Source organism: Mugil cephalus, chromosome 14 (assembly GCF_022458985.1).
Source record: "Mugil cephalus isolate CIBA_MC_2020 chromosome 14, CIBA_Mcephalus_1.1, whole genome shotgun sequence".
NCBI lineage: Eukaryota > Metazoa > Chordata > Actinopteri > Mugiliformes > Mugilidae > Mugil > Mugil cephalus.
In genome coordinates, this window is record NC_061783.1 from 13095670 (window position 1) to 13311924 (window position 216255).

Consider the following 216255-nt stretch of genomic DNA (forward strand, 5'->3'; position numbering starts at 1 on the left):
AGGTACGTCAATCAGATTTACTGACAAACTCATCTCTTGGTTGCCTCGATAACCGTTCATCGTATCGGTTGAGTAGAGCAACTCGCGAAGCTCCATCAGTCCATATGGTTAGCCAGTAAAAGCTCAAACCACAAGCATTAGAGCACTTAATAATACACACTTCAGAGTCTCACAGAAAGACTAGTAACGCTGTACCAGCCTATGTAACATGGACAGGTCAAACTGATGTTTAGTCAGAGACAAGGAGGTTGTTGAAGTTTCTTTCTGCTCACCTTTTCTGATAATTCAGTGGGATCTTTCTTAAATTGCTGTGGATGGGTATAAACGCGAGCCTTAAACTTAATATTAGGCTAGGTTAGTGACAGATTCGTACATCAAATCAATAAATCCATCCAACTAAAGCAGGTTGATTTGACATCATCCTTTTCATTGGAAAGGCCCCGTCGCTGTTCACGGTCTGACCACTAGATGTCAGCATAGTTAAAGAAAACAACCGCTGAGCGGCGATGAACAGAAGGACCGGGGTCAGAGCCTTTGTGAAAGTGTTTCCAGGCAACAAGATGCCAATTTATGATGTTTATGTGCTGTGGTGGAATAAATAGTCAGAGCTTTTATTTACACAAAACATGCATGACAATGACTTGCATTCAAAGTGAGATTTTAAGTGCATTTTAAGGACTCAAATGCCGAAAGTAAGAATGATCATCCATGCAGAATAATACATCCATCAAAGATAATAATATGTACGATTGGATTATAATCACTGGTAGTGATTAAGATTAAGCAGCACTCCTGTTGCAGCTGGTAACGAGGCGCATTTTAGCCACATTATGCAGAATGATGCAGAATGCATAAACATTTATGTATCAATATTGTGCTGATAGCTTGAGTCCGCAACCTAAGTGGCAACAGTAGCTGAGGCTGGAGTTTAATGACATGAAATGGAAATGCTTGTAAAATTTAATGGAATAGCACAGCAGAGTTTATTTACACTCCACATCTATTCAGCGCCACAGTAGTGTCACATGATTTCTTGACACACAAGTTGTCCACAAAGACGTTCAAATTGCACTTATAAGGTGAAGAATCGCAGTGATCTTGGTTCATATATCAGAACAGTGCATATTATGCATATCCATTTAAATAAATGTATATATTTTTTTATTATTATTTCAGTTATTTCTAATAAAAATGAAAAATGTTCTTATTTTTTAGAGCATTTTTCTTGCCAAAGAGTCCTTTTCCAAAGCCAATCAGCCAAGCTTTGCTACACTTTATATAATTATATGATCTACAATCACGTTGGAACCACACTAATTATTATACAACTGATAAAATAAAATAAAAAAAAATTCACAGCTCGGAGATAAAGAATTTGCATTCGCAACCAACTCGCGCTCTTTGACCCCTGGTGCACGTCTGTTGATAAGAAGTGCTGAATAAGGTCAGCCCTTTCAAACCCATCTTGACAATAAAACTGATAAGAAGAGAACAGTTTGCATTAACTCGGAGGACTTTATGTCTTCCGTGTCAGCCCGTCGCGGTCGCAGCTGGACTCCTAGGTGTTTGTCTGAGCAACAGGGCCGATGAAGGAAGTGGGTGAAAGTGCAACAAGTAGCTTTATGGCCTGCGTTTGTCACGAGTCGCTCTTATTGCTTGATATACAACAGATGGAATGCTTTGTTTAATATCTCTTAAAATTCCTCGTATAGCAGTCGGCTTGTTTATTTTGTTATCATGTGACGCTTTCTAGCCAGCTGAGGTGCTTAAAGTGACAAAAAGAACACGTTCATACTTATCAGGAAAAGGTACCTTTGCGGATATTTTTGACAGAATTATTTGCCTGGGTGCACATTTAGATATTTAAAATACCTATTTTTTTTTTTGGATGTACTGAGTACTCTTTTCAGCAGCACCACTTATCTGCACTCTGGCTTGTCGTTTTGATAAGAAACCCTCTGTGCAGCGTGATTAGATGCACAGGGAATAAGAGGCCTTTGCAGTTCATACTAGCACCAGGCTGCACTACAAACTTGTAAAGGGTGCTGTTTGAGTTCTCTGCGTGGAGCCAGTTGTGCAGCTTGGCACGGGCATGCTGTTTTACACCAGCCCACAACATCTGACATAGGCACACACACGCACGCACACACAGAGTCTGGACTGTCTCCCTCCGTACTCACTTACCAGCTGACGGTGCCATGGAGAAGTGGGCTCTGTTCGCCCGGAGGAAACTTATCTCAAACACATTCAGAGGAGCCGAGTCTCCCTTGGCAGGGCGTCACTGGGCCAGACAGATGGGAAAAGCACATGGCGGTGGGAGGGTAAAGTCGGAGCTTAACTTTGATGTTTTGCTTTTTTTTTTTTCTTTCCTGGCACGAGTTGAAATGATAAGAATTTAAAAATTCCATTTGTTTTCCATCTCGGTGGCTCAGGTAACGAGGATGAAGGAGAAGGAGCCTCGCCCGTTCGGTTGAAACGCACAGATTTGTGCTGCGAGATTCAAAGCGGTGAAGTAGAACGCTGGTCACTGCGTGTTTAATATGTAAACGGACCTTAAGTTTAATGATAATAATGATAAAGTGACTCCATCCTTAAAAGGCCATGCTATTCTGAAAGTGGAAAACTCCCAGTAGCTACGTGCAGTTTGACACGTAGAGTGTACTTAATACTAATATGTTGCTCTTTTCCTATGACTGGACTGTAAGCACATCCTGGGGTCAATTGGTGCTGGCCAAGACACAAGTCTGACATGTTACCAGCATAGCAAAAGTGAAAGTCCAGTAAGTCACAAACTCACTGACCGCTGGCGGGTGGAGCAAACAAACCTGCTGCAGATGTTTCCGTGAGAGTTGCACAGAAACGTGACATCAGCGTGTGAACGCTCAGCGGTAAGGGGCCTGTGGAAAACGCCTCCGACGGTGGACGCAAGGGAAGCCACCGAACACACCTGGGTGTGGGGAGGCCAGCGGTGCAAATCCTTAGATATGAATCTGTTATGACATCATGAGGATGTTCGTTGTTACATAAATAAAACATTTACGGCAGGAAATGTGGTCAGAAGGATTGTTTGATGCCGCCTGCGTCATTAGTGTATTCTGGTTTTGTCTATAAATCAGACCTCGCTTGGAACGCCTTCACACGTTTTTTTTTTTTTTTTTTTTCCCATAAACATAACTGGCGGTGCCTTTCTTTCTGAGGGTCACTCATAAAACTTATCAGAAAACACATAAAAGTGAATACAATGGAAAGGGTAAAAAAGTAATGTCATTAAAAGACTCGACACACCAAGGGTCTTTTGTTGAAATTCAAGTCGGACATAAATATGAAACAGATTAGGCAAATCCCAAATCCACAGTCTTCAAAGAGCCACTAAGCCATCTTTGTCTCCCTGTTTTTCTTTGGCTATACACGTCGCCACCCACTACATATTCCAAATTCTGTGGCAAAATCTCTCAGCAGTAGATTAACACAGTGGTATTAGATACATTTCGGATTAGGGCAACCAAAAGAATAGGTTCCCTGATTTTCGCCTTCCAAACAGCTCAACGTTATTTTGCAGTTTTTCCGTAGTTATTTTGAGCAGCGCTCCAAGCTTATCTACATTGCTCTCCCCCCACCCTCCCCACCTCGCCGACATGACTAATAGGTTTTCTGCTCGAACTGAACTGCGTGTCACAGGGTCAGGTCGGGGTGTTGACAGATTGGCCTCGTTTGTGGCTGCGTGCGCATACGTGTCTGTCACGGATACACGGAAGAGAAGAAAAATGGTTGCTACCGGTTTAAACAGAGCTGCAAGCGTTCCAAAAATGCACTCTCTATAATCTACGCACCGATTGTCTTGTGGCAACACAAGTGTTTGCTGATTGGTTGAAACTTTTCGACCTGGCCTTCACGTGGATCATCCACGGCCTGGCCTCCGAATTTCACTAGATCCCAAACTGATCGAGTATCGGTGGGACGCACTGGATGTGTGGATTGGTACTGAAATATCGATGCTTCCGATACCAGGTCTACATGCTCTAAAATCGATTCTCAAATCAAAATATCGATACTTTCGATACTTCAGTCATTCAAGGTGTTGTAGGAACACAGTGAAAGTAACTAAACTACTGAGTTATGGTAACACAACAAACCTTGTGAAACATCTCAGGTTCAACCACAACACTGAATATGAGGCATTTATGATGACGTGAAGGGGAGACAGAATTAAGATGCAAGTTTTCATTTAATAGTAGACCTTAAAAGTCAAAAAATAACTTATTTTAATGGTCTTATTATTTTACTTGTTTCATTTTTTGCATTTGAAACAGCATTTTCCCACATTTTGTATGATTGTGTGTCCTCTGTTTGGTTTTTCTGTTGTTGTATTAGCTCGGCAAGGTAGTAAATGAGGCCTCTATCTCAATAAAGTTTAAAATAAAAATGAAATACACTACTTTTTTTTTTTTTTTAAGGCACGTTAAGGTGCATTTACACAACGTATCGGTATCGGATCGTTATCGCCGATAACCAGTCTGAATTTTACTCGGTATCGGATCAGAGAGGACATCGGTGGTATCGAACATCACTAACTGGAACAAGCCTGATCCACAGAGGCCCCTCCCCTCAACTCATGGGACCCAAAGACCCTCCACTAACAACATCCTGTTTTCAGACACCACCCCCAGGACACCCTCAGAAGACCCACATCCCTTCTCTGATGAGTTATAATGGTATGCCTGATTAGTGTAGAATAGCACCTGCATGGACTTGGACTTGAATCACTTTAGTATTGTTTACAGACTCCATGTTCCAGCACAGGGGATCGTTAAGTTTTACTTTCCAGTCAGGCAGTATTCTGTCTTCTGCTACTTACTGTGGTGTTGTTTATTAACCTGCAGTAACACTGGTTCTGCACCACAGCTCACAGCATTCCCCCTCCCAGCTGTCATCGGTGTCCTTGGGGTTACTTTAATGGCAGCGATGCCTGCGACTGAATAAAAACCGGATAAGACGACAGGGGACAGGAAGAGAGTGAAGCGCTCACCCGGAAGGCTAAGGAAAGACAGAGGGGTTCAGGGAGGGGAAAGGTCCGACTAATCAATACCTTGTGTTCTTAACTCCGACTGTCAGACTTCATAATCACAGTCCAGTGGTGCCTGTCAATTCTAATCAGCGCAGAGAGCCTGTGTGAGAGCACCACAGGCTGAGCAACTTTCAGCTTTCTTTCCCAGACTTGCAATGGCAAACGACAGGTTGACCTTTAAGTGTACAAAGAACACGGGGTTCTGGAGAAGTGAGGAATAAAGTCATGGTCGGTGTCCCGCAAAGCCCTTAAAGGTCTTAAAAACTTAAGGTCAGGCTGATTTAAGGGACTTCCGCGTTGTTTTATCGTGCTAAATATTCCATTCAGTTATCGATCCGTAAATCTGCCTCTCGGAACAAAGGGCCTGGTCCTCGTGAATGCAGCGCTTCCCAACGTTTCTGGGCCTGGGACCTAGAGGCCACGACCTTAGCCGACGTGATTTGTGAGACGTTCGACCAAACAGTGTTTTTGCCATTTGCAATTTCAAGGTTTGTTTGATGAATATAATTGCAGAAATCTCTTTTGAAACCACCCAAAACAAAGAAGTGTCTTTAATTTAAGTCTCTCGGTTTGGTTGAATTTGTAAACACACCAAGCACGAGGAGGAGTTAGAATGTGCAGTATGTTTTTGAGACTGGAATGTCTACATGACTGAGTCGAATACCTTGAGTGTTGTGTTTGTAAAGTAACTCTGAACTGCTTACATATATCTCCTTACACCCTTGTTGTGGTTAGAATACAGAATGTGACTTGGTATTGTTCTTCTAAAATAAGGCCTGGATTTTATTGGCCCAGAGAAGGCTTCAGCGCTCCCTGTTCTTGTTCATGTATGCTTTGGTCCTAATGGTCCCTGGAAGTGTTAATGATTTCCAATAGAGAACAGTGCCTGTTTGTAATGCAGTGCCGCCCGAGGGCAGACGATCACGGCCGTTCAGTGTTAGTTTCCAGAGTTTCCTTTGAGCACAGAGATTCCTGCGGACTCCTAAATTACATTATGTGATTATGTTAATATGTGGAAACCCTCAAATTCTTTGCAAATTTCACTCTTTCAGTGCAAGTTTTCTTTTCAATGTTTCAACGTTCCAGGTTCCACCAAACTTTGCAAATGTGCTGCAGGCATAACATTTATTCAAATTTCTAAAGTGTAACCTCTAAAGGCTTAAGTGTAAATACTGTCCGACGAGCACAAAACTGTGAGCACAACTCGCATTTGTTTTGAGTTTTTTTATTTTAAAAAAAAAACTTTATTAATACTTTCTCTTTTGTTAAAGGCAGAATATATATATAAAAAAAGGATTTCACTCTAGTTATTCGAGTTATTTTACAGAGCATAGTGGCATTTGCTTCAGAAAACAGAAACAAATCACTACTTGTACAATGTGAAAAATAAAGTCTTCACCTGCAGTGACAGAGCTTGACTGTATCAGCATAAAAGAAACAAAATTTTCCTTTTCCTACCAGAAAAGAAATAAAAGTCGGTGAAAAAATGTGTAATTTGTGTTGCTGCTACAATAAGGCCAAACCCTCTACAGACGAGTGGAAAACTTCCTTGGTAAAGTGACAATGTTGTTTTGCTGTTTTTTTTTCTTCTTCTTTTGTTTAAATATAGTCTTTGAAATTAAATATAAATGAAAAGCGAGCGAGTATTGCACGTACAGATCTCCTAGTACCCTTTAAAATATATCAAAAAGAGCTCACTAGTGCACCCCAGAGAAGAGGTTCAGAGGTTTTCAGAGGAAGCAGCTGCTAGTTTTCATCTTCATCTCCATCCCAATAAAAAGGTGAAGATGACGTGGAGCAGTTGATGAAACCAGGCTTCTCATTTTGGACAAAGCGGCCGTTAATAATCTAGACCGGTTTTGAGGCGAGAGAGAGTTTGAAGGAGTGTTACCAAGTTGGAGTTCTGTTGAGCTTAAAGAGCCGTCAACCGGACCCCAGGATTGCATGAACAAGGCCACTGTAGCCTCATTACCTAACGGGACTAATTGGTATGCAGCGCTGTGTTCAGGAGCAGTACTGCTAAGCCTCTAAATACCTCCTCATTGGCATGGAACATGAACAAATGAAATGCATTTCACTCATAAAGCATAAAATTCAGCTCTTAGATCAAAACAGAACTTTTAAAATGAATTCAAGCTAAATATATATATATAAAAAAATATGCACAGTGTTGAGATTTACTAATATGGTTCAAGATCTGGGGCTAGGAGCCTGATATGGAGCAAATAAAACAAAACACAAACTCAAAATTCTGTATCAGATCAACTGATGCAATAACTTAATTAAGAAGATCATCTAAAAATCATATTGTTGTCGGTGTTTAAAACACAATTTGGACAGAATGGCACAAGGTCGACAGCAAAAAAAAGAGAAAAAAAAAAAAATACTGAGGACCAACCTGACGGCCCAAAGGAAACGAACATTAAAAGTAAAAAACACACACACACAAACAAAGCTGAGAGAGGAGTCTGAATGTCTTTGATCGCGCTCAGGAGTTTCTATCAGTTTGGTAGTGGGTTAAGTCCAGGCAGGAATGAACGAGAGACGCTCCACGTTTCTGAAATCTGACTGGTGCGGCTCCAAAGTCTTGGTGGAGTCTTGGTGGAGTTTTGGTGGCGCGCCCTTCATGTGTGGTAGAGCTTGTGTTCGTAGTCGTTGGTGGTGCAGCTGTGAGGGGAGGCCATGTCTCTGTGGATGGGCGCCGGGATGTTGCTGCGGTGCTGGTGGTTGTCGGTCAGCGTCAGGTTCAGGAGGCTGGTGCATGTGGGCAGGTAGACGTGCTGCACGTGCTCCACGTCCGACCGGCACACGGGACACAGCTGAGGGGACAGGAAAGGAGAGACGGCTGTTCAGAACTCGTCTTCAACGCGATCACCTGGCACCTGTTTCCATAATCCTTCTGAAAGCAGTGAACTTTTTATTTCCCCCCCCCCCCCTTCTCCCGTCTCAACTTTCTCCTCGTCTATTAGCTGGGTCACGTTTCTCCTGTCGAGTTAATGGGAGGGAGATGTGCCTGGCTGCTATAATCCCTTCATAAGACAAACTCACACATGCACCATCTGCTTCCACAAAGATGGGCAACATTTAGCTGATTAAGTGCGGGGACAATCAGGTCAGTGGAGTGTAAGTAAGGCTTTGGACGTTGCTTAAAGGACTATGAAAGGATGAGAAGCTGGGAGTAAAGTATAATTAAAGAGCTTTCGGTAAAAACTGGAAACTCAAATTAGGATGGTCGAGTCAGCGATTCTCAAACTCCAGCGTTGTTTGCTTTTAGCACGGGCTAAATGTAGCTCAACTTAAACCCAGAGATGTGTCCTCGAAGAGTCTCACCTGGAGCTGGTTCGCGCAGTTCTGGCAGCACACCATGTGGCCGCAGGGGCAGAACGCCACATCTATCTCCTCCTCGCAGCACAGCATGCACAGCAGCGCCTCTCGGAGCTTCTGCAGCCGCTCCTGCAGGGCTCGGCTCTGCTGGCAGCTGCCGCAGTCCGGCCCCTCGTCCTGCTGCTCGTCCCTGCTCGGGGAGCGCGAGGGCGAGGAGCGGTCCCCGCTCCCGGAGCGGGACACCCGCTCGGCGACGCCGGAGTTGTAGAGGGCGCGGCGGGCCTGGTCGTACACCTCCTTGGCGGTGCGCCGGATGTCGAAGACGTATTTCTTGCCCAGGTTGATGTTTTCGTTGAGGAAGAGCGAAGCCAGGTGCCCCTTGAAGTCTCGGCTGTACTGCATCATCACGGCGTTGGTCACCGTGTCGCACCTGGAAAGGAAAAGAAGATTGTTGATATCTGTCAAACATTTACTGCTGATCAATCCTGTCCTTTCACAGCAAAATCTATACACGCTTGATTGTGAACGAGCAGGATGAAGACATGCCAACAAAAAAAAAAAATAAAATAGAAATCTGTACGCTCAGCTAAACCCATCCCTGAAACAAAGGGACTGGCCTATCTTTTGTACCTCTGTACTGTTGTGACTGAGAACATTTTCATAGCTCAGCCATTTTTATTGTCCCCGCTCTGTCCAAGTATTTCTTTTGGCAGACACATCATCTACACAAAAACAAAATACCTTATCTATCCAATAAACCATTGTCCTGTGTAATCTATTTCAACACCCTTTACGGTCGAGCGCGTGTTTTATGCGCCTGTCCCACTTAGTTTCGTTTTATTGCATGAAACGGGTTAAAAATGAACTTCTGGTTAATGTGTGTGTGGGAAAAGGCATGTGTGCAGTGCGATACAGTAAGTGGAGCAGAACACAGGTCTCAGGTTAGGACAGGTTTCTCACCCCGACTCTGATAACCTACTAGACTAAAGCGAGGGACGGTAAACAATGAACTGCTCTACATAGGACCAGACATGCAAGTGAATACGGAACTCGAGTAGGAAATGTATAGTGGTTGTATATACGGCACGTCTTTATCTCTCACCTGTAGAAAGCATGGGTCTCTGTGATGGCCCGGTACAGGCCGCTGGCAGCTCGGTTGCTGATCAGCTTGTACAGAAGCACTACGCTGTCATTTGTGTCCTTGGTAACCGTCAGGTAGACGCTTTTCCCCGACTGGGTGGCGATCTGGATGATGGGATAGCTAATCCTAAAACAAGACAACGACAGAAGGCACGGTTACACGTTGTTCAAGAAGACCCACACGCTTGTTATTCCTTTATATCTCGGAGGAGCGTACCTGTTGACTAAGCTAAAGTCCTCCTTGCAGACGGCGATGCCTTCGGGGCCGACTCCTATGGCCAACCGCTGGCCGCTGGCGTCGCGAGCCCAGTGCCACTCCACGCCGTAATGCTCCAGGGAGGACACCAGCTGCAGGGCCTGGTACTCGACTGAGCCCTGGCTCAAACCCTCCAGAGCTTTGTGTCTGGAAATGATACTGCCAAAAGAAGAAAAGAGCAGTTTAATGAGCTGTAATGCTCAAATTCGATCTTCAATTAAAGGGCCGCCCACAGTGAGCGGTGTATTATATGAGCAACGTGACACTAGAGTGTTTAAATTGGCTGAAAGTTGAGCAAACCCCTCAGGCAGAAAGTTTTCTCGTCTTTTCTGACAACTGTCATTCTGAGATGAGTGCTACAGCAGCATAAAAAACGCTTCTTTTAGTTAAAGTCTGCAGACTGTGGTGGAAAATACTGGCACATGTGCACAGAATTGATCTACGCTTACATCATTCATTCTAGGACATTTACAGAAAATAACTGCTGGGACAAGCATGCATCTGCATAAATAACAGGCTGTTGTCAAGTGTAGGTGTAGCTATGAACAATGGCGCCTGCTGGCTGAATACAGTGCATAGACAAGGAGTTTAATGTGGCAGGTTTGGCAGTTGGTCGCCCGTAACGAACAGTGCCATGTGTTCCCAGCAGCCACTTCAAAGGCAGCGGATACAAAATGCACACACTGCAGTTGTGGCTCGGCGAGGCCCTTCTGTGTAAGCATCTGAGTCATAAGAGAAAGAACGCGGTGGCATATACCGTGACATATAACAATACGATGTGACTAGACGTACAGTGGCCGGATTCTGTCAGTTGGACTATGCAAACAAACAGTACGAGATCTCGTGTCAGGTGCTGTTTGCTGATTGGTGTTTGTTAGCTCTCACACAGCCTGTGGCTAGATGTGACAGACAGATACCAAGTTTATTTTTTTCTGTGGTATTTCTCCTCGGTTAAAAAAAATAAATAAAAAATGCTGTACGATGTAAAAGGTAGTTTAACTCTTTAACTGTTTCTAGTCTCTTTGTTCCTAGATTTTACTTTTCATTGGTTATATTCAGGGATGACTCACACTTCCCCTCAGAAATACATAGAGGGCAGAGATTCAGGAAGGTTGACACAGAAGTGCTAAACAGGTTTAGCGGCCTTCCGTGTTTCTGTTCAGAGTAATACCCAGTGCTTAGAAAAGGCAACGCTGCATGGGATTGCAGTTAAGTTTATCCAATTAAACCATTTCTTTCTTAAATAAGGTCACTTTAAGCTCCTCCTGCTCGGAGCGCGTCGTACCTGTTGAGGGTGGCAGTGCAGGGCTCCTCTCCACACAGCTCTGAATACCAGTACTGGGCTGTGTTTTGGTTGTAGTCGCCGAACTCGGCCTGGGCCAGGAGTGCGCTCAGCTCCTCGGCTTGTTCTGAGCACATTCTCAGGTGCCCGTTATGGAGGTCCTCCTTCACGTGCGTGAAGAAGATGTGTCTGGAGGGAACAACAACAAAAAAAACATACATAAATAAATGAGAGTGTAAGATATCTTATTTTTTAAGTTGGCTTTCATTAAATACTTTTTAGCTAAACTCACAAACTAAGACAAATTAGCATCTCAGAGCCCAGTTGTACAGATAACTTTTGTGTGTGTGTGTGATAGCTAAGCTGACCTGACATATGCCAGAGCAGCTGGTGATTGCAAGGCTAGTGTTTCACCACAGACGGCAGGTGTTTGCATATGTGTGTGTGTCCGAGAAAGGAGGCAAAAGAAGTGCGAAAGGATCTGACGATTGTGTAGTGCTGACTCACTTTCTCCGTTACAAACTTCCCCCAACAGGCTTCCTTTTAAATTTACCGGGAGCTCTAAAGCTAAGGTTGAGGGAAAGTTAACCGTGACTGAACGGGAGTTTTCTCCTGTAAACAATGCGCTTAGACCTTTAACGCTGTGACTCAAGTGGGAAATTCGGACTTTGAAAACGAATATTAAATAAGTAAAGCCTTTTGTCTCCTTTCTGGCTCATTGACAAGTTAATAATCTCGCTCTACACAATGTGAACAGCTCTTGTTCAAAACGTGGTTTGTGTTTATGACAGTTGGGAGAATAGTTCAAAGATTAACGGTGGTCAAAAACAACAATTGTTATTGTTTGGGCCGAGTGATTCGAAAAAAAAAAATTAGAACACGGAGTTCTGGTGCGTCCAAGGAAAACAGCTAAATTCCCCCCAAAAATAAGCAGTGGCAGGTTGTTTTCCGTTGTTTTGACCAGAAGATGTGAAGAATTCTTTCCGCCCAGCAGCAGGAGACTAAACGTCAACAGGAGTAACACCCTGACTGACTCAATCTTTACATCATGAAGAGAGATGAACTCCAGTAACCTAAGACAGATCTCTCCTTGAGATGACCCATGGCGTTGTAACCTTAAGAAGATTGTACACAAGCCCGCTTCCTGTAACCTGCCTCTGTGGCTTCAAACCAGCTGGGCAGCTTTCTAATGGGCGTCTTTCTTCTCCTCTGAATTAAACTCCACATCCCGGTTGCTCATATCTTAAATATTTGTGCCACATGCTGATGTGGCAGACTAAATTCACATCGAGCCAGAAGCCGTCTGGCTTGTTGTATCCACTACAGGAAAGCTCCTTTGGGCTATAGTTGTCTTTGAAGGATGGAGACATTTTCATGTGCGTAAATCAGGTCATACCATGACTTGAGGATATTTGCGAGGGACACTGCGAGGGGAAGGCGGAGGTAGACCTCCTCACCCTGCGCTTAGTAGAAATTATTACATTTGTTTCCAGACGCATCTCGCCGAGGTTCCTCCCGGGAGGGGGGGGGGGGCGACGCTTCCTCGGCCCCGCACGAGGTAAAAAGAACGCACACGTGCAGCGCTTCAGAATGCAACAAAACAGACACACCTCGTCCAACGCGCACACAGCACTTCCAAGGAGTATCAACAGCAGCAAAAAAAAAAAAAAAAGCCGCTGTGAGGCACACAAACAAAGTCGGCCTACGCCACCGCTGATAAAGCCAGACTGAAACAACGGAGCCCCATAGCGGACTAGCCTCTGGCACTCTGGCATAACAAACAGTGCTTTGATATGGTGTTAAACATCCCATTCCCCCCAACAAACACACACAAACACTGCACTCTATTGTGTCAGGCCCAGCAGGCGTTATGTGATGCAGTGCTGCTAGTTAGCTACCTGCCTGACGTAGAACAATAGGGCCGACCTGACTGAGTTTACTACAGGTTACGGACACGAGGTTACTACAGGGCAAGAGGCAGAGGTTACTCTAGTTCAGGCGTGGGCTGGCAAGAGGTTAATACGAGTCATCGCAGAAGATGGTAATAAATATCTTGCAATCTTCTTTTAGTACCGGGCCTGATAGCGATTCTTATAAAACAAGTAACACGGTATGCAATATGGTATGCGCTCAGACTATTGTCCCTCTGTTGTGGGCACCCAAACAGCTGCGCTCGCGCGCGAGTGCTTTGCTGAGCTCAAGCCAACACCGCAAGAAAACATCCATCACAGCCTGTACAGTAGATCAGGTTAACAACAAGAGGGAGATCACAGACGGTGGTTTCCGTCAGATTTGGCCCGAGGCCGAGAGGTATCGAATACGCGCTCGGAGAAACGCTGAAAAAAACAAAACAAAAAAAAACCCAGCACGGAGGCCGTCACACCCCGCGGCTGCACACACGGAAGGCAACAAGTTCTGCCACTGAGATTCACGTGAAGATACACCAGCAGGGAAAACCTCCACAGCAACTAAACTTGTTCCGCTAATGACAAAGGCAAATATTTTTGTCCTGGACTTGCGGTTATTCTTCACTCCCATCGTTCCCAGTTAATTACTAAACACTTTGACCTATACTTGCTTGGCCTCTATGTTAAGTGGATTGCTTTCCAGGCAGCTCTCAAGCTGCTTAGGTCTTACAGACAGTGCTGCCTCAGCACCTGTCAAGGTTCATCCCACACGTGGAGGGGTATAGCAGAAAGCAGAGAACAAACAGTTCATCGACATGGACGGGATTTAAAAAGCCACTTTCTCCTCCCTATTTTGGAAATATTGTCTGTATTTTAAATATTTGTGACTGGATGCACACACACACACCTTTTCCAAACACATCATGTTGAAGTGCTTCCGTAACCAAGGTGGCAAGAGACATGATGACATGAATGAGCCAAGCAAATGGGTTTCCAAGCGGACAATTAAGAATGTGAGCAACTCCCTTGAGAGTGACCGGGCCAGACAGAATCACGGGTCTTTAATCTGCGTCTCGGTGGAACGTGAGGATGTCAAGCAGTTTTCTCTTGCGAAGCGGTTTATCAGCAGCCACAGATGGCCTCTGTCTGCCTCATCTGATTCCCCGAGTCAAAGAGCGGCACATGACTCTGTTCAGAGGAATTATTAGAGAGAGAAGGGTACTTCCAACAACACAACATCGGCCTGTTCTCTGTGCTGACCCTCGCCAACTCACACACGGGCTGAATGACAGGAAGTCTGCACTGAGACCAAAGTCTCCCGGCCTACTTCTACTGTACTGCATTGCATACAGAACACGTTGTGGTTCATCTCTGTGAAGGGCACAGCAATCAAAGTCTTAAGAAGCTTAATCATTACCAGTCAAAACACTGTGTCAGTACTCGGGGGGCAGGTGAACTGATGGCTTTAAAAAAAAAAAAAAGGGGGGGGGGGGGGGCAGTGGGAGAGGGTAAGAGAAAGAGCGATTGTCCGACTACTTTATTGTTTTTAAAACAGGGCACTGGCTACACAACCACAGCCAAAGGGATACTCTTTTCAGTTGATTTCCTTTGCCCCGTTTTTAAAAAGGTCAACATTTAAAATATCCCAAATGTAGCTTTTGTGCTTTTTTTTGTACTGGGGTGCTTCAGAAAAATAAAACGAGGACAGACAAACTTTTTAAAGCAAGAAGCAGAAACCCTCCAGTGTCTGTTCCGCCCATCTATAAAACCATTGTTTCATTTTAAGGTTTTCGGCCCCACTCAAAATGTCAGTCGCTTCTCTGCACCAAGGAACAAAACGTCCCCGCAAACTGAAACCCAACACCTCTGCCTAGAGACTGCGCCGCGACCAGCCAATCAACGGCAGAGTTTCAGACCTCATCGGTTGGATTCTCAACAATGTGGTTTGTAAGCTAGTCAAATAACACGCTGCCAAGAACTATGTGCTGCGAGGTTACCAGCAGTCAATGAACTATAGTAAACTTTGCTCAGCATCTTCTCCAGAGTCGTGGGCTGCAGGAAAAGAACTGTTCTAGTTGTGTGGTTTGCAACAGAGCAGAGCAACTATTCTAAATGTAACACATGTGCCTTTGAACCGCGACCAGCTCGACTGAAAGCCGCACAGCAATAAAACAAAGAAGCTGTCTGTGTGCTAATTTCCTTGCTGCTCTGTACTGGATGGCGAAACAGTGATTACAGCCCAGCACCAATCCGAAATTCAGACGCCAAATAAGCACAACAATCATCTAATTCCTGGGCAAAGGCTAATGTTTTGACTTCAATCAAGACAAACCGGGGCCAGGTTGCTCCAATGCACAATACACAAAGTAAGAAAAAACTCACAGTGAAGCTAATCTGGAATAATTACAGACGACAGAGTGTGCTGATAAAACCTGTTGCGTTTTCGAACACTTGAAGACCCACAGGAATCTTATGCGATCCTCGCCTTGATAGTCTGCGCAGTCCGTGTGAGCTGAAAATGATTTTTTGTGTGTGGCCAGAATAAATTACCTCCAAATTGTTTTTGCAGAACATTCAGTTCAAGAGGCGGCGTATGAATTTCTCCTCGGTTTCCATGGGAGAGCTAATACGACAGTCAATGTTGCAAAAACAAAGCTGTATCATGCTGCGTATAAGTAAAGGGACATTCTTCGTGCATTTCTGAGCGGGGCCTGTGCTGCATAACAACTGCAGGGCTGTGACAATTTGGCAGCGATTTTTAATGTAAATGTTTATGCAGGGTGTATTTTGTGTGTTCGACGCTACATAGGCATGCAAACATTCACTTTGACAGACTTATCGTCTGACACAAAAGTAACACGCACATGCAACAGACTTCTTTGCCTGCAAGCCTTCTGCCTGCCTGCGATTTCATAATAAAAAGGAGGGAGTACTTAAGGTGCAATTTAAGTCTGCAGACGTTTACAGTGCTGCGTTTCATCACACTACAGACTGCTTAGCACTAATCTGGTATGTTTGAGTAATGGCACCTAGATATTCTCACCTACTTGTTTAATGAGCACAGTGCAAATATACCATCATATAAACTCCTGGTATTTAATCCCGCTAAGGTGTAATGATTAAACAACTTCTTACGTACTTTGTTTAGATTTAAGTTAAAGATAAACTCAGCTCCAAAGAGCTTTAAAAGGTTAACGACCAGGACCTCTAATAAAGCCTGTGCTAATAGCTGTGCCCTCCGAGGGTATCCAGCGTTTGCCTGATCAGAATGCTAACTACGTGCGCTAATGAAGGGGAAACATTCACATATTTAAACCGGGAAGACCTCCCCCAGCAAGTAGTGTTTACCGATGCAGATGATATTGGCCATTGTTGAGGCCCCGTGGTCAGAAGGGCAGCGCAGCAATCAAGCAGTGGACACAGATCTGGACGTCAGAGGTTTTATATGCGCAACTAAGAATTGCTTTTGAACCAACTGGAGGAACCTTTGTGGCAAGCACTTCAACCACTTGAAGGTGTGAATAACAGTAAGAACGGGCGGAGGGAAAGCCCATCTGAAAGCTCATCTAGGCTGCACAACCTACGCATGTAACCTGTGTGCTCATCAGTCCAACCAAAGGCTAGTCAACAGTGCGCCTTTTTTTTTTTTTTTTTTTGCGGGTCGGGTTCATTTTTGTTTCCGCTTCCTGCTTCACTTTCAACTGAAGCGTTCACTGGAATTTCGCTGAAGACGAGCCGTACAAACCTCAGTTAACGTCTCCTCGATGTGTTTCGTCTTTACTGATCCAAAACAGTCGATTCGAATCAGTTTGAGGGTCTGGGCCGTCGCCGTAGCTACGGCATCAAAATGACACGGAAGACTACGCTGCCTTCAAGAGCTGGAGATAAACAGATTGTCTAAAATGAGCCTGGGAAACAAGTGCAGTGCAATGAGAAAATACCACAGTGTTATGAAGAACCAGTACACACATGTGCTTTCAAATACTATGAAAATGTGGTTTAGCTGAATGCCATTTCCTCTGCAAAGGAGGAAGTGAATCAAATAGTGAGCTGCATGTGAGCACCAACATTCAAGTGACCTGCTCGGCTTTACGTGGCAGCAGAGTGCACAGCGGCTTATATAAACAGCTCCGTGGGTTCAGCAGGTTATGTAAGAAAGGCCTATACAGTGACAAGGGGCCAGTAGCTCATCACATCTGAAAGCTACGGCACCATACGGGCCTTTGCTTTATCCATAATCTGCCGGGAACAGTTATTCCAGCACATGTGCGCACACTAAAAAGCACTACGAAGCTGAAAGCGGCCAGAAGGTATGGGAATAATGAAAACGTGCGACAGAGTAAGCTTTACGTCACGTCGAGGCATGTCGGCCTGCTGGCGTGAGAACATGTTTGCTATCAGGACAACGCGCATGTGACCGTGGTGGCTTAAGTAGGTCAAAGGTGACAGCACAACTAATGACGAAAAGGGACCTTTTTAAAGCCCCAAGCTACTCAAATCAGCATATAAATTACAAGTGAATGTAGCTGTAGATGCAGCAGAGGCGTTTTCAGGGTTTTGTTGGTCCACAAAACTCTGCAATCAACATCATGTCCTCATCTCTGTTGTCGATGCCAGTGTTTCTACATCAGAGCAGATGGATGTCACAAAGGGCGCGCCGAAATTAAACACCTAACTCGACGGCACGGCGGCGTGGGCTGCGTGCCGAGTATTTATTAGCAGCAAACCCCGCATACCCCCCGCCTGCCACTTCACATCTTTATCGCACCTTTTTTTTTTCCTTCCACAACCCCCGTGACCCGCGTCCGACACCGGCCATCTGCTGATAACCCCTGCTAGTTCAGCAGAGGTCAGAGCGCAGGCAGCCAAGTGTCCTCCGCATTCGCGCCCCTCCAATGCTTCCCTTTCACTTTCCTCTTCAAAAGGTTGCCAAATATGGAGCAGAGTGGGGGGGCGGAGGGTGAACACACAAGCAGAGAGGAAGTGTGAGTAGGCACAGTTTACATCTATCGTGAGAAAAAAAAAAAAAAACGTGTCAACAAAGAGCAAAGTTGATTCTGTTGCGTTTGACGGAGCAAGAGGCGGGGGGGTGGGGGGAGGGGGGACGGCTGGAAGGTGGGGCAGAGGGTGAACTGGGGAGCAGCTGTGAGCACGCCGGTCTGCGAGCCCTGGCCAAAGCAGAAGCGGTTTAACGAAACAAGACCACTGCGGGTGATGAGAGCAGCGTGGTGGATCTTAAAAATACACCAAACCGGTTTTTCAATTAACATGCGCTCTCAATCCACATCTACGATCACAGGTCTGCGCCGTCTGGGGCCGACGTAACACGCACAGGACGACGCAAGGATTGATGTGTAAAGCAAGTTTTTAGGACTGGCACAGAGGGCTGCAAATGCATTTTCTATTTATAACTTCAAAGCCAGCTGGGGCTGGGGAATACTGAGTCAGGATCTAGACTTGTCAGAGCTTGTTACTTTCTACTGAGAGGACAGATAGTAGCAGGAGATCGGGCTTCAATATGTTACGTTACAGCAACAACCCTAAAACATACAATCATATTTCAGATAAGGAAGATTACAAGCAAATATCCAACATGAAATATTTATCCATCACGACGGAAGTTGCAACAGTGACTCTAAATTATAGCCCACTCTGTGGACAAAACAACCTATAGTGGCCCGCTTCCAAACCGCATCTGCAAACATGTCAGATGGAGAGCTTTTGTCCAAACACAAACGGCCACACACAATTGAAACAAAAAGTTATTTTCAGTTGAATGGCAGCAGTGACAAGAGGTCCAGGTCGCCACACAGAGGGTCCCCAGGGGCAGAGCAACACACAGCCCCAGAGCTGCTATATCACATTTCCTGCTTTGCGCTCCGTCAGAATGACCTATAGTAACCTCAGAAGGGCTCGGGGAAGAGGTTACTACAGGGCATTTCCACTCCATCGGCAATAAAGTGATTAGATTATAGCCTGGGAACTCGCTAACGAAAGGCTTTGCCTTTTCCACCACACGGTCCTCGCCGCAAGTCACATGAAGTCATAAGTAAACACAGAAAGAAAATATTGGAGTAGATTTTAAAATCTCTTAAGGTGACGACCTGAGCCGGCAGTTCAGATGAATACAGAATGTGTCGTTGAGGAAGTGACTGACTACGATTACATGTGTTCAAACGTCCATGAGCCCTCTTCGCAAAGTCTGTGGCAAACGTACCTCGTCTGTTCCTGCAGAATGAGATGGGGCTCGACGAAGAACTTGACCCGCAGCCTCAGCCGACAGGGCGCCACGTTATCCATCTGCTGGCAGATGCGATTCCTCAGATTCAGCCACAGGTTCTCTCCTTTGCTGCCGGTGAACTGCAGCCCGAAGTAGTCCACTTCAATTATGCCCAACTTTCTGCAAACCTGGAATGAGATGAAAGAAATGGGTCAAAAAAAAAAAAAAAAAAGTGGAATCTAATTCAAAGAGGATCTGGAAACTAAGCACGGGGAAAAGCATCTGAGGCAAATGATGTAGACAAGACGCTTTACAGAGAGTTCTGCACTTTATCTTCACTGGTCTAATGTTTACATTTTTTTAAAACTTTTTTTTTATTTTAAGGGTGTTTTTCCTATTTTTACAAGTGTTATTTAAATGTTTGCGTATTCATGTGTGCCTTTTAGCTGAGGTCTCTGCAAAATGTCGTTATGTTCTCATAATAAAGACAATAAAGACTCTTGAATGAAAAAAAGGGATTTTTCACCGGAGGACATAACAAAAAAATAAAAAAAAAAAAGTGAAGAACGACAAGAGAATCAAATGTGCATTTGGTCTGCTGCAACCCAAGTATTACTTTCACACATGCAGCCGATGTCCATTAATATTCAAAACCTCACGAAAGCTTGCAAATGAACTTGGAGCCTCTCCCGGGGTGAAGGGGCTCATCAAACCCCCCGATCCCACGCCCCTTGAGCGGCAGTGGCCATGGAGATCTTACATAACTACTGGTGAACGTCCATAAGGAGCCCCGAGGCTCGAGATAAAACTCATTCATACCCAAGGCAAGTTAGCAATATGGCATAAATACGGGGGAAATACATTTCATAAGCGATCCGATCGGCTTAGAAAGTCCTTATGCGGCCACTTTAGAGGGAAAATGTGTGAATGTTTAAACGACTCCGTTGAGGCCATTGAGGCTTAAGTTTGAACGTTAAGCGCTTCTCGCGAAGGCAGAAGAATGAACTCAAGTAACCTGAACACCCCGCCTCCGACTCAGCCATGCAGGTAGAGCTGACTGCTGGCAGTTTTTACACCACACTATTAAAACTTTAGAGCTGGTGAATAGAGTCACATTTCGACAATTTGCGATTTTATTATTACAAACAAATGTGCTGGGGTTTTTTTCTTCCCGTTGCGCGCAGAACATTTTGTTTTCTCCAGTCTGGCGTGTAACAATGGACACGACAGACTACTTGTGTTGCTGTTGCTGCTTACAAAATAAGCTCACGCTAAATCTTCATGCACGTTTATTTTTATTTATTTATTTATTTTACGTGAAGTGCAGAAATCTTTAACGTTTGAGCCACGGCGAAAAGACGAGCAGCCTAGAAAGCGACATTAAGTTTTGAACGGTGAGAAATTTAAAGTTCTCGAGACAGCCAGAGCAACTGCGCCGTGCTCAAAAATTACAGCGTTGTTCAGTCGTGTCACAATAAACATAAATGTTTGTTTGTCCTACCTTATTGAGACAGTCTTCGCCGTTCGCCTTCGCATCAACTTCCACTTCCATCACCACCGAATCCGGACGAGTGACGTGACAGAGCATTTTGGCTGTGTATTCTGTGCAGTCTTTGGTGTGCCACTCTCTAAAACTATAAAACAATTCTCAAGCCTTCGCGGAAACCCTCCTCTATGTCGAAGCCTTCATCACTTTCTTAGTCCTTTCACTCCGTGTGGCGAATCTGTAGCCACCAGCTGTAGGGTACATCAATGAAATACCGTGCGCAACACCGCCCACTCGGAGAGGTCCAATCACAGCCAGTTTAACGTCATCGCTGTAAATGTTTCAACCAATCTGAAGTCGCGTTACAGGCGCACACCGCTCCGGCTCGAGCTCGCCTCTCGTGCTTTGAAGTGTGAGGGGTCCGCTGCGCCCTCTTCTGGTTCTGCTGCTGCATGCGCCCGGCGAGGCTTTTAACACACCTGCTCCTGATTAATGAATAAGACGTTTCAGCTAGCTCCAGGACATCTCGAGGTGAGTTTAATGGCAGGCTGTTGTCGTCGGTTTGTGTGAATAATGAATGGGAATGCGGTCCGAAACTTGCGGAAGAGTATCAGGGTCACCATGAAAAAAAAATGAGAGGAGGTAGTCTTTTTTTTTCAACATGCACTTCCAGAAAAATACAATGAATAAAGTCGAAATATAATGTCGCGAAAAATGTCGACCTTCTGAGACTTGAGCAACCAGCGCACGCGACTATTTCTTATAAGTCCTAATACTGACACGTGTGATAGTGAGCTAAAAAAGAAAGTATTTCTTTTTTCTCTCTCTTCACATTCGCTAGTTTTTGTAGTCTATAAAATGTCGAAATTTTTCTCGCTCTTGCTCTTTTTCCCCCCTCGAAATTTTAACTTTTATTTGTCTAAGTCCATGATGGAAAAAATCTACCTCCACCCTCCACTCATATTTTTTTTTTTTTTTTTGGGCTGTTCTGTACCACGTACGTTTGCTTTTGCATTCCAAAGCTTTTATGAGTTTTTCATGTTGCTGCGGTGTTATTTTGGGGAGAGACTTCCATTTTCCTCAGTGCTGCTACTTGTTCCAACCCTAGAACCAACTCTGTCCTTTTGACACTGTAAAGTTTTTAAATATTTATGACTTACGAAAAGTTCAAAGGTCAAAATAGTTTGTCATTTTCCCCTACATAGCAGGACCAATACATAGCAGGATGAGAGGACATTCTTTCAAGACCACAGTACAGTGTACAAGGGGCTGAGAATAAAGTGCACGTGTGCAAGTTTATGCAGACTGTACAAAACAGTACAAACAGTGCAAACGGTGCAGGCAGGGCAAGAACAAGAGATGCTGCAAAGACGAACGATACGCTACATTTAGTACAAAACTCTTTGAAGACAATGCACTAAAAAGGACACTACGCAACAATAACAGCATCGCCTACTAATAAGCAGACTGGTGATAGGAGTTTCAATGATTAGCAGCACAGTGTGTGCAAAGGATGCAAAGATATGTGCAAAGGCCTAGATCTGTGATATGATGGTGATCGTGTATATTGTGTGTGTTCAGTCCAGTTTCAGCAAGTTCAGCACAGTGTTTAATTGTGGAATAATTAAACTAAGATACAAATGACTTCATTGTCTTAAGTGCTAGTCTGAACTGCCCTAAAACCTCTGGTTATGCTGGAAGTTGTTAGGCATTTAGTCTAATTTTGACTTTAACCTTACTTACTCTTTTATCATATATTATTCAGCAACAAAGTGTTGTGAATTCCATAGCAGGACACATTGTGGACTAGAAGAGACTGCGGAAAACAGCAGCCATATACTTACACTTACACAGTTTGGAGGAGGAGGAGGAGGCATGGTCCTCGGCCAAGATCCATGTTTCTCTGCCAGGGGACATTTTAGTGTCGAGGCAGCGTGCCTCTCCTCGTTTTTCTATTCTCCCACCACTGCGTTCCTTATGTTTAATCAGTGATTCAAGTACAACAGGAGGAGATCGACAAGGGGCTCCTAAGACAATCAGATGTGAAACTAAAATTCAGTGTCAAATCCTGTGGGTTTAAATCCTGAGAAGAGGTATACAAATGGACACTCAAATCGAATGTGGAGCTTTCGCCTGTGACGGGGCTGGTGTTTGTTCAAATTGATCAAATCCTTAAATGTTACCGGTGGTAATAAAGTCCATAAAGTTTTGCCAGTGGTAGCTCCTTCATTAATTTATCTAGACATCAAGCTGCCAATCCTGTGAGTTGAACCGTTTATATCAAGACTGAAGGGCATGCAGTATAATCTTTATCATATACAAGTGGTTTGCGACTGATATTGTTGATCACCACCATGGTAAATGTCCCTGCTGTATTCTTATTCCAGGGATTATTACGCGTCTCTTGCCTCAGACATACGTAGCCTCCTATAGTGGAATTTTTATCAGCTGTGACACGTATGTGTGTCTCTCTGTGTGTGATAACGTCAGCCAGTCTGGAGTCGGCACTGGCCAGTGTCCTTTTGCCCTGGGGTGATGTAAGAAAGTGTACATTGAATAAGCGTATAGGCATGAGGTCTGACAAGAGGCCATAACCATAAATGGGAAATCCCCGCAAGATAGCCAATGACCTAAGATCCAGTCAGTGAGTACTTAACACACACGCCCACAAATGCATGTATGCTCATGTACTATATGATTACACATAGTGCCTGCAGGTACACAGCTGCTGGTGGGCTTTTTTTTTCTTTTCTTTTTTTTTAAGCTTTTTCCTCTCTTTTCTCCAAACCCCTCCAAAATAAAATAACACACATGCAAAAGGATTTGGGCAACTAATATTATGTCTGAAGTAGATTGGAAAACAAAAACAAGATTGTAAAAATATTGCTGTTTATCGACATATCAGACGGATATCATTTTGAAATGCATATCAATATAACGGTAACAAGTAAGAAAGAATAGTGTGTTGGGGAGAGAAGATTCCCCATTTTGCACATCTAGGTCAATTTTGAGGGTGCAGCATTTTTTTTTTATTTTTTTTACATCTGGGGTCTTGCACAAACACAGACCATTTGCAAACTCCTGGTTGGCGGCTACGTATGATGACATGCAATCTGACATCACTTCCCTCTGAGGCAAGTCACCGCTGACTCGACTGGAGCGTGAACACATAGCCATACAGGGCTTTCTGTGTGTGTGTGTCTGTCTGTGTGTGTTGGGGCATGTGGGCACATGGGCACATGACACACGGCGTCATCACCGCCCAACTCCAAAGCCTTAGCTGCGCCTCTTGGAGCAGAGATTATGTCAGGAAGTGCCTTGCTAACAGAGCTGCTGCGGCTGTTGTTGTTGTTGTTGTTGTGATATAGCCTCGATCACATCGCTTCATGTCTTTCAGTCTATCGCTGGTGCGTCAAAAGAAAAGGACACGGTGCAGCTGACAGATTAAGGAAAAGGAGAGGATTTTTTGCCTCAGTATGAAGAGAGGCCAGAGGGCAAGCAGCTCGTCTGAGTCTGAAGAAGATCAACAGCCGCGGTCAGAGGAGTCAAAACATAACTCATCGTTATGTGGATGCTCAACAGATGAAGATTCGCTCTCAGCTTCAGATTTGGAAGCAGAAAGTGCAATGAAGAGGAGTCAGAGGTTCTGCAGCTCTTTCAGCTTTGAGGATGATCAGCAACTACAGGCAAAGAATGAGGGCAGAGAAGAAGAGCTGTTCCCAAAAAACTCCAACGGAGTATCAGTCTCAGAGGTTGTGGAGACGGAATTAGCAGCGGAATGCATCCAAACGGAAAAAAGGGACACTTTTTGTGACACAAATCCACCAAGGTCAAGTTTTTTCAGGCCTCAAGGATTATGGCTGGCAATGACGAGATGCCTCACCATCCGATGGCCTCCTTGTCTGTCCGTAAACAGAGAGAGTAACAGGAAATTAGCCTACCAAGTGGACATTGACCAATCAGAGGACACACAGTCATCTGCCAGCTCCGGATCAACAAATGAGAGCCCTTCAAGTACATCCACCTCCGACCATAAAGACGTGTCACTGGCGAAACATGAGGAAGAGCAAGTCAGAAGCGTAAGGGTTAAAAGTGGTCCACCCCCTCGTCTAGGGGTTTCTCGTTCCTCCCCCAGGTTACCAAGAGCCAGACAAGCTACAGACTCTATGCTAGCTTCAATGATCTTGGAGAAAGAAATGTTCCTGAGGATTGAACTGGTAGATGCAGGCGAAGAGAGGGATGATTTACGCTACCAGGCAGAATGGAAGTTATCAGAGAGAACTGAAGAACTGGCTGAGGGAATCTGGCTCTCTCGAAGTCAAAAACTGATCAATTGACCAATTAATTTAGAGGTTTGGTTGCCTTGGATGGGTTACACTTCATGCCATGCAGTCATCAAGTTGGATTGGTTTTTAAAAGCATCAGATTAGCATCGTGGTTATTTTAATCGTGTAATTTTAGTTAGCGTGACTGCTGATTAGAAATGGCCTAGATTTCATTGAATAATCAGTACGATTGGTTTTGCTTCCCGGCTGTTTAAACCACATTGTGCTGATTCAAATGCAGTGAGTGCAGCTAACTAATTAGAAATGCTATTTTTTGAAAGCTCTGTTTATTTTTCTGCCTTTCAGAGAACATTTTACACATGGCTGGTTCCATGCGTGGAAGGCAAGCGAGATCTAATATGTCATGCATTTATGAATATATATTGCTTCTGTTTTCCTTGATGAATCTGTAGTGAAATACATGGAAATGATGTGTAGTAAAATACAGTATTCTCATGTCCTGCTCATCAGAAGAATAAAAATAAAGCAATATGTTTGTATAAAGATGGTAAGAATATGGAGCACAGACTACATTTTTATGGTGCCAGCTGTCTAGTAAATAAGTACTTTTTAATTTTGTACTTGAAAGATCTCAAGCATATTAAATGAATTTAATGAATTTGTGAATTAGGAATAGGAAATAAATGTTATTTTTTATAATATAGATATCTGTCAGAGGAGCTACAGTACATTCCTTAAGTGCTTAACAGGTTCTCAGCTGAAGTGAACTTAAACGTGAAATAAAATAGAGTTTTTGTAGTTTCCTTCAAATCCTGGCTGTCATTTTTCCAAGCTATGACGTGTGGTGAGGATGTGCAGCAGTTTTGTGTGTCATTATTACTGCAGTTTCAGACCAGAGCATCCCACAGTGATTGTAAACATGTAGGACAGCTGCTCAGCATGTGCATGCACAGCTTTACCCTTTTTACATAACACAGCTATGATTTGACAAAGGTTATGAATAGTTTGCTGTACAGTATGTGTACAGTGTGGCCTCCTGCAGCCGCAGTGTTACATTTCACTTTTAATGCATTGCATTCCCAAATGCTGCTTTGATGTATTATTTTTTTCCATTTTCTCAGGCTGTGACATTTATAGTCTTGCAGGCATTCATTGCATTTTCTCTTACATCCTGGTTTTGGACATGTAGCCGTCAGTACAAACAGCATCTTGTAACACACATATTCATCAAATTGTTTTATTGCTCGATCTGGGTTTATCTTTGGTTTTCTTTTCCTTGGAAAACCCTGGAGAATTGAAGCATGTTTGCTCATTTGACGATGAGCTGCTATGAGTCGTGCAGGGATGGGAAAGCTATAGCTTAGCAGGAACTGCCAAGTGCCAGTTACTCTAATCTGTTTAAGGAGAGCTGGGTGATGGGAAGCTGAGTTCAAATACATTGGGGTGTCTGAGGGAAGCAGACGGGCAAATTTAAGTATGTACTTTGCCTTCCGTTTCATTTAGTCAGTCTATGTATATGAGTGTGATCTTAAATCTTGAATGCATTTAATAGGGAGATACACGGAGAATTAAAAAGTTCAAACAGCAGATGCAAATTTATGGAGAAAAGGAAAAATAAAATTGTCCCATCACTTGTGAACCAGGAGTTTAGATCCTGGCGGCACATAACTGGCAACCCATCTTCACTAATGACTTCCTCAGTAGGTAAATGATACATGTTCTGTGCATGATAACAGTCTTATAGTGAGTATAGCTTTGCCATTTAACCAGCCTAGCTATAGTTTAGTTGTAAGTCACCTCACCAATGACTGGTCCGGACGTTAGATTAGATTTTCAAATGATAAATGATGTATCTCTTTTTGGTTTAGCATTGCTGCACATTTCCAAGTCTCTAAAGGCATCACAGCTGAAGGAACGTCTCAAGGAACGTGACGAAAAGCCCGAGACGCAGGCGCAGTCTTCAAACTTCCCATATCCAGTCTGATCAAGCATCCATGGGATATATGGTGTTTGGTGGTACAATGGTGCAGCTTTCTGGTGAATAATGTTTATATACTCAGTGGTGCAAAGTCATCTGTCAATAAGTAAAAAGTATAATCAGTTTGACATGTCTTTGTTTCTGGCTGACTTTTTCAGCAATTATCAACAACCTGTCCTATTCAGCCAGGATGCGTTCAAGATTGTAATGACACAAGGAAATCCTAAAGAGAAGTGTTTCTCATATGCCTACGAGACGAAATGCAGGACTGTACTTATTTTAAACTGCCTCTTTCCTGGTTCATTTTCACAGGCAGAACAAGTGTGTTTGTTATCTGTGTTGGAAGAAATGGTCCCCAAAGATGGTTACATAACGCAGTGATAGACTGCTAATCCCAGCAGAGGACACACGTTCCTGCCGCTAAAGGACAAATGTGACTTCATGGAATTTTGAGGTCTTAGGAGGCGAGCCAGGCAGTAATTGCTTTATCTCCTCAGTCTTTTAGTTGGAGTCTATTTCATTCAAAGCTTTTTCTATCGACTGTTGTGCTTGACTTCCAAATGTAAGGGCACCGCAGCAACATGGCTGCAGATTATCAAAAGACCAAATCCAGTGCTTGAAATGGAAAACTAAACCGTCTCACATATACTGTGCTTATGTGCATGTGACTCTGAAACAGGAATGGAGTTAAAAAAAAAAAAAAAAAGAGTACCTCAGTTCCTGTTGGCAGTCCTCAAAAGTTGAATTTCCATTTTTGTTTGCTGTGGTTTCCTCACAGACGTGCATGGCAGATGGAGAGGAGACTGTTTTTTTGTTGGATGTTATCTGGCTGTTCTTATCATCCAGTCTAAAAGGCAATTTGTTTTGCCATTCTCCACAGGAATACGTAGATGTAGAATGATTGTTGCCTTTAAAAAAAAGGAAGGGTTGTCAAGGCTTTTTTTGTACATAAGATATTTTATACGTATGGATAAAATCTCTATTGCATTTTAGACCGTGTCAAAAGTTAACGTGTGAAACCGTATTGGAGAAACATCACACGTCAACATGAACACTTGTATATTATAAACCCAGGTATCGCATGCTTGTGGGTTTTCTGTGGGTTCATTTCTATAGATTTTCCTTGGTAAAAAGGTCACAGACAATCCTGTATTAGCAGCTGTGTGTGCATTTGTAGCCAAGGTAAAGGGAGATTAATCCCACTGATTTCAGTTCATTGTGCTTCCATTTATTATAGATGTGTCGTGTTATTTGCCTGTGTGCGTTTAGGAGAATGCAGCTGTGACTCAGCTTCAGATGTGAGCCTGCTGAAGTAAAGTAATACCCATAGTGGGACAGAGGGGCACGAGGGACTCTTGGCAAAAAGAGCTCTTGACTCGGGATGATGAATTGGAGTTGGAACTTGGTTGTGTGTGTGTGTGTGTGTGAGTGAGTGTGTATTTACATGTGTGGCGAGTGTCTGTGGAGGACAGAGGAGAGTGTGATGGATTATTCCAGGAGGGCATTTGTGATGACAACAAAGATTAGTCAGCCACGGACTCACACACACATGCACACTTTCACCAACAGACTTTGCAGATGGCCAGAAGTGCTGTGGTGATATGTCTGGCTGCTTGGGATTCACATAAGAGGTGTTTGTCCTTGTGGGCTCATAGTCTGCTGCATGCCAACTCGAGGTGTGTGCAATTGTAAATAAGTGTCTTTAAGGTACAGCACAGGACTGGCCGACTATATGATAGATCGCTACCATAGGGCTGCACATTATTCCCATTTGCACATAAACATTCACTCTCCTGTGACACATGAGCATTGACTGTGCTGCGGTGGATATTTTTCTGCTCTTTCACCAGCACTGGGAGATACACAGTCATCAGTGGGGAATATTACCTAGACGAACTTTACTCACATTGTCAGGGAAAAACTTCATCTGGGGATTATGTGCCTCAAAGCCATGCAGGACAAGGCAGCAGAGAGAGACGGGGACAGGCATGACTAATAATTCCCATTAATAATATGCTGCTTCTTTCTTAACTCCAAAAATCCCGTAAGCCTTGAGCAACTGAGTTTGGTGAATAGTAGGAAATTTCTCCTGATTTTAAGAGGCTACATTACGTTATCCTCAGCAGACGTTATAAAGCATTCTGGATACTTGGTGATATAGGCCTTGACCTAAGTGGAAAAGAAGAAATTTGCTATAATTGTGTAACACAACTAAATAGGACCTTTTACCTTACCTGCTCGACTGTTCATGGATGCTCATTATAGCTATGAATAGACCACAATTACTTTTTGTCTTAACATTGTTGATGTAGATTTGTTGGCATTTTCCATCAGAACAGATGTGACCCAAGAAAAGCTGTAGATTTCACGTGAGGTTTTCCTACTAGTGTATCTAATATTGTATGTGGCATGTGTGTCTAATTTGCACTACATAACCCGTGAGACTCCTGTAGTTGTCTGCATTTTTTTGCCCAAAAAAATAAATTGCACTTTTATAGTTATAATAATGTTTATTATGTCGCCATTATGAAAGAGATGGAAACCGAAGCTTTTCTTAGAACTAAATCATTGAAGCAGGTCTGAGAAAGTGCTGCTAAATACAGGGCGTGGAAGGAGACATTAAAGACACCCGTGAGAAACCATTCGTCGTGGTAGAACCGTACGATGAATACATAATTAGTTTTCTCTCTACATTTTCAAACGATCACTCTTCCAGTATATGGTGTTACATGGATTTGTACTTGTGTGTGTTTTTCAAATACATGTTTTTTTCTTGTTTCCCCTTAACTGAATATGACAGATGTTGTACTGTTTTAAAAAATATCACAGTTTCCCCTTGGAAACTTAACAACTGTAATAAGTAGAGAAGTAAAGAAATGCCTCCAGGGCGCTCCCAGTTTCACAAGCATCACGAGGGGGACATCAGCCTTGTTGCTCTGTGCTATTTCACATTTTAAAATTGTTATAAACTGTACTTTGCTAGACGTTACTGAACTCAGGGACAATATTCATTTTAAATGAAGATATATGACAAGCACAGTGTGTTAATTTTTAACTGAGTGGCTTAGAATAACAGTCGTGAGTACGCTAGGTTTTGCTGTCATCTTTAATCATATGTAAATTTGCTGTCATAGCAACCCCTTGTAGTGATATAGTAGGTAGCAATTTCCTCATCATCATATTATCTGCCTTAAGCTTTTTCTCCACATGAACTATATCAACTACACTCTTATCATTCAGATCATGTAGTAATGAAATCTGTTCATCTGGATGCAAGTTGAAAATAGATTTATATACAGTACATACAGTACTATGTATATACTGTACAGACAAGTATTCAGGTCCACACATGTTTGTGAAGCTGTCTTTGTGCTCTGGTTGTCTTTATGGCCTCAGGCCTAACTGGTCTTATGTAAGTATAATGTAGGTTATGAGCGAGAGAATCACAAGATCAATACAGTTCTGAACTGGGAGAATTATCTTAACCCTGACTGCTCCAAACAACATGACAGCATACAGTATGTGTATTTACATGTGTGCACTTTCACTCGCCCCTTTTGTGGTAATTTTTGCTTGTGTAAACCTGCATCTGCATTGAACTCAGCTGGGACTTGTTTGAACACATTCCCATCTGCCCCACTGTACTAATTCTGCATATTCCAGTGAACAGTGTGTATGTCACATATAATGCACAATGCAAACAATTTAAACGCTTCCAATAACAGCCATTAATGTAACAATTTCATAGATTTGTTCAGTGAGAAGAATAACTTCATGAGCTGTTCATTTTCAATTAACATAATAAATATTTAGTGTAATAATTTAAATGAATAGTTTACAAGTATCAAAACATATCTTCCATCCAATTACATAAGGAGGAAGCATGACTGTAGCTTTGAAACTGTGCGAGAGGGGGCAGCTATTATTTATAGTCTGCGTTGTGTAATGCCTTGTCTTTCTCATTAGGACATCAAGGATCAAATGGCAGGGAGGAGGGCTGGACTGATGGAGCATGCGGATGTCCTCAAGTGAAGTGAGGAGGTACACCAGATGGGGCCAAATAACCCAGCAGACATGCTCTGTCTTTTTTCACTGGCTGTCTTCCACAGGAATGTGGCAAAAAAAAAGACAGAAAAAACTAAAAGATGTAATCTTCACAAAACCGGACACGACCAGACAAGTATGTTTCAAGTGTGCACTTCATCTGCTTCGATTCAAAGCTTTTTATAAGACTCACTGTAGAATCTGAAATCTACAAATTATGGAGTTAATCATAACTTCATATTTTTAATCAATCTATGTAGGTTTGTGGTTTTCCCATTTCATTTACCAGTTAACCGGTTACGTTAGACTATAGAGAAACTCATTCTCTGGTCTTTGTTGTCATCCTGAGATGATGACAAACAAGCCAAACAAGAACTGCCAGCAACTGCAGTCAATTTGGACAAAGTAGAAGAAGTTTTCCAGTCGAGGCTGCACCGTGCTGAAAGCTGTTTAGTTTTAACCTTGTAAAATACTGTTGTCTAGTCTAGTCGGTCTAGTGAAGAAAGTCTCTCCGACCGCTCTTATTTCGGCTCTAAGAGCTGCTTCATGACATACAGTACAAACACATCACTAGGTAAGACTGAAACACCTACGGTTCATATGGATAAAGCCATAAGTACCAATTCATACACAACACATTGCATCTGATGTCTAAAATAATACAGATAAGCTCAAAGCGTCTTTACTCAGTGGTAACAATGCCTCACACAATCTCCACTTTCAGTTATAGCCCCACATGAGCAGGATCAGCGAGAGATGGATTTGGCTGGAATATCTATGTATCTGTCATAAACATACACATACTATATACTATAAACGCACACCGTATCACAACCACACACTCAGCACAAACACTTTCTTGCTGATACAGTCTGTTAGTATGCGAATCCTCGCCCAGGTGTGCAGTCGAAAACGTCTAGTGTATTTGCTATCTGAAAAAAAAAAAAAAATACCTGCATGCCTCCAGAATAAATGGCCTGTCACTATACCGGGCTGTATACTGTCAGTTAAGCGGCACATGGCAGGGAGGTTTGCATACCTCCTGCATATCAGTCCTTTTTTATTATTTCAGTCCATATTTCATGTTTTTCCAAGCGAATGTGTGGCCGTCCTGCACATACCGCATTTTGAAGCCTATACGTTAGTTGAGAATTGTGTCTAAAAACCTCTGGCAAAGCAGCCAATTGGTTGTTACTGAAGGTGAGATTGAACTCTGTGAACTACAAAGATAGATTTTAACATGCCAGTGAAAGCATGCTGACTTCTAAAAAAAACCCCAATGCGACAGCTTTCATGGAACTTGTAAGAAAGTGAATCTCCAAGCGATAGCAGGGCGTTTTATCTCTAAAGGCAGCTGCAGTCCAGGCCTGAGGCTCCTGGGAAAGTCAGTCACTAGTGTGTGTGTGTGTGTGTGTGTGTGTGCGAGCAAAGTCTGTGTGCAAAGTTTTTCTTCCCTGCTATCTCTGACGCTCTCCTCCTTTCTGCCTCGCTTCAATCAGACTAATCATTTTCCTTGTTAATTACTTCTTCACCCTGCAGAGCTGTCATGTCTGCGTGGTGGAAAGCGAGTTTTAAAACTGGATGCGTTCTGTGCTACACCTGTTCTAGTGTGCATCCTGACGTTTAGTTCAAGTTTGACCCAGTGGAAGAGGGTGCCTCCTTTGTTGGAACAGTCTTTAGCATGAACTAGTTGCATGACTGTGGCATACGTGTGTGTGTATAGTAACCCACATACACTTATCTCGGACAGATAAACTTCTGTCAGTTACACATTGACAGCGTCTATGTCATAACTATCTTGTGTAACAGTGTCTGGGGCTCAAACGAATCTCATTCTACTTTCCGTTCGTATATAATTCCCCTGTGTCATTAGACCACGGCTAATTAACATGTGATCTTGTTGCTGCATTTTGCCAAGAATTCAGGATTCACAACATAGGAAGGTTGGTATCGACAGGAGGAGCGTATTTTTCCGTTTTAATAGTTTGCATGCTGCATTATTCTCATTGTATAATTGCATATTGCATATTATAATTGTGGGTGTTCAGCACCAGTATTATCTCAGTCTTTCACCGGATAGAAAGATATTTCCCTTTTGAGCTCCGTCGTTTTTAAAAGATGATTCAGACAAATAAAATAACTAATTTCTAAAAATGTAGATACAGTTGTGTTGTTTTAAAACTGAGAGATTGAGATTAATTGTATTGCTTAAGTTTAAATCAAGTCCTGGTTAGTTTTGTTGGATTTATTACAAGCTAGCAGTGGAGCTGCCTAGCACGTCGCCATAACCGGAGGTCCGACTGAACGGTATTGATTGAATTCTATCATTACTATATATATATGTATATACTGTCCTCTGTATGTCCCTGACAAATTCATGGATTAATATTCTTGCACAAATTTCAAAAAGAAATACTTACCTATACACTAATATTTTGTAATACTGGATGCCTGATCTGGTCTAGATACTAGGTACATCTCTAAGTAACATCCATATGAAAATTAAGTACTAACACTGAATTGTGAAAAGATAGTATTTATAGAAGAAATAGTATTTTCTTCTCCTGTCAGTGGTTTTAATGTAACACCTGATTGTGTATATATATATGTGTGTGTGTGTGTGTGTGTGTGTGTGTGTGTGTGTGTAGCTGAATCACACTCTCAGTTTGGATTTTTATTTACATTGTGATTTACCCAACAGTGCTGCTTCAGTGAGCAGGTAACAGGTCAGAGTTTTGCCCAAAGACCTTGTCAGATCACATTCATTTATGTCAGGATTTCTACCCTGAGAGTTTTCAGTCACAGGTTTGAAACCAAAGCAAAAACCATCACTTCCTTTTCAACCAACAGGGCTGAGAACAGTAGCAGCTCAGCATAAGCACATCCTGTGACACTTTAAGGTGCAGAGACACATTGGAAAAACTGTGACGGGAACCTCTGCCCTGCAGCTGAACAAGACATCACTGTCTCGCACACTTTATCTATCAACCCTCTCTCCACATGCCCTTGGTACTCCCACGTCTGCTGTCAGCCCCTGCTTTGTTGTACCGTGCTCCCTCATAGATCTTTGATGCGCAGAATCAATTAAGGATACGAGTTCCCTAGTGCTGCCTGATGGGCATGGAAAAGATGGTCAGACAAGTATAGTTCCATAGTTCAAAGCTGACGAGCTGCTTCTGGATACACATTAAAGCTTATTCAGTGCTTTCTACATCACCTTGCCTTCGGCCATACGAAGAATGAGAGAGTGTGACAGGGGGAGAGAAATATTCATGACTGGATGAGCATCAGGGAGAAATGGAGCAGGAATTAGATGTGGGTGACAGAGGCGGCCCGTGATCCTGGAGAGTTAATCTGCTGTTTAGTTACCATCCATGTGCTTTCAGTCGTTCTAGTGATCATACTGTGAGTGCACGGCAGCACTTCATTTTAAATCTCTGCAAAGTGTTCTACCTCTGCAATATTCACTCTTTTTCTCACAGTTGACTGTAAACCAAGATACATTTTTAGTCCGACAGGGTCATATAAAATTAGATGGTACACCACAACTTTAACAGGGTGACTTCTTTGTGATAAAAAAGGTTCTTTCTCTTCCTAAAGGTCAGCAAGTGAAGGATTTCATATCGTCATCAATTTAACGTAAGGTCATCCAAGTTTTACCACTCTGCAAAATCACAGTTTGCATTTACTCCTCCTCACTAAGCAAATCAAATCAAATGAATTTCTTTTAGTCCTAAACTTTGCTGATGCTTTTTTTTATGCTGTTAAGACCAACCACGGGACACATTTTAATATCTTTAAATAGAGATGAATAGGGGTTTGTCTTCAGCCTTCACAAACATGTGGTTTTGCTGCAGCTTCCTTTGTCCTTCTATCAAGTGCCCATAAAATGACCTCCATTAGTTTTTTTCCAAAAGGGATTAAGATGGTCGTGTGTGGGTGTGTGTGTGTGTGTGTGTGTGTGTGTGGGTGTGTGTGTTGTCACACAAATAAAAGATGCTACTTGATAAAATATTTGGTCGTGAAACCGCGTGTAACAACGTTGTCCGTTTGCGTTTGGAGGATGCGGTCGGTCTGACGTGTTGTGCTGGCTCAGGTCCACACTGGCACTCTGCCTGGTGACTGTGACAGATGCCAACACTCCTGCTCATAAGGGAAATAGCAGTGCAGTGTAGACTTCAGCAAAGCACAAGGCCACATATCACTCTTTTCACATTGTGTTAAGTCTCTGAGCATATCTCCCTTATGGGCCACTACAGATTAAAGCGGGAAGGCTATGCTAATTCACCAGCAATTAAAGAATGAATGAGAGACTCTTCTTCTAAGACTGATACAGTAGCTTTGTATTTGTTGTGCTGACCCATTTAGACCCCATGATCCTTAGGAATTTGTAGAAAATGTAAATAGAAAATTATATATGAGTATACAATCACGAGTGTGTCACAAAGACACTAACTAACCAGAAAAAGTACATATCAGCATATTCCGTAAAAAAGAGAGTGAAACGCATTAGTCTGGTAAATCATATTCCTCATGTGGCTCAGATCTTTCCCAGAGTCACTGGAGCAGACAGGCTATCCCTAAAAGCTGCAGGCAAAAAGACAGGAAGTGTCTTAATAGGTCAGTCCATCACAGAAACGCAACTCGTTGTGTATTCCCACTATAAATATCTTCAGTAAGAGTTCAGTTTTCCAAAGTAGCCTGCCGTCTCCGCCTGCCAAGGGTCAATTTAGTGAACCAATAATCAGATTTGCATTTTACAACAAAAAATACAGCAGCCGTGCTGCATAAGAACAAAATATCAATTGTGTTTTCCTGTCTAATTTGAAGTAAATGTTCATTATTGGCAGTTGCCTGCTAACTTGTTAAACGCTTTGTGACTGGCAGTGGCATAGCAACCGAAGCATCCAGCTGTTCTCATATTTGTATCGACATCACAAACATTTTTGCACACTGAACCGAGTCAATCGAATCAAAAAAAAAAAAAACCTGTGTAGTTAATGCCTTCTCATTCATTTGCAGCATCATTTAGTCTCCTTGGAGACCAGTGAATTTCTCAGAGCAAATCTAAGAAAGCAGTTCAGACTTATTGGGTTTGTGACTGCAGTCAACATCTGCTAGCAGCGACACTTCTCCAAAACCTCCCATAAGCCAGCCGCCCCATATAAGCTTTTCTTTTCAGAACTGGAGTAATGCAGCTGAATATGCACACATTCCCCAGAATGAACACCAGAGACGACTCTCTTCTGACACATATGGAGTAAACTTCACTTTAGATCTGAGTTCGCAGAGTCAGGAGGATATTTCTAGGTCAGTGAAACAGACATGTAGTTGTATATATCTCAGATGCACTCCAGATTGCCCCCTTCCTCTCTCAGAGATGGAGAACGCGTGTTGTGCTTTATTTCGCTACGTTATCTGTTAATTCATCTGAGCAAACTTGTCCTCGTTTCATGTTTCATCTCTTATTCATAACCAAACCAACATGCCAGCGGTGAATGTTTAATTCTACGGAATTGACTCTATTTTTAGCCAGGGAGAAACTGTTAAACGGAGAAAATACTGCTCTTTAAAACCAGATTAAATATGCATTTCCTCTTGAGAGAATGGCCTGGTAGTTTTTGTGGATTTGAAATGTCGCAGGTCACTGCACTTTAAATGAAATTATCTGGAGACGGCGGTAAATTTAATAGCATACAGACCAGGAGTAGTAAGTAAAACATATTGCTGCTCCTCACTGTACATGGTGTGATAAGTGTGAAGAATATACATATAACACAGGGTTTCTAAAATAAATCCAACTATTGCACCTTTTCGTTTGAAAGGTATCTTGTCCTTACAGCTATGTTGATGCATAAATCCAATATCTGTAGACGCACACATTGTCTGCAAAGTAGATCTATATTTCTATATATCAGTGATCATACAGATGCTGCTTTCATAGTGTAAGATGTGGATCACAGTTGTCTATTTGCCATGGCCATCTACTTACTTCTATTTGCTCAAAATAATAATAATTGGGCCGGATAGAACAGAGGCATGAATGCCCTGAAAATGACCTTTATATAACGATAAGAGAGATAAAGAGCAGAGCTGGGCTGATGGTGTCATTGAAGAGAACGCTTATTATTGAGCTATACTGCCCTCCTCAGGGAATAACAGTGAATTCTCATAGCTGCAGTTAGAGCAGACGTTTTTTCTATATTCTTGCATTTATGCTGATGTGCTGTTAACATTTATATGTATTATGTGTTAATTGAAGAACTTCAGTTTTATAATCTATGTAGATTTGATTTTGTGAACTATATAATGTAGAGATGCCACAGGGTCTATGCTCTCTTTAGTCAGTAGGTTTATAAATGGACATTTGCGTCCTGCATTTCTATTGCATATATTTCTCTTTCACTGTTGAATTCTGCCTTTAAAAACACAGAAATGCATATCTTGGCATAAAGCATTGTGTTATCCTGCTCTAAATAGTTATTTTGCCAGATTAACTGAAAATGTTGTCTCTACTTCACCAAACCACTAGATGGAGACACTGATCTTTTTAAATCTTTTGCTCACCAAAGTCAAGTCTTTTTGTTTGTGAAGAGTCATTCAAGTAAATGTGTATCAAAATGTAAGTTTTTATGTTTTTATTTATTTAAAAAGGACATTGCACATTAATCTACTTCATAGTAAATGTGGCAGTGTTAGCCAGCTGGCTAATTTTCAACTGTAGCCCTTTTGGTGTTGGTGTTTTAAGAACCATTACCATATCTCTGGAAGAAAATGAAAAAAAAATCAAAGTTGTTAAAATTGCAAAGATAAGGAGTTATTCATCAAACAAACAAACAAACGAACAAGCAAAAAAAATAGGCATTGGCCATTAGGCTAAGCTAAACCAAGTACAACAACCAGAACAATAGATGACAACATAAACGACATGCAGGCTATACAACAGGCAGATACAACTAATGGTGTTCACATATTTGGTTCTTCAGAAGTCAATCCTTCAGGTGGAGACTAAATGCATTGTAAGAGGTGCCGTTTCCTATATCAATAAGTGTTGTATTCCATAATTTAGAAGCTCTCTGAGAAAAGCACAGTTGACTAAAGGAAGCAGATCTACGAGGGATCACACAGTCTCCTCTGAGGCCTGACCTTGTTACTATGCTGCTGGAATCTTTCTGCTTTTTAAAGGCACAGAGTGGTGGTGGTGAGTTACCATTTATGATTTTAAAAAGAAAGCAGGCGTCAGTGTACTTTATGAAGTTCACTTGTTTTTGTTCTTTAAAGAGCATGTAGTTTCCTTGCCGAATGGTCTGCTAAATCATAATTTTTAAGAGAACTTGGTAGACTACTCTAGATTGATTGGTGGTCTAAAAATGATTGTTTAAGGCACATATGTGCACTGCCACAAATAATGTTCACTCTTGTTAGGGTTTTTTTTTATGTGCAGTTGTTATTGAAATATATAAAATGAAATAAAATGTCCGTTTCTACATAAAGGGCAATTGTTCTTAAAAATCGTATGGGATGTCCCTTTATCATATTGAGATCCAACTAAAATTTACTTAATTAATGACAATAATGTGACAGGTTATTAGACTGAATTAAAACCTGAAAATGAAACCCAGTAGCTTTTGCAAGAGCTGCAAGAGCTTAACTTTCTGTCATACTGTGCCATATCCATTGTGTCAGTTAAAATGTTACATTTTAATTAATTTAAGTTAAGATGTGTGAAAATCCCACTTACATACGTATAATTAGTCACACTGTGCCTTTATGGTTTTGCAAATAAAGGGAGGCTAATTGGACGATATTTAAAGCAGATCAGATAAAAGACGTTTCACTCAGATCACAAGAAGAGCAGTTATCATGCTGCTTGTGGTTGTGTGCGTGTGTGTGTGTGAATGTGCCGTGCTCCGTGTGTAAAACCCTGGGGAGCAGCCATGCAGGGCTTTTGATTCAGAGTGTGGCAGGGCAGTCTCGATGGAATACGCTGTGACAGACCCTCTCTGAATGAAGAAAAGATAGTCTGTCTGTGCAGAAAGCCTGAGGGACAGTTCCCCCACCCCACTCCTCTTTATTCCCCACGTTCATTTTGCTTTGTCATATTACTCGCACTCACTGTTGAGCAACATATTCTTTCCTCTTCAAATGGGAAAACACGCGGAGCCACACATGTGCACAAAGACACGCGCGTCCACATTCTCCTTTTCATAATCTCTGCCGCTTTGAACGCGGACTTGATCCCATTTGAGCGAGTGAATTTCGATGCGGCCTCTGTGCGTTCAGTCTGTGGGGATGGTAATAGAGAAGAGCTGACTTCCATATGAGCTCTGTGGCAGCAGCAGCAGGCTGAGTAAGCGGGGAATATGCTGCCTGTGGATATAATGCTTCAGTAAGTCAAAGACATGAATCTAAAGATCTGTTTTCATGCTCCTGACATCTTGATTTTTTTTCTTTTCCTATTTTTTTGCTTACAGTATTTCTCTTTGACATTTTTTATTTAGTTGTACAGTTTTTAGACAGGTTGACTAAACAGTTTTTTTTTTTGCTTGTCAGTAACATTCAGCTTCACACTCAATTATTTACACATTGGAGTTAATGCAGTTTTACTCACTTTCCCTGTTGAGATTTATCCAGCTGGCCTCTGTCTAGTGTTTACAACAGTAAGGCCAGTTCATACCTGTCTAACTCTAATTGATTACTATTCACACTGTCACTCTCTGTGATCAAGGCAAGACTTGATTTTGGCAGAAATATTGTCCTACATTTGACAGGTTTAGCAGCACAAATTGACACACTACTAGGAAAACAAAGAGAACTGTCCACATTTGCAAGATGCTAATCCATTTTAGGTACAGTCATAGCTACAAATACTTTATACCAAGATCAGTAATGTGATATTCATTTCCCAGATACACCAACAGACTAACTCTGTTCACTGTACACTATATTTGTGGTGAACATCCACTATTCCATCTCCGTTCAGCTCAGTGCCAGAGATCGACCAAAGACTGAATGGGTGTAAAAATATTGAAGGAGGAACAGCTGCGTAGCCGCAACGCAGACAACTCGCTCTGAGGCCGTCATTATCTAACCCTCCTTTCGACGCGGCCGCCGGCAACTTTGTGTGAATGACAATGCAGCATTTGAAGACCGCAGAGGCAGCAGGGAAAGCCAATCATTCGCTCTGTTTTGTATTCAGGCCTCATCACTCCACAGTGGTATCTCTTGCTGTCGGCGTCTTCTGTCAAGTGATGTTCTCTTCTCACTCTGTCAGGGTCACTTGATAAAATCTATCAAGGATTCATTTATTGAGCGAACTCATCTGCTCCCTCAGATTTGCCACGGATAAATTACTTTTTACATTTTCTTTTATTACGTAGCAATTGTATTTCTTCTTGCAAATTTAAATAATGTTTTAACTGATGTTATAATTTAAAATGCCATCATGCATTTGACAATGCTTAGGGCTCCATACAGAGAATACTGCATACACCACATCCTCAATTCAACAAAAGGGTTATCAAAGTATCCAGTGTACAGGATGTGTATCTTCTTTAAACTAATTCAACTAATAATGTTTCACATTTAGTTTTGCAAATAAAAAGTCTGTTTTTCTCTCTTGTCCTGGTCCAGACAGACTCGATTCTCCTCATACGAATCCGTTTACATGCCATTTGGTTTTCATTATGGGGCAAGTTTCAACTGAATGAGAAAATAATAAACGTCTGCACACAGTTGGATGGTCCTACAACCAACCAGTTCAGCAAATTATGTGACGTATGTTCCTCGACAAATGCCCGAAATTGCTATTAACTGTTGATCTTTTAAAGTTATTTCGCTGTCAGTTTATTTTACCACACATGTGATATCAGAATCAAAACTGATGCTTCTCCAAAAGCACCCGTTTTGTTGTAAACAAAGTCAACAGAAGCAGTTTAGACTGGCTTCTAGGCCTTTCTGCTTTATCATGGATGAACCTAATACATCCTTGAAAATACAAGCTGACTTTCCTTATTGGTTATGCAGCTACAGTAGAGTCCATGTCTGCTTTGAATACTGGCAATGCTGGCAAAGATTACGTAACTAACTGTGCTGTCATACTGCATGTTTCCATATAACCTTTGCAGATTCTCAACAAAAACATCTACTCCTTCTGATCACTGAGGTTAGTTAGGCCGCTTTTCTACTTGAACAAGAAATTTCTGTTTCACTCAGGTAAACTCTGTACACTGAGTTCTATTTGGTAAAGTGCGATAATACTTCACATGATTTGTTAAGGAAAGAAACACCCTGCATAGTGTCTTCAATGTAAGGCTTTCTACAGTTCGTCTATGACGTTAACTTTTAACTAAAGAAAAGAGAAGCCATGAGTTAAAATCACGCATATTTAATGAAAGAGAATGAGTTGGAACAAATCTGTTTCCTGTCAGACGTGTGCCGGGGGTCAGTGTTGTTATCATCACATAATCATCAGGTAGTGTAAGTGGAGTAATTAAGAAGAGATCCTCAAAATTTGCAGTAGACCTGGAGGGCTTTTTCACACAGAGCAATGAACTATGAAATGGGAGTAATTACCAAATCTCTCTTTTTTTTTTTTTTTTTTTTTAAAAGAAGGCCTGGGACTTGTGTTAAAGATGTTTCCACACAACATTGTTTGGATCAGCAGCGATTTAGTTTGTGCAGGTTTTATCAGCAGTTTGGGGCTTGAGACTTGAGCGCAACTTGTGTATTTTATATTATCACATAGATTCACATCTATGTTTTGAAATACATCTAGAGGAGACTACAGATAACCTGTGTGGAGTGTTGAAAGACACCTTATAAGCTGAACAAACCAGATCTTTTTGCTGATAAATCATACAGTGGTGGTCCCTGGTGGCTCTGCTCACAAGAGAGGAATGCATGAGTGTTTGATTTCCAGTGAAATGCTATACAGATTTTGTAGGTTTCTCCTGTATTGTTGTGTCATTCTGTTTCTTATTATTATTATTGTACAGTGAATCATTATTTACCAAAAAGTAGATATGTACTATTCTTATTCCCACCAAAATAGTCTTCAGGAGAGAAGCCATTAACCATGACTGCTGCTGGGCCACTATTAAACTGATGCAACATGAATGGAGAGGAAAATCTAGGCAGGTCTAAAGGTTTGCTTTTTATGGTTTTTATCAAAAAGGCTCCCCGTGGCATTAAATTGGGGAAATTCGAAACGATAACAAGCGTAGTGGCACAGGTCAGGTCACTGCCTAAAGCAACTGTGAGAGGTAGAAAAGCAAGAGATGAGAGGTCATTGTGCTTTGAAAACATGAGAGGAAGAAAAAAACGGGATGTGTCAGATTGATTTTAGGACAAAGACCCAGGACGAAACAGGAGTTTTATCGGTAAAGAGGCTCTTTGAACCGTATAGTCAGTCATTATCAAAGATAAGACCATGATAATTGTTGCAAAAAAGAAACAGACAAAGGCCAGGTTTGAATAAACTCAGTCTTCAGCTGGCTTTAAAAACAATATATATATATATATATATATATAGCCACAACTTCAATGACTTTTCACTTTTTTTAGCAAGTTAAAAGTAAACTTAAAGTTGATAGTACGCATTTAAAGATGACTGCTCTGTAGTAATGCAGAAATATTCCCGACCATTTGTAGGTAGTCAAGAAATGACTGCAGTTATATAACAGGGGTGGTGTAAAAGCTTGATTCAATCATCTGCCTGATGATAATAGTATAATAGTCTGACAATGTTTCATAGTGAGAAAAATCATTTAAATTGATTTAATATGCTTATTAAAATTCATGAGGGGGTCAAACGTAGCACCAAGATTACAGCCGAGGGAAAGAGACCAGAGAGATTGAGCAACCTGGGAAATCTACTATCTGAAGCAACGATAAGGAAATCTGCACTGACCTGTAGAAAGTGATTGGCCATGCAGACCTTTTTGATGCAAAACAGAGAATTTCTCAATATTTTCTCGCCTAAAAGAGCCATGAAGGTGAATATCCTCAGCGTACCAGTGGTAAGACGTATCTTTAAATTACTATGTTAATGTGGCTGAGTTAACCTTGATACATCAATCAAAATGTCTGGCAAGTAGCAGCATGTAAAATGAGGGCTGGAAGTACAGCACCCACACAAAGAAAGTGACAAACGTAATGTGTCCAAATCTTTAACTGAAGAAATCATTGTCAGCCCTGTGTTTTAACACATAAACACTGATTTTAAATGCTTTATTGCTGCTCAACTCCAATGTAAATGTTTGATGCTAGGCCCTCTATGACGTAAGGATTAAGAATAATATATATAGTATAGTGATGATTAACACAGACTTCTGTAGCTTCTTATGTTTTATTATTATCCAAAAAATGTGTTAAAGGCTGCTCATATCAAAGTCATAAAAAGGCCTGTAAGACTTTATAAGGCTTTCTTGAACAGATTGTGGATAACAAAACAGTCCCCATTTCCCTGTCACCCAGTGGCTAATTTTCAATGGAAATGACGAAGGCTGGTGATTAAACGGGAGCCATATTGCATCCTTAATGATTCCTGAGTTTGTGTCTCCTCAAATTGGCTGGTGCAAGAACAGATGGCCCCATGGGTAGAATTCAGACACGCTCACTGTGCCTGTGACAACTTCGACGAGTGTGTACGTGAGTCAGTTTCTCTGCGAACATTCGTGCATATGTGAACTCATTCACAGTGTGTGAGTGTTGAATTTGTTTTCCCACATTTGCCTCCTGCAGGCCATTGCTCTAAATAAGAATGTACTCTTAGTCAGTCGGCCAGTGTGGTTACGTAAGAATAAGATTTTGTATTATTATTATTACGTGTTAGCCTGCATGTTTTGCCAGGTTAAAAAAAACATGGCTGTGGAGTTTATCTCGGGCGTCTGTTGGGAGGATGTGTACACTTCCTGTCATGTTATTTCGAGCAAACACGGGGGTCTATATCACTTCCTGTGCTTGTTTGCTCGCAGTCTTTCTCCGCAGTTCGACAGAGCGGTGACTGGCAGAAACACTTACATGTGTTGTACAATGTGTACTTCTCCCCTCCCACCCCTTAAGATGAGAGACACGAGATGTAAGACAAGATGATGACAGAAGCTCACAACAGTTCCAGTCGCCTTCTACGCCTGTTTTTCAAACCTCTATCAAGTACGCACTTGTTCTGGCGAACAGTTTACATAAAGTCACCCAGATACAGAGTATATGTGTACGTTTGATCTGTAAGCTGAGGCCAAAAACAACGCAATACCAGTGCAAATCCCAGTCATACGAGTTACGTTCGTCTTTGAAGGAACTTTCCTTTCACCTTTCTGTCTCAGTCCCCATCTGTAGTTCCTCATTCTACTCACCTGCCCCTAGATCTAATCCCTGCGGTCTTTTCCAGCCGTTCCAAATCTTTTTATTTTATCTTTGTCTTCACTGGAAATAAGATACTTTGGTGTGATACAGCAGGGGGGGGAAAGAGAAACGCAAAGAGAACTGTCTGAGGTGTAGAGTTGCCTGGCAACAACTTTGTGGCTTTGCGTGAGATGGCCTTCATCTCACTGCAGCAAAGGCTTTTCGAAATAGTCCGGCATAAAAGTTGGTTTGCACACGCTGGTCAGAGTTCAGAGCGAGTGGAGAAGAGATGAAGTAGAGGAGAGGTGGACCTGCTGTAGAACATGGTGATTTGGGTGATTGTTGGTTTAGGGCTTGCGGCACACATTGCCAGCAATGGCACAACTTTAGACCTCTTTGCTGGCGCTATAATTACACCTTTTCTCACTTGTTCTCTGATTGCTTTATTATAATTATAGTGCTTGTGTGCAACGTTGTATAGAAAATGTGTATCCTCTCTGTCCACGGGAGAGGTTTTCAACCAGGATCAGGGGACGGCGCCTTGGTCTGTTCTGATCATCCTGATCACGTAATGTTTATATTCTTGCACTTTATCCTCTAGAGCTGGAATTTACTGCCACACTTATTCCCTCTGTCATCCTGACAGTTTGGTTTTGTCAGAGGAATGGCGGGAGCCATGAAGGATACCTTCAGCCTACCTATCTGATCTGGGAATGGTCAATCCTCTCTTTGTCCCATTCTCTTAGGTCTGAACACAACATTGTCTTATTTAGAAGCTGTTTCTCCGAGCCGCCATTTACCTCATCAAACTCACTTGTCCAGATAGTTCTATACTTTGGTGTCAGTTTTTGCATGGAGTTCACTTTTATGTTTTATTTATTAAGAACATTTGAGCTTCTCTTTTCTGTCAACTTTATAACTTTTGAAAAACTGAAAAGTGACATTCACAAACCCTTCAATATTTAGTCACAGTACGACTTCGTAGTACGTGAGCTACTATGATCAAGTAATTTCCCTTCTGGATCATTGAAGTCTGTCTAAGTCTAAGTCTATTGTTGACTCCTCTTGTCTTTATTATTATTATTTATCATTTTTCAGTTTGGCACCATGTTGGCTGCACCAAGCAAAGATTTTTAATGAACTGACTGAAAATACCGGAGACAGGGTTTTGTAATCAGGTAAACATTGACTCTTGTAAGAAACATCTGGGCGTGATTCCAACCATGAATTAGGTTTTGAACACAGCAGAAAAGACTGCTTTATGTCTTCTACAGAAATAAAATACGAAATTTATAATTTTGTGCGCAAGTGACGAAATCAAAGTACTGCACCTTATGACAAAAACATCCTGAGTAAACAAATAAATCTGGCTTTTATTACTCGGATTGCTCCTGCCAGCTTTGTTCCTGTTATAATATTATTGTAGACCAAGCCTTGCTGTGCTGGACCGGCATTTGTTGGTGTACTTTTGTTCCAGTCACACAATCATGAGTCAGTACAAACCAACAAGAAACCTATGAGTCTATCAATTGAGTTTCAAGTCACGTCTCCGAGCCAGGGTCATGGTGGTAATAGATCAAGCTGCGCAGCCTAGATGTACTTTTGCGCACGGAAGTCCCCCAGCTCCTTCTGGCATTCTCAGGCCGACTGGGAGGCGTAATCCCTCCGGCTGTGCTCCAGGGTCACTTCCAGTTCAGCTCTCTGACAAAGGAAGCACCTGGGTGCGCACCAGATGATTGAACCACATCAAGCTGCTACATTCTCCGTGTGGAATAGCCGCGGCTTGATTCAAATGTCCTCCTCGTATCGACCCAGTACATCAGTAAGCTAAGTTATACTCCTTTGACATTCAGCGACTGATCAATGTCGCTAAATCTGTAGTTGCATTGACGCTCAGCTTTGTACAGTGTTAAACCCACTGGAACTACTCTCTAGTGCTGTCAATAAACCAACTGCTCTCACTATACGTGTCTTAGCTGGCCTGATTGATAGTTTGTAATTTTAGGCTAGATCCCAAGTTAGCGACGTCAAAAATTGATGCTAACTCCAGTATCCCCACTTCAGTGAGAGGAACTACACACGTCTCAAGAGACCCTCTATTAAACCATCACTTACAAATGAATATCAATATGAACAAATATCATATCATACTCTGCTGGTGGCTTGGCTGAGAAGCACTATATTGTTCATATGTCTCAGTTGTTACAAACACATGAGTCTTTCCCATTCTGCTAAGATCGTAGCATCTGTAGCAATGGAAATCTTCTGCCTGTCAGAGGTATCCAAACCAAAGATTTTTCAGTCTATTAAGTAATGGGAATGGAAAATTTGTGCTATATTAATTTTGCGCTTACTCTTTGTCATGAGAAAATGGAAAAATAAACATTTGGCCATAATGGCTGCATCTTAATCCAATAGTTTGTTCCTTAGTGAAGGAATATAAATGCAAATGTAAACGTTCATCACAATTTAGGAAGACAAGTGGTTACATTAAACTCTGTCCCAGGAGTACAGTATTTAGTCTTAGTCTTATTGTAACAGTGTTGCATTTTTTGGATGGGATGAAATCCTTCCATATTTTTGCTTTGTTTTGTGGCACCAGTGAAATAGCAGTAGAGAACAGCGACATTTTTCTTATCCTTCTGGACACAACAGTTGAAAAGTTTATGGACGGCCTCCAGAATTTGGCACGTTCCTGCGTAGATTACATAAAACTGGATTGCAGACTGCTGGTTTCCAAGGCAACTGTATTTTTTTTTTTGTGCGTCTCAGCTCCCATTCTCATCTGTCATTTCTCTCGGCACGCGTTGCGTTCGTCAGCCGAGGCCTCTGTGCGCCTGTGAGCGTTTGCAATGCTTGGTTAAGTTTCAAATGAAAAATGATTATTAACAAGCCTGGGACGGCGCAGAGAGATATGAATTTAATCAGCTACTTATTGCTATATATGCTTCTCGGTGTGTGATTAGGCGTGCATGCAGCTTCTATTTTGCGGCTCTAATCTGTTAACAGACAATCATGTGCTTCTCTCTGAATTAAAGAGGACAGCTTCCATTCCAGATCCAACTAATGTGTACTCATAAACTCGTGCAGTGAAGGATAGTAGGGATGTGTGAGGATATTTAAAATGTGCACACATGACATAAATGTGTAGCAAAGTTGCGCAGCGATTTAACTAGTCCCATTGCAATGCATGCACAGTTTACAGATTCAAATTTACAATGCAGTGAAGTTCTTATTCTCTGCACACCCACACGTTTTCACACCATGAAGTGTTTTGTCTAGTTGGAAACATTAAATACAGCCTCTTTCACAAAGATTTTCAGATAAAAGCGAATGCCTCCAGAAGAACTCGGCCAGTTTAACTGAGACAGTTTATCACGTAGTAAAACTCTTGTTACAACGAGTCAAGGGTCCTTTCGCCCACTTCGCTGCCACTGTACCAGATGTGCCACAAGATGCTCACAAGATAGCACTGTCACATTTTAAACCACTCGGCAACCAAGATATGAACGGTTATTCTCCTGGGAAATTAGCTCATCTCGTAATTGTCAGGCACATTTGAAGCGGCTCTTCTGTCTAGCCAAAGAGTGTCTTCGTCGTGCTTTTATGATGATAGAAATACAAAAACTTGATATTATGTCGTTAGAAAAAAGGTCTCATCCCACGATTCATGAGTCATACATCGTCCACTCAATCCATTGGCATCTTCATACGAGGCCTTATCGTTAGTCAGTGGTAAAGTGGCTGCTTTCAGCATTCGTAAAGCAAAGTCTTTAAAGGAGTGCAGCAACTTGTCTCACAGTCATGGCAGGAGTCAGAATGTGAAGGCGCCAAGGTCAGAAATGACTTTGTGAGAGTTGTAGAAAACCTTCCTGTTAAATCATCATTAAAAGAGAGAAATAATACAAATTCCTTCTCACCGTAAGCAGAAAAAAATTAATAAGTGCAGAGAGGAAATGAGGCAGTGAGGGAAATGAAGTATGATTGTCAGAGGTGAGCATTTCATTTTTTCTGTAGTGTCTTTAATTTAGCTACATAACTATTTATACAGCGCCAAACAGAATCAAAAGCCACAGGGAAACATTGGGGGCAAATGATGACTTCTGCTCCAACAAAATTCTCCTACGTGCCAATAAAGATGCGAAGGCGATACTGTCCTTAAACTTCCTCCTAATTATTTTAAGATCTGATAATACTACAAAAATGGCCAATTGTGCACATGGTGTCAGCTTTATATTTAGTGCTTCTGTGAGATGTTTAAAAATAGCCATCCAGTAATGGTAAGTAAGGACCAAAACATGTGTGTCATGTTGGCCAGCGTCATGTGACATCTATTGCGCTTATCTGCAATATTAGAGTAAATATTTGGAAAGTTTGGAATTGGTAAAATAAACATGGTGGACGACATTAAATCAGATTTCAGATAAATGAACTGTTATTTACTTGAGATAATGCAGAGTCACAGTCACTGTCATCTACGGCTCCACCTAGTTCTTCTTCCCAATCTTCTCTAATTTTATCAGGAGATGTCTCATTAAGATGGTAGATTAAGGCCTTTCTGATTTGTGGTAATGTTTGAACTGTTTTTTGTTTTTTAAATCCACTTAACCATACTGCGCACAGATGCAGCACTGCTAACCACACAGTCCAAAGCCACTGTAGTCTGTTGATCATGTTTGGGTCATGGGTCTTGTTGGAATCCATAGAAACTGCAAACAATATATGATTGCTGAACGACTGAGACGCTTTTCTCATCACCACCATTATTCGTGTTAAGGACTTTCCCTGGTTTCTGAGTGTAAACGTAACTTTCCGAGCTCATAAAATCCGCGATCTTGAAAAACTCCCATGGCTTCCTGTTTTAAACGTTTCATTATATTAAGTCAAACACCAAGTCAAAACAGCAGCAAAGCGCCATTGAAATATTCACTTATTTAATAGTACAGCAGTTTCTAAGCAACACATTCTTGTGTTGAATTTTTGATTAGTGCAGTTATTTCCAAGTTAACTGCTTTTAACTGTGTTCAAATAGTTTCCTAAGCTTCTTAATGTGGATCGTGAGCTGCAGTTATCTTGGTAATTATTTGCCTTATTTAAATCCTTTAATTACTCGCCTTATTTTGCTCAGTGTCATGCTCTGGGAGTCCATCCTCGAGTCCAGTCTGTGTACTTTTCACCCCTCCCAGAGCTCATTCTGTGGCGCAGTTATAATCACCCACAGATAATTAAAGTAGATTTTGTATCTGTCAAAATCCCCGCAGTGTGACTCGTGTAGCTGGATCTGAAAGCCGTTGGCTGCGTCTGCTGGTGTTTGGATCTTATTTTTCCTGTAGAGCAGCCCCTCAGGAGTTGAGGGTGACGCTGGGTCCTGATGAAGATGAAGGCTGCAGTTGAATCTATGTGGCTTTGGTGAGTCTGCGTGTGCGCGCGCTCTCAAGCTTCACGCTTTAATTTCTCCTCACCGTTCTTTGACTCACAAGTCATATGTTACTTGAATGTATATGTGAATTCTTCTGGAAATCTGTCACGCCATTACAGCAGCCACACTCGCAAGAGATGTGTCTTGAGTGGTCTTCGGTGTTTCCCATCAATTGCTCCCACCGTGCACTGGAGAAAAGAAAAAAAAGAGGGGGGATAACAAGAAAAGAAAGGGGAGGAGTCAGTGAAGGACGTGAGAGAAGGAGACAGAGCTAGGTGGATATGTGATGCTCTTCACAGCATCATGCTAATGAGGATTATTATGTCCCCCCCTCAGGCAGTGGAGGCAGACAGAGAGGGTGTGGGCACATGTGTGTTTCACTTTTGAAGCTGTGATTTGTGTGCAAAAGCCTGTTTGTGTGTGTGTGAGTTCATGACAAACGCAGAAACCTCAACCTCTGGAAAGTGGTTCCATTCTGTTGCCTTGACATCTTTACTGGGCGTCCACTTTATTAGACACTCATCCCTGTTTATGAAAATGGCGAGCTCCTCCAGCCACTGAGTCATATAAACAAAGAAGGTGCATGAAGTACGAGGCACTAGTGTGCGCTGAAAGGCCAGAGCCAAATGTGTTCATGAGTTATAGAATCACGCACAGACTCCTCTCCTCCTTACGTACACACCCTTTTCTCCCACCTCCCCTTCACCCCCTCCGCTCCAAATCCCCCTCCTCCTTCCCTCACTCACTCCCGCAGCCTGTGGTATGCTCCAATCATCTTCGCTCCTCTCTCTCTCTCTGCACTGTCAGCCTCAGCGTTCCCCACGCCGGAGCGAGACACTGCTGCAAACGCAGATCCATACGTGCGTGTGTTTCGCGGGGAGCCAGACCGCCGAAAACATTCAAGTGTGCGGAAGTGAGCGAGTCGGTCTGCGCGAGGGATGCGCGTGTGAGCATCGCCGCAGGATTCCTTTATTTTGCACGGAGGAGCATGCGTGCAGACTGAGGGGCGGCAGCGAGGATGCACGGTGGGCAGGTGTCGGCGTAATCGGCGGAGTTTCTGGTGCGCTGTCGTTGTGCGGTCCGCCTTCCCCTTCCTCCACTTCGGTCGTCTTGTGAGGACGGGTAGCACCCTGCTGGGATGTCCACCTCGCCTGGTGCAAGAGAGGGGAGCCAGAGGAACTCCTGTGAGTCACTTTTTTTTTTTCTTTTGTAATGGATCTGTGTGTTTCAACACCCTTCTTTTTTATCCTTTCAAATCTCATCAATCGATTCAGGCTGTGCAGCTCAAGGAATTGCCAGAATGAATGTTATGTACGATATATAAATATTGCTGGTGTGGCTTCTCAGAGGTAGAGGAATGAAACCACCGTTGGATTGCGCACCAGTGAGTAGCATGCAGTTACGAAGATGATGGACAGTAGTAAAAGTAAACTGTGTGATGTTTTCATACTGGTATGTGTTACATGATGGAAAGGAGTGCTCAGAGAGGTGTGTAATGTGGGAGTGTGTGGGTGCATGCACGAGTGTGTTTACATATTCCCTGGAGTGCTTCCAGCTGTCGATCTATTGGGAAGGTGCTGTGCATCAATTGTACAACCAAGCCGGTTGTACAGTTGATGCAATGAACAATGCACAATCATCATCAAAACAGAAAATAGTTCTTTTGGGGTTTTACTTGTCATCGTTGTTTCTGTATATAAATGTGTACATTCCTTCCTGTCTATACTATGGCTGTAACTTTGCAGGACAGTGCAGTGGGATTGGAATAAAGGGAAAAAAGGCAGAATGTTATAGCGTTATTCAGTGGGTGAAAGTGTGTGGGACTGGTCTGCAGTTTAATGTTCGACTTCATTCTGGCCTCAAGCACCACACACACACACGCACACACAAACTCACACACGCGACTGAAGAATTGCTGTACAGTAAGTGGGTGATTGATAAGATGATGTGACTCATTTTGACTCATTTGAAGGCTCCGTGGGAACACACACATACACACACACGCACAGCAAACGTGTTTCTCAAACACATCCACAAACACAGATGCGCATGGACACGGACACGGACACACACACACACACACACACACACACAAACACACACACACACCGACCGGCGTGGCTGAGGCGCAGATCACAGCTGGGGAAATGGGTCTCCTTTTATTGCTTCCATTATTATTGCACCATCCCCCTCTTCTCGCTTTCATTCCCATTCTCTCCCTCTGTTATTCTCAGGATGTTATTTACTGCCCAACCTTGCATGGAACCCGCCCGGAAACCATTTGTGTGCCTGTGTGATGTGTTAATGATCACTCAATGACAAACCCACCCTCAGCAGAATATCTATTTTGTATTGGTAATTGTGGTCTTTTATTTGTTTATTTATTTTTAATAATTACATCATTGTGTGTTCAGTTATTTGACTGAGGAGCACTCTCAGCTTATTATTGTTCAGCTCTAGCTCTTGTGCGCTTTTGTGTTGTACTTCACCAGTTCGTTCCTTGTCAAGACACATCCATCACGTTACCTTCTTACAAAGCAGTGCATCTAAATGGAAATATCAAGTGGCCCCAGGCTGCATTTGCTGATTTACTGCCCACAATTTTATATAACCTAATGCAGCATCACAGGAAACGAGATATAGTTTAGTTGTGTAACAGCTTTCGTGAGATAAGATTAAATAATAGCTGACTATTACAAACAAACAGAGAAATGAATTAATCAAGCAGGAGAGACTTTTTTTAATCATATCATTTAAAGATAAAATAGTCCTTTGGTTTAAATATCAAAGAAGAAGAAGAATTTGCAATAGTAATTAAAAAAAATGAAAAATGGTTTTGTTCGTTCAAAAAGAGTCAAACAAATGTTCTTATACTTAGATAATACTACAAATGAAATGACTAAAAAAAGGATAGTTACTGGCTATTTATGGACTTGAGCGGTTACATTTTTAGATAAAACAAGCGTTTACAGTATCTATGACTCACTGTGGGAATATTACAGTGTGCAGGTCTCCCCCTCCCTGTTACTGTGTCCTCTGCAAAGGAGCAACAGCAGGCACCTGCCACCGAGATGGATGTGCTGTGTCATCACTTCTCCTTCCAAATAACGGCTCGCCTCACCTCCCCTCTCCTTGTCTCCCCCCTCCTCGCCACCCTCCCCCCGCGCCCACCTTTAATTCTCTTTGCACACATCTGCTCCCTTCTCCGCCGGTGCCTCGTCTGTTCTTTAATCTTCTCTGCATCCCTCTGAACCTCTCCCTCTTCTTCGTCCTCCCGTTTTTCTGCACCCCCCTCCTCCCCTCCCATCAGCTTTATCTAGGTTCACATGAAACTTTAATTGCATGTAAATCAAAGTGCTGCAGATATAATTAGTCTTTTGTGCTGCTTTAATAAGAGGGGTCTGGATTACTGAAATATGGTGGAGTAGTTGGCTCCTGCACTCTCTGTGACGGCCAAACTCTGCCACGGGCCAAAACTCTGCTTTTCATGCTTTTTATGACACTTTTTTGAAGAATGAATGCATTTTTTTTTTTTTAGAGATAAAGCCAAAAGAGTTTTTATTCTGTATTCTTTTAGAAAGGTTCGTCACGCTGAGTGGAAATCTATAAATATACAGAAAACTGTGTTTTATCATTTCAAGTGCTTTTTAGAACAGAGCAGTTGGTGCATGATGACAGGCTAATAGTATGTAAAGAGAATTATTTGGCAATTTGAAACGGTATTTACTTGGCTCATTAGAATTTGGCGAGTAAAGGAGTTTCAGAAAAGGAGAAGGATTTTTTCGAGAGGAGGCAGCAACGCAGAAGGTGCAGAAGTTTTCCTTATTCAATCAAATATTTGCTTGTCCCCAACGCTGTAAACGACACTGGCTGCTTAAATCACAATTGATACAGACACGTCGGTAGCGTCTCCTAATGCTAACTTGTATGCTTTCGTCTGTGAGAGCATACATTCCTCCGCGCACTTCAGTCTTACGTAAACAGCATGCAATTAGCTTGCAAATTAGCATATTTAAACATTAATCGCGTAGCATGTAAACAAAGAGGAACGTGTCTTAATTTGTCTCTTTGAAGCACCCGAAGAAGGATGAGGAAGAAGAACTGGGTATTAAACGACTGTAAAGATAGATCTTGTTTAAGAGATGAAAGCATCTGCGCAGTCGAACGATAAAAATCAAGGACAGAACACGGCTTTATTTTTATATGACATGATTCAGCCTTGACAGAGCTTATTTCTGAGTGACATGGAAAATGTTATTATATTTCGCTGTCTTTGAATTTTTTCTCACAATATGGACATAGTGGCTCCCACATGAATAGATGACACCTCTTCGTACTTGTTTTTATTGTCCTGCTCTCCCTACCTCTCCCTCCCTGGCTTGTTTCCGCCCTCCTTCATTCCAAGCGATGTCCACCTGGCTTAACAGCTGCTGTTGGCAAAGCCCGAACATTAGGTTTCTCCTCTTAACACTCACGCTGTTTACTCAACTGTGCTAGCAAGACGGGTCATCTCTGCTCAATAAGGCTAGGTGGAACATCCTCACAGCAAAGATGCCTTTGAAGGAGACTTTTTTTTTGTTTGTTTGTTTTTTTTGGCGCCAGAGAGTCATAGAAGACTAAAGGGAGTGATGGCAAAGAAAGACAGCAGAGCAAGAAGAGAGCAGTGCAGAATAGGACGGATAAAACAGAACAGGTGAAAGGTGAAGAGGAGTGGATGAAGAGAAGACAGGGACAATTAGAGTTGTTGGAGAATAATATGAGGATGATAGCGTGAGAGGATAAAATAGAGATGTAGGAGGGCGACAGGCCTTCACACCGTCTTCTAATTGGTGCTGGATGCAGAGGCTGCACTGAGATCACAAACGAGTTTCTAGACTCTGGAGGACAAGAGGTTTCAGAATGAATGAAAATGGGAAACAGTGGAAGGAGAATGTGTACATGAACGTGTACACAGTCAAAATGTGCACTAAAATCCTAGGTTGCTGCTGCTTATGTGGTTTGGATGCACAGGCAAGCAGGACGCTCAAAACTCATCTGTCACCCAATGAAGCAGATGCGAGTGACAAACCCCGCGCACATAAGCAGATTTCTGAAGAGGAACACTTTTTCACGAAAGAAAAAAAAAAAATAGCACGGTGTAGTAGCTACATCCTCATCAGCGGCGTACTTATTTATTCCGTGCAGCTAGCTTTCACATCTGAAAAGATGCAGAGATCCATGAACCAAAAAGAGAAGGAGAAAAATCAAGTATAAAAAGAAATAAAGCGCTGTTGGCTGTCAGTTTGCATCTGTTTCATCCCTGCTCTCTTTGTAGGAGAGTTACGCAGCCCAGGGCTCTTTGTTTCATAATCTGTCTACGAGGTCAGCATAGAAACACAGAGACCTCGGCTCGGTCGTGTGAAATGTGGGTGCATCAATTCATTTTGATAAAATGTTATTGGTATTGGTCCAGTTATGATTAAAAAAAATTGCCTCTTTTCAGATCCCAGAGCCTGAAACCTCCTGAAAAAGCAGGTGATAGTGGGAAGCGAGTCTGCCTGTCTGCTTAAGGCTGAAATAAAAGATACATTAAACAAGAGAAGAAGAAACACATCACATAGGTGATATATAGTAGATTGATTATAGATAAAAATGATGGATGGTTAATATTGAACATTTAAGTTTAGTTATCACTGGTGCAGAACATGATAGTGATGATAGCCTCTAATACCTTTTGTGTTGACCAGATGCATAATGATGAAGTAGTAGGATCGGTGTGTGTTAGCATTTGTTATCACAGCTTCTAATAAGCTCCACCTGCTCATCACGCTGTGAAATTATACTCTGAGCTGTGTGGCATGACAATCGAATAAATACTCGGACCGAGCCACGAGGAGCCTAATCACTGTAATTAAAGGGACAACGGCGGCTGATGTATAATTTTACATCAGCCGCTGTTAGATATGGCAGCTGTTTTGTTTTAAGGGTGTGTCCCGGTTACTTCAAAGAAGAGGGGGATGAATATGACAGCCTGCCTTAAACTATTTGTCCACAGATGGACAAAGACCACCGTGCGTTCTCATACACATACACGGCATGTTGATCAAAATGTAAAATGCGTTTTCTCTTATTGAAAAGGATGCAGATATAATCTATATTTTTGTCTCAGATCCTGGTCACAGATGGTTTAGAAATGTTCCGTCTCTGTGTGATGTACCTCAGCAGGTGGGTTATCTTTTTTTCTCTCTCTGCTCCTTTCCTCCCACTCCTCTGGGAAATGGAGACAGGATGTGGAAAAAGTAACGCTCTGGTTAGAGACAGTTAGAGATGCTCTAATTAGGCCCATGGTTGAACCATCACTACTCGTAGGCTTTCAGAAAGAAATCCGTTGCACGCTTTATTCTCTGTTCTCCTTCAGGTTGAATCTCATACTGTTTACTCAGAATTTTGGATGTGTTTCTACCACTGTTGTACTTTGGCTTAAGTGTCTGAGCGTCTGTGTTTCTGATGCATCTATACTGCAAACTCATCAGCATTCTGAGGCAATCCACACTCCTGTGTCTTACAGTCGAGGCTCTTCACGGCTTTCCTTTTCTGCAATTTCCCTCCGTCCTCCAACCCCCCACCTTTAAGCCTGTAAGGATATATAACTAGGGTCAGGTGGAGAGAGACCTCTCATGCGTATGAGGGTCATACAACACATATTTTTTCCCCCCATGTCATTCCATTTTCCCATCTGAGAAGAAGAAATGTTGTATGTAGTTATAGTCGAGATATCAATGAATGTGTCTGTTCTTCATTCTTTTACAAGTGGTAAGAGAAAGTGTGTGTGTGTTTTAGTGCGATGTGCGAAGAATGTGAAGCAGGTTTGTGCAGAGCAGGGAATGCTCTCCTGCTGTGCACCAGGTGAATGAGTAAGGAACATCCAGAACAGTGTTTCCCAGCCTTTCTTGAGCCATGGCATATATTTTGCATTAGAAAAATCCTGCGGCACACCACGAAATAACAATGTCACAAAAAGTATAAGTAATGAAACAGTGAGGGTCTACTGTCAATTCCTTATACTACTTCTAATTCCAACCGCCAATGCTTCCAACCGTACCGCACCAGGGGGTCAGCGGAGTCAACGCTCACACTAGTCATACAATCCAGACTTTAGGGGGCAAACGTGCATGGGAAAAGTATGATTACCTAGTGTGAATGCGCCCTTACACAGATTTTCCCCACATACCAAGCATAATGGAGTCGGCTTGGTTGGTTCCCCGGTAAAAGTAAATCCAAACCAAAGGGAGCCTTCACTGTATTTTCTTTTTTTTTGCTTTCTTCTGACTGCTACCCATACTAAGACCTTCATCCGAACTTTTTCCAAGACCCAGTTCGGATTGAGTATTTAATCAATCTTTTCCAGTATTTATCCAACGCTATTGCCGCTGTATCACTCATGCACTCGTCGGTCTGGCTCACTCTGTAAAAACAGCACCCAAACGCTAGTCGCGGCTGTGTCAGGTTAATTTTTGTTGAACAATGGCGACTGAAACTTGAGTCATGCAAGACGAGTCACGCAAATGGTTGCGTCGCAGAACCTCCACAGTTCACCTTTCCTTGAAACTATCAATTCAAAAATTGCAGAGATTGAGGAATAGATGGAAATACTTCAGTGGAAACATGCCACTACCAAGCAGACCAATCACAGCTCTTGGTCTGTGCGTTGCATAGCTACATTCCTGGGGAGTCTAGGTATGCTCTGCACTGTCTCCATAGTTATGGCATCAAATTGACGGGGATGAGCCATTAATCGAGAGTTTCATCCCTAAGTGTGATACTAGTGTTGAAGCCTGCTTCACAGTGCGTGAAAGAAAGAAGGAAACTTTTAAATGACCATGATAGCTAGATTGTACACAGCACAGGTATTCGTACTAATTACCCATGTTCTTTGTGAAGCCGTTTAACATACCACTTTATCATGCAAAGCTCTAGCTCACTACGAAACAAGTTATATAGTATTTAGCCAACTGTGAGTCTTTTGCTACAGATAGCAGAAGGCTACACGATTACCACTATTCAGCCTAGCCAGTCACTGCGTGCTTTCATGGTAAATCTGCCGATACAACCAAACCAACCACTGCAACACATCAAGACGTTACAGGACAATGCAATTAGGAGTTTGCATGTCTTGGAAAAGTAGGACAAGCTCGGAAGAAAACATGGAGCTGATGCAACTGCGGACGTCCCGCTTAGTCAGTAGTGACATATAGAGCGTTTCTTGTCAGATTCAGTTTTAAACACTCTTTCATAACTTCTTTGTGGGTGGGGGCTTGTCTAGAATTTGTTGCCAATGCTGGAATAACACCTTCTGTGTTAGATTTGGAGAACAGCGTGTACAGGGAACAGTAGGAGAAGATCTGTGATTGGCCACAGATTAGGCCCAAGATTTTCTAAATCCTAAAGGCTAATGCACGAGGGAGGTGCAGAACTCTAATTTCCTCTCGGACCACTTGAATTACAACACGGTGAAAGGTTACTGCGAAATGTTTGCAGAATGAAAGAGAAACTTGCCGACCGCAGCTTTAACGAGACCTGATTGTAAATCACTAACCATTCATACGGAATTGAAACTGTGCAAAACAGACTGTGCCAAGAATCAATGAAAAGGCTCTGATTTAAGTAAGAATTTACTTCAAGTTACAGGCTGCTGCGAAAACATAGATTCACATTTTGAATTGAACCACATGCTCATAATGCAGCAGCTGCACTCTGGAGGCCCCAGAACATACATAACTCAGTATAGGCTACTGCACTAGACCTTCAGAGAAAGAAAACAAAGTAGTGAAATAATCAAGGGAACATAATATCAGAGTAACTCATGCTGAAGGCTTTCTTTTGTGTGAACCTGCGCTTTTGTTCGATGTAGTATCATCACTGTGCAAATTCCCTCTGTAACATTCTCTCCCCAGGCCAAGATTAGGCTTTTACAATTCATGCTGGGGCTAACAGGAGGGCGCACCATGACTGCAGATGAATGAGGGTGTGAAAAGGAGAGACAGAATATGAGGGAAATCGGCTCTGACAGGGAAGAAGAGGAGCTTTGCAGAAACAAAGAGATGTTGCTCATACATTTTGATATCTCTGTCACAATGTTAGCACTGAAACATTCTTGAAATATTCAGCGTGAGGCACAGATTAGAGGAACATGCTCTCTGCCCATTAAAGCAGAGAGCTGAGAGGGAGTCGACCTTTCACAAAGAGAAGGTGTACGACAGTCTGTTCAGTTTCACATCATCACCATGAAACGTTACTGTCAATAACCAGGTAATGTACTTCAAGTCTAACAATCCCACAGACTGATTATTTCAGCAGGAATATAAACATTTATTTATTTTTTTGAATGAAAATGTATTCTAATGTACATGATAATCTCAGCTGTTACAAGTTTTTAGTCTCTTGTTAAAAATAAAAGGAAATTAAATGGAAGAAGTACATCCCACTGACTTATAATGGACAATGGAGGATATGAATAGATCACCTCTTTATATTTGTTTTACACTGAAAGTATTCCATGTTCTAACAACTGGACCTGTTTTAAAGGTTAAATTACATGATATATTTTGTTTCAATTGTGAAATGAAAATGTGGTGCTTCTGCATTCACACACGCACAGATTATCTCTGGTCTCTGCACAGGGTTTACTCTGTCGTCACGTGGCGATAGTAGAACAGCCCTCGGCCATGTAAAGGGATCACATTTATATAGATTTATGCAACAGCTACATTATCCCACTTGACTGCCTCTTAACCTATGTACATATCTAGTCCGTACACACATCACCCCCACCCTCTCTAACTGGAAGCTTCTGCATTGTTGTTGTGCTGCGTAGCTAAATAAAGGCAGAGGTTGGGGATGGCACGGAATCTGATTTTTATCCAATGAAAACAGAAAGCACATGAAGAAGAAATGTGTTACCATGAGATGGCAAGATTCAAAAGTAGAAATTTAGTTTACAAGGCTTTAATAAAGTTGATTAGACAAGGCTCCTTCACTATGAAATGAGTCTATACTCTCAAAATTCTCACATATTTACAAAGCAGATCGGCTCTAAAAGTACTTGACATAATTCATCTGATCATCTATGTGCCTGTAAATACAGACTCAAATATTAACCGACACCTCATTCCAGATGATCCCAGAGAAATACATTTGCAAAACAACGTTTCTAATTAAATAATAGAAGAAGCATGTTGCACATATGTCAGAACACCTGCTAGAGATTTCTTTTACTCTGCTTCAGTGAGACACCTTAGTTTAAACTAATCCATCATTTATCAGTGTCTCTAAATAAATAAATAAACCATATACAGTACAAGTATGCCCATTCTGGCTCTGGTTCAGACATGAGTACTGATGAAATATTGATCAAAGGGAACATGTGTGTGGGCCTGTTATCCACAGTGTAGCAATAAAAACACACGTTAGGAGATAATAGCACATCTCATGCACAAGCTACAAGTTACATGGGCTGTAGATGTCAGCTTGCATATTGTACGCACATTTATTAAAATACAGCATGTATGCTGCTTCACTTCAGAATATTATTTTTTTATTTTTCTAGAGCATACATTGATATTATGCTGTCTTTGCTGTGCTTCTGCTCCAGAGTGTTATAAGGCTTGTGTTAAAGCACACACAGTCATTCATAGCTGAAAGTTTTTTTTTTTTTTTTTTTTTTTTAAATCTTATTTTATGTAGGATACTCAGTCAAACCTGCCTGAGTCAGTATTGCATTAGGATTCGGTTTCTGCAGGTTTGGCTCACAACTGTTTCTTTATCGCTTTATCTTCACTTCTGAACATTTTGCATGAATAGACCGTTCCTGAGAAGCCTCTTCACCAGTGCCGGGCGGGTGGTGTTTGCTGATGTAAGGAAATATGTTGCATTAGAGAGAAACTGGAAAATCTTGCATCAAAACAAACATGGATTTTCCTCAGATCTAAAATATTCTCTCAGTTTTATGAAAACAAACTGGGATCTAAAATATACGTTCATATTTGATGATCTATATGCATCGACCTCCTCATTTTCAAACCTCGTGTTTACTGATGTAATTCAGGACTTGAACCCGAGCAGTTTAACCCAGCTGCAGCACCACTGCTGTGTTCTGCCTGTGCACAGTTTCCCAGATTGTACGTGAAGCTGGAGGGCATGTGTGCACTCTGACTGATGACGCTGTGTGTTTCAGTCACCGTGGTCTCTGCCACTCCTAACAGCTTTTCGTGCTGTGAAGATCAGTCCCGCCAGGTTTCCAACATCCATGTGTCTCCACACAGTGTTTACCACATTACCCATCATTAAACAAAATCCTTATCGGTGTGAGTAAGGCTCCCTCCAAGGGAAGCAATTAATCTGTTAGAGAATGTGTCGCATTCTCAGTTTTTCTTTCTCTCCTCTTCTTCGCCTGCTCTATTGGGAGTTGGGAGGTTTCTGTGGTGAAAACATTTTTAATTGTCTCCTAGGGAGCAGGGTCGCTCCTTAAAACTATTTGCAGCAGTCCAGTACGGCATATTCGACTCCACAATAGTTCGTAAGTTGCTTAAAGCTCTTTGGCTGTTCGCAGATTTATTTGCCAGACAAACTCTCTTTCTCTCATATGTATTTCTTAAGACAAGGACGAGTGTAGGAAATGTAGTTTTTACTAGTCATTAAGACACAGTTAATCCCTGTTTGAAAGGGCAAATGGAGCAACGCTAGAACTGCACAATTTCCATTAGTCCAAGAATTCAATTTCCACATATTAGGTAACATCTTTTATCGTGCATTAGTTCACCCTGTCCTCTGAGTATGTGTGTGTAAGTGCGGTACATTCAATAGCAAAAACACAGTCGACTGAAACTGCAGGAGTGAGCGAACGGAGGCTTCGTGAGGGCGGTGCGTTTTGTTGGCAAAAGTTGTTTCTGTGCAGACTGTTTAATGTGGGTAGTCTGACAGGCCTATCAGAAGATGTAGACCTCGCTTCCTTCTCCTCGGAACGTGGACCCTCTGCTTGACAACACACTGTCAGGTGCTGTCAGATAAGACAACCTACTCTCTCCTTCTTATTGCCTTTCACTCTCACTGCTCATCAAGACTGTTTGGAGGAGAAGAACATATTGGACATGTTATTTTGTATGTAACTGAAGATCACACGCAAGTTACCTTAAAGTAAAGCACAAGAGCCGTTTAGCTGTAGTTAAATATGCCGCGTATCTCTAACCATCCAGTCATTCCTTTAACATGTAAACTTGACCCTATGCAACCTGAATTCTAACTGGGCTTTAATGTTTGATATTTGTATATATATGTATTTTTTTTCCCATCATTGTAACGTGAATAATGCGCATTTAACAAGTCTGCAAATGCACACACTACATACTGTCTAGTTTGTTTCATAGCCTTTGTCTCCTCTGCTGCTGACCTTTCCAACCATCTGGCCTCCGCTGGTTTAAATTTGTTTCTGCGAGCTTGTCTGCGGTGTGAGTGCACGCTCACGTACACGTGTAGTATTGAATATACACATTTACGAAGGCCAGATGCCTTGCAGCAATGGAAATTTTTTATAAAGGTCAGCTTGAAGTGGCAAGGAAAAGACTATATAAAATACAGAAAATATATATTTTCACGTTCCATCCGCAGAGCGCATTTACTCCTGTGCTTTGCTGCTGCTTAAGGCTCTTTTATCCACAACCCACATTTAGATTTTGAATTCATTCACTTCACATTCATAGAACAAAGCGAACAAGGAGCCATAGCGAAACAATCGAGAGCAGGAGTTTCATACATGAAAAGCTGGTTGAATATCTCAAAATGTTGTAATTTTGTCCATTGTTATGCAACCGATTGAGATTAACATCTTTTATACAGAATTTCAACACTCAATTAACTTATAATATAGTGGTGTATCACGTATTATATTGGGTCAGATGGAGTTCCCTCGGTTACTTTAGAGCTGAAATACTCCATCCAGCACTTTGGTGTTTATCACATCTGACTTTAAGCTCCTTAGATGATACAGAAACGAGGCTGTTACAAAATCCTCTGCGGTGCATTCACTGTAAAATTGGCTTGGATTTCTCGGCATTCCCAAGAATCAGCAACATTAGAGCTGAGGCGAGGCCGGGGAAATATAGGCAGCCACAAATGTTTTATTGGTTCTCTAATAACTAAATAAACGTCTCACATAATCACGTATGACTACTTTCTTGAACTGACAGCTCATAGCTAGTTCCAGTGTTTTGATTTGTTGTCTCCAAACTCCATGAAATCGTATTTGATATTAAGGTGTTTTATATATTTTCTATGCCGTCACTATACACCAGAATCTAGCCAAGATTGGTGATGAATTAATTTGTTATGTGTTCCTAAAGAATTCTATTGTGGACTTCTGCATTACGGAGTGTATACTAATAGCTCAAACATGTATGGGGCTTTTGAAGCCGACTAATCAGAACAGACAGGACTTTTCAGAAGGGGGACGACCTCCCTAGTTCATTTTTGATCTTTTTAATATCATGGATTTTAATCATGCAACACAATATAGTAATTTAAAGCCCATTTTTTTCTGAAGGACTCAGCACAGGTTTCATCTTATCCGAACACACTCTGCACGGTCAGGCTCTCAGTGATAAATGTGACCTTCAGCCCCTCTCACATGTACTGTAAGTGGTGCATTCCTAATTGCAGCGTGCAGCCTTCCACTGTGAATGGTCAGGCTGCAACAGTAGCTGACACCTCTGATTTGCTGCTTGGCCAAGTCGTGACCCGTTCACTCTGGGCTATTCATGTGTGTGTTCTTGTGGGCGTGTGTCACATTTCAGCCCGTCTATCTCTATCCTCCTGTTCCTCCCGTGTGACTAATTGACAGACGGGCCACCAGGTAAATGGTAATGGCAGCATATTGTTTTGCCGCATTAGTTTGATGCGTGGAATCGCTCAAAGGGAATCAGTCAGAGCCGTGTGATGGACTGTCACAGCTTGTGTGGGGTCTCTGAAGCTGTAAGGTCCAAGTCATGATTTGCAATGAAAACAGTTCTATCCTCTGGTGGCGTTCAGACTGTGAATGACTAAGCAGGAGGCAGGAGGCAGGAGGCCCTCCTACAGAGCTTTGCCTTACATGTTGGGGTGCAGTTGCCTGGTTACATTTGTAGTTTGGTTTAATGCTTTCACTCTAACTCAGTTTAGATGCTGGTTATTGACAAGGGCCCACATCTTTATCCTCAAAACACTACTTCAGTGCAATAAAACGACACTATTTTGCTCAATATTTTCAACATAACCAACGGTTCTGGACATCACATGACTCAGTGATGTGGCAGTTAACTCTACAACCCAACATGCTCCTGCATTGTTCTCAGTGTTTTATTGTGTTCGTTTACTCTCAGTGGCGCCCCTCATCAGATAAACATCATTGACTGTGAATGCCACATCATTTGATTACAAACCAATGGAAACTACTGTCTTGTTTACCAGCTGCTTGGTAAATAAAGTGACAAATGCATTTGCACATCACTGCATTGGCACATTAGTGAAGACAAATTCAGCGTGAATGTTTGTAATGTCTGTTACAGTTTTTTTTTTTTTTTTTACTAGGAAAAGTAGATTCTTGCAATGCAGATAATGAGCTACATAGTTACATGATTTTATGGGTTTGGTTTTGCGATGATTTACTGTAGTGTAGTATATCATATCATTAAATAATATAACAATATGTCAAGTGCACATATTTTTATTCAAAGTTAAGTTTTTCTGAACTATGTAATAAAACAAAACCAAAAAATCCCCCCTGAACAAGTCAATTGCCCTATGTTGTTCCAAGGTCGAGAAAAGCATGAAAACCACACGCTGAACTCTGTTCCACACCCACACTGTACATAGTGCGCAGTGCACCCGCCTCTGCAACACCTTCTCCACTGTGCCTCGGCGCTGCTGCCTCAAACGCAACAGTTTAGTTTACACAGATATAAATACACGCCTGACGAGCATCGTGTCGGATACTACTCTGAATTGTTTTCCCTCAGTGATAACAGGACGGGCCACCCACCCAACCGCCATATTCACTCATTTTCCATTGATTTACAAGTGCTTCCAGTCTTCATTCTTATTACTGACAGCCGCTAGTGACGACACTTTGACAAAACATTAACATTTTTCAGAACCCTACTGTATATTATCTTAAAGTCCACCTATTTAAGTGATCACAGGAAATGAATGAGTTGTAGTTGCAGTTTAAATCTCGGATCCCAAAGGAAGAGTTAAACTGTTTTTACCGCAATAACATTAGATTCACTGAAGGCTGTGGGGAGGCTTAAAATTACATTCATGTGTCTGCCAAATGCAAGGCACCTGACACACTGATATAAGAAAGATAAACACATCGTTCCGGCTTCTGATCGATTGTGGTTGAGCCGGAGCGCGACCGCACCAGCTGACGTATGCGTAGCCTGCAAAGATGGGACAGAAACCTCACGGAGGTGTCACCTCTGGCTTTTAACAAACGGAGTGACAGCAGGCTGACAGCGTTGGTTGCTGTGGTAAACGGGCACTTCATGTTGTGCGCGTGTGTTGGTGAGACAGAAAAATGACAGTGATCAGTTTGAAGATAAAAAAGTGATTGTAGCTTATAAGACAAAGTAACTCATATCAGTCAGTTATCATACTTATAACTGACTGTCAGCAGCCACTAAAGTCATTACATAATAGTTAGGAATACAGATAAACATCTGGAGGATTTATGTGCATGCGAGTCGAGAGTTTTTCTATTCTAAGTACGCACAAGTGGGCTCATTCACATGCTTATTTGTCCTTCAGTAATGCATTTTGATGGGTGTGTGAAGTGATTATGTGTGTGCTACTTGCAGCACGGGGGCTGCCTTTAGCGGAACCTGAGCACTCGAGAGATATATAGCGAGGCGGACAGAATCTAAAAATACCACGGCTGAGTGAGTGGGGCTTAAGGAGAAGGAGAAGAAGAAGAAGAAGAAGAAGAAGCGGTGGCTGTCTCTACTGTCAACCCCGCCTCTTGGTCTTCAGGCGGCATCACGCTATAACAGAATGAAATATTAGGCCTTTTTATAAGCAAACAAAAAACAAATCCATCCGAGACCAGACAGCTAATTTAAAGTGACGGATGGAAGCGGGGAGGCGGGGGTCATATCACATACTGAATGTTTGATCTGCTTAGTGAGTCTGTGTGATGTAAAGTGCATGAAACAGCTATAATGAGGCTGTAGATGGATAGTTTGAGTGTTAATCAAAACGAGGGGGAAAAAAATGAACACTCATGGAAAATGGATGTTTGTTTCATCCAAGCCTGAAAAAAGCCACACTATATAAGGACAAAAAAAAATCTGATGCAGCTTATTTTATATGTGAAGTGTCACAGAGAAGCTTTCCTCCTGAAACTGTTTTACTTGAGGGCAACACCGACCTTGACATCGCGAAGGCGCTCTGCATTTCAGAGGGTTTTGAATTTTTGTAGCATCTCCAGCATTGACTTCAAGGTCAGGCCCCGCGGCCGTGTCCCCGTTCTCCCCTCGTCTCTTTGTCCAAGAAAGGATTGAGCGCAAGAGTGAAAACATTCCCCTCCACGCATCCTTTTCGTTTTTCCCACATATGCAAATACATATACAAGCCCCAGAGGACGTCGCGTGCACACAAACGGTGGCTCCGGTCCCGGGCATTTGGCTGGCGGAAAGTCCACTCACTCTTTCATCTTTTTTTATCCATCCATTTGTCCATCTTGGCTTCGAGCTTAGCCCCCGTTCCGCTGGTGTGGCCCGTGGCAGCACCTTATGTGTGAAGTGCACTACAAAGTATAAATGAGCGGCTCAGCTGAGACTTGAATTCGCCGTTGACGACTTTTAAAAACACATTTCCACTTAAAAGGGGTCTGTCAGTGTTAGGCCTGGTTGCTGCCACACGCGCTTAAACGGATCCTGTTAGTGCTCTAAATAAAGTTTCTTTATACAGTACATAAAGAGACTCGGAAAACTAAATTCTGAAAGCGTGCTAATTGAGTATACGGCTTCTGAACCATTTTGAAAGGGAGTCTCGCGTGTACTTGAAATGTGAACCAAGTTTAGCACTGGCCACGCAAAAGAGGTGACCTGTGGCCGACACTTGACAAGTCAAATCTAAAACCTTTGATGGTATCTTTCCTCTTTACTTTTCACCTGCACATGGTTCAAGGCTCCTTTCCGCTCTCGTTCTGTCAATAAAAACTACTTTTACATATGGATGCACATCTACGCTCCACATAAAAGAACATTCACAGAAACAAGCATTTAAATATGAATAAAATACAGACTGCAAGTTTATGAGAGTTCATAAGCAGGCACGTGGTGAAATGTTGCTAAATGCACACTCACGTGTATGATTACCCGCATAGAAAACCCACACACAGATGCACGCTATCACACATGCCCTGACATACCGTCCCCCTTCCTGTGGGTTCGGCTTCCTGCATTTGTAGAGCAGACCCTACCGCCGGCAGCACACATGAAATTAAAAGTCTCCATATTGATCGGTGCACAGAAATAGCCACCTAAGCGGGAAGAACGGGGCATCTTTGTTTTGTTTACATCATTATTTTCCCCCTTGGGTTTTTGCATCGCACGCTGGAGAGGTGCAGAAGAGAGCTCGAGACGTTGTGAGTACACGGTGTATTCTGTTTGCCTTATGCTTATGAGAGCAGAGTGGACAGGCTGTGACTGGACAGGGTCACTGTTTGGGCGTTTCTGGTCTGATGGTTGTGGGGAACAGACCTGCCATGTAGCACGGCAAGTACGAACCCTGGTATACAGCCGACCTGTCTGTTCATGCGTTGTATCATAGAATGTATGAGTAAACTATTTGTGACTTTCATTCCTGCTCAGAGTCGGCTCACTGTGGATTGTATAACCTCTCAATATAAAAACATTTTGTCTTTATAATTAAATAAATTCATGACTAACATAATGCAATTGCCTCAGCTCCTGTGAATCATCCCCAGATGTGCACCTCTTTGGTAGGGGGTCACTGCACATGCATGTTGCTGCATGTGATACATGTAAATATGGTGCTATATATGGTGGACTGTAACATTTCCATAACAGTGTGCGTAGTACAGCTTACAAGTGTAAAATTTGTTGGATTTAATGAGTTATGCTCTTACACTAAATTCATTAGCACTAAATTTAGCCTGCGGGCTAAATGAATGAGAGCAGGGGGGGAAAAAAAAAATAAAAAATTCTCTGCAGCTACAATATCGGTGCGTAACACGATATTATTTTCTATTATATCATGATGGTAAAAACACCAAGAAGAAAAGGGAAGGAAATATTCGAGAGTGAGTTTGTTATAACGACGAAAGATAAGCATATGAAAATAAATGAATGTGAGGAGAATGACGTCATAGACCGTCATTATCGATGCTTAATGCCTTTCTGAGGTCGAGAAGTGTTGTTTTGTTTGCACCAGTTAAGAATTGTGTGGCTTTCCTGTTAGCTCTCAAAGCCTCTTATACTGTATGTAGCTGCAGATTTGATGGAGAAAGGGCTAACGGGTTTAGACAGGCAGACAGACAGACAGACAGAGAGAGATGGATGCGTTGCCTCTGCAGGTACATAGATGATATAAATAAATAGTCAGTGCAGGCTAATAATGGATGGACAATTGGATTAGAGACAGCAACAACAGGATCTAGCTCTGTCATTAATGTTGTCTGTCCACGAGCCCTAATTATATCTAAACACATTGCCGTCCCTCTCCCTTACTCCCTCTGCTCCCTCGCTACTAACCCCAGACGGTGCTTGACAATCTTAACAAAGCTTCCCCGAGGCCCCTAATCTAATAGAGCAGTCTATACAAGACATCAACACACGCGCACACACACACACACACTCACACACACCGGCCAGAAGCAGAGGGAGGACAGAGTCGTGGGGGGAAATAGATGAGGAATAATGGGACAAAGACGAGACATCAGATAAATGAAATAAACCGGGCACTGAGTGAGGGATGACACAGAGTGAAAGAGGAAGACAGCTATTCTTTCGCCGAGTCTCCGAGGGCTGCTAGTGCGTGTGAGCTCTGGTGGGATCTCATTGTCCTTTTTTTGTGTTTTTGTGCGTGTGTCCATCTGCCTCCAGCCACAGACTGTTTTATCCGGACTGTGTGCGAGCTCCCAGTGTGTTCAAACGGTGGGGAGGGGGAGGACAGGCAGAGCAGAACTGAATAAGTGTACTGTATGTACGGCTGTCTAGGAATACACTGGTTACACGAAATCCTACCGAGTCATTAGAGGGTTGTGTTGCAAAACCAATTTCGGTAATTTTATAGACTCAAAATAGCCTTCCTTCTTGATTCATCTTGTTGAGGACAGTTAATTTCTAATGGAACATGAGGGGTAGTAAATTCAAGGCAAGGATTTAACCCATAATTCCCTAAATTGAATGGCTGTTTTTGTTTTGTGTGTGTGCGTTAAGACCGGATCAAATATTTGGGTCACATCAGACGGTTTATGTGTGGTGACCTGGCTCCGGCCACAGTAGTTAGTGGGTGGTCTTATATAACGCTGTCGCCCATCAGAGGGAGATGGAAGAACTGAAGAGACAGGATGTCCGAGACTTCAGGCTGCAGCAGCGCCCCCACAAACACACAGTCATGTTCCCATCACTTTAGAGGACATCACATTGATTTACATTTCTTTCCTGGAGACCTACTGAAGTTAAATAGTAGTTATTGCCACTTGTCTAAACCCAAGTCTTAATACTGACATGATATTGTGACTTTCTTCTTTCCCCAAAAGCTTGCAGGCACCATAAATATGATTATAGAAACAGTACATACTCACATACAGCTGGACACAAACTGCTTCTCAAAGACATTTTAGACTATCTACACCGGGCCTAGAGTGCTGCATCACAGTCTAACATAGATTCCTGCCTGGATCGATCAAAAAAGCCAGACGTTTGGAATAGGACAGACCCCACGCATCATAGAACAGGTTAAACAAACGTGCCGGTCCGTCGTTCTCCTTGGCAGCGGTGATATATTTTCCCCCTGAACCTCCCGTTTGATGCCACAGTACCACAGAGGACACAGGCAGCAGGAGATGCGTCATGCGGGGCGTCGCCGGGGGCTGCACGAGCGCGACTCTCGGTGAGTGTGGTCCCCCCTGAGCAGCCCACAGGAGACAGAGTACTGAGTTACAGAGGATGCGTGAACGCTCCAGAGCACAAAGCTCTCCATCGTTCTGCTTCGGTGAGGACGGACTTAAACCTGTCAAGGATGAGTTTGGCTTCCTCCTGTCTGCGCGATGAGTCATGTGTGTATCAGTCATGGGATATATTAGCCTTTGGCTTCATTCAAAGAGGATTTCTCTTTAAAATTTGCTTTGTTTCGCTTGTTTAAAAAGTAAAAAAAGGAAATTAAAATGTCAAACCTCAAGGATCTCTGCTTTGTTGTATTTGGTGGAGGTTGAAGATGTGTTTTATCCTGGAAGGAAGTCGGTCCCTCTATTTGGAATTAATTATTCTCTAGCAAAGATCTGCCGGCCAATTAAAACATTTGGGTGCGGGCCTTACACAGTGATGGATAAAATGGTTCTAATTGGTTTTAGGTCCATCCAACCATGTACTGTCACTGCGCTGGATGATGGACATTTATTGAAATGCCCACAAAAGTCTGGCAGCACTTTTCCACTTTATTGCTATTGACACATGGCATTAACTGGTAATCTGTTACACATCGTCACTAACAGTGAAACAACTTTCTTCTCTCGTGTTTGCAGTGGAGCTGGATGCAGAGCATGCCCAGAGGGTCCCTGGGGCAGAACAAGGAGGTGCACCGCCACCCCAGGTGAAGCTGAAAGAGAGGCAGAAGTTCTTCGAGGAGGCTTTTCAGCAAGACATGGAGCAGTACCTGTCCACCGGCTACCTGCAGATCGCTGAGAGGAGAGGTGAGGTCAGACACCGCAGTAATGGTCTCTGATGATGATCCAAGGAATTCAACATCTCCACGGTGGGAAAACAATGTTTAGGCGTTTAGGAAGTGGTGTGTGTGACGTGTGCAGCGGCGAATGCAAAACCATCCCAGCGCTCAAATTAATTTAAGACTTGATACGATCATCTGAAACCTTCACACTTCGGCTGCATATCACAGGATCGAGCCATAACAGCTTTCTGATGCGGGGCTCCACACTCCAAGAAGCGCCTGTCGCTTAGCGCACGAGCAGAGTCATTACTTTGAAAAATGCTTCCTTGCTATGTGAGTGTATTCCTCCAGCGGGATTGTAATCTGGCGGCTTACCTCATATATTGCTGCTGAAAGTCTGATAAAATACCCAAAGGATGTGCTGAAACGAGGGGCTGCACGGGAAACGTTGTGGACTTTGCTTGGCCGGTGTTTGTTATGTGATTTTTCTCCTCTGCTGCTGATGCTTAATCCCTGGAAATGACTTTATTGGGAAAGGCTGTGGAGTCGTGAGGAAGGGGGGGAGATGGAGTGGAAGGAAAGAGACTTAAGGATGAAGAGGAAGAGAATCTTTGACCACGCAGTGTTTGTTTGTTTTTATAAGCCATCTTTGAGGCGCAGACTAGTTAGGTTATACTTTGGATCCTTTTCATGCAAGGTGAAAATACAAGGGAGGTGTTTCGACTGATGAGCCACAGAGACAGGAGAAGTCAATAACATTGATTATCTTGTGACAATACAATGCTCTGCTTACCCCATAGCAATGACACTCCTTGATGGCAGCAGCCACATTTACAAGGCCCATGTGGAGGCACAAGGGAGACCTACATGATATTAGGAAGGTGGTCATAATGTTATGCCTGATCGGTTTAAATGGTTGTGGAACACTTTGAAGCCCAAACCTTAACCCATCCACATATAAAGCACTTTGCTCGCTGCCCATTGTTTTGCAGTTCACTTGTTCCACATTCCGGTTGCCAGGGTAACCCTCTTGTATATAACTCAAATGTTTCCAAGTGAAACAAGCGGAACATAAAGTTCTGCCAAGTAGCTCCCTTTTCTGTCACCGCTCTGTTTGAAAATAAACACCGTCAAGGCCACCACACAGAGCTGCCAATGGTTTTAACACCCATCATCTCCACACATGGAATTTCCTTAAAAATGTCACAGTCTCTTGTCACCACGTCGCTGTTAACCACTTCCTACCCGTTTACCTTAGGCCACAGTGCGAGCAGAGAATCCACTGCGCCTCAGTACCCTCGGTCCCGACAGCAGGGCGGCGCCACCAAAGAGCTACGATACAGCTGGAGAATAAAGTTGAAGGAAGATAGTCAAGAGAAAGAGTTGAGGATGTCTGAGTTACCGAAACTTAGTCTGAAAGTCTCATAAGCAATCTCCCTCACAGACACACTCTCCTCAATCTCACTAAAAAAACACTCCTCCCCAGCAGGGAAACCTTTCAGGCAAGGTCACAGAGGGGCTAAAAGGGGAACATGTTGGAGGCAGTCACATGGAAATAATGCGTGTGTGCGCTTGCGTGTTCACATGCTGGAAACGGAGCCCCATTCGGAAACTGAATCAACATCCTCCATACTCTATTTTGCGAGGCTGAATAGCTGAATGTGTGGTGGTAATTGCACAGCTGACAAGAGAGATATGGAAATGCACGTGAAAAGGGGCCGCACACTGAGGAGTCATTAGGGAGATTTAGACTCTAGTTCCTCTAAAACGTGTCACATAAAGCGCCACGGCTGTCATCACAGAGAGAGAGCATGCAGATGTGGTTTTCTATAAAACATCTCCTTTGTACTTTATTTATTTATTTGGTCTTCTGTGTGTGTTCTTGCATTTAGAACCAGTTTCTAAATTTTAAATGTACGTGTTGTGGATGCATTTTTTGAAGTCGAGGCATCTAAAAATGTCACTCGTGTGTGTCCGTGTGTGATGTTTTTGTTGCTATTTAAAGGACAGTGGAGACTTCGGGGGCAGTCTCCACGGGAAATAACATCCCCCTTGTTTCTCTCTTTCTTCACTCTTTCTTCTGCTCTCCCTCCCTGTGCTGCCCTCTTCTGCTCTCCCAATTTCCTCGAGGTACGGTAGCCAATGGCATCTTCTCTCACTGCTTTGTAACAACCAATCATTGTCGCATCTTCCTCTTGTGCTCTCAGCTCCCACATCCCCTCAGTGCACCGACTGGCTGTTTGTGACGCATGCAGCGCATCGTGGTACTAATAACCGCAGGGGGTCGCGCTCATGACCCCGCAAGGTGGTGAATCCAGGAGTGCGTTAGCTTGTGTGTAGATTCAGTTACAGTTAGTAGATACTGATCGTGTGTTTTTATTTTGAAGTTAGTTTGCCGCATGTTCCTGACGTCTCAAAATATTGGACGTATCCTGATGATTCCTCTCACAACAGTAATAACCAGTGTTGGAAACTAGCTAATTTAACGAGCTAATCTCACCACCTCACGTACTGCTAACAGATTTGCGTGTTGGAACGTTGTTTTTCTGCTTCTCCCATTATTTGTGGACGATGTAAATCTTGAATATAAGGGACAGGGGAAAGGTTTCTCAACTCACTTTGAAGCATTCGGTATAAAGGTAAACATCAAACAATGTTATGAATCTAATATTTTCCCAGTTAGCTTAGCGTATCTTAGCGTTAAGCCTTGAAGGACACCTCTGGCTCCGTGCTGTTTCTCCATCGACACACCGGCCTGTAACGCACTCTATCTCGTTATTTCCATTTCTACATAAAAGTAGGTTCGTGCTGCAGTGGTGACTTCCTGTAGCCACCACCTTGCAGCCACAACAAACTCCACAGGTGGTGAGGGCTAATTTTGTAGCTTGCGGTTAGGCTGGTGCAACGTTAGCTGTATCCGAGATGTTCTCTTAAAGTTATCGTGTCCTCCTCTTAAACAGCGACACCTGCCAATCCATTATTTGTGCTGCTGATGTTTTAGACCGTGAGTGAGTGTATGCACTGTACACAAGCTTACTCATTCCAAACACCATCCAGCTTGAATGTGCTCATTTGCTTCAGCTTTTTTTTTTTTTTTTTCTGGAGTACAAAAGAAAAAGAACAGCTCTCTTCCTGGACTCAGCCCCTTGCTGCTACATTCTAAACGCTTTGGTGTTCTTTAATATCTCACTTCCCGGTGTCCTGTCCAGAACCAATAGGCAGCATGTCGTCCATGGAGGTGAACGTGGACATGCTGGAGCAGATGGACCTGATGGACATGTCCGACCACGAGGCCCTGGACGTGTTCCTGCACTCCGGGGGGGAGGACAACAGCGCTGCCTCGCCCGTCGCCGGTAGGACGAACGCACGCATGTGGCTGCGCTTAATTCACATCAAACTCACCGAGGCAGAAATATGTGACTCGGAAGATTGACAGGCACAATATTTAGATTCTCCGGCAGCGTCTGCGCATAGCTGCTTTGGAAACCTCGTGTTAAAGTGAGCAGTCTACTGAATCTGAGTGGCAGCTCATCTTCATCTGACACAAGTAAACCTCTGCAGTTTTTCTGCATCGCTTTGCTGTATTTTTAAGGAAGGTGACTGAGCTCGGCCCCTTAAAAGCAAGTTAAACCTGTGAAGTTATTCCAAATTCTTAAGGTGTGCCCTCCTTTCATTTGCCGCACTTTCCCTGAGATAGCACATATATAATGTAGAGAATAATAAATAATAGAATTGTTTTGGCTGCACATATTCCTACAGACCTGGAGGTGCTGGGGCGGCATTATTATTTCATCACCTTGAGTATTTTCAATATGAAGTTAATATAAAGTAATTTCACCGTCTCTCAGGTCCAGATGTCGAGTCCTTCACAACAGAGATCAGCCTCCAGGTCCCCACCCAGGCCGAACTACGACACAAGCTCTCCTCCCTGTCGTCCACCTGCACCGACTCGGCCAGCCAGGACACCGAGGCCGGGGAGGAGGACGAGGACGAGGAGGAGGAGGAGACGGAGCATGGAGGAGGAGGAGGAGGAGGAGGAGGAGGAGGTGGTGGAGTTGGGGGATCAGGAGGAGGAGGAGGAGGAGGAGTGGGAGGAGGAAGGCGGAGAAGGCCGCCGGTGGTAGTGACCCTGGATGAAGAGGAGGTGCACCCTGACACAGCACTGGTGGACAGCGCGGATCAAGTGGACCGGATCAGCAAAGACTCTAAGGAAAGCAGGCCGAAGGTTTGAGCAGAGCTGGACTGAATCGAAACACCCTCAGCCGCCAAATCAAACTCAGACACACAACAGTATTGGCTTAACTTCCTCGCATCCAAAAAAAAAAACATGATAGAAGACACACTGAGGTTGCACTAACTGCCACATGAACTTGCCTTAAAAGACCACTCATGCGAGTTTTCAATTCTAATTGAATCTTGTCAAACAGGTTCTCTTTTAGCATAAATGGCCCTGAACGGCTTAGCGTGGACATTTTGATTTTGAGGATGCTTTAAAGTTCTGTCTTGTGTTTAGTTGCATGTTGAGACTGGAAGATGACACTGATACAATAAACAACGGGGACGTGAAAATCATTCGTCAGGTACTTCGGGGTAGTTTCCCGTCATGCTCCATGCTAACGCTTTAGCATTTACAGTGCTAACCGACCGCAGCTCATTTTACAGTGTTACACGTGTTGGACATGGATGGAGCTTTTACAGAGTGTATGATGGTGATTTTAACTGCCGTATTTTTGCCAAAATTAAAAGCTCCATTAGAAATGATTTCACTTTAAAATCTTACCGTAGGAACAGAAATAAATTTGTAGACTTCTATAAAATCACCCAAATGTTGCCAAAAAAAAAGTCTTTCTAACTTATCTCCACATGCATCTAACGTAGCAAATAGTTTTGGCTTTATATGCCATGATTTTCCAATGTTGTCCCTGAAATAGAGAGAGAATGTGGAATTCTGTTTTTGTGCTCAGAGCTTAGCTCTGAAACATTTTGTTTCTTCTCTTCCAGGGTACAGAATCCCAACTTGTTTGGAAACATTCACAGATCTCTCTCAGAAACTATTTTGTATATCATAAAACTTGGGCTGTTACTACGGGTGAATACAGCAAATGCTAAATAATTAGCAGAGAGCACAGAGCAAAAAGATAAATATTTCATAGCTTTACATTTGCTTTTATCCCCAGCCCCCCCAAAAAAGCATTCCTTTTAGCTGGACTCTTACAATGTAAACTACCAAATAAAAAGTTCTTAGGTGCCATTTGCAGTGATAAACGTGGTGTAGATGACACAGTGCGGTACAGCTAACACACTAGAGAAGTTCAGGTACAATCATATAAATGATTTACCACAACACACACACAGGAGTCACCTGTTCTTTCGACCATTAATATTTGGGTGAACTTCTTTTGAACGAGGACCAAATCCCTGCTGTGGACTGTGCGCTGCGCACTGGACAAAGCTCAGAAGGTTTAACCGTATCCAGACCTTTTTGTCAGGACTTGTTGACGTTTGTGCAATGTGACAGCATTACTCCTTCCTTTCTTTTTCCTTCTGTCTACAATTTCTGACTTGTTGGTAATAAATGTTTCTCCCCCAGCGTTGTTCAATTTTCATCTAAGCTTTTCTGAAGCAAGTAAAAAAAAAAAAAAAAGGCTCAAACATGAGCAGGATTTAGGGTTTGAGCATGTTACCTGGTTGGTCCCTGTACACTCACTCTCGATTTACAAAAAGAAGGCGGACGGTGAGAGAATGGAGAGGTTCCTACAGGCTGGTAAGAGTGTCACTATGCTAAGTAAATAAGGAGGCTAATGATACACGACAGCCATTCCAGTGCACTTTAAGATATGCTTAACTAGGGAGCACACCTCATCTTATTTCTTATTACAGTGCTATAGTGGCGCCTGTTTGCAGCCATTTTATTGTATCTTCATAAAAGCTAAATCTCGGACTTCCTAGTTACAACTGAAGAAGCCTTTAGCATGACACATTTTCAACAAACCAGTGACGTTACTTTGTGTTAAATATTAAGCAACATGAAGACCTAGAACCTTCAGATACTGTTTAATAAAAGGGTCATTTCACCATCTATTACCTCCAGTAGTATGTTTAAAAGCAATCATGTGGAGGTTTGGTTTTGTTTTGCAAGGATTGACCATTTTTCCACTTCAGTATAGAAGAGAAGCTTCAAACGTTGACATTTCACACCTCAGTGTCTAAACGTTCAGATGGCGTATAAAGAAAACAGTTAATTTTAGGTAAATTTAGTTTAAATCATCATGGGTACTTACTAATAATAACTGTCCCATTTTATTATTATTATTTTCATATTATATCCAAGAAAACAACATCAGCACCACGGCATCAGGAGCGGTTGTCTCAGAGTAGGTTTACAAAAGCTCATCCTAAAATGAAAAAAAGAAACTAAAACAACTGAAAGTATTCAGAATTTCTGTCTGTCTATCAGCTGATGCATTGTTTTAGCCCTGGAGGTTATGAAAAGCTCTGATCTGCTCACACAGATCAGAGCTTTATATTCTGACACAATCAGAATCACTTCGGCCGGCGCACAAAGAGACACACAAGCAGGTTGGAAAGAAATGACAGTGAATCGTCGGTAAGTTTTTATTAAACCTGAAGTACAAACTGCAAAAGTAAAAAACTGTCAATATAACCAACATGAGACTCTCTTTCCGAATGGAGGGAAAGGCCGAGATACGGCACTAATAAATTAAGTCACCAGAGACCCCACTGTGAGCAAGTAGTTCATACTGTAGAAAATGGAAGAAACAAAGAGAACTGAAGAACAAACAAAAAAAGAAAAAATCATCCGAATAAAATATATTGTAAGGCCATAAAAACTTGACAACCACTTTTTTTTTTTATGTTGAAAACACCCGACTCTGTGTTTCATTAAATAGTCCTAAAACAGTTCAGTCTTCTGCGAGGGACAACAACCAACAAACTGGATTATAGGATTTTTCCTTGACAGTCACCACTGGCAAGCTCAGTGCAACATGAGTAGCTACTACATTTTTGTTGAATTTTCAGTAATGAAAATGTAAAAACCCATTTTTTTTTTGTGAGCATATCTTTTTTTTCCCTTTTCTTTAAAAAAGTAAAGCTAAACAAACAAAACTAGGTTGGGAGGGGCAGTCGTTGGCTACTCAATATCTTCTTTCTTAGTGATATAAGCAGCACTTAAAATTTTTATACACATTTATCAGAGCAACCCTGTAAGCGTCACACTCACATGGATGAAGAAAGGGAAATGTAAGGCTTTTTCTTCATCAAGCACTCTCTTCTGGAACATCTTCTCTAGTCCTTCTGTCATTTCTGTCTTACTTAACCCCCTGAAAAAGGCTCAAGTATTTAAAGAAATTTACAGGATTATGTACAAAAAAAAAAAAAAAAAGATGTTCGTTTGTGTTGGACTTTTTTTTTCCTCTCTCTAAAAATCACTCATAATATATCTGGAAAAGGGAAAAAAATGCAAAAAAAAAAAGAAAAAAAAGGGACAATAACAGAAAAAAACTTTGATATTTCACATTTTACACACTTTGACTAGTGGCTCTACTTGAGATAACACATCAGATCAACAAAAGTAAAAAAAAAAAAAAGAAACACAATAATAATAATAATAATATAATATAATAATTAATGTTTACTGGTACAGATGAAACAAGAGGACTGGAAGAATGGAATGTTAACACGATTGCACATCTAGAACCAGAAAAGCCTGAAAAGCCTTTCTGCCCTGTGGGGTGGGGGCGCGTGGGCTAGCGGTTAGCCGCTAGCCGGCACCAGCCCCCACATTTTTTTACTTTTGTGTTGTTATACAGTAATTATAACCAACAGCACCAATAAAAGATGGATCTCCTTGCTAAGTATCAGGCACCATATTCACTCGCTAGCAAAGAAGGGATCCCTCCAAACTACCAGGAAGTGTGGTGAGCGGTGACCTTTCACAGGTCAAGCAGCTGTAGCTCTGCTCCTCTCACGTCCGCCAACGAACAGAATCATCCACAATGACAAAAAAAATAAAATAAAATACAGAAGACTTCTCGCAAAAAAAAAAATAAAAATTATAAAATAAAACTAGCCAAAACAAATCTAAAATTCAAATAGAGAATAAACGTAGCCAACCAACAGTAAACCAACATCGTCTGTCTTTCAAGTTTTTACCTTGCATCGCCCACCTCGCTTTAAAAAAACTAAACGACGCAGGGACTGCATCGAGAACGCATTTAAAAATAAAAAATAAAAATCAATAAAAAAAAAAAAAAAAAAAAGGACTCCTCTTCCTCAAGACAAGGAAAGAGAGAAACTTTGGGTAACTACTTGATGTCATTTTCATTTCACAAAAAAAGGGAAGGAGAGGGGGGAAAAGGCCGCCTTTTCATTCGTCCCATGTTCACAGTTGAGTGACGTGTGATGAGAAGGGATGGGGTCCAGTCTCAGTCTCGGGGGGTGGGGGATGGGGGGGGCAGGAAAGAGTGATGCAAGAAAAAGGTAACACGTGTAACCAATTTCAGTTAAGGAGGGACGGTGGGTGGAGGTAAAGGGTAGAACAGGGCCCGTCAAGTCTTCCTGCGAACGTTAATGCTTGTAATGTTGACTCAAGGTGGGGCGGGAGAGGAGAGGAAAAGGTGGGCGGTTCTAATATCATCCAGAATAAAAAAAAAAAAAAAAAAAAAATTCTTCTTTCACACTAGTGCAAAAAAGACATCTTGCTTTTCTTTTTGAGAAACAAGCCTGTCATACTAAAGGAGAGGCGGGTATTTTTTTTTTTTTTGGACTGAGGTCAGGCGAGGGGACTTTTCAAAGCTCGGAAATGATTTGTGATAGAGTTGGAGTTGGGGTTGATAGTGATCCTGCTTTAATGTAAAAAGAACAAACGGGGGAAGCGACGAGGGACGAGGGTGCTGGAAGGGGGGGAGGAGGGACACCGAGGACAGCGCACGGGCTGGCGATGTCGGGGCGCCCCCGCCTCCTTCAGGACACGGCCGCGGCCTTGGGGATGTGGCTGGAGGACAGGCGTGCCAGGGACACCTCTACAGTGGCGCGTTTCCGGTTCAGCCGCTCTCGCTTGGCCGATGCTTTGGCAGGACTCAGGCCGTGGCAGGGGTCGCCACCTCCTTCTCCTCCTCCTCCTCCTCCTCCTCCTCCTCCACCTCCTACTCCTCCTCCGCTGACGATGACGGCTCCACCGCCGCTGCCTCCATTCTTTAACAGGGCCCGACCGCACACCTGGTTCACCAAACTGTCGATTTGCTCCTGAATGGGAAAATAGTGCATGATTCACATGGAATATTTCTTAGGATGCGAGTGCAGACTTGAGCGGGTTGTACGAAACGCAATTTGAGCGGTGGGGGACGTATGTAGCACTTTGAAAAGCTGGTCGAGGTGAATGATCTGCTCTGTAGGCCTGTAGGCTGATGTCTCCCCCGTGTGGACAGAGAGAGAACTGAACAACTCGGAGCTGGGTGGCTTACCTCATCGTATCGATACATCATCTTCAGGCCTCTGCAGGACTTGTGCTTGTCCACGTAGCGCAGGGCACACTCCAGACAGAAGACCACGTTGTCCGTCTCCTGGACCACCTGCACAGACGGACGGACAGACACAGACATGAGCACATTAACAAAGAAAGCAGGAAAACTCATTTAAATGTTCCGCTCGTACATTGGGCATTCACATACTAATATTATGGCATAAATTGTATTTCATCATTAATTAACTTCTCAGTTTAACGTTTTAGTGTTTTTACAATCATAACTAATAAAGTGTCCTGATCTCCAGTGCTCTCACCATGGACAGGTAGCAGAGATGCTGACAGATTTGACAGCGTCTCTCCGAGGACTCCAGTGCCAGCCACTTGCCACCGCGGGGCTTCTTGCGTCCCTCGACGGGCCCAAGGCCGCCGTCGTGGGTGCCGTAGCGGGCAGAGGAGTGCAAACCTGCCTTGTAAAGTTCCTTACGTTGGTGCATCTCTATCTTCCTGTATGGGGATAAAGAATTGCGCATTAAGCCAGGAAGCCCTGTGAGCGACTGTGTTAAAACGGAGTCGTTTCAGACTGAATTCTGACCATTAATGAAACGAAATGTGTGTTCATTTGTGTGCATGTGTGCGGTGCTGCATCCTGCCTGAGGTCTTTGAGAAGGGTGGAGATGGTGGTGAGGAGAAGGCCGTTGTCCCTCTTGGACTCGGCCGTGGCGATCTGATACAGTAGCTTCTCCATGGAGAAGGGTTTGGCTATACAACGACACTTCAGGTCCTGTAAGAACAAAAATAAAGAAATAAAGCAGATTATGAAGTCAGTATATCATTAACAGGCTGTGTATATATATATATAAATATATATATATATATATATAAAAGATGAAATCGTCTACATAGATCTATACTTCTCATTTCTATATACAAATGCTTACAACAGGGCACCACAACACACTGCATGGTCTGAATGTCATATTACCCTTGAGGGCAGTCTCGGTATGGCTATGAATACAGTAGTATTACTGAAGGAATATGTATTTCCATCACCATAATGCCCCTTAATGACAGTAAGGAACGTTTCCTTCTTTTATATTACAGCTCTAACAACTGCAAACGCTCATGAGCGCCTCCTAAGGACGATGCAATTACTCATTTAAGTTCAGCACGTTGTCTTACTGGAGGTCATTTCATTTTCACTAAACACATAAATCTAATCTTTAACCGCAGCCAGTCCAGGGAGGACCTGCAAAGCTGGACTGAAACAAAACAAGCCGCCATGTCTTTGTTAATTCAACGTCGGCCCTCGGCGCCGCGTTATGCGCTGACCTTTGCGGCCTCGTATCCCAGGTTCATCCAGTGTGGCGTGGCAAAGTGCACCGTCTCTGACACGCTGTAGCCACAGCACACTTTAGAGACAAAGGCACCGGGGAAGCAGACCACAAACTGACCACTCCGCTGGACCGTACGGTAAACCTTGATGCCTTCGCGGCACAGCACCTCCGGAGAGATCTGGAAGATGGAGAGGGAAAAGGTGAGAGAGGCTCCGCGGGGTCGGAAATGATGCTCAGATGAGACGAGCGATCGACGCGTGGCAAGTGTTCGCGCGGAGAAAAGCACTGACCATGATGTTCTTCTCCAACATTTCTAGTCCTGGGGTGCCATTGGCCTGAAGCAGTGTGTGGACCACCTTGTCCAGCTTAGCCTTCTCCTCAGCAGGGACAGAATACCTGTCGGAGAAACACGCATAAACATTCATCTTTTCATATATTCCAGCATGTGCACCTGTACCAGCGACATACTTACCAAATGCAATCAGCACCAGTGTGTAAGTAATCAATATATGGAAGGCGATTTTGGTCTTGAGACCAGCATGAGGTAGAAAAGACCATGCCAATGTTTAGCCAGGGAATGGTCACCCCTGCAGAGACAGGACGGTTTGACAAAGAGAAGTAACAGCATTAATAAGGCAGACATTAAAACAGAGGTAAAAGTTCTTTTGGTTGGTTGCTTTTCAGGATCAGAGGCGTCCTTACCAGGCACAGCACCAAGATGCCTCAGTATGGATCCAGAGTTATTCGGGAGGACAGTGAGGTTCCATCCGTGTCTGAGGAAAGGAAAGGCAAATTAAAAAAAAAAAAAAAAAAAAACGTGGATATAGTAGCTCAGCGGTATCATCATTCGAGCTCGGACTTATCGTTTTATTGACTTTACTTACTTCGAAAATGGCTCCGACTTTCCTGTCGGGAAACCGCTGCCGTGTGTACTGGTGTCCACCTTCCCACAATGCACTGCCACGTGGCTGTCTCTCTGCTCCACGATCCTCCAGTACTCTTGCTGCAAGGAGGGGGGAGAGAAAAAGAAAAAAGAGAAAGAACCTGATGAGCGGAAGAATGCGTGAAGCGGTCATCACGTGTGACTCACTTATGTCGGAGAGGGCAGAGCTCACTTCTGAATGTTTTTTGATAGTTACGGTTACGTCGTTTGGCAAGAACAGCTCTGAATGTTTCATTAAGAACAAGAGCTAACGTGAGCACTGAGAGCTACTGTTTATATTCATCACGAGCTGAGCTTTTAGCATGCTTACCTCAACCTCAGCAGCTCCTGGTTCTTTGCTAAAGCACATTGTCATGGTGTTGCGGGCTATCCTGAAGAAGTTGGTCAATGACACAGACTTCCCCTGCAACAGAGAAACATTAATCATCATAAGTCACATGAACGGAAAAGAAACACACTGAATGTTTAATAGATTCTGTCGCGGAAAAACCAAAACCTATGTGTGAATAGAAATGAGAAGAAGAAAAAACGCTGCTGAACGTTTCCCACCTCGCGTTTGCACCAGAGTCAAGGAGCCAAATCGTTTCAGGCCAATGCCTGCGACGCATGTTCAACAGACAAATACATCAACCACGAGGCTCCACCTCCGCAAGTCCCCGACGCATTTCCCCCGGACCTGACCCTCTCTCCCGTGCACCCTCCCGCTGCAGAGCATCTTTGAAGGTGCCCATAAATCTGCCACCCCCGAGCCTGGAGATGCGTCGAAGCCGCTGAATGATGACCTTGCGGAATCGCTCACCGCTCCCAGTGACGGCCCGTCTCGCTTTTCCTTTTCCTCCAGATGTTTTGAAACAGTCACCGGCTGAATTGTTGTTATTATTACATTAGCTGCAGCGCGGCGCTAACCTTGTAAAACCTGACAAGACTTTTCTTTTTCCTCCAGCCAGTAGCAGAGAGCTTTTCCTGGCGTAATTAGAGTTGATTATACCCTTGACATGTGCTTTGTTCTCTTGATAGCAGAAGTGAAGTCTAACCTCCTCGCAGGGGCCACTTGTCACGAAAGATGAATGCACGTCTGAGCCGCGCAGGAAAGTGATGAGTCATATTTTGACAAGCGCGCCCGGACGGTGCGCGGTGACGGCCATTCACATGTCATTACCGCTGAATAGCACTTGGTCTGTTCACTGTACTGGGTCACGTCTGTTGACGGAGCCTCGGCTCCTCAGAGGGAGGTCACACAGAGGGATTTAGTTACCAAAGCAACTGGGAGGGGAACAAATCAAATGAGATCCAGATTTGAGTTGGGTGGAGTGTGAGAGAGAGAGAATGTGAACACAGACGCAAAGTTATCCCCATTTAAATAGCTGCGGCTTCGCCTCATGGAGATGCAAAACACACGTACGCGGTGTACGTTTAAGTGCATACGCAGCGTACGCCGGCGTTTTAAATCGCATCTCGGCGTGCGCACAGACCGCTATCCGCTTGCGGTCGAGGCTACGGTAGCTCCGGGGAGAGGAAGATGCACGACGGGAGAGGGTTCGGTAGAGGGCCGGAGGTTTTTTGGGAAACGGCTGAGAGCGAGGCCGCGGCCCGGAGGAGAGAAGCCGCGGAGGGAGAGGGGCCGGATTAAAGGAACGGAAAGGTGGTGGGAGACGAGGAGGGGCGGGGGCGGAGCTTCGGAGGGGGGCAGGGCAGGGCTGTTTTTTTGGGGGCTGCCTCTTTCCCTGACCTACATTTCAGCCAGCTGGGATCGGCGTAGCTGCCAGCGGGCTGGGGAGGTGGGAAAACATCTCATGCGAGTCCGTAGCGCGCACAACGCGCACGCAAGCAAAAAAAAAAAAAAAACGCAGACCACCTCCTCACCGCCACCGCACAGCTGCACAGAAATATTAAACAAAACCACAAGGAGTGCAAGGTGCAAAAAAAAAAAAAAGCTCTTGCGTCAATCTTTACAAAAACACATGTACAAGGAAGCGGCTGGAGTTTCGGAGCTCGAGAGTAAACCGGAAACTACGAAAGCATCACAATTTTCCCAAGGACACAGAGTGAGAATTTCATTATCGTCTTTGCAGTTAACACCACCCGTGTGCTCTCCCTGTCGGATAGCGATAATTCAAGAAGAAAGAGTGCAGGAACTAGAGGTGATACTATGAACGCTGTTTGCACCTCATCTGCAACCTCAGCCTCAGATATTAGCGGGAGGGCCGACATCTGACTGAATAATGCATGCGAAGGCAGCAAAAGGTAGAATCACGGAGGCATCGATCCCACAGACTAACAAACAAGATGGTGCACATCTTGTTTTTGACTGAAGGACTGCAAGTAACCCTACAATGGAAGGCTTGTGTAGCGTCTCCTGATGAGAAAAACTGTAAACCCATGAAGAAGAATAAAGAAAACACATGGCATAAAGAGCCGATGTCGTCTTCCTCCTCACCTTGTAAATACATTTGTGCTGGTCACTGAGAACGCCCCTGTCCTCCGCCGCCTGCTCCTCCCCGTGCTGCCTGTCCTCTTTGCCGTGTTTTTCCTGAGCGAAGAGCCGGCGCCGGCCCGCTTTGACCTGAGCCTCCAGCTCCTTCAGACGGTAGTACACTCCGTTGGCGCGGTGGTTCCCCGTCGCCCCTCCCACTATCCCGCCCACCAGCCCGTTCTTGGGCTCGTAGCGGGGCAGCGAGAGCGCGCTGTGCGTCGATGAATCCAGGAGACCCTCCAGGGGGCCCCGGCGCGACTCCAGGCTCTTTTTCTCCTGCAGCACCTCGTCCTGCAGCCGGAGGCGCTCCTCGGTGCCGAGCGAGTCGTAGGAGAGGATGTACTGGAGGTACGCCTCCTGCAGCTTGGCCAGCCGGTCCTGCGCCGACTTGGGGATGCGCAGGAGGTCGGCGAGCTTGGTCCACTTCTTCAGGTCCATCACCTGCTGCATGCCGCCCATGTCGTTGATGAGCTGGAAAAAACGTGACAGGTCCACTTCGCAGCCACCTGCACGGAGCACACAAAGCAGAGGAATGTTAGGGTAGAGTTCCACACGCCTCCTAGACTAGCCTGTCTTGTATAAATTCAGCTTTGATTCAAAAACGATCTGAAACGTCACCGCGCCAAACAGTGACACAAATTACTCTTAATGCAGAACTGATCTGTTGGGGACAGTAAAAGAAGTCATTTGGAAGCGGCGTGTGCCGACTGGCTGCAGGCGCTACGCCGGCTGCCAGGTCCCTCTGGCCGGCAGCCTCGCACTGGGTTATCTCTGCGCAGCTGCACACGAAAAGCTCCAAACGCGGCACAGCGAACGCACGGAAACGGCTGGTGTAAAAGTGTCGAGTAGGTACAACAGTGTGTCTGCGTGAGTGGAACATTTGCGCATGACGTTCCTGAATTAAACTGGATGTTTTAAATTCTCGTAAAACCCCTCTAGATTTACCAAAGAACGGGAGGTGCTGTGGGAAATTGCTGACATCAATAAGGAAGAAGACACGGTTGGATGCCTCTGACACAAACGGGAGCAGCCAAGTTTTTGATACGCAGGTACCGACTACTTCCTAATAACGCGAACGAGAAACAACCACATGTCCACTCAGAGCTGAGAGGAGGCTTTAGGTTCAAAAGAGAGCTTTAATTAATCCTCATAAAATCAATATCTCTGTTCTCTAAGGCAACCTGCGAGTAGAAACCTGTGGCTTAGTCGATTCAAGCAATTTAGGAAGCAGTTTTGAACTAAACGGTCTCGTCCGTGTTGCGCGTACTTTCCGTCGGGCCCACTTACCAATGACAGGTGGCTCATCCATGGTAATGCCCTGAGATTTAAGGTGCTTGCGGATGCAAGCCAGCCGCTGCACATTGGGGCCCCAGCGTCGGCCCAGCATGTGGACCCTCTGCACCTGTGTAACGAAACGCATCTCCTCGCTCAGCTTGCACTCCGGCCGCCAGTCCTGCGGGGGCACCACGCGGCACATGCCAGCGACCTCGGCCTGCTCCCTCACCGCGTCCAGGTACACCAGCGGGTCCTGGAACTCCCTCGGAGCTGGCCGAAAGACGGGGACCTCGCCCAGCGCCGGCCAGCCCTCCGGCTTGCTCCGCTGGCGCTCCCACTCCCTCTCCAGCTCGCGCTCCCTCTGGCGCGTCATCTCTTTCTCGCGCTCCCACTCCTTGTCGCGGTCCGCGGGCCGCGCCGCCGCTGCTGGTTTGAGCTGTCCGGGGCTGCTGCTGCTGCTGCTGGCGGAGGCGGGGGGAGAGGAGGCGGAGGAGGAGGAGGACACAGAGGTCTGTTGGGGGTCTGAGGTAGTGCTGGCGCGACTCGGGTTCGGCGAGTGATTCTGGCCTAATGAAGGGGAGGAGGAGGAGGAGGAGGAGCTTCGACCGTGAGACCTGCTCTGCTGCTGCTGTGCTTGTCGTATCAACATCAGCTTCCCAGCCGACGCCCGCTTAGGCCGCTGGTTCACCGGCTCCGCGTTGGCTGCTGGTGTAGAAGGAGGCGGGGTTTGTTGAGGGTGTGTGGAGGAGGGAGGCGGGGTAACAGTTTGTTTGGGAGACGGGGGAGATTCTGATTCGTGTCCGTTAGAAACCGGAGTGGTGGGGGCGGCGTTTAGCGCGGCAGCTTTCTCTTGATTCGCCACCTTCTTGCTGCTGCTGCGTGTCTCCAGGGGCGCGGGCTGTAGCTTGGCCTTCTTGGCCTCAGTGCCGGTTGCTTTGACTTTCTGCTCGATGACCCCCGCCCCCACCGAGTTCAGCACCACCTCCAGACGCCGCTTGGAGTTGCGCAGTCCTTCTCGGCCCGGGCACTCACCCTGGCCCTGCTGGCACAGTCTCTGCCCGTCCTCCTTAGCCAGGGTGTTGTGCCGCTGCCCGTTTAGCCTCCCGTTGAGGCGGCCCCTGGAGGCCCCGTTGTGCAGCCCATTGGATAGTAGCACCTGTTTGCGGGTTTTTGCATTGCTGTGGTGGGCTGGTGCCGCTGCTTTTCCTGAGTTGGCCAGTCCATTGCTGGCTGCTGGCTGGCTGTGCTGATTGTGATTGTTCGCTGACGATGGTGCCGAGGCGGCGCTGTTGTGTTTGTTGCTGCTGCTGAGTTTGGTTTTCTTGCCCAGATCTTTCTGTTTGGCTTTGGTGTAGGTGACGTGGCCCTTGGACACGGTGGCTGTGTACTTCTTCAAGGTTTTGGACGGCAGTCGGAAGTCGCGGCTCTTTTTGGCACCGCTGACAGCCTGCGCCGAGCCGGCCCGCGTCAGCCCGTTCACTTTAGAGACCTGGGACGCACAGAAAGACAGGGGGAGAGCACACGTTACACAAAGCTACTTAAAATCATCCTGGATGTAAATGGAAGAAAAAGGATGTCGAGTGACCAAAGTAAAACCTTGAATAATGATGAGGGCATCTCATTTTAACATGTTAGGTCAGACAGGAAGTTAAAAATACTACTGCTTCACCTAACCCCAACCCACACACAGATAAAATACGAGAACCCAACACATGCAGGGTGTGGGATAAGGCACGTCCTCACCCCACACACTCAGATGCTCGCTGTGCAGTAAAGCATTTGGCCCGGTCAGACCAGAGCTATTTGGGGAAGCCTACGCTATTCATTAAGGAACCGATCAACTATAGAGATGGCTGCGCTTTGAACTGCGGCGCACTTTTAAGTTTCGGTTCAAACTGCTGTCAGCGCAACGGCCGAGACCGAGAAAAAGGACATGCGCGAACCCAGTAACATCCCAAGACAAACAACGGCTTCGAACGGGCAGAGGAGGAGAGACGGGACAGCACCGTGGTTTCCGCTGGCAGATGGCTCGACAGTGTGAGGTAGGAGGTGGGGTCATCGGGACGGAACAAAAACCCAACCAGGCAAAGAAAAAATAGCCTTTCATTTGCAGCGGCTTTCGCCAAACGCCGTAATTCAATTTTGCGCTACAACTAAGGGGTCCTGGAGGGTTTTAACGCGCGTGAATGTGAACAAATTGAGCAAGTGAGTGTGTATATGTATTTGTGTGTGACGTCTTTGAGGCCCCCCCCCCCCCCCCAGCGGGAGATCTGAGGTTTGGTACAGCGGTGTCCAGTTCTATGTCTGGCTCGCTGGACACATCTGTGGGAAGGAACGACATCATCCCTCAAAGAGCTGCACGGCCGTTTCAGTCCTTTCTTTTTTCCGTCCATCACTTCATTTCCTGCATCTAATGTTTTTTCCCCCACACATATACAGTACGCCTTTCTAAGAGTATCCAGTTCTCTCCCTTCCTCCTCATCTCCATCTTGCTCTCATGGCCCACTTTCGCCGATTCCAGGAGTTCCTCACTCCTCTTTAGTCTCCGTTCGTACCCTCCTTTTTGATTCGTGTGCGTGCGTGTGCTGTGCGAGCGCGGGACCAGCGGGGCTTTAGGAGGTCCTGTAAAGTTAAAGATCCGCATTCGCCTGCCAAAACCTGACTGGGTTGAGCTGGGGGTTATGTTTCTGTAGCTGTAGTAACACTCTCTGACTCTTTGGTCCGCCTGTATTTTCTTACATTCTCAAACAAAACGTGATTTTTAAAATTTCTTTTGTCTCTCTCTCTCTTAAGTTTCTAAATCGCGCATGAAAAGACGCGGATTTTAGAGCTCTGGATTTTTATGAGAGAACATAAAAAAAAAGTCTGCATCTGTGCCTCCCCGCCATCTATCTGCCGCGTCTGACTGTTTAGACTAACGGAGAGAGAGGGGAGGATGGGAGAGATGGAGTTATCAATCACAGCCGGGGGGCGCCACAGGAGGGAGGTGACAGCCGGCCCATTGACAGGTTTCGCCTTTGAAGGCCTCTTGTGTCACACTTGTGTGTGTGTGCGTGTGTGTGTGTGCACGTGCATGTATTGTATTGTGTTCGTCTCAGGTGGCGGGAGGGGGGGGGGGGCCCGACACAAAGACCAGGCCATTAAAAGATAAGGGGGGACTGAAACCTAACCCTGCCTCCGTCAATCACTCCACCCCGACGCACACGCACACACACACACAAGCACACAAGCACACACACACACACACACACACTTCCTCACAATGGGGGAAAAAAAAAAACAACACAGGGTGACGAGGAAAGAGGGAGGACAGAACGGGCAGTTGCACGGGAGTGAGGAGATACAGAGCATGAACTGGATAAAGAAAGGTCGAGAGATCTCTTGTCCCAAGTTTAAACTGCATTATTTCTATGGTTGTATCAGCTAAATGAATTCAAAGTTCTGTGTGAACTACTTGTTATATCTGCTCTAATTGACCAGCCACAGTTTGCTGACAAAGCGACTTCAAAAGGTAAACTGTCATGACCACCGCCCGCCACTAGAGGGCTCAGTGGACCGGCTCGCTTTTTCCTCGTGGGAGGGGGGGGTGGGCTCAGGCAAGGCTTTTTCACTTTTCTCTTTTTAATTATTTGGTTGGTGGAAAAAAGGGACAGCGAGAGAGTGATGACAAGAGGAGAATATAAGAGAGCCGGGGGGTGGGAGGGGAGGGAAGGAGGGAAGAAAGAAAGAAAGAAAGAAAGAAAGAAGTTCCCTTCTGCCAACAGTCACCGACGGAGTGAATCTGAACAGATAAATAAAAATGAAAGAACAGAAGAAGAAGGGAGACAATAAAGCCGACACGGGAAAAAAGATAAAATAAATACAAGGCTCAGGCGGTCGGAGGCTGCTCTGGAGTGGATTTCGGTCGCACGTGAGCGGAGAATGGGAGGGGATGGGGAAGGAGAGGGAGGTGGGTCTAGATGACATCATGTGTTGCTATAGCCCAGCTGAGGCCTGGCAGGAAGATTTTTAACACACAACATCTGCAGGAGCCGGCCCTGAGAAGAGGAGGAGGAGGAGGAGGAGGAGGAGGAGGAGGGGAAGGAGGGGGAGACAGAGAGAGTGAGACAGCGAGAGAAGGCCAGCCAGAGGATAGAGGAAGACAGGAGAAAGTTTAACCCTTGCAAAACCCGACGCACGGACAAAGGAAGGGAGACGAATAGAAAAAGACGTGTTTCCTTATGATCCCAAACGCATTTCTTTGTCGGGATGTTGCGCAACTTCTGCTGCAACATGACTACACATCAGGACGGTACGGATATAACTGATCAAACTCAACCATTAAGTTGCGTTTCTGACGTCTGCAGAGGTTGCCCATGTTTATTTGCGTTGCTGGAGACTGCGTCCGTACACAGCGACCACCAGAACACCTCGGCGGCGGGCCGCAAATCCGACTTAAGCCTCCTTTTCCACTCTGTTGTCTTATTAGGGGCCACGCAATCCAGCCCTTGGCTGCTTGTTTTTTAAGCAGCTAGAGAAAGGTCACGGCAGTCTGGCACCAACAACAGAAACTAAAAGGCATCGAGCTATTTGGTTTCTATTTCCACAGACCTCTGAAATGTGACCCTCACCAAACAATGATGCGTTTTTTTTTTTTCCAACCGGAGTCAAAACGTTTGTTCCACCTTAAAGCTTGTTCTGTCATTAAATATCATTTAACGTGCAAAATATGTAACCACTCCCTACCACCGAGCATAAAGGGCCCTGACTGGAGACAAAGGACAAACAACTAAACAAGTCTCTCTTTTTTTTTTTTTTTTTTTTTTTTTTTTTTTTTTAAATGCAGCATCGGCTAAACAGGCCCACCTGCCCGCGCCGCCGCGTACAGCTGCCGTGCTGACATCCCCACTTTTGTTATTCAATTAAAAGGGACGGAATCATATTGTTTTATAAAAAAGGTCCCGTTACGGTGAGTGTACGTTGTTGATACAAAGCCGCTATTAAATTAGGCAGAACCGAATCGCCGCGAATTGAATTATGATAATGCCTTTACCCCTCGGTTTTACACACACAACCCCTAGTTGGTTTTACGGCTACATAATCACTTAACCTTTCGTATGGCTTAGCCTGTATTTTCACAGTCGGTCATGTATATAAATGTGCGCGCGCGTGTCCCGAGCACACGCGGCGAGCACGCACATACCGTTCACGCTAATTGGAGGGAGAGAGAAGGAAGAGGAAGAAAAAAAAAAAAAAAACGCTAATCCTTCCAAATGACTGGAGCCATGTTGTCAAGGGCAAGATCCGTCTGTTTGACCCAGGAGCAGACAGAGAAGGAGAAGAGAAGAGTGAAACAGAATGGGAGAGCTGTGTATATATATGTATAAATATAAATAAATATGTATGTGGGGAGCAAAAGGTTGAATGAGCGCGCTGGAAGAAAAACAAAACACGGCAAATGAGAAGAACCAACAGAATCACGCAGGGTGCCAGCAGTGTGTGAACTGAAAGAAAGAGAGCGAGAGCGAGCGGAGGACGAGCCGTAGAACAAAGACTAGTGAGGCTGAAGTTAGTCTTGGCAGGCAGTCGCTCTCATTGAGATTCATTGTTGGTTTTTACTGGACAATTCCAGCCACTTTAAAAGCCCGAAGCACATGTCTGCATCAGCACAGAGCGGCGGCGACGGCAACAACAACAACAACGACGACGACGACGCAGGACAGAGGCTGGCGCTCGACAGAAAAAGGGAAATTGCAAAAATGGGACAGAGTGGAGCTGCAGCAGACTATTGCTTTTAATTAGCTAATACGATCAGAGGGACGCCAGCCCTGCGACTAGACTGCTGGATGTGCAGCCATCCAACCCCACGTTTCCCTTTCACGTTGCGGGGTTCCTTGAAACCTGCTAAGTGCCACGGAGAGCGAGGCAGGATTTCACAGCCCCCTAGCCAGCGCTACTAAATATAGCTGCAGCCGCGGCAGGCCAAAACACAATCATTACTCTCCCAGACACAATGGATGGAATGGAGGAGAGGAGAGGAGAGGAAAAGCATATACACGGATCAGGCATAACATTATGACCAGGTGCCTAATATTGTGCAGGTCTCCTTTGTGCCAACGTTCAGAGAATGAACGTTGGCCTTCTGCAACATAATATTGTTAGTGGGGGGCCTTTGGGTCATATGGGTTCATTTCTCTTGTCAGTGGTTTTAATGTTGTGGCTGATCGGTGTATAGCAAGGCAGATGGCTAGGCTAGCTATATAGAAAATATACCAAACATGCCACTGTCGCATTTTTGCTTGCGACACTTCTTTGCCATACGTTACCTGCTTGCGTAACTCCTCCGCGGCTCTCCTCGACGGCAGCCCGTTGGCGGAGCCCCGACTGCTGGCCAAGGCCTGCTGCTCCCTGGCGTGCTCCCGCGCCTCCGCCCGCTCGCTGCGCTCCCTCAGGAGGGGCGGAGGCGGAGGCGGAGGGGGTGGCAGCGGCGGGGCGGGCGCGTCCCTGCCGTGAGCCCCCGCCTTGGGCCTCGGACTCTCCCTGGTCCCTGCTTTGCTGTGGAACACTGGAAGGGGAGAAGCGGGGAGACAGAAAACAGGTGTGTGCGCGTTAGCCTTTTCCGCGCCGAGTTCTGAAAGCTCAAGTGGTAGCGCGAATTCAACATAAATAAAAACAAACGCTAAGCTGCCGTAAGGAAAACAGACGCCGTGGAAAGTTTCAAAAGTTCACTTCATCCGTAAAGCGCATATACTGAGCTACAGTCTACCTGCGCCAATAAGCAGAATGGGTTTGAAGCCCCCTGGGAGCAAACCACAACGACCAAGTGGAAAAGCCCGCACAAACATTGGAGTGACAAGCGTTTGGCAAACATATACCCCCTCAATCAGTAAACTATGCATGATTTAAGGTGCGCATGAACACGGCTTTTATTCTCTACATGTCAATGAACCGGTTCAAAATGGGCCGAGACTGCATCAAGCCCTCAGGATGATGCTAAGTGAGTAAAGCGGGAGCGAGGCAATTAGCATACGCGTTCAATAGCTCTCTCTCTTCAGCTTTTATAGGGCTCGGTTTTAAGTTTGGCAGCGCGAAAAAAAAAACCCCAAAAAAAAAACACAGAGCACCCACAGAGCTCACGCAACACATGACCTGCGCGCTCGGAAAAGAAGCGCTGCGCGATCTTAAGCTACGGCGCGTGTTGTGATTGTAGCCGTTGTCACGCTGCACGCACGCCTTCCTTCCTGACCGCGAGAGAGCGTCTTCGCGCCTCCTGTGCCCCCTCCTGCTCGATGAAAAACGACAGAAATCCTGACATTTTGAGAAGTGAGCTAAGCAAGAAACCGAGCCCAATAAAAGCTGTTTAATTTAGCTATGTCAACATGGCACACGGCCGAGAGACAGAGAGAGAGGGGGAAGTGGGGAGATGAATGGCCTACAATGTAGGGCCTTACCCGTCTCTCTTTACCTCCCAGAATAAAACCTCTCTACTAATTCTATGTCTCTTTTCCCCCCCTTTTCCTCCCCCCTCCTCCCTCCACCTCCCTAAGAGCCCATATAACCGTGCTGCCGCTGGAGAGAGGCCCAAGCTGCATATTAAAGTGTCACGGTTGACACCAATCTTAATACCACAAAATATTCTAAGGTGAGAGTGTGTTTTTTTTTTTTTCCTCTCCTCCATGTGTACGCCTGATATCCAACACAGCATAAACACTGTCAACACTGGAGCAATGACCCAGTCCCAACTACGCCTACGCGTTTACACAAATGTCTATTCTTTCTTCTTTTTTTTTTTGTTCCCGGTGTCCTTAAACCTCTCATCTCTATTGTCCCTTGCAAAGCATATCCGTTTATTTCACCCCCTTATCTATTTATTTAGCATATCGCGGTGAAGGCGCCGAGCTGTTTTGCAAACAGTGTTTGTGCGCGAGATAAGAAACGGAGAGTAAGCCGTCCTCATGCACACAACAAGCCTGGATTTGCTCAAACAGGTTTCGCTATCCCACCGTCCCCACCGTGCCCCTTTACACAGATATGTACGGTTTATGCTTTCGAGCCGCGAGGTGTTCTTGAAAGGATCCCCGCGCGCAACTCTCCGAGAGTTCGACAAACAAATCCGGCGGACCTCCCTCGGTCTTTTCTCTTTTAATCCCGCCGGACTCTCTGCCGTCTGTCTCCTCCTCCTTTCCCTCCTCCACGACGCACTTGAGAGGATGACGGGGCGGAGGGGGGAAGAAAAAAAAAAAAAGCAGAGCAAAGATTTCACCTTTTAAACGTTTCTGGCGAGAGTTTCTGCAGACTAAGAAGGGAGTGAGAGGGAGGAACTGTGAGAATTAGCCCTTGTTTCGTTGGCCCGAAGGATTGTGTATCTCTAAAGTCTGCCAGGGAGGGGAGGGCCTCCAGGTTAAAATAGTCTCTCTAATGGTCTGTAGGAAAAATACAAGATGGATATAACAAACACGCAGTGTGCTGCTGTCAATAACATTTGTCACCGCTGGAAATTTGCTTTACACGCCGCAATTTATATCCGTCTTTGAACCCTAAAATATATATAGCAGTTTATTTTTGCATGCATGAATTTCCTAAACTGCATGCATATGTATTCATCCGAATGTCTGTGTGCCCCAAGGGGTGTACGTATGCTGTAACTGTGTGTGTGTGTGTGTGTGTGTGTGTGTCGAGGGCCCGGGCCAGCTGTTGCAGTGTGTGCATAAACACCTTGTTAGGGCTTAGTAAGCTAAGTGTTAATTGGGGTGGAAAGAGTTGATGCGCCGCTCCGCCGTCCCATGTGACTTAGCCCTTCCCTTCAGTGGAAAACAAGAGTGCAAACGTAGGAAATTGCTCTCATGGGCGCACACACAAACAGAGGCGCACGCGCGCACGTGTTTGTGTGTGTGTGTGCGCGCGCAGACCTGAACTAGAAATCTGTCTTTTGTCCCATGACTCATTCCGCACCGCTTCTTTTTTTTTCCCGAAACGGATCTTTCCATTCCTCTCTGATTATTCCACTAGCGCATCATCCTTCCTCTTCTTCTTCCATCCTCTCACCTCTTCTCTCGGTTTAAAGGGAGGACGTGTGTGTGTGTGTGTGTGCGCGTGTGTGCTCTCGTCTCACCGTGCCCGTTGAGCGGCTGCCTGGCGGGGAGCTTGCCCTTGCGCGGTGTCGAGTGGCAGGAGGATGAGGCCGAGGCTTGACTGCCGCTTCCCACGCCGTGCGAGTGGACGCCGCCGCCGCCGCCGTTCCTCACCTCGTCCTCCTCCTCCTCCTCGTCCTCCTCCAGGTCTTCCTCCTCCTGGGAGCTCCCGAAGTAGGCCATGTTATTGGGCAAGGCAGATGAACCTGAGTGCAAAGAGGGGGAAGGAGGAGGAGGGGGAGGAATAGATGAAAAATAGAAATGGAAAGAAAAGCGCAAAATTACGATTTGAATTGAAAAACCTTTACAAACACAGCTTTACTTTGCTAAGATACCCCCCCCCCCCCCCCCCCCCTCCACTCTAATGGCAGACAATCAACATCAGTGTGCGAGTGGTGAAATATTAACGTAAAAATAGACGTCGCTCAGGGGTTTAGGGATAATGGTGATTGTGCTGCTGTATTTTTCATCTCTTATTATCCCAGCTGGTGGCCTATTGATGCTTGGTACACCGCTCTGCACACGGCAGCTCCATTGTTCCACTCGCTGTTAAATGCACAAACATAATCAAGGACGTGCGCGCGGGTTTTTCGCTTCAGCTGCGTTTTTCGCCGTCTCCGAGCCGAGGGGAGACGCCCACTAACCGGTCTGCTTCTAAGGTTTCGAGCCGGTCGGCTGAATTTCAGGTATCGTTCATCATCGCGTGACCCCTCGGAGCTTGTTGACCTCCGCTTCGGGTGTTTGTCCTTTTTTTTTCTTTTATCGTATTATTCTGTATTCCGTTGCCCTGACGGCTGAAAGCGAAGCCAGAGAGCGCGCAACAGGCAGCCTCTCCGCCGAGAACCCTTGATGTTGACAGCTTTATTGAGACGTATATAATGAACGTGCGCTCAAATATCAAACTCTGCAGAAGAGTTACTTTCGCGGGAGTCTCTCTTTCTGTCTCGCCGCTGAGCTAATCCCAAATCTGTCGCTTTCACTCTTCCAAACAGGATTACTGTCAATCTCTCCCGCCGCTGGAGAAGAAAACCGACGCGCTCTCCCCTTCCCGGCTGCGTCCCGCTCGATCGCTTTCACTGTCACCCCGGGGGAATCCGGCTCGATACTTCGGCGTTTTCTGTGCCCCGAGTCAGCCGAAAGCAGGCGTTCGTTCCCCCCTCACAAAAGGTCGTAAAGGCCACGGCCACGTTGTTAAATCTTAAAGCGTTGTAAATCAGCGAGCAAACAGCTGGTTCGCTCATACAGATGCAAGAATAATAACAAGTAGTCCAACGGCACTTGTACTTTATATAAAAGAACGGGAATATAAATACACACACGAGGCAGAGTTGTAAATCTCCTTCTCCCCCCCGTCCTTCATTTTACGGCATCGTGCCTCAGCCAGCGCCCAGAAACGTCGCAAAAAAATAAAATAAAAATAGGTGGTATAAATTAGACAGCGGGAGAACAGCGAGCGGCTTTCTGCTGCAGGTTCCGCACAGCAGGACAATCTGCAGGCATGTCCGGGTGAGACCGTACCTACGCTCCTGCTGTCTTGGCCCGACGCCGCATCTGTGTGCGTTTTATTTGACTTAATGAGGACCAGCACTTTGTAAAAAAAAGTAGCGAGGACACGCTCTGAAGGAGGTTAAAAACGCCCTTTGAAGGCGCGATCACAACGGGATGAAAGCATCATAAGCATCCTATCAGCTTTCAAGGAAAAAGGAGTTGTTGCATAAAGAGACACATGCACAAGGACACTATGATAAATATGTGTAACGCACAGGTTTCACATAACTAAAGATAACCAAAGGAAACAAAGCCCTCCCCAGTAACTAAAGCCCGGCGCGTGCGTCACCTTGAAGGTGGGCCACGGTCCGCACATTCAACAACATCCTCTTCACTCCGCGCGCTCGGGCTTTGCAATTTTTACAGCCGCGTGTTTGCGATTGTCGATTTCTGGTTTAACAAGAACGTGCGGTTGCTTTGATTGAATCTGGCTGTGAGCACGAAACCGTGGATTTTATGAAGTTGCGAGGCCTTTATGACTAAATCGATTGCGTAGCACGGGCTGCTACCGTGGGGTTTTATTACCCTTTCGGGGGGTCCCGGGGAGTTTTAGAGGCATTAGTGGAGAGCAATGTGCGATTATACGCCAATTAAAAATAATACTGAGCCTGAGAAAAATAGGCTGAATTCAACTTTAACTGGTGTTAAAATATAGGAAGTACCAGGAATTAGTCAAGCCTGTTATTTAATATAGAGGGAGCTGAATACTTATCTTTGATTTTACACATTATTAAGCAAATTTTATTAAGAGGTAACACTTATGTATGGATTTACAAGAGGGATGTACACCGATCAGCCACAACATTAAAACCACTGACCACCTTGTGACAATTCAATGATCTACGGGGAAACTTTTGGACTTGGCATTCAAGTACATGTTACTTAAAACATGTAGCACCCACCTAGAACAGACCAGCCCCCCACCCCACAGCAATGACACTCCTTGATGACAACAGCCGCCCCCCAGTAGGATGCAGTCTGACACAAACAACATTCTGGGAGACCTACACAACATTAAGTGGTCGTAACGTTACGCCCGATCAGTGCGTCTACAATATATCTAATATACATATTAGAATAAGCCAGAAGTGAGCGGCGGAATTACACAAGTAGTTCACAGTATCTGTAGGCAGAAGAGAACAGCTCATCAGTCAGAACAACATAACACTGAAGCTGCAACTGCCTGAGTAATCGTTCAGTGACCATCCTCACGTAATCAATGTCCGTGCACTGACACACTGGGACCAAACACCGCGGCTCCAATACGCTCAGCATTTGTGTGTGTGTGTGTGCGCGTGTGAGAGAGGACACTCGATGCTCAAATGACACCCCGACTAAACCTGGGCTTTCCTGGCGACAAAGGAGGAAACACAACACGCGAGGCTCTGAACTGTTGCGCGCAGCGGCGCTCCGCCTTTAAACAGCCAACACCGCCGAACAAAAACGTAAAGAACGTCCTTTAGAAAGCGAGTTCTCAAAGGAAACACTGGAGTGTGAAAGCTAGAGAATCCCTGACCCTTGCGACAGAACGGAAAAGGACTCAGAGAATAACCGCGTACCGCACGTCTGAATATAGATTTCCATTTTTACAGCGCACTCAGTGTTGTTGGCCGGGAAGCGGACCACATTACATCTCATTACATTTATTTTGAAAACTTATTAGTTTTAATATCACACTCGCGTCAAAGCATTTCCAAACACTCAAAAATAAAGCCTGGTAATAATAAATCTTGTGGCGTTTTGGATAACACTTTTCACGCTGGCGGCTCTGCCAGTTCCCAATTATCTCCTCAGAGACGAGCCAGGGAGAGGAACAAAACCTGTAGAGGCAGCGGATCCTCTGCAGATCGGAGTTTCACCTGCTCTATTCGACTTCTTGAGGGCGCGGAGAAGCCGCTCGGCGCAGCGAAATGTGATCTTTACATTAACCCGTAATAACCCGCAGGGTTCGGGCCTGGTTCTCTGCAATTTTTCCCACGTTCCATCTGGTTAAAGTAAGAGGCTGTGACAGGGCATATCCAGTGTGTGTTTATGCTGCGGTTACTCAGCCTGCGAAGTAAGACGCAGACAATTATAAGTGGCTGAGCAAGTGCCGCTCGCTGGCTTTTCGCCGACGGATCAGGCCTCGGGTTTGGAGCGACCGCAGCGCGCGCGGAAAGCCGCACACATGTCCCTAATAACGCGCGGACGGACGGACGGACGGACGGACAAACACGCGGGCGCCTCGTCTGCCTTGGCGGTGGGGCCGCTCTCCCAGACCAAACAAAGACGCCGAGGCGGCACACACGCCGGCTCAATCAGCTCCTAATGACTCGCTTCATTTGCTAAATGGCTGTAATTTACTGCCCCGGGCAGGGGTCAGCAGGCCAACGGCAACAGACCACGGGGGCACCCGGGGGGCTGGACCGGGAGGTTGCGCAGGAAGGAAGCGGAGACGAGCGAATGAAAATGCACCGACACAATAAAGGTGCACATGCAAACTGCCTCTGAGGCCGTTCGACAGGTCGAGGGTCGGAGGTGAATGGTACGGTCCTCAGAGCCACAGCGACAACAATAATTGAAAACGATAAGAGGAAGAAAGACGCAAAGCGCAAACTGTGACAGAAAACTAGGGCCAGGCAACAGAGAGAAACAGTTCAGACAAAGACACACACACTAACACACACACACACGAGCCTGCCAAACACATCTAGTGGTCAAACACTGACCACTGGCATGTGGCAATACTCTCTTGGAGCAGATACCAGACATTTATAGCCCCCACCCCTGGCGCTGACACCTCCTGAATTCACTAACTCGCTCAATACACACACACACACACACACACACACACACACACACACACACACACACAAGGTGGATTTGGAAAGGAAAGGAAAAAAAAAAAAAAGCAGCTCGGTCCTTTTCCAAGATCTCCAACAGGGCTCGAGCTCAATCCCCCAATTACACCGGCTTTTCATCCACCTCATTCCGGCCGCAGACAAATCATAATTAGGTCTGAAAGAGTCTATTAGGATTGTCATTTTTAACGGGGCTCTTGGGTGGGGAGGGGGGGCGGAGGGGGGCATAATTATAAGCCCTCCATTCTCTGGCTACCCTTCTTTTGTCCCCTTAACTGGAAGTGAAACAATGAGGACGATTTAAATAGTCAATCAGGAGGGTTTAGCTGCCATGGGGACATGCGGACGTGTTGAGCGACTGCTGCGAGCGTCAAACCGGAAGTGCGTGGCGACCGGGGAAGGGGAGACGAACGCAGGTTCTCCGGCGAGGAGAAGATTTACGGCCGCCACAACTCTTTATCGCTCTCTTGGAGTAGTAACAGAGTGCGAGAGGATTAGGGATTACATCTCCAATTGACATTCCTCGATGTCAGCTAAACCATTAACCCCCAAAACGGCAGCGCCGCTCGCGGAGGAGAAAGCGGAGTGAGTCACTGCCGCGCGGCGCACTCCTCCGCAAAGTCGCCGCCGAAAACACGGCCGCAACTAAACACAAACACGCAGCTTCCAGGCTTTAATCAAACAGCAATCGCACATTAGAGGGAGAGAAAAAGGGCCTCGTCCCTGAGGGAAATTCAGCTGTGACAGCAGCAATGCACTTGGGAGACACGCGAGCGGCTGTCGGACTCGAAGCCCTCCCTTCCCAGGAGGGGAAAATGTGCTTCTAGTTAAGCAAAGATTCCCAGACAATAAAAACACGACATCAGATCTAGCGATCTAGCCACGGGACGCAGTAATTCTTAGATGGACTGTTCTTAAAAAGAAATGCATGTGAACAGTCCGCATGTGTAATCACGCACCGAGGTCTCTGGTTCACTGGGTCAGAGCTGGGAGGTTATGTAAGCAGAGCAGAGGGAACGGCCTCTCTGAACTCCGGAGAGAGGCACCACACAGGGGCTGGCAGGCAGAAGAGAAAACCCAGAGGGCAGAGAGGTAAACACGGCCACGGTGTACATATATACACTGGAATAACCCGCACTTATATTAGATAAAAGAAAAACTCCTGGAAGGGAGCCTTATGTAAAGAGACTCGTTTTCAGGAGTGTGTGCTCAGGTCATTATTCATTAACTCTCTAATCTCTTACTTCTCGTGTGTGTGTGTGTGTGTGTGTTTTCTCGGTGGTGTGCACCTTAACTTATTTCATATATCCATTATCAAAATAGCAGATGAGAAATGTACCCCGTTATTCTCAGTTTTAAATATTAATGGTAATTTTCAAACAAACATATAAGTGAATCCTACAAAGCAAACAATACAAATCATTAAACATGCATCTCTCCCGGTTTGGACTCTGCTTGCAATTTAAGTGGGCATCTCACTTTCAAATGAAATGAGTAATAGGTTCAGTCTGCTCCCCTCGGTGCTGCCCCCACCTTGCAGTCAGCGGCACTGCGCTCTCCGGGTTAGCAGAGGCAGACAGGGCCAGAGGCAGACAGCCTGGCTGCCACCCAAATGGCTTTCTCCATGGATATAAACAGCCCAACTACAGGCCTGGACCACACATAAACACCATTTTGAGAACCTTCGCATGAGCTCTCCAGCTCGTGTGCAAGGTTATGTGTATTTCCAGGCGAAACAGATGAGATAAATACAGAACACAGGCTCGAGAGTAGACGGTGTGGGTGGTGAGCATGGATGATGCACATCCTTCTATATACTAGAAATGTTTTTAGTCCGGTTACTCCCACGTTGCATCAGAATAATCGGGCAAACCTCGCTGGCCCCACGCACCGGAGGAATTAAAAATAACTTTTCCCCAGATGCAGCCACCACCAGCAGCTAGCCAAATCATTACCATCATCCCAGAAGAGTAAGATGTTGTCAATTACAAGAGTCGGATTGGATGTAGAGTGGAGCAACAAACAACATGCGGAATGACGAAAACTTACATTAGGATTTCACAACAAGGAACGGCCCGAGAGGTCTGCTTTCACAACATTTGTTTCTTTTGCCCCCCCTCGTCCCCCCTCCCCCGACTCACGTTATCACCTCAAATCCTTCATGTTTTAACTGCTTTTATGTAGCTGTCAGAATGGGTGATGAATAGGAGGCTTTGAGGTGGATGCGTAATGTTTGCCAGATAAGGTAAGCAAACAGTGAAGTGGGTGTGTGGTGTGTGTGTGTGCGTGTGTGTGCCGTATGTGTGTGAAAGAGACAGACAATGTGTGTTTACACTTTGTGAACATTTAACCTGAGACAAGTCCCATAAAGTCCCCACTGATGAGGTTCTAGGGCAAAAATGTCACTTATTTCCACAGCTACAACTTCAAAACATGAAGACAACGACGACAACAACAACAAAATAAAAAATTAAAAATGTCAAACTGAAATGATGGAATTTGACATTTCCATAATTTAGGTCCCGATTCCGACATGAAGGACGGCGGTCACATCACCGCGGACAGGTATCAGGATCTTAAATTTTGTGGTTCAGATGATATCAAAGACCCCGGGTCTCTTTGAAAAGATTAGCCAGATGTCTCGGACACACACGATCACGCACAGACGCGATGGCACGCGGGAGATAAGCAGGACAGGCGACGTCGCTGGTTAACGTGGATTTGCACTCACACAAACACACACAGACACACACACACACACACACAGACACACACACACACGCTTGGACACACGCCCTCCCAGGCTCAACCTCAAGGGCCCTGCTGACATTCTCCCATGTCCCTCTCTTGGTAAGGGTCCCCGCATATGGGTCACAAGAGAGGCCAAGGGGAAAACGGAGCAGAAGAAGCCCTGCGAAGGAAAATGTCATCCTCACAGCATGGATGCAACACACACACACAAATAAAAAGGCCACCATAAATATAGCGGTAAAGCAGGGTGGGAAAAAAGCTAAAGCGAACCGTTCGATCTTTAGCTTTGCAGCCTAGCTCTAAAATTAGCAGGAGGAGGCCTTGCAGAAATCGTCAACTATGCATCAACTCTAAGCTTAATTAAAAGGACGGCAAGCAGCAAAACTGATTCAAGACCAGTCACCTACTCCTCATTAGTCTGCCACTGCGCCCGTGTAGGGGCGGAGTCAGCTCAGAGGCCAGGGCTGGGAATAATCTTCAAAGTATATGGGACATTATATCATTAGCCTATGTAACACCGTGGCCTATATATTCAAATCAAGGCCCCTCGCACCGAAGCCTTCAGTCAGTTTTAGCAACCTCCAATTATACATTCTTGAGTGAGCCCTGCGAGGTTAAAACGACGTTCCATAATAGGAGCATTCTCCTCAGAATAGCAACATACAGCCACGACGACGTCCCGGCAGACTTGAATCTGAATTCTTCTCTCCCGAGTCTCGGAGCCTACTTTGCAAGATGGCCAGAGGTTAATAAAGATAAGGGTAAATTAATCTGAAGAAAGGGCGTCTCGTCTTCCAGAGGAATTCATCGTGGTTTGCGGGGACATGTTTCGGGGAGAAAGGAAGGGCGGGACGTTCAACAGAGGATTAAGCGCAGGTGGCAAAGAGAAGTCACGGCCAAGGTTGTTTGAGAAAGTAAAGTCCTAAACGTTTTCTTATTATTCAGGCTCCTTCTACTTTGATTTGAGACGGATACATGAGTGAAATGGAGGGGGGTGGGGCCGTCGATGTAATCATTTACCTCTAATGCCAATCCACGCACAATATGTCAAATCTGATCAGGGAGCAACAAGGAATCATTTTGTCTATTACATAATACAGGTTACTGTTGTATTTCCTGCCCAGTAACATCTTTGTGAATGTTACATCAACCTTAAACCTTAAAATCTCCTTGCAGTTTTCTGCAAGTCAGTCTCATAAAGTATGGATTTCTCACATGCATATTTTATCTTTTAGCATATAAGTAAGCAGGATTTTACTTTTAAGCATTTTTAAGATGTAGCAGAACATCAACTTTGTGCAGTGTCCTGGCACTGGAGAGGCCGTTTCCTCTGTTTCCTGGACAGCAGAGCATAGATCATAAGTAACATGAGTCCTTCATCAACTCTAAAGCATATAGCTTAAACTGGGGGTCCGCAGAGGCACTGCAAAATATTTGGTTGATTAAACATTTTTTATACATTTTTTTTTTAATTTTTCCTCCCAAAATTTAAATATTTTTAAATAGACATTAACATGAATCCAACATATTTTATAAACGGAGGCATTAGATGTTATCTAGTCTAGTCTAGTCTAATAAAAAAATGAATATTTCAACCTGTGCATTATTTGAATAGCTTAATAATGAATGCAAAACGATAATAACAATGTGTATTTATAAATAGCACTAAGCTGAGTTTTGTATAGTGCACATATAGTAGGTAGTGGGTCCCTACTTAATCTGTCCATCAGTTTGGGGGTCCTTGGCCTGAAAAACGTTGAAGACCCAGGCTCTAAAGGAAAGGAAGAAAAAACAAAAAAAAAAGAACCGGACTTGTTTAGTTACAGCAAGTGTCGAAGGGACTGCCCCCCCATCCATCCACCCACCCACCCGTTAAGAAACCCTGAATAAATAACGCCGCTGTGTGAGACAAAGGCGAGCTGTAAACCCGCTGCTAATTGAACTGCGGCGGCTTTTACGGTTCACGTGACATCGGAGGCGCCGCGTAGTGTCGGTGAACCTGCGCCGCGTCTCGTGCTGCATTCTGCGCGCAAACAGCTGCTGTAGTGGTGAGGGTGTTAAAGAGACAGACAGTCGTTGAAAGGTAGGAGGGGGAGATGTGTGAGCTGATGAAATGCAGGATAATCTTAGCCTTGGGCGAGCATGCAGTAGTTAGCCGCAAAGTGTGTGTGTGTGTGTGTGTGTGTGTGTGTGTGTGTGGATGTGAGTGGCTGGAGGGTGATCAAACCCTGACTTAACAAAACTATTCTCGTCATTTGCTTACATAAGCATTTTCACACGCGTCATGCGTTGAGCCAAATAGGTCTACGTACTACATGGGTGTCCACATTACAAAAAAAAAAAAAAAAACTATTAAAACAAGGCGTATCGGCCGTTTTCTTGTTAGACAACATCCCTCCCGCTCCGCCGCTAGCTGTAGGTGCGCATGTAATTATGTCTCCATCTGCTACCACTCCGCCGTGCCTTACCTCTGAGGCAGAGGAAGGTGAGGAAGTCCTCCGTCTTGGGCTTGCGTCGGGAAAGGTCCTGGATGGAGGAGGACAGGGATGAGGAGGAGAGCGACGAGAGGGACGTGGATGGCACGGTGGCCAGGCCGGTGCTCAGGCTGCCTTGGTCGGCCACTTTGACGGGCGTGGTGCTCGGGGAGTTGGGCTGCGACTGCGCGAACTTCCTCTGGGCCTGGAGCCGAGGCCTGAGAAGAAGAAAGAAAGAAAAACAGATTTAATCCTCAGCTCACATGGAGACGGAGAGTTATGAACAACAAATCAAGCGGATTTCAAACAATATTCTAATACATCGTTACAAATAAACCTGAAAAACACACGTGAACCGATACCGGTAACTGAGCACCGTTCCCATGCGGCTTAGCTACAGGCAAAGCAGTCGGCAGCTGATCAAAATGACAACGCTGCTCTTTTCCATACCTGAACAACCACTCTGTCATCTTTTATTACTGTGGCCCTATGGCTATTGTCTCACTGCAGAGCGGTTTGCTGAAACAATTACCCCGTAGTGAAGAATTGATTACTTTGTGCGTCTGTGTGTGTGTGCACGTACATGGGTGAGAGCCCGTCACTTGGGTGCGCGGGCACCCACACAAACCGTCACCGGCTGACACGGTCACTCAGAGACCGAGTGAGTGTGTGAATGACACATAAAGATTCACAGATGCTCACACGTGTGATATGTGTGATAGTTCCCTTTTTCTTTTTTCTTTTTTTATTTCCCTTGAGCACCAGTGAAAGATAAAGCTGTTTATAAGACACAGCCCTGCGCCGTGAGGGGCAGCAGAAACTTTCTTCATCCCCTCTAATTTTTTTTTTCCCTGACTCGTCGTCGCTTTCCACCATTTTATTTCTCGCCTCTACATTGTGCTCGCTTCCCTCCGCGGCGCACAAAGCCTTTGAGATGTCTCTCTCATTTTCCTCTCCGCTTGTCTCTTTTCTCTCTTTATTTCACAGTGTGTGTCGGCGGAGGCGAGGGGAAGAGCAGAATATTAAAGAAGTGGATGTCTGAGAGAAGGCAATGGACTCGGAGACACTTAACATGTAGGCGCGAGCGCGCGCACACACACGAGCCGTAAAAGCCCTAGACGGCAAGGGGCCACATGAAGCAGCAAGTGGTCTCAATCGATTAGCGCTGCCGTGTCTGTGAGAGCACGAGCGACGCTATAAATGTTGACGAGTAGTGATAGAAGCAATGTGATATCCTGGTATTATTTGTCAATTTGCTGCAGACCGGACCGGTGCGAGGAAAGATAGGATCATGTCTGGAGAACACCCACAATGCATTTGGCGCAGCCGCTGGAAGGTGGCGAGCTCCGATTACACTCCAATCAGAGAACAGCGCAGAGTCAAAACGTGTCAATTTCCTGCCCTGACACGGGTGCAAGCTCAATATGTGAGAAATTGGGAGGTGATTGCTCGCGCAACGCCAAAGCGCTATGTTTAGCGGCGAGGTGTGGGAACGATTGTTTGAGGTTTGTTTACAGTCGGCCTCGAAAATGATCAGCTCGGGCTTTTCCATACGCTGAAATTCAATAACGCGTTTAAGCTCATTTGCTTTGATTTATTTTTGCACGGCAACACAAAATCCTGACAAAATACGAGAGGGTAACATGTAGTCAAAAAAAAAAAAGAAAAAAAATCATCCCCTGAGTAACAACAGGCACAAAGAACATGACTATTCATGCAAAACAACACAATGGGGACATGTGTCACTACAGACAAGGCTGTGATTTATCTGAAAAACATGAAAAGGGAAAAAAAAATAAAAACAAAAATAGCAATAAGTCCCAATGTTGAGTCGTTGAGTTTCCCAACCAGTTTGAGAAAGCAAACACAGAGAGGGAGGGAGAGTAATAAAAAAAAAAACACTAAGTAAAATGTAAATATATTCAAGGCGAGTTATAGAAGATTTACAGCAGGAGGAGACCAATGAATGTGAGCAGTGGAAGAGGTAAAGCCATTTCTTTGTTTGTTCACACTGTGCTGCTGGGCTGGGCCTTTTGTTGTCGCCCGACTGGAGAGACACAGAACATACATATATATACACAGACACACACACACACACACACACACACACAAAGAGATAAAACACACACTTGTACCCAACTTCAAGCCCTCGTGAAACATTTACTCGCTTGATCTGCACACACACCAGGATGAAGTGTGAAGGAGTGTGGGAGGGGCAGGGAGATAGAGAGAGAAAGAGGAGGAAGGAGGCGACATGGCTTAAAAAATGTGTAAGATGAAGATAATCTAAAGTCTAAAGTCTGAACTGCACACGGCCAAGTCAGGATTTAACACAGTGCAACTGAAGTGCGTGCACAGATGTAGATGAGCATTGACATTTAACACCGAACTAAATGTCATCTCTGCTAATAAATAAGATAAATCTCAGTCTCTTGTTTTCTATCATCTACAACATGGGTCTTGAACAGGGGGTCCGCGACCCCTAGGGGGCACTGGAGGGGGAGTTACAAAATCTTTGGTTGATTGGATGTTTTTTATGCATTTCTTTTTTAATTTTCCGCAAATTTCTTTAAATGCATATTAACATGAATCCAACCTATTTTCGTAAAGGGATAAGGGATAGATTAATACCGGATGTAAAATGTATGTATATAATGTATATTTATAAATATCACTAGGCTGAGTTTTATAGAGAACACATATAGTAGGTAGTGGGTCCCTACTAAATCCATCAGTTTGTGGGTCCATGGCCTGAAAAACGTTAAAGACCTGTGATCTACAGTCTATCTCTATCATGTAATACATTCTCATATCAACTACATACATTACTTCCAGTGTCACTGAACCATTTTAATGGCTGCGTGCACCGATTCGTTTTGCAGCAATAAAACATTTAATTTCTAAACAGACTGCAGTGCTGCAGACATAACCACGGTCACATGTTCAAAATGGGGCCTGATCAAACCAAACTGGTGTCGAATAAATTCACTGTTTGCTTTCTCCATAGTGACAGGCAGAGGGGGAGGTTGAGCTCTCTCGTCTTTGGTAACCTGAACTTTGGATAGCTTTATTGCTCAGATGAATGCGATCCACCAAAAAAAAAGAAAAAACAGGTAGCATGACGACATACGCGAAGCACAAGCAAATGTTCAAAAGAATGAGGACAGAGAGCGATGAGCTAATAAAGCGGAGTTCCTCCTACATCCTGTCTAGACAGTCGACTGCAGCCTCTTCAGATGAGCCGCGTGTCATCCCTCCCTGATCTGTGGTTATCTGTTACCTATTAACTAACATGGGAGACGTACCGGAGGGCCTTTCCCAAAGTCGAACTATCACTGAATATACAAATGGGTAATACGGCAATTATTGGAAAACGTGAAAATCTTTTTTCTTTTAATGGTCTGCAGCAGAGTCGTGGCTAATTGGAGCAGAACTCCTCCACTTGTCATGTGCCAACGCAGGGTTAGAAGAACAGTTAAAAGCACAGGAACAGGAAAACGTGACAATGACTGCAGTAAGTATTTACTCATAAAATGACAGGCAGCTCTCCTCTCTGAATTCAGTCCTCGAGGCAAACCAGGATTAGCGTCATTACCATTATTAAGGTGGAAATTAGAGAATGAAAAAACAATTACAGTAATTCGAACCATTTCCTCTGAAATTGTGGCACGGCTGCGAAGTCCCCCCCCCCCAAAAAAAATATGAGAGCGCTGGATCTCCTCAGCGGTTACAGACGAGGGGATGATGAAACATGCATGCACGGGAAAGGCTTTGGCGTAGCTGACGCACAACAAACGGAACGGGTAAATAATGAGAAATCAACATGGGAACAATTTGCAGTGACATGACTGTTTTTGTAAGTGCTGCCGCTGAGTGGTAACGTGAGCCCCTGATTTAGCCCTCCGTCTGCCCGCTGGAGGCGTGTGTGTGCGTGTGTGTGTGTGTGTGTGTGTGAGACGAGCAGTTAGGGTACACTATGTTCCCAGGCGTGTTGAGCTATAGAATACTCATTGGTATGGTGCCACGGCAGGAAAGTGAAGCTTACGCAAGTTAAAATTAGACTGATTGCCTTGATTGAGGGAGAATGAGAGGAGAGCCGGAGAGACTCAGGCGGGAGTGGGGGGGGGGGAGCAAACCGAGATCCAATAGCGGCAGAAAAAGCAAAGAGATTACAGCAGGATGTCTCCATTCATCCCTTTCTAATCCACCTATCATCCATCCCTTCCTCCCTCCATTCCTTCCTGCTACCCCCTCAGCCATCCACCCTTCAAAGGCCTGCTCTAATGTCTAATATTACACATGCCACCGTAGGCGCGAGAGCATTGATTATCTCGCGGAGAGGCAGAGTGAGAGAATCTGACGACCCTGTCTGCCAGAAATCGCAGCAAAGGAAGACGGAGGAAAAAAAAAAAAAAGAAGAAGAAAGGAGGGGAGCCATTTGCGATTTCTAGTCACCATATATACACACCGCCATGAGGGAAGAGCGAGCCCCGGACAAAGATGACACAGTTTAATGTGTTTCACTCAACTGAAAAAGCAAACGGCTGTGGACAGTCGACATGGATCACACGTGCAGCCTGTCAATCAAAGGCTCCCTTCTTCTGTCTCCGTCTAACCAGAATCCTTCCTAGCGAAGTCCATTTCCATGGGAACTGCTAAGAAGGAAGGACTTTTCCCTTCACATCGTAGGCCTTCAACAAGGGGTCCGCAACCCCTCGGGGGGTCCACGGGGTTTCTGCAGGGCTGGCTCAAGAAACTGAATTTGTTTAAATGCGCATTAACAACAAATCCAATCTCAATCAGCACTTCACTCATTCAGCGATGCAGCAGCTGTCTCAACAGAGCGCCGTTTCACACAGAGCGCTACACAAGCCGAGACCTGTCAATCTAAGCCTCCTGTACACAGTAGGCCCCGCCCTTATCGCTGCTGGGCCAATCACGAGGCCGCGCATTAAACGCCTCTGTCAGGTTTCCCTCAATTGGCCGAGAGCCTCCCCAGGTGAAATCCCAGAGGCACGCTGTAGCATTAGCAGAAGAGAAGCTAACAGTGCCCTACTACATTTAGCTGTGTTTAAAGGTAAAGGTATGTATGTTTACGGCAGATGCACAGCCACCATAATGTATATTTATAAACAGCACTAAGGTTTAATATGGAACACATATAGTAGGTAGGGGGTCCCTACTTCATCTTGTCATCAGTTTGGGGTCCTTGACCTGAAAAACGTAAACCCCTGATCTACAGCATTCATCTGTATGTCTGACGGTACGTACCCTATAAGCTAGGCTAAGCTAACCTCACAGGGCCAAGTAGCCTTCTTGTCAATAATCCCATCTGTGTCAGTTGCTCCTTGTGGATCAGCGATTTTTTATTTTTTGGATTTACAGTTGGTGCAACCAACTACACAGCAACTCCTCGGGTCAATAAGAACCGGTTTGTGTTTGCACCTTTGCGCCGTACGCAACACGCCGGATTCCTTCCCCCCCTGAGAGAGGAGCGCGGGGATGAAAGCCCGCTCCGGATGGCGCACTGCCAGTCTGCCCCGCCGAAGCGACACTGGATACAAGCTCCAGTGGTGTTTATCAGCCTCTGACCCTTATCTCCGACCTCCGCCAGGTGGAGGGGAGCCAGCGAAAAACTCGGTTTCTACTTCACACTCGGTCAATAACTCGATAACCCCCGAGCGTGGGAGAGAAGCATCTCAGAAAAGAAAACGTTCGGCCTGAAACCAGCTCCTTAAACCAGCCCACTGTCAGCCACATCAGCGGGGTGCAGAGTGCAGCGAAGCTAGATGACGAAGCACATGTGCGCGTTTTCACAGCGCTGACAACAGCCGATTTATGTAAGCGGCGCTCCGACTCAGCTGCGCATAGAAGACGTATAATAACAAACAGCAGAATAATAGACGCAAAAGAAGATTTGTTAAATGCCAATTAAGCGGGCCTGACACTTGGAAAACTAGTCTCCCATGTGCGTTTGATTCATTGAGCGAGTCCTTGGCTCAGCATGTTTCAGTTCTTTACATCTATGAAATATTGATGAAGGCAGCATACGAGCAAGCGCAGGCTTTAAGCAACGGGATAAGCAGAGAGACAGACACTCGGGGTTGGAGCTAATCTGTTTTTTTATGGATGTCTCAAGATTAATAACACATTTGGATTTGGATTAATGGGTGAAACTGAGCTTGATATGAGTAACCAACACCAGATACCGAGCCTGTTAGAAGATCTGAAGTCAAAGCTGAAGACTAGTACTAGAATTAGACAAATCTGAAGCCAAAAATTTAATTTTATGGACAAAACAGAACAGAACACAAGTCAAGGATTTTGTTTCAGCTTTCTAAGATGCCTTGTACGAATAGTAAAAAACTAAAATAAACAGTATATGAATATGGAATATAAGTGTAAACATAAGTCGGACTGTGGAATAGAAAACATGACTATTGAATATACAGATATTATGTACCTAGTGTAGGTAGTTACACAACACCAGCACGGTTACAATGTAAACTGTGTGTTAGGCAGACAGCTCCTGGACCAATGTGATCTCTTCTAGGTCGACATCGGATGTTTCACCAAATGCAGCATTGCTGGCTGACCCCTCAAATGAATTAGCGAACAGAGCGACGCACAGAACACCCGAGCAGCTTAATGTGCGACCTGAGGTCAAACATTGCACACCACGTCCCTTGCAGAAGAGCAGTCCTCCGCAGCAGAGCGCGGGCTGTTATGAGGGTCAGTCACAGCGTGGTTTGGTTTCAGCCCTTCCCCGTACCGCTGTAACCAGATATTTGGACAAGGCCAGAAAGGGAAACGTGAGCCACTGAGGCCTCGTGTTGATTTGTGCACTTTTAAAGCACGACGCTCTCTCTCAATTTGCAGAGAAGCTCTTTGGATAGAAAAAGTCGGCAGCGATGCCAAAATGCATTATTAATTGGAAAATAATTGTTTATCTGTGTTCCAAACTTGTTCCAAACCTCCACACAGCTAAACAGGGAGGACGAACCGAAAGAAAAGCAGTCAGCGGGAAAGAAATGCACCAGAAAAAAAAAACAATTATTTTCTCCAATTATTTCCAAGAATAAGCAACCCTCAAGATATGTCAGACATTCAAACCCTGGCTACCGCTTTTTTAGCGTTTCACAGTAATGCGGCACGTCCGACTCGAGGAGACCTTGTGTCACAGTGTCTCCCAGAGCTTGACAGATATGGTCGCGAGGGCCGGGCTACACTCAGACATTGTGTTCTCTCCCCACGGTAAAGGTTACAGTTTGAGGAGAAGCGCACTGATCCAGAGTCTGTACCTTAGGGGCTGCATTAATTGGCTCCAGATGGTCCACATGGTCCTGATAAAACACTACCTCACCGCAGCTGGCTCCGAGCGTGTGTGTGTGCGCGTGTGTGTGAGAGAGTCAATTTGGTCCACATAAGAGAAACACAAATGCAATTGTTTATGTGCACAAGAGGGAAAAGGTTATGAATGTTTATATGCAGTGATTAATCTCCACAAAGAGTGTATGCGTTTAATCTGTGCCCGTCTACTCTTCTGTCTGCCGCGGATATATTTCTGCGAGTCCTTGTGCAGATCCAATCTGTCAGCAGATTTTTTTTTTTTTTTTTTTTTTATTACGCGTTAAGGAGCACAAGTTGCGAAGGTATTTTTAAGTCGTCTAAATGCAGTTCTGAGAGCGGCGATCGTACCATAATTAACACCGTGCGCACGTGTGAACACGAGCGCCAGGGCACCCGCATGAAAAGAAACAAGGCTCCAGAGCAACTATGTTTAAGCGTACACACCAAACGTTTCCCAGATTGCACGGAACGAACCGTTAATTGAGGAAAATAAATCGGCTGCCGTTTAATTTTTCAGCCCTCGTGGACCAACTACGGAGGCTGAAAGTGCAAAACCTGAGCTCGTAAAAAAAACCTTTCTGTGTAATGCCCCAGTTTCCCCCAATACAAACCCTGAAAATGGATGATGAGTGTTCAGCGTAAACAGTCCTAAGTGAGCGCTCGCTAAACTCGGTGTGTTTATTGCTTTTCTGTCTCCGCGCATTTAGAAGAGAGATGGCGCGACTCGGCAACCCCGTGACCTTCACATATGCAAACACTCCACTCCACGGACCCCGGCCGCATATACCCGGAGTGGCGTGTGCGCAGCGAACGCAAATAAACGGCCGTCATTAACCGGCGAGTCAAGGCTGCCGTGGCGACAAATAGATGTACGGAGGAGTCTGGAAACTGTTACAAACAGGAGCTCATAATAACCCCGATAGTGACGTACGCACCAGCGTATGGTCGGAAATGTTCAACATCTTTGCATTGACATCAAGATAAATGTACGACAGAGTCACTGAGGAGGCGTGTTTGTAAATGCGCTCGTCCCAGTGGAACTGTGACAGCTATATGCTTTAAGCAGTTACAATAAGATATTCATTCAAGATAGCAGGGCCTGTTCGCTCATTTAAATATAACCCCCACCTCTTTCTCCTTTTTGGGGAGTGAAAGGATGAGTGGGGAGATGGTATGATAGGCAGATGTGGAGAGAAAAGACATCTTGACAATAGATAAAGCTAAGCTGTATCTCCGTGAATATATAAATGCTATATTAGGTCAGATGGAAGTCACCCATTGTCCCCTTTGTTACTTTTAAAAATGCTAATGCACAAGTGGAGCTACACTTAAACTAAATATCACCGATTTTATTAAAAAAAACTGTTTCTATCTTAGCTCACCTAAAGTTTTTTTCCTCATGGCTAAGGAGGACACTAAATGTAATCTTTGTTAGCAGTCAAGGTCCAACGCTCCAGGGCAATATCCGGACACCACCTCCCCACCCCCAAACCTTCACAACACACGCTGAACTCAAACCCTGTGACCTTAGACCTTGTACTCGCCCATGGGAGTGGAGTGACCACCGCCAGGCTGGGTCAATAAATATCAGAGATGGCGCTGTTTGTGCTTAGCAATCAGTCTAATTAACCCAGAGTCCAATACGCAGACCTTCAGCGGACCCACTTGAAGTCGTGAGACTAACAAACGATTAAAGCAATTAAAGAATGAGTGGACGTGCATACGTGGCTCTGAGTTTCTGCAGACGTTACCCTGGCATCCTGTAGTGCAAGCGAAAAACCAAGCAGAAATTTTTTTAAACAAAACTATGTATTATCCACGAAGCTTTGTATGCAAACCCCTACATGCACCGACTGTTTCCAACGGATCAATCTTCACTTTGACAAATTTAAAGATTACCAGATTGAGATCTGCTGCATGCGATATCTGCAGATATGCTTAAAAATGTCTTGTTCCTCTAAGCTCCTAAGACATACACCAATCAGCCACAAACTTCAACTGAACGTTCTGCCAGTTCTGCTGGTTTGGACCTGGCATTCACGTGGATGTTGTTTAGACATGTAGCACCCACGCGGCTCAGGAACGACTCCAAATTTACTGGAACCAAAGTATCTGTGGGACGCAGTGGAACAAGCCTGTTCTTCAGAGGCCCCTCCCCTCAACCCATAGGACCCAAAGGACACCCTCAGGAGGCCCATGTCCATTCTCCGATGAGTCGCAATCAGGAAGGTGGTCATAATGTTATGCCTCATCGGAGTATGACCCTTGGCAATACATATGTCTGGAGCCACAAAAACATATTTCTAAGAGAGACGACACTCTCGGGTTGCACCTGACTGAAATATTCCAGCGTACAGCAAATCCCCCGAAGCATTTAGATTGCGCTGCATCGGTTTTATAAGCTCCATCCATGCGACAATCACATTTGTGTTTGGCAGTGATTATGGGAGCGTGCTGGTGCGTTGAGTGACATTAGGCACAGTGGTGGATGGCTAATGCTCCTTCTCCCTGCCATTCCAGGGGCTTTTCGCAAAGCTGCAGCAGAGAGGCAACAATGAGACGAGAGTTTATGGGAGACTTTGCAAAGTGACATGCAGAGTCACTGTCGAAGGAAAGGGGAGACGGGAGGAGAGGGGAGAAAAAAAAAAACTATCAAAGGCCATTTAAAGTGTATTAGAATAAGGACAGACGTGGGGTTTAATAGTGTTTGAAACTTCCTAAGAGCTCGGCTTTGCCTTTTATCCGCATCTGAATGTGCGCTGCGTGCGTGGAAGCAGCCGAACCCATTATTAAATACAACCTGACAGTGCATTAGCTGTCACATTACATTAGCCAAGACTAAATGTAAGGATGAGTGTTTGTTTGTATTCATTTATCTATTAGGTGTCGGTAATACGGCTCGGTGTTGCGCGGCATATAGGCCGCCTCGCAATACCGTCTAAAATCAATAGACACATTATGGCCCTCTATTAAAGCAGACTCTCGCTGTGTGTGCGCAGGTCTGCACGCACATGCATGTAATCCCTCATAAATGGAAACGGTGATTATGCATTACTGACAAGAGTCATTGGTTATGCCAGACAAGACGAGTGTGTGTGAGTGCGAGCGCGTCTGCGTGTGTACACACTTGGCATTCATTAAGTCGAAACAAAACAAGCGGCAGCAGCTGAGTGTGTGTCTTGGCTGAGACAACAGAGGGAACAGATTCAAAGAGAGCCAAAAGTGGGGTTCGGGAAAGAAAGGGAGAGAGAGAAAAGAGGGACGGGGGGGAAAGAAAAGAAAAGAAAAGAGAGAGAGAGACGGAGAGGGAGAGAGCGCAGAAATGAACTTGAGAAGTCTGTTTAAGAGGAGCACTCAACTTCTGATCCTCACTTCGCCTCAGAAGTTTCTGTTCGCTTTCACGGCAACTGAGTGAAGCTGTTGGAGTCTCCCTCAAGCCTTATGCAGATGAGCTGGCGCGAGGTGCATCTTTTTACGTAGCTGCTCCCGCATTCAAGATTCACCGAAAACTTTATTCATCTACATTTATAGGTTAAAAACAATTAAATTCATTATATTTAACACGTTTTTTCGTGTACTCACGCCATGATTATTATTTTTTTGTTTGTTTTATAAAACCCTCTGGATTCCTGTTATGATCGCGCCCCGCGAGAGTAGTAATGCGAAATTAAAATACCAGAGACTGATTTACTCATTTCATTTAGGAGGCAACGAGACTTATGCAACGCTGACTAAGTGTGAAAGCCATGACAGCCTGCTGAAGAAGAACCTCCCGTGACGGCGGCATGGTTTACCACTGAACTTGCATCCCGGGCAACGCAGGGAATCTTTTAAAATTAAACAAAAGCCTGTCTGTTGTGGGAGTTATCTCGAGTAGTGGCAGGTAAACACACAGAGAGCTGTTTCACTGCATCAAATACGGGAGCGGAGCAGAAGTACGGGAATATAACTGGGTCAGTAAACCATGGCAGTGAAGACACAGAGCCGAGTTGTGAGTGTGTGTGTGTGTGTGTGTGTGTGTGCATGCGCGCGCGAGTGTGTGCCTGAGCTTGGCAGGGGAACCCCATTTAGAGAATATGGTCATGCTGGTAAAAGGGGGTCTACAATGAGTTGGCATGTTTGCGTGGATGTGCTGCCAGTCTCTCTACCAATCTCAGGAGCATGGGAAGGCAAACACAGAGTTGATCTCAAAGACTTCTAAAGGGGGCCGCTTCCTGCCAATAAAAAAAAAAAAAAAGAAAAAAGGAAAAAAAAAATAATAACCTCGCACCTGTCCTTCTGTCTCTGCCTCCCTTCCTACCGCTCTCGCCGCCGCTAACGCTCCACCCGGGTCTTTCTGCGCTCTATCCCTTCATCCTCCCTTCCCTCACACACACACACACACACACACACCACAAACTTTTCCCTCCGCTCAAATCCCTTCTGTTTTCGGCCGGTGCCAGGTGTAAGAGCTCCTGGCATCATCGCGGTTGGTCCTGTTTGGGAACAGGACACCCGTGCCAGGGCACCGGAGTCATCCTTCACACATAAAGCACGCACACAGGCAGGCACACACGCACACACACAAAATGAGCTTTTCAAGAGGGCACTGCCAAGCGCTGGCGAGGCTTGCGTTTCATTAGCATCAGATAGAGAGCTTTTCTTCTTTCAGTCTCACCGCGTGTGCGTGTGTGTGTGGTAAACTAATGAAAACCGCAGAGCAGGCCGGCCTCTGACTGAACCCCACTCAACGCGGAGCACTACAGGCCATCAGAGCACGGGGAAATATGAAGACGTCTTTTGTTATACCTTATTCCTGCAGTGCTCTCCTTCATTATTTGATAAAGAGGAGAATGCTCTCGCTTTGCTGTGATTTAAGCCGCATGATCAGCGCGCACTACAACTCTCTCGCTATCTTGTCTACAACTTGCATGCTTTATTTCACAGCCCACTATTTGTGTAAAAAAAAATAAATTATATATATATCAAAGGCCCTCCTTTAATATCAGTGTTAATATCAGTGGGCGTAGGGGCCACCTGTTCCAAATCCAGGTAGATGAAAGCTTGTAAGGCGCACGCTGAGATTTTGAGGTTACAGTATCGAATGACAGCTAGGAGGACGCGGGCAGGTGCTTGACGCCCTGTGAATGGAGCTTGTGTAGGCTGCTCATTACAGAAGGACATCTGCCACTGTCCGGCCCCCAGACTCCGCCCCCCAGCTTTACACTGATGCTCGGATGCCGTGTCAGTGTGTGCGTGTGTGCGTGTGAGAACAAAACAACGCGCACATCTAAGCAGCCATGGGCCGACGCTCGCACACACCTGCCACCGACAGCCTGCTTGAGAATATAAAATATAAAAAAATAAACTTTTTCGACCGAGCGGCTGAAACGCACACCAGCCATTTTTTAATCTGCTGTACACTCTACAGAGCATGATTTGGCGTAAATCACAGTTTCCAGCTCACGATTTAAAAAAAAAAAAACGCTCCGTGCTGAAGGAGCATCACAGTTTCCAAAGATCCTTTACATCATTTTCCAAGAGCATTTGTCTAAGACAGCACGAGAGACAGAGAGACGTTTTGTGCAAATCTCTCTGAAAATGACTATTTTTCACAGACGTAATTAGTTTCAATAATTTACGCGTTACACGAATCCCTTCGTAAAAAAAAAAAAAAAAAAAAAAAAAAACATGCCGGCCCGAAATTAACGGCTTATTGTGCTCGGCAACAACTACAGTTTTTATACGATTCATCTGAAAGAGAGCGGCAGCGTTCTCTTAAACGGATAATTATAAATGACTGAATCTGGTTAAAGGATGCGGGTTAGAAGGGGGGGTGGGGGGGTCGCTCATTAGTGGATGTCAGGACTCTTTAAATAGTGGCGCTGTTTACATTTCCCTGTTGAATCGTATCCCGTTGCGGACTTCTTCTCTCAGCATTTCTTTTCTGCAAACACTTGAGAGAATGAAAATACAACCGCGAGAGTGCATGGAGCGAGTTTATAAGTCAGAGGAAAAAAAAAAAAAAGAACAAAGTAGCTCTGAAACATTTTGAATTGATTTCGCTCGGGACTGGGTGGCAGGCACGGCGGGGAGGGGAGGGGCGAGGGGGCGGGGTGGAATCAAATAAATGACACACAGGAACGGCAAACGAGAAAAAGAGGAGGCGAAGCACGTGCGCGCGTGAAACGACGAGCGGGACTTCAAAGCAGCTGGCATCATGTGGCGGCAAACCGCGTTACAATTTATAACGCACACGTGTGTGTGTGTGTCAAAAGTTTCTCATCACACCCCCAACCTCACACATTCACGCTCACAGTGCCAGCGACGGCATTTCCTGCTACAAACTCACGTATATAAATGCCTCAGAATTCTACACCGATACAGGGACGGGGGGGGGCTCAGTGACTCGTCTCACCTCTTTTTTGCGGGACCGTCCTCGCAGTACTCTCCACTCCCGTCAAGGCCCTGAGATCGCAAGGACCCGTCATCTTTGTGGCTGCCCTTTGACCCCGAGCCGTTCAGCTGCCCGTTGGCAAGGGAACCTGAAAACACAAAGCAAGCAAATAAGTCAAGGAGTCATCCTTCACACATAAATCGCGCACATACACACACACACACAAAATGAGCTTTTCAAGAGGGCACTGCCAAGCGCCGGCTCGGCCAACTTGTTCGAAATCTTCCACCTGCAGATATCTGACATGGTTCACTGTCAGTGAGGCCTAATATTGTTGAGCATACATCGAGTCTTTGGGGATTGAAAGGGGTTTCCTTCAGCGTTAATAAAGCCTTCTTCTTTCTGCTTTCCTGTCTGATTTGATGCAGCGGAGGAGCCAGGAGACGAGAGTAGATGTCTCATCTGAAACGGATCGAGCTCCCGAGCCAAACGCGTTCTAAAAAATTATTCGAAACTAACAATGAGCCCTTGAAATGACGCACAGCCACATCCACAGCGGCATCACGTGGGCCAGCAGTTTCGGCGAGGACGGAAAGTTACTCGTTCATTTTCCCAACCACAGTTCTCCCAGATGCAGCAGTTGTCGTCGGCTAACGTGATGCGAAAAAAAAAAAAAAAAAAAAAAACAAGCCAGAGGCAGAGAAAAGCAATGGGCAGCAGTCGCCGGACTTGACATTCTCAGTGAGCCCAATTGACGGAGCCCTAATTAAATATTTAGGAAGCAACTCACACAAACAAAATAAGCCCCCAGACAGATTCTCAAATCAAAAGCAACAACAGGCACAGAGAATTCAAATAAGGTCAGACAGAGGAGTGAAACTCCATGGTAATTAAGGGAGACGACCAAATTAAACAGATATCACAAGGCTTGATTTCCTCATAGGCAGGGTTTGCTATTGTTGGAACGTGGCGCGCGGGCCTGTCTGGATCGACGGCGGAGCGTGAATGAGCAAACTTATCGTGGAAACAACCGGGTCTCTTTTGAGAGACACCAAGAAAATAAACAATAATACAGGAGCTGAAAGTGAGACCGACCGGAGACAGAGGGGCAGTGACACGTTTAAAAATGCACGGCTGTTGCCAAATCACTTTGCCGAGATGAAAGCTGGAGGTTTATGCGAGCGAGTGAGCAGCCGTTTGACAATCACTCATCGCGCTTTTTTTTTTTGACCCGTTTCTGTGCCTGACTGGACTTTTGGTTTGACAGATTGATAAATTATTCATCTTGCATCTCACAAAGACCTGTGATGACTCACAGAAAGCTTGTAACTCTGCTACCATTAACCAGCACCTTCCCACTTTGACAAGTCTTAGTCCCGCAGCTTCACAGCACTCCCAGTGAAATTCCATTGGCTGACGACTTGGAGGAATGTGTCACTCACTCCGAACCGCAAAACTCTTAATAGAGGGTGTTGTAAAGAAAATAAATTAAGAGAGTTTTGACAGCGGAGCAGGGGTTAGGATAAGCGGCGGCCTGCTACTGTCGAACAAGTCCGGGCATTGTGTCATCTGAGAAGGATGGGAATGAGTAGGGAGATCAAATGATAACGTTGGAGCCAGGAGGAACGTGAGTGATTGTAGAGCAGGTTAAGAAAAAAGAGAAAAAAAAAACGACTTTTCAAACGTATGATTTAGCTTAGATGGATAAATGTGCTTTGGGCTGAATGAGCAAACACACGCACAGTCACACTTTCTCATTACTGCATCAACAGCGGGTATGCCCACACACGCAGGGCAGGTCAGCACCTGAACGCAGAGGTACAGTCACGAGAAGCATCGCTGCGGTCAGGAAGTTAACAAGAGCCGGCGCGATGAGTAAGGCCATCGCATTGCTGGCAACGCTTTATGTTGGTGTTGGGGAGCCTCCGAGTCTATAGGCCAGGGGTGAATCACCGCCTACAACGTCTTGGTTTGCACGAAGGGCTTCCATGTGTGCGTGCGCTTTAAATGAATCAGGAGTTTCATTTGAAGTCCTCTCAAGATACTTAAGCAAAAATACATGTACACTAAGGTGGGAAAAAATATCAATACGGCGATATATCGCGATACTTTTTCTTCCCATGCAATATCGATTAAAAGAAACAGAAAAAGTCGTGTTTTGGGCCTCAGCCCCGAATTTTTCTGTGCAACTACCATGAATTGAAAATGGATCATTTGGAATAATAATATTTTTTGTATGAATTATCACTCATGTCATCTGATGTACATATATACAACCTGCATTTTAAGCTGCATTTAAAAGTTGAACTATGTAGAATATTGCAATATATCGCAATAATGTATCGTATCGTGATACGTATCGTATTGTGAAGGCATTCCCAATACCCACCTCGAATATATACATATACACTACTAGTCTAAAGTTTAGACATATCTTCTCATTCAATAGAATGAGACGGTGTGTTCAAACTTTAGACTAGTAGCGTATATTTAGGGCAATGGAGAATTCAATTAAGCTGCATTTATGAAATGATTCCTTATTCCATAGATTGATTCAAATCAAGACATTTTGTTTTCTAATTTATACAAATGACCCTGGAAAACGAATAGAGTCATGGTAGTCTCGTCTGAAATTGAGCACCGTGTCTTGCCAGTGAGATTCGCACCCGAGCAAAAACAAAATAGCTCATTAAATGTAATTGTGCTCAGAAAATGACTGACGCGCGACGTCCCCGCAGAACGCAAACAAACAGGCGGAGGCCCATTCTGCCAGCCCCTCTTCTTCCCCTTTTTCCACTCCTTCCCTCCCCTCCCGTCTCCCCTCCGTTCCCCCAAAGAGTTGTTTGACATATGCTGGTCGCACATGAGTGCCCGTCTGAGGGGCAGGGCTGGGAATCTTGGGAAAGCGAGAGGACTGGGGATGGGGTAGGGAAGGCGGAGAGGCACGGATCCTAAACTCTGGGAGCAGCAGAGGGCCGTGCTGCTGTGCCATCACCAATAGTTGGTCCTGTGGGGGGGGGGGGGGGTGAGAGGGAGGGGGGTTTAATCAGATTTAGTCGTGCTTAACTAAGCCCATCGCCGCGCTACGTTCACCCCGATGTCTCGAGAGAGCAAGAGGGAGTGAACAGAGGTACATAGCATAACATGGCGTATCACAGGGCTGAGAGGAGCCTATTAGTGTGAGCTGCAGTAATAAGTAGAACTATAGCAGAGTATTCAAGCCATGGAAGAGACCATCAGTGGCAGAATGTGCCCTTATAGTCTCTTTATTGCACTTATAAACACAAGCTTTATCTGAAAGCGAGTCCTAATGGAAACGGAATCAAATAAAAGGTTCAGTAGCTTTGACAAAGTGCTTCCTTGTTTCGAGGTTCTCAAATATATGGGAGCAGTCTGCCTGTTCTCATCTCATTAACAAACTATTTTGGACAAATTGCAGTCAAAATTCAAAAGTTATAGAAGACTTTAATCTCTTTTCTTTCCTCTTCAGTAAACAAGGGCACTAAACTTCTACAAGCTGTTAAAGTAATCGTGCGTGCCTGCGCACAATTAAAAATGAAACGCAAAGAAAGCGAGCGTCTTCAAAGAACTCCCCAATATATCCACTCCCAGACGTTTTAAAACTGACGGCCCGGCGAGATGTTTTCGAAATAGCCCCAGATATACTGCCGCTCCGTCTAAAATTGGCCCTTGCGCCACGCTGTGGCGCTTCACCGCAAGCCAGAACAAAAGCGCAAGAACAATGTGCGGCTCCGAAACATGGCATCTGCTCTGCCCAGTTCAAGGCCATAAATCTGAAGCATCAAAAGCATCAAAGATGGGATCCCGTAATGGCTTGTGCTGTTGTGGAAACAGAGCGCATGAGGACAGAGGAGTAGGCGCAGTCGCCTCACTTGATTCGACGCGTTAAGTCTCCTTATTCGAGCCGCTGTGATTCTGTTATTCCTCTCGCTTTAAACCAGCCCCTGGCCTCCTCTCTGCACCGGTACGCCTTCATCCGTCTTTTGCAGAGGTCCCACACAGTGTTTTGTTTTTTTGTTTTTTTTTCCTGTCACGGCTGCCACTCCGGTCATGCAAGCAGCTGGCGGCATGGGAAATACAGACAGACAGCAGAGTGACAGCGCCGCGAGTGCTGAAGGAAAGGCCATGATGTGCATACAAACGGGTAGGAACAACAAGTCATGAGGTGGGCAGACAGACGGCAAGAGAAAGAGAGGGGACAGTCGGAGAAATGGGCAAACGGGGAGCCCTCTCTTCGGCCTCTCCTGATATCTGGCCAGCAGCCAGCCACTCCATCAATAGCACTCAGGGAAATGGAGAGGGAGGAGAGGAGAGGAGAGGAGAGGAGAGGAGAGGAAAGGAAAGGAAAGGAAAGGAAAGGAAAGGAAAGGAAAGGAGATGGCAGCGTAGGGATGTACGTACATACAGTGCGTGAATGATTCTGAGAACAGGAGAGGAAGGGTGGGAAACAGGACAGGGAAAGGAAGGGAGGGTGGCGACGGGGGAAGAATGGAAAAAGAGGGAGGGAGGCTTTGGGTGACAGATAGTGTAGATAGTGAAGACAGATGGAGCAGAGGACAGGAAGGACAAAATCGGGAGACGGTGAGAAAGAGGGAGACAGATGAAGGAAAAAGGAGGCGAGGAAAAAAAAAAGGGCTACGGTCGAGGGAGTGTGGAGGTACACAATCGAGTGGAGACCGAGCAGCGGGAGAGTGAAAGGGGGACATGAGCTTGCGGTGGAAGGCAGTAACCAGAGTCCTATTGATGTGTAATGAAACCCCGCATCGGGGGAGAGGCAAGCGGAAGGACGAACGGACGGAGGGAGATACGGAGGAGGAGGAGGAGGAGGGAAAAAAAAAAAAAAAGGAGAGAAAGGGGAAGAATGTGGCTGTGATGGAGTGGATGAAGGATGCGTGGGGGAATGAGCGGAAGCCGGGATGCAGAAGGGCATAATGTCATTTGCTAAATAATGCAGGGAAACGAGCGCGAGCGGCAGGAACTGTGATGGACACGGGGACAGGCGGCTGCCAGCAGCGAAAGGTAAAGCAGCCCGGGGAGATGGCATGATTGCTGGTTATGGGCAGGGAGGAAGGGCTGGGTGGGTGGGGTGATGGACTGACGCATGCCGCTGACTGACAGGCTGCCACACCCCCCCGGAAAACAGATAGCTGCTACAGACACACGGTGACGGAGAGAGGAGGGGAGGCTGGGGATGGATGGATGGATGGATGACATCCATTCCGTGTTATACATGGCTGCACAAGTTGAAATATTGCAAAGCAGATCGAGCCACGTCGTTATAAGGACCCAATTTTGAGCTTTTAAAAAAACATTTTCTCATAATTATTTAAATCAGACAGGAATTAATCAGCAAACACTGCTTTATTGTATATTTGCATATCATCTCCTTCAAATTTGTGACATATCTAAACGGCTAACTACACTACAATGCTTGTCTGAGACTGAAAACCACGGCACTCGTCTGGCCCCGGCACATGCCCAGACTCTCTAACCCACAGTCCTCTAAAACAGCAGGAGCTGCCCATTCAGGATGTAGTGCACACTGAGTCTGATCCTCCAAAATGGCTGACAGTTTCTCCACAATGTCTATGCGAGACGGGAAACTGTGCCTCTCGCACTAGCCTCCAAAGCCCCGCTAACCCACGGTGCTCTAAAACAGCAGGGCCCGTCTATTCAGCCCCGGCTCCCTTTTGTGTCGGTGTGGGCTGCTGTCGTTAACCCCCGGTGCGACGGGCCGCCGACGCTTTCTAATGAGTCATTTTTATTCAGGCGATAAGGTCAGCTACCCGCGGCGGCTTAAAAGGCCCCGAGGAGCTCTGGAGTGGCAGCCATGAGATGCCAGACAGACAGACACACAGAGATGCAGTAGCTGGGAGGAGGGGGAGGGGAGGGGGCACTCGGCACAGGCGCGGAGAGAATAAAATAAATAAAGGTGTGATAAAATACATAATAGAAGGGAAAAAAAAACGCTAGGTATGAAAGATAAGCTACATTTCAAAAGGGACTGCGTCTGTGTGCCTGTCTCTACTGCTGCCGATTGCTGGAAGACTGGGCGTGAACTTTCAGAGGCTCTTTTTTTTTTTTTCCCCTCCTCCCGGTTCCTTTCTTCCTGCGTCTGGGTTGTGTTAATGTCAACTGAGAATAGCTTCTGAGGCACGTGTGAAGTTCAAATCTCCGCTGCTGGCTGGCTGAGGGCTTTTTAGTGTAGGAGTACCAGTGTCAAACAAAGACATGGTGGCAGCTTGATTCAAAACAAGCTGTTCATCCTCCCCGTGCTCTCAAGCCTCCTCTGTTGTCTCACGTTTAAAACCACAACACACACAAAAATCCCTCCGCCGCTATTGTAGCGGACTTCCACGTGGAATTGGGTTTCTGTCTAAGTAAGCACTTCTAAGTATTAAGTTCGCGTATTAGCTCGTGTTTTAATGAGTCTTGACCCCAAGGTGGGAGTAAATGTCTGAGATGAAGGTTTATTGACACTTACACGCGGGTGTTCATGTGCGCAGCACTGTGGGAAGATCTCATCAGAGTTTGATGTGTAAACAGCATGTGAACACAGGGGGGAAATAAGAGTTCCTTCGAGGACGTGACATTGAATCAGCAAAAATGAAAGAGTTGCAGCCCACTGACCTTTTCTACGATGGTGCGGAAAAAAAAACAGGCGCTCAGGCATCTACGTCACAAGACGCAAGTGCAGCAGTTTCTTTTTGCTTTCTACATTTTTGTCTGAACAAACTCAAAGCTACAGGGACAAAACAGTCCCCCTTGACAGGTTAGTATCTAGCCATTAACAGACGCTAGTCACTAGTGGAGACAGTGAATTCATAGAAACCAAGTTACATTGGTAACTCCACTGGAGGCCAAATGTAAATCATGTTACCATGTAACTATGGTGTCCAGTGTTTGTTTGCTTTCACAAAAATCAGATTTTCCCAAAGATATCTGCAAAAAGGGTAAATGACTTATTCAAACCTTTTCAAATCTAATTGTCTAATAGTCACACAACCAATCAGAGCCATTCTGTTGTAAACAAATTAAACTCCACAGCACTCAGAAAACGTTCATGACTATCGCTGTTCAGTCCGCCACCACATAAAGCTCAACTAAACGAACTCGTCTTTCCTGGACCATAATCAGTTCTCAACGGGGCGACTCCAGGCCAACATGCAATCAACTGCAAATGTTTTGCGTACAGGGGAAGTCGGTCTGGTTTCCAGACTAAGAGACATGACTCATTTGCCTAATTATTAAACGTCACGGTACACAGCTGCACACGCTGATATCTTTCTCCCAGTCAAAATAGAACAATTGAAGGATGACACCCATATCATACGCTGCGCTGAGATCATGGATTTAAACTCACCATTGGAGTTTGTGTTTCCGTCCCCATCCAGCTGCCGTTTCTGTGCAGTCCTAAACTCCTTTAGGGAGAGGTAAAGCACCTTTCGCATGACCCGCTCCTCCGACCACGGGATCCCATCACTGTCATCCTGTAGAAAAAAACACCCAGAGAGAGAGAAAAATTGGTCAGCGCGGACGGCTATCACGCACAGAAATCACCGTTTCCTTCCTCCGTTTCTGTGGTCGCTGTTGGAAAAGGACATTTGAGATAAATAATGGGACCTCTCACATTATAGTTTGAAAAAAACAAAACAAAACTTGGCAGGCGAGGCAGCGAACCGCACATTAGCGCAGGCAGAATCCCTGCGAGTTGGACGGTTGTTTGCGCCAAGCGTTTTCCTTTGTTTTGGTTGCCAGACAACAGCAACCGCGATAAACGTGTTACTTGGGGTCAAGGTTAGGAAACGCTCACAGGCCGGTTGTGCTGAGATGAAACAAAACCTAACAAGCTGATGTCGACGCATCCTTTACACAGTTTTCAGACGAGTAGTAACTCCACCTTTGATGCATACTTGAATTTTATTTTTATTTTTTTTAAAGAAAGAAAGAAACAGCCATGAAAATTCTCAAACTGTAGCAGCAGCCAGTTAGCATAGCGTCGTCTGAGGACTACAATGACTGCATCATTTTAAATTGATCTGTTAAAATAAAAACAAAGTTGTTATTAGCAAAGTTTCACTATAATCCCGTCTCATCCTCCCCCCTCCCACTATACGCTGACACCAGTATGCCACAACATTAGCATAACATAGCATTAGCCTGCAGCTAGACACAAGGCTCCGCATTAGCATGACAATGCATGAAGAGCTGCATCTCCCCACAATGCCATGATAGGACAGTGTTATGGTGATGAATAGGTAGGAAGCAAATGAAAAAGGCATCATGGGACTGTGAGTTCATGTGTTGCTAATCTCTCCCGGCGAGCTGGAGACAAAAGATGTTATTGTCAAAGAGGTCACTGGGAGTCACACACACACACACACACACTCACAAACAAACACCGCAACACATCCTTTTCCAAGACTTCTTACCCCCCACCGCACCCCACCACACCCATCGCTTTCAATCTGAACCCATGATGGCACATACATTTAAAACCACAGCTCATATTGAGAGTATTAGGGAAATATTCTACTGCACCACGCATTGTTAAAAGGGTCTTTAGTGAGTGTCCAACAGCACTAACCAAACCCCCCCACCCCCTCCACACACACACACACACACACACACACACACACACACACACACACACACACACACACACACACACACTCGCTGCCTCCACTCATTGCTCTGGCAGCTGTGTTTGATGTCGAACAACGCTAATGACTAAAGGAAATGAGATTAGGACATGAGCAACAACAAAGAGGTATTAATAAATAATGGAAACTGGAAATAGCTTTCCTCTAGTCAAGCCATGGGGCGAGTGCATTTCAGCTGTTTAGTTCGAGAAAACACTTTCTGCCTTTACACATGAAAACTAATGTATGTTAATTACCTGTATTGAAAGCGCAATTCTGATTCCGCCGACTCATCCGAGCGAGCACATTTCCTTCTGTCTGAGTGGAATGTGTAATTTAAGAGGGTAAAAAAAAAAAAAAAAAAAGATCCCCGGTTGACTCCGCTCATATGAGTCGGCCCGGCTAAGTGGCCGGCGGATGTCGCAGTGACATCTGCGCCGGCCGGGTGTATTAAAAAAAAAAAAAAAAAACTCTCCACCGCGAGCTAAAATAATTACAGCAAGACCTTTTATCGCTGCGGTAACAACAAGATAACGGTCACAGTATTCCATTAAGAGAAAGTACACTCTTAAAAAAAATAAATAAATAAATAAATCACAGGAGTGGAGATGAGGTAACACTGACACACACAGAGACGAACACACACATGCACACAGAGGCTTGGTGTCTAAGAGAGAGAAAGTAATCTGCCAATATTATTCAGTCTCCACACGCAATAATAAACGACTGTTGCTCATAACTCTCTTTCTTTCCGTGATCCTCGGGCTAAGACGTTTCGTTCACACACACACACACAGGATCAAACATGCCAGCTGGAGACGATGTGACGGCGAAAAAATGTCCTCTGATCAGTGCAACAGCCCACTGCTAATTATAGCAGCGTCGCAACAGGGCCGGATTCAAACGCTTCCTCTATGTTTACCTTCCTGAAGGGTTACTTTGAGAGGTGAATGATGAAAACAACGCACGACAAGTCACATGCAAATGCCTGTCTAACCACTCAGGCAAAACCTGATATTAAAACGCACGCGGGGCGACTGGATCACACCTGGCAAGCGTTTTTGGACGCACAGAGAGCGATCAGATTGCTTAGGGCACACATGGGCGTGATGTGGTCCTCGTTGATGAAGAAGTCTACTCATCTGACGTCCCCTTTGCTTCAATCATTCAGGGAAAATAAAAACACTAAACTCCAAAGTAATGTCTGTTGGCTACCAGGGAGAGCTTTTAAAGTGTTTTTTTGTCCTTGTAGCCGTTAACCAACCAAATGAAATGACTAAATACGATTAGGATTCGTGTAAACGTGCAGACCCTGTTCACACATGGATTATCTCACTGCATCCTTAAATCAGGCTGTTTACATTCTGTAGAGGTAGGTTTATCTACCCAAGTTCTGGGACACTTATGCCCATGATAAACGACGGCACGACGACGAGCCGCCGTGCAGAAGGGGGAGCTGAGTCGTGATGCACTTACTGCGTATTTGCAAACAAGGAGCAGAACCGAGGTCCGGTTACAAGTGGCCACTTTGAAAAAACGGATGCGGAGACGCACTGCGACGCCAAAGCCGTCCACTCCCAATCACATACGCCAACACAAGCGGCAGCATGCGGTAATAATTATCAGCACAAGTAAAGGAAAACATCCTGGATCTAAACCAACACTGTCGCGACTTTCATTCACAAAGTCCTAATATTGTCTGACAACAGTGACAAGACCGAGGATTTTTTTTTTTACTTGTTTACGGCGCTTTCAAGCCTTTCGTCTCTCCGGCAGATAAAAATAAGTTTTTGCGCTGTTTTGATTTCCCAGGTCGGCTCGGGGACCTCGGGGATGAGACCTCTGCCGAATTTTTGGGAGGAGACGGGGGGGGGGTGAACGATATTAAAAATGTGCGCGTCTGCACATGATGGAGCTGATGGGTGACAGCCATGTCTGCGCGTCGCACACGCACACACACACACACACACACACACACACAGGGCGCTGATGCTTCGCAGCCACTGACAGAGGTTGATGTTCCGTGTGCAACGCGCAGCCCCTCATTACACTGTCACACGTGAACGCGCACGTACACACACACACACCAGCGAGAGAGGCAGTGCAAGTATTCAATTATGCCATTTTCTCCTGTAGTTAATGTCATCTAATCCATTCTCTGTGTGTAGATGTGCGCGCGTGCGTGTGTGTGTGAGCAAAAGCCTGCCAGGTAAGCACCAATTACCTAGACAGCTCACTAGCACTCTTTCACCCATGGTGTGGCACGAGGCCAAATGTACAGTGACACGCACACACAGCACTGACAGTGTATCGCTGGCTTACAAACATTCACGCATATATTGCACGGCTTCTATGGTATCTCTACCTGACACACACGAGAAGAAAAAACAACATTCGCCCCCAAAAATCGGCCTAAAAGTTCGCCTGCATTTCTTTTTCCCTTCGCTCCCTCTCTCTCACTGTGGTTTCCTCACAGTAGCTGGCAGCGTGCCACGGATATTTCCTGCACTGTGTACACATAACAAGAAGAGAAAAAAAAAGGGAGAAAAAAAAGAGGGGAAGAATTTGCTGACTTACTTTTCATCAGGGGGGAGAAAAAAAAAAGTGACTGCGAAAGCTGCGCTCCATTATGGCATGGTAACATAACTTCACAAGATCAGTTAAATGAGTTTCCACAACCGTTTGTAGCCATTTGTCAGAGCCATCTGTTTTTGTCAAAGGTGCCCCCCCTTTTCACTGGATTTTTTTTGTTGTTGTCACAAAGGCCAGCCCTTGCCATGTCTAATAAAAAAATAAAAAATCAAGGGGCGATGACAGAAACTGGCCTAAAAGATCCCTTCAAAAACGTTCTTTACAGCATAAAAGAAATCCATCTAAATAAATATGTAATAAAAATCTCCGATTCTCACTCAGATGTTGCTGTGCATATATGTGCCAGATCTCTTCAGATACAGCTTTTACACAGAGAACTACCTGACAGCGACACACACACACACACTTCTACACCCCGACCAGCTCCCATCAGGATACTGGAATTCCACTAATGAGCGCGGGGACCTTTTTCCGCGCACGTGTGTGTGTGTGTGTGTGTGTGCGCATATAACCGAGTGATGCCTAAGGAACATAGTGCGCCTACTGTCACCCAGCAACCCTACCCCCAATTTTTTTTGGAATACGCCACCGATGCTCCAACCTGGAATAAAAAAAAAATTTTTAAAAAAGCCACAGAAATACAGACAGACAGCTTTTAAGCATCCACAGGGATACTGTACTTGAAAAGTATGCCATATAAGATCATTACGGGATTAGTTCCTCTCCTGCCATCATGGATTCACTGTATATCAGGACTCTACCAACATCATAGCTTCTTTACATAAGAAAAGAATAAAGAGTGGAATAAAATTCACACCTTTCTTGCATAGTTTATATCCTTTTCTAAAAGATATCCCAGAGTAGACATTAAAACATATATAGCAAATCTCTTAACAAGCAACTTTTTTTAAGCATTTGTTACATTAAGAATAGATCAAGTGGATGAAGGGAGCTGAGCAAATGCTACGAGACTCCACGTGGTATTAAATCTATCACTGCATCTGTATCTGCTCATTAAATGGGATGAAAAGTGGGGCCGGTTCCACTTGATAACCCCAGCTTTCTCTCACATGATCCTCTCTGCAAAGGGCAAATCCAATAACCTTAATGGTTGATGAAGAAAGAAGTGGATTCTATCGACTGTGCAGCACTGAGGAAAAAAAAATGTCCTGGATGCGGCGTTAAGAAAGTGAGGTAGGTGAAGAGAGTAAGAGGAAGGAGGAGGAGGCGGAGGATGAGAGACGAACGTACAGGAAAGAATGAAAAATCTCGTTATCGGCATCAAAATCACATCTGACCATTCATCTACTCGGTGGAAACGCAGAGTACAAAAAGCGGAGAACGCACTAATTTCCTCAGAGACCCTGTTTAACTCCTATACTAGTATATTACACACAAACAATGGATTCATTTCACACAGACACAATGTTGGATGCCAGCCCGGCCTGATTTCATTACGAGAGAAAAAATATTCATGTGCCAAAAATCCAAAGCAGCGTTTCACCAGTGTTTTGCAAAAGTGGGTAAAAATGAGTGTGAAATTGCCAATTACAGCACTGACTGAAAAACACACACTGCGCCTTTAAGAGCATCACAGTGGCCGCTCTGTGTTGTGCTCTGGGTGTGTGAAAGTGTGACAAGAGAGTCGAGCCGCGCCGGCGTCGGCTGAGACGTCGCTGTGTACTTACTGTACGACGGGGACGGAGAGCAAACGGGAGCGAGCACCTGCGCCGTAACATTTAAGAGTTTATACGCGTCGGGCGATTTGTTTGATGCATCAGTTTGGTTTTAAAAAAAAAAGGGAGGGAAGCAACTGTCAAAATATGCACACACATCCAACACCCCCTGCTGAAGGAGCGATCGTTTTCACGTTTGCATTTTAATCTGGCCGTTTGTATACATTGCACATGCTGTAAATACATGTGTGCGGGCGAGTGTGCGTGCGTGCGTGCGCGCGCGCACACAGGCGGTTCTATAAATAGTGCTGCGCTGCTGCCGACCGACCGCGCGGATGTCATGGCAAAGGAATGTGGGCCATGCGCCAGCTGCGATCTGCTCTACAAAACCGGCCCAAAATCTGTTATTCTAACACACATTTCCTTTGGAGAGGAGGCACGGAGAGATGGATGGATAGATCGATGGAGGAGAAATGTTATTTTAACAAAGCCCAGGTTATTATATACAGTAGTCGGGGACGGTCCGTACCTCTCGCCGCTGCCCTCCCCTCTTTCCTCTCCGCCGTATATTTCACACACACACACACACACACACACACACACACACACACACACACACACACACACACACACACACACACACACACACACACACATGGGTCCCAGATGACGAGGCCGCGCGAGTACGACCGCTCTGTGTTGACGACCGGTCCAGATGACCGCGATAACAATTATTTCATTCTCACGTGCATCTGCGTAACCTTTCTTAGGGTCACGACCAACTATTTGTGGATTACAAACATTTATAGCATTGTGATTATGGCCCTGTAGGGAAGCAAAGACATCTGCAAACTATTAAACAAAACCTTGACGACGCTGCAGAGCGGTCCAACTTAGGCCCGTTAGAGCACTCATCTAAGACAGTCTTGTTAGTGGAGGATACTCAGAGGGAATGAGAGGTGTTTTCGCTTTGCAAAGAAAAAAATAATAATAATAGAATTTTAGTTTTCAAAGCTGAAGAGCTTTTCGTGTAAATAACGGCAGCTGCCCTCCAAAAAAGAAAAAACAAAAGCGGCCCGGCCACGATCCTAAATGATCAGCATGATCTGCAAACAAATGAGATAGTGGCTAAAACCCGGCCAACTTCCTCAAGTACGAAGCACATGTTTGCTCCCAAGAAAAATTTACATTCCAATCCTAACTACATCCTGGTCCCCACGTCCCTTATAGCTTCGAGGAGACCGGATGCTTAGCTCAGCTCAGCTCGGCTCGGAGCTCAGAGAATAGGAGAATGGAACAAGGTTTTTGGGGTTGCCAGGGACAAGAGGCCCTATATAATCGCCTCATTACACCACAAGCTCACTGCATCGGAATGTGTGTGTGTGTGTGTGTGTGTGTGTGTGCAGCCAAAGTGGCCTTCCCTTTAAACTAGTCATGCTGGGGTAGCCCCAGCGCTTTCATGGTGAAGGAGGGGGAGAAGAGAGGGGTGCTACAAAGACTGCAGATACCTCGTGCAATAGAGTAAAATACGCAAATCGCAGTTTTTGCCCGAACAGAAACTTCCTTAAGCATATGCAGCACATTGATGTCCCTCTCTGAGAACAATGCCCTCGGCCTATCGGCGACGGTCTCTCCTGCTGAGCCCGGTACCAGACATGCACTAACCTCCCGTGTCTCCACCGTCAGTCATATCAGCTGTCTGCATTTGCACGCTCGCGCACGCAGACACACCGTCTGAATCTATCTGAGCGTGCATAAGTGACAGACCGGCAGCGCCATTCAGCCCCGTCGAGCATAAAATGCTATCAGGCTGGTAAAACTAGAGCACGGAGAGAGAGAGGGAGGGAGAGAGAGATAGAGAGGTGGAGAAACGGAGCGAGGGTGAAAGCTTTTAAAACACAGACTGTGGCCGAGTTGATTTTGACTAGAATAAATGTCACAGTGATTCGAGAATCCCGCACGCCCGCATCTGAGAGCTACATTAAGCCGGCTAAATCTGTTTTCGTCAATAATGGGTGTTCCAGCTCAGTCAACATTAAAATAAAAAAAAGAACAAAAGGTAATTCTTCCCATACTGGGCAGATGACAGAAAACCAGCTGTACATTACTTTTGTTGCTTTTGTTCCTGCCTTTTTGAACGCACCATTTACCGCGAGCAGAAAGAACCGGAAGTCAAACTGCTTCAAGAGCATGAAGCCAATTTTTTGACGTTTTTGGTCATTTCTTCTTTTTTCCCTTTTCTTGGTTTAGTTGGACGAGGTCGTGCTACTGCCCCCGTCTGTGTCGGTGGTGACATGACAACATGACACAGCTGTTTTCTGCCAATAGAATCTTTTTAGTTATTATTTTAGTTTGGAGAGGAAGGCTGAGACAGCAGGCTGGTTTAAATATTGACCCTTGCTTTGTGTGGATGTGGTCTGGTTTGCGAGACAGCCGGCCAGATGGCTGCATAATGCAGCTTCCAATTGACTCGGTTGCCCACCCGCGCTGGCTATGTGACCAAGAGATCTCTGTTCTGACCCTTAACCTCAACCGCAAATACACACACGAATGGACAAAAACTCCCAATGCAAACTCAGCCCCAACTCAGCAGAGCTCCAAGACTACGTTTCATGTATTTTGTGTTGAAGAAAACTAAATATAATACGGTAATAAACACAGAATTACTGTAAACAAAGGAAAACCCTCACTAATCCGTCTAACTTCACTGCATATCCTGGAATGCCGACTGTGTTTATAGCACTACTGACAGATTATTGAGATCATCATCTAACAGTACGCGGAAGCAGTTTAAAGATGACTTTGGTTTCAGCGCATGGCACACAGCACCAGAGCAGCATTACCGTAAAAAGCTGCGCTCAAAGCAACTGTTCTCTGCTCATTCAGCGCCGCAAGGCCAAGGAAGGATAGAGGAATTGTTGTTGTGGGAATTTTAAGTGTCTCTCATAAAGTGAAATGTTAAAGTAATGGTGTGGTATCAGCTTCGCGGCGGTGTCTGTGCCAGCTTCGCAGCCTTGTTGCCATGGTTTTTAGGGCTCAGCTGAGGAAAATTCTTCACACTGTGAAGTTGCATTTTGGCAGGTTGCGAGTGCTGAGCCACGTCTGGTCGCACAATAGACCAAAATACAGGGCTCGTGGTGGAATTGAGTGTTAAAATATAGTACGAAGAGACGCTTGAGTGCTTGCGCGCGCGCTCTCTGATCCGACAGGTTGCATAACAAATGGCTCCCGCTCAATAATAACAGCCTCGTTCGACGCACTTGCCCTCCAACTCTGTCACAATATCATTTTCACTTTGGCTACGTGCCGCTGACCAGAGGTTTGACTTCCGTTCCGTTCGCTGCAGACACATGCACACCCACACAGGCTCCCCTCGCTGCGGTCACGTCCACAGGGCCGACCTGATCGATGGCGCTCCCCAACGCGCTGTCATTCATCACGGCAGCGGAGGCGGCGGCCCCTGCGTCTCCCCGCCGGTCCCACGGGATGCTTAGGAAACCCCGACGCTGATCCCACTTAACAGAGTTGCATTTCTAACCCCTCTCACTTCCACACACACACACGCACGCACGCACGAGCGGAGACAAATGTGAACCACGGTTCCTTATCAGCAGCAGTAGTTTGTTTCTTCAGATTCATACGCCAGAAGAAATACTTTCAGGATAAATGACAGAAAGCGCTCTGGAGATTATAGAAACCTTTCATATTATTAAAGTTCTCAACAGGACATTTGTTTACTTGGATTAGTGTCAAATCATTCAAGCTCAAATGTAATTATGTTATAGCATACAATAAAGTATAGGGTAGATTCATCTATGTTACTAAGTTCTGGGACAGTTATGAACATGATAAATGACTGCATAATGATGAGCTGCCGTGGAGAAGAGGGAGATGAGTCATAAGGCAAAGCTTTCAATTTATATTCGAGCCTTCACCTATGGCCAAGGAACAGACAGGGTGACATTGTGGACGGAGGTGGCTGAAATAGGGCGAGGACAGCGAGAGTATGGAGTAAAGACCCCGCTTCACTGCATCAATACTCTGAGGCGTACTGGGTATGGCCAGTGGGAGAAGACCACAGGGTGGGCACACTTTGCTGGAGGGATTACATACACCAATCAGCCACAACATTAAAACCACTGACAGGAGAAGGGAACAGCATATTGTGACAATTCAATGTTCTGCTGGGAAACTTTTGGATCCGGCATTCGTGTGAATGTTCCTTCGACATGTAGCACCCACCTACACCAGACCAGGCGCCCCCCACTCCATAGCAATGACACCACAGGATCCTCTCAGAAGGTCCATATCCATTCTCTGATGAGTCACAACTGTCTCGGAGCCACAGTAGGGAACCAAGCAATATAAGGAATCTGGTCATATCTGGTCATAAAGTTACGCCTGATCAGTGTATCTTTACTGGCCTGGGAACGCTTTAAGCATTCCTCATGAGTAACAAGAATGCACTGCTGGGGGAAAGGACATCTAAAACGCTTAGCCTGACACCGCCACGATCCAAATTTGGATAAGCAAATGTGAAAGGACTGACGGATGGTTGGATGCATAACTAAAACCTCGTCCAGCAAACCACGCCGAGGAAGAAATCCCCCGTTGACTCAAGCCAAAAGGCATAAATATTGGAGGCTCTTTGTGCGACTGCAGTCATACATCACCAGCAGCGAGGCCGTAGGCCTTTCCGTTTCGCCCGGACCGACCTTTAAACGTGACACTGGACCCGTTCTAGTGTTTTGGAGAATGTTATAATGTTTACAGTGTCATCACAGACCAGAAGATCTGAGGATACCAACGGAGGCAAAACATGCTAAAAATAACCGCTGTGGCGACGCGAGTGAAAAACTCACTCACACGCACGTGATCCGTCTCGAGGCGCGCGCGAGATACTGTATGTTACAGTGTGTAGACATATCGTGCCACAGAGCCGAAGCCCTCCACCCCCCCTCCCACGAGCACAAGGAGGGGACAGGAAGGCAGAAACAGGAAACAGAGTAACCTCATTAGCCTCATGCCTTGTCTGACAGGAACAGCCTGCAGGCTTGTGTGAACATACAGAAAACCACCGGCCTCTGGTCAGTTTATGCAGCATCCGTCTGCTGCTTTGGGGGGAGGAGGGGAGGGGAGGGGGGGGGGGGGGATTTGTATGGAAGCGGGCTGGTGTGAGGGCAACACCTGAGGGAGAGGCTCTAGAAGGTTTTGATGTTAGCCTTGGAAAAAGGCAGGCTCGTCAGACAGACTGCGGGATTACATCTGGAATCCAGTTTGGTCGGGCTGTAAACAATCAGACAGGAAGACGCATACAAGCACCATCACACAAAGGCACATTTACACAACAACAACTCACGGCCCGAGGCGTTAACCTCATTTACTCTTAGAAAATCTTGCACAAGCACACAACAACGCCGCTCACTAGAAAGACTCATTAATTCCCTTTTCTACGACCGGGACGTTAAAAGATATTGAGCGTGTGAGAAGGGCCGACGGTTGCTCGCGCAAGTGACGAGTCAAACGGCGGTGCGGCGCGCGGCCCAGGTTAGATTGACTGGACTGAGCGCGCTTGTGTGAAAGGAAGCGTCACGCTCGGTGTAGAGACACCTAAAATGTGACAAAAAATCTTCATTTATAAATAACAAACGCAGAGGAAGTAGTTTCTTAATCTCGTCATGCTTCCAGCCAAAAGGAGAACAAGCTGGTGTGAAAGTCCCGTAGTAGTTTTAGTCACATCACTGCAATAAATTGCATACTGTCTTTGTAGATAGCCGGGCAAATTAAAATAAGTTTTTCACACATCCAACTCTCAGTCTCTTGCGTACACTGCTCTGCACAAGCCCTTTTCCCAGCCTGCACAATGCCCACATTGTAACAATTTACAAAAGCAGCCATGTGTGTAAAAAGATTTGTTTCCAGCTATTTTTTTTTATTGGTGTGCCAATAATTAGTTGGAATTGACAGCAAGTACGCAGGGCTCACCAATAAACCTGAAAATGACTTTAATCTTAAACCGTTAATCTGGAAAACAAAATATTACTATAAACAGGACATTTTACTGGTAGTTTCATGACTGGGCATTTTATCTAATGATGATGTAACACTTTGAGGTTCGCTTTAACCTCAGTGTAACATCCGTACCCGCTCGGCCTGATAGACATCGCTTAATCCTCCACTGCGCATCTGTTCCTCTACAAACCACAGCGATGTTTACCTTGAAACCTCCTTTCATTCGTCCTTATGCAAACACACTGACCTCCGCTTTCACGGAGCCATTAATCAGCATTTACACGCCGACCTTCAAAGGCCGCCGCCGATCTACCTGGCGGTGGTGGCAGAGCAGCGAGTCGCGGCAGGAGCATGCTGACACATTACGAGACGGTGGTTTTACACAAACAAAAACCTAAAGGGGGAACCTCGTGAGACCGAGAAAGGCAGAAAGAAAGGTGTAAGAGACAAGTGACCGAGTAAAGGAGAAGTGGAAGGCCCGCTGTTTCTGTTTGGCTGTGCACATGCATCTAGTCAGCACACTGCTCAGAGAAGAGAAGAGAAGAGAAGAGAAGAGAAGAGAAGAGAAGAGAAGAGAAGAGAAGAGAAGAGAAGAGAAGAGAAGAACACAGGGAATCCTGTGTGGCCACTCTGGGCCTGGTGCCGGTTGGAATTGGTTGGCATCACTCCCTCCGCAGCTGGTGGCAATATTAACCCGCCTGTTGGCAGACGGCTGCTGGGGGCATGCGTTCAACAACTAGCCAGGCCGGAGGTGGGGCAGTGCTCTTTGTGTGTGTGTCCCGAGTTGCCCTCTGTTGGCCCTGATACGTGCGCACACTTGTGGCTAAGTCACTTGAGGGTTGGTCTGACTTTGTGTATGCAGCTATACACAACTTTGCCCTGGGTGTGTGTGTGTGTGTGCGCATTTATGTGTGTGTGTGTGTCGACATGCAGCTGCTTGCAATGCTAGATGGCGTGAGGATCCAGACCATACAAACCAGACTGAGACTGAGTTGAGAACATGACGAAATACTGGCAAAGGATCCAAAACCCTTTTAAAAACACACTGCAAAATCCAGGCCTCTGGATAACCTTGGAATGGAACATATCAACTCGCAAAAGGTCGGCTCCTTTCACACACACGCGGCTTTGTCTCACTCAAGGCAGCGTCTTGTTTTGCATGCGACAGGGATGTGCAAATACCTCCTTTTCATTGCAAACTTAACATTGCTTTACAAATCCGCCGCCCTCGAGAACAGCCCCGGTAACTTTCTTGGGGAGACGCTCCAAAACAATTAATTTCTGTTTCGGCCTGACGCTACACGTCAGCGAACGTAAACGTGGGAAGAAGCAAGTCACCACGCTGGGACTGCTTTTCGGAGTAAAAAGACCCATTTTCCAGCAGCGTGAGCGGGGCTAGTGACAGCAACAACAGAGTAGCTTGTACAGACCATGTAAGGTCAAGTCTCTCTGGCTGACAATCTCACTAACAAGCACGTTGCAACGCGGCGCTTTTTCTCCACTGTACGCACGCACGCACACACAGACGCACGAGACCATCTCTGAAGGGCTTAAAAGCTCACGCTATACAAGTGCTTGTCCGGATCATTACAGGCAGGCTGTGCGCTCCTATACATGCGCGCAGGCGGAGGTCCACTGAGGTGCACGTCCATCCCTTCTCCTGGAAGTCTCCTCCCGATGAGCCAGCCGATGCTACACGTGCGCGCACGTTCGCATGCGTGTGCACATTTGCAGTCGTGGGCCGCTAATTACACGCCTTCAAATGCAGCCCGCATACGAACAAAGAAACTGTCTGAGTCAAAAGGCATAAGCGAGGAAACCGCCTCCTACTTGTCAACTGAAACAAACAGGAATATATCCAAGTATAAACCTCATTCACCGAGAAAGCTGAATGGCTGCGAACAGGAAAAGCCCTGCAAGAGAAGCCAGTTCACAGAGCGCTCAGGCTAAAGAGTGGCCGGCCGGAGCTGGTGATATATCTGATGACGTGCAGTTACTCTGGGCTGCATGAGGCCACTCTTAAGAAAGCAACAAATCAGCAACTATTATTTCACACATAACACAATTATTTTTAAGACTCGAATTGATGCATTTAAAAAAATTAAAAATTGACGTGAACAATTCACAAATATTGCTCGTGTGACACGTTAATTACCCAATTACCCAACTCCGGGTGCACCGATCTATTTTCCCCTCACGGAAATGAGGCTGTGTGGGTGTGTGTGTGTGTGTGTGTGTGTGTGTGTGTGTGTAGTGGGGAGTCGACGTCAGCAGAGTTATCCAGACAAGTGCCGCGCAGATGCTCTGAGACGGGTCAACAACAAAGGCCAGTTATTACTACATCGCCTCTCCTCACCACTGAGGTAATTCGATATTAAAAGGCAAGAGTGAAGAGCGGCGCGCGGGAAATGTCGGACAGGCACGGTGAGGCGTTACTCAGCCCATCTTAAACCTCCCAGTGCGCGCGTTTATCTCGAGTGCACGCTCAAGTGCGTGAGCCGCCACCGTTATAATCCCAAATCCACATGTGCCAGCGATAATTGAGAACAACAGAGGTCACAGTAAACATATGTTGGAGCCCCGGCGGAGCTGAGGGAATCCACTTAACCGTGCACTTTAACCACGTATATGCACGGGCGCATGACTGCGTCTGGGTTTTGCAAAATGGCTGCTTTGTGGCATCTGCAATCCCCGCCACATACCAATGGGTTTTTCTCTTAGAATTTGGCAACAAAGCCCGACTTATGTGCTCCCAGTCATAAGCCTCGCGGAAAAGGCAGCTGTGGCTGCTGTGCAAAATCTCAAATGAGCGGCGATGCTGAGCAAGTGGGCCGAGGTGGACCAGGGCCAGGAAAATCACATATACTTTATTGTTGTGGAAATTAAGGTTAGACGAATGTACAAGTTAAAGTAAATCTGCAAATGAACAGCAGCATGAGGCAGCAATGCACAGAGTGCGGGCAGCCTCTCGCACTCACAAACGCCTAAACTCTTTCTTATTTACTGCCCCGTTCAAAGGGCTAAGCTAGTCCACAAGCGAAGTGCTAGACAAGCACTCCGTAATAAATCTATAACCGTTCACAGGGGAATGGAAAAAATAAATAAATAACATAAAATGAATAGCGCAGCCCCTTATTCACGCGCCCCCTTTACTGCGGCCCAGATGCACTGTGCTTATTTACCCCAACGCAGCGGCCCAATTTAGGCCGAATAAGGAAAATTAAATCAGGCCTTGTGAAAATCGCTTCGCTTCCCGTCCCACCGTTTCGGCCATTAAATTGTCATTGTCGGCCGGCCTTTTACGAGACGCGGCGAAACGAATGCAACGCGCGGCAGGAAACAGGCGCAGAACGCGACGGAGGGGACCGTGCGGGAAATCAGTCACCGAGACGTTCAATGAGGTAGGTTCAGGTTTTATTGGCAAATGAGTGCACCCATGCAGGTATGGGAGGGGGAAAAAAAGAACTTAAATAGCTTCAGGTTTGTTTCTTTCATGGTATATTGGTCAATGTGCAGTTAGATTACAATAATATTGAACTTGCAATATAAGCGACTAATTCCCGATCGATGACCACATGTGGCTTAAGCTCCACATCGACTTCATGTCCTGGGACTTTCAACAGAAGTCCATCTAAAAGGTCAAGGGTTGGGGGCGAGCAGGTGGCCGGAAAGGGGTCAGAGTTGACCTCCCCGCAGACACACAGGGCTGGGGGGGGCCGGGCCTTCTCAAAGGGCCCGTCAATCACAGTCACTTATTTTACATGCGTCGATTTCTGTTGGCCCCGGGTATCCGAGCTAGCTACCCCCCACCCCCCTCCTCCTCCTTCCCTTTAACTCCTCCACCCCCGTCCTCCAACCGGAGCCAGATAAGGGCCTCTTTACATGACAAAGTCCTGTGGACGACCAGGGCAGAGAAAAGAAAGAGGTTCCTTTCAGTTGCTGATGGGAAGCAAATCCTCTGCACCGGGGATGTGGTCACATGGTTCTCATTTAAAACCGAAAGATGAAATGGGGGGAAATTTCACATTCCTTGATATTCGTTTATAAAAAGCTGAGTAGCAAAATTGGGCAAAGATAACAGCGAGTCATAGATCGTCGCCCCGGTAGGTTGCAGCAAATGTTCAGCACGCCAGAAACTAATTAGACAGGGCTGCTCTGACGAGGCGAAACTCACAGAGCTACTGTTCAGCAGGTAGTACGACTTTAGCTTGCAGCCACAAGCTCAGTCACCTCACACTGAACCTCGCCCTCATTAATGATGCACGACGCACCAAAGCTGCCGCCTCTCAAAAGCAAAAAAAGCGGACGCGAGGTAAACCATTTGTTTCGGTATTCGGATCAGCTCGGATTCACAGGGTTGTTCTGGCACGTGAGGGGAGACGTTTTCGAAAATAGAGAAACAAAACGCGAAAAAGGGGAAGCGCGATTTCCACTGTTTACTGAAACTGGCAGACTATCAAGGCGTCTGTCGTTATGAGCAAAACGAGTACAGAGAGAAATATATTAATACAGAGAAGAAGAAGAAGAAGGGGGGATTTGGGGTTTGGTTTTCGAGCCCGAGCTGGAGGAACTCCCGTTGAAGCCGCCATCTGCGCGCGCGAAGCCAATCGACAGACAGTTTCTGCCAGTGAAAAGGGGAAAAAAAAAAAAAAAAGAAAGAAAGAGGATGTCACAGGGGAGTTGGTGGGAGAAAGAGAGAGGGAGGGAGGACAGGTAGGCATTGTGTCTCGAGTTTCCCCTTCTATTCATTCACCCCGGTTCCTTTTTGACCTCATGGGGAGAAGGTAACAGAAGAGGGTGTTAGAAATGCCTCGCCACTCTGATGCTGGCATCCGAGGACACGGCAAAGTTGTGTGTGCGTGGCGTTTTTTTTTTTTTGTGAAGGATGAAGGAGCTCAGTCGGCTGGCATCTGTAGGAGACGACACAGAATATCAATGGCTTTAGGGTCTCAAAGAGATGTGTCACGCATTCGCAGCTGCAATGTTTATTGCCGCGAGATAATGGCGTTGCATAAAAACGCTGATTAGACAACAGCCTGCAGTGTGCATGCAAATGGAACGGAGTGAGGTTGCTCACATTTGACAATCGCGGCCCGGACAATGGGAAACGCGAGGTCCTCGAGAGCGAGAGCGCACGCAGAATTTCAAATAGCCCCCTCTATGTACGCAATACGACGCGGGAAGTAGCCGTTTACAAGTCCCACCGCACAGTGATGAAATGAGGATTGTCGCTGCTTTCGTCGAGGCTTTTAATTTCACACGAGGTGAAGGTATGATTAAGGGCCGTCCCAAAGGCCTGCTGGTATTTCTCCTCGGGGGAGGTCGATTTTTAGCAAGCCCTCCCACCCCGCCTCCCTGCTTCCCCTTTTGCTATATTTCACACACACTTTTCAAATGCGCACAAATCGTCATCCATCACTGACAGCCGGGGCAAAATAAACAATCACGCTGCAGATCAATCACTGTCTGTTTAATGCTGCAAGGTGGAGGCAGTTTAACTCCGTGGCACGTGTGCTCACCAACATGCTCAACATGCAGTTTTTTTGTTGTTCCTTTTTTTTTCCTTTTTCTTTTTTTAATACAGAGACCACAGTGAAGCTGAACTACTGACTGTATTTCTCCATCTTTGTGGGTGGGGAATCTCAGCTTCTGTTTCAGTTTTGACCAAAACTCTCTTTTTCACTTTTGGTTATATCAAACCATCTCTCAAATAGGGTTTAACTGCAGTGCACCATCTGCGCCGCCGGCAGATGAAAGCTACGTTCGCAAACTTACAAGGAAATCGTCCATTCGTGACCAAAGGGGAAACAGAAACATTAAACGCCGCCGTGAAAAACGCGGCCACAGAGAAGCACGGCGGGCCCTGCGCCGATATCGCCGCTGATCCGTCTTTAATCTGGACGTTAGATCTGGGCTCTCCATCACCGCGTCTGCTTTAGACCCAGAGCCTACTGGCCGTCATCACCTGGCCTCCCCTCCTCTCATCTAACACTTCATAAAGACCATTCATCCTACCATCCTTTCATCCGCCTATACCAGGGGCCTCGTTAATCCTCCTCTCCATCCTGACCCTGTACCACTCTACTGGACTGGGACAAACTTCAAAGAGGGGGGAGAGTGTGTGTGTGTGTGAGTGTGTGAGAGAGACAGAGAGACAGATTGGGTGGGTGGGCAGCTGTGTTGTGCTTGGCCTACACCACAAAGCCTTTAGAGGACAAGGGCCCACACACACACACACGCACAAATACACACACACACAGCTCCCGCAGTAGTTAATCTCTAAAGAAAGTGAGTAACTAGGAATGGTAAAATTAGACCAATTCACAGTTAATCCAGCAGCACACAGAGCCAGGAAGTAGATGTCAGCAATGGTTTGTCCCAAAACGAAAAAAAAAAAACTTCTAAATTTATAATACAAGAACTGAGACCAGACAATATTTTGCAATTTTTCCACAAAATTGCAATAACACATTAAGGTACCACACACGCACAAACCGGCGCGCGTAACTTCCCGATCCGTGCGTGAGAACTGAACATACACGCATGCGTTACCGCACACAGGGCCTAATTAAACGGTAGATCACGACCAATCGCAGCTATCGAGCGACGGGGACGCGTCACCCCGTGGGAGGACGACAGGCCACTTAACCGGCTGGAGTAGAAATGCGCCACATCGGCCCAGCTCATGAACGGCCATTAGCTAGATGGGCGCGCAAGTGGGCTAAGCTAGCGCCCGGCCCCGGAGAGCTCCACGGAGCTTTGACAGACAAGCCCGGGCTAAAAGTGACAGTCCGTGTTGAAAATAGACTCACACACATGCATCAAATAACACACAGCTGATGACAGCTAAGGGAGCCCGGCATGCCTGCCCCCGCCACCAGTGGATGTATGTTTATTTTATTAACCTGCCACAGGCTCGGGAGGAAGGGGGAGAGAACGGGGAGGAGGAGAGGCTAAATGTGTGTGTGAGCGTGCCGCGACCCGTTACTGTACGTACTTATAACCTGAAATGGATCCGTTTATCTAAATAAAAACGTGCGCTACGCTTTGTTTGGGCTTCAAAGCGCACGTGGTTGCTAGCAGGAAGTGATATTAGACTGACATGTTACATACAGCGTTTGTAGGCCGAGGCCTAACTTAGAAAAAAAACAGGTGAAATCGGTGGAAACAAATATCACATGGTTCCCAGCCGGGATTTCTTTTGCCAACAAGTTTCCATCCTGCTCGCGCATGTGGCAACAGGATCTCCGGCGACACCTCAACGGCAGCGCTGATAAAGCGTTTTTCCTCCCAAGAATGCTCTAATCAAGATAACTGCCATTCCCGTTTCACCTGTTCATCTCGCCAAACCGCATTCACGGCGGACCCACAGTATCAACCCAACCGCCTCACTTATCAGCATATGGGCTGGTAACTGACACCCGGCCATGCATGGCACACCCTGCCCTGATACCAGCCTGCCTGCCTGTAATCGACGTTGGAGTGTGCGCGTGTTTGCACCCCGACAGCACCGAGGCTTTTAATTGATTCATGCGTTTTAATTAATTTAAAAAAAAAAAAAAAAATGCTGAAGCTCTACCCCACCCGCAGGAATGCACCTGTCACATGAAATCACCCGCCGACGAGCGAGAACAACGCGGGGCTTTTAAAGTCCGGCGCCGCGGCTACGGAGGCGCACAGATGCCCGCACATGCACGGGAGTGTGAGGGTAAGGGGAACAGACAGTCGCAGCTGATGCAGATCTGCACGTGAGAAGCGTGTCAGGAGAAAACGGTGCTCCTCTTCTGTGGCGAATAAAAGGAAGTGTGTGCCGGGCCTTTGTGCGGGTCAGCTGCCGCTCTTGGCCCGGGGTTCGCCCGTACAGCCCGGTGGCTTCGCAGCACAGTGACACCCCGTACTCACGTCCCCATTTCTCTTTGTCTCACAAAATAACAGTCCATTCACCGTGACAACAGCAGAAACGCACACGCTTAAGGCTGCCTTAAGCGACGGGCCGCGGCAATTAAGAGCGCCTTTCCATCTGCCCTCTTCCCAGCAAACAAGGTGCCATGAGTTTCAGTACCTTTAAATTGAACCCGGCGCATCATTTAAAACCAAAAGCTTGCGTTTTTTAGATGTCCCGAGCTGCGGAGCTCTCATAAAACGTGCGGTTTCATTCGAGCCGGTGTTCCCGTACGCGAGTGCTCACAGTCGTTTCCCTGCGGCAGCTCGGTGAGAAAAACCTTCGAAGGCCTCGTTTCTTCTCACAACCGGGGGATCGGGAAAAGAGAGGAGAGAGGCGGGGAGCAGGAGAGGAAATACACGGGCATAATTACACGCCACTTGCAATCAACTTGACTTTTGTGCTTTTGTGTTGCTTTTAAAAAAAAAGTTTGCTCAAGACATCAAATATTGAATCAAATCAGGACGCTGTGTAAATTCTTTCATCATGTAACCCCCCCCCCCCCCTTTCTTGTTAGAGCAACTGTCAACTTACATTAAGACGACTACAGATGGAAAGAGGCAAAGGGATAAAAACAACCAAAAATTTTTGGTTTATTCAAAGAAAATGACGTCAGGGGGCCTGTTCCAAATTGTTTTACAGGCTCAGGACATTAGATTTAAATAGACTTTATTGATCCACAAGGGGAGTTGCTTGGTTCTGCTACTGTGACAATGTTAGAAACTGGACATAATGGCAGAGTATAAGTATCCTTGGATATATATGAAGGACGAGACATTTCAAACATTTCTCAGTGTTCATTTTAAGGAAACCCGAGGGGCGCCCCGCTGCACCGGCGCTCAGCACAAAATGTCCAACAAAGTTTGATTCACCACTAAAGACAGTTTAATTCTCCCCTTCCGACAATAAAACCTTCCCAAACGCGAACGTCGCCGCCGGGTCCCGGTTAGCAAAGAATCCAAATGTTACAAAACTGCGTTCGGCGCTGAAATATGACCTCTGTCCATTCAAAAGCACATTACAGCCACTATACGAACGCGGCCCAATTAGCAGAGTGTTAAAACATGAGGGGCGTTCTCTCGGGCCAGACGCGGCAGCCAGAGACTTGTTTGCCAAATAACAAATGCTTGTTCAATTACTCTCACCTGCCAAAAAGTGGTCGTAAATATTGCTGGAGGCAGGCAGGGCTGGCCGGGTACACAGCCCGAAGCTCGTGGGCCAAAAGAATAAATAAATAAATAAATAAATAAAAGCTGCTGGCTTTCACAGAGTCTGTTTCTTCTCACCCTTTTCCCGACCCTGAAACACGGCCCTCTCCACCTGACTCAGCTTTGCCCGTCTACAACATGCTCCCGTGGCAGAAAAAAACGAAGACAAAACAATGATGGCCGACGACGTTGAACTTGCCATCTCTTCACAGCCCTTTGTCATTCAATTTAGGACGGAAGAGGGCAATTTAGCCGCCCCCAAACGCTCCGCCCTGTGAAATAAAAGGTCCAAATATATCAGCGGCCCAGCATGTACAGCACGTACACACATCGTATGTACACACACTTGAAGTCTGCCAGCTCGGCGCCTGCTGCCGGAGGTAGGGGTGAGGTAGCAAAGGAAGGCGCCTACATGAGGTCATCTTTTTCCCTTGGTTGTCATCTGTATCCATATCTCAGTCAGCCTCACCTTTGCTTTAATGCCCCATGTATATAACCACTCAGCACATCGACATGATAGCAGCTAAAAATAAAGCCATTCCTGATAAGAAAGAAAAAAAAAAAAAAAAAAAGCCACTTCAACTTTTAAAGCTGGAAATATTACTACTACCACCCTTGAGGGAGGGGGGATGGGGGTCTCTGCTGCTGCTTAATGAGATTTGGGAACCCTGGAGGGGATGAATGAGTTGTGAAGTCAAAGCAACCAAGCGGTTTAGTTTCAATAAACTTCTTTCGCTTTTGAAAATTTTTCGCCCCCGGTTCCTGATAAATTAAGTGTCGAGCGGCTGCTGGTGGCATTTCCGGTGTGGCTTGGAGAAAAAAAAAAAAAAAGAAATATTCAGCAAATTCACAAATTAACCTTCTTAGGAGCGGGCTCGTGGAATCTTTTAAAGGTCACGTCAGCCGCATGGCCGAGAAGCGGAGCGCGCTGCGGAGCTCGCCAGCCGATCCCGCAATTATTCCTCGCAATTTTCAAAGCTTGTCCGGCGGGACAAACGCGCTTACCGTCCCGTGACTTTGAAGGCAATTTTTCTTTAACTCCACGCCGATTCATAACATCGGTAGGGAAGCAAAAAGCGGGGGCCGCAGCTTATGAACTTGGAACACGCCCTTGTGCACATGTAACTGTAACAATGAGATAAAGAGCTCAGACCTTCTAGCAGGTAAAGTGGCCTCTATGCTTCATTAAGCATGCTGTGATTCCCTTGGCAATGCCGCGTTTACCCAATTTGGACAGGAAATAGAATTGTGTTAGCGTTACCGAGCAAGAGAGGGAGGAGTGTTGAGGAGAACGAAAGACCACAGAGGGAGGGGAGGGGAGGGAAGAAAGTACGTAAGATTAGATTTGGAACGGTCAGGACTAGTCTCCGATGAAACCATCAAGACGGGGTTTTGATCAAATAAATTAGGGGATTGGAAAACGGTGGAGGAGCACGGGAAAGGAACCCCAGCGTGGCCGTGGCCGTGCCTCGTGCGTTGGAACAACAAACGAGGGGAAGGAGAGCAGGAGAGACGAGGGGGGGGAAAGTGGAAGAAAGACAAAGACGGCAGCATGCGGGAAGCAGGCGCACAGGCCTAATCACATTAACACCGACTGGAGGAAGGATGAAGGGAGGAAGGAGGGAGCGGAGTGCTGTAAGACAAAGCCGTATTGGAAATCAAGTCTCGTTTCTGCGAGCAGAAAGGTCAGCGTGGTCACGGGGTGCATGAGTGTGTGTGTGTGTACTTAACAGGTTGGGGCCACTGGAGAGCCCAAGGTCTGCAAAGTAGAGGAGGTCGATAGTGCATTACGGAGACTGAGACAGACACAGAGAGAGAGAGGGAGAGAGAGAGAGACTGCCACTGTGTGTGTACAAGGTCCTGTCTGTCTATTTGTACTCTCCAGCAGTAGAAGAGGCACCGTCTCCGCCGGGAGTCAACACCTGTCTGTATCAGGGCGCGTGTGCACGGGTTTGACAGGAGGATGCCGAATGAATCGGCGAGCTAAGCAGCTAAGTCGAGTGTCATCGCAGGAGATATTTATATCAACTTCCCCAAAACGCTAGCTCAAGTTGCCATGACCGGGTGGAAAGAAAGAAAAAAAACAAAAAACAAAACTTGAAGGTACAGACAGTCTCGCAGATTTAGGTGCTTTCTTGTTGCTCTGGTAGACATTACATCATGAGATTCGGGCCTGAGAACGACGTGGGAAGGTTTCTCACATTTGCAAGCGGCGCTGGTCCAAATCCCGAATTCCCATCCTTCCATTTCAGCATGAAACTACAGTGTGACCGAGCTGCGATGTAAAGTCTTACCACTTAAGCCAAGATGTAACCATACCATAATTTCCCTGTAACGATCTCCCAGATACATGATCTGATTATGATACTAAAAGACCAAGTAAGGACATGCAGAAAAGGGAAGCAACGGAGAGAGGATGGTGAGAATTCAGAAGAGACACATGTGTGGGAGGGCAGCCGCAAACTGACTGGCGGTCCTGCTGAGGGCTAGCAGGAGGCACACACATACGCAGGAGACGCACGCACTCGTTCGCGCATACGCACTTTGCACACATGCAAAGCGGGCCAAGGCATCTGTGCCGGAGACCTGTGTGAGTCAGGCCGACGTGACGACGAGCCGTCACGCAGCGAGGAATCCAGCCCGGGTGAGAGATAGAGAGAGAAGTGATTTTGATGTGCAGCCAGGAAAATGTGGATTCATCATAATGGAGCTCGGCACAGTACAGTACGTAACTTGTCAGACACCTGGTGAAACATGCACAAAAAAACACACACAAACACAGAGCGGAGCAGCAGGAGGTGCAGCAGGAATCTGTGGCGGCATTTGCGCCGACAGTACCCAGAACTTTTAGTCCTAGGAACTACTTTCAGTGAACTGAGAAATAAGTTTCCACCGCAGTGTAAAAAGACTTATAAACATTAAAGTATGAAAAAGTTCATGGAATAATTCGGCACAGGAAAGAGACGGCCAAAGGTACACCATCGGGGGAACTAAAAGGAACTTTTTAGTGAGCAAAGTTCCCCTTCCAGTACCAAAGGTTCCTAGTTCCTTTCCTGCAATGGAAAAGTGTCTTATGAAACTGAAGAAGCTGCACGGGTGGGTGGCAAAGTACCTTCTCAAAACTCATCAAGTGCAGTTGCTTTTTTTTTTTTTAAACATCTTTTGGATGCCTTATGAAACCTATTCATTGCCCTGTCTTTTGATAAACTATTAAAATATTACAGCATTTTCATCCACGCATAAAGCCCCACGAAGATAAATGCAGAATCGCGCATTTCCACCGCTGAGATCCAGTATTTCATTGGTCTATTTCACAAAATCTTTTGGCAACACTATAAACAGACTCGGTTACAGTTGTAAATCCCTGCAGCAGCTGCTTGAAAAGTTTGCCATCCTATACATAAGTCAGCAATATCTGTTTCATTATCCCCCGGTTGCGTCTCCGCCATTGGGTCGACCCCAATAAACGGAGCCATCTTTTCTCCTAACGAACTCCTTCTAATAACTACCTGATTTATCATCTTTCTGGGGGAGACACTCCAAACATTTTTACATTCTGCAGCCAACACAAAGCTTTGACATAATCCTCCCTCACTGCACTCAAAGCTCCGCTGGCTGCCATAAATCCATATAAGAGCATCAGCGTTTTCGGATCGTAGTGTAAACTGCATTCCAGCACTGCCCTCAGTGTCCCCACTTTAAAAACACGGACAAGACACTCCGGCTCCGGCTCCAACCATCCATCTCAATTTAAGGCCCCACTATGAAATCAGTGTCTAGATGGTCTTTATTCTATTGGGAAGGGCATTAATCTGCAAATCTGCCTTTACCCCACGTTTGGACAGCTCGCGCTGATTTATGACAAGGTACTATTTTTAGATTTAAAAAAAAAAAAAAAAAAAAAAAAAAAATCATTATCCCACATCCAACTCCCTGGTGCATGCATGCATGGGTTGTTAGGTCTTGTACGTTCACACGCAGACAACTTCCTCTGGAGCTCAATCATCGACCATGTGCAGGAGTGGGAGAGGGTTTACTCGGCACGATCAAAGCGAAACTCAAACGCAGACCGAAATAACCAGAGGAGCATGGTCGGGTGAGCGATGTGCCGCCCCGACCACATTAAACCCCCCTCGATTTATGGGCCACTTTATTGGGTCTCCGCGGTGACTCCAGAAAAAAATGGGCTCTTAATGAAACATGGAAACCCCTGCGAGACGTATGCGACGCACGCAGCGTCACCGGTGAGTAATGCCAGCGCGCTTTGATATGGCGGAGAGAAACGCCAGGCACACGGAAGAGAAATGGGGAGCGGGGTCAGCTTTGTGTCAACTGGCGAGTGAGCTGTCTGGTTAAAGGTCCACAGACGCCTACTTTAATTTGTCAGCTCAGACCACAACCTATGAATGGGCCCGGACTCAACTGTCTGCGCCTCCGCCTCTCGACCCGCTCCTCTCGTACCGCCGTCTGAATAGCTGCCTCGATCAAGTGACATGTTCGAAATCTTTCTGAGAAGTGTAACAGTTGGCGGCATCTCTGTTCCTGATTCATGACGAGCTATAAGAGAGAGAAATAGTCTGAACCACAAATGAGGTTTTTTGACATTCACCACAAACCAAACTGTAAATATATGTTTAATATCACCAAAAACTCCTGCACAGCATCTGGGTCCTCCGCTGCAGTTCTCTCGCGTTCTGTGCCGTGGCACCCTCCCAACGACAGGATTTCCTCTCGCCATAATTACTATCTGTCCTTAACTGGGAAATTGTACACTCGAGAGGACGGGTCAAATCACGATGTCATGCTGCCGAGCTAATAATAACGAAAACAGAAAACGTGGTATAACCAAAGCTAACTCATCTCCAGAGGACCTGATGTCAGGTCACATCGCAGCGGTTGCCGTGTCGTCACGAGCACATGCCCGGTGGAATCGCATTCGTCTCAGGAAAATGACGCCACCAGAAGAACCACAACAAAGCCGCCCTCTGCCGTTTAGCCGCCTCAAATCTGTGTCAGAGTCTGAGCTTGATGACTTTTGCGTGATGCAACGGTGAGGGAAGGGAAAGGTGGAGGTGGAGGTCTGAGTCAGAATCCACTCTTTCATGTCGGCGTCATCGCTTGCCAAAAAAAAACCCAGAGGAGGTTTCTCGTGAGGAAACGTTTGTGTGAGGCAGGAAGGACCGGGCATGCTGGCATCAGCAAAAAAAAAAAAAAAAGGAGAAAAATACGGAGAAAGGAAAAGAAAAGGACGGCTTTAAGCGAGATGAGTGTGCGTAGGCATGCTCTCGTGAAGCTTTGAAAAACAGACTTGATAGGTATTTGTGCAAAAAAAAGAGAAAAAAATAGTTCCAATGGTCATGTGTGCTCGCTGCCAGCTATTCAGAGCAGCCCTCATTGCTTCAACATGAGTATAAAAAACTAAAAAAAAAAAACCACAGGAGTCACAACATGCTCTCAAATGTTGCCTCTCAAAACACAGTGAAATCCTAAACGCAATCAGTGAGAGCATTTCTTCTCCAAATGTTTAATGTGTGTATGCATTCACAAAAGGGATTCCTAAAGTCTAACCTGGCAATGACCCCTTTTTCCTCCCGACTGTCTCCCTTATCGGAGGAGGAAACTTTTGCCTCCGAGCCCTCTTAAGCTTCTCTTTCTTTTTTGTAATCAAGACATTTTTCTCTCCGTCTCTCCTTCCGTCTATCACAAACACACCCACGCACAGAGTTTTTGGGACAGGTGCCAAGTCTGAGGGCTGAGGAGCGAAGCTCGGCGGCGTAGAGCGCGTTCGGTGCTTCGCACAGCAACTTAAATAGATCCACCAGTCAGACGTCAGCCTGCGCTGGCCTCGGCGTCAGATCGCTTGCTTGTACAATTTTCGCCCCTCGAACGCCGGCCAAGAGCGCGGGAAGACAATCGGGTGTGTGCCTGCGCGCCTTTTGCCGCGTCCCCTTATCGCTGCGGAGCAGGAGAGGCGAGTTCAGAATGATTTGCGACGCATTTATCCTGCACCTAAAAGCTCGGCGCCCGTATGGGCCGTGTGTGTGCGCTCGCTTCTCCCGAGACAAAGGGTCACTGAGAGCGATCAATCTTGGGGAGACGCTGGGGAAAAATGTTCAGGCCGCTCGCCTGTCGCGATCTGTTGTGTCCCTTTCATTTCCCGTTGACATGAAAGAGAGGGGGGAAACCTGTATCAATAATGGAGGGCTGTGGTGACAGTGACGTGGCACAAGAAGCGAGGTTATGCAGAGGAAGTGTACGCCGACATTCCTCGGATTCCTGCGTGTACGCGTTCGGTTTGACCTGAGGAACCCGACGGCACAAGGAAGAAAACCAGGAACTCTTTCACACATTAGCTTGAGTATTAAAACGCTGAACACGGCGTAATGTTGTTAGGCTGGTTGTTAACTCTACACACCATCTGAGTTAGGGTAAGGCGGGGTCTGGCCCTCTGAAACCACATCTCCCAGGAGGCTCTGGGGATTTATTGACCACAGGGGCAGTCAGGAGACGGGAGCTAACACGGGCTCTAACCAGACCAATGGGGAAAGGAGTAGAATTAGTACAGGAAAGGCCACAGGGGAGAGTGTGAGTGTGTGTGTATGTGTGTGTGTGTGTGAGCTTGCACTGAGAAGTGTTCCTGTGCACGGTAGACAGGTTAACTGCCAGTGTCTGCTCACAGCGGAAGACGGGCCAAAGAGCTGCCGCCCCAAACATCCGTTATTTAGGGAACAGCCATTGATCTTCCTCTCCTTCCCTCCCCTTGTCTCTCATTCGCCGTCTCTCCTTCTCCACACCTGCTCCCTCTCCCTCTCTCTAGCCTCCTCCCCTCCTAGACTTATCCTGCCTGCCTTCCCTCCCTCCTTCCCTCCCTCCTTCGCTCTCTGCCTCTCTCCTCTTTCTTTGCCAAGCTACGTCAGTCAGCAGCTCGACCACCAGGCAAAAATCACTCTGCACTGAATCCTAAGCCCTGCTTTGCTTCTTTTTTTTTTTTTTTTTTTCCCCGTCAGCCTCCTCCGTCCCTGTGTAAGTGGTGGGTTTGTGCGGCGAGGAAGCCGATTTCACTCAGGCTAGCCCTGACAGTGTGTTACTGATAGCCGTGCAAACTGCATGCACAACACGAAAAAGGGGCCCTCGGATCTTTCCTTTTTTTTTTTCCTCCTCACTCTTCCATTTCCCAAGATTGTTTTCCCACACAGTCGGTTCCCTCGCGTTTCTGCCGAATGATGCAAATCTCAGGAGGTCTGCTTCCCCCCCTTCCAATGAAACGACTGAATGGGAGACTCAGGAATTTTGACGACTGTCAAGGTCTCCCCCCTGTTTGCAAATCACTCAATATCCGGGTTCCCTTTCCCACTGAAGCTTTTCGGAGTGTGGGGGAGGAAAGATCTAGGAATTCTGTGCGCGAGCACTCGGTACAGTGAGGACTCGGTGGGAAGAGGGTCCGGTACACTGAAGCCTTTGTAACCCAGCCAGCCACCCACAGGCTGTGCTAGGCTAGTAGATACACGCTTGAGACTGGGGAGACGAGGGCTGCATATGGAGCGTGCTCTAGTATATGCCAACACGATCGAGTACGCATTCAGTTCATACATCGAGAGTGAAATGAAGCACCCAACTAAACAGAGCGTGGTTCGTCGCACTATATACTCAAATCCTGCTTAGAGCTGCTGTGAATTAACAGATCTGGCGCTATATTGTAACACAACGTAAAACTTTAGTTTTCAGTTTCAACTGATATGAATAAAATGAAGATAGTAAATTAGAAGCTGTGGCCGTTGTCTGATCTGCTTTGACTATGCAAACTTCCATTTCTATCACATTCGTGCCTCCACACACACACACACACAAACGCCCACTCCTTCTGTGCAACTCTGATCTTTGCATTTTATCGACTTCTCGCAACTGTTGAGCGTGGCTTCGCGTCGCCTCGGCTCTCCCCGTCGCAGCGGAGGAGTGCGTGTCAGAGGCTTTTACGTCGGTAAGAACCGCACTCCCCCCCCTCACCTCTACTCACGGCCCAGGTCACACCCGCCACTTTTGTTTTTTTTTTTTGTTTTTTTTCTCCTGTGATGTGAACAGCTCCTGAACCGACGGGAGGCCTCGCGCAGCCTGACGTTTCAAACAAACGCAACCCCCACAGCTCGCACACCTACGCACGCTGTCACTCACTCTGTCGCACGCACACCAACGCGAGCTCTCCGAAATTACCATCCGCGAGATGTAATGATGTGGCTCGCATGTATAGACGCGGCGTGGTGCCATTTCTCTTTTGTTGTCCCTGGATAAGTGGGATCAAAAACAGTAGCGCCACACTGGGGCAAATATTGGGTTCTGTTGCGCACTATTGCTGGAAAACAGTGTGACCATGCACAGCACTGAGCGGTTAAGCTAAGCATGAAATCTTGAAGTGAATTCACTAGATAAGAGCTGTGACATTAACTACAAAAAAAAAAACAAAATCTAGATGTACGTGGGATCCATTTCCTGGCAGTGATATGCAGCGATGGAGAGCTGAGTGAAGCCAACGTACGAGATTGTGGATGTGACTACTTTTTGGAAAGCCAGCGGTGACATAATAAGATTTTCCCCTCCCTAAGCCCTTGACGTTTTATTGGTGATGGAGGCTTTTCTTGCCAGCTGTGTCATAATGAAACTCATTTGAAATCTGGTCGTCTTCCTGTCAGCACAGCTGAGGAGGAGAGGGCGGTGGCGCAGGGGAAAGTGTACAGGCGATGACGAGGTCAAAACATCTTCTGAAAGTCATGCTTCAGGCGACTCTGTTTGACTCAGCCCGGGCGCTCGGTCGCTTTTCCAATCGCGGATATTCATCCTAAACGCATTCAGGAAGCCGAAACTGATAATTTCTTGTAGACGCAGCGCGCGCCTTGATGTTTAAGATCGAGGTCTTCAACCACACTGTACAAACACTGTCACCCGACGTAGTTTGCATGTCCAAACCACAGGAGGCCGAGGAGGAGGCCCCTGCACTATCCCTGGGGAAACCCTGTGCATGTTTGCATGCCAGGCATCTCTCCTGCTGGTTTGAATAATTAACTTGGGGCCTGTTTATCCTCTGGGCTTATTCAGAGTTGCTGAACCGTTGACTCATGCTCTGGTTTTCGGGGGGAAAAAAACAAAAAAAATACTAAAAAAAAAAAATTGGGGGAGACAGGTCTTATCGGGCCGCGCTCAAGCAGACGCCACACACTTTCTCCCCTACGGGGTGTGAAAGTTTGTGGTTTGTGGCGACTGTCATTTCTGAAAGAAAAAAAAAAGAGAGAGAAAGAAAAACTGATGCACAGTTTCTCTGATGAGTTCCCGGTTAACACAAAAACATGGGGATTTCTGCTAATCGTGCACAGGCCTTTGGGTCTCGGCAAAAAGGGGGGTAAGCGTATATTACAGATATGATTAGAAATTCAGCTGTATGAACTGCAGTGACAGAAATGGAAAACGTCACGGTTAGGAGAACAGTCACAACGAACGGAATATGTGAGTTTATGTACAGGTTTGCATTTGAGATTACTAATGTTGACCAAGTCTTTTGACAGCCCACGCTGATGTTTTCGGGGTAGCTAGGAGCCTGATTGAAAGTGAAAAACACTACCTTGTCGCTGTTTGGTGCTTGCGCACAGAGAACTGTTTGACTGTGTCACGCTAATCCATTAGAGCTAAAAATGAAAGAATCCATTGTTAACATATATTCAAAGTTTTCCGAACCTGAAGTGACTCAACAAAACGCCCGCGTTTCCAAATCAATGTTTTATTGACGTAACTGGTGGCAAGCAGCAGTTTTCATTGTATTTGGCAGGGCATTGATCGGAACACACGCCGATCCCTCCCCTCATCTATAATCATTTGGATACTTACAGCCTCTTGCAAAGAAAGAGGGATGCTCGTCTCGCACATACACAGAGGAAATGGAGGACCATTCTTACAAGGGGGTATTCCACATGCACAGCTTTCTAACATCTCTGCCTCCGGTTGGTTTAATCACACAATATCTTTTGAGTCTGTAAATTACAACTTGACATTTTCTTGTGTGTGCATTTACCCCTTTTCTCAGCCTTTGTAAACATAGCTAAACAAAATGCAGCTCTTGTATATTGTACGACATACCCAAGGACATAGCTCAGAAGCCATTACGGAGCAATCTTCAGCTCTGGTTTCACTTCCCATTAGCCATTCAGAGCCATGACAATACCCAGGGGGGAAGACAGCGCAGCCGTGGCTTCTCCTCTCTGCCAAGGCCTTCACTTCTCTCTTTCTGAAGTCCCGTTTTTTTTTCTTTACAATAGGATGGTATATTTTTCCACCGAGATCCTTTGCTCATTCCATTTTATCTTTTCATAATGTGAAAAATAAAGCATCTTAGCGACCTCGATAGGAAGACTCGATAGCAGGAGCCACCGTGAATGCACAGCTACTGTGATCAGCGTCCCATTCAACATAGCACTTTTTCTTTGAATGCTCTACAGAGCTCTCAAACGAAGCACAAGTTCAACTGTAGCTGTGCTACCAAGGACCTATTTTTGCTCTGCACCACCATCCCAATGACCAAGTTAGTTTTGCCTTCTGCCCCCCCCCCAGCTACAGTCCCAGATTACCCATCAATCCCATGTTATTCCACTGGCTTAGACAACCCACCAATCAGACGGCAGGATGGGGAGGAATATGATAGTGGATTGGCTCGTGGGGGGGAAAAGGGGTGGAGCAGTCCAGCCAGCCCCTAACAACAGCCGTGCGCTGTGAAAAAGAGTGTGTGTGTGTGAAAGACGGAGAGAATTCACCCATCTAGTTTCGCTCTCTGTATTTACTTTTCCCTCTGCCTCTCGATTTCTCCGCTCGCCTCTCGTGCCAGCGCCCTTCTGTCTATTCTCCGCGTTTCTCGTGCACACTTGCTGCGCCTCAGAAAGTGCTTTCCCCGGCCAGTTTTTCCCCTTCCCTTTCCCCTTCCCCTTCCCTCGACTGTCAGTCCGTGCGCGGCTGCTGACTCCGTTGCTCGCAGCGACACTGAACAGAGCTCCTCCGTGGCTTCAGCCTCCTCTCTCTCACTCTCACACACACACACTCACTCACACACACACACACAGATGCCTGATGCTGTTAAAGCCGGGGGAGATCAGGTCGGTTCCTAGCGGAAGGAAACAAATTACACACTGTGCTACACATGCCCACACACAAGTGCATATGTGCGCGCACACACGTATGCACCGGCGCACACACACACACACACACACACACACACACGAGCGGCTCAGCTCGGGTTGAACGGGGTCTCTCCGCTGACCTACTTCTTTGCCGTCACTCAGAGCCAAACGCTGGGCACGCTCGCACTCAACATAAACTCTGCGAGGAAGGCAGCAACACAGAACGCCGCTCGCATGATGTCAATGTTTAGGCTCAAGAGGGGGGATCCTAACCTCACATTCCTCCCTCTTTATTTCTTGTGGCGAGGAGAGACGGAACAAAAAAAAAAAAGTGCCCCTCGTGTAGACTGGAGGTGTTAACAGCCAGCTACAGCCCCAAGCAGCCATCTTGTCTGTTTGTGTACGTGAGAAGAATAGGATGAGAGCAAAAATGAGAAGCAGAGAGCAGAGTCTTGTGTGGGTGTGTTATTAGCACGCAGACGCCCTTTAAACTTTAAGCTTTCCAGTAGGACTGCGATCATTTTTGGGGATTTTCTTTTTCTTTTTTTTTCTTTCTTTTTTTTGTGAGATGTCATTGTTAATTCTGTCCCACGATCCTCTTGTGAGAGACGGCGAGAGATCCCTTTTCGCTGCAGCTGTGGACGGCACACAGCGGCTCCATTCAGACTTTTTTCGTCCGAAAACGACCTTGGCACGCTTTCTCTGCTGCTTTCCCTTAAAAACAAAGCCTTTCAGAAGTAGAAAACGTTTGTCCAGCAACTGTCAAAGGAAAAGTAGCAGTGACAATGACTCTCAAGGAGCAAAAGAGCCCTTTAGGCGTTAACATCATCATCATCATCAGGGCCTCTGTCTGGATCTGTTTTTGATGGTTTCGGATTTTCTTGAGTAAAAGCTTTTCAATTAACGGTCGAAAAGTTGAATAGCGTACTTTAACACAAATGCTCTGCTTTCAACCTTTTGAATCTTAGCTGCACTTTGGCAAATCCTGAGCAGACACAAGTTTGACGACTAATAAATACCAATATCCAAGGTAGTACAGGGTCCACCTTTGTAAACTATTAAATGCATCTGTGTGCGCCCTCTTAATTAAAAGCTAACTAAACAGGCGGTTTCAGGTAGTTTCCAGACAGGACGCGATATTTTTCTGAAATCCCTGGGAGAAAGAAGCGTAACATGACCGCGCAGCTGTGGTGCATGTCTTTTGCCACGGTCACTGACTCGCGCAACTGACTGCGCCACAACACCTGCAGCTAAAACAGGTGAATATCGCGGAGGGAAGCGAGGTGCTTCCCAGACGCACAAAGGCCTTATCGCAGACCTTCAACCATTACACATTACCCAAGACACATGAAGCCCACAGAGGGAGGGGGGAGGCATGTGTCCATTGTTAGAGAGAGGGGGGTCTCGTGAGGCCCCCCCCCCAGCCACCGCCACCACCACCACAACCACAACCACCACTGCTCTTTGAGCCCTGACAATAGCTGCATTGATAACACCTACCAGCCGGAGAGATACTGCCAGAGAGGAAGAAGGAACAGAAAAGGGACAAAGGGGCATAAAGGGAAAAAGCCATCGCAGCTTGTGAATGGATATCCATTCACTTCCTCGACACGCAGAACATTTGTCCCATAAGGAAAGTCCAGCGTGTAGTTTTTTTATTCCTACACTCCTCATAAAACAATTAACAGTCCACTCTCGGGGAAAAAAAGAAAGATTGGTTTAATGTGAGATGAAAGGGGGGGGGGGGAAACGTAACTCAACAACCCTGCGCTGGTTATCAGCCAGTCGATCAATTAGCCAGTTAGTCGCAGCGCGATGGATCGGGTTTGGCCCGATCACAATAAACTGTGGCGGTGAGTGACAGCCGCCTTCGCAAATCAATCCGCCTGACAAGTTCTTCATACACCGGCACCCTCGTTTATGGAAATCATATGCAAACTCGCTGTCAGGCACCGGGCGCATTCATAAGGGTTAGACTTATTCAATTCCCCCGCAAGATTATTTTCTGTTTTGTGCGCGGCAGAAGAAGCGGCGACTGCGCCGGCTTGGAGATCTCGGACAAACCCACACATTTCTTTTGTGCGGCTGTAGGGATACGGAACGGCTGCTATTACAATTACGGCAAGCAAAATCCCCAAATTTCACTTTACAGTGGCAGAGGTTGGAGGAAGAAAAAAAAAAAAACAGGTTTAAACACTCTTATGATCTTGCAAACCGCAAGCGCAGCTAGGCAATCTGGGCCTCGTGTCAACAGCTCACTCTGGACTTGAAACAATAAATATCTAATCTCCGTCAAGTTACAGGGCCGCCGCGCAGCTCTGGGCCCCATGAATCAATCAGGGTTTCCCCCCACCCCCCCTTTGGGTGTCCGTGACACACGTAAAGGGAGTATTCAGAGGGATTTAGAGTGCGCTACAGATGCAGTAACAACGCGAGTGAATGATGAGGGTTTACTTGCGTGGTTTTGTGTGGAAGGCAGGTAAGTTTAGCATCACTTTTATAAGAAGAAAACACAATAATGATGCAAAAAGACGGGAGGGAACAGCTGGGACGCCGGCCTCATTTCCCATGATACCACCTTAGCCACTAGTTCAATTCTGGACAACGTGTCACTAGGTTAAATGGCTCTGCTGAATCCTGTAGACAGTTATTTAGGGGTCAATGAGTCTGACCTTTAGAAACAAAACAGCCCCGCGCTCATTTCAACAACCTCTGGTATTTTCCAGCAAAGACGCAACAACGACGGCGGTTCAGCGCTAGCCTTAAAAGCGCGACACGTTCAACCGCGCCAACTCACCGCCGCCACAAGGTACCAAACGCACCAGCCCGCGCGACAGGACGGACGCGACACCGAGATTAAAAATTCAATACGGGGCCAAGTCACTCGATATCACAGCCATCATATTTCAGCCGCGCTAATCAAATTCACGAGCGTGACCTCTGGGGTATATTAAATGTGTATATAACATGTGTCGTCTCTCAAACGCACGGGGGGGGAGATATCCATCTACTCTGGTAAATACAGCGCAAAAGCAGAGCCAGCAGCAGTCACAGTAGCTACAACAAATTTGCTCCCCATAAAAATGAGCAGTGGATAGGTTTCAGCGTGCAGCTTGCCAGAACCACGGGAGGGAGACTAAATGATTATGTTACAACAACACCGCTCCGGCTCTCAGAAAACAACAATCAGGGGCTAGGTAGGATATTGCGGCTGAGTAAAATTAAAGGGGAGTGGGAGCGAGGCAGACAGAGGGAGTGAGGGAGGGGGTGGGGTGGGGGGGGCAGATTTTATGGAGATCATCAGAGGCTGCGAGCATGTTCGCCTCTAATTGTGCTGCAGAGCGACGCTACTAATAAGTAGCCTGCCCCGACACTGATACATTCTCTTTATGAGTTGACAGACGGAGGAAGCGAGAGGAAGATAAGCCGCTTCCACGTCCAAACAGCTTTGACAGACTGATCCTGTGCAGACTATGACACGTCACTCAAACTCTATTAGGACCTAAACCAAAGTTTAAGTCCCGAACGACGGCGCTTCCTCCCAACATGCATCGTAGCATGATTTGAGACAAGGAAAAAAAAGAGAGAGAACGGCGTCAGCGCTGCGGCCTGGGAAGGGTTAACTGGCAGCAGGTTGAACCTAATGCAGATTGTCAGGGAGATAAGATTACCATTTAGGGTGATGGTTAATGGAGGCCACGGCAGGCCTCCGCCGGCGGATCGCAGATAAAAAAGCAGCGGCAGAGCCCGACCGTGGTCGCACAAACGCCCCCGTTCAGACCACCAGCGACACGGGTTCAGCCTGCCGCCGTGGTCAACGCGCCTCACAACATCCGTCTATGCTTTGGTAAAGGATGAGACTCGCATAAATAATTGTAGTCAAATTGTCTTCATGGCCTGCTCTCCGGTATGGAAGTGGTGAAGCATGGACAAATTGTTTACAGCAGACAGGAGGAGATTCAGGCCAGAGAAATGTATACCTTTTTTACTCCAGTCTTGCACAACCATGTGACAAGTTTAACAAAGCCAGTCCGGATTTAAAAAGCAGGTTGAACTCGTTCATACAGACTAAAACACAATCACTTTGCAAAGCCATGCGTGACAAATATTAGACAGATATTGGAGGCAGACAGCTGCAAGAAGTTGCGGTTAAGTGTCTTTTTTTTTCTTCCACGAAATATATACATTGCCACTCTCAGAGTTGTTTTGTAAAAAAAAAAAAAAAAACACAAAAGGTCTCATTAAACCATGGGAAAAGGCAGCATCGGCTCAAGCACCTCACGAACTCAACACAACGGTGACATTTTCCGTCCGCAGATCGCAGCTGCCAAACCGACGTCTAAAGCTCGCACGCACAGTTCACGGCGCAACGCCGCTGCTCATTTACAACTCACCTAGACCACATAGTGCTACATCCAAAGCCTATTTTCTTTGTATTCTGCTGTGTCCAACATCTTAAGCCCTTTAAAGCCTCCGTTTGTGTGTCTGTGTGTGTGTTGCCGTATGACGGCAGATTAGACTGCAGCCAGAGAACGTTATGAAACAAAGCCAGGGCTTAGGCAAGGGAGTTCCTCTGCTTTGGGACTCGTAGCGAGGGCTCAGGAGTCTATTCCCTGCCACAACTGCTGGCACACAAAAAAAAAAGAGAGAGAGAGAGAGAGAGAAGAGGCAATTAAATGATTTTCACCCCACAGTTTGGGACGAAACCTCTTGTACCTTGCCCCCCCATACCCTCACCCACCCACCCCACCCCACCCCCTCCCTTTGGTCCACTCACCACACCAATCGCACACAAAGGGAAATTCTTCTAGGCCTAAGGGGCCCAGACGAAGGGGGCGCAAGACTAACAGAAAATCGCAGATGCAGGAAAGGAAGGTGAGGGACGGCGAGAAAAGGAAAAGAGAGCACTTAAATGAGGAGAAAAGGTAAAGATGTGTGTCACGGTGGAGGTGCGGGCGGTGGGTGGAGGGAGGGAGGGAGGGAGGGAGGGAGGGAGGGCGCCAGGAGGAGGTTGAATAATGGTGTTGGTGCTGTGGGAACGAAGAACGAAGGTGATGCATGAGGGGCGATCAGACGGCGTCAGCGGAGCAGGCAACTTAAGGGGAGTGAGGCGACCACACGCTTGTAGCAGACTCCATTACCAGTAGCTGACCACAAAGGGAGTCAAATTCATATGGGACGAGGGAGGGGGGAGGACTCAACCGTATACCAGCGCAGTGCTCCAGCAGCTAGTCACTAATGGAAGAGATATTGTGATAACTCGCTGTTATTTGATTTTAAGTCAATGGGCTCGCAGGCAGTCATTAGGTCCAAGTTAGATATTGATAAATGTGGTCACGTCAGACACACATTGGTTCCTAATCGTTGTTCGCGGACAGTGCTTAATGTTACCGGTGCCATTCCACTTCATTCAAAAGTAAACCTTTCCAGTCAGTTACGAATGCTACGGACAAGCCGCGGAGGCCGTCGTTTCCGGTCTGCAACAACAAACATAGTTAATGCATCTAGTGAAGCGGATCACAACACGACTTTAAGTTTGTTCAAGATGTTCACGAATAATGACACATAAACATGCAAGCCACAGCTGCCAATTTAAACACAGCTACAACGTTAAAAGCACGGGAAACCTCAATGAATGCATCTCTCAGATCTGTAAACGGAGTGAAAACATGCTGCTTTGGCACAGCTACAAATACCTGCTAAAGCTGTGATCTGATTAAGGCCCGTTGGCTGATTTTGTTATGGTGAATCAATACGCAACGCAGCAAATTCATGCGTCTCTTCCCCACCTGAATGATACTGGAATTAAAAACAACTGTCGTATGCGACTGAACAGTATGAGTAATATGAAATTCCGATCTCGATTTCTGTGACTGAATGGCGTGGTCGTTTGCTCAGAATGAAAATCATCAGTCAATAATGGTAAAATAACTGATTTACGGTCAGAAAATAGGCCACCAGCAGGAACTGTGAAAGTTTACTTCATATGACTGTACAGTTTGGGGGATACGTCGCATCATGCGCGCGACATAAGCAAAGCGGCTGACTAAATGAGAAACCGTATTCACAAGAGAGAACGTTTTCTATTCTCTGAACGGGTTCCACAAACAGCACGACATCATTCTGCCCCGGTGACAACTTTTATTTCGGCGCTTTGTCTTCGGGCGAATTTTTCACATGAAGGAGGAAAAACACGCTCGGGAGATAAAACTTTCCCATCTCAACTACGTTTTCTCGGGTTCACGGTCACATTCTTGATTCCTCTGACTCACATGATTGCGAGGCAGATCTACCGACTTCCCCAGAATACAGCCAGGAACAATCTAACTGCATCTCGTTCCACTCCTGAGGCAAACAGGCAGAGATGTCTAACTTGCTCAGAAACCCTATAGGCATGCCTGTTTCTATAGAAACGTGGGGGTGGGCGGGTATACGGTAAGTCCCCCTTATCATGCACGCACATCCCACACATGCACACACACACACACACAAGAGACACAGAAGAAGAGAAAGTAATGCAGCTGGGGGCTATACATTCATCACCATGGTAACTTCCTGCTAGTCAGCTTGCTAACTATGTTTATCCGCAGGTTGTCTCTAGATTACTCACGCCGATGTGTGAAAGTGAGCATGCATCTATGGCTTGGAACGGGCCAGCAGTTAGCTCATTTCCTACCCGCGTTCTCAAACAATTAAATCTATAAACAGACAAAGCTCGCGCCAGCCTTTTGAGGTGTGTATTTTCAGGAGCCGCCACGTTACTGCGACCGAGATCAGCGGGACGGGGCCTCGCCTCTCGCTGCCCTCGCTCTGGATATTCCACTTGAGATGGTGCCTAATTTGATTATTTCTATCCACTTGGATTTCTTCTCCTTGACGATCACAGGTTGAGAGAATTCCAGGGCTCGTCCTCTCCCCCAGCCCCTCCCTCCAAATACGCACACACACACAGACACACACACACACAGGCCTTGTGATGTTTGATCCGGGGCCAGGGGAGGCCGGCCAGACATTCAGCCCAGACTCTGGCGCCCTTCCCTCAGTGTACCATGCACTATAGCTCCCTGCTGTGAGGCCTGGAGGAAATCATGCAGCCAAGAGAATTGTAAAAGCCCTCAACTATTGAGCAGAGGTTAAAAACGGGGAGGGGAGGGGGGACACAATACCAACGCCTTTGACTCGTGCTCCCCGTGGAAAAACCTAAAAAGCAGCGATTGCTTAAAAAAAAAAGGGAGGGGGGGATCAATATTCCTTTACTGACTTATTCATACCTTTTTCAAAACCCTTTCCATTATGAGGAATAAAATAATAAGACCTCAAGGTGCTTGAAGACGCCTTTAACTAGAATCCCACATCAGCGATTTGCAGCTGACAGCCATTTTTCCAAAGACGCATAAGGGTTTACCAAGTGACAATCCCACAGGATAACACTGCGTGCAAGTGTCTGGCAGGGTGGGTTAATTCACACAGATATCTAGAGGATTCGAAAGTTTCACTCGACAGATAAAATCAAAACAAAATAGACAGAAGAATGCAAGAAAAAACAGGGAGTTGTAAAATAATCGCACGCAATCGCGCACGATCTAAATTTTTAACCCGAGAGCTGAGGTCAAGGGAACGGATCCCGACGACCGCGCGGGCTCCTCCGCGGCCAGCAGAAAAAAGGAGAAAGTATCCCCTCTTCCTCGGCCCTCCCTCCAGTGGCGTCGCGCAGAAAGCTCCCTTCCCTTCCCTTCGCTTCCCTCTCTCCGTGGCTGTGCTGCTGAGTAATCGAGCAAATGAGTTGAGAGGGAGGGAGGTGAAAGAGACAGAGCGCAGCAGAGTCTAAAGTATTCTATTACAAGACAAGATGGAGTTCGTGGGGTTGGGGGAGATGATGCGTTTTCTTGCAGTGTTTAGAGAATGAGGGGCGTATGGGGGGGATGAAAACAGAATGTGTATGTGTATATATATACACACATACACATGTATTGACCTGGAAATCAAGTGAACCGCTCCTATGGCCCCTGACCACCCACCACTACTGCCCTGTTCCTCCTGCTTTCTCACATGCGAGCTGACAGGGGAGCTGGAACATCCGACAACTCGGCAGCAACCCTTCCCCCAACCGTGTTTCAGCATGAAAACGCGCTACCGTCCAGTCCTCTAAATACAGTGTGGAAGGCGGCGAGTACGGGCCAGCTGCAGTTAACACCTTTTCCCCAACCAGTTATTTCACTATAAATCACGCAAGTCGAGATTTACACCTTTTATTCTGCCTTGAATCAATAAGCTCTGTGTAAAAAAAATCCTTTTCATACACTACAACTTTTATATACATACATATACATATATACATACATATACACACATACACATATGTGTACATATATACATATACGTGTACATATATATACATATACACCCACATATACACACATATACGTGTACATATATATACATATACACCCACATATACGGGTACATATATATACATATACACCCACATATACGGGTACATATATATACATATACACCCACATATACGGGTACATATATATACGTGTACATATATACACATATACACCCATATACACACACATATATACGTGTACATATATACACATATACACCCATATACACACACATATATACGGGTACATATATACACATATACACCCATATACACACACATATATACGGGTACATATACACATATACACCCATATACACACACATATACGGGTACATATACACGTACATATATACACACACATATACGGGTACATATACACGTACATCTATACACACACACATATACGGGTACATATACACGTACATCTATACACACACACATATACGGGTACATATACACGTACATATATGCACACACACATATACGGGTACATATACACGTACATATATGCACACACACATATACGTGTATATATACACGTACATATATGCACACACACATATACGTGTATATATACACGTACATATATATACACACATATACGTATATATACACGTACATATATATACACACATATACGTATATATACACGTACATATATATACACACATATACGTATATATACACGTACATATATATACACACATATACGTATATATACACGTACATATATATACACACATATACGTATATATACACGTACATTACACACTATAGTATATCACGTACATATATCACACTACGTACATATATATACACTACATTATATACTTATACACATATACGTAATATACATATATATACAAATATACTACTATATAACACGTACATATATATACACGTACATATATATACACATATATACACAGACACACATATATATCATTCTACCAGAGGTGAAAAGTATAATTTAAGCAGCAACTATGGTCACCCAGCTACTTTGCTCCACTGGCTCATTACTCCCCCGGTTAGAGGGGGTTGGAGGTGGAGTCTGACATCCTGAATTAAGGCCTCCCTCGTGAGGGGCCAAATGCTTGGTAAAAAGGGGTTGCGTTCGAGAGCTCTTTAGCGGAGGGAAGGTCACAGTCCCATAGCTAGCCACGCATAGCTGGAGAGCCACACACACACGCACACAAAAAGGATAATGATTGTCAAATAAAAAAAAGTTATTGCTGGAAAATACTCTCATGAGAGATTAAATGGGGGAGCAATTCAACGGCCAAGGCAGCGCTGTGCCAGGGAGGGCCAGATCAGAGCGACCGGCCGCTTTGTTGGCGGAAAGACACAACCTGCCCCATCATAAAAAGAATGATTCATAGATTACCGCACTCGGTAGAAAGCATGAAAGACCGTAACACAAAACAAGAACAGTTATGAATGTACACCAAGAAGGATTCCCGGACTGGGGACGCAAAATAGGATATGTCAGCATATATCAGGTTTAAAGCGTTTCTTAATCTTAGCTCCACTGTGTTTTGTTGTTTTTTTTCTTTTTTTGTTGCTGCCTGGCATATGTTGGACGGCAACACTGTGATATAGAAAGAAAGGGAGTAACGGAGGATCGATAGAGGCTGAGCCTCTGCTCTGTTGCTTCATCCCCCAAGGCTTAATTCACTGGATGTTTTAAGACGACAGAGTCACAATAGGGGATCAGATGGGATTGACCACAGGATGAAAATGCTAGGAGTGTTTATTAAACTGATGTAGTTGAGATGACGAGCAGGGAGAGATGGAGGGATGGAGGGTGGGGGGGGTTGTACATAATGGTCATTAAAAGCTAATGCCCGTCTAAGCTACGACAGTTCGGCGACTCAAAAAAAAAATAAATAAAAGGCCGCAAAACCACCTAATACCTCCTTTTTCAGCTTTAACGGAGCTTAAATCAAAGCCAAGGGCTAAGCTGAATTTTGAAGCAAAAGCACCTGAAGATTATTTGGTGGAAAGGATACTAGCATTTCTGAATGTCCTTTGCAGGGCCTCGCAGGAGCCTGCAAGGCCAAACTGAAGACAAAGCCGAAGTGTTGATTCAGCTTCATAGGGATCCTGAACGGATAAGCTGTGGCAACCACTCACTCATTGACCCACACACATTCGCATGAGTGAGCATTTGTGTTCACACACACACACACACACACACACACACACACACACACACACACACACACACACACACACACACACAAAACACACAGCCTCTCAGGGCCTGACCAGCTGTCTCACTCCCCCATCTCCATCCAAACCTGCAGGAGAATATAAATCACTCGAATGAAGACGCGCGCACGGGGAACACAAGTGGTGTACGTGACGCACACACACATACACACACACGCCCCTGTCTACACTGCGCTGTGTCCAAACATGCCTTGTGTCCAACTAGCGGAGCATATACTGTCGGAACACACCTACCTACACAAGCTTACGCACACATTTCTCTAGGCACGAATGCGCATATCGCATAACAAAGATGGCCACACCTGGTTTTATGTCATCGCTCCCGCGAATAGCCCGGGCTGCTGATGTCCATAAAAACGCCCGCTCGCAAGTGTGGCCTCAAAACCAGTTCATCTTACCCAGTGAGTGCAGGTGAACACCTAAAGGACCTTTGCCTGTGCGTGGGCGAGTGCGCGCTGGTGCCAGCAGAGAGGCGGAGATCACGCTCAATGCCAGCAGCCGATAAGAGAAAAGGTCATATTGCATAACAGGAGTGTATGCCGTATGCGTCTGTGACATAACGCCGCGGAAGACCGGCGAAGGAGAGGAGCGAGGAGGAGAGAGCAAAGGGTAAACAGGCAGTCTGTATTTATGTCAGAGGAAAGAGCTGAGCTGTGATGTATTTGGCCGCTGAACATCCTTCGCCAGCCCAAATTGAATACGGCAGCTCACAGAGCGCCTGTAATGATGCAGTAAACTCTCTGTTGGCAAAGCGGGCTTTATTTAAGGAGGAAAAAAAAAAAAAAGCAACACACACACACATACACACACACACCGCCTTCTCCTCATTACAGCATAAACTTAATAAATACATAAATAAATAAGACTGGATTAAAAGAGGCAGCGCTGGCCAACTTCACTCCCAGAAATGTTTCTGGCAAGTGCTCGTCAAGTCGGCAAGGCCCCGCGAGGGGAGAGACGGCTGAGTCTGCAGCGTGGGAAGGCGTCTTCCTCTCTGCCTCAACACACGACGTGAACCAAAGGCCGACGTTCGGTGCCGTGAAGAAAAAAATAAATAAAAAGAAAATGTGCTTCTAAGGCGCAAGAGGAGAAAAGAGGCACAGCACATATGTCTTGTGCGCTTTGTGTTTTCTCTGCGTAGGGCAAGGGGACACGCAAACCTGTTAACGCTTTGTTTAAGTTATTTTCCATTGTGTGCAAATTTCTGACAATCTACATGAGGACTTTTCCCCATTCTTGGCGGTTACTTTTATGCCATGCTGATACAGTTTGGCACCAAGATCAAAGCAGCCCTGCTTTTATTTCCCCCCACTGGTGACTAAAAAAAAAAGAAGAAGAAGAATGGTGCTTTCAAATCAAGTCTTGTCCTCTGCAGCTTTTTCTTCACTCCTATCCCTGCAGCAGCCTGCTAGTTTCAAACACTCATGACCCTACGTTCTGTGCGCGAGCCGTTTGACAGAAAAAAAAAAAAAAAAAAAAAAAAAACGAACCAAAAAGCAAGCATATATGAAAAGCACTTATCTTCCGCCATAAAGCCTTTCACATGTGCCACGTGGAATGTAACCATAGTGAACGTAGTCAAATAAACAGGCAGTAAAACGCTGCTTTTGCCATGGTACACTTTGGTTTGCCCCGGTAGCCATAGTGACGGAGGGGTTGCAAAGTGAACCCTGCCATGTTGCACACGTGAGGAGAAGGGAGCTTATGAAAGAAGAATTTGCATTGAAACATAAGGTTAAATGAAGCGCATTGAGGCTCAGGCACGGTGAAAAAACAACCCTGTGACCCTCTCTTCATGGTCCTACATGAGGCCCACATTTCATTTGGACAGCCCAAGAACGAGAGAGCGAGAAAGAAAGACGGGGAGAGGGGAAGATAAAGAGAGGAAAAGGAGGAGAGGAGGGGGAGAGTCTGTGCCTTTGCACTCTCCATTCTGCCCCCGCTCTCTATTTTTGTTTCCTCTTTTTGTGCACGCTCGACGCACACACTCGCGGTGCAATGGATTTTCAACTTGGCCCTCATCAGTTGTGCGCCTGATGAAACAAACACTGACAGCCTCTTTACATTTGTAAAGGCCCCTGCAGCAGCTGTGCTTGTCCCACACACACCATGCGTGCACACAAACATGCACTCACACACACACTCACACACAGACACACACACACACAACCTTTGAATCGGAGGCCTAGCCCCAGCTGGGGCCTACAGGAAGAGCCGACTCTGCACAAAATGGCCCTGGCTGCACTGAGCTGCACTCTGCTGTGCTCTCCTGCTACTCTCGCTTACACGCGTCCACAAACACGCACACACACAGTGTGTGTCATGTTTCGTTAGACAGGACAACACTGCCGCACGTTCGTGCGCGATACCTCAGTCATTACGCAGCCACTAGCCTGCAGCCACTCACTGGAAAGACAATAAACAGAGAAAATAAACCTAAAAAATAAAAACCGGATCCAAGTGTGCTCCTTCAGTAGCACTCAACTTGACATCAGCGACAATCCCTCTTCGGGAAAACGATTATTGCCGTGCCCCGTTCGGCCTCTCGTCCTCGTGTTGCAAATCGCGTTATGACCAATAAGTTTTAACACTGTTCGCACCACGAGGGGCGTCTGTCAGGTGCACGTAGTGTGGGTGGTGGGTGAAAAGCTCGCACTTAAGTTTCGGGGGAAATGGTTAAGCCAAGCATGTATAATTGCCTCACGCTAATTAGGGAGGGGCGGCGGGGTGGGTAACCAGGGGCCAAGAGTCCTGCCTCGAAGCCTGGAGACGGGGAGGGGAGAGGGGCCGCGGATCTGGACGCCCCCAGGTTGTTGTAAAAATGCATGTTTGCGAGCCCGTTTTTTGGCCCGGGCCAGCCGTTACGCATCAAGCACAGCTGCCGAATACACACGACAGATGTGGCACACGTGCGCACACAAACAGGACAGGATCAACGCATCCTGCAGCCGGGGCACACGGCCACGCCATTTCCCTCATCCCCAATGCTCCGTCTCCACTTCTAATTATACAACCAAGTTATGAATAGACAAAATAAATAAAGCCCGTCCAATTTTAGAAAGGGGCGACGTCACGGCCCATCATATTCTGGCTCAGGTCTAAATGGGGACTCTGGTGGCAATTACTCATTATTTCATCGAGACATCCTGTTTCCCCAGCGCAAGGGGACAGGCGCACAAGCAGCGAGATAAGATCAAAAACTTCTCTTTTAATCATTGAACTCTCTCATCTACTTTTGCAATACACAGCACAAAGGTACGGGTAGTTAATACTAATACAACTGAAAGTGCTTGGCCACAGTCAGAGAAAGATCACTGCTGTGGTCGAATACATAAAGTCACCACTATGAGTAAAAGGGATGTTAACCGCTACTGTGAAACACATCCAGTATAAATATTAAAAAAAGAAAAAAAGGGCTTAAGTCTTAATTGGGTTGACTCACATTCCTGTTTCTCATAAGTAAAAGTTGATGCCAGTGCATGCCCGAATGCTCAGCTGACGGCAATAAAATGCACACCCACTTGCCAGTTCATTAGGTACACAAGCGATAGGAATATATTCTGATGCAAGCTCCGCACTGGCTTGGGAAGGTTCAACTGCACGATCACTGTGGAGGACGCAGTCCGTAGCGTTGTTGCACTGCACTGAATTAAACACCGAAGCGGCGGTTATTTAGCCTAGCTCGCTGACTAAAGCCGACATAATAGGAACCAGTGTACCAACTGCGGCCTCCAAAATGAAAACACTGTTGTCAGCAGCCCTCTCATTTTTTTTTTTTTTTTTAAACAAATACAAAAATCAATGCAAGCTTTAGTGCAGGCCTGATATAACAACATGTCTGTTTTCACTAATGTTTGTGTGTTTCTCATAAGGAGTCACATTAACATGACATGCCTTTTTAAGAGTGAGGATTTCTCCTTCTATGTGTTCACTTTTTTTTTTTTTCCAGGACACAAACTGAAAAGGAGGAGGGGGTGATGCTATTGTAGCTATTATTAGCATAAACACTCACTCACACTCACACACACACACACACACACACACACCCCAATACCCAGGAATTCATGGAAGCAAATCTCTTTGTATTTAGGTCTGATTGTTCACGTGCTCTTGAAAAACCTGTTGCTCGGTTTGGCCATATGAGACAATTCCCTTTAAAAATAGCAGTGGGCGTTATTTAATCGCTTTTTGGAGTGGTTTGTAACGAAACTATCGGGAAGAGGAAACATACTTCTTTTTTTTTTTCTAGAGGCGCTCCACATGGTGTTTTGTTGGGTGAAGACGAGGAGGAGGAGGAAGAGGAGGGGGGTAGCTCTGCCGACTTCAGCTTCAGAGCTTTAGCAGCTATGAGATGCCTCGTGCAATTAAAACAAACAATCCCCAACTAATATCTCCCAACAAGCAACCTGTACACCAGGGAAGTGCCACAAACTTTAAAGCCCCGGACAACACACACATACACACACACACACACACACACACACACACACGCCGAAGCCCGAACAGAGGAGAAAACCATACATGGTAGCCGAGCCGAGCGTTATCCTCGGCCCATTCACACTCTACGAGATTAAAAGTCATTGTTTCTACCGTGAAAGGGGGCAATTAATTATTCACCTGAACCGAGGCTACATTTAGAGCCGGGACTGTTCAGTTTCACGGCCCCCCCTTGTCTATATAAATTCACCGGAGCAGAAAGAAAATGGTCGCTTCATACATGAGCCTCCGCAATGCGACTGCCTCTTTAAAAGATTGGCTCGTTTACAAGCTCAAACACACCGAGCCACTGCTGTTTAAAACGTGAGCCCTGTGCACGAAGACGAGGCCAAAAAAAAACGCTGGTGAGCTGCAAAATACAACAATAAAAGACATGGGAGTTATCCCTAATGTGTGTTCTCGCACAGAGGTCACGCGGAGACCTGCTAAATAACTAAAACCCCTGCGGACCTAACGTGAACACTGGGGTTTACGTTGAACACAGTCGCCCTAAAACAGAGACCCTGAAGTGTCCACGCACCCGTTTCAAGTAGTGGGAATTGAATGAATGTGCTCAATCGCATGACCCCCTTTCCTCCTGCTCCCCTCCACTCACTCTTTATGGAGGAAATTAAAGAGCCACAACAGTCCGCCAAACACGCCAGACCGACAGTCCCTCCTCAAATAAATAAATAAATAAATTGAAATACGCAGCACCAGCATACACAACGCAACCTGGAACATGAACTCAACACACACACGCTTCGTCACGAGCATGTATTCGCGTGCATAATATTCTCAAGGTACGGGCTCAGATGAAATGCTCAGCATGGGACGAAATGGAAGCCGAAATAGCTGAGCCATGGCCGACAGGCTCGTCTTCACGGCTCTGACTGGCAAGAAACGGGGGAGCGAACAAAAGCCCTTTTCCTGAAAACTGTTCGCCAAGTCTGTCAATTTTTACAGCCGTTCGCAGCCTTTTAGCACAACAGGGACGCGCTAGGCATCCCCTCCATCGTGCCTTAAAACGAGCCAAAAAAAAAAAAAAAAAAAAAAAATGAGCGAAGCAGTCGCCCCCCCTCTCTCTCTCTCGTAAGCACCCGATGTTCAAATCGTCTAAAACATGTCTGATGTCAAAGAAACGTTGCAACACGGACATTGAATAAACATAGCTGTCTCTTTAAACGTCAGGAACATGGAATTGCTAACACGCTGAGGCGACCCAGAGACATTTTAAAGGATATCTGACGCACATTTGTGCGCAAGCTGCCTGGTGGTAACCTTCACAAACCACGATGAAAGTTTATGCATTTTCATCGAGACGAGCGAAGGCAAACTTGAATAGAGCGGCCGCATTAGAGGGCATTTCAGGCAAAGGTGTGTGTTTACTTACATATTTCTTTTGAATGATATTCCTCTTAGGTCTTTCCTTGCTCATCCTGCAATCCCCAGAGAAATGTTTGGTTACAGAGAGAATGGCCACATGAATTTCTTTTCTTTGACTCTCGCCTCTCCCCGGAGCTCCACCAAACGACGATTTAAATCCCCGGCTCTGTAGGAAAAGCTCGCTGCCCGTGCAGAACCGGTGGTTTCCCCCTTAAAGTATTCGGGTGTAAATCCAGAAAATCAACTGCCGACGACGATCGGAGACGGACTGGACCCAAACTCACTTGGGGATAACATAGTCAAAACAAATGCACAACAATAACTTCCATTCGCCCGAAACAGCTCGGCTTCTCGTCTCTGCGCACTCACTCCCGGCTCTTTTCAAATGCATGAATATGGTTGAGGCGATGTCAACAAGTTACATCTTGCTGGAGGCGAAGACGCGACGAGGGAATTAATAAATAAGATTAAAAAATAAAACGTTAGGTGTCACGTCTTTTTTTTTTCCTCTCTTGGCTGGAGCCTGCGATCGTCGAGAGAGCTCTCCAGCAGCACTGCTCTGCTGACTGAGAGCAGCTCCTTTCTTCCCCTGCCTCAGCCTCTCAGCCTATCACATCCCTCACCACTCAGCGGCAACTTCAAAATCCCGATGAGACACAAAACACTGCCAGACATCCCCCGTACCGTGTTCTTTTATGGACTTTTAGCGTGCTTGTGGTGATTTTAGCGGCCGATTTATAAGATCTCGCACTAAACGGTGCGTTTTAAGCGGGTTATGAGGCTCAATGTTGCCGTGCCATGCCGTGGGTGGCCACAGAAAAGTTTAAGGGTCTTCCCATGTCCCAGCTTTATCAATTATTTATCCGCGTGGTCTTGTGAGAAAAGATCACATGCTTTTGATATTTAGAATGTGATTTCGTTTCCTTTGAGCTAAAAATAAATCTCACAAGAGGCTAAAAAAAAAGAAAAAAAAGTAAGGGTTCCCAATTTCTATGCAAATGCAGGGCCCCAACCCCCACACTCCACAACACCCCCAGTCTCAAACCATGTGGTTAAACACTAAAAGTCAAGATTTGCATTTTAGCCTTTAGAAACCTTTCATCTCACACAACAAAAAAACTTGTATTGCATCACAAAACATTTCAAAATTAGTGTTCCAAATTCAAATTTACTGGTAAAATGCTCTAAAACATACATCCACAGCTGTGCAATTGTAATGCAGACCGAATGAAATGGCATCTCTCTTGGAGATCTGTGCAGACTCTGCAGTTAAATAAGCTAAATAAGCAAAAGACTCAGTTAAAATAGGTTAAAAGACTTAGTTAAAAGACTTACCCCAGAACATGTAACCACCTCATGTGGATCGATCATTTACCCAATAGCACTGAAGAAGGTGGTATAAATAAGAAAATATCGGGGTCTATTATTCAAGTAAATGTCCCTGTCTAATTAGAATAAATACATTCTCTCTGTTTCCCCATGTGGAGTAAATGCTGTATGCCATTTCTCCTAAGAACTAATGACTGGTGGTCATCTTCTTCTATTGAATGAATTCAGTGTTGTCACTAAAGATGGAAAAAGAAACGTCTTCTTCTCTTGTTATATTACCAGCAGCGGGTAGTGCCTTGAGCATGTAAAAAACTGTGTTGGATCAGTTTGTATCACATCCTTGTTAATTTGGAATATATCTAATCGGGTTGAAGAATATCATCCATGTAAACATAGCCATGAATGGATCAGCTGTATCATCAGGTTTTCAACATTTTTCATTGAGAAATGTTAATGTCCACTGTTTTCCAAGTTTACACCGAGATTGAGAAAGTGTGTGGACTAGTGCACATTTGTTCAGATTATACTCATGCTTTTGTGTTATCTGGGTGTCCTCATCCCCCTCACTACACAAGTGGGCTTGCTGTGTCATTACTCTAATGTACTGAGTGGGACTGCTGCTCTGTTTGAACCCTGGAGGTAGTTAAAAGGAACGTGTGTGTGTGTATGTGTGGTTAGATGTCAAGATACAGTTATAGCCTTGTCTCCAAGGTATGACTTTGAAGAGAGCGCTAACTGTAGGATGATGTTTCTTCTTAGCTTGTAACCAAATGTTACGTGACCAGAGCTTTAACTTCAAACTATGCTAAGATTGTAGGATGCTGGGGAACATCCATTGAAAATGGATGCCACCATGAGGGTTGTGTTTTTTTGTTTTTTCTCAACAAATATTATAGAGAGGGTATGCATTGACATGGCCTGGGGCCACGCCCCCCTGACTGGCAAAAACATGGTGAAATGTATCAGTAAATTCAGCAAAACCGGAGAAAATGTGAATTATCAGATCGAATTAGGGACAATTGGACTTGACAATGATCCATACAAACTAGTATGGGTTTGGAAAATTGGATTAGCCTCAGTTTCACAGAGTTTAAGTGAGTTTTAGTTCATTTCAATTGTGATGAATTTGGCTAAATAAAAGATGCTAACGCTAACAGCTTTACTGAGAATTAAGGTTAGCCATGCAATACTGTAACATCCGACCGGGCGTTAAAACGACGACGAGGAGTGATCGTAAATATTCCGTTTATTGTTTTATTATTATTTATTGTTGGAAGTGAAATAATTACTGTCGGCTGTAACACAAACTTATCTGACAGCCAGACCACAACTTAAGAAGTAACTTAAGGTATGACTTCATCAAAAAAAAAATAAATAAATAAAAATACAGCATAATTTAATATTACCTGACACTAAATGTGAACCACAACACCAGGTTTCGGTGCCTGGATTCCAGTTATTTCTTCACAATGCAGCGATCCATTTGCTTCTCTTTTCTTTGGCAGTCAGTAATTTCTGTAAAAATATATCTCCGACTGCTTTTCAGTACTGTTGGTTCAGTATATCACACAACATTTTTAAATTAATTTTATAATTTAGACACCATTAAAGCCTACGATTCAAACTAAAGCTGCTAATCTCCACGCTCAACTGTCACTTTTTGCCACTCAGTGGCCGTAACCATGGAGACATACACTTGTGACATCGCTGTGACATCACGTGCATACCCCCTATTATTGCCATAAAATTGGCTACCACTGAAAAGCATTGTAGGAAATTGGGCGATGTCTTCTAACACCATCTTCTGGTCAAATGTTTTGTCGTTCGGTACTTTGGTTTATCGCCAAACATCTGCACAACCAAATGAAATTCTCATAGCCCTTAACTGTACCTTGGGTTTTATGCTAATTAGCAAATGTTAGCATGCAAATTTGCTAAAACAAGATGGAGGACATGTTATCACATTGATAGATGTACTGCTCAAGTTGCATTTAGTTTGTGTGCCAGAGTACATCCTAATTAAACTCCTCGTACTGCAGCAGCCTCTAGTTTAGCCCGTCTTCCGGCCTTGTTCAAAGTTCCAGTGGGAACAATTGTTGTTATGTGTGTTGCTCTCCAGGGAGAGTCAGGCGGTAAACTGCACTGGGTTTGGACTGCACAGGCATATCTCAACAGGCAGTGTGAGGTTTCTTACGAGATTGTACATTATTTCACTTTCCGCTTTTTCCACTTTAAGTGGCCCCGCAGAACCGGACCCTGGGTTCATCTGAGCTCACACTGTGTCACACTGAGCTGAAGGCTGGACTGACTTCGGTCAGAACCCGAGAAATAACAGGATACAGTAACAAACACGTTAAAATTCACAGCTACAGGCCATTTTTTTTGCTCTGTTGGACCAAACCAGTGCATAGGTATGACTATGAAAATTTAAAAGAAGATTAAGCATCTGTCTGAATCCCTAAAAGCTGGATTATAATCAATCGCCACCATCCGTGTAATCATGCTGATTTCATTATCATTCATGTAACTGGGAAGAGCTATCGATTCCTCCTCTGTGTTTGATGTAGATTTAGCATAAAGCCCCAAATGATCAAAGCACCAAACTTACGCATGAATGCATGAACAAAGACACCAAATCAATAGTTCACGGGTCAATAATTCATAGCATGGCTTGCAGATGACGTGATATTTATGTAGCCCCCCTCCCCAATTAGGTTATGTTGTGAGAAATATATAAACACAAAGCCAAAGAAACACTGGGAGATAAGTGAGATTTCAGAAAGTATACAATGTGGATAAAAAAGACTGAGTGTGAGAAGTTTACTGCATGGTAAATATATATCATATCAAAGAATATTGTAAATACCCCTTTTCCTTAGATCAATGATATCTTGTCCTTTGACAGTTTCAGAGTCAAGCATGTTATTTTGAAACGGGGCCGAGGAACACGTTGCCTTTAGCCCCCATCACCTTGCGCTCTCCAGGGGTTTGCCAGGGTCTTCTGCCCTGCTGGTGCTGACATTTAGGCCCACATAAATCAATGAGACAAGCTGCGGAGGGATTCCTGAATTTCAAGGCAGCCACCCCCCCTGCCCTCACAGTTCACATTTAGCCCACGCCATGTACAGGTGGAACGCTGGCAGAGTCATTTTTGACCCGATTTCCTCTTCGTGTAGGCCCGATACACGTGGCATCACCTTCAAATCCTCTTGTTTGCGGCGTCCTTTGTCGTCATGCCTCCCCCTGTCAAGTGCAGGAGAGGATTTAGCCTACTGTTCTGTTTTTATTTGTGAGTCAGAGTGTCTTTCCTTTTTTTTATGTCCATTTGTGTGTGTGTGTCCTTAAAGGGGCTGCAGTTTTCAAGAGTGCTGTTTGGACTACATAAACGGCTGAGACATTTACACCAGCGGAGGAGCGTATGTGTGTGTGTTTGCGTGTGTGATGGAGACGGCCAGGGATTGATTAGAGCTTTCACTCTCAATGTGGTTAATTGCCCAGTGAGGCTTAGCAGACGGTGCTGGCTAGATTGATGTCCGATAGCCAAGAAGAGGGGGGAGTCAGGGTGTGTTTGTATGTGCGTGTGTGTCTACGTGTGTGTTTTAACGGAAGGAGGGAGGGGTGGGGGGGAAGGGGAGGGGAGGGCGACAAATCCCAAATTAATGTTGAAAGATTGAATGGTTAAATATTGCACCCACTATAGAAAAGAACCCAAAGGAGTTTCTTTTGAAAGAAAGGAGGGAGGGTAAAAAAAAAATCAACTCATTGTGACCACATCTGCTGAAAACAAAAGAGGATGCATTGAAATAAAGAAAGGAAAATACGGAGCAATGTCACCCTTTGACATGAAGCTCCCTTTGGGTTCAGTTTGACATTGTCCTGATGTTTTCATCTCTGCTCCGTTCCTCTGAAGTTATTGTTTCACTCTGGCCTCGGATCAAGCGGTTCAAATCCCCACTAATCTATCTCTGTCTTTAAGTAGATGTCAGAAAGCTTGCCAGGATGGCAAAAACAGCGCAAACAAAACCACCTTTTAACCACGCAATCAAATGTCCCCGGAAGTCGACATCTGCCTGTAAATGTTAGCTATGCCGCGAAAAAGAATAAACGCTTTCATGAAAAATAAAAAGTAGGAACGACTGAAAGACTGCTCGTGATTTTTTTTTATTATTATTCTTCAGTACTTATTGTCTGCAGTGTCCATAAAATAATGTTTATTGTTCAATAAGACGGGTATGTGCGCGTGTGGGAGGGGTTGGAATTAACTAGCTGAGTGTGATAGTGCGGTACAGCAACAATCGAGCCACAGTGTTTGGCAGGGGGTGGGGTGGATAAGGAAGCAGTAAAATCACAGCTTATACAATTCTCTCCTTTTCACGCAGGCGGTTAAATCCTTAAGTAATACGAGCACCAGGGATATTAAATTAAATACCGCGCACGGAGGAAAAAGAGAGACGGACTGTATTCCACGTGTCATTATAGGAGTATTTATTCATATAATTTATGCAGGGCGTCTTAATTCGTTAAAAAAATAATGCTGTCATTGCGAAGCATATTTTCGCTCTGAGCCATTTTGTCCGAATGCTAATAAAAAAGGAGCAGCACTCAATAACGTCGTAACAAGTGGAGGAAAATCTGCCCGTGTGGTTAGTTCCAAGAACTTTGGAGAATTAACAAGACAGGATAAAGCTTTTTTTTGTTCTGGTGGTATAAAATAGAACATATTTGGTTCAGGAAATGTTCATGGATCTGTGTTTTTTTTAAAAGGCTTTCATGGCTTTTGTGGAACTCCTTTGTGACAGAGTGAAGACGGATTCTTGATTGAAGTTTCGTTTCCATCTGGATTCTTTTCCACTTTTAACTTAGATCCAGCGTTCATTGCTGGCGTGAGCTATTTGTTCAAGATGACTGTGAGATCTTTGTTCTGCTTTCAAGAAGTAGACATTGTTCAGTGGCAGATTTTAGTTTTTTAGGGATTTTTTTGCATCCGTACCGATGATGCAGGACGGACTGGGGGCCGTGGTGTCTTTACGTGACCCCAGATGAAATATGAATCTTATGAGCACTCTCATTAAAGTGAGGTTAACGTCCTCCATAGTCCCTCCCCTCCACCTCACACCCACCTCTCCCTTTACGCCGTTGAGGGACTCGTTGGGATCACAAACACAATTTATTTTTCAACAACCCCTCCGACGCACACCTCCCCTTCTGAAGGGACTTGAGAGTCCCCGCACTACTACCATGGATAATTGGACACCTTCGGCAGGAGAAATCCCCAGCCGAAACAAAAACAGGCACCGGCGGAGTAGACTCGTATCAGGTTTGTCAAATATAAGCACAACAGCCAGGAAGAAGACGGAGGCAGTCAGAGGCTCGGGTAACTACAAGCCAGGTTTGAAAGATACACAAAACCCCCTTTGGCGGTGGTTCTTTCTGATTCAATTCACACATTGAATGTCTCACTTCCTGAGCTGTGGCGCGGTGCTGCAGGATCAACAGGACAAGTATCCACGCCCTCGGGCTCCGCGCTGAAGTTGTCCTCGGGGCACGTAACCGGTATCAGCACACTGTTCGCCGTGCCCTAAGTTGACCCATCTGGAAGCTAAATGCAAAACTGCGTGAAGATCAGAGCCAAGGGGACCTGCCCTTATATCTGCCCCCAAGGCTGTTGTTGTGTTTCACTAATGAGGCAGATCTTCCCAGGCTTCACCTGGCAACTGCAATTCCAGATAAGTCAAACCTGACAAAGGGCATTTTTTTAAGAAAGCAAACAGAAAAGAAAAACACATCTTAAAAGAGACTTTTCAGACATTCTTTATACGTTCAAATCCACCCAGTTTTTTCCCTTTCTTTAAAGGCACCTCTTGCACTTCTTGGTGGTGTTATTACAGCAAAGCCAATGGGCCAGAACGCCTCAAACATTTCCCATGATCGGACGCACACTTAAGAAGCTCGGTCAACTTTAATCCGGGCCTCTGCTCTGGATCACATATCCACTGGTTCTGAATGAACACTTTCATACGAACAATCCTATATTTATTAATTACCGCTCCAAGTCCAGTTTCCCCATTCAGTTTGACACCATTAGACAGTCTCGTTCCCCTTTTTGTCACTTAAAACCAGTCTGGACTGGAAGTACCATTGCGGCTGAGTTAACCATGAATCGCTCATGAGGAACGAGCAGCGTTGTGGCATTGCCAGGTCTCTTGTGTGTATGTAGCCGTGCAGAGAATAATAGCGTTCAGCCACAAAGGTTCTATAGCCCAGGAATAACCGGCTGACTCATGTGGGTCAAGACCTGCCACAGGTGGGGGATCCCAGGCTGAATAAACTCACCCCCTGACGGTAGGCAGCCGCAGCCTCTGCGCCCCTTTTCACCCACCCGGGACACCTGCACTGGATACAAAAGCCATCCCTCTCCGATTCTTCTGAGCCATGAGCAGAAAGAGGAAAAAGACACGGGGAAGAGCGGTGCGAGGGGGAACGAAAGCAGGGGTTGGCTGGGCTGAAGTGGCGAGAGGAGGGGAGGGGGCGCTGCCTCAATCGTAGCCATGCGGAAACAAAGTAACACAAACTCTCGCCACAGCAGGGGAACAGCTGGAGCACACAGGGACAGCTGTCTGGGTGGTCTGGGAGGGAGAGAAAAAGAGAGGGTGTGAGCGAGCAAGAGAAATGAGAATGAAAGATGTAGCGAGAGAGAGAGAGGGGGCTTTGGTCAGGATAGAGATGTTGAAAATAGAGGCTATTAAAGAGAGGTGCTGGAGAAAAAGAAAACAAGGAAGGCAGCTACTTGTGAGTTTCCCCATTATCCCTGCAATTATGGCAAATCAATACAAATCCATATCTAATTACTCAAAGAACCCCTTGCACCAATAGCCTAGCAGCAGAGGTGTAATCAAAGCCACTCCTGTGCAAAAACAACCTACTGACAAATTCTTAGCAGCGCGAGACCGGACGGAAATGCAACCTGTTTAATTTTGCTTTGCAGAAACAAGGCTGCCGTCATTCACAGAAGCCCTGCGCTTAATGAAATAAACAGGACCACGGACAATCAAACAACTCTGCAGTCTCTGCCCGGCTTTCACGTCGACCGTTTTATCAAAGGTGTTCCAGTTCAGCCACTGTTATCGGGACAGTTTAATTAATCCTTTCGCGTTGCCAAAGTTAGAGTGTTGGTCATTAGGAAAGCATTTGATAATAAAGGAGAAGCATTTAACTTGCACACGGCAAGCCAATATCCCCACTGCTTTCTGTTACTAGGCTTATCACACCCACACGGTTTGCATGATAAAAAAAAAAAAGAAAAAAAGAAGAAGGTAAGTCACACGGGAGGTCCTGGGCATTTGCATATCCCCTGGGTGCACGGTGTAATTTAGCTACATATGTCCCTTCCCTAATAGGCTGGAGTTGGCTTAACGTGAGGCTTGTGTTTTTGGAAGTGACCTCCCTTGATTGTCTATTCGGATTCACGGCTCAGCTCTGATTTGCAATTGAAAGACATGTAATTGTACTTGAACTAACTGAATAACTAAGGTTTTACTAAGGTAAAAAAAAAAGAGAGAGCCAGAGGGAGGAAGGTGTTGTTTTTTTTTCTATTGTATGCTTAATTTAGTCATCCGTTAGTGGTTCCATCTTCCTTGTACAATATTATATGTAGTACTGGTGCTTGAATACCTTTAGCTTGATTGTTAGCATGTGCTACCAGTTCGACCTGCATCATGTTCTATTGAATTCATAATGTTCCTAATCTTTCTCCGTGTTTCCCATAGTGATACATAATATATCTGACTCAAAGAAATGGAAATCTATTCATGATATGCACTCACTCACTCTACTCTAAGTTTTACATTCTTCTTCCCACTCCACTGAGACTCAGACCACATACGTAGTAGCTGACACGTCGCCGACTAGAAGCCACCATAATTCGAGGACCTATTTTTGTTCCTTGTCATAGCCCCCTGCTTATCTCCTACATTTGACTACCGTAATTTGACTCTCAAATGCGCCGCTGCACATTCGCAGTGGCCGCCTATATCTGAAAATGCATATTCCGCAGATGCAAGGAGTTTTTTCGCGTGCGTTAATCCCAACTTGTTATCCATGACATCAAATCCAATTTATCCACATTTAACATCAATTCTCGGCTCGGTGGAGAGGAAAAGCGGCGGGAATATCTTTTTTTTTTTTTTTTTTATCTTCCTTAAATAATAACCGTGCATGCAAAACAGTTATCACTTCTCTCTTTCCTCCCCCCCGATATTAAACAAGATTAGGATAGCTAAAAGGTTAATGAGATTCCCCTCTTTTGAACAAACTGTGCTTTATTTCTGCCTTTCAGAAGAAGCCATAAACATCGTCGCTGTAATAAGGAATGGTGATTATGCCGATGATATTAATTATCATTACTTTCAATTACTACACCCAGCCAGGCCCTGTCGGTTATGAGGGCAGCTCCCCGAGGAGGAGCCGCCACCCGCCGTCGTACATTCATTAGCTGAGCCGAGTGATGGTGGGATTCGGTCTCTCTCTCTCCTTCTCTGCCTTTCTTCTACTCATTTTCACCTCCTCTCATGGCCCTTATTTCATCCTTTCTTTTATTCTCTATCCTCCCGCCTGCTCCAGCCAGTGTCGGTGAGCGCAAGAAGCTACAGCGGTGGAGGCCAAATAATGAAACGAGGTGAGATGGAAGTTAATTGTGAAATGAGCTTTGAGGAAATACATGGCACGGATTCTTTTATTCCTCTTTTCTTTCTCTCTTTCTTCCACTTCCTATTTTTTTCTTTTTTCCTTCCTTCCCATCTCAGTTCGTTTGTTATGGCTCTTGTCACCAGCCTCTCGCTCAATCTATTTACTTTTGTCTCCCCCCTTTCCACTCTTGCTCACTCCTGACACGAAACATCCATTTCCTCCCCATGAAATATGGAGAGACCCCTCATGAATTGTTTACAGGTTAGCAGCATGCATGCCAATGGCAGCAGGGGGACAGGCCGAGGTTGTCAAGAAGGCTGCGGTCGCTGAAGGATGGGGGTGGCAGGGGAGGACTGGTCCTCCGCTAGATGTGCTCTAAAACCTGTGGGGTCTGATTATCAAGGGAGTTCCACGTATATAAATTGTCATGCATGGTGTATTTATCTAACATCTTAAAGGTTATCTCGACAAATCTGCTCAGGCGAGGCGCACAAATGCCAAAACATCTTGAGGTACTTCAGTTCAGTCAACTTGTGTGTCTCACTGCGAACGATAAGTGGTAGTTAACACGTGAGCCAAACTTTTCAGTTGCATGCAAAAAACTTAGCACCAAACAACTGTGCACATATTTTATCCATTTTGCATACAAAAGGACTAACTTATTAGACATAGTGATGCAAATATTTTAGATTTTGCCTCTCATCCGTCAGGGCAGCTTACGATCCACAGGGTTAGCAGTTCCTTCCTCACTACATGGACCAAGAGTTGGCACTGGCTCTACCTGACCATTTACTGCCAGTGCCAGGAAGGGGTTCAGATGGGGCCCACGTTCATTTTGCAAAATGATCATGACAGTGAGTCTTGCAACATGTAGTATGGACCTCACAGAGGCCTGATTTTAAACTAGTGATCTCATAAAAGTGCTTAAACCCACAAATAAATATGTTTTTCAAGCTATTTGGATCTATCTGAATGAGTGAGTAAAGTGAAAGCATAACCACACAAAGGCATTATACAAAGGTGGGGATCTTTCAAAGGGAGTTTCAAATACAAATAAAACTGAATATGTAAGCTACCCTTGACCGGTTTTGTGCTATTGTTGGCGATGTAAAGTCAGCGCAAAGAATTTCTTGTAGTGGGGTAACACCAAATGTTGAGTAAAACAATGTTTTAGTATATGTTTTTTCTCATACAAGCTAACATTTCAGGATCGTTAGCTAGTAGCGATGTGCGTGTCCATGCGTTGGTTGGTATCTCTCTCATAATCTGCAAAGATGGACAGATACTCAAATGGACACTGATGCTGGACCATGAATCGGCCTTCAGATGCCTCTGCATCATGACTATGTGATATTAAACACGCTGTAAACGAGTCTTTGAAGAGTCAAAACAATTATTTTGGATTTCTCAATCTCTCTCAATTGATGACCCCCTCTCCTGCAGTGCTTGCTACCAGAAAGATACGCCACCATGGCATATCCCAGCACTAAAATGTTTTCTTCATAAACATCCCAAAGGAGCCAAGAAGGGAGGAAGTGGTCCGGGTGCTGTTATGTGATCGGTCAGGCGGTTCGAGATATTTATTTGCTTGGTCTCACCGGACGAAACATGGCCTGTTGAGTTGGTTAATTTCCTTCAGATTAGCTTGTACATCACGTCATCGTTGGACCACAGGGATATGAAGGATGGCTTTGGAAGCATCAATTAAGACGTACTTGGGTGGGGTGGGGAGGTCTATCAGTTGTGGCTTTTTTTTCTCCGGGACTAATAGCTTCTGATTGATAGCGTTGAATTTGAGCATGAGGGGTGTGTATTTCAGACGGACAGCATTTCGAGGGCGTGCTGACTAAAGTGCCTTACTCCAGCTTCTGCACTTGTGGTTATAATGGAGTGCTGGGGAACCACGACACCACTTGAGAGATTGTGTGGATATATTATTAATCCCTTCAGCATTGCTATATAGCGCCGAAATACGGCCTCTGAGAAAGAATACTGCTGTGGTGCCGTCATCCCCTTATCTGTCTCTTTCCCTTCCGTCTCCTCCACTCTCTTTCAGCCTCCATCCTCCCCCCTGTCTCTCAGCCTCGGCCTCTGAGGCCTGTCTGTGGAAAGGCAGCAAGCTCTAGAAGAGTGGAGGAAGAGATGATCAGATCAATATTGCTCTCAGGAAATGAGCTTCAACTCTCCGACTCCCCGCGTCTCTCCTTCTGCCTCTGCCTCTGTCTCTCGTATCGCCAGCTTGTCTCGCCATATCATCGAGCATCGTGGCCAATTTCACAAGCAGATAAGCAGCCGCGTACGCAGCACTCTCAGAGTGACTTTGTGACAAGCTCGACGCGCGGTTCCCATGCACTGGGTGGGGAGTAACGAAAGAGATAGAGATATAGAAAGTGGAGTTGCGGCAGAGAAAGAGGAAGAACGAAGTTATTTTGCAGTTGCTAGTTACGCTGGGGAAGCTGCCAAGACAAACCATGTGTCTCTCACATATAAAGTGATGCCTCTGCAAAATGTTTTCACTCGGTTCCCAGTCGTCGATTCTAGTTTGAAGAAATTACTCTTTTCTATGGATTCATACACAGTTTTGTCTCGGGCATGGTTTTAAGGCCCAAATTATCTATTTGCAGTTCAGAAATACAGATAAAAGCTGAGCGAACTGACATGGAGCAGACGAGTTGGACTCACCCGAACTTACATGGAATACGGATGGTACATCACCTTAAACACAGCTCTTTGGCTGCAAACCCTCCTTTGATCACTTTTCACTATCATTACTTTTCCTTCGCCTGCCAAGGTGGCCGGTTTCACAAAGCGCTCCGCAGCCTTTCTCTCTGCTCTGAATCCATCAGTTCTCACTGGCTGCGGGGACGTTTCCACATTCCAAAGGAAGCAGTAATTTACTGTCAAGAACCATTCTGCACTTTGACTGTTGAGGAGATGAAGCTGTAACCGCAAATTGTGTGTCAGCTGGAACATCGCGCCAATGTCAGGGCCAGTAATGGCTCTTACACTGCATTAGTATTATACCACGGAAGCGTGTCGTTTGTCAGATGCTTGCGGTGCGAGGTCATAGGGAAATGACCAAAATGATCAGAGGGAATCTCGGTTACATTTTATTTCCCACACTGTTATTGTTGTTTCGATGTGTGTGTGTGCGTGTGTGTGCGTGTGAAAATGTGAGTAGTGAGGGAAGAGGAAGTGATCGTGTGCGACAACAGGAAAGGTGGGTGGTTTAGAAGATACTGTACTTGTGCGTCTCTGTGTGCACAGATAGGGAAGTTTCCACTACAGCCACGAACTGGCACCGACGCGAGAGAGGGACGTTGTTTTCCACCGCGCTCGGTTTTCTTTCACACGCGCTCCGTCTTGTGGACCTGCTACGTAGAGATTAGCTTCCCCACAGAGGGGTGTGTCCGTGCCGTTGACCACTGTCCAATCAGGCGTGACCAAGCAGTGACAACCAGCCAACCACCACTCCCAGATCCCCACCGGTCTGCCAAGGGGACGTCACATGATGGGACCAACTGTCACCACACATGGTCTCCTTCTCACTCAAATCTGTCCATTTGTGTCTGACGAACAATCCATCCATTTATCCTCGTTATCCAAAGGAAAACATCTCACATATATATATATATATATATATATTTTTTTTTTTTTTTTACTTGTCTTTTCCTCCGGTTAGGAAGAAGATTATAAAGAAACCAAATCATCTCCGTCTATTTGTATCAGGGACACACTCAGGTTGTAAAGTGGTTCAATGCGCTGCTTCAAGAGCTGCACAAATTCCCCTGATGGCAATGAATCTCTACTGCTCCTTCCTCTCTGCTTTCCAACAGTCTGGTTTGACAAAAAAAAAGAAGAAAAAAAAGATGAAAGTGAGAGGACTTCCCTCCTTTTTTTTGCTCAAAATTAAAACCACACACTGCGTTCGACACAAAAGATTTTTCACAGGTGCACAAACATCATCACGTTTCTTTGTCGCGGCCTTCGCTGACCTGACTGATGCCTTGTTTTTTTGTGTGTCTACAGCACCTGGCCATTTTCAGCTTCATTTGATTCTAAATACAGCAGTTCTGCTCGGGATATTCACACTACATTAACTTTCCCAGCACGCCAAACATCGTGTTTGTTTTGGACATAAAGCAAAGGACATCTTGGCTTCAGTCGGATCACTTCAGATAATACGCCGTTGTTCGAGGAAAACCTGCAACGCTTTGTTCCGAATCACGCGCAGCCAGGAATTCGCAGCGCAGAGGTCTTATGCGGTTTCTTAAAATGTAACCCTTTATGAGCATTGTTTGTGGGACTTACCTGACTTACCATAAGGTTGACTTTCTATAGAGGATCTTGCCAATGGTTAAGTCCTGCACAAAAACGTGCACGAGGGAGAAAAATGCAATATTTATATTGTAGGTTGCAAAGAGTTAGTTAAAATACACATCCTCAATAAAAGTTCACATGGAATTTATTCTGTGTTTGCATCTTTGTCTTACTTAAGGTTCTCTTGCAAGTGAGGCTTTTGTAAAAAAAAAATGAAGCTATGTCTCTGTGTGTCTCAGTCTAGGTCTCCCTCTGGAAATGATTAGGGTTGTTGGGGCAGCCTGGAACCATTACTGATGTACACTGATGAAGTCCCATTTGTTTGAAGTGCAAGCACTCTATCTGCGCTCTCATGCTCGTGTGTATGTGTGAGCAAGCCTTGCATACATCTGTGTGTCGATGTGTGTGTGTGTGTGTGTGTGTGTGTGTGTGTGTGTGTGTGTGTGAAATCTCCCTCCTTCCCTTTCTCCCTCAGTCAAGCTCACACCACTAAAAACTCATTGCAGAAGAACTGGAAATAAACTTAGCGAGGAAACCCGATCTCTTTGAAGCGTCAGGCTCGTAGTTCAAACCGTTGCCGGTCATCAAATATATGTCATCAACCTCCAATTTACGTACAAAAGTGCTTCCTTTGGCAGCAGACGTGTTTTTTGCCATTGTTGCGCGGGCCCCTGTGCTTTGACAAGATAACACAACTGCTTTTCCTGTCCCTGACATTATTTTAACCACAGAATGTCAGGCTGGGGGAGACATGTCGCTGTTCCAGCGGACAATTAGATGGATTCCTTACTGCACATGTTGCAGGGTTTTTGGACAAATGATCAGAATCTGGACTGCATTGCCCAAGCGTTCATGTGATTCATTGCAACCGGTCTTTCAAACAAAGAGCTGTATATTGTAAATCTGTTTTAGGTTTGGGCAAAAAAAAAAAAAAAAAAAAATGAGCCCGATTTCATTTGTAGTCAAAGACAGCTGTGTACTGTATGGTGATGTAAAACATTTGCCCTCGAACTGCAAATCTTGTGGATGTGTGAAAAGAAAAGAAAAAAAAAGAAAGAGCACCTATAGTGTGTCACACGGAACGGTTTGCAACACTTAAAGGAGCTGGTTCTACAATGAAATCCATGTAGCTTCACGTAGCATTAGAGTCCTTGCCAAAACTCCTTGTTGTGTATGGGTTAAACACACTACATATTTACTGAAGGAGCCACGCTAGCTGCACTTAACCGTCTGCTGGTTATACGTTCTAACTTGAAGCGTCTCATTTGGCATGTTCCCCCTCCAAAAACCGTGTTTACTTTTAAGACAAACTTCCATTTATCTCAGACAAGGCTACAATAAAACAAAAGGCGACTCGACTAATTAGTGGTTTCTTGAAGACCTTTCAGCACCCGTGATCCAAGCGGCCTCTTAACTGATTTGTGGGGACGCTGGGTTTTTGGTCATCTAAAATTTACATGTCAGTCAGTGCACTGTTCAGACCTACATGTGTCTCCAGCCTTGATGTGATCACATTTTAGCATGCAAATAAACACCAATCATGATTTGGGGCACAGAATAATATTGTGCAAACAGCTACAACTGTTTCCGAGCCATAAACTGCTGGTTGCTGTGTGCGCGTGTGTGTGTGTGTGTGTGTGTGTGTGTGTGTGTGTGTGTGTGTTCAGACATGGGGACATGATACAAATTGTGGAACATAATGAGCTGAATGAATGACACTCCACTTATGCAAGAGGACATCTGTTGAGTAGGCAGTCCATCAATGTGGCCAGGAAGCATTGTGTGTTAACACTACTAGAGGAATGGGGCCACAGCCGGAACAGGCCACCTTCAAATGTGGTCTGAGGGATCGGATCTCAAACGCACCCCAAGAGTGTTCACATGTGTACTTTGCAGTGTGATCACTCAAGACGCATGTTAATACCAGGTCTGAATTGGACCGTGATCTTGGTTTACTGTACCAAGTTAAGTTTTGTCAGTTATGATATCACTGTGTGGTAAAGTGTTACTAATATAAAGATGTATGAGAAACTGCAAGGAATTGGCTAAATTTCATTTGCCTATTTCATAACACCCTTGTTTTCTTTGTTTGCATTCTGAGCTCGATGCTTGGATATTACCACTCCTGAAATGACTTTACTGCATTTTTCCAACAAAAAAATAAATGAATTAATAAGCAAATTGTTCATTGTAATGAATTACTTCTATTTCAAAGCAGTTTCGGGTCAATTAATTTATACAAAGTGAAAGTCGATAGTAATGTAAATTATGTGTGACTTGTAATAGGCAATAAACACATTGGTAAGGCTCTTTAAATGTCAAAGCTTGGGCCCAGCGCTCAAAACCTATTTGGTTCCCAAAGAGGCTGCTGCTTAATTCTGCCGAGACAGGTTAATTATTTTTACACAATTTAATATTAAGTGAGCAAAGTGGAGATGAAAAAAAAAAAAAAAAAAAAACCTCAGTAAGCCCTGTGATAATTTTCTCATTGTTGTTCTGTCATCTCCTGACAAAGCCAGAAAGGGAGAGAGAGCAGGCAAGGCAGAGCAAAGGGTTACTTAGAGGAGACCCGAGGATGTCCTCACTAATGGATGATGCACTTTACTCACCAGTGCACAATACTGTACACTTCTATTTAAATTCAAATGACGCCATTTGAGGTTTAGCATGTGTGTGTGTGTATCTGTGTGTGTGTGTGTGTGCGTGTATCTGTGTGTATCTGTGTGTGTGTGTGTGTGTGTGTCAGGGGAGGGCCGCGGTGAATCTCGTTTGTAGTGTTTATTGTCGACAATGAGGTTGAGCCCTTCTTAAAATGAGAGACAAAAGCAGAGAGGTGCGAAGGAGCAGGAAATAGCTCACAACTTCTCTTCTATTTCTTTCACCATACTCACTCACACACACACACACACATACACACACACACTGCTAATTACATGTGCTACCACTATAGATGCAGGGCTCTAATTGCGAGACCACAAGTGGCCCTGACTATAAATAGACTGACTTATCATGAAGGAACTGTCAATTACAGTGCATGGCTACTACAACTTCAAGCTTCAAATGTTCAGCGCCATCTTTTCTATCTTCTTCTTACTTGTGTTTTGAAAAGTGCAACATTTCCTGGTGGTATCTTTATATCTGCGGCCTCCAGCACAGTGTCAGTGTTGGGTAAGTAACGATTTCTGAACCTAGGATCATTGAATTAGGAAGCACATTCACGTCAAGCCAAAGTTCTGCAGACAATTGATGAATGACACAATTAAGCTATAGCTGAGACGATATGGATGAGTGGAGTCGCCTGCAAGGTTCATGTTTTTTTTCCTTCTTTATACCATTTTATTTGACCTATCCAACTCCGTTGTCCTGGGTGTTTTTGTTGCTGCCCTCAAGCCAGGCCGAAAAATAAATGGAGGCTAGGAGCCTAAGAGTCTAGGTGAGAGAGGTACCAGGTTCAAGACCCCATTTATGTTTCGACCTGACTTGTGGCCACTCAAAAAAAGCTGCACTGCCATTGCAAGGCCAGCGGGGGCCATAAGAGCCGTGGTATAGGTGAAACATTGAAACATGAAAGGTTGTTTACTTGTCTGGTGGCCGACTAAGCCTAAACTAAATGAAAAAGAAACTTAATTTTAAAATGCCATTAAAGTGCAAAGCATATTTATGAGCAAACAACTCCAGCCACAGGAGACAGGTTAACTGTGCTTTTCTTTCCACAAAGATTAAAGTGAATGGAGAACTTTAAACAAACTCTCCCTAAGCTGCTCCTCTCCAGCAGACTGCAGCCGGTTGGTATATTATCAGAGTGTAGTGGCGGTGAGCCTGGTGATTTTCTAATGATAGCTTTTCCCTCCGCCACAGCCTAAATCAAGGCTTGCTGGGTAAACCGACTCTGCGACCACTTAACCCTCGTCTGCTGCCAGAGCTAAAAATTTCTCTCTATTTGTATGTAAATCTGAGAGGATCACCTGACCACCATGTATCCAGACACGCTTTTCTTCGACCAGACAGACAGCAGAAGCAAATCTGCACCGAAAATAACTACAGGAGGTTCCATTTGCCGTGCTAAAGAAGTCTGTGTTGCAGCTACTTTATCAGAATAAAAATGTTGTTTCGCATCCCTTTCCACATTGTCTTTTTTTTCCATTTTTCATTCCAACACGCCATGAACCCAAACTGCAGAAGTTTGTCCATAAACAAGGTTATCTCTGACTCAAAACCAACGGCTGAAGAAGCACCAAACCCAGGGCCCTCAATTTGTCTTCATAATGTGCAACTGTCATCACTTCATGAAAGAGGCATCCAAAGAGCCTTACCTCTGAACTCTGGGGTTTTTTTTTTTCAAGAAAGGCATTAAAGCAGGTTTGGAAACGGCAGGTGTGTGTTTTGCGTGCACGTGGCGCCCCAGGGCTCCAGGTGTGTTCACCTGCCTGCCATTCACATCCCTTCAAGCAGAACGAAGCAGAGGGAAGCCTCTCAAGATGTCCGGAGATCGAGTTACACCTCTCTCTTTCTCCCTTTTTTCCTCATCGTTCACGCAAAAACACGCACACACACACACACACACACACACACACACACACACACACAAACACACACACATAACGGTGCATGCAAGTATGCAGGAGGTCCATGATCCATGAAATGGGGAGTAAGGGCTTGAGGCCAGTGTGATGACTGTGGAGAGGAAAGGGAGCGGCATGATTGATGGCAGGGATCAGGAAGTGGTGCAGTTAGTGTTACAGGTAGCCGCGGGACGTAGGCGGAGATATGGAGGTAGACTCATTAAATGAGACAGAGAGACACCAACAGAGAAGCTCGCACCGAAGAACAAAATAAGAGTGAAATATCAAGCAGTTTACAGAGATTCAACACTGACAGTGGCGAGAGCCAAAGTGAAGAGTGAAGAGTGGAGTGACGGAGAAACAGAGGAACTACACGAGTGGATGTGGGCCAATTGTGGCCACAGTGCTCACAGACTTTCACGAATGCACAAAACTTGAAAGGCTAAACAACATGACGGTGAAGCTGAGCACTGGGTTTGATGTCCTGCCCTGCAAAAAGGAGTCTGACGCTCACACATCTCAGCACCAGTGTGCGCCCGTTTGTGCTTTTAGATTTCAGCTCATTTGTAACTTATTTAGAGAGTCCCAGTGATCTCCTCTGTTACGTTCCCGTTGCTATTGGATGAACCAGCAATAATCAGAACTGTTACACAGTTTAAGGTCTTTAACAAGGTTTGTGTACACGTGAAAAGGGGTTGCTTAAGAGATCGAGAACAATAAGAGGAGGAAAATCTAATAACAAAAGCAGAGCTGAGGAGGTGGGGAGGGGGTGCTCGTGTAAATGTGACCTAAGTATAAACATTTAATTTTCCAAGACCGCAATTTCCTGTTTTCCCAGGCGATTAGAGTGAAGTGTAAGCCTGAGGGAGTCACGGCACGGTCATGTTTCCTCCTGCGCTTTAAAGAAGAAGAGCAGAGAAGAAGGCCAAACTGCCCCGAGTTGATCTGAGCCACAATTTAAATATGTGTGTGACTGCTGAGTTCATCATGAGCACATTGTTTCACTTAGCCTCCATGTGTTGCTGAGAGTGTGCATTACGTAGCTGGACAGGACTTGTGTTGCTGCACGTGCAAGCTGTTGCAAAGTTGTAACTGTAAGCATCACGGAAGCCTTTTAGGCAACTTACACAACTGCTTTAAAAAAAATGAAGATGATGTTTGGGAGAAGATGTCCAACATTACAGAATCTATTTTTTTTTTTTTAATTTTTCACAGACACAATCTTAAGACAAACTGTGGGTCTGGCCAAAATTAACTTTACAATGTTCCTACTGGCAGATACTTCTAAGCCTTTTACAGCATTTTTACATTCACATTGGCTGTAACACAAAGCTTTGCTGCCCTTTGTCATCTGGTACGCATGAGTCCATGTTTAACGAAAGCAGTGTCCACACTCTCTTCCTTCAGATGCCATCTCAGTCTTATCTCTATAGTGGCTAAAATAAATATTATCAGAATATTACTTCAAATGCAGTTAAAGTTCCACTGTTTCCACTTACTGCAGGAAATGAGGGGTAATTTGTTTCAAATATCCCTGAAGACGTGTAGAATTTGATGGAGTCGTGTGGCCATGAAAAGGCTCAGTCAGTGGAAATATATATGGCTTTAACAAAGTTAGTACAACGTGAGACAAAACAAATCAGGCTCTTTAACAGTAATTAATAAAATTCCAGTCGTGAAGCTACATTGAAAACTTTGCAATGATTAATTACGTGATCATCTGCGACACATACACATTTATCTCCTTTCAGCACTTTTTACAGGGGAATGGCCATAGTTTTGGCAATCCCTGTCTGTCCTTGCAATGGTTTGCTTTCTTTTTCAGACTTTTTTAGATTACAAACTTTTCTTGGTGAATTGATGGAATCAAAGTTACATTACTTACCCACGTTCTTGGTAAATTCAAAGAACCAGAGTTACATTAGTAACCCACATTCTTGGCAAATTCATTGAACCTAAGTTACATTAGTAACCCATGTTCTTTGTGAATTCATTAAACCTAAGTTACATTAGTAACCCATGTTCTTTGTGAATTCATTGAACCTAAGTTACATTAGTAACCCATGTTCTTTGTGAATTCATTGAACCTAAGTTACATTAGTAACCCATGTTCTTTGTGAATTCATTGAATCTAAGTTACATTAGCAACCTAAGTTCTTTGTGAATTCATAGAACCAGAGTTACATTAGTAACCCACATTCTTGGTGAATTCATAGGACCAACGTTAATTCGTAACCCATGTTTTTCCATTTGCTCTGCCACTCTCCTACTTGCTCTAGGCTACGGCATCTACATAGCTATGGTTTTATCCTTCCTAGGCTCTGGCAATCATTGTTAAAATGTGTCACAACCATTGCACCAGTGTGGTAATGTTGCCACATTCACTAGATTTAAAACTTTAAAACAAAGATCGATCTCTTTTGGCAAGTGCTTGAATTCAATGTATATTAATTTAAATGTAAGAGTCTAGCACTATGGCTTCAACGCAAAGCAAGGAGAAAAGTGAGAAATTATATGTCATTGGATTCATTTTTTTTTTTATCAGAAAGTGAACTGACAAATCACTACGTCAGCCTTCCTCCCCTTTGCTGCTCAGTCTATTGACCAAGAATAGAACAAAGACTCTTTACAGTAAACTGCTCATCAAAGCAGGCGTGATCTCCCATTCTCACATGATGAATTTTTTGCCATTGTTCTCCATTCAAACAGAACTAAATGTGTCTTTCACGCTCGTAGGCGACATCTGGCATCCAACACAGCATTCACCTGACACTGTGGGATAACCTGACTAGCAAACCAACTCACTGGATGAGTCACTAAGCCCTGACTAAATGTGTGGTTTTCACCCGGTGAATGTGCCACTCCGCTTCCTTTCGAGACTTTTCAGCTTGCTGCCAGCGCGACACAATGAGGAAAGTTTAGTCACTACGTCTGTCAGACATGAGCCTGGATGAGTCTTTTCTGATCCACTTTACAGTAATAACTCACCACTTGGTAAAGGCAGTAAATGACGGTGCGCTATCACGACTGGTTTTTAATATCAGCATTTCTGGCCGAGATAAAGGGACATTTGAAAGTCCTCAGAGACTCCCTTATCTGATCTGTGCCTTTATTGGAGTTTCTCCGCTGCCTCCCTGTCTCTCCCTTTATCTCCCTCATTTCATCCATCTCCTTGTATTCTCTCTATCTGTGTCTTCTCTTCTGCCAGGTTCATCCTTCCTATCTGTGGAACGACCTCCTTTACTGCTTCTGTTTCATCCATTGATCAAGTCTTTCGTTCATGGTTTGCCCCTTTTCTGTTTTCTGCTCTTTCTTTATTAAAAATCTGCGATGAAGAGCAAAGGGAGTGAAGAAAGACAAAAGGGGGAGATGATGCGAGAGTCGAGCTGCGAGGTTGCCTCGAAAGAGCGTGCCATGTTGCCCCCTTCACCTCCCTCCTCTCCCCCTCTGTCTGTCTCCACAACCCTTATCCCTCCTCCTCCCGTCTTGCCTCCCCGGAGTTTATTGCCACTGGTGTGTGTTTGTGTGCTTGTATATGTGCACCAGTGTCTTTTTTTTTTTTCTTCTGAGTATGTGTCCGTACACAAGGGAAAACCCGAGTGCTGGCCCCATGACAAGTAACCCCCTTCGTCTGCCCGGCTCCCCCGTAGCAGAGACCATCGAGAAAAGCAGACAGCGCTGCGCGCACACACACACACACACACAAAAAAAGGAGAAAAGAAAGAGAGAAAGAAAGGCAGATGAACAACACAGCGGAGAAAGAGAGCAGGGAAGGAGGGCAAGGCCAGCTGTAAGCAGCACAATGCGAACGAGAGCTTGGCAGAGGCTCAAAGCTGCTCCGAACGAGTGCCTCCAACTAACCCCCCCTCTCCTGCCTCCCCTCCCAACCCTCCCTGACAAATTAAAAGCGTTTGGTGCTGTAAAGCATGGGGGAGAAAGGGAGGGAAGAAAGAGCAGGAGAAAGGAAGGTTGTGGAGGGAGGGGGGGCCGGCAGAGGATGGGATAGGGAGAGAGGACATGGGATGGATTAGGAATTAATGTGTTTCTGCTCTGGCTTAATCCTAATGATTACACCAAAATAAATACAACTCAGTTCTGTGTCTTTGGTTTTGCATTTGAGGTCGGAGGCAGATGCCAGGGACTAAAGGTACTCCAATCTAAATAGACATTTTTTTTCCCACGTGGTATAGGCCCTTTATTTGTTATCACGAAAGGGTGTGTGTGTGTGTGTGTTGAGGAGGATATTGACACACGGAAGGAGAGGATCAAGAAATATCAGTGGATCAGCAGGTAAATGAGTCGGCATGCTCCTCCACTGCCAACACTTCCAAACACGCATCAGAGTCACACGGGAGGAGGGTTTTAAAGTTAAACGAACCACGGAGAGACTAAGCCCCGGCGCGGCTGTCAGGTTGACACCGCCACTTCCATCTTCAAACCCGTCACCGTAAAAACATGAAAACACGCCGCACTCCGAGGGGGGAGGCATTGGTCTTGTTAATGGCATTCCACATTTGGAGCTTATTCCTCGCTGTCAATACTTACACATCCTTCAAAAAACACATGTGGGCTCCCATCTGCGGGGCACGTTTCCCAAGTGTTCCGCCGCACTTTCACTGTCCTACACCAGCAGCAGCTGTGGCTGTGAAAACACGGCGAACGCTTCAGAGATGCCGAAGTTGCCGCTGAAAAGTTGGTTCACGTGATTCCCGGGAAACACAGATAATGTATTTCCACGGCTATACCAGGATGAATGAAAGTAATTTATTATACTGTCCTTCATTAAGATCTCACATCGTGTTCAATATTGTGGTTAAACTGTCACGGTAATTTGCTTGGAATGATTTGTTGTAGTTGACCGACAGTTGACTGATTTGTCTGACAAAACCTATTTTAGACGCAAATCTGATTTGTACAACTGATTTTAATGAACTCAATCTGCTGTAACATTAACTAAGTCAACAAGTGCAATGAGTTCTCGTTGTATTCGTCAGGATTATTCACCAACTTTCGTCTGAGCCTATCTTGAGTTTCAAGAAATTGAAAATAGGTCACTGGAACGCAACGTCCAGTCTTTAAATGTCTGAAAGAGAGGCCCAGCTCCACCCAGCCCTTCCTTCTCCTCCTTCTTCTTTTCCTTTTTACCCAAGTGTGAAATGGAATACCCTGCCCCAGCGAGACAGTCCCACATTCCTCCTTTACAGATGACAGGCCGGGTGCCCCCACCCCACGGCCTCAAACATAACGCCCCCCCCCCCGAACCCAGGCCTGCCGACTCCAGCGGCCTGCTGTTTCACATGCCTCAGGTTTCACCTGAAGAAAATCCTCCTTTGGCGAGGCTTTGAACTTGACCACAACCCTTCACAACGTCCACACACACACACATTTGCACGCACCCCGATTTTCCTGAATCTCTCTCTGTCGCTTCACTCTTGAAATCCTTCCAAAACCCGACCGAGGTGCTGTGATTGATGGCGGTCTGGGTCCATCTGCGATTGCTTCAATTAAGCAAGTAGCTCCAGTGAGGCGCGGCGGCCCTCCATTTGTCCTGTCCGGCTTTGTTTATGCCTCCTCAAACTGAGAATAAAAGGGTGTTAGTTAGCAATCTCTCAGAGTTTTGTCTGCCGCGCCGTGATACATTACGACTCCTTAACGCAGTAGGGGAGGGCACATGAAAAACCGGCAGGCAGTTCGTGATCTACAGTCCCATCAATCAACAATGTCATGTTTAGTCTGTGCTTGTCTTTCACCACGGGAGGGACGTCTGCCGCAGTTGTGGAAAACAAGTCCTGCGCCCACTTTCTGTGCAGCGAGTTTTGGAGAAGTTCGTCCAACGATCGAGTCAAATCAGACAGTGACAGACAAACAAAAAAAAAACAAGCGTCTTTACAGATTTAACAATCATTTACACATGTGCAGTGTTTCTGCGGCTGTAAATAACCGTGATTCTGCTTTTTTGTTGAGGCACGTTCACGTAAACACAAATAGTTCACAGTGCGTGCAGATGTGCCGCGCGCTGTAAACCGGATTATTTGCGATGATTGAAAGAGCGTCACGCCTCCATTCCCATTATAAACTGTAAAGTATTGATTTCTCCTTCCATCTTAAGGTTGACAAACAACAAATTGATGCACAGAGAAAATCGTTTTTTACGCTGAACTCGTGTGGACGGTGCCCTCTGTGACATCTTGTTCTGATTTTGTCGAACAAAGTGCGTGTTTCCCTTATCCTCCTGCCCAAAAAGACAAGGTTTGGATTTTAAATGTCACGTTAGAATTTAATAAAAATCAGTTTATCACAACAAGATATTCATTCCACAAACCCCTCCTGCTGAACGGGATCCCAGCTCACTTCATAATGATCATAAAACCGCTCAGTCCATCATCACTGTTGTCACAAACAGATAAGAAGGACATTTTTTTCCCCCAGATTTAAATTTAATTCACAGCCTTGACCACATGTTATCCTCTTTATCGCCCATCATCCTCACCTCTCTCCACTGTGTTCAATGTAATAAGTTTAAAAAAAAGAAATACCATAAAATTCCTCATCTGTCTTCCACGAGGAGAGGAATTCGCAGGTCGCCCGAGGACACATCCATTCATTAAGTCCCTCTGCCCCAGAGGAGGAATTGGACCGTGGGCTCCCAAGTGCATCACCATGTCACCTTGAACAAATCCAGATGATTAAGTGACAAGCACTCCCACGTGAGGACGCTTTATTTCCCAGGAAACCCCCGATGCTTCCCCTCCTGTCTAATTTTCAAGATGCAAATCTTAAAATGTTGTGCTGTGGAAGACGAAAAGAAAAAAAAAACACGCCCGTCTCCATCTTTCTTTCCCTCGTCGTGTAAGCAGCACTAATTGCCTTTCATAATTAGGCCGGTGACAATAATGGTTGAACTGATAACGCTGAGTGCTCGGCGCGTGTGAAGTCAAACGTGCCGGCTCTGCTCGCTCTTCCTCGTGCTCCTCCTCACAAAGTGGGTCATCGGTGAAACGGCCCACATTAAGATCGCGCAAGGACGTTTTCCATACATAGTCCCTGGCAAGTTTTCAGCTCGTTCCCGTGCCGCTGGTATGCACGAGTGAGAACGTCTTTTTTTTTTCTTGATATAATACATCCCTCCAATGGAGCCTCTGCAGCCTCACAGACAGAAGCTGGCATGTAAATATGGGGGAAAGCAAGACATGGAAGAGTTTTAATTAGCCTGGTTAAGAAGGGGCTCACAAAGCCGCCGGGGCTCACCGGGGGGATTACGACAGATTTATTTAGCCAAGGCTGCAGGAGACGCTGCGATATGATATATTCCAACAACAACAATAGCTCTGTAATCACGCTCCAACCCCAGAACTCCAGCTAATCTATTCCCGTCTCTCGAAACGAGCACTCATTTTATTCCCACTCATGTAGAAGTCAAGAGTTTAGTTTTTCTTTTTTTTTCTCTCTCTCTCTCTCTCTACCGCTCTCTCCTCTCTCCTTCCCTGCTCCCTCCCCTTCCTCCCCTCTCCTGCGTTCAGCCCTTGTGGGCAATTTAGTGAGGCACTCAGACATGCTAACACAATCAACAATCAGGTCGTTTGCTCTCTCTAATAGGCACTCTGGTTTTCAGTAAAAGAAGCTGTATTGTTTATTTGATTGTGTTCACCGGGGGAGAGTCCGCTGGGGAAGTATTTGTTACACGTGGAAGGCGGAGGTGGGTTTGCACCAGCGAAGCATTGTTGCCTTTGTTTTCGGAGAGACTACTACAGGATGTTGGGACACTGGGGCGCACTGCAAAACCATAAAAAAGTCACTCTGAATTGAGAGCGCTGCATTCAGGGCCCAGTGTCTTTTTAGGATGCTTGTGGTGCACTTGTTGAGTGGGCCCCGCTTCAAACGCAAATGACTGTTAGACAAGAACGGCTGAATTGAGTTTTATTTAGATAGCAGGATACTAAAGGAAAATTCTGCCACCCTTTCATCAACGGCGCTCCGAATGTTAAAAGCAAGCGACCTTTTGGATGTGCAGTGTAAAAGTAGAATTTGAGAATACCCCTTCTCTTCCTAGGATCCAGAAACGCACAGCGGGATCAAACAGATAACCGCACAGAAATCCCCCAAATGTGAGGCTGTCCCATTAAACACTGTAGGCTAGACTGACTAGCTCCTCGCTAAAGCAGCCCATGAGGGAATTTGACAGCCTGTTGTTTTCTTTTCAAGATTTTGACATGCTGTCACCTGTCCAAATACCAATGAAAACCATATGGGACCACACACACACACACACACACACACACAGTCATTAGAGGAAGAGGTATACACAGTAATTATTGACAACACGTAACACCTGTTTCTATTCCGCATGGGTGGAGCACTCGCAAAACCCAAACGAGACGCGTTAAAACGAAATGAAAAGCTAAAATTGTATATTTCAGCAAAAATATTGGCAAATCAAAAACAGACTGAATTCATTCACAGCAGGAAGTAAATGCAACTCAGGCCTACGGTATAGCTTGAGCATTTTTCTGCATAAACTAATGCTAATGACATGCAGGGATACAAATATACTTGTTTGGGGCTTTCACACATTACAAAAAAAAGTGTACAAAAAAGAACATTCAACTAATCACAGTTTGAGCCATTAGAGCCGACATTTGAAAACTACCAGGAGCCAGTCGGGGCGAAGGAAGGGATGAAACACGGAATCGGCTCGTGTTCGCCCAAGTAGAAAGCAGTGAAATATTTTCTGTTTTGTTTTTGTTTTTTTGTGGACCGAGCAACTTTCTGCAGAAATAACCGATCGACCATGTTTGCGTTCCTCGCCCCGTGCCAATGTATATTGTGTGTCATGTGACATATAAATAAACAGGGAGATGGAGTGTCTCTTTGTCCCCGCGGCTGTTTTTTGTTGGTCATGCTCTGTGAGAAGCAGCCAGATTATCACACAAACACACATGCGTACATGGATGGCAGGCCACAACACAGACCTGCTCCGGCAGAACCTCAGCCCCGTCAAACAAGTCAAAACAAGCTGCGGAGGAAAACATAAGCTTCAAGTAAACAGAAGGCAGACAGACCACGGTGCAACGACTACAGACTGTGTGTGCTTCATTGCGTTTGTCTGTATATATAATATATATAATATGTAATTAGTGCATAAAAGATAATGGTTTCGTTGGTATACTTTGCACCAAAGTATTCGTTCCACAAGGGTTGTTTGTGTGCAGACTCTCAAAAGCCAAAGAGTTAAAGAGAATAATGCAATTAGTTTTTTCTTACTTTTGCACTGAAGTTGTGACTCTTGCAACTCTTCTCGACCCTAAAACTAAGCCCTTCTTTTCATTTGCTGACATTTATTGAGTAATAGTCTGGTAACATCAATCTACACCTAAAGGTAAACTGAGGAATATCAGTAAAAGCAAAAGCTGATCTTGTAGTAAACACATCCTAAAACACATAACTCATGCCAGTTTTTAAGAAAGGCATCGTGAACAGAAATTTGAAGCTGCTTCCAAACTTCTGGCCTGCAGTGTGTTTTAGTTTTAGAACACTATTTCTTTCTTTCTTTTATTGAAATGCATGCAGCTTAGTGTCTCAGTTTACTCTGAAATGAAAACAATATATAACCCAAAATATATTCTATCAAATCAAATATTTTTCAGAGAGTTCTTCCTGATTTTGTTGCATAAGTTTCCTTAAATGTGCGGCACCTGCAGTGCGCTTTGCTTTCCGCCTTGTTTTTCTCCTGAGGTAGTTCTGGTGCAGTTTGGACTAAAGTTCCAGGTCATTGTCTTGACTTTCATCTCGTCATTATCTCATTATCTCTTACCAGAGGAGACCGCGTGCTGTTCTAAAACTTTTTTACCGGTAGTGCATGTATACACGTGCGGTGTGCGGCTCCTTCCTCCATGTCCCCAAGTGTTTTTATGAGTCAGCTCCCCCTCACTCACTCACACACACACATGCACACAGCACCTTCCCACACTGCTGATGAGAGCGCTCCTTTAATAGAGAGCTTGCGTGCGTGTGACTGTTTCTGCCTGCTCATGAGAGGATTCAAATGAATCAGATCCAGAGAGAGAGAAAGAGAGGCACAGGAAGAGACGACACTGGGCGAGGAATGTGGTAGCCTCTCACTCCGGCTGATTCAGCTGCAGTTGGCGGTGGCAGCGAGAAATCGTGACTGTGGGCAGACCGGCCCAAGATGCTCCGATACCTCATTTGCTCCCAGGTCTCTTTAATCACAAATTGCAGTAAAATGTTCTTTCATGGTAAGTAGGGGGAGTTGTCACTTGGTTGCGTGATTAACGATCAGACGTCTGGACCATATAAAGCACTTTGTTGTTGATGTGCAGCTTTTTTATTTTTTTATTTTTTGTCACAGTTTCACATGCACACGATGCAGTTTCTCTGAAAACGCGCACACTGAGGTGATTCATCAAAATGATAGAGCCCAGCGTAAGCGGCTGTTGTGTTCACGACGAAGATCCCGGCAGGATTTGTCACTTTAAAAGGTTAAAAGCGTTGCATCTTATTGGATTTATTTATTTATTTATTTTTCTCATGTACATCGTAGATCAAGACTCTCTTTCGGCTATTTGTGAGGTGAGAGGAGGAAGCGAGGGAAATTTGACACGACGAAGGTAAAAATAAATAAATAAATAAACGGGACAGACCGAACGCACTCGGAGGAAGACTTACAAATTAGCCATCGCGAGGATTCTGACGTGCCTCCCCCAAAAAAATGAAAGGCCGCGACAATTAGCATGAACCCCCCGTCCCGGCTCAGCCGTCTGCCAAGCCGAGCTAAACTTGAGAACTTGAGGGGGAGCAGGCGTTTCTTTTTTTTTCTTTTTTTTTTCTCACTGTTTTAACATTCTCCCTTTTCTTTTTAATTAACACCTCAGTTACTCCGGGTGTTTGGGTTTCCTCAGAGGAGGCCTGTTTCTTCTGCTGGAAGATCGTCACACCTGTTCAGTCAGCAGGTGTTCAAGTCATCTCTATGGAGGAAGGAAGAAAGAAAGAAAAAAATAGAAGAGGAACAATTCCAGAAATAGGAAGCATAGGAATCTGAGGCTGGTGTGATCTGAAAATTATGGAAACGCACTACATGCACATACAAATGAGGTTTAATTTGCTCATTTTGTTCGATTTTACCCAAAATTCAGGCTTTCCCCTTTCTTTCCCGCTTTAATTCCCTATATTTTCCCCTCGCTGTCTAAATCAGGCAACAAAACAAGTCAACACCATTGTCAGGTACATTAGCTATTCAGTTATTCTGTTTTTTCTTCCACACAGAATGCTTGAGTGTCTACATTTGAATATCGACCAGGACTGTCACACAGCTTTCAGGTGAGCGCGGAAGCAGAAATATACAACCCAATAACGCTCCGTGGCAGACGCTGTATTTTTTCTTTTGTTTTTCAAACTAGACGTGAAGAACGCGTATCCCGCGCTGTTAACTCTCGCGCTGTATCATTTCACGTCAAAGGACTTGTATTGCGTTCATTAATCTACCCCACTTGACAGTTATTTGGTCCAAATTTGATTTGCCGCTGTTGGTTTTGATCGCGGCCGTACCGGGAATGATTTAAAAGCATTTCAGCCTCTCCTGAATCCATAATGAATTTATTGCACCTTTACGGAATATTGCAGCGAAAGGATTTGTGTGCATTAATATTCAGTCTGCAGTCGTGTGCCGGGGAGGAGAGTGAGGTAGAAGTCAAAAGCTTGTCTTTTTCCTTCTTTCTTTGTATTTTCGATCTGATTTATTTTTCGCTGTCTATCTATTCTTTTGTCTCTTGGCGGTCCATCCCCAAGTCTCTCTCTCTCTCTCCCGCTATCTCCTCAATCCTCTCTCGCTGTTCAGGCCCGTCCTCCTCCCTCCTCTCCCAATTAGACATATGAAATCATCCTCGCCGTATCAATTGGTGACTTTTACACCCATTAATTTGCCATAATTATTTCATTTCAGATTGATCTGACTGCGCTATCACACAGATGGCGTGCGCAGCGAAGCTCCATTTCCTCCAAGATCAAAAGGAGTCATTTTAATTGGAGCCTTTTCAACGCTAATTGTTCTCTCTGTTGTAAATCAGTGTCTGTTAGTCTCCCCAGGTCTTTGTTAGCAAATTGTCTTGGCGGTTTCCTTGTTTCATCTTGGATTGAGTTTTACTGCCTTAGCTGCGTGATTGACTGTGACGATTGTGAAGCGCAATCGGAGAATTTGAGGATGTATCCCCGTGGCACGCTAGCTGCTCTATTGGCAGAAATCATCGAGACAAGTTAAAGCGTATGGGTGATATCACTGATAGAAAAAAAAAAAAACCTTGAGCAATGAAGGAGAAACCTTTAACTAAAACTGTTACGCAGCTTTGTAAGCGCTACAACTTTAAGTCAGGAAGACGCCTTTAGCTTTTTGTCCAAAGCTTCAGCCAACAAAAACAGCACCTGCCTTTCAATGTCCATCAGTAGCCCATTAACTCATGTCTCGGGGAGCGAACTCTTTAAACTGACCAGAATGTGGCTGAAAGCCTCTCCTCTACCAGCGCTGTTGACGTATGGAGATAAATGGACTCTGGCCTGCATTGTCCTGCTGACACGCCCGCATTCAGTTTCATTGGTCTTTGTGACAGGCCAATGGTGGGGAGATGCAAATGAGACAGCGCATACAGAGGGGGCGCCTCCAAATATTTCCATTTTGATCATTCATCAGCCTTCCCTACCTACCAACTCTTTTGGCGTTTTTTTTTTTTTTTTTTTGCTTTGGATTTTATGACCTGCGCTGACAGACATATTCCTCTTGAAAAGGAAAGATTTCTCATGTTCTGGAGGAGACATTTAAGCCACATGAATTGTTTGTGTTTGTGTCTTGCATGAATGATTTTTTTGGCCTGTGACCTTCCCTAAAGGGAGTGGGTGAGGTTTTTTTTTTTGTGTGTGTGTGTGGAGGTAGTTGGGATTATGTCGGGGGGTTGGATGACCACTGCGCCGAGGGCAGGAAGTGTAAGCCGATACACATCAGACCCTCATTTAGATCTGAAGCCACGACTTTTCATGCATGACCGCAGAGAGAGCTCCACACTCCATATGCACTTTAGGCCACGGTGCATAGATCGTTAAAGCTGGAATAATCCTCCAGTCTGAGTTTTGATCCTAGAAAACACTGTTAAAAATCCACCACTTAGCAGCTGTTCTGCTCGTCGGTGAGTTCACAGCAACCTTGCACGGACGCATAATGTGTGAACAAGTACAGGTGTGTGAGTACATGGGAATGTAAAACGCAACTCTAACACTTTAGCAGGAAAGAGTGTTTATTTTTTATTTACCTTTTGGGAAGAGGGGGAATCCCATTTGCCCGGTTGGTATTTTTGTTACTATAAGAGCTCAAATCAGTGAAATCTAATATTCTTTCTCTCCCAGAGGAATATTGAGCGTGACTCGACAGATTAAGACCTGTTGACTGATGGCAGCTTAAACTATAGTGCCATTACACCCATAGCTTCTGCAGATAAGTGATCCACAACGACACCGGAGAAAGGGACGTAGAAAAACACGACGGAAGTATTTGTAGCGGTGGGATTGTCCATTTGATGATTGCCTTTTGACTGGCTTTTATCTCTTCATATTACACTTAGACACACTATATCGATGGAAGTGTCAGTGTGACGGGTGGCCACCACTTTGGTCAGACAGTCCTTTCCATTTATAATACTTAGCCATTTATTTTTACTCTACACATCCCAGATACCATTACCAAAAATAGGGACTAAGGGTGGAGCCAAACCCGCGTACGGTATATAGGAAGTTGCAAATAGTTTGTTTGTTTTTTTTTTTGTTTAGTTTTCAAATTATTTGTATACGAGAAGAGTAAAAACATCCTATCAAAAAGCTGAATTTCATCATGTGACCGCAGTGAGTGATGTTCAGGAGTCAAGGGGAAAAGTCGGGACTCTGATTGGATGAAACCCGACTTAACTGCATTAATAGAAAAAAAATAGAAAAATACTTACTTCATCTATGTCACAATGTTGTGATTTTGCCTGTATGGGACTGTTGGTTACCATCTGTGACCCAGTAGCCTGTGACCCTGTGGCCAATAGCCAAACTCCTTTTGCTGCATTTATTTAAAATTTAGCCGGTTAAGTCAGCGGCCTTTCTGATCGGCTAGCTAGCAAAAAAACAAACACGCAAAAGTGGAATTGACAAACGTAATGAAATAACAGCTCAAGCTCTTTGTCTAAGCTTAATAATCAGATACTCTAATATTTCCCCAACGATATGATCATCAGATCAAATTTAAGCACCATACAATGGTTTGACCCAAGTGACAGTAGTTCAGTGCTAAAAGTTTTTTTTTTAACCAATACAAACTACTGCCACCTGCTGGTATGAAGAGTTCATTATATTCCCATGTGTTCAAGTCCAACTTTTTGTAAAGGCTTTGTGTAGCTACATCAGAGCTGTTCTTTAATGCCGGTTTGGTGCTTCTGCACATTAAGTTTTTGCGACGAACTCCAGTGAAACTTCAACACCTCACACGCAATGTGAGGTGTGATTGGACGTGTATGGGCGTTTAGACCATTAAAGGCAACACACCAAGGGAAATCTTTTGCATTGGTTTGGAGAAGAGCTGATAAGTTTTCATCTTGGTCATGCACTTGGGATGTTCCCAAATAAAAAAGCACCAGATTCCAATCTCACCCCCTACGGTGGTCTAACTTCCGCTCCGAGCCTGCATCCCTATATGGCCAGACGTCTCTCCTACTTAAACAGCATTCATCAATCCGGGCCTGCTCTGTTGCCATAGGACGTGTAAGCACTCAAATATCGACCGTCTGAAATGTAGAAACACTCCGCTCTGCCAGTGGAGTGACAGAGAAAAGATGAAGTAGATGCTGTGCATGTGTGCATGTGTGTGTGTATATTGGTGTTCATGAGATATTCCCCAGCCCACAGCCATTATCCTAACACAGTGTGGAGTCTATTTTTTTTAATAAGGCGCCGAATGCCGCACGTTTCGTACAGGCATGTTACAGGAAACCATGAGTCAATGATCATGCCATACATGGAAGCCAATTGACCTCCTTTGACTCTACATCAAAGGCTACATTGACTCCTGTAAATTATTCGACATCTGGCCGAGCTTTCCTTTGACAGCCAAGTGCAAAGACATTGATTTTCAACAGTCAGCGGTGAATAAAGGAAGAAAGTGTAAGAAAGAGAGACATGATTTGTTAAAAAGATTTCTCTCCATACGAACACTTCCTCTGTTTGAGGTTTAAAAGCCAAGAGAGGGAGTGTGTGAGAGAGAGGGAGTTTGGGTATGGAAGCTCTGAAAAATCTCTCCTTAAATGGATTGGAGCAGAAACACCATCTTGAGAAGCCAGCTTCTGTGTTTTGGCTTCATCAAGCAGCCAGCAGACGCCAAGATGTATAGATGAGAGGCCTTGTACAGGTGCCATGCCAATGCCCTAAATGGTTAAGTGCCCCAAGTGCCATTCTGCCTGGCACAGGGACAACTGGCACAATGAGGAGTAATTCCCCTGAATTACATTACTGTCAGTGAGAAATGGGACAAACACCTTTAAATGGTTTTTGAGGCAGAAGAACGTATGTTTTAATGATCTTGATGAATCTGAGTGTACTCCCTTTCCTTTTTTTTTCTTTTTTAGCATTTTTAAAAATCCAAACCAAATGCAGAAACTGTAAAAAATCCGTACAGCCTGTCCTGAATTTTGCATAATGAATCAATTTATACAGTTATTTCGAGGCTATTTTATGCTCCCAAATGCACAAATTGAGACATATGTCATCATACAGTGAAGTTTTTAAAAATATATATATTTTATATCAGTTTGTGTGTTTAAAATAAACACTAGGACCCCTCCGGCAATAGCATGAAAACACATTAACTATAACTGAATGAAACATGTTATAAAATTTGGTTAAAAATCATGGAAATACACAGTCTGATAACAGTCTTACAGTGTTTATCTCAGTTTATCTATTGTTATTGTCTTTCTGAGCGCCTGCCACTGCACATTGTCCTGGCGGAAACACAAAAACTAATAATAGCCGCTTCAGTTTATTCAGTTTGAGCTGCCAGTAAATTAAATTTATCCGCCTTTCTCCTTCACATTAGGTTTCATAGTGTGAAAATACAGTTAGACAAATCATTTTTTCTGTGAGCCAAATGCTTTAAAGAGACAACTGGCCCACTTGAGCCACAGGCTCATACATAGAGTGGAGTCTGGTCACCTGCATAGAGCAGACTGAAATATGAGCCTCTCACAGCCACTTGCTCCTCATGTGTAGCTCCTCACTGACAAGTGGGCAGAAGTGACTGCCAGATCTCTAGTTACATCCTCTGCAAGTTGAGAATGTGAGTTAACAATGACAAGAACTGGGAGGGAAAAAAATCGATTAAAACCCCAAATTTGACTTTTTACTACTTGGCAGTTGCTTTGCTGTCCTCATTAGTAAGTCTGCCTAAAATGAGAAGGGAAGTTGCTCTCGTCCACATCCTCCCTATCACACGGAGGCAGAGGCTCACAGATGGTCGGTCGGGCATCATTAGGCCTACAGAGCCTGCTAGCTTAGCTAAACTGTGCCGTCCACTCCAGCCCACAGCTGGACTCGGGAGTGTGTGCACGTGTGTGTGTGTGTTTGCCCGCGCGCTTGTGTGCATATCCTTATGTGTGTGTGTGTGCATAATCCACAGGTGCACAAGCCTCCTCCTGACGGAAAAGAGAGCATTAGCCCGGGGCCATGGAGGCAGGGAGAGAGGCAGAAAAAGGGGCAGGGCGAAGCCATTTCAAATGCAAATTGCTTGCCCCGTTCCTCACAAAAACTTTCTCCAGTGGCACAGCTTGTAAAATACAGCACCCTATGGCTTCATTCAAAGGATACACCCACTAACCAGGGGCTGTAGAACCACATGGCCCCCTAAAACCACTCAACCATATCGTGGAGAAAAGTGAGCCCCTTTGCAGCGATACTATAAATGAATACACCGAGGCGTATTAGCCGGTTTATTTAGCGTTTTGCCCTTTGGGCTGCATGATGCAGTGCTTTATTATAAAATGAACTGTCTCTCTGCTTGTGATTTTATTAGTATTATTTATAAGAACATCCGCAAGACAAGGGGAAACCTCTACAGGCACATTCACTGAAAATCAAACAAGGATTATAAAAAAACAATTATTTGTGGCATTTGGATGAGAAATAGGTTAATAGATTGCGTATAGTTTAAGTGGCCCAATGGGAGTTGATGCGAAGCGAATAAGTTTAATGTATTATCTCAAGGAGGAAGCCCTACTTAAAACACCTCATGATTATTAAAAGTAGGTTGTGATTGTTTCCAATGAAGTGCTCTCTCATGTTTGACTAAAGATTGTAGACTACAAATCCTTAGAGTTTAAAGCAAATAACAAAATCATGACTACAATTATTACCGATTCCAGAAGACACATAAACTAGCTGAAGTAACCGTTCCCTCGGCTGACATGCTATTTTTCGTTAGCGTTGACTGAGAAATCACCGTTTCCCTAACGGCCCTCTGATCTGTTCCCCACTCCCATAACTTTCTCTGCTAAGTTTGTATGTTCAGATGTTGCATCATTACTCACGCACCGGTATGACTTTCCAACATTTAGCACTCGGTAGGACGTCTGAGGACTGTTTATACATCTGCTTTGACTATCATAGCAGCCCAACGACTCACAGCCTTTTTGAAAACGGCCTTTGTTTTTGGGACTCCCCTCAACACGCCACTCACTGATACATAAACCAAGGGAGAATGTTGTGATAGCCATTACTGAGATAGCATTCACACATGCCACGCATACCTTTGTGTGAACACACAGTTTATTTATTTGATACATGTATGTTCCATCACATAATAAAATCTTACTGCTGAGAGAAATTAATGTGTGGTTTAACCTCATCACTAAACTACCTCCAGAATTCGAAAGTCCTATTGACACTTTGGGGCCAAGCTGCTTTGGGAGCTCTCACGATGGGGGTGTCCCCTGAGAGTCAGTCCTGGGTCGGACCTCCCGCTGTGAGAGTTGTGTGCCTGTTTTTCCCTCTCATACGTCATGGTGTTGACAACGTCATCTTTACACATTTAAGTGTGACGAATCTCCTCTTCTCCAAGGATGCAGAACAGCTCGCGGATCTCACGGTCTTGCCAATGCGCTGCCATGATTGATAAAAAAGTGTGGGATATCACTATAAAGCCGCATTCCCCGGTGTGATTTCCTCGTGTAGGGCTAATTCACCTATGTGCTTCCATTAACAACATATTTAATTTGTTTGACTGAAAAAAAATGCCAAAAATCTCTGCCCTTCAGAGATCGTCTCTTATGGGAGTAGACCAAAGCTCTGCTCTGTTTTTGGGCTGCTTGCAGCGCTTCTACAATGACACAGGCTGTCCAGTGACAAAAATAGAACGTGACTGGCAGGTACATCAACATCATTGTGTAAAGTAATGGGTTGACGCAGCATTCTTGTTCACATTGAGCCAATAAAATTCCAGGTCATTTGCTGGATTAAAAGGTGTGAAAGGGGCTTTAGAGTACAGCAGAACTTAGATGCCGTAACCTACTAACCTACTAACTTACATAGCTAACGCTAGTGCGAGCCAACTTATACCCTCTATATTGTGTGCTCGTCAGTCTGGTTTGCCAGTCAGGCTAATTTTCTGTTTTAATTTCCACTTCCTGCTTCACTTTCAAAAATGGCGGCAACAGGTCATGGAGCTCCAATCAGCAAACTCCACAGAGTGTGGACAAAAATGGGATAAATGCCCAGAAGACTGACTCAATGTCCACGTTACCTGGGCAAAACTTCAAACCTTTATCTATTACACACAATGACTAACAGGTTGAATGTTTAATTCCCCATATTTGAGACATTGTGGCAAACTGCTCATTACTACTTGGATTACTATTGAAAGGACTAATGAGGCATAAACTGCTTGTTATAATGATAATTTTTTGCTTGTGCAGGTAAGTTTTTTAAAAAAAAGAAATAAGGTATCATCTGTGACAAATGAAGAGGAGTGACTCTGCAGTCTCATTACTTTAAGGGTGGCTCTAATGTAGCATGCAAATAGGCCAGCAATCTGTTTTCATCTTTTCTGGTTACTTCTTGAGAGGTCTGTGGTTCTGCATTTCATAATACAGTGACCATTTCATTTCTGCTTCTTCGACGCACTAACCGTAAACACAGAGTGAGGAGTTGGAACGGGTAACAAATGTTATTTCAATCAGAACGACTTGAATTTAATTAGTGGTGACCCAGATCTTGATCACTCCAATTAGACACCTGCAGCAGTCAACATGCCGGATGTTTGTCTAACAACTCATGTCAACCGTCTATGTTATTATTATTATTATTATTATTTTTGACCTTTACAATGCACCTGTCTTTAATGAGGTGCTAATTAAGACTCCCATTAGGATCAGAGAGCTAGCAATTAATAGCTTCTTAAATACAGATACAAATACAGCTCAAGATTTAAGCGTGCAAGGAAAAGTAGCTTCTAGCAGTTTGTTTGAGAAATTGAAAAGTGTGATTACCTGGGTCTAAATGAATTTTAAAAAACATGCTAACATTTTATTGGTTTAAATATCTGAGGATAAGGAAACAAAGGAACCAGTTGTAGGAGTGTTCGTATCGTGTCTGCCCTGGCATGTTTCCCTAAGCCTGAATGCCTACATACATCTCTGGATCTGATATTGACTTTTCCCGGACTCACTGACCTCAGCCTGGGTGAGCCGGGTATCCTTCCAACCAAACATCAGGTCAAACATTGACATTTTCTCCTTATGCGTGACTAGGAAAATCTGTGCAGAAAAAAAGTCCTCCTCCGAGTCATACCAATCGAAAACAGAATACGTTTTGTTCTCCCCCCCCAATCATTAGCAGATAAGGCCCCTCTTTCTTGGCCTTTAATCAAACAGGCAATGGCTTGACATGGCTGGTTAGCTCCTCGATAGAGTGCTCATTGTGCCAGTGTTGAAAAGCGCTATAGAGGACTTGTCTGCGAGCAAATCATGGGATCACTGGACGTGCATTCCTCCCTACGTCCCCCAGCCCTGCCCCCTCTCTGCATCTCTCAACCCCTTTGTAAAAATCATCGCGTTGAATAATAATTATTGCTAATTTGGATTCAAACACAAACCCGGGGCATAGGTCGCCAAGGACAAAATGAGAGGAAACAGTGCTCGAAATAAGGAAATAAAAGACGGTGTTTCCATAGGTTCATATAGGTTCTTTTGTACGCTCACACAGGTCAAACAATCCTGTAATCTGCTTTCAGAAAGCCTCTGCTTCAGGTACATGACTAGACTTCCCCGTTCTCCCCACATACAGTACCCCCCCTCAAACAAGAGTTGAGAACAATAGGTTGCAAAGCCCTTCGTGGTTGCTGTCTAGTTCACGATGAACCCTCAGGGGCAACGACTCCTGAGTATTTTACTTTGTCGTTTCCACCCCCCTCCTTTTTAAGGTTTCTCCGGAGGCACACGCTCAATTCAGACCCAGCTGTAGATGAAGGGGAACAATATTGTTGGGGCAAGGCCCGGTGAGATGGACGAGGAACGAGGACCTGAGGGGAGAGAAGACGGCTCGCAAAAGAAAGAAAGAAAGAAGAAAAAAAAAAGCCCAGAAACTATGAAAAGAAGCAAGGGGTCGAGAGACAAATACGTGAGATGCAGAACAAAGAAGGTCCGGCGAGGGACTGTTCACAGGTGAAACAAGAGAGGCGGAATATGTGAGAAGGAAAAAGGTAGCGAGCGACCGAGGCGATAGAAAGAGCACCGAGATGGATCGAACAAAACTTATTTCCATGCTGCATGTGAGGGAAGAAGAGACGGTTGAGAAACAAGAGTTTGTGGTTTCCCTGATCTAAATATAAGCCTGTGGTCGAACCCACTAACTGCTGTGTGTCTCTATCAAGTGTATCTTTTTTTCTGTGCCTGACACTCATGAGTACTTAAAATGTCACATTTACTTACAAACCATTAAGTTGCACTTAAACCATTTCTTACCTACCATTACCCATTCCTTAGATTTACTAACACGGCTTCAGATTCATGGTACATTATTAATGACAAAGGGGTTTTTTTTCCTCCAAGTATTTCATTCTAAACAGAGCTGTGCATTTTAATTCATTATGTAGAAAACAAACTCCTCAAAGGATTCCTAGTAAGAAAAAAGAAACATTTACATAATTTCATCTGTGGGATATCTTGCTCTGCTTCCTTATTAATCATCATTTGTATTTTTTTGCTGATTAAATAATCCCCCTCATAAATTCTTCATTGTTCCCTGTAAACAACACAGTGATGCATCTTATAATTAGTTATGAATTATGGATTATATGGATTATGTGCTCATGTTCTATGAGTGATACAGACGTCCTCATATTATGTGCTACTTTTACTCTTTCTATAAACTATAAGATGCTGGAAAAGTGCTGTGTGCGTGTTTGTTTGTCTCCCACAACCCATAAATAGAACAGGGGAGAAACACAACTTCCTCCTTGGCTTTTTATCAATTTCTCTCTCTAACTTGAGTCTGCAACAAACATGCTAGTGTTTCCCCCCCACAACTGTCTGCTGCTGTTTCGGTACGTCTGCGTGTATTTTCGTCTCGGCTCTCTCTGAAGATGTTTTCAGACCACGCCGACGGAGCGTGCGTCGCCGCCTACCACGTTACAGGACGACCAGAACGATCTCTTCAAAACGGGTGAAGATGGCAAATCTGGTACGAACTCTGCTACTTCAAAGATGCCGGTGAACAGATGCAGATTGCTATCTGTCCTGGGCAATGAAAAACAAGTTTTGAAGTCGAAGTGAATATCCGGCAGCAACTGTCCCAACCCACATGGCAGACGAACAACAAAAAGTGTCGAATAGGTGCAGGTTTTATCACGCTGGCATCACTCCACGACTCCCCTTTTCTACCTTTCTGCGTTTCTGCCTCTGCTTCTTCTATCTCTTAGTCACATCGGGAAAACGTTTATGTTGCGTCTGAGCGTAATGGGCAAGGAGTCGGCTCTTGCCTTATCAAAATGCAGTTTCGGATTGTTGGCACTAGGACTGTTGCTGCATTCACCTAGAAAGCCACAAGACTCGCTGAGGAAGTTATTAGCCAACATGCCTCACATGTCTTTTGAAAAAAAAAAAATATGTGCAGCTTGGGAAAGGGAGAGTGTTGAAGTGGCAATCCATGCTTATTTAAGGGCAAACCCCTCTTAATGGAAAACATCTGGCGGTGTTTCTGCAAATCATGCGTGCGGCTTGCGCCCAAGAATTCACAGAGAACTCAATTTTAGGAAAGTCATCTCCAGCAGCAAGTATTACTTCTTTTTTTTTATCAACCAAATCAATTCATTTCTTTTTGATCCTTAACAATCGTTCAATCAGTTTGAACAAACGTGGAAGCAATGACCCCCAGTGTTTGTTTTTGCACGTATGAGTGCGTGTCACGACTTTATCTGCAGGAAAGAGAATGACGCGCACTCGTCTCAGATTCTGATTCTGAAATTCAAATCGGTACGTTTCTGAAAATGAAACAAATAAATAAACATCCAAAAACACAAATCGTATAAAAAGTATCAATATGTGAATGCATGAATTGTGTACATACCAGCTGCTGCCGTCGAGCTGCTCTGATTATTTAATTGTTATGTACACTGCGGCAAAAGATAACGCACGGACGGGGTAATTGAAATGTTATCCCAATCTTATCTGAGATGATTACTTAAACACTACATTTCTAATGCATGTTGAATTAGGCAATTACATGCATTTAACGAGAGCCGGTGAGTGAGAGAAAAAAGAGTGAGAGGGTGAGTGAGAGTGTGTGTGTGTGTGTGTGTGTGTGTGTGTGAGGGGGGAATTACCAGACAATGGAACGAGAATATTAAACATTTCAGCCAGTGAGTGCGGGGTCAAAGATCACAGAGTGCTTATAGGCATATTAGCCACTTGGTTATGAT

The 216255-nt window shown here is 45.1% G+C and overlaps 3 protein-coding genes across 7 annotated transcripts; 1 reads left to right on the forward strand and 2 right to left on the reverse strand.

Annotated features, from left to right (window-relative positions):
* Window positions 1-6274: 6274 nt before the first annotated feature.
* mylipa (myosin regulatory light chain interacting protein a) lies at window positions 6275-20940 on the reverse strand. The gene is made up of 7 exons (XM_047605229.1): window positions 20696-20940; window positions 19192-19382; window positions 11071-11256; window positions 9747-9944; window positions 9492-9656; window positions 8396-8819; window positions 6275-7884 (listed from the first exon to the last, which is right to left on the reverse strand). The coding sequence occupies exons 1-7, from the start codon at window positions 20780-20782 to the stop codon at window positions 7690-7692; spliced, it is 1446 nt and encodes a 481-aa protein (XP_047461185.1). The 5' UTR covers window positions 20783-20940; the 3' UTR covers window positions 6275-7689.
* A 29564-nt stretch (window positions 20941-50504) lies between these two features.
* On the forward strand, window positions 50505-76259 carry dtnbp1b (dystrobrevin binding protein 1b). 2 transcript variants are annotated; one of them, XM_047606078.1, is made up of 4 exons: window positions 50505-50935; window positions 70528-70695; window positions 73889-74023; window positions 74519-76259. In XM_047606078.1, exons 1-4 carry the CDS (start codon window positions 50890-50892, stop codon window positions 74899-74901), a joined length of 732 nt encoding a protein of 243 aa, XP_047462034.1. In that variant the 5' UTR covers window positions 50505-50889; the 3' UTR covers window positions 74902-76259. The 2 variants fall into 2 exon arrangements, with proteins under 2 accessions (XP_047462034.1, XP_047462033.1); XM_047606077.1 differs by having other exon boundaries at window positions 50506-50935; window positions 73880-74023.
* Window positions 76260-77271: 1012 nt separating this feature from the next.
* jarid2b (jumonji, AT rich interactive domain 2b) lies at window positions 77272-174939 on the reverse strand. Of its 4 annotated transcripts, XM_047606074.1 has the most exons (20): window positions 174371-174939; window positions 126016-126142; window positions 118653-118779; window positions 104900-105123; window positions 104146-104202; window positions 95274-95498; window positions 92488-92726; window positions 86195-87671; window positions 84872-85413; window positions 82745-82837; window positions 82376-82494; window positions 82194-82264; window positions 81964-82078; window positions 81782-81887; window positions 81487-81669; window positions 80808-80938; window positions 80472-80661; window positions 80156-80263; window positions 79835-79937; window positions 77272-79795 (listed from the first exon to the last, which is right to left on the reverse strand). In XM_047606074.1, exons 1-20 carry the CDS (start codon window positions 174413-174415, stop codon window positions 79656-79658), a joined length of 4422 nt encoding a protein of 1473 aa, XP_047462030.1. In that variant the 5' UTR covers window positions 174416-174939; the 3' UTR covers window positions 77272-79655. The 4 variants fall into 4 exon arrangements, with proteins under 4 accessions (XP_047462030.1, XP_047462029.1, XP_047462032.1 ...); XM_047606073.1 differs by having other exon boundaries at window positions 77272-79937; XM_047606076.1 differs by lacking the exon at window positions 174371-174939 and adding an exon at window positions 126283-126325 and having other exon boundaries at window positions 77272-79937.
* Between the last annotated feature and the right edge of the window lie 41316 nt (window positions 174940-216255).

What these genes read in the sequence shown, in the direction of transcription:
- mylipa (XM_047605229.1), bottom strand. Translation starts at nt 20,782, where the DNA reads ATGCTCTGTCACGTCACTCGTCCGGATTCGGTGGTGATGGAAGTGGAA. An exon ending in GACTTTAGCTTAGTCAACAG is followed by an intron (nt 9,657 to 9,746) that starts GTACGCTCCTCC and finishes GTCTTGTTTTAG; the next exon opens with GATTAGCTATCCCATCATCC. An exon ending in GAGACCCATGCTTTCTACAG is followed by an intron (nt 8,820 to 9,491) that starts GTGAGAGATAAA and finishes TTTCCTTTCCAG; the next exon opens with GTGCGACACGGTGACCAACG.
- jarid2b (XM_047606073.1), bottom strand. Translation starts at nt 174,415, where the DNA reads ATGAGCAAGGAAAGACCTAAGAGGAATATCATTCAAAAGAAATAT. An exon ending in CGGAAACACAAACTCCAATG is followed by an intron (nt 118,780 to 126,015) that starts GTGAGTTTAAAT and finishes TTGTGTTTTCAG; the next exon opens with GTTCCCTTGCCAACGGGCAG. An exon ending in TGTTGGAGAAGAACATCATG is followed by an intron (nt 81,670 to 81,781) that starts GTCAGTGCTTTT and finishes TCCATCTTCCAG; the next exon opens with ATCTCTCCGGAGGTGCTGTG.
- dtnbp1b (XM_047606077.1), top strand. Translation starts at nt 50,890, where the DNA reads ATGTCCACCTCGCCTGGTGCAAGAGAGGGGAGCCAGAGGAACTCCT. An exon ending in GGGGAGCCAGAGGAACTCCT is followed by an intron (nt 50,936 to 70,527) that starts GTGAGTCACTTT and finishes TCGTGTTTGCAG; the next exon opens with TGGAGCTGGATGCAGAGCAT. An exon ending in GCAGATCGCTGAGAGGAGAG is followed by an intron (nt 70,696 to 73,879) that starts GTGAGGTCAGAC and finishes TGTCCTGTCCAG; the next exon opens with AACCAATAGGCAGCATGTCG.